A 288358-nucleotide genomic window follows, 5' to 3' on the forward strand; every position below is an offset into this window, starting at 1 on the left:
ACATGATGAATGCACCTAATATAATAAATGGAAATTAATACCATACATAAATTGATATTGATGTTAAAAATGGACGTAATTTAACAAATAATAATTTTCAACATACACCAATTGAAATGATTATGACAAATACACCCAATCAAGATAATGCACATAATGGAGCATTTTAATTTGATGTGATAAATGCAAGAAATAAAAATAATGAGCATGCACCCATGTCAACACGTCCTAGAATAATTCATAGAGAACCAAAGTTTCTAACTAGCTTTGGTAAGATAATGCACATAATGCAACATTTTAATTTGATGTGACAAATGAAAGAAATAAAAATAATGAGCATGCACCTATGTCAACACCTCCTAGAATAATTCATAGAGAACCAAAGTTTCTAATTGGCTTTGATGAATATATGCATGATCAAATGTTCCAAAGAAATTGTAGAAGAATTATAAATTATTTAGAATAACTATTTAGATAAATCAAATCAAAGTGGAAGATGCCAATATTGTTGAAATTAATAAAAAAACCTAGAATTTGGAGGGGCAATGAAAACTTTGGGGTTAAAAACATCTGAAATAATAGTGAAAGAATTATTGTTATAAATATCTCTAATATGTACTAAGCCATTAGTTCAAAAGAATGCACTACATATGCTAATTTTACTCAACATGTCTTCATGTCGGCCATAATGGGAAATGAAATGATTAAATATCATATAACAAGAAAAATAAGTAAGTCATTAAGGATAAGTAGATCAGCATTACATAAAGCCTTAGATGGGAAAAGAGAAAACTAAGAAGCCTAACAATAATTGTCATTGGTCATTCTTGGGTAGACTCCCATTCAAGGGTAAGGTTTTTTTTTATGCACTAAGAACATTAATTGAAAAGTTTTAGTGTAACAACACAAGAGTTTCACCAACAAAACAAAAATCAAAGGGTGAACTTTGGAATTAGAAACCACAAGATACATGCAAAATATTACTTGGATATGAATAAAAAATAATTTGATGAAATATTTTTTATTAATTGTAAAGATGGTTTTTGAATGGACTCATAAACCCATCACATTCTCTTCAAAGATAGATATTCAAGCATTTTACTGGATACAATAGTTATCCCAAGAGAAGGTAACACAAACTAAGAAAACCAAACTAGTACAAAGTAGAAACATCAAGGATAGAATAAGAACCAAAACCCTACAAAGACTAGCAAAAGCCCAAAACAGAACAAAATAAGACCAAGAGGAACAAGCTAGACCAGCTACATAAGGAAATTTTTAGTCTCCTTTTCCAATTTCTCTATCATTTTTAGCGACTCGATGAGATCAATTTTCACTTTAGTCTTTTCCTTTTTTCAATATTGATCTTCTTTTTATGCTTGCACGAGTTCTACTTCTAGTTCCTACACTAACACCTACAGAAGTACCCTCTTCTTTTTTCACATTTATAATTTATTTTTCCTTGTGGCTTTTCAACATAGCACACAATCCTTTGAGCTTAGCATACAAGGTTCTCAGACCTTCATAACTATGATGAAGGATTCTTCTTAGCATCTCTTCATTTTTTCCATTCTTTCATTTATCTGATACATATGGGCATCCATTATAGCATTGAAATCACTTTCTTCCATAGTGACATATTCCTTTTTTCTTGGTCCCTTTTCAAAAAAATTCATCTTTTTATGAAGCTCCTACATGCCATTATTAAGCTTCTTGATCTTCCCGACTATCCATTTCTTAAACCTATAGGAATAAGTATACTTACCCTTAATAGTTTGAAGGATACCCATTAGGATTTCCAAGTTTTCATTCAATTCTTTGAAGTTCCTATCAATAATGGCATCATAATTCCCTTTATCCCTTGCAACAATATTGTGAACAAAGGATAAGTCTTTCTTCTTCCTAGAAATTGGGTGAGTCTAGGAGTCCTTCATATTTAAACGAGTATGGTCATCACTATTGCAATTGAACTGGTTTGGATCCCCATACTCTTCGTAATGCCCCACCAAGGGACCCAAAAGAATTAACCTAAATTTCTACTAAGTTTTCCAAACAATTTTTTTTTGGAAACATGAATGATAATATCATACACCTCAACACATAGTAGCGGAAGCAATAATATACATTCAACTAAAGCATACATAATAGGTTACATTCTTTAAGGATCCCTAAATGTTGAGTCACATTTAATCTTACTAATACTAAGTCTAACAACTACCACATCCTCATGAAAGAATAGTTAAAGAGTCTAATGTCCATAATATACACTTGTTTTGAATGCATCTTGGCAAATCAGTTTAGAATGCTCAATCATCTACTGTACATGTCACATGGTATGAATGGCTCAAAAGGATATAAAAATGCAAAGATAATGATTCATCAACCTTATTAAATCCATGATACAAGTACATTCAAGTAAATGAAACTAATAACATACATGATACATCCATTCATCACTAAGGATATAAAAATCATTGAAAAAGATAACTATCCATCATAAAACACAATTAATCTAAGTGCGCAGTTCCTCCCAACCATCAATAGCATCATTAGACCATCATGGGCCCTAGCCATTCCTCTGCGCGTAACATCCCAAGTCACTGAATAGATCATCAGTATTATCATAGTAGGAATGTCACTCCTAAAACATACTACATCATACACAGAAAGAAATATAACATGCTATGACATATGCATGAGAAATCTAATCATACAAAATAAAGCATAAGATGATTCTATAAGTAAATAGCATTGTCTATCACTTGCTAATCATCAATATAAAGAATCATGTTAGCAAATAACATCTAACATAAGATATAACATCCATCATAATGATCCAAGAACAGAAGGAAGGTAAATGCCAACAAAGAATGTGCTAGAGGAGATAAACTCAAGTCCAAATCCACATGTCAAGTGTACATCATCCAAAAATTGCCAATCATCATCGATGAAAATCAATAATCATAATAAGCACATACAACAATAAGTACACCATCAGAGGTACACACAAACTCTACAGAGGAGACTTAGGTTACATTCTAGGGAGTGTCATCACATGGCTACTTGAGTTACCCTAGACTAGTCTCTCAATAGACCTTGGACCCTCAAGCATTGAGTTACCCTGAATTGGTTACTCTGAACCCCGGACCCTCAATGTGGCATATGTGGAACTAGAAAGCCCTCTCAAGAAGACAAGGAAATCATCCCATTCCCATCCCTAGTCTATACAAGCACTCAAGGTATGGGTGCAAAAAATATCCCTAACTTATCTTTTTAGTGTGTTTCCTCAAAATTATTAATTACTAGATTATCACTTATTATTTAACTTGCAATAGGTTACCCTAGTACTGACCACTTTGGGCCCTAAACCCCTACTGCAAGCCACTCCCAAAGACATGTACCTAGACAACCTCTCTTAAGAACATAATACATAGTTGTGTCCCATACCACAATATTTGTAATAATTTAACTTGGTCCCTTAATAGGTAACCTAGCAATAAGATGATACTTTCACCCCAAATGCTCCACAAAGTAAACCTCATAAATATTTTTTTTTCAATTTGAATCATAGGACATACATGACATCCATCCACACAAACATTATAAAAGAAATCTCACATAACTTCTAGTGTACGCTCATAAAATCGCAAATCAAAGAATCATATGAAAGCACCTTAGTCCTATACAAGTGACTGGAAATCGACAAAAGATAATCTACTTTATTGACATCAGTTCTCCATAAGCAACTAAAAGGCATTAAATGATAATCCAAAATATCCATCAACTCTCAGCAAGCATTCAAAAAGTATCTCAAAATAATACTAATCAAAGATTCCAAATTGACCAAGTCATACATGTCACAACATGACATCATTAAGAACAAATCATTCAAAACATAGGCAGTACATAGAAAACATCACAATCTCACAGTTGGTTTAAATTTACATGGTTGAGTTGAATATGAGTTTTTTAGTTTTTATTTCTAATAGATTGTGGTGACTGATCAGGAAAGTACTGTACATACTTCATAAAATTTTTGGAAGTAGCCGACATGGTAGCCGACATATTATGGCCAACATATGGCCGACATGTTATAACCCTAAAGCAGTTTAATACTTGTATAAAAAGGGGTTAGGGTTGGGTATTTTTATGTGTGGTGATACGAAATTGGTTCTTGCGGTGGTATTGAGATGTAAGGGATTACAGATTGTAATCAGGTTGTAATCACTGGATTGTAATAAGATCGGACTTGCTGTTTGGTGGATGTAGCCTAGGGATTGGGTGAACCACGTTAAATCTTGGTGCCTTATGTTCATTTTTGTGTGTTCTATTATTTTTGTTATTGGTTATGTTTGCATGTAGTTTTTATTTCTGTCCGTGGTTTATCCTAACAAGTGGTATCAGAGCCTAGTTGTTTCTCAGTTATCCTCTACAGGAAAGTCTCACGGTTAAGTGGGAGTCTCACGATTGAGTGGGAGTGATGGCAGATGAGGGTAAGTTGAGGGTTGACAGGTTTAATGGGCAGAACTTCCAGTTATGGAAGATGCAAATGGAAGACTATTTATATCAGAAGGATTTATGGAAGCTATTGGAAGGAAAAGCCAAGAATCAGGGAACTATGTCAGAGGCTGAATGGGATCTTTTGGACAGAAAGGCACTCAGAAGCATTCGGTTATGCTTGGCACCATCGGTGGCATTTAATATTACAAAAGAAAAGACGATAGAAGATTTGATGAAAACCCTAGCGACATTGTATGAAAACCCTCCGCTTCAAATAAGGTATTTCTCATGAAGCATTTATTTAATATGAAAATGGCAGAAGGTGGATCTGTTGTAGATCATTTAAATGAGTTTAATACTATTACTAGTCAATTATCTTCTGTGGGTATCAATTTTGATGAAGAAATTAGGGCTCTCTTGATTTTGTGTTCTTTGCCTGAAAGCTGGAATGGCTTGGTAATGGCGGTGAGTAATTCTGTTCCTGGATCAAGTACCCTAAAATATGATGATGTGATCGGTGTTATTTTAAGTGAGGAAACTTGTAGAAAATCCTCAGGTGGATCTACATCAGGAAGTGCTTTAAATGCACAAAGCAGGGGTAGAACGACTGAAAGAGGAAGTAACTCTGGAAATCGTGGGAAATCAAGAGGAAAGTCAAAGGGGAGGAGGTCTCAATCGAGAGGACCAAATGATTGCTGGTACTGTGGGAAACCAAGGCACAAAAAGAAAGATTGCTGGACTCGAAAGAAAAATGAAGGAGATAAATCAGATGGAGACAAAGAGGCACATGTGGTAAGTAATAAATCCGAAGAGGATGCTTTGCTTCTGTCTTTAGAGAGTGTTGATGATTCATGGGCTTTAGATTCTGGTGCTTCTTTTCATGCTACACCTCATAGAGGTTATTTCATTGATTATGTCGAAGGGGATTTTGGGCTTGTTTATTTGGGGGATAATGAACCCTGTCAGATTGTTGGAAAGGGAAAAATTAAGATTAAGTTGCAGAATGGGAATCATTGGCTACTACATGAGGTAAGACATGTTCCAAAGCTGAGTAGGAATTTAATTTTAGTAGGGCAACTCGGTGATGAGGGTTGTGTAGTTACTTTTAATGATAAAAATTGGAAGGTTTCAAAAGGTTCCCTTGTAGTAGCAAAAGGTGTGAAAGTAGGCACCTTATATCTTTGTACAGGTCATATTGTTCCTTCTACTTTGATTGTTTCAGAGAAAAATGAATATTCAGGAACAATTACTGCAGTTGAGCAGGGAGAACAAATAGCTGCTGTAGATTCTGATACAGCACTGTGGCACAATAGACTTGGGCACATGAGTGAGAAAGGTATGAAAGTACTTCATTCAAGGAAAGCTTTACCAGGTCTAAAATGTGTGAATATGGATTTCTGTGAAAGTTGTGTGTATGGAAAACAAAAGAGAGTGAGTTTTGTAAAGACAAGGAAGGAAAACAAAAAGGAGAAATTAGAGCTTGTGCATACAGATGTATGGGGACCGGCTCAGGTATCTTCCCTTGGTGGCTCTCATTATTATGTTACATTTATTGATGACGCAACTATAAAAGTATGGGTTTATTTCCTTAGACAGAAATCTGATGTATTTCAAACTTTTAAGAAATGGAAATGCTTGGTTGAAAATGAGACTGGTAAGAAATTAAAATGTCTCAGATCTGATAATGGTGGTGAGTATTGCAGTCATGAATTTGAAGATTATTGTTCCACTAATGGTATTCGTAGACAAAAAAACTACTCCAAGGACTCCATAGGAAAATGGAGTGGCTGAACGCATGAACAGGACTATAATGGAGCGTGCAAGGAGCATGAGGTTGCATGCTGGGTTGCCCTTACACATGTGGGCGGAGGCTGTCAATACTGCAGTATATTTGATTAATAGAGGTCCCTCTACTCCTTTGGGCTGTGGTATTCTAGAGGAAGCATGGACTGGTAAGAAGGTGAGTTATTCTTTTCTCAAGACCTTCGGTTGTGAAGCTTTTGCTCATATAGACTCTGAAAATAGAACCAAGCTAGAAGCGAAATCAAAGAAATGTGTCTTTGTTGGATATGGCATTAATGAATTTGGCTATAGGCTTTGGGATTTTGAAAATCATAAAATTATAAGAAGTCGGGATGTCATATTCAATGAAAAAGTGTTGTACAAAGATCTGTTGCAGCAACATGAGAAGAAAGAAGATGATTATGTAGTGCTGGATGATACTCCACAAGCTGATGTTCCAGCCATTCCTCATGATGTGCAACAACTGCAACAACAAATACCACACACACCAGTGAATGTTAGATGGTCAACAAGGCCAATTAGACCTCCACAAAGGTTTTCTCCCTCTTTGTATTCTATTTTACTTACTGATGCTGGTGAACCTGAAATTTATGATGAAGCTATGCAGGTGGATACTAAGATTCAGTGGGAGTCTGCAATGAAAGATGAAATGGACTCTTTGCTGAAAAATAAGACATGGGATTTGTGCAAGTTGCCTGTAGGTAAAAAGGCTTTACAAAATAAATGGGTTTACAGGTTGAAAGAAGAGGAAGGAGGTAAGAAAAGATTTAAGGCCAGGTTAGTTGTAAAAGGATTTGCACAGAAAAAGGGAATTGATTTTGATGAGATATTTTCTCCTGTTGTTAAAATGACTTCTATTCGTACTGTTTTAAGTCTTGTGGCTACTGAAGATTTGCATTTAGAGTAGATGGATGTTAAAACAGCCTTTCTTCATGGTGATTTGGATGAAGAAATATATATGGCTCAGCCACAGGGTTTTGAGGTCAAAGGTAAGGAGAACTTAGTGTGCAAATTGAAAAAAAGTTTATATGGCCTGAAGCAAGCACCTCGGCAATGGTATCTGAAATTTGACAGTTTTATGCATGAGCATGGATATAACAGGTGTCATTCAGATTACTGTGTTTATTTTAAGAGGTTGGATGATGATAGCTACATTATTTTATGTCTATATGTTGATGATATGCTTATAGCTGGGTCTAACATGCATCATATTAAGGGGCTAAAATGCTAGTTAGCACATGCATTTGCTATGAAGGATTTGGGGGCAGCAAAACAAATCCTTGGTATGAAGATTTGCAGAGATAGGAAGAACAGAACATTGATGCTATCTCAAGCTGATTATGTTGAGAAGGTGTTGCAACGTTTCTCTATGGAGAATGCTAAAGCTGTCAGCACACCTTTACCTGGTCATTTGAAATTGACTAAGGAGATGTGTCCCAAGACACAGGAAGAGGAGGATAAGATGTCCAAGGTACCCTATGCTTCAGCTATAGGAAGTTTGATGTATGCTATGGTATGCACTAGGCCAGATATTGCACATGCAGTGGGAGTCGTTAGCAGGTATATGAGTCATCCAGGTTTTGAGCATTGGAATGTTGTCAAGTGGATTCTCAGATATTTGAGAGGAACATCCAATAAGTGTTTACACTTTGGGGGCTCTACTACTGATTTACAGGGCTATGTTGACTCAAATTTGGCTGGGGATATTGATACCAGGCGGAGTACTACAGGTTATGTCTTTACTGTTGGTGGGGCAGCCGTGAGCTGGGTTTCTAGGCTACAGAAGATTAATGCTCTCTCCACTACAGAGGCAGAGTATGTTGCTGCTACAGAGGCAGCCAAAGAGATGATATGGCTTCAGTTCTTCTTGGAAGAATTGGGACATCCTCAGAAGGATAATTATTTGTTCACAAATAGTCAGAGTGCCATTCATCTTGCTAAGAATTCAGCTCTGCATTCTAAGACCAAACACATACAGTTGCGGTACCATTTCATTCGGTCAGTTTTGGAGGATGGACAGTTAAAGCTGGAGAAGATACATACCAATGAAAATCCAACAGATATGTTGACAAAAGTTGTCACAAGGGAGAAGCTGAACTCCTCTTCAGCTTCAGTTGGTTTTTTAGACTAAATGTGAATAAAAGAACAGCAGAGTCCAGGGTGGTTTGATCCAGTGGGAGCCCCATGCGGTAGTTGTATTGCTACAGGATCAGTCTCCAAGTGGGAGATTGTTGTTTAGTGTGGAGCCTGATCAGTCCCCAAGTGGGAGATTGTTAGATTGTGGTGACTGATCAGGAAAGTACTATACATACTTCATAAATAGTGGGGTTCGGGGCATCGCCCCGAAAAAAAAAAAAATTTGGAAGTAGCCGACATGGTAGCCGACATGGTAGCCGACATATTATGGCCGACATATGGCCGACATGTTATAACCCTAAAGCAATTTAATACTTGTATAAAAAGGGCTTAGGGTTGGGTATTTTTATGTGTGGTGATACGAAATTGGTTCTTGCAGGGGTATTGAGATGTAAGGGATTACAGATTGTAATCAGGTTGTAATCACTGGATTGTAATAAGATCAGACTTGCTGTTTGGTGGACGTAGCCCAGGGATTGGGTGAAGCACGTTAAATCTTGGTGCCTTATGTTCATTTCTGTGTGTTCTATTATTTTTGTTATTGGTTATGTTTGCATGTAGTTTTTATTTCTATCCGTGGTTTATCCTAACAATTTCAAGTATAATTCAAGTGTAAAGATTCTCTGTTTAATGCCCAAGTCAACCCATTTTACAATTTTTAAATCATTTTAATAATAACTCAAAATTTAATTACATATTATTAAAAATAAATAAAAACACTTATTCACTATAACTAATGATCTCTCAACGAATTTTAATTTCGATTTTATTAAAACTCATTATCATTATAAAAGAATCAATTTCCTTCAATTATTAACAAATCTTAATTAAATTTAATTAGTTAATAATTCATATAAAATTGATTAGAAATTAACTATGCATTTAAATTAATAATAATACAACTTGTTAATAAATATTATAAGAAAATACTATTAAAAAATTATTACTAACTATTATTAATTTTAAACTAAATAACAATTAACAATATAAAACTTTATTACCAACCATTAGTAATAAAATGATAATTTAAAACCTCATATCCAATATACCAACCAATGCATAGGTCATTTATAAATTTAAAATAGATGAATATTACTCCACTTCTAAAATATCTCAAAGTACAAGAATTACATTTCACTCCAACTCATAAATTGAGAAACATCTTAATACATAGCTATTCAAGAAGGTTAAGCTACATTGCATTCAATTATATATTATTACCAACTTCAACACTACATGTTTCAAATATAGATATACTACTATAAATAGTACAATAGATTTTCAGATATCCAATGAAAAAGTATGATGATTTCACTACTTTCTAAATTTCTATCTTTATTCAGACTATTTTCAAATTTTAGATTGTTTACAAAGCTTTTTGCTTTGCTCACAAAAACTATACATTCCTTAAACATTCTCCCTGAGGTTCGCAATAGTTCTACTCGATTATCATAGAACTTATTAATAAATTAATATCAATTGATGTATTAATAGACAAACCTTTGGTATAAACAAGGCTTATAAATGTTTGCTAGTTTAATATATAGTGCGGCCATTCTTTTAAACTTCCACTTAACATATCTACATAACATTTCACAGCCCCAGTTAACCCTATGTAGAAGGTTTGCAGCGAATGTGATTCAAACATGGAGACTCAAAAATTACCCTTGAATGTGATCTTAAAGCTTATTTGAATCGGTTTGAAGTTTAAGATATCTTGAAATCAGTTTTACAACAGAGGAACTGAATATTATGTTATGAAGAACCTCAATGTGTTAAAGTTTGAATGTATTAAAGATTAACTGGTTTCTTTGGGTATTACTGTCATGGAAATAACAGTCTTGGTGCGAAAGACATATCTCAAATTCTAACTGCTGGATCTCTCTAAGATTTGAGTATGTTTTGGAGAAACTAATTACACCCATTCTCACTAGAGTGATCGAAAAGTTTTGATTTCAGTCAGAAGTTATAGTTCTCTATGCACAGGTCTATCTCGAAATAACAAATTCTGAGATGACATAGTTGCTAAGATAGCAAAGGCAAGAAAGAGGTGGTGAATGATAGATAAATAAACTATTATTATTATCATCATTGGCATATTATAAGTTTTTGAACTTCTAGTTAATGTGTACAAAGAAGATCGCATTTAGATTTTTAGAATGTTTTATGTGGTTTCAGGAAAGGATATGAACGATATGCAAATTTGCATCATTGTTTGATTATCTCTGCATCACATATCTCACACAGCAAGATGTTTCTGAACATTGGCTACATCTTGTCACATAATTATGAGCAACCTAAGAACATCTTTTGTAACTTTGATATCACGATTATAATCATACGCATTCTGGTCTACGTGATAGTGCCATCTCTGAAACTGGATCAAAACACAAATGGCACAAAAACAAGCTACTGAGTTGAACATCATATGATGTGGTCAGTCAGATCTTAGATATTTGATGTGCTCTCAACTAATTAGCGCAATGACATACTTAAGACATAAATTTGAACCTCACCACTTATAGATATATCTAAACAGAATTAATCTACAAGGAGATACAATCAGTCTGAAGAAAACAACCACTAATTTTCAAAGTCCAATCGAGGGTTTACTCAGTCATCATTACTTGGATTGGAACCCATCCTTTCACTCTTGATGTTGTTGGTTTACTAATATCATTAATTTATACACATAAAAAGTATCGTTATTGCTCTTATAGCTTCTGACAGCTCCTATTGGACATTTTGGGAAGATATCCAGTTCATGTGCCATCTATGGATGTCTATGGATGGAAAAGTTTAGAGAATACAAGGATAAATGAGACGTAAGAGTAAATTCCTTTTCACCATTTGAAAATTTCTAAATGGATCATCCAAGAAAAAGTACGTATTTTAAAAATAGCAAGAGCATAGAAAGAAAGATTTATGAAGGAAGGTAGTATTGGAATTCATACCTAGAGTGGCTTTCAAGAGAAATCTGGGATCAATTTTTATGAATTGCTTGTGCACCGACTGAGTGTATCCCTTGAGCAACGAGATACTCTAAATCTGCCTTCAATCGATCCCCCCCCTTCCTCTTCCAACATGCACAGCTCCTCTAAGAACCGAATAGATCTCTAGCTACTAGGAGTGCTTGTAGAAGCATATGAGGATGTCCATATACACTAGGAGAGCCCCTATATAAAGGCCTCTGAGATGCATCTAGAATTTGTCTAGAAAGAACTAAGAGATAAGGATTGACAACTCAATGCAAGCCTTATCCCACCTTCTAGGTAACAGAATAAGAATAACAAGGTTGTAGACACTATGTGCTTAATTAGTGCACTAACTCTCATGTCATAGACAACTAGTGCATAAAAGAGGTGCGCATACTCCTAGGTGAATAATTAATAAAATAATTCACATTACTTTATTTAATATTCACTAACCCTAATTAATTTATTAATTTTTAACTCTCATGCACTTATCATGCAATCATGACATTTTTAATAAATTAATTTATTTTCCAGTTTAAAATTAATTTTTAAAACTTAACTAATAAAATATTTATTAACTTAAATAATAATATTATTTAACATTTATTTAAAAATGAACACTAAACATATTATTATTAAGTTTAAATACTATCACGTTCCAACTTTAAACTTATAATTTTCATCTCCAAATTTAATTCTTTTATTTAATTAATTTCCCAAACAATTAAATTAAATTAAATAATAAAATATCATATTAATTTTCCATTTAATTAGATCATTAATTAAATAATTTAATTAGACATAATTAATAGAAAATACACCAAGGGCTCACAAAGTAAAATACAGAAATACATCATAGCGAAATGCAGAATAGGGTAGCACTACTCTCTTTCATTGCTATTTCATTTCCTTTGATTCCCAATTTAGCCATGTTTTCACCTATTTCATGCAAGATAGTCACTACCATCTCTTCCTAGTTTCTCTTAATGCTAGTATTATCCTCTTAATTTCTAGCTTCTTCATCTTCCTTATTATCTTTCTCCTCTTCTATAATTTCATTTTCTTCCTCAGCTTCCTCCTTATCCTTAATTTCCTCTTCTTTAGCATTCTTCCATTCATCTATTTTCCCTTCCTCTTCCAATCTTTCTAAATCATCACTGTCACAAGTTTTCACTGTTCAAACTTTCTTCAGTTTCTAACTCCTTTGCATTCTTACTTTCTTTTTCTTTTCTTTTTTCTAGTTTTCCATTTCTAACTCTAAAGATAAGTCATTTGAAGAATCCTTAGTTTCTTCCATGTCATTATCATCCTTTTCAACTTTATTCCTCTCACTTTGGTCATGTTTTATTTTATTTTTAATAGTATCAATCTCTTTTTCCTAGTCTTTGGGACCCATAATCTTCCCCACCTTATGATTGCCATAGTATTTTGAGATTGTCTTCATGAAACCCTCATGAAGAATGGGATTCAAAGGATCCTTATAGTGCTTTATTAGACTATAACCAAAGGACTTTGTAGATAAAAAGAAATTGAAATTTTATTTTCAGGTCTAAAATTATTTCAAAATATGGAGTAAAATATAATGAACTCTGGTGAATCTATTATCTAGTATGATATATTCGATAATAGTTGTCATGACTTTCCTCCACTTTTTCTTTAGCTGAGTAATTTTTTTTTTAAATTACATTTTTCTTAACCAAGTTAGCTCTTTCTTTCTTTCTTTTAGGATAAAGTTTAACCACTTATTTACAATACTTGATGTCTTTAAAAAAATCTTCCCCATGTTTGGGATGCTAATAATTTTTTCTATTAGGTTCACTATAATATTCTCCTTCCTATTGTGTAGAATAGCATTCCCATTGATCCATATGTCAATAAATTCCTTCATCATTTCTTGGTCAATACCTTTAATCTTCTCAAGTAAATTTGATATGCCACCTTTCTCAAGGATTTTCCACACTCTCTTCTTCTTTTTCGACTTGTAGGTTCCCGGGTCAACATAATTCAATTCTCCACCTATGTTTGTCATGAAGCTAAGGTTATAATTTTTTGTAAAAGTGAAATGCAAGGTTATAAAAATATGAACCCATAACACATGGTAAATTATTCCCATATTCACAAGGATATACTTTTTTATCATGTTAATACTAATAGTCATCATTTCACAATATGTCTTCATCTCCATTGAGATTAATGATGACCACTTGTCTAAGCTTAATCTTTTCCTCATTAATAATTCTAACTAATTCAGCACCCATGTTGAAAGTACCATTCCATGTCATAAATTTATTACTAATGCCTCCTATATTGGCCAATTTATCGACAATGGAGTTAGTTTCTCTAAAATCATGGAATATATGAAAGTTGCTAAAACTGTGTGCCACAAATTTAATTTTATCAACAATATGTTTAATATCTTGAGATACATTATCTTTACCTTCTATTTAATTTACCATATTTTTGAAATCAACAACCATCCAGAACTTTTTGCATATTTCCATTTTAGCAATTTGAATGTTGGGTAAAGGAGCCATTGCGTTCACGGTATGAAAAGTTTGAACACCTAGAGGGACCACAATCACATAGATATAGTTTCCCACTTCATTTCTAATGATCGTGCCACATCTAGATTTTCCTAGATATCCCTTTGTAGTACCATTTAAATTGGATTTGACCTAATTCAATGGAGGAGTAATCTAGACTAGGTTCTCTCTTTTATGTTTTTGATCTCTCATAATCTTCAAAATGTCTCATCTTTTTAGGTTTTCTATTTCTTCCTTATTTTAATCTTTGAAATAAACCTCATCCAACTACATATTTTTGTTAATATTTTAAATTCTCATTTCATCAATCACTCTGAGATGCATACTTTGGTTTCTTAAAATCATGTTATTGCATTCTTTCCATACATTTCAAATTGTGTGAGCTGTTGTGAGTTTCGAGAGTCTCAACTCCCTTATGAAGTATAGAGATTTTTCATTGTTCAAAAAAGTTAATGTATATAATTAGGCATCACCCAATGTAAATTTAGTTTGGTAAATAAGACTAACCATACATCTTGAGTGCAATCACAATTAAGCAAGAAGCAATTGACATCTTTAGCTTCTCTTTCACATAGATAGCACCTATTAGGAATAAAAAAGCCTTTCTTCACTATATTTTTAGTTGTTAAGATCTTGTTTTGAAGGAACAACCAATAGAACATATTGGTTTTAGGTATTAGATTTTTAATTCATGCATTAGACCAAAAAGGTTTAATAGATTCATTGAACACCTTTGAGATCACTAAAACAACCCAATACCTTCCATTAGGGTTAAGTTTCTAGATCATTTTTTACTCAATTTGTAGCCTTAAAAACCATGGATTTAGACTTAGGCTTATAGAAGATAATTCAATATTTATCAAATTCAAATTTATTTATTAATCATCGCTCCAATAGCTATTGATTTTATGAAATATTTCTTCAAAAAAATTCTTAGACTAAAATTAGTGAAAGACTTTTTGACATGAAAAAATCATTCTGTTTTAAGATAAATCATACACATTGTATATTGTTGTAGGGTTATGTTGGTTTTTCCATGCATTATGATTTTTATTATTATAAATGTTGTACTTCACACACTAATGATGTTTTGTAGGAATGTGGTACAAGTACCTCTTAAGTCATCAAGATAATTTATTACCATTATACTATGTAAACAAGATGATGGGTGTATTTATTATAAAAAGTTGTGTTTGAAAGGTTTTTCCCTAGATGTGGTATTTAGAAATAGTAGTATAGATGTCTACATGTAGATAGTGCACATGAAATCAATAAAAAAAACTAGTTTTCCTTGGAAAATACAAGTTAGTTACATGTGTTGTTGAAGATGGAAAAGAACTAAAGAGGTGTGAGCTAGTAAAACCAAATCTATGCATAGCTTTTTTTACAAAAGTATTTCAAGAGAAGCTAGATTATGAGCTTGTGTACATCATATATATAGAGATAGATGATTATATGAGCAATTCAAGTTCACGAGGATAGAAATACTTGATGTTAATCTCCATGTCATGGTTCTTATTAGTGTCAAACACTTAGTCATTTCCTAGTTAGAGTTGGTCAGTCTTCACTATAGCCAAAGTCACCTAATGAAGGTCCAGTAATGTGTATGACTTGTTTACATTTTAGTTTGAGCCAAGAAATTATTAGGTTTCCAAGCACCCAAGTATGTGCCAAGTGCCAGTTTATGATAAGTCAAAAATTAGTAGATGTTGAGCTAATAGAGTTAGTTCATGTTGAGTCACACAATTAGTATTGAGCATTCAGAAGTTGAGTGATAGCATGACTCTTAGTCATGATCGAGCATCAAGGTTTTCAAGTGTGGAGTAAAGCAATTTTGGTATATGTTTTTTGAATGAAAAAAATACTTTTGTAAACTATTTTGACCTACTTCTATACATGATTTAAAGGTTGTAGAGATAGCAAAGGAGTTGTTTACATATTTTTTTAGAGATCATTAATCCTTATGACAGTAGTCTAACCAATTAAAAAAATAGAAGGACTAAGAAGCAAAAGGGAGAAATCTAGATCATTAATCACAATCTAGAACCTTATCCATCTAGTTATTTAAGAATGGTCTTAACCCTAAATCAATATGATGGAGACAAGAGTGCAGTATATGTGCAAAAGAGACTATGCTTGATGGTTAGAAGAAAATATCAGGCATAGCAACCTAGTAGTGAAGGACATAACAGATTTTATCATATAGGTGATCAAATCAAAATTGGAAAGAGGATATATTAATCAAACATCAAAGTTCTAACCAAAGGATTGGCTACTAATACATTCTAGCATGTGAATTAGGGTAAATCTCTTTATAGAGTGGTCCTAATAGGCCTTTAAAAATCTCTTAATGGATTTCTTACTTAGTTGTAAGTTTGAATCCTTCAATCAAGGTAGAATAAATAAGTCTTATAATCTCTTAGCAAGGAAGATCCCTCATAGGGTAGATCACCAAAAGTGATAAAAGATTATAGCATTAATAGGCACACTTTATTATTGTAGTAGTGAAGATTTGTTGGTGTCATCCCCACCCTAGTTTTACCTTCACCTTCGAGGGGTTCTCAGTAACCAAATATTTTATGTTATGTGTTTACATTTACTTTCTTATTAATGGATGTGATGGATAGTTAGATCTATTTCAGTTTATGGTTATATGATTAATGATGTTGATATGAGATGAGTTAAAGGTGAATGTATTTAAGGACTACTTGATAATGGAAATTATAGTGAAAGTGATGCAACAATAGCATACCTATTGGAGAGAAACAACCTCATGAATGAAGAGATTAAAGTATTGAAAAGAGAGCATAAAATCCAATTAGTAATATTATGTGAAGTGACTAAACTAAAAACGAAAGTTGAGGAGACCAAAAAAATGGAAGAAGATGACAAGAGACAAATGACCACTAGACTTGATGAAAGGACATCTGATGTACAAAAGCTCCCAAATGATCAACTACAGATGGTGAGTCAATTTCTACTTGGAAATCAAGAACTGAATAGAAAGGACATGGAAATTGAAAATATGATGAATGAGTTAAGATCTAAGAATGAATTCATTGAAAGGATGAATAAACCTAGTGACATTGTTTAATACTTTGAGGAACTGATGAGAACATCAAGAATATCTAGTGACACCTCTAGACTAGGATATAACAAGTACCTAATATCTACTAATGGAGGAGAATCATCAAAGAGTGGAGAATAGAGGCATGCAAAGCCAAAGCACAAAAAACCTACATGTCATCATTGTGGGAAACCTTGACATACAAAAAATATTTAAAAAAGAAAAAATGGTAAGCAAAATCCTAAACCAAAATTCAATTGATATTGTTTTAGTTGCAAGAGGAAAGGACACCAAGCACATGAGTGCAAGTAAAAGTCTATTAATACACCTATTGCACCTATATTTGAAGGATGTTGCTACAAATATCATAATTATAGACATAGAGTTCAAGAATGTAGATTTAAGGTAAAACTTAGTTGGACAACCAATAATCAAGCAAATACATCCAAACAAGGTAAATTCCACAATTGGGATTATAACACAAGAAATAGTTGCAATTATTGTGGTGAATATGGTTATATTATAGAAAAATGCATAAGGACACACTTTAGAGGATAATCCAAGAGTTTGGTGAATGGAAGCTTGGTTTGTTATAATTTTCAGAAGATTGGACATGTAAGAAGAAATTATAGAACCAGAACACTAGCACCTAGAAATGAGCAAAGAAAGGGTCAAAAGATTGTTGATATTAATAATAACTAAATGAATCAAACTTGGAGAAAGAAGGAAGATGTAAGAAGTAATGGAACTAGTAAAGTTGAGGTCACCCAATCCAATGGATTAGGTGATCATACTACTTCTAAGTAAGAAAAGAAGGTATGTAAGGTACTATATATTTTAATGCTACATTATACACCAATTCCTATCATAAGATGTGTTAAAAGTATATATCTGCATAAATCAAGATCGTTAGGAAAATTTGAGGAAAGAATTGAGAAAAAAAAGTTCATATGCATAATTGATGTTGAGTATCAATATTAGTGTCTATAATGGCCAAGTATTGCTATGTGAACTGGGCTCCTATATAGACCAAACTATAAAGTTGACCAAGCCAAGTTTAATAATGGTAATGATGAATGAGTGGTGGTCTTGACTAAGTGATGGAAGGAAAGTATTATATTGAAAAAGTTCTTATGTTAAGGTCAAGTCAGTTGTATTGCACCTACCAATGTACAAAACATTTATTGATGACCTATTTGGACTATTTGTGGGTATATATAGTAAATTTTATATTCATTTTTTCACTCACCTAGTGACTTTGAGCGCACAAAATGATTCAAAGGCGACTTAGAGAAATTTGTGAGAAGTTTGGAAAGATCTTGTGCATGTCATTAACAATATTAAAAAGTAAGTAATAGTTTCCAAAGCTTGTTTGAACTAAGTTTGATTATTTTACAAAATTGTGCTCAAGTTTGAAAACCCTAGTCCAAAATGGCATCATCTATATCCTAAAGTGGAAAGGAATCATTACAGGACACATATGCACAAATTTTAAGGAACGATACATGTCACACACCAAAATTCAAGGCATATATAGAAGTCATAATGACTAGAGATGTGACTAGCACATTATCATCCATTCCTCCTTGATTCATCATGGTGCATGATGTGTGATCATTCTATTGTTGACATTAATGTTAATTTCTATATTAGTGACTTAACACTTAGCTAGTTGGTTTCATTGCTACTAAGCTCTATAGTTGCTACTGAGCTTATCATTCATCTAGTAGTAATAACCAAGTGTCTCAGATGCTACTAAGCTAAATAGTAAGATTGTAGTGCTTGTTGAGTTCTATAATGTCTACCAAGCTTCAAAGGCTAAGCATAATATTTTTCTTATAACCTAGCCTACCTTATATTTCTAACAATTGGTATCAGAGCATTTGGTTCTCACATCAAAAGTTTAGTAGCTTGATAAAAGATCAAAAGCAATGGAGAAATATAGGCTAGAAAAGGCTATTGAGAATGAAAATTTGGATTTAGAATTAGCTATTGGACAACTTGTTGTCCCATTTTTCTTCCTCTAACTAATTAAGTACATGGAATTTGTGTTTTATTAATGTCCCTAGGTGTGTCCAAGTCTAAGTCCAAGTCCTCTTAGGTAGAAGGAGTCTTCATCAGATTTTTCATCTTCCCCTTTCCCACATGTCATAGCCAGTGGTTTTCATTTTGTGTTGTGAGTTTTGCAAGTATTTTAGTACCTAATCCAATGGAGATTCAAAAAATATGAAATAATTATTTACAAGAGTTGTATCTACTTGGTATTTATCATTTTCTCCATGAGAATATAATTTTTTAGAAATCCAAACTTTGTCTTCTCCTTGGTAGGTTTTCAACCCATGAAGGCAATTTTTTGTAGAAAGTAGCAAATGATGTGTACAGGCCGAAATAAGAAGATAACAAGGTACCCTATGACAAATTAATATTCCTATTACAATTATCTACCTTAGGAAGCATTCAGGATTCATCAAAATTCTCAGAATCATTCTAGCTGTAAAATTAGAAACTAACTTCTCCTCGATGGGTTTTCAATCCATGAAGTCTGTTTCCCAAAAAAGCTAATTCTGAAGGAAATAAAGAAAAGGTGGATCCCTAATGACTTTTAGCACTACTTTTGGACATCTCTGAATCCAAAGGAAACCATGATCAAAAGGTAAAGTTAAAAGGCAAGACTAGGTAGAGATGAAAATTGTCTTCTCCTCAGTGGGTTTTCAACCCATGAGGACAATTTTTTTGGATTTCAAAGAAAATTAAACTTAGGAGCAAAATGGATTCATGAAATGTGCACCAAGACTCAAAAGATAATGATAGGATTGTCTTAAGCTACTGTGGGAAAGTTACTAAATCAAAATTTGACTTCACGAGTTTTCTCTTATGGAGTATCCTATTTATGACTTTCTGAACTTAAGGACAAATGGAAAAGTAAGTGTGAGAGGATATAAAATTACCATTGGGCCAATGGAAAATCAAAAAGACATTGAGATATCCATTGAAGCCACACATTTACTATTTCAACAAACCACTCCTTTAATTCAATCACGAGCAGTGAATCCTATACATTAAAAAATGGATTGAAATTCCTATATAAAGAGATACATGAAAAATTGCAAAAATTATCACTCTTACTCAAACTATTATTCTTTTAATTTGCACAACCTCTATGTGAAAAGCTAGCATCTGTGCATTTACTATTCTCTACTTTTCTATATTTTGAAATTTACCCATGAATGGAATGGCAACTAGATTCATAGGTTTTGATGGATTAAATGTAATCAAGTCTTCTCTACAAAATTTCATATATACCTCTCTCTGTTTCTTTGACATGCAAGATTTTCATAAGAGAGTGAAATTGGAGTCAATCCATCATATCACTGAGAAGCTCTAAGGATGTGGGCTAGTTGAAGCAACCAATTTTCTAGTTGTAGTCTAGGCTCCTAAATTGATTTACAAATGCATAAATCATTATAATCTAGACACTAGGAAAATTGTATTGCTAGCTAACATAGTATTGATCTCTATTGATAGGCAAACTATGGTGAATTGCCTTTGAGTTCCAAAGTGAGAAGAATTTTTGAATTTAACATTCAAAGGAGCCTTTCTTAAATTCTCCACCAAGAAGATGATTTGGAGAAAGGAAATCACACAAATATGGTTCCAAAAGCCATGAGGCACCAAGTGTAAGGTTCCTCAGACTCTATTTGGGACTAATCTCAAGCCTGAGGTTGTCAACATCATGGTCCTCTTGCACATATTGAATGGTGAGGTAGAAGCTTTGAATTTTGTTGAATAATACTTCTTCTTGGTGCAATTTTTTTTTTTTGATACCCAATACATTGATTGGTCCTACGAGGTAAGTGGGAATCTATCCAATGTTCTTCATGTTACAAGGTTCTACAACACATTCTCTATGTCTTCTTTCTTCATTTATATGTTAGCTTCTCTATAATTATGGCCATGCCTCCCAAGGGTGGAGAATTTTCCTAATGACATAAAGTCTTATGAGTTCCACCCTTGTTTAAAATTGGAGAATAGTTATGTAGAGTATATAAGAGTTAATGATGCATTTTTTATGAAAAATTGTAGGGAACTTCAAGGATGTCCAGAAAGGAGATTTAGCCCAGAAGCTATGGTGTCTATCAGTCAATTTGGGAGCTTTTTCATCTAGTTCTCATCCTTTTCATATTTTCATCTTGCAACTTTTGATGGGTTCCCTTTGAAGCTACCAAGGTACCCAAGTGACATGATCATGTTGATCAAGATCATAAGGTAGGCAATTCAGGTGAACATACTAAGCAAGAGCTTAAAGAAGTGCTACTAGTTCCCTATGAAGGTGAGGGATTTTAGTTGTAAATCTCATTCTAATGCAAAGAACATTCTTAAGGTCTAGAAATGTATGAGGTCTTGAGACCTATGTTTGACCCAAATAGATATGCAAAAGATGTTCTTCAGATTGGGAGTGTGATTAAACATATCACCACCATAGAAGACTACTAGGTTAATTGTAAAAATGAGTTTGAGAGTCATGACCATGCTTTCACTAGGCTCACAGTAGATCAAGTAAAAATGTATGAAATCAACCATGATTTTGAAGGAGGTTAGGATGATGGAAAAAAAATATACAATAATACCTATCTAAAAAAGTTGAGGGGTATTCCTGTTAGGTCTAAGACTTATCAAGATGCATGTGAAGATCTAGAGGTGATGATGGCCTAAATTATCAAGAGCACTAGGAAGTGGATCTAGTGGACCACAACAAGGAAGACTCAAAGAAAAAGTGTGACATCTCAAGCCTCTCTAGTAGCTATAGTGGCTCCTTCCTCTCAAGGTTTTATATCGAGTGTAACACTAGCTATCACCCATGGACCAGCCCAACCATTCGGTGGAGGTGATCAACCTCTTGATAAGAACATCTCCATTTTGAAAACTTTCCATGATGGCTCCCTCCCAGTGATTGTATGTTGAGAAGAACAAGGAAAAAGAAGCCAAAGATATTGCGGTCACTCAACCCCCTTCACCTCATAGCAGTCTAGTTTCATCAGTAAGCCATGCACTCCTTTTACCAAGTAGCCCTCATATACAAGTGGTAGATTTGGGAGATAGTGGAAATAGTAATAGAAAATCTAGTGAATCTGATGAGGTGGCAAAGAAATCTAAAGAAATGGAGAAAGCTCAAGGCTCGTTGTAATCAATTTCACAAAATCAAAAGAATCCTTTTTATTTGACTGCCAAAGCCACCACTCCAACTAAAAGGAAGATGTTTAGCATAGATTCTATAGGAAAAACCTCCAAAATAATAAGTATAGACTCATGGTTGGAGGATACCTTAGAGAGAAAAAGAAAGAGGAAGGATGAAGGCACCCCCAACAAAGATACTATGTCCCTTTCCATCCACTCTGGATTAGCCTTGAGCAAAGTCAAGAAGCAAAAGACTTTGTCCATCCTTGGATTAGACCCTAAAATAGGGTATCTAACCATGGAAGCTTCCAAGTCCATCAAGGAAGGAATATTGGAGGACATTTCTCCTGTTGTTTTTGCCTTACACTCCATTGATCTTGGAGAGGCCAGACATGACACCAAGGTTGGCTTATGGAAGTCAACAAATGAAGTAATTGAAGGGCAATTAAAAAGCCTCAATTTTTCAAAGGTTCAAATGAAGACAAAAATACAAGAATTGAATAGTTTCATCAGGCAATTGGTCACTCCATTGCCAAGCATTTTTGGGATGCTTATGACTAGTGATCCCACTACTACAAATGTTCCAACCCTCATCTCCCAACTCTAGGAAGATAAGCATTTTGGACAAATCAGTAGAGAGTGGAGTGAAAAAATCAAGATTGAAGGACTCTCCATCATAGAGTAGATTGGAAATTTTGTACTAAGGCTAGAAACAAAGAAGGACAACATATCATCAAAAAAAGCCACCTTGGCTATGAATAAAATCAAGAGTGATGACTGGGTTTCCTTATTGAAGATGGTCATTTACACGAAGACAAAGGAGGATATAGAAGCAAAGATCTTTCCTAAAGGGGATGATCCCTTAGTTGAATGGTTTCAAAGCATGCAATTCAAGTCTAAAATGATCATAGCCATAGAGGAGGGACTAAAGGAAACTAAAGATAAAGTAAAGAAGGAGAAGGATAGAGATTATGAACTACTAAGAGCCTTGCACACAGATTCATAGTCTAGTGGGCAAGAAAAGGCAATCATTGGAATGCCTGTTATGCAGAACAACTTCTCTAATTTTATAGATGGTCTGACAGAAATAGCTTCTAATCCTCATAATAGGATATCTAAATTGCAGAAGCTTGGTGGAGGTGTGCATGTGGCCATGGAAGAACTACAAGATCATTTGGGTGTTGTCAAAGACCTAGGCTAAGAGCACTCTAAATGGATCTTGAGATAGACCAATGTACATGTCAATAGGCATGAGGAGCTAATTCCAATCATTGTTGATGCCAAGGCTTATAGGACAAAAACTAAAAAAGGAAAGAAAGTGAAGTGATTCATTTTCTGCTTTTTTTATATTTTGATTTAATCATTGTAATGGGTAATTAGGCTCTTTTCCATTTGTCATTTTTGAGGAAGATGAACCAATTGAACTTCCTATCAATGGTCATCTCTATGTCCTATATGTATGAGATTAAAAGATTAATAAAAGGTCGACTAATTTTTGGTGTGAAGTACTTGATGTTGCAGAGTCAATTGAATGGTATTTTGTATCAATTATTTTCTATTCCAATTTTTTAGATGTTAATGGTTTTATCTTCTCTTTGTATAAATTAAAAAGGAAAGAACAAAGCTTCATTCCCCTATTTTTAGGTAGAAAACTGATCATGATAAGTATTGTCATCATGAGTTTGAAAGGGATCTCTTAGGCATTTTTCTATGATTTAGTTTTCCTTTGTTTGTATTTAGTTTCTGATAAATTTAGCTTAGTAGCAGCTAGCATGCATAGTAGAACTATTCAATCTCACTAGTTCATAGGATGTGTTAGATTCATAAACTTAGTTAATCCTCTCTAAATAATTTCTCACCTAGGTTAAATCTTGTATAGTTTTAACTTAGTTAACCTCTCCTATTCTTAGGTTAACAACATACCCCATTAAACATAGGATAAACAAAATTCATTTCAAATTTTCAATAGGGAGTTGTACCTAAAAATTTAGAGGGAAGTTAGCCTTCCTAGAAGCAAGTTTCCAAACTATTGTAATCAAAGTTTGTTCACAAATTAGGGCACTTGTGAGTTAGAACTAGAAAGAAAATTTTTTTTTACCAACACAACTCAAGAAATAAAACGAGCAACTCTCTCAATCCTTACAAAGAATAAAGGATCTTGCATCACAAATGGATGACAATCTCTACATTGAAGAATGAATTGAAGACTTATCCCCAAAAAGAAATTTCGATGAAGTTGATGCAATAATCAAAGACCTAATTGAGAGGAGTCTCATTCTTCAAGAAGAAGTTAGAAAGTTGAAAAGAGAGAAAGAAATCCAATTAGTCAAATTATGTGAAGTCATGGAACAAAAGGACAAATCCAATGAAGAGATAAAAGAAAAGGACAATGAAATCAATCAACTATCCCTTCAACAAATAGACTTTATTTATCAACTTAATGATGTAAATCAAGATCTTATCAACTTGAGGATAGAGAATGAAAGAATGCAAACTATCTTAGCATGGAAAAGAAAACCAATGAGAGAACAATGAAATCTCAAGAAAGCATGAATAAATTGAATGAGAAAAGTCAACATAGACACAAAGGAAAAGCTAGATTAGGATACTCAAATGAGGGTGAATCATCTCAGCAAGGAGCTCAAAAGAATAAAAGATCTACTTGCAATAATTATGGTAAGATAGTTCATACATCAAATAAGAAATGGAGTAATGGTAAATAAAAATTCTATGGAAATTGTTACAATTGTAATAAGTATGGAAATAAGCAAGTGAGTGCATGGAGAAACCTAAGTTTGAAGGAAAGTGTCAAAATTGCAACAAAAAAGGACACAAATCTTTAGAGTTCAATACCAAGAAGTGTAACCTAGCAGAGAAATTTGTGAAAGAAATATTTGGTTGGGATTACAACACATGGTGTAGATGTCACTAATATGGTGAGTTTGGCCACATTGGATCAGATTGTGTAAAACATCACATGAGGAAGAGAGACACTGCAAATAGATGTTTTGTATATATAGAACTTAGACATGTTACCAAGAATTGTGTGTACTAAGAAAGAGTAGAAGATGAAAAAATAAATAAAGTTGACAACATCAAAAAATAAATGAGGAAAAAATGGGTATAAAAATCTCTAGAGAATACAAGCCAAAGTCCTAAGTTGGTGACTCCTAAGTCATTGAGTTGGGTAGTACAATCACTTTGACTTAGTTCCCTATGAAGATCACTGGAACTATGATTTAGAAGAAGTCATCTAATATTAGTTATAGACAACAAGCAGAAAGATCCATATTAGCATTCACAATGCACAAGGATCATTGAGTGATGATGGAAGTTCAAGATCTTACAAAGAAAGGTTAGGTCACAAGAACTTAGCAAGCAAGGTTAGGATGTATTAGACTTACCAAGTTTTGGATAAAGATGTTGAGTTGGTGACTCTATCAAGCACCAAGTTCAAATTGAGTGATGGTAACCCTATCAATTTCAAGGTTCATATTATGTTTGAAGTTCTTACCAAATTGAAGGTGTCTTAAAGAAATAAATATCAAGCCAAGGGGAGGACAACTTGTCACCAAGAAAACATTTGTATGAAGCATTAATGGTGATTGTAAAGACAAAATTTTGTTAAAATGAGAAAAATCATCAAATCATTTCACCATGAACTTTCAAAGCTATTAGTGAAGAGAGATTTTAGAGCCCCTGAGTGATTTGAAGTAGTATTTAGTGAAGGTTATTTTTGTGTTCAAGAATTTACTGAGTGAATGGTGTCTTCAAGAAGTAAAGAGAAAAAGGGTTCGAAGATGTTGATTCATGGAGTAGATTGCAAGGCTCTTGTATTCAAGTTGACACTAGCAATTTTAGAGGCACTTGACCCAATTGGAGCATAGTCACAAATCCCTCTAAAGGTACTTCTTATACACAATATCATGTCATTTTTTCACCATTTGATTTAATACCTTGGAACCCTAGGAATGAACTAGGCATTCAATGAACTTTGTGTGCATGGTATTTTGAAAGCTGAGCATACACATTTGGAGATAAAGGATTTAACACACATTATCCATATGTCATGATATTTTCAAGGGAAATGGATCATACGCATTTTAAGAAGATTTCATGAGATACATTTATGTTTGGATCACCCTGTCTAGATCACAAAGAAGATGATACACAAGATTATTAGGTTTCCTATGTTGAATAAAGCCAAGACTACCAAAAACCTAGGTTAGGTTGAAATAACAAAGAAAAATCTTTCTAAGTGCGATGGTAGAGGAATGGATTTTAATAGAGTGACAGACATGGAAATCAATTTTGGGATACATGTGATTTCTCACAAGTTATATATCTCAAGTAGACACAATAGCCTTCCCTATGAAGTAATTGACCTAGTGCTAAAGGTGGAGAAAAATAATTTATCTTTTGACCTTGTGAAGCTACTACTGAGTCGATTGGGAAAAAACATGGAAAGTATCCGAGTCTCCACGAATAATTTGTATCTCCAAGAAGAATTGTTAAGGGAAGAAGCCAAAATAAGAGAAAGACTTGTAGAAATTCAAGACATGATTCTTCCAAACATGGATGCACTAAAAAAGCACATTGTACATGCAAAGACACTCATTCATGATAATAACTTCTCCATAGATAACCACATGATGTAACTTTTAGCAGAAGTGTAGATATCCTTGCATGCATCTAAGGTATTGCAAGAGAATTTGGACAAGATGATGACAATCATTTTGAAGGCACATAGTGATTTCTTGTCACATTTTGGTATTAACTTGTAAAGATATTTCACCTTTGACATTTATGTCAAAAAGGGGGAGAATATTATTGATAAAGGGGGAGAAGATTATCATACTCTAAATATATGTATGGGGGAGAGATTTATGTATAGGGGAATAATAATATGGAGATATATGTATAGATAAGTAGAAAATATGTTTACAAAAGCAATTTTGAAAAATCAAAAAAATAGAATAAAACAGAGTAAGAGATAATTGAACTACAACAGTAGACATTAGTCAAACCAAGTTGAAGATCTAGACTATTGATAAGAAGAGTTTTGAGAAATTAGATTTTGGTATGATAAGTGTTTTTCTCAGTAATTCCAAAGGGGGAGATTGTTGACATTAAGGTCAATTTTTCTATTAGTGACTTAACACTTAGTTGGTTGGTTTAATTGCTACTGATCTCTACAATTGCTACCAAGCTTGTCATTAATCTAGCAGTGATAACCAAGTGTTCCAGATGCTACCAAGCTAAATCATTAGATTGTAGTGCTTGTCAAGTTCTACAATGTATACCAAGCTTCAAAGGCTAAGCATAGTGTTACTCAAGTGTAGCAGAGTCTACTAAGATCTCTAACAGTAGTAATTAAGATCCTAGTTTTACCAAGCTTTGTAGTGTTAACCAAGTGTACTAGTGTCTACCAAGCTCATAGTTTTAATGAAGAGAATTCAACGTTGACTGAGTCATGTAGTGTCAACTGAGTGATTTAGTATCTACCAAGTTTCTTAGTGTTCATCAATTCATATAGTGGTGATCAAGTTTTAGCTACTCAAAGTGATTAGTATGGACTAAGCTTAAAATTCAACCAAGTGCCAGAGTTTTCTAAGTGTTGATAGTGTTTGTTGAGTATCAGAACATCACCAAATTTGTCTTCAGAACCTGAGTTACAACAATGGGCCGACTTTGTGAATTATGATGAATTTGGTATTGTAGCTAACTTTAGTAAGAAATTTATTGGATTGATATAGATATGTAATGTATTGTATCATATCCAAATGTAATCAATTATGAATATGAGAAAAAGTAAGAAGTAGATGAGTATGAATTGAAGAAGGCTACAAGAAGTTTATGATATAGAAGAGACTTATCTATTACAATAAGGTTATCATTGCAATTCAAGGAATCTTATTCATCAAATCAAATTTGTAGATCATAGATCAACTAGTGATTCATCTAACAAATGCATAAGTCAAATCCTTTAATGGGGTGGACTTAATAGTCTTTTTCTAAATCTCCTAATAGATTATATTCTTCATTATATGTTTGTAAATCTTTTAACAAGGTGGATCCAATAGTTCTTATTGATCCTAATAGGGAAGATCACTAGAAGTGGTCTATTATAAGCCTTAACAAGCTAACTTTATACTGTAGCACTAGAGCTTGTGGGTATCATACCCACCCCATTTTTACTTTATATTTGGAAGACTTATAGGTCACCATATCTTGTGTCAAAGTGTTATGAATGTTATTGTTTTCATTCTTTCATGCATTCAATTAGATCATAATAATATATGAAGGATTAATTTGTGAATTGAGTTTAAACTTTTATTGGTTCTTGATTCAACCATCCCCTCTCAGTAACCTAGAATACCTGATATTTCTAACATCTATATGTGTAAAATTTGAGAAATTGGTGATTTTGAACTAAGGAATGCTTATGAAAAGTTGTGCAAGAATGGAGTATTGAAAGTGGAAAACATAGTTGTTGTTGAGAAATGGCTTACCCACACCCTAGATTTTTCCAAATTTTTTAACATTGAATAGATCAAAAATCATCTTAAGAATGGTACATGACATGAAGATGTGGCTAGAGAATGGACCAGTCAGGATAGCAAAGTAAATCATTCATCAAGTGATTCAGTACCCTACCCTAGATCATGTAATGACCATGTGATGCACAACATAGAATATGATAGAGGAACAAACAAAGGAAAAATGGAATGGAATAGGAATGTCTATTGATGACATTGAGGATCCTATAATTGAGTTTGGTGTCTGAGTTATTGCACACAAATTGTATCAGTCAAGCCTACAAATCAGTGTACCATGCCTAGTGGTAGATTTGGGCTAAACAAATTTGAAGAAGGGTCATAGCTATGACCTAGCTAAGCTACAACTGAACCAATTAGTAGAAAATTTTGGAGCCATAAAGAAGGCTAAAAACACTTCATGTAATTTTGGCTCATTTTTTTGTGCGTATTATTTTATGTACAAAATTCATTTCCTAAAATAGGAGATATTGTGTGGGATAAATCTAGACCTAGAGCTAAGTATATCAATGGTTACATTAAGAAATTAGGAGAGAACTTTGAAAGTCTTTTAGATGGATATTTTGATGAATTAAAATTAAAAGTAAAGAATCCTTGAGCCACTTGTTAATCATTACTATGATCATTTTCTTCATGGTAGATACTGAATACACCTATGCACAAGTTGTTATACCAAGGGTTGCATGGCTAAGGCCTATGCAATATGAAGTAAATGTTGATGAGATATCTGCAACACTAACAACCTTGTGATAAGAGGAATTTTATAAGAATGCCAAGTCATTTGGAACATATGAGACATCCAAGAATAAGATTCTTATGCAAACAAAAGTGCTCAAGATGGACAGGAAAATAAATAAAATGATAGCATATCTTTAAGGAAAACTTGGTGAGACACACCTGTAGATCACAAAAGGAAAATAAGAAGATGAGGAAATTTAGGAAGAAGAGGAAGAAGATAAGTCAAAAGGAAAGGAATTGGTGGTTGTCAAGCCTCAAGCACCAAAAAAAATAAAATTATAGATCCTAATGTCAAGAGGAATCTAAAGAAATGGGTTACATTTCCCTCCTCTACACCTCAAAGAAGAGTAACTAGGCAAGGATCTAAGACAACATATATTATAGTTGTTAAGCCAAGGAAAGGGAGAATAACAATTAAAAATCTAGCAAATGGAAAGTCCCCACCAAAAAGGAAATTAGGTACCTAAAGGGACCAAGAAAGTCAATAGAAGAAACCAAGGAAATTGGTAGTTATTCCTAATGATGAAGAGGATGAAGGAGAAAGAAACAAATATTATGACATGAGACAATTTAAGATTGTTCCTAGTTAACCTCTTGAAGATATTGAAAAGGTATGTGATAATATCATAAATTTAGAAGGAATTCTAGGCTTCAAACATGTAAAATATGATTCTTTGGAGAAAATAGATAAAGAAAAAGTAGAGAAAGTAGTCTTTGATATTGTGATAAAGTTTAGATATACACATATAGAGTTAGATAAGGCTATACTAGAAGAGTTGTAAAATAAAATTGATTTCAAATAGAAATAGGCACTAGATACCAAGAAACAAGTAAGAAAAATAACCTTAGCCTAAATAATAAAATTTAGGCAAGACACATATGTCTATATCCTTAAAAGATTTTACCAAGAAATTTGTGCAAAAGCTTAGGGCATAGAAAATTTTGAGCAACAAAATTGGAAAAGTAGTGCAAGAAAGAAAAATAATTGAGAAGAAAACATTTGGGCTATTAACCTCAACAACTGAAGAAGAAAAGGAGGAAGAAATAGTTAAACAACAAGATGTTTTCACTACACACTCAAAATAGTATACTTCTTTAAGTCTTTCTACATGATGTATCTCATGGATTAAGAGTCTCAAATGCCAACCTAGAGCTCCCTAGTCATGACATAAAAAAGGATGTGAATGGAAATAAAATGGCACTCATTTGAGCACAGGAATACAACCCCTTGCTAGTAGACCATGAAATGGGAGATTCTAAGAAAAGAGAAAGGATGCTAATGTCCAAGAACCAATATGAAATTCTATTCAAAATGAAACTAAGTACATGAAATACAACAAATGTAAACTAACTATCAAGAAAATGAGAGTGTTACAACTTCTATTTAAAATAGATGTGTTATTCTAATGCATAAAAGAAATTATGCTAATGCACCATGATATTAAGCTACTATGATATGCAAATATGAGATAGTGGCCACAAAATCTATTGAGTTGTCATTTTGTATGATGTTGAATGGTAGGGATCCATTTGAATCCCTCTCTTGAAAAGATGATTGAGAACCAACTCCAAGGTTTTGGGTGGATTTTTCAACCTATTGGGTAACTCAATTAAAGATAAATGTGTATTTTCATGAGGAGGCCTTTTTTGGTTCTAACCAATTTACATACTTTGTTGTTGTTTGAAATTTAACCACAAAAGAGATATTTTTCTATTTTCTATTTTATGATGAATGCAGTTTATCGATGCAACTATATGAATTCCTATTTTAACCCAGTGTTTGAAAAGAAAATACAAAGATAGAGTAACAAGAGATTTAAAAATTTTGCTTGAAAAGGAAATTCCTAACAGACATAAGCCAAAGTAACAACACATCTAAAAATTAAATTATCGAAAGGATCTAGTAGGAAACCAATGGAATTATGATTAGTGCTTCCTTAACTACACTAATGAAATTGTCAATGAGAACTTCAATAATAACTAAAATGTTTTCATGTCTCATCAAATCATGAAGTCATGAAAAGTGCACTCATACAAGACAAAATGCTATGCAAGAACAAAGATGATCCTTTCTCTAATTTGTCACAACAATGAAAACACAAGGCAAACACTAGAACTAAAAGATCACACAATTATAACAACACGATAAAACCTTTGGCTCCATTATTATTCATGAACATGCATTCACAAAAATAACACACTTTGGAAAGAATAACTACACTCAGAATGAGAGCACCAATAGTATATATTATTACATAAAAATAACAACCTAGAGTACATATTACATCCATGAATTTTTGAGAAATAATCTCCTCCATTCGTGTTAGGAGTGAGAGCTCTTTAAATGTAAACTTATTCTAAAATAATAATAAAACAAATCTAATTATATACAAGTTGACTCTCTAAATGGTGCTAAGTAAGTATTCACCCTTTATATCCTTTAATGTGTGCATGATCCTTTACATGACATAAAAGAATGAAAGATTAAGAATATAAGAGGATAGAAGCTGTGAGATGATCTAGAAGTCTCTAGGAGCTCTAAAAATGGAATCTTGGCCTTCTTTAGATGTTTCTAGGAATTGAACTACCATCAAAATGAATTTTTGGTACATGGAATGCTCTAAAATAATAAGTGGCAATTAACTATTGATGCACTACTTTTTCTTCAAAATTGCCAGTGCATCTCTATGAAAAGCACAACTGTGCACCTATGCACCTTGGTGATAGGCCATTCAAAAATCCAAAAAATCTTTTAAATATTAAAACTGAATGTCAAGCATCTAGGATTTTTCCCTCTTTATACCAAAATGATGTCTGGATGTTTATTCTTGAATTTATCTATTATCTTTGCAACTTCACTGGCTTCTAGTAAATCTAAAGAATCATACATATTCTTTACTATTTACTAGTAGTTTCTTACTTCTTCCTTGTCTCTAAAAAATCTTCAACCTTGATGTCTAGTTCCAACAATGCCTCTTTGGTTCTGAATGCTTGTCTTATATCATCTTCTAATGAAGAATCTTCAAAATTTCCTTTAAATTGTTGGACTATTGATGGCACCACAAAAATATTGGTCTTTGAGTCATCATCAAAAATCTTAAGGGTAGTGGTGTTATAATACCTTTCCACTTAAAAAAATTTCTCTTGATCTTGGTCCACCATGGGCTTTCCCAACATGACCTCCTTAATTTGGTAATCTTTAGGACTTAGTTCTTTTGTGTCAACATTAGGAGGGAGAATGGCTATATAAGCCAAAAGGTCTTGATCTTGATTCTTCATGATTAACTTTTCTAGCATCACCCTTAGGCGGCTCAAGCTTCTTTATCAATTTGATCAATTCCACCATTCCCTCTTATTCTATTAGCTCCAATTACTTCTTTTTTTGAAAAATGATCTCCATCTTCATCCATGATGGTGTGGTCCCCATAGGTTATATGTACTTGGCTGAAGAAGTTGGTCCTAAAGTGAGCTCCTTTCCCTTATTACTCTTCTCCAAAGTCTTCACATGTCGAGGAAGATCTTTGGAAGGAGTCTCTATGCTTTATTAGGCTAAGAATTTAGCCTTTGTATTTAGAGGATTTTTTTGAGTTTCTTTTGTTTCCCCCTCTTCAAATAATTTATCAGCATGAAGCTATTGGTAATATCCTTCCTTTGTTTCCTGACTTTTTGCTTCAATTTTTATGGAAAAATAATGTGGAGTTACTAACCCTTTATCCAATACGATGGTTGTATCTTGTAGTGGTGGTGATGGGATACCCAGAGGTCATTGAGGTAGAGAAAGCAATTGATTCGAATCTTCTCCTAAGGGCTTGTTGGTAGGAATATCTCTTATCTTCTCACTAACCACCTTAGTGCCACTAGCATCAAATCAAAGTCTGAGATCTTAGCTGCCCACTTCTATTGTTCATCCTCTAAAATTTCTACTTGGATAAGCTCTCTTGGAGTGGATGGAGGTTTTTGAGTAGAGATTCTCCCCCTCTCTTCCTTTTTTGATTTGGCTAAGTAGATTCTCTGACTAAAGGGGAAAAAATCTATCACTTCCCCTTCTTCCTCATCCTCTACTTCAAGGATGGTCTCTAGACCCTGTGGGGAGGGAGTAATTTTCTTCTCCAATCTCCTCCTTTAGACATCCACCATGGTTGTTTTTTTTCTTTCTCTCTTTGGCACTAAAGGGGAGGCTTCTTCCTCTCAAGTTCTTGGAGGTGGAACCCCTTATTCCTCTAGGACTTCTTCCTCTTATAGGTTTGGTTGTGGCTATTGTGGCTTCTATTTCTCATCTTGAGGTTGATCAGACTACTCTGGCTCTTGTTGGGTGGGTGTCTTTTGGGTCTCTAGGGGCTACTCTTTTCTTCCTCAAAATACTCAACCTCCCACTCATGTTGATGCACCATTTTTGGCCTCACTAGTGATTTAGTAGGGTAGGTTGCTATGGTGACCTTAGCACCTTTTCCTTTCTAAGGTGTAGTTGTAGCTTGTAGAGGGATGGCCTGAGGAACTAGGTCCATCCAAAATGGCTTTTGGATCCATTCCCTTGTTATCTTAACTATATGTTTAGCTTGATTATCTATGTCATCATTTTCCTCATGCCCTATTCATGTGTTCCTAATTGAACTATCATAGATTTTGTTCCTATTGTACAAAGGATCCATTACCTTTGGTACATCCTTCTCTACATCCTTTAGGGGAATCTTATTTTTTAGTGCATTTTCTTCTAGGTGTAGACTCATCCTAAAATATTCCATAATGTGGACATCATATTCATCTAATAATTTGATCCCATGATCTTCCAAGGCTTCATCATGAACAAATTATTTTCCCACAAGATGTTGGACCATCCCAATATTGTGAAAATATGGACAAGGAGAATTATATTCTTCCAAGGGATATTGATCCCATTGTAAATCAAAGGTAGAAATATCATGTTTTTGCTTCACATAAAATGTCCTAATGGTAATTGGCCAGACCCAAGTCTTCTTATGATGTTCTCTCACTCTATCATAAGAAGAAGTGAGCTAGTAGGCTATCTCCAAGAGTTTCAACTAATCAAAGGGGTACCTTGGGAGATTTTTGGGGCCAGAAGAGTGCTAGCTACCTAGAGATATGTGAATTTCTTGAACTAAATGTAATAGGATCCTCCTTCAATTATTCTCTTTATTACCTCTACTGATATTATTTTAGAAAAATCTCCTTCAATGAGCTTGATGATGGAAAAAATGAATCCATCCATGACTACTCTATATTCCACACTTTGCAATAAGACCTTTTTTTTCACTAGTTGTAGGTAAACCACATATAGCCAATTATTTACATCTTGCATGGTCCCCTTCCTGTATAGGCCTGGGTAGTCAGTGGTTTTGGTTTCTAATAGGTACACCATGTATGATTTCATGTAAAAGAAAGGATATGCATGGTGGCCCAATCAACAGGCATATTTGCAATCCTAATGGTCTCAATGAAGTGGACCATCCATGTTAATAGATGACCCACTACAAGGAGGCCCATTGCTCTCTTGAGGAGGACAATCAAGTATCTAATATCATATTTCATATATCCTCAAGTCATTTCTACCTTGCTAACTCTTTGGCCTAGAGGTGTCTTACCAATTAGGAATGAGGTTTGGACCAATTACTTTTTCTCGTTCTCATTTTCTCTATACCACCTATCTACTACATCATAAGATATGTGGAGGTATTGATTTTCCCTTGGAAGGTAGAACACTTTATCTATGTTGTGAGGTTGGAGGTATAGGACTATCTCCCCTATAACACTCTTGATGACTTTTTCTTATGTCATATAATGCTTTGTCAATGTCATAATCAATTCATAAAATTAAATTGATGTGAGGTGTAAAGCAGAAATCACCAAGCCACTCTAGATTAGTATGATATCATCATTGACCTCTCCTTTGGTATTTTTACATATTTCTAGAAAGGAATTCTAGTCAATACAACCAAGCTCTATATCTCAAATCTCTACATGCCTCTCTTGGAATCTAGATTTCTTGAGTGCTCCTTGGTACTTGAATGCAAAGGGTTTGGGTGTTATTTTCTCAACCATGGAAGATGATGAAAATATCATTATATCTATATAATAGAAGAAAACATCATCCATTTTATGTTGGAAGACAAAAATAGAAAAAATAAGTTATTTTATGCTAGAAGAAAAAAATAACACTCAATCAAGACTTGGACTCATGACAAAATGGATCAAAACTAGTGAAACTAGTAAAATCTTTGAAAAAATCCCCCAATGGCCAAATTTTCACATTAGTGTACCTGGAACACCTTGAAAGGTCTGCTATTGTACTCATTTTTTCATTTATTTGGCTTAGTGTGAGTCTTATTTTATTTTGTTAATTTTTGTCTCTTTGAATGTCTTGTAGAGGTGTGCACATGCACCCCTCTTATAGGTGTGCTTATGTGCACCTCTTGGAGGTTCTTTACCTTGGTGTGTATGTGGTAGGGAGGGAATGGAGTGTAATAAATGTGGAGAGCCTCTAGGTGTGGAGGTGTGGTTACTAGAGGAAGGGGAGAAGCAAGTGAGGAAAGGTAAGGGGGTGGGGTCTTATATGGGCCCTAGGGCATGGACTAGTGCACACCACTGAGGATGTGCACCTCCAAGGCTACATACATGAGCATGTGCACATGTGTGCATCCATAGAGTAGGGTGAATTTTGCATGTACACACTTAGTTCATATGTGCATGTGTGCATGTGCACAAGTGCATGTATGCACATTTTAAGCACTATGAAGTCAAAATATTGAGTTTTTACATTTCTTTGACTACTTGACCCTTCTTGATCAGAGACCAGGGTTTGACCTAGACCTAGAGGAGAGTCCAAAATGACTAATGCTCTAGACCATATGCCTCATATGGATTTTGAAACTAGGGGGTCCCCATTTTGAGTCACAAAGTGGGGCATGCATTGTAGGACCACAAAAAATAGCCCCAACAAAAGGTAATAAATGACAAAGGCATTTCTTCACCAACAAGCATTCTTCTAACATGTGTCAAGTGACAACTAGATTTCCAATATTTCAAGCATCTTTCAAGTCCTTTGAAATTCAAAACTTTAGAGTCTCAAAATTTTAAACTTAATGTATGCTTAGTGTATTAATTTCCTATGACTTCTCAAAGTGTAGTCTATCATGAGTATCTAGAAACTTGCAAAAAATATGTCTCCATTGATCTATTCATTAGGAATCCTCATAAACCTATTTTTTGATCACTATTTGACTAGATGAGATAATTAATTTTGAGGAATCTTGGTGAGTTATCAATTATTTCCTTTTGATTTTTTGGTAATCATCTTTAACTTTCTTCTCATAGCTCATGTGTTTCCACTTGATTCTTCCTTGAAGCATTATTGTTGTTGTATTAAATAGGATAGAAATTTTGTAGTGCATATCCTTTTATATGATTAACTTTTGTAATCATCTAGAATCTTTTAGATGTAACATCTTTTGATTCTTTTCTTTCATGTCCACCCTAAATATGCTTAAACTATGTGGCCAAGGGATTGGTGTTATTTTCTAGATCTTCCTTTAGTTGATAACTCTTGTGTCCCTCTTTTAATGAACTTTTGGGAAACTCTCATGCCAAATATTGATCTTAGTATTTCTTTGAAGAGAATCTTTGTATGAACCATAAATTTTTTGAATTATACCTTGATACCTTCAACCTAGATTCGATAATCACCTTGATATTCAATTCTTAAATTTGTAAAGTGTTGAGAGCTATCAATCTGTGATTCTAATTTTAAGACTAGAAGTCTTCTACAATTGCAAGAAACACCTATTTTTTAGTTGGTAGAAGAAAAAAAACCATCTAAATGCTTTGACAAATAAATACGTCTTCCCTAAAGTCAAAACCAAATGGTGTGATCTATTGTATGTATCAAGAAAGAATCTTGATTACACCTTCTCCCTAGAGTAATAAGAAAAGAAAGACACAACTATAAAAGAAAACACACGGCTAAAAGTAAACACATTTTAGAAAGTAAAATTATTATTATTTTTTTAAATTACATATTTTTATTTTTGTTTTTGAATTTTTTTCCATTTTAGGCTTCAAAATAATGGTTTTGAAATTGGACATTGACTGGCAATGGAACAAGTTCCCCTTGTAAAGAACTCAACCTAAAATTATTTTCTCCCAAAATCTTTGCAATCTGATAAGGACCAACAAGTGTTGAAACTTGGTATGACTCTCTAGTTTTTCTTTAGTCTTGTCCCATAGGAGAACAAGGACTGAGATTATGAAAGATTTGATTGCAGCTTGCTTGTCAAACCAACATTTCATGATAGCCTAAGTTTTGACATGTTATCTAAAGATGCTATCCTTTTCTCATCCAATTCCAAGAGATTCAAAAATCTGATCTAAGCTCTATCAACATCCTTAGTATACCCTCTCATAAATGTAAACATTTCAATATTAAGATTGAGTGGGAATATTGGTTCTTGTTTTTAGACAAGTAGATATGGGGATGTTCCCAAAGAATTATTAATCCTAACTTTGTATGTCCATAATGTGTACTTTAATTGAGTGTGTTAGTATTTTGATTTCTCTGTGAGAAATTCTTTTATCACTTTAATCAAAGTCTTATTGGTAGACTCAGACACACCATTCCCTTGGAGATAGTAATTGGATGAAAATTTGATTATAACTTGATTGTCTAACACCCTTTGAGTGAGAAAAATTAACACAAAAGATGACCCATTATCACATATTAGGAAGAATGGAATTCCAAATGTAGTGACAGTGTGCTCTTCTAAGAAATTAGTAACCACTTTTTCTATGCAATTTTGTAAAGTTCTAGCTTTTTTCTAGCATGTGCAATAATTTGTAGCTATAAGGATGAACACATGTCTTGTTAATGATAGTGGGTTTACTAGTCTAATAAAGTCTAGCCCCCACTTAGCAAAAGGGTGTATCTTGAATACTAGTTTTAGTGGCATAGTTAGGTTTCTCTCCCTATTAGAACTTGATTGAAAATTATGGAAAGAGTGTACATGTTCAAATGTGTCCTTGAACATTGTAGGAAAAAATTAACTTGATCTCAAAATATGATAGGTCATAGCCTCTGCTGATCCATGTCTAGTGTTGTACCTATCATTATAATGTTCTAGTACCCTTGCCTCTTTACATCCCAAATATGTCATAAAATTTCCCTCATAGTTCCTTTTATAAATTTTCCTATCTTGAAGCATATATGATTCACATTTCATCTTGAGTTCTCTACATTGAGAACTATTCATCTAGTGAGGGTATTGATTATGTGTGAGGTAGTACACAATATCTTGATACCACACATATTTGATTGTTCCTTCATCAATGTCCACTTGAAACATTATGATTTTTCCTTCATTTTCAATCCTGATCTCATCACCTACTCCAATCTCATTACCAGCTATCATCTTGGTGATCCCTTTTCCTCTCACTAGCCTCATTGGTTGAATTTCCAAATCAAACTCTTATAATATAGCCATCCATTTTCCTCTCCTTTCTCCTAATTCATTCTACATCAATAATAGTTTGACTGTATGATATGGAACAATAGCATATACTTTTCTCCTAAGTATGTAATGGAAAAATTTCTTGATTGCCTTTATCAAGTTGAATGATTATTTGTCAATATTGGAATAGTTCAATTCAGCATTCTTTAGTAGACAACTCATGAACGCAATAAGTCACTCATCTTCTTTATCTTTATTTTGTGTATGAATCCCTGCATATGAATGTTATGAAGAAAAAGAATAGATTTTGAAAGGTAAATCATAATTTGGACTTACAAGTACTAGATCCATGGAGATAGCTACTTTAATATCTTTGAAATATTTTTTGATTTCAGGAACCCATTTAGTTTTTTCTTCCTTCTGTAGCAAGTCATTAAAGGGGCAAACTATCTCAGCAAACATGCTAATGAACTTACATACAAAATTAATCTTCCCAAAGAAAGATTTAAATTCTTTACACCTATAAGGAGGTGACAGCTTCATGATTTCTTCTATTCTCACATGGCCAATGGATATCCCAACTTCAAAGATAATGTGACCCAAATGATTTCCTTTTCTAACCCCAAATAAATATTTCTTAGGGTTAAGGGATATGCCATATCTCTGACATTAGTTAAAAATAGTCTCAAATAAAAAATATGAGTACTTTGATCATTTGAAAAGATAGTTATGTCATCCATATAGATAACTATACATTTATTAATCATCCCCTTGAATACTCATCCATCTCTCTTGGAAACATAGCTCCTGCATTGATTAATCCAAAGGGCATTATCATGTATATAAAGGTTCCCTATTTTTTTGTGAATGTGGTGTAGGAGAACTTCCAATACCTACCATTGTAAGCACACCAAGAGGATCAAACACAAAGGGTTAGGATAGCAATTGGATCTATAATCCAATGCTATAAATAATGTCCAAGTTGTATGACAAGGAGACATTAGGTGTGTTTTAAACCTAACCATCTACCTTAGTCATTTTATGGGCAATTTCTATAGAATGAGGATAAGATATTCTAGAAGGTTAAATAAGGATTTTTTATTTATTAAAATATTCTTATAATCCTAGGTAGGGTCTAGGATTAAATTTTAGTAAAGTTTGGAGACATTTGACAACTTTTGCAAGAAGTTGTCAAAGTTGTTAATGTTGCATAATGCAACTTTTGTGCACAAATGTAACTTTTGATTCCCAACATGCACAACCACCTTTATTAGTTGGAATTTTTTGGTAATGACATAAATAAGGTTGAGAAAGCTTTCTCAATATACAAGATAAGAATCTATTGTAACTATTTCTTAAAATCAATAAAATTCTAATGTTTTCTTATCAAAATTGCTTGAGAAACTACTTGTACAGAATTGTACAGATTCATATGCAACTACAAAGGATTGGAAAACTTGAATAATTCTCTTATGAATTATTTTTAAGTGGTTTGAGGTCTTTAATTAATATTTTTAAAGAGGAATCAATTTTTGATTACTTGGTGGTTGCAAGGAGGCCCTAACTAGGGTTTTGAGAGAAAATTTCTATTTCCTAGTGATTCTACCATGAGAAAAATATAGGCCTTAGTGGATAGAAGGGGGATAGGATGTAAATTAATATTATTTTGGTCTTTGGATAGGAAGTGTAATATTTTGGGAGAAAACACTAAACCCTCTAGACAAGCATCTAAATGTGACTGTCTAGCTTTTGGTTTTTGAGGCACAACTTGGCTAGGGGTGGAATAGAACCATAGGAACTTTGAATTATATGTTTTAACATGTCCTTAAATTAATCCAATAGGAATATTTGGAAGATTTTTTGAATCTATTTTACTTTATTTGGAAAAGAGACCTAATTAGCCCTACTAAGCCTAGGAGAGTTTTGCAAACAACTTGAGTTGGGAGGTTGGCCAAGTGTCCTAACTTGGTAGGGGTTTCCAGTTAAGGGATTGGAGTGTTATAATTTATTTAATATTTTTTTTGGTGGAGTTCCAAGAATTTTTCCTTCAAAAATCCTTAGTTTCTCCTTGCAGCCCTATTTGGAGTTTTAGGTGAGTAAGTTCATTTCCTAGGCACATATTGTTGAACTTGTGTATGAAAACATTTGGAGATTACATCTAAGGTTTAGAAAACCCTATTTAATCCTTATAATCCTTGTCTTAAATTTTCTATCTTGTTAGGCCTCAAGGATGTGTCCTATAATTTGAATTTAATCCAGTCTAAGGAGAGTGGGTATTAGGAATCACATAGTGGAGTCCTGAATTATATGGTTGTGAAACATTTCTATACCTATAAGGGACACACCTTGGGTATATAGAAGGGTACTTTGCTCCAAGTTGTATCAAATAAATTTAGTAGATCTTTGAGAAAGATAAGTTGCAACCATGTCAGATGGTGGAGAAGAAAATGAAAATGAACTTACTAATAGAATGGTAAATGTTGAACTATTGAGGATGGTGAAAGAGAATGATGGTGAGATGAATAAAATGAAGAGAAAGGTGGAGAAATTAAAAGAAAAATTCAAGAAAGGATTTAGTGGTAACTCTAATAATGAGAAGGAGGTGAGTGAGGAAGAAACTGCTTGGTAGGAAGAGGAAGAAGAGATCCCTACAAAAAAGAGGTTATTCCTTAAGACTTTAAAATCCATGGAGAGAAGGAACATGAATACTAAATTTGACTTTCTTATCTACTATAGGAATATGGATCTAGAAGAAGTGATGAATTGGATTGATATTCACTAGTTTCTTTGACTATGAGGAGATACCAGAGCAACAATAGTTGAAAATAGAAAAAATCCAATTTGAAGGAGTTTGTCTTAACTTGGTGGAATTTCACTCAAGAAAAAAGGGTGAAGATGGGACAAAACCAAATCAACACATGGAAGAAGATGGTGACCTTGATAAAGGAAGCCTATGTGCCTGAGGGCTTTGAGATTCTAATTTATAAAAAGAGGTAATGTTCGAGACAAAAGGAGATGGATGTCTCTAGTTACTCTAAAGAGTTCCATAAACTCACTATGAAGTCCAAATTGGTTGATCCAAAGTGTGTCAAACTTGCTAGGTATATGTAAGGGTTGAGGATGAATATCCAAGATGAAATGAGTCTATGTTCTCCTAACATAGTCCAAAAATTCTTTCAAGTTGCATTTAAGGTGGATTAAAAGCTTAAGAGGAAAAAAGACAAAGGAGGTAAAGGAAGAAATCTGAGATATTTTGGTAATAGAAGAAGAGGAATGAGTGGTGGTATAGGACAATCTCTTAGGGACTATGGGGAGACTAGTCAAGACAATTCCTTTAGTGAGAAAAATGCTATAGGATCCCATACAGGAAGAAGAGGAGACTAAAGGGGAAGATTTGGAGGAAGATCATTAAGACCTCCAAGATGTTACAAATGTAACCAACCAAGGCACTCGACATCTAAATGTCCTGAAAAGATAAACAATCAAACTGGTAGGAGAAAAAACCTAGTCATGGAAGAGGATAATCAAGAAGAGGAAAACCAAGGATCTTATGTAATACCTAAGAAAGGAGAAGCCATTATGATGAAAAGGACACTATTGAATGCACCAAGCACCCATGAACCATCTCAACGGGAGAATATGTGTAGAACCACATGCAAGTGTGGAGACAAAGTTTGTAGGATGTTGATTGATAGTGGATCTACTAATAAATTGGTATCTGAGGAGGTAGTAAAGAAGTTAAAATTGGCATTGGGGTGGGGGGGGGGGGGGGGGGGGGGGGGGGGGGGGTGGGGTGGGTGTGGTAACACATCCAAACCCTTATAAGGTGTATTGGCTCACAAAGAAGCAACATACTATCATAGAGGAGTAGGCTTGGGTATAATTCCATATTGGAAAATATAAGGACAAGGTTCTCTATGATATTGTACCAATGGATGTCTATCATTTTTTATTAGGGAGACCATAGAAATATGATTTGAAGGAACACCATGATGGTAACTTGAACACATAAACCATCAACCATAGAAGTGAAAAGGAAACTCTCTTACCCTTACCAAATTATATAGAAGAGCATAAGGATTCAAAAAAAATTGTTTTTAGATGGAAAGGAATTTCTAAAATTTGTGAAATAGGAAAAGGCTCCATGCTATGCTCTAGCCATTTTTCCCAAGGATGAAAGATATAAAAAGGTTTTGAAGGAAGTGAAACCTTTGAGACATGTAGATCCTAAGGAGGTTGCAAAGCTATTGGACTAGTATAAGGACATTTTCACTAAAGAATTGTCAAGTGAGTTTCCCCCAATCTGAGATATAAGTCATAATATAGATCTTATCCCAAGAGCAGCATTGAATAACAAAGCAACATATAAGTTAACCCAAAAGAAAAATCAAGATATGGAAAGATAGATACAACTCCTAGATAAAGGATTAATCTCAAAGAGCCTCAGTTCTTATACAGTACCTGCCTTGTTAACACCCAAGAAAGAAGGCACATGGAGATTTTGGATTGATTCTAGAGAAATAAATAGAATCACTATTAGGTATAGGTTCCCTATGCTTAGGATAGAAGACCTATTGGACCAAGTAGGGGGAGCAAGTTACTATTCCAAGATAGACCTAAAAAGTGGTTATCACCAAATAAGGATTAAGGATGGTGATGAATAGAAGGTTGCATTTAAAACCAATGAGGGCTTGTATTAATGGAGGGTGATGCCTTTTGGCATGTCTGATGCTCCAAGCACATTCATGAGACTAATGAATGAGGTACTTAAGCCATTCCTTCATAATTTTTTCATAGTATACATTGATGACATCCTTATTTTTTGTAGGAATAAGGAGGAACATATAAAACATCTTAACTTAGTGTTGAAGAGATTGCATGAAGAAAATATTTTTATAAACCTAGACAAGTGTGTTTTTATGTAGGGAGAACTTGTTTATTTTGGATTTGTGATCTCTAAAGGCAACATAAAAATGGATCTTGAGAAGGTGGAATTCATGTTGAGTTGGCCTTGCCATAGGACCATGACTGAAGTCAGAAGCTTTCATGGGATTGCTTTTTTCTATAAAAGATTAATTAGAGGTTTCAATTAGTTGTGTGCTCCTATCCTTAAGACTATCAAGGGTTGGTAGAAGTGGAAGTTTTTGTGGAACAAGGATGTAGAGGAGGAATTCCAAATGTTGAAGAAGAAGGTAATGGAGAAACCTATCCTATTGTTCCCTAATTTTCAAAAAATATTTACTATTGAATGTGATGCTTCTAACTTGTCTATAGGGGTTATCTTGAGTAAGGAAGGGAGACCAATATCCTTTTTTAGTGAGAAAATAAATGAATCCATGAGGAAATACTCCTCTTATGACTTGGAACTATATGCCTTAGTCTAGTCATTGAAGCAATACAGGCACTACCTCCTTCCAAAAGAATTTTTTTGTTTTCACAAAAAACCAAGCCTTAAGTTTCTTGAATAGCCAAGAGAAACTAACACACAAACACATGAAATGGGTAGAATCCATTCAAGACCACACCTTTTCAATAAAACACAAGAAGGGAGTTTCCAATAAGGTATTAGATGTATTAATCAAGAGGAATCTAGTTGTACAAGAAATCCAACTCTAAAGTGTAGGGATCAATGCTTTGAAAGGAATATATAAAGATGATTATGACTTTAAAGACATCTATAAGGTGTGCTCTAACTTCTCTGAGGCTTATTACACTAAATATGATAACTAATTGATTCAAAATGGGCTACTTTTTAAAGGGCATCAACTTTTCATTCCACAATGTTCTATGAGGGAGAACATCATTAGAGAAAAGCATGAAAGTAGCATGGGGGGACATTTAGGATTGGACAAGACCTTGGAATAGGTGAGAAGGTTCTACTATTAGCCAAAACATTAGACTAAAGTGAAAAAGATTGTGGAAACATGTACAATTTGTGAGAGGGGCAAGGGTATATCCACTAATGCAGGACTATACCAATCTTTTCCTATTCCTGCAAGGCCTTGGGAGAGTTACAACATGGACTTTGTGATGGGATTTCCTAGATCACAAAAGGGAAATGGTAACATATATGTTGTAGTGGATAGATTTAGTAAAATGGACCACTTCATCCCTTGTAAAAGTACCAATGATGCATTAGCAATTGTAAGTTTTTTCTTTAAGAAGATTATTGGAATTCATGGTTTACCTTTAACCATCCTATCAAGAAGAGATGTGAAATTTATTGGTCACTTTTGGAGGACATTATAGAAGAAATTGGGAACTAATTTGAGTTTTAGCTCTTCCTACCATCTAGAAATAGATGGGTGGATAGAAGTGGTTAATAAGTCTCTTGGAAACCTACTTAGATGCTTGAAAAAGTAGTATGAAGACAAGTGGGAGTCAATCCTACCACAATTAGATTTTTCATTTAATGACTCTATCAATATAAGTACAAGGAAGAACACTTTTCAAATAGTGTATGGCAGAATCCAAGAGGTATTCTAGAACATAACGAACTACATTCTAATACTCCAGTCAATGCTCATGGAGAGGTGCTTGTAGAAAGCATGAAGGATATTCATGACTCAATAAGGTTGGAATTTGAGAAGAGTGTATAGAGGCATAAGAAAGCTAAGGAAAAACATAGAAGAGATGTTCACTTGTAGGTTGGAGACTTAGTTTGGGCATACTTAAAGAAGGAGCAGTTACCAAAGGGAAAGCATACCAAACTACTCATGAAGAAAGTAGGACCTTGTCAAATATTGAAGAAGCATGGAATGAATTCTTATAAGATTGAGTTTCCCTAACACCTTGGTGTCTCTCCCATATTTAATATTTTTGATCTAAGCCCAAATAAAGGTGATGTGAATGCAGGTTCAAAAGTGCAACTTGAAGAACTAGAAGGAGATGTTGCAAGGATAGCATCTCATGAACCAAGGAAACTTGACAAGATCTTGGACACCAAGATCATCAAAAAAATTAGGAAAAATGCATACAATAATTATTTGTTTCAATGGCAAAGAATTCTTAAGGCGATGTCTATATGGATGGATGAACAAGAGATCGAGAAGCATGGACTAAGTTTGCAAGAGCTTATCTCAAAAGGACTTAAGATTAGTGTAGACTGGGAGTATTGTGTATGAGCACTTCCAATACCTACCATTGCAAGAACATTAGGAGGATAATACAATGCTAGAAATAATTGTAAGTCAATGAGACATTCGGAGTGTTACAAACCTAATTATCTACCTTAGTCATTTTATGGGAAATTTCTAGGTAGACTAGGGAAAAGATAGTCGAGAAGGTTAAATAATGAATTTTTTTTTATTAAAGCCTTCTTATAATCCTAGGTAGGGTCTAGGATTAAATTTTAGCAAATTTTGGAGACATCTAACAACTTTTAAAGTTGTCAATGTTGCATAATGCAACTTTTGTGCAAAAATGCAACTTTTGAATCCCAACGTTCATAACCACCTTTATCAATTGGAACTAGTTAGGAATGGAATAAATAATGTTGAGAAACCTTTCTTAATAGATAAGAGAAGAATCTACTATAACCATTGCTTAAAATCAAAAAAAAAATTTTTGCTTTCCTATCAAAACTACCTAAGAAAATACTTGTATGAAATTGTATGGATTCATATGTAACTCTCAAGTATTGGAAAACTTGAAGAATGTTCTTATGAAGGATTTTAAAGTGGTTTGAGGTCTTGAATTCATATTGGTTAAGAGGAATCAATTTTTGATTGCATGTTGGTAGTAGGGAGGCCCTAACTAGGGATTTTGAGAGAAAAAATCTCTTTCCTAGAGATTCCACCATGGGAAATTGATAAGCCTCTGTAAGAATTTGGCTTAGGTAAAAATTCTCCCAAGACCAAGGAACTCAAACACAAGCACATAGTAGACCAAAGATAGAGTATGATCAGAATAATGATATTCATTCAATATGCCAACTTGAGAGTACACTAGGAGTGCCTATATATAAAGGCCTTAGGAGAGCTCCTAGAATGCATAGAAGTTTGCAATATGATAATTCATACAACCAGAAACATGTCCACTAGATATGGGTTATCCTCCATTAACCATAGAATTAAGTGTGGTGATGTGAGGATAAGCCTACAATGGTGTATCATGCAAATTAGTGGTGTAGACAACATGTGCTAAATGAGGAGTGTGAATAACTGTTTTGTCATCATGACAACTTAGTGAATGATGTGAATTCCTATGTTGTAGACACCATGTGCATAATTAGAGTTGCACAATTATGTGAGAGTACACAAACTCCTAAGTGTCTCACCTAAATAAATAATTAAATAATGCAAAATAATTAAATAATGCATTAACCTAAGTAAACTTAAGTAAGTCTAAATAGTAACATACTTATTTACACCAACACCCCCCCAAGTGAAACTTAAGGGAATTCCCTTAAGCTTATGAAATCTAGGATGAAGTGCATGATGGGTCTCGGCTACTAGGCCATGTTAGGTACCCATGTAGATAATGATATGCAATCTCTCATAAAGCCGAGAAAGAGGGAAAACCTCATGGGAAAAACCCTCCCCCAAAAAGAGAGATGAATAGGGATGCATGGATGGATGGAGTATACATAAGATAATTATGAGAAGAGGAAGAGAGATAGGATAGGCTCCCTCCCACAAAGAAGAATGTCAAATAGTGACTACTCAGATGAAGAAGCTGATCCAAGACTGCAGAATGGTGTTCCTCCCCTTAGGAAGAAACAATTCCAAAGGTACAAATAAGATGCTTCTACTATGTGTGGAAAGAATCCCATGGATAAGTGATGTCTCTAAAACCTACTCAACTAGTTGAAGAACCTATCTCAAAGAATTGTTTGTCTCTGCAACTGATGAAGAACCCTGTTACAATTGTTGATCATAAGTATCCATAATCACTTCAACCTATGAGGATCGATCATGTAGAGAATGAACAAGAGATTTAGATGGAGCCCTTGTGACAACTAAAGAAGGTGCTTCAGCATTAGGAAGAAGAGGTAGATTATCAATATTGTAACAAAATCTATCACTAAACTTGTACTTAGAAGACTAGATGTACCCTACTATTTTGGACCTATCACTATGGCAATGTATGCATGTGGACTGAACTGATGTAGTGACCTCTTGCTACAACTATCAATAGAACCCCACATGTCTAAATCTTTTGAAGTACAATCACTGGTGTCACTATAAGTTTCAACACTGTATGATGTACAAATAGGAGTAGAGGACAAGTTGGGTAAACTTTCCTCAAAGTATACATCCTTCTCCACAAAAATATGATGTGTTTCAAGATCTAGAAGTTTGTATGCCTTCACACTATCTTCATAACCAATGAAAGTACAAGGTTGAGGTGATTGTTCCTTGTATCCCCTAGAACATGTGTTTTCCCGTGCAGGACAACTAAAGACTCTGAAGTGTGTCACAATAGGTTTTCTGCCACACCATGCATCAAAAGGAGTTTTTCCATCTAAGGCTAGATGAGGAGAATAGTGGCACTAGAGATTGCTTTGACTTCTAATGATGGATCTAGAGACTTGGTTTGTATTATCCAACTTGTCATAGACTTAAGAGTTTAAATTCTCAAAGCTACAACATTTTTCTTATGTGGACTAAATGCTGGAAAATTCTAAAGATCAATGCCCTCATGTTTGAAAAAGTCTACAAGTCTTCAGTTCACATACATGCTTCCATTGTACAGTCAAAATATTTTGATGGCTTTCCTAGATTTCCATTCTACATGATTCTTGAAGGGTAGAATTTTTTCCAACACTTCATTTTTATTATGAAGAAAGTAGACCCAAGTGAACCTTGAAAAGTCATCAATGAAGGTAAGTATATAGTGACCTTGGCTGGCTACAAAAGGACTTGCTAATACCATGTGAACCATCTGCAGAACACCTATTGCTCTTGAAGACTTCGCTATTTGTAACTTCCCTTTTGAATGCATATCCACTAAATCTATTGAACATTCACCCTTAGAAAAGTCAATTTGAGGTAGACCTTTGACCATTCTATATGTGCAAAGTTGCTGAAGGTAGCAAAAGTCAAGATGACCATACCGCTCATGCCATAATTGCATGCTTGAATTTTATTGAGATAACAAGGCCTTTGAAGGAGATTTGGGCACAAAATGGGAAAAATAGTACAACCTTTTTTCATGATTCACTTTCCCCACTATAACCAATGAATCATCTTTAAGACTATGCACCTTGACTGAGTTTGGAAGGAATTCAACTCTATGTCCATCTCTAAGGTGAGTGATTTGGTAGATTCATAGGATATTTGAACTTAGGTTTGGAACATAGAGAACATCTTGAAACTCTCTATTTTCCATTTCCACATTTCCTTTTCCTTCAACTTCTATTTTTCTATCATTCCCCATGAAGATGTGCAGTACCTTTAACTGATTCAATGAAGAAAAATGCTCCTTCAAAGAACCCATGTGCTAAGAGGCACCTGAGTCAAATATCCATTCCTTTGAAGAGTTTGAATTTTCCATTAGTGCTTGCCCTTTTCTCTTTGAATCTGAAGAAGACCCTTTATCCTTATAAACATTAGGCAATGGAACATTATGTTTCCTCATGATGTTGGTCAACTCATCAATCTTTTTAAGATAACACTCATGCTCTTCATGACCCAATTTCTTCCAATAAGTGCACTTCTTCTTCTCCTTATTGTTGTCCCCCTTCTTGTTGGAATTCAAGGACTTGCCTTGTTGATTGGATGATGGTGTTGTCTTTTCTACATCCTCAAATTTTCTCTTCAATTTCTTCTTACCCTTTCCTTTATTTGAAGACTGTCCAGTTGAATGTTGAGAACCCTCATTGTTGGCCACCAATGCTTTAGACTAAGGTGATTTTAGAATCCCCATTGATTTCAAATTCTTTTATTCAGTATCCAATAGATCAACATATTCATCAAAAGTGACTTTCTTATAGGTAGATCCTAAGGTAGTCTTTGAGGTGTTAAAAGAAGACATAAATGTGGAATACTTGGATGGTATCTTTTTATGAATGAGATAGATCAATCTGTCATCTTTGATAGAACTCCCACAATCAAAAAGCTTTTTCCTTAATTCATTCACCTTGATGATGAAATCCTGTATGGAGTCATATGACTTAGGGTCTAAGGAGACAAGCTCATCTTCAATTTTTAAAACATCCTCTTCAAACACTTTACCATAGAGGTTTTCAAGGGTATCCCAAGCTTCTTTGGATGTAGAACACTTCTTGATTTGATACATGATCTTATCATCAACCCCCAAACATATATCACTTAAGGCTTTCCTATCCATTGCTACCCAAGCTAAAATATCACTTGCTAGTTTAGGAAGAGTACCATCTACATATTGTGAAACTCCATTATGAATTAAGTGATACCACATTTTGATGGACCATGTAGCATAGTTATGAGGAGTTAACTTAGAAAACTTAAAGTTGCCCATAATGCAAAAATTTGGCCTTTGTGGACTTCTGATTTTTTTTGTTACAACCTCTTAATGAATTACAAACCTTTACAATGTGCTACAATTCTGAAGCAATACAAAGAAAAAAAGTCTCTATTGCTGAAAGTGACACATTTGTCCATAAAACCCTATAATCTAATAGCAGATCTAGAAAGTAGATGAAAAATAACACACTTTCAAAAAAAATAGAACCTATTTTCGACTCCAGATGTGCCCATACAGAGCATTTGCAAAATTTAGGATTATTCAAGTATAGTCGCCGAAAAATGAAAATTCTAAAAAATCCATTTCAAAACTAGAAAAAAGCTGAACCATTGAAAAGTTTAGGAAATTCTACCCAATTTCAAAAATAAATATGCCTGATTTGGAGTCTAAATGTTTGAGTTATGGCCTCATGAAGTCGGACTAAAAAATAAATCAAAAAACAATTTGGAGAGGGGTTGCATTAGTGAAAGAAAAGGTTCAATTTGATAGTCATATGACCATTTCAGTTGTTCAATTCTAGCTAGGAATGATGGTCAGATGACCTTGAATTTTAATGCAATAAAATGATGAAGTCAACAATGTGTAGGCCTGTGATGATGTTAGCATGATGTATACCATACAGAATTGTATGGATGGGTTACATGGAAAATATCTATACAATGATGTGGTAATGACTTGGTTTGATTTAGTAGGTACAATATAGCTAAGGTGTTTACCACATGTCTTGCTATGTGTATGCTAACTGTGTCTACAAATGTGGCATGTCTACTATGGAGCAATGAGAACTCACTGCATGGCAGCCTACTATCTAGTGGGCACAATCTGAATGAATGTCATGTGTGTGTGTTATCACATGACACGTTTCATTGCTATTTAAACCCTACTACCAAGAGTCTTTGATGTTTCCAGAGACTACAATGCAAAATTTTGACAAGGGCATGCTAGAGAGAAAAGGTTGTATGCCACCAAGATTCGGTGTTTTTGATGCCAAAAACCTTGTAGCATTGATAGGTTTCCTTCTACACACACAAGGGCTAGGAAACTTTTGTTGTCAACTAGATTATAGCAGTAGGAGACATAGTTTCTTTTTTGTACACCATTGTTTGCACAATTATTTGTCCCACATTCATGGGGAGTTGGGGCTCAAAGGTGTATAAAAGTTATACACTGCAGTAAGCAAAGAAAATAGTCATACGTACCGATGGAGATGTGCCCACCCAAATTTAGTTAAGTCACCAGATTTAGCATAAGTGTACAAATTTTGCAGGTATTCATGAAGTATCCACAAAGTTTAGATTTATTCCACCAAATATAATTCCCTATAACTAATAAAAATATTCCATCAAAAATGTAGAGCTAAGCCAAGGTATCACTACCAAGTTTGGCTAAAAAAAATTTAATAGATTCAAAAATGCAAATAATAAGATTGAATTAAATCATACCCAAACTACAAATTGGGGCCTCTAGGTTTTGATTTGCAAAAAAAAATTTCCTCGCGATCAACTTTCACCCAGTATAGGAAAATTTATAGTTGATATTCACCAAATTGACGCTCTAGATGCAATGGCAAGGTCAGATCTGGCTCTAGATGCTCCTAATTTCTATGGATCCGTTGGATTCAGGTTGAGGTGTTGAAGCATGAACTATCTCAGATGGCTATGTGTATAGAATTTCCCCATGTTCTGATACCATATAAGAATTTGGCTTAGCCTAGAATTCATCCAAGACCAAGGAACTCAAACACAAGCACACAATAGACCAAAGAATGAGTATGATTAGACTAATGATATTCATTCAATATGCCAACTTGAGAGTACACTAGGAGTGTCTATATATAAAGGCCTTAGGAGAGCTTCTAGAATGCATAGAATTTAGAAACATGATATGTCATACAACTAGGTACATGTCCACTAGATATGGGTTGTCCTCCATTAAGCACGGAATTAAGTGCAATGATGTGAGGATAAGCCTCTAATGGTGTATCACACAAATCAGTGGTGTAGACAACATGTGCTAAATGAAGAGTGTGAATAAATATGTTGTCATCATGATAACTCAATGAATGATGAAAATTTCTATTTTTTAGACACCATGTGCTTAATTAGATTTGTGCAATTTTGTGAGAGTACAAAAACTCCTAAGTGTCTCACCTAAATAAATAATAAAATAATGCATTAATCTAAGTAAAATTAAGTGTAAATAGTAAGATACTTATTTACACCAATAGCCTTAATGGAAATGAGGGGGAGAGGATTTTCACTAAGATTATTTGGGTCTCAGGATAGGAAGTAGAAGATGTTGGGAGAAAACACTAAACCCTCTAGATAGGCATCTAAATGTGATTGTCTAGTTTTGGGTTTTTGAGGCACAACTTGGCCTAGGGGTGGAATAGAACCATAGGAATTTGGACATAGATGTTTTAACATGTCCCTAAATTATTCCAATAATATTGGTTGGAAGATGATTTGAATTTATTGTACTTGGTTTTGGAAAGAGACCTAATTAGCCTTATTAGACCTAAGAGAGTTCCGTAAACAACTTGAGTTGGGAGGTTGGTCAAGTGTCCTAACTTGGTAGGGGTTATTGATTAAGTAATTGGAGTTTTTGAAGGTTTTTAAGACATTCTATGGTGGAGTTCCAAGAATTTTTCCTTCACAAATCCTTAGTTTCTCCTTGTAGTCCTATTTGGAGTTTTAGGTGAGTAAGTTGATTTCCTAACCACATATTGTGGGACTTGTGTATGAGAAAATTTGGAAACTACATCTAAGGTTTAAAGAAGCCTTATTTCATCCTTGAAACCCTTGACTTAAATTTTGTATCTTTTCAAGCCTCAAGGATGTGTCTTAGACTTTGGATTTGATCTAGTCTAAGGAGAGTGGGTATTGGGAATCACATAGTGGAGTCCTAAATTTTATGATTGTGAAACATTTGTTCACCTATAAGGGAAACATCTTGGGTATATAGGAGGGGACTCTACTCTACAATGCATTCTTTGACTTTTCTTCCTCATCTACCGCCACCTAGTTATATCTCAAATATCGATCTAGGAAAAACATTATTTTGGACCCATTCACAATTTGTAGTACTTCATCTAGTGAAGGTAACAGGTACTTATCTTTCTAGGATGCTTAGTTCAAATTGTAAAAGTCTTCACAAAGGAAAATTTCTTCAATCTTTTTCCTCACTAGCACCAAATCAATAACCCATGTAAAACATCCAATTAGAAAGATAATCTTGGCATCAAGCAAGTTTTGGACCTCTTTCATTATTAGTGGTTCAATAATGGGGTTCACTAGTCTATCTTTGACAAAATGGCTTAGCATCAATCTTTAGTGGGAAATCATAAGTATTATTATTAGGATCATATGTCTTGAGTTCTTCATAGCTCCATGCAATGACATCTTTGTATTCTATAAGTAATTAAAGCATACTTTGTCATTGATGGGGATTACATGCCTTTCCAATCCTCACTAACTTAAGATCTTCTTTTGTGCCTAGATTAAATGAATCACATTCTTCAATTCCTTTTTCCTAAATTGTTTTTGTATTATGTTTTGATTAATCTTAATCAAAGATACATTCCAACTCTACCATTTCCTTAGGAATAGTATTAGTCTTCAAATTTATCATCTCATCTTCATCTTCTAGTTCATCATCTTCAAGTTTGTCATCAAGAGTATTGTTAATCTCTTTTCCTTTCAAAATACCATTACACATGATGAACTCGAGAATATGTTGATCATCTTGGAAGAATTAAAAGTTAGTAATTTTTTCTAGGATAGATAGGGTAGCCACTAGTTCAACTAAAAATCTTTTGAGTTTCACTCTTTCAATAGGTTGTAATGCACTAGTGCAAATTAGAAGGGAATTAGCTACCATATTCCTCCTTCTTGGAATGGACCTTATGTTTAGGACCTCAAAAACTTCCATCAAGTTCCAAAGTCTATTTGGTAAGAAAGTTGCAAGAGTAGTTTGATTTAACTTGTCTAATCACCAGCTAGGACTATCCTTCAATTATGAGATCTTTAATAGCCTTCTTTAATGCAAAGAGAAGTCTGTGAATCAAGGCTTCATATTCTAAAACTCTATTAGTACATCTAAATTTTAAGCTATATGTATCATAAAATGATCTACCTTTGATATTAATTAGTTCAATACCTATGCCAACTTGTAATTTGAATTTAGATCCATCGAACGTGAGTATCCATATCATTGTTCTTTCAACTTTCTTGACTTGTATTTATTTGTTCATAGCTTTTCTATCACTTGAACTTAAAGGATTGTTTCTTGTTAGGAATAAGGTTTCTCAACCTTGTATAATTCCTATTCTCATTATTTGTTTTTTAAAATGTATTTCTTGCAAATAATGTTGATGTGTCAACATCTTGAATTGTGTAGAAGATAATACATTGTGCAGGTTCTGAAGGGGTGGGTTTGTTTTACTGAAAGGTTTTTCCCCACTAGCAAATCCTTGTGTTCTATGTTCCTTTCTCTGTGTATTTTCTGTATGCATGGTTGGTTGCAATATTTTTGTTTACATGATATTGAATCTTTAAGTGTAGAAGATTTTAATAGGATTTGCATCATACTTTCCTTATGAGATTAGTGTAGGAAGCTATTTCCGCACCTGAGTTTCCTTACAAGTGGTATCAGAGCTTTATCAAATTTTGATCCTAGTTGTTGGGTAGGGTTTTTTGAGCTAATCTCAAGTTGAGTGGGAGTCTTGTGCAGAGCATCCTGAATCTTATTTGCAAATTGAGATGGCGAGTTCATCATATGGAAGAATGGAGGTGGAGAAATTTAATGGCACTAATTTCGAGTTGTGGAAACTCAAGATGGAAGACATGTTGGAAGATTGTGACCTATGGGAAGTGACTACAAGAACTACAAGACCAGCAACTATAGCTCAAGTAGATTGGGATATCAAAGACTGTAAAGCTAAGGTTCTCATAAGACTCTATTTAACCGATGCATTCCTTCTGAATGTTCTAGATGAGAAAACCACATATAGTTTGTGGGAGAGACTTGGGGCCATGTATCAGGCCAAATCCTTTGTGAACAAGTTGTTCCTGAGGAACAATTTGTATTCTCTGTGAATGGAGGAAGGTGGATCCTTAACGGATCATTTAAATTCATTTAATTTGCTGGCTGCATAGTTGACATCAGCTGGTGTCAAGTTAGAGGAGGAGGATCATTGCTACACACTTTTGTGTTCTTTACTAGATTCATGGGACCATCTTGTAATGGCTCTCAGAAGCACATTAGTCACTTTCAAAATGGATGATGTGGTGTCTTCACTGCTATCAGAGGAGATGTGGAGAAAGGCTTCCATTTTGGAAAAAGAAGCCCTTGCTATTCATGGGGGATCCATGGAAAGAGGAAAGAAAAATGACAATAAGTTTGACAATAAGGGTAGATCCAAATCCTATGGGAAGTCAAAGACTTCCAATAATTCCAAGGAAAAATGTTGGAACTGTGATAAGACTGGGCACTTCCGTAAAGACTGTAAATAGCCTAAGAAGAAGAAGAAAGCCTCAGATTCTGGTTCTAAAAAATCTCAAGAAGATAGTGATGCATTCATCATAGCTTTGGCAGCCCATGCATCTGATGATGTGTGGTTGGTTGAATCGGGTGCATCTTTTCACATGACCTCTCATCAAAATTGGTTCTCAAGATATGAAAAGTTTGATGGTGGAAAGGTGTACTTGGGTGATGATTCTCACCTAAAGATAGTTGTACGCAGAAGGGTCACTATCAAATTTCTTGATGGATGAGTAAAGGGAATCAATGGAGTTATGCACATTCTAGGTTTGGCATGAAACATATTATCTATAAGTATCCTAAATTATGTAGGTGTGCAAGTTGTTTTTTCTAAAGATGGATGTAAAATGATGAGAGGAGCTATGGTGCTTGCTAAGGGTACTAGGAGAGGTACTCTATTTCAGCTTGATGCACACATTTCTCAGTGTAATAGTTCTTCTGTTTCAAAGAAGAGAGTAGCTATCACTTCATCCCCACCATTTGAATGAACAGTAAAGAAGATTGTGGTTAGTGGTTCTAATGGTAGTGCAACAAGTGTACCTAAGGGTGCAAACACTTTGGAAGGAAAACTTCCTGTAGAAAAGACAATATTGTGGCATTTGAGATTTGGTCACATTGGTGAGAAGGGTCTCAGAACCCTGAAAAATAAAAATCTCATTGAGGGGTTAAATGATTGCAATTTCGAGTTTGACTTCTATGAACACTGTGTATATGGTAAACAAAATTATGTTCAGTTTTACTCTAGTTCTCACAAATCTTTTGATGTATTTGGTCCTATAAAAGTTCCTTCAATCTCCAAGTCTATATTTTTTGTATCTTTCATAGATGATTATAGTAGAAGGACATGGATTTATTTCCTTAAAAGTAAGACACAAGTCTTTAGTCGATTCAAGGAATTTAAAGCCCTTGTAGAGAATTAGACTAGTAAGAAGATTAAGTGTGTGAGAACTGACAATGGTGGTGAGTTTTGCTCAGAAAAGTTTGAATAGTTTTGTAAAGAACAAGGTATCAAGAGGCATAAGACAACTCCATATACCCCATAGAAAAATGGAGTTTCAAAGAGAATGAACAGGACACTGGTGGAGAAGGCTAGGAGTATGCTTAGTGGAGCTAGTTTAGAATAAAGGTTTTGGGCCGAAGCTGTGGCCACTACTTGTTATCTGGTTAACAGATCTCCTACATCAGCCCTTGTTGGTAAGACACCCATGGAGGTGTAGTTTGGTAAGAAGCCTTCAATTAGACATCTTCATGTTTTTGGTTGTGAAGCTTATGCACATGTTCCAATGGAGAAAATATCTAAGTTGGAAAAAAAAAGTTGTTAAATGTATTTTCATTGGGTACAGTGCTGGTGTGAAAGGATACAAGCTTTGGGATTCTGTGACTAGTAAGGTGTTGTATAGTAGAAATGTTATTTTTAGAGAGCTAACATCTTCTCCTATTGTACTGCAACCAAATGAAAAAGAAAAGGAAAAATATGTTGTTCAGTTACCTCCTACCCCTGAGAAGACTGAACAAAGAGACCATGTTGGTTGTAATGATGAGGAGAGCTCTAGTAGCTCTAATAGTTCAGAAGAAGAGGAAGAACAACCTCAACCTCAGCCCTTGAGGAGACCCACGAGAGAAATAAAGTAACCAGAAAGGTCTGGTTATTCTATGTTAGATTCCAGTTGTGCTTTTGCTTTGATTACTAACACTGATGAGCCTAGATCTGTGAAAGAGGCTTTGGGCATGGAAGATGCAGGTTCCTGGATTGAGGCTATGGATGATGAGATGGCTTCATTAGAGAAAAAAAAAAACATGGGACCTTGTACCTTGTCCTAAAGGGAGAAAATCTGTTGGCTGTAAATGGGTGTTCCAGAAGAAATTCTATACAGATGGCAGTGTTGAAAGGTACAAAGCTAGATTGGTTGCAAAGGGGTAATCACAGGTAGAGGGAATAGATTATGGTGAAATATTCTCTCCTATTGCAAAGTTGACATCCATTAGATTTTTTTTATCTCTTGTTGCATCATATGATTTAGAGATAGAACAAATGGATGTGAAGACAGCTTTCCTTCACGGTGATTTGGAGGAAGAGATTTATATGTCACAGCCTGAGCACTACATTGTTAAAGGTAAAGAATCCTTAGTTTGCAGATTAAAGAAATCTCTATATGGTTTGAAGCAATCTCCTAGGATGTGGTACCTTAATTTTGATGCCTTTGTATTGTCAATTGGATTTGTAAGATCGAAATCAGATCATTGTGTCTATTTCAGAATTGAAAATGATCACCTTCTTATTGTTTCATTATATGTTGATGATATGTTGCTATTTTCAGAAGGGTAAGGGTATGATTTCTAATTTCAAATCTCAGTTGTCAGCACAGTTTGAGATGAAAGATCTTGGGGCAGCTAGGTACATCTTGGGTATGGAAATCAGTAGAGACAGGTCTAATAGAAAACTTTGGTTGAGTCAGAGTAAGTATGTGAAGTCTATGTTGGGCAAGTTCAGCATGGCAGATTGTAGATCACTATGTGTTCCTATTCCTGTGGGAACAAAGTTATCTATAGATGATTGTCCAAAATCTCCTAGTAAGGTGGAGGATATGAGTAGAGTACCTTATGCTAGTGCAGTTGGTAGTCTTATGTATGCTATGGTCTGTACTAGACCAAACATTGCCCAAGCAGTGGGAGTCTTGAGTCAATTTATGGCTAATATTGGACGAATACATTGGGATGCAGTTAAGCGAGTATTCAGATATTTGAGGGGTACATCAAATTACTCCATATGTTATCATGGTAACTCTTTTGGATCTTCAAATTTAGTTTGTATTCATGGGTTTGTGGATTCAGATTGGGCAGGTGACATTGACCGCAAGAGATCCACCAGTGCTTATGTGTTCACTATGTTTGGTGGTGCCATCAGTTGGATGAGCAAGCGACAACCTGTGGTTGCTTTGTCCACCACAGAAGCTGAGTACATGGCTGCTACTCATGCTTGTAAGGAAGCCATTTGGCTTAAGAGATTGTGTTCTGATGTTGGTGTTGATGCAGAATAGATTACTATTTGGTGTGATAGTTAGAGTGTTATTTGCCTTGCAAAGAATCCAACTTTCCATGCCAAAACGAAGCACATTGATGTGCAATATCACTTTGTGAGAGATATGGTGGAAGATGGAAAGGTAAATTTGGAAAAGGTAGATACTGTGAAGAATGTTACAGATGCATTAACGAAACCAGTGGGCATTGAGAAGTTTAGATGGTGTTCAAAGTCTATGGGCCTTTTGGCCTATAGCGGTTAGTTCCTATTATGTTCTTGATTGCTCTTACAAAGTGTTCGATGAGTGGGAGAATGTTAGGAATAAGGTGTGTCAACCTTGTATAATTCCTATTCTTATTATTTGTTTTGTAAAATGTATTTCTTGCAAATAATGTTGATGTGTCGACATCTTGAATTATGTGTAAGGAGATCATGACTAAAATAGTTATGATGGATTCCTATGACACGTAAGAGCTATGTTAGGAAGATTCAATGATAGGTGAAGACATGTGGTAACTAAGATATTTGAGTACTGTACACTCTACCCCAATAGTGGGGTTCGGGGCATCACCCCAAAAAAAAATTTTGGAGTTCCTATTTTCTCGAAGAATGGTAAAACCCTAATACGGTTTACCTTTTGGGAGTTGCCCTAAAATGAAGCACAGGTTATAAGCATTTTTAGGGTTGCGAAGCAATGCAAAAAAGGTGTATTGTTGGTACTGCAAGTAGCTACTGGAATCTTATATTATTGATGTTGAACTTGCATTGCAAGTGTATTGTAACCTCGTGTTGAAGATAATACATTGTGTAGCTTCTGAAGGGGTGGGGTTGTTTTACCAAAAGTTTTTTCCCCATCAAAAAATCCTTGTGTTATGTGTTCCTTTCTCTGTGTATATTCTGTATGCATGGTTGGCTGCAATATTGTTGTTTACGTGATATTGAATCTATAAGTGTAGAAGATTTTAATAGGATTTGCATCATACTTTTCTTATGAGATTAGTGTAGGAAGTTGTTTCTGCACCTGAGTTTCCTTACATTTCTTTGGGATTTATTACAATCTTTCATATGGTGGACTTGGTGAGTTACCATTGTTTACCTTTGATACGAGGATCATTAATTTCTATTTTTCATCTTGAATTTCCCCAATCAATTATGTGATTTTATCAATTTGTGGTTTCAGATTAACAACCTTATCCTTAGGAATTTAATCATCCCTAGTGGTGTATAAGAAAAATCTCCACAATCTAAAAAGGCATCACTATATTATACATTAAGATCTTCTTTTTCCTCTTTGTCATTCTCTACAACTTTAGATATGCATGTGGGACTTGAATTTTCCTTTTGTATATCACTTGGAGTTTGACCATTTTTCAAGTGCATTATGTGAGTCAATACTTGAGAAATAATTTCTTGGAAATGTGAGAATTTGAATTCTAAGTGACTTACTTTGTGCATGCTACAAAATCCTAGAAGGAGAAAAATGTTTGGATCTACTTCTTCTCCTAAGAATTGCAAATTTGCAACCATGCTATTTATGAATTAAGTCCCATTCTCTTCTCTTGGGGTAGGGTTTAGTGATTGTTCATTCAAGTTGTTTGGTTTATTAACTAAAGCTATGTCGAGAGCCATCACCTTATAAGAATCTAAGTCAAATTGAAGAAATGCTACTTCATTTGGTACATTATTTTATGTGATCATTATCTTTAGCTTTAAGTGAGTATCTATCTTGATTTGGTTATTCAATCCTTTTCAAGGTAACTATATTTGGGTAAAATTAGTTGAGAACCATCCTCTTAGGCATCGGGTCCATTCTCTACTTAGTAGAAAGCCATATGTTTTTGAAATTTCTACCACATGTACATCTATGATATCTTGGATTTAGGGGTCTATAGTCAACCATATTCAAACATCTTTCAATACCCCAATAAATTTTACTTTCATTTTATCAAGCTGAATTACTATCAAATTTGTGGTTTATGGAGTTACTTCCAACCTCCAAGCTATTGAAAGTGGCATGACATTACAAGAAGCTCATATGTCTATGAGACAATTGTGAAGGTTTCTTCCAAAAATTCTAAGACTAAGAAAGAAAGGGGGCACTTCTATTGGAAATATTCAAGATTATGCTAAGTTACTAAGAGGGGAGGGGTGAATCAATAACTTCTAAAACTTCAACAATTTCAACTCTTAATCCAACAAGCCAATTATCATTTCATATAATCTTATCTATGGCATGCATAAGAAATTGAAAACATGAAAGCATTCATAACACTATGACACAAAGATTTGGTGACCCAAAAACCTTCCAAATAGAAAGTAAAACTAGGGTGGGGATGATACCCACAAACTGGCTCCTAGAACCAAATCCATTAGGTGACTAATCTTCCTCATTGGGGGAAATCCATTACATGCATTATCTAATACATTATTTGAAAAATCTCCCAACATATCTTCAACTTTTGTAGATACCTCCTCTACTTCTTCTTTACTATCTTTTATAATTATAGAAAAACACATATGCTCACGCTTCGTACCTTTGAGAAACTCTTTTCCATGAATAAAACATATTTTGGCAGCACTACAACATATTCTTCTTTTTCCTTCAATAGCTTCACTTATGTTTCACTACATCCTTGGTCAAAGTGTAGGTATTTTCTTGTCCATCATGTATAGCATTTCTATCAAACTACCACAACCTATCCAACAGCATATGACATGTATCCATGGGTATGATATCACAAAGTACTTCATCCTAGTAGCTTCTAATCTTGAACTTCACTGAACACTACTCATTGACCATGACCTTGTGGTCATCTTGCACTCAAGCAATATGGTATGGATGCAGGTGTTTTTGTCTCTTCAGCTTCAACTTTGTGACCATCATTTTTGACACCAGATTGTTAGTACTTCCACCATCAATGGTCACATCACAACACTTATCATCACATCTAAACCTTGTGTGAAACAAGCTCCTTCTTTGATGAGGTTCATTCTCATCACTCAATAGGATTCTTCTATTAACTAGGACTTCTCCTCTTTCAGCATCTTCAGAATGTGAGGATTTGGCATCTTCATTAACATGTGCAACTCTAGCCTAGCCTTCTATTCTTTGGTTTATCCTTCATTGTTACTAGGTACATTCAAATTCTATATGCTCTTCTTCTCCACAGTGAAACTATTTTCCATCAAAGCCTCATCTTCCAGATTCTTGTCCTCTGCTTCTTCCTCTTTGATCTCTATTGTTTTGATCATGGAAATGATTGGAATTGTTGCCCCTTTGGTTTTGATTGCTACTTCCACCCTTGTCCTTGTTCTTTTGTTCATCATTATGGAAACCATAAGATCATCTACCACATTTTCCATCGCAACCTCTTCCAGTATTCTTGTTTTCAAACTTATTTTTCAATTTTTCTTCAACTCTTAGGGAAAACTAGTATGCCTCCTCAATACTATTCATTTTTAACTAGACTCAACTTGTCTTCAATTCTTGCCTTAGCCTATTAAGATAGTAGACCACTTTCTCCTTTTTAGCTTCTAAATGGCTAATTCTAATGAGAACTCAATAGAATTCTTTGGTATGCTCTTGAACACATTTTCCCACTTACTTCGACCCTTGCATCTTCTTCAACAAATCAGTCTCATAATCCACAAGAATGAATTGTCACTTCAATTTAGCTATCATTTGATCCTATATGGTGATTCTTTCCTTTTCCTTTCTATTTCTATCCAATTGAACCTACTACCACTAGATCTTCACATGTCCCTTAGATTTTTCCTTTGCAAACTTGACCATTTCAAGATCATCAATATCTACATACTCAAAGTACTCCTCTAGTTCACTAATCCAATTGATTAGCTTCTTTGAGTTAAAATTTCCAAAAAATATGGGAAACTCAAAATTATGTCTTTTCCCAATCTTGGAGATGGCCTAAAAATCCTCTCTTCATCTAGATTTAGGACTACCTTTGATTTGGCATTTTATTCTACTTTGTCCTTATCCTTGCTTTCATCTCTTATGGGAAGATTTATTCCTCTACACATTTTTTCTTTCAATGCTTGCATCTATGTTTGGAGGGCTCTAAAACCCTCAAGTTTAACACCTATAGCTCTTTCACCATGCTCTCTTCATGGAGGCATTTTTGCACTTTCACTGGAAACCTAGTGCAAACTTCCTCACAATTGATGATCTATCTACACACTTTACCTAAACCATGGTCCTAGTGCGAACTTCCACATAGTCGACGATCTATCCACACACTCAAGAACACTAGCTCTAATACCACTTGATGAAGGGTGCTCCCCTTAATGCTATTAACCCATATGGGCACCTTTATTATAGTAATCTACAAGATAATGCTATGAACTACACCCAGAGTTGTCCTAGACAATTTTCAGGCCTTTCTTAAATAGGCAGTTTCATGCCACCTAGGAAGGTTCCAGACCTTGAAACCTAATACCTAATGCTGACAGACCCTAACAATACATATAGATTTAGCCAAATACATCTTTGACAATTATTTTAGATATTTTGGGTAGCCCAACTTTGGAAGGTCATAACTCCCAAACTGTTGCTTTGATTGGCTATTATAACCAGTTTTTGAAAGTGTCAACTCCTAATCTACATGCTCAAAATGATGTTAGCACCCTTCCATTGAGTTATTGGACCTCATCTGGGCACTCTAAGGCTCCAATAGTGAGCTTGAAGATTTTTCTCCAAATTTTCCACTGAAAATCTGCAATAACTTCTCTGATACTTAATCTTGAGAAATTATATTTTTATGGTAGGCTTATAACTCTAAAATGAACCTTCCAATAGAAAATGAGAACATTCCAAGCTCATATGTAAAACTTACTAAAAATAGAAAATTCACATAAATAGTAACCACCATGTCTACTAGTCCTTAATAAAATAGAAAAGGCTGAAATAAAAATATTTTTGGGCAATGCAAGATTGCTCTTACACCTAGGATACTCCTGCATCACCATGGTTATTGTTGTTGTAAGGGCCTCTATTTGTTTTCTAAAATTTGTTAGTCTTCCCTTGCAACAATCTTAGATGAGTTAGCTCATTGGTAATCTGAGACATGGTTTTCATTTTTCCTAACTCAGTTGTGACATTATTTAAGGTCTTAGTAGGTCTTGTTGCCTTCTTCTCAAAGAGAGGATCTTTTGGAGGTTCATATCCTAGGTAAGTTATGGATAGAGTTGGCATAGTTTTTTTTGTTGTAGTGGAATTAGATTTAGTAGAATGAATTCACTAGGCATCACTTGCACTCTAGCAGGATATGTTGGTATTGTTGTACTAGCTTGAGTTGGAACCATCAATCCTCAACCATTAGGATTGGCCTGCTTGGTAAAGGAAATTTCTTCTTTGAATACATTATCCAATGTATCAATATCTATAGCAGGAAATCTTCTTAAGAAGATAACAGTGAGGTGGTCAATAGCATTAAGATAAATTTGGATTATAGCTTCAACTGGTATGGTGTAGTGTGTTTGCAAATTGTGTTATGCCATATGAAAGTGATGATTAAAATGTGAAATGTTCTCCACTAGATCCCTCTTGATTGATATAAACTAATGGTGTATCATGGCCAAGTTGATGAATGTTTTGAATTAATCTAAGAATAGTTTCTTTAAGATTTTATAGTTCTAGATACATCTTGGTGGAAAATTCATGTACTAATTAAAGGCAACCTCTCCCAATGTGTATGGGAATGAATAGAGGGCTACATTCTCTTGTTGAATTTGTTTTTGATTGTGTATTTCTTTTAAGACCTTGATATGATCCTTAGTTTTTCATTTTATTTGTACATGAACCTTGGGTAGCATTTCTCAAGATTCTTGGGAAGTTCATTGAGTGAACCTTGCAAATCAATTGGTGAATCTACTGTGTTTGTAAAGAAGGTGATTGGTGGAGAGTTAGGTGGAATAATAGGTGGAGGTAAGTTTAAAGGTGGAATTGAAGATAATGATATTTCAAATGGGATTCATATAATTCTTGGTAGTCCCTTATCATAATGAAACTTGAAAAAATGTCTGAGTTCTAAGAGCGTGTGTCCACTAGGTGAAGACCTCAAGCTCACTAAAATGGAGATGGTGGATTAGTATCTTCTAGCTTGTGTTGATTCTGAAAAAGAAAACCTCTTCAAAATAAATGCACCTATGAGCCTTCTAATAGTTGTAGACTTATAATAAAAAAATGAACATCTAAAAATTATAAAATTTTCCAATGGAAACATGTTTTTCTATCTGAATGGTTTTTTCCCTCTTTCTAGCGCAACTTTTATTGAGTTGTCATTTTGCACAATATTGAATGACAAGGATCCTTTCAAATCCCTCTCTTGAAAATTGTATCAAGGGAAAACTCCAAGGTTCTGGGTGGGTTTTTTAACCTACTAGGTAACTCAATTGTAGATAAATGTGTATGTTCATAAGGAGGCCTTTGTTGGTTCTAACCAATCTACACAATTAGTTTTTGTTTGAAATGTAACCACAAAAGAGATATATTTTTGTATTTTGTTTTATGATGAATGTAATTTATACCAAAATGATGTATGGATTTTTATTCTTAAATTTCTCTATTATCTCCACCACTTCAGTGCCTTCCTATAAATATAAATAATCATACTTATTCTTTACTATTTTCTAGTAGTTTCTTACTTCTATCCTTGTCTTTGCAAAATTCTCAAGCTTGGTGTCAAGTTTTGAAAATGCCTCTTTAGGTCTAAATGCTTGTCTTATATCATCTTTTGATGAAGCATCTTCAAAATTCCCTGTAAATTGTTGGACTACTAATTGCACCCCATAAATATTGGTATTTGACTTATCCTCAAAACTCTCAAGGTTAGCAGCATTATAGTACCTTTCTTCTTCTAAAAATTTCTCTTGATCTTTATCTTTTATCTATTGTATTCCCTCATGTAACCCCTCCATTATTTTATCTTCTTTATATAGTTGAGGTTATCCTTCTCTTGTACAACATATACATCCATGAGTGTACAGTACCTTTGACCCTTTATATTTCTAAGTGCTTGTAAATCATTTGCCCAAGTATGTACTTCATCCATTAGCCCAAAATCTTGGTTCATGATGTAAACCAATTTGTTAGCATTAGATAGGATGTTGTGCAATAGGTTCAAATTTCCATGTATTATTGGCACTCCTCTTTCCTCAAAACTATCACACCATTACTAACATGCTTCCAAAAATGAGTCTATTTGTGGCCCTACCCATTTTATTTCTAGCATAGCTCCAAGAATGACCTTTGGGTTTTCCAAGTCAATAGGTACCATTACTTCATTCAAGTAGCCTCTAAGTAGATTGTTATTTTTTCATAGTGTTATCAATTATGATTCATGTTGATCTATGTGTTGAAATACCTCCTTCAAGCTTATAGTAATAAAAACTTTGGTCATGTCCATCATGGGATTTTCTAACATGATATCCTTCATTTGCTAATCTTTAGGAGCTATCTTTTTGGTGTTGGCATGAGGAAGGAGAATGGCAATATGAGTTAGAATATCTCGATCTTGATTATTCATGATGAAGACAAGTTTTCTAGCAGCACCCTTAGGTAGCCTAGGATTCATTATAACTTTGATCAATTCTTTCATCCCCTCCTCTTCTTTTAACTCTAACTACTTTTTATGTCAAAACATGACCTCCCTCTTCAACCATGGTGGTGCTTTTTCCATTGGTAACATGTACTTGGCTAAAGAATTTGGGCCTAAAGTAGGCTCATTTCCATTATTTCTCTTCTCATGTTGAAGAAGATCTTCAAAAGTAGTCTATGTGCTTTTTTGAGCTAAGGATATAGCCTCTATATCTAGGGAAGTTTTTTGAGTTTCTTTTATTTTCCTCTCTTAAGATACTTCATCAGAATAAAGCTATTATTATTCACCTTCCTTCATTTCCTAACTTTATGGTTCATCTTCTATTTTTGGAGCAAATGGAGCTATTGAACCTTTTGTCAATTATGACGATCATCTACCATGGTGGTGGTGTTGGGATACTTGAGGCAGAGGAGGCAATTGATTCTAATACTCTCTTATGGGCTCGTTGGTAGGAGTATCTCTTATCTTCTCACCCACCATCTTAGTGCCCACTAGTATAGAATCAAATTCCAAGAGGTTGAATACATCAATCCCCTCACCCTATATCTCAACTACCAACTTTTCTTGTTCATCCTCTAAATTTTCTACTGGGATAGGCTCTCTTGGAGAAGCTAGAAGTTTCTGAGTAGAGCTTCTCCTCCTCTCTTCCTTTGCTACTTTGGCTAAGTAGGTTCTCTAACTTAAGGAGATGAACTCTATTTGTTCTCATTCTTCCTCATCCTTTACTTTAGGGATGGTCTCTAGAACCTATGGGGAGAGAGTACTTTTCTTCTTCAATATCCTCCTTCAAACACCCACCACAATTGTTTCTATTTTTACTCTCTTTTGCACTTAAGTGGATTCTTCTTTCTCTAAATTTCTTTGTGGTGGGACCCCTTGTTCCTCTAGAACTTCTTCCTCTTTTTGGTCTAGTTTTGGCTCCTGTGGCTACTCTTTCTCAGCTTGAGGCTGGTCAACTGGCTCTAGCTCTTATTGAGATGGTGTTTTTTTGGGCATCATTTGCTTATTTCCTTGCCCTAGTGGTTACTCTTTGTCTCTTTTTTCCCTTGTCTTCCTCAAAATACTCAACTTCCCACTCATGTTAATGCACCATTTTTGGCCTTACTTGGGATTTGGAGGGGTAGGTTGGTATGGAGACCTTAGCACCTTTTCCTTTTTGAGGTATGGCCATAGCTTGTACAGGTATGGCCTAAGGAACTAGATCCATCTAAAAAAACTTCCAAATCCATTCCCTTGTTAGCATGACTATATGTCTAGCTTGATGATCTATGTCATCATTTTCCTCATGCCCTATTTATGCATTCATAATTGGCTTGTTATATTTTTTCCCTATTATACAAAGGATCCATTACATTTGGGGCATCCTTCTCTACAACCTTTAGGGGAAACTTCATTTTTAGTGCATTTTATGCTATATGTAAACTCATCCTATAATACTCCCTAATGCAGAAATCATAGTCATCTACTATATTCATCCAGTGATCTTCTAGGACTTCCTCATGGAAAAACTATTTTCCCACAAGATGTTGGACCATCCCAATATTGTCAAAGTATGGATGAGGAGATTTATATTCTTCCAAGGTACATTGATCCCATTCTAAATCAAAGGTATTAATATTCTATTTTTTCTTCACCTCAAATGTCTCAATGATAATTGGCCAGACCTAGGTCTTCTTATTGCATTTCCTCACTCTATCATAAGAAGAAGTGAGCTAGCAAGCTATCTCCAAGAGCATTAGCCAACCTGAAGGGTACCTTGGGATCTTTCTAGGGCACAAAAGAGTACCAATCTTTGGAATATTTAGAACAAATAAGAGGGGGTGAATCAATTATCCAAGGTCCAAATGTACAAATAAAACTTTTCATTACTCACCAAACATATGTGTTCATGCATTGATTAGATCATCCAATATCTCCATAACTTTGTAGGTTATTGTCCTAGGTCAAAATAACTTTGCAAAAATGTAAACATTAAACATCACAAACTCATTCACACAATTTGACACAAGAATTTAATGCAGAAACCCAATTTGGGAAAAACCACTAGTAACATACTACCCATTTTCACTCTTCTAAAGTGATCCATGTGAGGAGCCAACCATGTTAAAGATTATAGTGCACACTGTTAAATGTGACCTTGATTAAAGGATTTCAATCACCATTTTAGGAGTGAGCCTTGTTAGAGGACTTTAGAACATCCTATTATAATGTCACTAGGTTAAAGGATTTAATCATGACTGTTAGCTCAACCTTAATCCAAAGGATTTATCTAGACTAATACAATTGTTAGAAAATAGAAGTAGGACTTGATCTAACAAAAAAACAACTCACTTTTAGATTTTAGATCTCTAATTCAGTCCTCCATTCTACTTGTCATTAATTCCCTTCACCTATGTTTGTTTTCTCACCCTTCAAGCATTCACCACCTTAAGTCTTCATGCTTAGTATGTCAATAGAAGGTTATTTCCTTCGACCACCATATGAAGCAACACCTCCAGACTTCTTGTCTTTTTCTGCTTTGCACTCTTGGAACTTTTATTCTAGCCTTGTATCTCCTTATATAGATAATTTTGATCTTTTTCTACTTAATCACAATCATCCATCTTAGGATTAGGTTAGATTCATCCAATCCTCCCTACTTTCCATTAGGGTCCCTCTAGAAACTTCTTACAATCCTTATTATAGTTTCCAATCAAATTATTTTTACTGTCACTCAACAATAACATGTTGTTACTCTATAATAACAATCTTCTAATGCTTGGCCAATGTTGGGTTTCTTAGCATCAACTAAATTTTCACTTGATCATTACTATGATTCTTTGATGCTTGACACTTGCTATATTTTTACTAGTGCTCAACACATACTAAACTTCCTTTTTTTTGGCACATATCTAATTTTCTTGGTCATAAATAACTTTTTTCTCAGCATGAACTAAGTTTCTTAGCTTTCACTATTTACTCAGTGAGGCTTGGCACACATGTATTAATGCATATTATTCTTAATGTCTTATCTTCAGTGACCTTTGACTATATCCTTAAGTAGATAATTAATACATCATATCATCAAAGTCTTGTTTGGTCTTAGTGCTCCTTTTATACATCATATAACTCAACATTTCTCTAGGTACTCTTGTTATCCATTCTTTTCAAATTCTCTTCATAATCAATCAAATGATAGTATTCAGACCAAAAATAAATTGTCTTACCAGCAAGTAGTAGGTTTGATATAAGTGACAAAATAATTATTTCTCCATGATAGGTTCCAACACTTCAACAATCTTGTTTTCAACAATATCCCTCTTTGGCATTGATGGAAAATTAATACCAACAAAAATGTTAGAAAGAAACTTAATAACTTTTATTGAAATCTCTCCCTCTATCAATATGTTTCCTTCATCTATATAAGGTAATTTTTTCTTTTTCAACAATCTCTCTCCTTCTTCAAATTCTCCCTCAAAATTCTAACAAAACTCTCTCTTTTATATGTATCTCTCCCTCTTTGATAAAAATGCCAAAGACTTTTGATCTATTCATGCAAATATCAACAATTGAGGTTCTCCCTCTATCACCTTTCTTGTGACTGTAAATCTTCTATTTCATATCCTTCTTTACTTTAGGCAATTTCTAAAGTAAGATCCACTGCATCAATTTCTAAAGTAGGACATTCAACTTAGTTGATGAATGGCACCACTCTTGCTCCTTCAAATAGCTTGAGATAGGGTTATCACCCTTAGCTTACCTCTAATATATTCATGTGCATCCTTAGGTAAAGCCTTTGTGAATATATTAGCTATATGTTCCTTTGTATTGGCATATTCCATTCTCACTTCTTTGTCTTGAACCAATTCTATAAAATAATGATTTTTTATTGCAATATGCTTTGTCTTTGTGTGTATCACAGGATTATTAGATATGTTTATAGCAGTTGTATTTTTCACAATAGATTACCATGGGTTCAATGATTTCCTCCTTTATTCCTTTGAGTAATAGTTTAATCCATACCATATTTGTACAATTCACAATAGCAGCCACATATTCAACTTTAGCAATAGATTGTGAAATATAATTTTGTTTCTTACTAGTTCATGAGACTAATCTTTCTCCTAAGAAAAATTCTCCACCACTTGTACTTTTCATGTCACCAATGTTTCTAGCCCAATCAACATCTATATATGCTCTCAATTCAAACTTGTCATTCTTCTTGTAGTATAGACCATAATCTTTTGTTCCTTTTAGATATCTCATAATCCTTTTGGCATCCATCAAGTGAATCTCCTTAGGATTTTCAATAAATCTTGCAACATACTCAACAACTAGTGCAATATCAAGTATTCTATGAACTATATATTGTAATTTCCCAATCATAGACCTATACAATGTTTGATTTACCTCAGTAAAATCATTAGTTTTAGATAGTTTATGACTTGTCACCATAGGAGTACTAACTAGTCCTAAATCTTCCATACCAAAAGTCTTCAAGATTTCCTTTACATACTTTGACTAAGTAATGTAAATACCATATTTCAACTAATACACTTGCAATCCAACAAAGAACTTTATCTCTTCAAACATAGACATCTCAAATTCTTTCATCATTTCATCTACAAATTTCTTACACAATACATTTTGTCCTCCAAAAATGATATCATCAAGAAATATTTTAGCTAGTCTAATTCCTTTACCTCCTCTAGTCTTCAAGTATAGGTTTTTTTTTCATCAATCTTCTCAAAATAAATTTTCATAAGATAGTTTTGTAGCCTTTCATACCATGCTCTGGGAGCTTGCTTTAAACCATATAAAGCTTTGTGTAATCTACATACCATGTTCTTATTGTTTGGATCAACAAATCCTTCAAATTATTCAATGTAAACCTCCTCTTCCAACATACCATTTAGAATTGTTGATTTAACATCCATTTGATAATTTTGAATCCTTTATTAGCAAAGTAAGAAAGTAGATTTCTTACTCCTTCCAATCTTGCAACTGGGACAAAATTTTCTCCATAGTCAATTCCTTCTTCTTGTGCATATCCTTTGCAAACTAGCATTTCCTTATTCCTTGTCATTTCACCATTCTCATCCAATTTTTTTCTATACACCCACTTGGTTCTAATAATATTCTTATCATCTAGTCTAGGTACTAATGTCCAGGTTTTGTTCTTCTTAATCTAATCAATTTCTTCATTCATGTCTTGAATATAGTCTTCATTTTCTAGATCATCCTTCACTAATTTAGGTTCCTATATGCATAGCAAACATGTGTCATTTTTAAATCTATTTCTTGTCATTATTCCATCTTCTTTTCCTCCAATGATTTATTTAGTAGGATTATATCTTATACCATATTTGATAATCTTGGCTTTGTTATTCTTTCTTCAACAATAGGCCGTTCATTAAGTTCAATCTTAGGTTCAATGTGTACTTCTCTATTAGGTAACTCGGCATTCCTCTCTTGTAAACTAATCTTGGCATCAAACTATATCTCAGCTTTTGATTGCAACTCAACATCCATTATATGTGACTCAGTAGTCACTAATTCTTGTTGATTAGTAGTTTGGTTTTTAGAATTGTCAACAATAGTAGACATGCCTTCATAGTATTGCACAAAGGTTTTCTAATCTTCAGGGTCCTTCTTTGTTTCATCTTCATGTATTTATGTATGTTCATCAACTTTTACATTTACACTTTGCACAATTTTGTTAGTGTTAGTATTTAAATGCTTATAAGCTTTTCTTCTAGTGGAGTATCCTAGAAATACACCTTCTTCATTTTTATCATCAATTTTACATTTTCTATGGTCATTTATAATGTAACACTTGCTTCCAAATACCTTAAAATATTTGACATTGGGTGAGTATCCATACCATAATTCAAAAGGTGTGATATTAGTACCTTTCTTCACTTATACTCAATTCAAGGTATAGACAATTGTACTGATAACTTTTCTCTAGCATTTCAAAGCAACATTCTTCTCCATCATTAGCATATTCCATTATAGATGTGTTTTTTTTCCATCTATCCCATTTTGTGGAGGGGTCCTAGGTGCAAAATTTTGTTTCTTGATTCCTCTATCATTGTAGAAATTGTTGAATTAATTTGTGGTAAACTCTCCACCTCTGTTAGATCTTAAGCACTTTAAACTTTTACTAATTTCCTTTTCTACTTTTGCCAGATACTACTTAAACATTTGAAAAGAATCAAATTTTTCTCTCAAAAACATCATTGTCATCATTCTAGAATAACCATCAACAAATACAATTAAGTATTTGTCACCTGTGTAACTTTGTACATCAATTTCTCTACATAAATTAGTATGAACTAATTCCAATGTTTCTTTTGAAGTATGAGTCTTACTCTTAAAACTAGATTTTGTTATCTTGCCTAACTCACATTGTTTTCAAATCACATTATTAGGTTTCTTCAATTTTGGAAAATATCTAACTCTTTTCATCTTATAGATACTAACCAAATTATCAAGATTTACATGACATAACCTTTTGTTCCATAACCACATATCATCAATTTGCACAACAAGACAAGTTTCTTTAGTCATGTCAAGATAAAATAGATTACCTCTTGTCTAATCACCACTTCTAATTGTATATGTGAAAATGTAACCTCGAATCTTTCACCTACACTTCAACATGGTCATTATATGTGGAGTCGTTCTCGAATAAACATGGAATCATTTATCCAAGAAGTTCGACAAGGCAACTTGTTGCCTTCTAACTAGAAGGATTTTGCATATTCTGCTCTCAGAATGAGAAGTAGGCAACTAGACCTTTCTAGAATGAAGGAATTTTTATGCAAAGTATGATTATGCAATTAATCTAAATGAAATGCAATAATTAATCTAAGAAATAAAATATACTAAGCTAAATGTATGCATTCTTTAATCTAAATGAGAGTTTAAAATGATAGTAATGTGAAAGCTAGAAAGCAAATGAGTACTTAGTTCGATAGCAATTCAATACAATTCTAATTCTAACTTTCATAATAAGGGATTGGGGGTCCCTTAAGTAGAATCCAGGAATTGATCAATGGTCAAGATCAATTTGGATGGATGGCTAAGATCAAAAAGAAGATTCAGTTAAAATGGAAACTCCCTTGTGCAAGTGAAGTTAACTATTTCAAATCTGAGTGTGATGAGTAATTAACTAAGCTTTTCATGAGTGTGAGAACAAGTTAACTAAATTAATTCCAATCCCAAGGATAGTTCACTCAAAGTTTCCATTTTGGAAATTGAAGAAAATATTTTGCAGATATTATTTAATTTAATAAAGTGAGATATGACCTCATAAATGCCTTTTCCATTTAATTGAATAATCTCATTCAATTAATTAAAGTGAGCATAATTATTAAATTAAATATTTTTAATTCCTTAGTACATTGGCCTTAGGATATAATTTAATTTAATTAAAGTATAAACACTTCAAATTAAATTAAATCTTAATCAATAGGTTTAATGTGACTAATTCGAGTCAATACTTTAGGAATTAAATAAGTAGCCTAATTAATGCAGATTGGGGTTTTCTGCATTTGACAATTGAGTCAAGTAGAGAAAATCAAAATAAGAATTTCCTAGTAAAATAGGACTTAGGAGTTTCTCAAAATAGACCAAAATTGGTTAACATGGCAATGAGCCAATTTTGGGGTATTACATTTTGCCCTTCTTTGAATGAATGTGCAAGTAGCACATTCAATTCAAAAAAAATCAAAAAGCATGATGCAGAGGTCAAGAAAGAGGATTAATTTTGTAATTTGATGATGCAAAAACCAATTAATAAGATTTTAAAGATTATCTCCAAAATGGAGCTTAATTTTAAGAAATCCAAGCAGAACACTTAGATACCTAAGTTGGATAAGTTTTTAAAGATTATCTCCAGAATGGAGCTTAATCTTAAAGAATTCAAATAGAACACCTAGATACCTAAGTCGAATAAGATTTTAAAGATTATCTCTAGAATGGAGCTTAATCTTAAGGGATCCAGATAGAACACCTAGATACCTAAGCCAAATAAGCCTATAAAGATTATCTCCATAATGAAGCTTAATCTTAAGGGATCTATATAGAACACCTAGATACATAAGTCGAATAAGCTTTTAAATATTATCTCTAGAATGGAGCTTAATCTTTAGGGATCTAGATAGAACACCTAGATACCTAAGTCAAATAAGCTTTTAAATATTATCTCTAGAATGGAGCTTAATCTTAAGGAATCCAAATAGAACACCTAGATACCTAAGTCGAATAAACTTTTAAAGATTATCTCTTGAACGGAGCTTAATCTTAAGGGATCTAGATAGAACACCTAGATATCAAAGTTGAAAGATAACAAGATCCCATCATGAGTCATAGAATCATCCCTAGAATGAGGCTTGATCCTCAGGAGTTGGGGTTTAGCTTGTCCTAATACCTATCCATTAAACTCTGATAAAGACTACTATAAGATGTAATCAGCTAATGACAAGATGAGATAGATGAAAAATGGTGCCAGATAGAGGGGAGCAAGATGCCTCTAGAAATGAGGACATAAGATGGGGAACAAGATGCCCCAAGCAATGAAGATTTAGATTGAGTCAAAATTTTACATTCAATGATGTAATCATCCTACCCCTTTGGAAGTGAAATTGAAAGCTGACACACCAAAAATATGATATAGAGTAGTATAAAGAGAGATACAGAAGAAATTGAAGAATCAACAGAACATAGAAGAGATCAAAATGATTAGAAAAAAATTAGAGTCAATTCAACATGATTTTGGGGTCCAAAAGAGAAAGTTTGACCAAAAGTTGACCAAATTTTACTATAGTTGACTATGAGTTGACTTTTTTCAAAATAAATTTTCAAATTTTAACGAATTGTAAGCTAAAAAGATTCAAAGATCGAAAAAAGAATTAAAAAAATTGGACTGCACAAGTGTTCAATCGTGTTGGTCCCAAAAATTTAAAATGCATTTTTGAGCCACTTAAGTGTGTCAGATTTTGAATACGATCCTGAAAATGGATTCAAAACGATCAAATTAGTTACGAGGGTGATTTTTCCACAAATCTAAACACTTTGAAAAATTAGGTCGAAACCTATATAAGGGCCCAAAGGGTCTTTTACAAATCATTTGTGCATTTTGTCTCTAGTGAAGAAGAGAGCTCTAAGAGGAAGATGGTAGTTCTAGTGCATACACACCATTTCAAGCACTCCCAATGATACAACCCACTGGTAGACTATGGACCTCCGGTTAGTACTAAACAATCCCTCTTTATATTTAATTTTGGCACATATTTTGATGTTTTTTAGTGCATTTTTAGCATGTTTTTAGGGTAGGTCTGTCAATTCTCACATGGGGGTTTCTTTCCTTGTGTGAAACTGATCTCTCTTCCCATGAAGATCCACTAGCTTGGTGTTTCTTCGCGCGCACCGATGGAGGATCTCGCTTGGGAGATACCCACCTCTTGCATGAGATGCGTGGGATTTTGGGTGCATCTCACTCATCATCATGTCATTCCTCATGCAAGGACTTGCTTTCTTATGCTAAGATGTAAGATCTCACATGAGAAAGTGCATTCTCATACAAAGATTTAGCATGCTAGGAAAAATTAAAAGCTGCATTTTTTATATTTTGTCAGAAATTTGCATTTGTTTGGTCATTGTTTTGACTTGTTGAGTGAGTATTGACTATTTACATGTTTTTTCTCATGTGTGTAGGTTATCTTTGATGACATTGCATTCAAGTCTCATTATCCATCTTATGAAGCTCTGTTGCGAAGTCTTGATGATGCAAATATGACCCATATTGAGAAATTAGGATTAGCATATCTATGTCGCATCCCAATAGTGTTGATGAATCATGACCTATTGAATTCCTTGGTAGAGCATTTCCATTTGAAGATGAACACCTTTCATCTTCCACAGGGGGAGATGACTATTACACTGGAGGACATCTACACGATAGTGTGGATACCCTTCCATGGACCACAAGTAGTGTATGACATAGTACTCAAAGCAAGCATAGAGGCATTGAGGACCATATTTCAGAGAGACTTGGTGATAGGGCAAGCCATCACATGGGATGAGCTTGTCCACACATATGGGGCTACTCATAGGTTGGCCTCAATTTTGGCCATTTTCATTAGTTGCTTCCTGGTACCTAACAGAGGGCAACATGGATTAGAGTGCAAGTGGGGTGTGATGTTATAGAGGATGCTTAACACCCCAAAGAGCTTTGGATGGGGACAATGTATGCTAGCACATATATATCATGAGATGCATGAGATAGTTTATCATGAGCGGAGGAACATGGTCACTAGTGTCTACATTCTTCAAATATGGGCATGGGAGCACCTGCTAGTGACACAAACTATCTTTTAGGATGTGTAGGAGCCTACTAAGCCATACATATGCAAGTACAAGGGCTAGCTTACCCAGGTAGGTCTAGGTAAGACTAAGCACTAGTGGACACATCTCGATGACCTAGTCTCTATCATATGGCAGCCCTAGAGAGAGATCAAGGACTAGGACGATGCTCCTCAGAAGCTAAGCTAGATGTTTTCCTCATGGCCACTATTAGGCTAAGCCACCCACATTATAGAGAGATTCCCCATTATGTAGGTGTGGTAATAGTATAGGTAGCCCCAGGAAATTTCATAGGAGTATTGTTCCTATGCTCCAGTAGCAAGAGATCTAGATTAGGGTGGTCGGTGAGGTTAGATCTCGAGAGATTGATGATAGATGTATGCAACCTAGTTGTGTCACAATGGGACTATCTCCCAAAGATATCAGATGCCAGGATGATGCCTACCTACCAGGCATATTTTATTAGCCACCCCTTCCCATAGTTCATAGATCTATTGGGGATGGCAGCATAGGGACCTTAGCAGGCACCCGTACAAGGTCTAGTCCAACAACTAGCATAGTAGCTGCCATAGGGACTAGTCGAGCAAGTTAGATATCAAGTCCAATAGGTATAGATCCCTCTTGATAGATGGGGTCATATACAAGCACTTTTAGTAGTAGAGAAAAATAGGGTTGGTAGCAAAGATCATGTTGGATGAGGAGATGCAAGATTAGCCTACTGTTGGACCTTAGGATGCACTAATAAGGGCTAGAGAGTAGATCCAACAAGCTTCCTAATAGCTAGGGGAGCTATAGATACAGGTGGCCATATGGACACACAAATAGCAGAGTAGGATTGCAAGATCTTGAAACTACCAGAGCAAGTACAGGTGGCTGAGTAGAAGGCAGAGATGTTGCAAGAAGAGGTTTACTATAGGCAGCCTAAGCAGACTATTATTTTGTAGATTACTCCATAGTGGTGCCTAATGAGGCTTAGCAAGTGTCACAATTTTCTTAGTATGCTCAAGAGTCAAGGGGTGCATGACCACTAGCTAGGCTAGATATGTTGCTACCTTCTCCTCCTCTAGGAGGTGAAGGTACTAGATAGAGTTAGATCTAATATTTTTCTTCTAAGTTTTGATTCTAGCTATGTATCGATTGGTCTGCTAGCACCATTTTGTACTATTTTTTATCGACAGTGCTTGAGTAGCACCCTTTTTTTGTATTCACACACACACACACACACACACACACACACACACACACACACATAGAATTTTGAGTTGAGTGTCATGTGTACATGTCATTGTCATTGTCTACCTTTTAATTTGATGTACATGAGATGTTTAATGCTATGATTATGAAATGCAAATATGATATGATGTATGGATGCATATTTTATTTGATTTGTACATGTAGATGAGATGAATTTATGGATTTATGAATGAAATGCACAGGTAAATAGACTGACATCTCATGTAGTGTTTCATGTTTTTGCTTGATAGTGATAGGTATTCCATCGAGGAGCACAAGAGGATGAACCATATAACCAAACACTTGTACAACCATGAAGAATCATGATACTTTGAAGAGACCAGAAATCCCCCATCATAGAAAATGAAAGTAGAGTTGCAATCCAATTATATTCTGAATTGAGTAACGTATGCAATGCAGCCCTATGTTTGATGCAACCTAAAAATAGATGCAACTCTAGGTCTGGTTACCAAGCTTTGACAATTTATCATCATTGAGCATATAGAAAAACCCTAGATGTCATACAATTCTTACTGACATTACAATCATGAGAATATGAATAGGACATCTATTCTAGTTTTTGTCAGGATGAAATGTAAGTATTTGAGGCACAAGAAGCTAGAATGACCAAAACATTTGTCCCTTTTAATGTAGCAAGTTAACATAAGCATCAACACATAAAGTCTAGGATGACTAGAATGTTTCTTGCATGTAGACACACTAGACACACAAGAGATCCATCTTATGCTAAGTATTCCATAAGTATTTTGTGCACAAAGACCCTTGCATTCGTAACTTGAGATAGAAGTGTGCTAGATATACTCCCAGTGATCCATACGTTCACTAAACAGGATGAGTATCAATATTTACTATAGCATGAAGAGTTCACTCCAACAAGCAAGGGGAACTAATGTTATTTAATGTATCCACATAAAAGGACTCGAGGTACACCCAACCATCCAATATGAGATGGAGGCTCTTATAGTGGACACCCCTCTAATATGAATGTTTCAAATTATTAGAACTAAACTGCACAAAAAAAAAAAGCAAAGAAAAGATCATGCCCCTAGTCATTACTTATCTAGTCATAATGACGTCATCGAGTTGCTTAAGGAGACATGATGAAAGTGAAAGTGAAACAAACAAAGAAAATACTTAGCATATCCAAAAAAGTATATCATTTTGAATTTTTATGTTAAAGGATTAATGTCAAGTGTCAATGTCCAGAACATGGATGAAAGAAATCTCTTCAATAGGGTGACATCAGTAGATAGACACAACTAGAATGACTGGTGACTAAGGTCAAAGAGGAATCTTCAAGGTGAAGAACCTAAAGAGGACTAGGTAATAGTAGATGGACACAACTAAAACAATTGGTGACTATCACGAGAGAGATCTTCCATAAGGGAATCTCAAAAAGTGACACAAGCAATAGTAGATAGACACAGCTAAAACAATTGGTGATTGTCATGAAAGAGATTCTATGAGGAGAATCTCAAAAAGAGTGACACTAGCAATAGTAGGAAAATGCAATTGAAAAAATCGATGGCTATCGTGAAAGAGATTCTATGACACTGAAGGGCAGTGCCCCCAAGTTGTGACAAAACTCAAACTATGGATACCTAAGTGAAAGAGCAGCAAACTAAAGTAGGAAAGCAACTGTACAAGAAGTCAAAAGATGTGCTATAAGATGAAGAATTTGGAACAAAATGATCCTATTTTTTAGTGTTCACCTTCTTGGCAGAGCTTTTTATTTTTTCTACCATGATGCCTGTATCCAAGTTTTTCATCAATTTCAATTTTTATTTTTTTACCTATTGCTAGGTTTTCAATAGGGTAATGATTTTTTTTAGGACATTTTTCAATTTTTTGGATTTTTTTGGGACATTTAGATATGTACAAAGAGCTTCTAAAATTATATCAATTGTAAAACTACTTCAAGTGGGGAGTGTTGATAGGCTCCTTGAAAATTTCTCCCTTGGCTATAGAAAGCTGGTAAGCACTCAATCAATACATTGTAGTGATTATGTAAGGACTAAGCTAGTTTTGTTTGAACTTCCCTTTTTGGACCTCCTTTTGTTGATTCTTAAGATTTTTTCTTAGGACAAGATCACCTAGTTGGAAGTCACATGGCTTAACTTTCCTATTATAGCTTCTGGACATTCATTATTGATAAGCTTGCAGATGATTTCACACCACTTGTCAATGTTCATCTAGTAGTACTAGCTCTTGAAGTCAAGCTATTATGTAATCTTCATTAGTAATGAGGCCTTTCATAGAGATTCTCAGAGTAGGAATCTCAACCTCTATTAGAAGCACATCATCTGCTCTATAAACCAAAGCAAAGGGCATTGTACCTATTGGAGTCCTGATGCTTTTCTTGTAGGATTAATCTAGAGGTGCCAGTCCCTCCTAGATTTTTTGATTATACAATGGAGAATCTTGAGGATCACCTTGTTAGATGCCTCTACTTGGCCATTACCCTGTGGGTAGTAGATAGAAGATCAATGTTGCATGATTTTGAATTTCTTGCATAGCTCCTTGAGGTCTTTATTTTTAAATTGTTCTCCATTGTCAATAATGATGGAGGATGGTACACCATACCTGCATATGATATAGTTTGTGATAAAAAGAGCTATAGTTTTTCCGTTTTCTATTGTGAGAGGTACTACCTCTACCCACTTTGTGTAGTTTTTAGCTATAATAATGAACTTATGTCCATTAGAATAAGATGGATGATTCTAACCCACAAGATCAAAGGTCCATTGTTGAAATGGCCACAATGTGGTAGTTGGAATCAACTCCCTAGCTAGAGCATGAATCAAATTCCCATGGAGCTATTCCTATTTTTAAGACTTGGCATACTTGATTGCCTCTTGCTCCATTTTTGGCTAGTAGTAACTAGCTCTGATGAGTTTGTCAACTAGCCTCAATCCATTTGAGTGAGATCAAAAAATACCCTTGTGAACATCAATTAATGTGTGTTTAGACTCTTTGAGTTCTAAACACCTAAGGAGTGTTTTGTTGAGACCTCTCCTAAAAAATTCATCAACAATAATGACATATTATGAAGCATTATGAATAAGGTAATGTTTTTCATTCCAAGTTAGACTATCTAGAATGGTTTGGTTATAGAGATAGTAGTAGATGTGATGGTAGTGAGATGAATCTTGTCCTACAATAGAATAGATCATCCTATGATCAAGAGTATTGTAAGAAGGGTAGAGTAACACTTCCTCCAAGAACTCATGTCAGAGATCATTTTTGGGCATCTATAGCAAGGAGGCCAGAGTAGCCATGGAATTAGCCACTTTGTTATCTACTCAAGGAATTTGGTGGAAGGTGATGTGAGAAAAATATTTCTTCATGTCATCAACCATGCATTTGTAAGGGATTAATTTTTTATTCTTTTTTTGGTACACATCATTAACCTAGTTGATGATGAGTTGGGAATCCCCAAAGATATATAATTGATCCACTCTCCATTCAACTACAATATTCATTCCATTAATTAGAGCCTTGTATTCAGCAATGTTGTTTGTATAAGGAAACAAAATCTTGTGTGCTTTGGGCAATGAATATCTTTGTGGCATTATGAATAGTAATATAGCACCAAATCCCTGTTGTGTGAAGGACCCATCAAAGAACATCACCCATATTTGATGTGTGAGTGTCAAAATTGATTCATCAAGAAAATCAATGTTCATCAGGAGAAAAATTTGCATAGGTGCATCTACTAGTTGATCTGCAATCACTTGTCCCTTGATAGCCTTTTGTTTGACATATTAAATGTCAAACTCACTGAGTATCATGACCCACTTAGCCAATATTCCTATTAGAGCTTCTTTGCTAAGAAAGTACTTTAGTGGATCAATTTTAGCCACTAGCTGCATAGTGTGAGAAAGCATGTAATATCTTAACTTTTGGGAAGCAAAGACAACCGCCAAGCAAGTTTTCTCAACGATGCTATAATATATCTCATAAGAGATCAGTGTGCAACTCAAATAGCAAATAGCTCTTTCCTTTTTATTGTCATTCTCTTGAGCTAATAATATTCCCAGGGATGTTTCAGTTACTAAGATGTATAAAATTGAAGGCTTCCCATAGATAGGAGGCATCAAAATTGACAGATTAGCAAGATATTATTTGATATGTGTCAAGCTTTTCTCACAATCCTAACTCTAGTTGAATTTCACACCCTTATGTAGAGTCTCTGTAAAGTATTGTGATCTATCTACCAACTGTGAGATGAACCTACCAATAGATTGGAGTCTTCCTTGTAGACCTCTCATCTAGCTGAAGTTACAGGGTAGAGGCATATCCATAATTTCTTGAACTTTCACCAAATCCACCTAATTTCTTTTCATAGACACAATGTATCCCAATAGCTTCCCTAATATGATGCCAAATGCACATTTCTTAGGGTTGAGCCTGAGACTAAAATTTTCCATGCGATCTAGAATAGGTCCCAAATCTTGTAAACGACTATGGTGTTTTGTACTCTTGGCCAAGGTATCATCCATGTAGTCCTCCATGGTCTTATGCATCATGTCATAGAAAATTGTAGTGACTACTCTCTGATAGGTAACACTAGCATTTTTCAAGCCGAATGGCATTACATTCCAATAGAAGGTTCCCCATGCACATGTAAAAGTAGTATTTTCCTAATCTTCTAGCACAATTTTGATTGTATTATAACTAGAAATCTTGTGCATGAGAGAGTACATCTCATATCCTACTATCATGTCCACTATCATATCAATGTTGGGAAATGGAAAATCATCCTTAGGACATGCTAAGTTGAGATCATAGAATTCAGTACAAACCCTGATAGATTTATTGTGCTTGGAGACTGGAATGATGTTTGATATCCATTCAGCATAATTGATAGCATGTATGAAACTAGCTTTTAGAAGTTTCTCCAGTCCAGCTTTGACAAGTAATGCAACATGAGGATGCATTTTCCAAAGTTTTTGTTTAACTAGTTTAATGCCTAGTGCAATGGAAAAATGATACTTAATGAGATGAAGATCTGGTTCTGGCATGTTAGAATATGTCCAAGAAAAATTTATCTTCTTCTCTCAAAAGAAGGCAATGAATTCCTCCTTTTCTTTAGGAGATACTAACTGTGCTAGATGTATCATATGAGGATGTTCTTCTGTGCCCAGGTTGATTAGTTGTGTTGGCTCTATCAATACTAATGATCTCTCTTGAAAGTGTATCAAATATCTCATCCACAAGTGCCTCTGAGAGGTTTTCACCCATGGATACATCTTTTTTTAAAAACTTTTTTGGGTTCTGACACTACCACAATGTGGTTTTCACCGTCAAACCTTCTATGTTTTTTCTTTTTATTAGTATGACTAAGATATTTGATGTCATCTTTAGTCATACTAATGCTTTTTTTGCTAGCAGAAGACATTACTAGTTCGATAGCATTCAAGTAGCAGATAAGAGCATTGTCATTCTAGAATGTGGGGACTTCACTAGATGTGTTAGGATTCCAGTCTATAAGCTCAGGATATATGAGTGAAAGAGTAGTGTTGGGTTTGATTGCAATCATGTTATAGTCATTAAATTCTTGGAGCAACAATTCAAGACCTAGAGTTGCTTCATCCACAAGTGTGTTTGAATACCTTTGAGTACTAGCATCAACAACTGAAGACTCAGCGACACTAGTTGGATTAGACTTGTCTAACCTAACCCTAGACATTTCACCCACTTTGAGTTGGTTTTCATAGACATAAACTTGGTCAATGACTTTATCTGTAGTCACTTCTGAAAGGGAGTCAAATTCATATTCCTTAGAATCAGTGTTGCATGGTGACAGGCTATAGAATTCCCCAACAGTAATAGGGACATACTTGCCTTCATCATCTGGATCTTTACAAAGGTACTCAACATGTAATGCTTCACTATACTCTCCCTTTTCTAAATGATTATGGTGTGGATCATTATTGTCCTCAGAGGAATCACTAGTACCATCCATAGTGCTGATACTTGGCACAAAGTCATCCAGCTTAGCAAAGAATTTAGCAAGATCATGAGGAATAGGATAAGGATCCTCATTGTCTAAATTATCTTCTTGAGTATCTGACTCATCTTGTGACTCATTTCCAGATGAACTCTTAGGTTCTAGTATGAATTTGTTAGTCCCTAAATGGAGGGGAACCCTCTTAAATCCTAGACCAAATGTATCTTTGTTTCTTCAAACTATTGCTTTGATAGGATCAACTAGACCATTGTTATTGCATCTAATGGGACCAATTCCCTTATAGCCAAAGCACTTCATGAGTTTAAGACTAGGGCCATATTTCTTAGGACTGATCTCATGAGCTTGTTTTGTTAGGTCAACTAGAGTCTCCTCTCTATAAAGCCACGTAGAAATGGCTCTATTTTCACTTTCATCCTCTAAGGGGATTGTGGCTTTGACAAAAGTGTCATTTTACTTGATTTGAGGCATCAACACAAATGGTTTATTTGCCTCAGATGGTCTCACATAATGTCAAGGAGATTCAGAAAGATATGTTAATGAAAACACTAGTTCAATATGGTAGTCACCCATGCTAGTTTCTTTTAGCTTGAATGACTGCTCAATTTGTTTCAACTTGTTATCATGATAATCAATAGATTCCCTAGTGCTTGTAGGAATAGTGACTTTAGAGCCATAAAATGAGAATTTGATGTATTGATGGAATGTGGATGACATAGCATGCATCTCATGTATCCATGGTCTTCCTAGTAGAATGTTATAAGCCAAGGGAATGTCAAGGACCTGACAAGTGACATCCCTTTCTATAGGACCAACATGAAGGGGTAATACTATAAGACCTAGAGACTTTCACTTGACTTTGTTATATTCTTTGATAGTGATCTTGTGGAGAGGATCAATGGAGTCCTCAGAATAATTTAATAGTCTAAGAAGAGCAGCAAAGACAATGTTCAACCCAGTGCCATTATTGATGAGTACTTGATGGAAAAATGTTTGATGTATCATGACCTTAATGTGTAGAGGTTGATTGTGTGGGTGAATCAATGATTTATCATCCTCCTTAGAGAATGACATAAAGTAAGGCAAGGTCAGGTGACCTACCATAGATTGAAATCACTCAAGATCAAGATCTTGAGGAAAATTTTCCTCAATGAGGGCTTTGTCTAGAATCTGCCTATGAGCAGGTGAGATTTTAAGTAGCTCAAAGATTGTGATTTGAGCATTAGTTCATTTTAATTGATCGAGAACATTGTAGCTAGTTGCTTTTGAATTTGTTGTGAGTTTTACACCTCTACTAGATGGATTAGTAAGGGTTTTATCTTTATTTTTTTCAAGATTAGGAGTAGAAGGCGTAGGGCCTTTGAGCACCAACTTGGCATGAGAGTGTGTAATAGCATTGGCACAGTATTGCAATGATGTGTTATCTATTGCATTGAAAATAGGACCCCTCAAGAAAAATGGCATCCTGGGTTTATTATTATCTTGCTTGCCCTTAATGGTAATGGCATCACAATACTCAAAATCCATAAGTTCAACCATGTTGATCATGTTGTTATCATTAAAGTATGCATAGCTGACCTTGTTATTAGGTTTTTGTTTTGACCTCTCTCCTTTTTCATAAGCTGGGAAGGGCTCTTTGAAATCCTTGTGATCCGAGTTCTTATTATGTCCATCTACCACAATCTCACCATCATCAATCATGTCATGGACCTTGTGACACAGGTTTATGCAGTTGCTATTTTTGTGCCTTTTATTTTGGTGGTACTCATAGAATGCAATTTTGTTTTACCATGGTGGGTGTGGTTGTAGATCATAAGGGTGAGAGTTGTCCAATGGTTAAATAAGCTTGTTTTGTAACAAGGTCTTGTAAACCACATCCAAAGGTTCACCTAGAGGCATATACTCTCGTTTAGGGTGTGTAGCCCATGAGTTTCTTGGTCTATTTCCAGATGTCTTCTTGTTAGGAGAAGGTTTTTCAACATTCTTGGCTATGTTGAGATGATCTGTGAGATTAAAGGCTGCCTTAGCAAGTTTAGGAGTGACATTGTCAACAACCCCATCATGTACAATTTCTTGGTTCTTGTTGATATACTTGGGTTTGTCCTTGTTAGAGGTGAATTCTTGTTTTGTGTCCTTTTCAAGGGTAAGTTCACCCTTCTTGACCATGAATTCCTCTATGCAGATAGCTTGCATGACCATGTCTTTCAAGGTGCGTGGACCTTGGAGTTGGACTCTAGATCCAAAATTGGGTAGGAGATTTTTAGTGAAGATGTCAAGCTTTTTTGCTTCAAGAATCTTGTGTGAATATTTAGTGTAAAGTTGTCTCCGCCTCTGAAAGGAATATGAGGAAAGGTTCACTAGCCTTCTACTTAAGGTTACATAAATCTCAAATATTAATAGGGTGTTGAATGTTATGAGAATACTGCTAGACAAACAAGTTGGCAATTTCATTAAATGTCTTGATGCCAAGAGGCAAGTGTGAAAACCACTCCATTCCCTAACCACATAGACTTCTTGGGAATAAAAACATGAGATATGTCTAATTATACATAAATTCTATAGAAGGGACACCAAATTCTTGTAAGTGATCTTGGGGATCGGTGGTTCCAAAGTATTTATCATACTTGGTTAGCTCTACTCCTCTTGGAAAAGGAGGCATGTCTATGCTCCTATCAAATGGAAATGGACAAAGAGTGTCTAAGGTGTATGATTTTACAAGTTTTTCTTTTTCATCCATCATCTAAGCTAGTTGGTCTTACATGATTTTCAATTGCTTTTGGAGTTTGGAAGTCTTAGTTTCCTCTTTAGGCATGATGATGGTTTCCACATTGAAATGATGGGGTAACTTAGCTCCCTCTTGGGTGAGTTTGAGAAAGTGTTTTTCTTTCTCTTTGTTGAGTAGGATTTCCATGACCTTTTGAAAGTTTTTGTCTTTGTGACACTTTTCTATGTGTTTGGGAAGTATTTCCACCTCTTCCTGTTCCTCATTAGTGTCATGGTATTTTTCTTTGTCATTCCTAGGTTGGTCTTGATGTCTGCTATGACTACCATGTTTAGGTTCATAATCAACCATTTTAGGAAAATGTTCAATTTTAGTATGTTGTGATTGGAAAGGTCCTTTGAAAAGGAAATCAAAATTTTTGTTTAGAGATGGGGGACCTTTGCTAGTTTCAAGATCCTCTTGATACAAGGGATTCTTAGTTTGTTGTAAGTTTATGGAGAATGTTCACTAGACTCGAGGTGATTTGATAGGTGAAGGAAATCATGACGATTCCTCACTAGAAAAACTAGATGCAGATTGTGTATAAAGTGGAATATGACCTCTACCATGATTATGACCCCTATTGAAACCTTGCCTAAGTCTAAGGGAATAAAAAATGTTTCCACTTCTTGTTGCAACAATCATAGACAAGGACAAGAAGAAAAAACCAAGACAAGGATCACACTAAAATGTAGTCTCAAAAAGAAATGAAAGAGTGTTGTATACTTAGGTACGAGTAGTTTGAGTAGAGGCTAAAATAGCCAAGGATTATGACTATAATGAGATGGAGTATAATGAACATTAAGGGATGATAATAATACAATTGAGATATGAGACTAGTTAAAGTATAGACCACGAGTCATCAACCAAGCAAAATGGCATTGTTTGGGAATGTTCACAAAAAAAGAAGAGTTAACCCGATGTAGGAAACAAACTAGACGTAGAGTGTAGATAGCTCAAACAAATCAATTGGGAAATTTTGACTCAATGTCTCGCATGAAGATCCTTTGGGAGATGCACAAGAAAGTACACAAACACAAGAAAAATCTTAGAATAGGAATTAAAACTCACACGAGGATGTGCTATGAGTTGCATGAAGAAGTGCTAGGATTTGGAAAATAAAATATAGTACTATCAACAAGACCTCACATGGTGATGTGCAAGTACTCGTATGAAGATAATGATAGAACCGCACAAAGAAATGATAGGACAAAAAGTACTCGCATGAAATGTTGCAAACTATGCATGAAAATTGAGGTCAAACTAAAAACTGAATTGTATTTTGAAGAGATTTTGAAAACTTTAGATAGTCTCAGATAGATTGTTGGTTCATTTAACAAATAATAGACAAATTGTAGGGTTTATTTTTAGATTGTGAAATAGTTTTGGGTTTCGAACAAGAAAAAGCATTTTCAACAAGACACAGGAAGCAAGCAGTAGTCGAATACAATCCAACTAAGGACAAAGCAACTCAAAGGGATGGGGGTGTCTTGATCTTCAGTTTGTTTAGATAGGTTTGGACATATTTAAGACTTGATAAAAAACACACTTTATCCCTAGAAACCAAAAATGGTAGAGAAGGCAAAAACTTTGTCCCACAACCTATGTGGATGCGTGCACCCCATATAGCTATGTCACCCCCTAGAGGGCACCCATGTTTTTGGTTTATTCAAAGGGCTCAATAACATATGCACTAAATGAAAACCCTTGTGGTAGGGGTCAAGCACAAATAACACCTTCCAACACCTACTAGCATGCCTATGGTGAGTTCTATAGGAGATATTCATCCCCCTCCTTGCACAAGATTATGTCTCCTTCCAGAGGTGAACCTGGTAGCCTCTAACTAAAGGTTTTTACTTGGCTTCCATTTGTATTAATCCATAATGGCTATGCAATTAGATTTGAGACTAGTAGCCCACACCAGCATCTAAAAGTACATAGACTTGCTTAGCAATACTAGGGTCAGTGCCAGCTAGTGCAACAGACAGAGCCTCCAATTGATATGTTATATCAAGAATCAAGAGGAAGAAATTAATATGGCTTTGGAGTATTTCACTCTACAAAGCTTCTTTATTATAGTGAGTTGGAATCTTTAGTGAAAGAGTGTGCTCACTTGGGTCATTCCTAGAGGTTGGATCATTCTGGCAAGCCCTCTAAAGGATTGACTTAGACTGGTGGTTTAAACATAAGGTTCAAAGTTTTTTGATTTCCCTGAAAGGGAAAGAGCATAATCCTCTACCTTATTTTCTCACCCAAACATGCAAAACACATTAATCACCAACTTAGCTTAATCAATCTAGACTCATCCTTTCTAAAGATTTTATCCCCTAAAAGGAAATAATCATCTCATTATAGAGAAGGATTAGCACTAGAGAACCACTAAGTTTCTTGCCTCCCTCAGATGTCATCTTTCAAAGGCTTCTAGGTTTCTGATTCACCCTTGATCATGACCTCCAAGTGGTGAAGAGAATAGTCCCATATTCCTCTATCTTGCACACTACAAAATTCACAAGCCCTAATTAGACTATGTTTAGAAACCAAGAAAAAGACACATTGTTTTAGTGGGTTTTAAGATTGGTCTTCGACAATCGTATCTTTGATAGTGTCCTGCAAATACATAGTCAGTTCATGTTTGGAAAAGTTTGTATAAAGGAGTCTTTGTCAAACATCCTATAGACAACTGTTAGGCTACAAAGAAAAAAAAAACTAAAATATTGATGTTTTAGACAAAACACGTCAATAAAAAATGACAAACAACATACTAAAAAACTACATTTTAACTGTATTATTTCAAGATTTCATGTGAAATCTTGCATAGGTCTAGGCGAAGCCTTTCACTAACACATGCAAGAAAATGAGGTGCCACATGAAAATCTGTGCAATAGGGCACTTTTTTGCATGAGAAAGTGGAGAGCAACATGCAAAACCCTCAAATCTTCATGCAAAAATGAGATTTTCAGCATGAAAATCTAGAAGACTATACAAACAAGTACAACAAAATGATGAAAATGTCAAAAAAGCAAATAGATGAGGCCAAAAAAAAAAATTTTTGAGCCCCATGATGGGTACCAAAAATGTATACATGAAAATGTGACCTCAAGTCTTTCACCCACACTTCAACATGGTCATTATATGTAGAGTCATCTTGGAATAAACATGGAGTCGTTTATCCAAGAAGTTTGATAATGCGACCTATTACCTTCTAACTAGAAGGATTTTTCCTATTATGCTCTCAGAACAAGAAGTAGGCAACCAAACCTTTCTAGAATGAAGGATTTTTTATGTAAAGTATGATTATGCAATTAATCTAAGTGAAATGCAAGCATTAATCTAAGAATAAAAGATACTAAGATAAATGTATGCATTCTTTAATCATAATAAGAGCTTAAAATGATAGTAATTTAAAAGCTAGAAAGTAAATGAGTACTCAATTCAATAGTAGTTCAATACAATTCTAATTCTAATTTTCATAATGAGAGATTGGGGGTCCCTTAAATAGAATCTAGGAATTGATCAATGGCCAAGATCAATTTGGATGGATGGTTAAGATCAAAAAGAAGATTCAGTTAAAATGGAAACTTCCTTGTGCAAGTGAAGTTAACTATTTCAAATCTGAGTGTGATGAGTAACTAACTGAGCTTTTCATGAGTGTGAGAACAAGTTAACTAAATTAATTCCAATTCCAGGGATAGTCTACTCAGAGTTTCCATTTTGGAATTGAAGAAAAGATTTTGAAGATATTATTCAATTTAATAAAGTGAGATATAACCTCATAATGCATTTTCCATTTAATTTAATAATCTCATTCAAATAATTAAAGTGAGCATAATTATTAAATTAAATAGTTTTAATTCCTTAGTACATTAGCTAATTATGTTCTTTCTTTTCTTTTAGTTGTTTTATAGTAAAAGCTCTAGTCACTTCTACAATTATAATGGTCATAGTTGATATTGCAAAATTTTGAAGTCCCCCTGGATGCAACTTCATCAAACTTTGTCATGAAAGAAAGTTATCCTTTTTTAGTTTGGGTACCTTCTTTCTATACATCTTGAGTTTTAGCTTCAAGTACCTTCAAATTATTTCCTCACAATCACCAATAGCTTTGATACCAATTGTTGGGATATTTAGAATAACTAAGAGGGGGGCTGAATCATTTATCTAAGGTGTATAGATAAAACTTTCATTACTCACCAAACATTTATTTACATGCATTGATTAGAGATATGTGAATTTCTTAAACTAAATATAGTAGGCTTCTACTTCACTTATTCTTGTTGATTCCTCTACTAACATTCTTTTAGCATAATCTCTTTCAATGAACCTAATGATGGAAAAAATTAATCCATCATTGACTATCCTATATTCCACACTTTTCAGTGGGAGCTTCTTCTTCACTAGTTGTGGGTAAACAACTAGGGCTAAGAAGTTGCATCTTGTATGCTCCCCTTTTTTTATAGACCTAGGTAGTTGGTGGTTATGGCTACTAACATGTACGCCATGCATGATGTCATATAAAAGTGAAGTTTGTCTTGACTGTGACTAACTTCTCACCCAATTTTCTACTTAGGATGGTTGTAATGGCCCACCCAAAGATCCTTGGAACAAGGATTCAATACAATCCAAGATATTTATTTTTTACAAATATGAATTCATAAAACAACATCATATAGGGATCACAAAGATCACAATGGAAGACTTCACCACAATCCTGACAACCAACAAATCTCTGAATGTCACTAACAAACTGACACATGCAAACAGAGGCCAACAATGACCACACACATAATGAGGGCTTGAAGAAATGAACACTCATCAACAAAAAACCAATCTAGGGTATCAATGCATAGTCCTAAAATTTGGCTAAGTCTGAAATCTTGAAGCCGTGAAATTTGGCTAAGTCTAAATTTCTAAAGCCCTAAAATTTCCTAGAAACTTTATCTTATCTTTGAGAGGTTTGAAACCTATCTCAAAAGACTTGTCACATTTATTAAAATATATCTTAAGTATAAGGAATTAAATATATGTCAACTTATCTTTATACTTAGATGATATATTTTAAACCCCTAAGAAAGACTATTTTGAACTGGAAAGGTGTGAAATTCAATAAGGTCTCTAAAACCAACTTTCAAAACTTCCTTGGCCAAGCCTAACTGCTCCCTCTTTCTCATGTGAGGAAGTGCACTGCTCTCCAATCTCACATGAGGAAGTGCATAATCTTGTGCAAGAAAGAACCAAGAATTGCATGAACCTTCACATTGTTGCACGAAAAAATACAATTTTGCATGAGGAAACACATTAGCAAGCCAAAACACTTAACGAAAAAAACTTAGGAAATGAATTTCCTCTACTCCAGGGAGTACCAGATCCACATAAATTTAGGAATGAACACTCAAGTGCATAAACAACATGAAATAAGAATATCTATCCATATAAACCATAGAAGTAAAGAACACACTAAAAGAAACATCACAGTGAACAAAAGTAACATCGCAATATATAGAAATAACATAGCAATACATAGAAATAACATCACAGTAACTAAACAGCCAAACTAAGTATGCGATTCCTTCCAACCATCAATAGCATCATAACACCATCATGGATCCTAGCCATCACCCATGTGTAAAATCCCAAGCCACCAATTAGATCATCAATACTATCATAATAGGGATGTCACTATAAAATAGGCTACAATATAAGCATAAGGAAATCTAACATTTTAGCAATAAAGCATAAGATAATCCTACAAGTAGATAACATCACCTATCACATGCTAATCATCATAATAAGGAAATTAATTAATAAATAACATCATTTGAATATGATATACAAGCATTCCAATGAAAACATAAATCACAATAAAGCATACTTTGAAACCCAAAGTACCAAGTGAAAAACATCCAACAACAGTTGCACTAGGATAAAAGATAATCTCTATACACTGGTCCCTAAAAATGGTATGGGTAGCTACACCTCCCAACCATGTGGCACCCATAAGTCCACACTCATTGTGGTAATGGAGATAATGATCCAACCACAATCACACACAAAGAAAAAATTCATGGCTAACACTCACGTGAGGCAGTATGATGGATGTAACCAAGAACCTAAGACAATGCAAGTAGTATAGGTCCTAGTTAGACACTTAATAGGCTACTAAGTAGGGATTGACATCATGGAGAATCGCTTGGAATTTATAATCCCAAGCTCAAATCACGTGTGGCAATAGTCTCAAGGGACTCACTTGGAACCATCACATGAATGTGGAACTCTTCATTTTCTTAAGTTTTTATTAACACTCACACATTTTATTTAGTTATCACTTACTTAAAGCTTCCTTTGCCAACCTCCAATTCCATGATCACCAAGCTATGAGATAGAAGCCCCCTCCATATGCTACCCTATCCTACCCATTCTCATCCTATGAAAAGTGCCCGTGGGCATGCATATTCCCAACCCAACATGAATGATCATAACTTCGAGTGTACCATGGAAGGTTGAGACCTAGAAGTCCTCTAAAAAATGTATACACACATACTCTTTAGTGGTGCACCACCATCACGATGATCATAACACAAGGACTAGATGAGAACATAATGCAAAATATCACCCAATCAAAAATAACTGGGTTATCCCTTGAGACATAGGCTACTAAGTAGGGATTGACATCATGGAGAATCACTTGGAATTTATAATCCCAAGCTCAAATCACGTGTGGAAATAGTCTCAAGGGACTCACTTGGAACCATCACATGAATGTGGAACTCTTCATTTTCTTAAGTTTTTATTAACACTCGCACATTTTATTTAGGTATCACTTACTTAAAGCTTCCTTTGCCAACCTCCAATTCCATGATCACCAAGCTATGAGATAGAAGCCCCCTCCATATGCTACCCTATCCTACCCATTCTCATCCTATGAAAAGTGCCCGTGGGCATGCATATTCCCAACCCAACATGAATTATCATAACTTCGAGTGTACCATGGAAGGTTGAGACCTAGAAGTCCTCTAAAAAATGTATACACACATACTCTTTAGTTGTGCACCACCATCACGATGATCATAACACAAGGACTAGATGAGAACATAATGCAAAATATCACCTCATCCTTTTTCATAAGCTGGGAAGGGCTCTTTGAAATCCTTGTGATCCGAGTTCTTATTATGTCCATCTACCACAATCTCACCATCATCAATCATGTCATGGACCTTGTGACACAGGTTTATGCAGTTGCTATTTTTGTGCCTTTTATTTTGGTGGTACTCATAGAATGCAATTTTGTTTTACCATGGTGGGTGTGGTTGTAGATCATAAGGGTGAGAGTTGTCCAATGGTTAAATAAGCTTGTTTTGTAACAAGGTCTTGTAAACCACATCCAAAGGTTCACCTAGAGGCATATACTCTCGTTTAGGGTGTGTAGCCCATGAGTTTCTTGGTCTATTTCCAGATGTCTTCTTGTCAGGAGAAGTTTTTTCAACATTCTTGGCTATGTTGAGATGATCTGTGAGATTAAAGGCTGCCTTAGCAAGTTTAGGAGTGACATTGTCAACAACCCCATCATGTACAATTTCTTGGTTCTTGTTGATATACTTGGGTTTGTCCTTGTTAGAGGTGAATTCTTGTTTTGTGTCCTTTTCAAGGGTAAGTTCACCCTTCTTGACCATGAATTCCTCTATGCAGATAGCTTGCATGACCATGTCTTTCAAGGTGCGTGGACCTTGGAGTTGGACTCTATATCCAAAATTGGGTAGGAGATTGTTAGTGAAGATGTCAAGCTTTTTTGCTTCAAGAATCTTGTGTGAATATTTAGTGTAAAGTTGTCTCCGCCTCTGAAAGGAATATGAGGAAAGGTTCACTAGCCTTCTACTTAAGGTTACATAAATCTCAAATATTAATAGGGTGTTGAATGTTATGAGAATACTGCTAGACAAACAAGTTGGCAATTTCATTAAATGTCTTGATGCCAAGAGGCAAGTGTGAAAACCACTCCATTCCCTAACCACATAGACTTCTTGGGAATAAAAACATGAGATATGTCTAATTATACATAAATTCTATAGAAGGGACACCAAATTCTTGTAAGTGATCTTGGGGATCGGTGGTTCCAAAGTATTTATCATACTTGGTTAGCTCTACTCCTCTTGGAAAAGGAGGCATGTCTATGCTCCTATCAAATGGAAATGGACAAAGAGTGTCTAAGGTGTATGATTTTACAAGTTTTTCTTTTTCATCCATCATCTAAGCTAGTTGGTCTTACATGATTTTCAATTGCTTTTGGAGTTTGGAAGTCTTAGTTTCCTCTTTAGGCATGATGATGGTTTCCACATTGAAATGATGGGGTAACTTAGCTCCCTCTTGGGTGAGTTTGAGAAAGTGTTTTTCTTTCTCTTTGTTGAGTAGGATTTCCATGACCTTTTGAAATTTTTTGTCTTTGTGACACTTTTCTATGTGTTTGGGAAGTATTTCCACCTCTTCCTGTTCCTCATTAGTGTCATGGTATTTTTCTTTGTCATTCCTAGGTTGGTCTTGATGTCTGCTATGACTACCATGTTTAGGTTCATAATCAACCATTTTAGGAAAATGTTCAATTTTAGTATGTTGTGATTGGAAAGGTCCTTTGAAAAGGAAATCAAAATTTTTGTTTAGAGATGGGGGACCTTTGCTAGTTTCAAGATCCTCTTGATACAAGGGATTCTTAGTTTGTTGTAAGTTTATGGAGAATGTTCACTAGACTCGAGGTGATTTGATAGGTGAAGGAAATCATGACGATTCCTCACTAGAAAAACTAGATGCAGATTGTGTATAAAGTGGAATATGACCTCTACCATGATTATGACCCCTATTGAAACATTGCCTAAGTCTAATGGAATAAAAAATGTTTCCACTTCTTGTTGCAACAATCATAGACAAGGACAAGAAGAAAAAACCAAGACAAGGATCACACTAAAATGTAGTCTCAAAAAGAAATGAAAGAGTGTTGTATACTTAGGTACGAGTAGTTTGAGTAGAGGCTAAAATAGCCAAGGATTATGACTATAATGAGATGGAGTATAATGAACATTAAGGTATGATAATAATACAATTGAGATATGAGACTAGTTAAAGTATAGACCACGAGTCATCAACCAAGCAAAATGGCATTGTTTGGGAATGTTCACAAAAAAAGAAGAGTTAACCCGATGTAGGAAACAAACTAGACGTAGAGTGTAGATAGCTCAAACAAATCAATTGGGAAATTTTGACTCAAGGTCTCGCATGAAGATCCTTTGGGAGATGCACAAGAAAGTACACAAACACAAGAAAAATCTTAGAATAGGAATTAAAACTCACACGAGGATGTGCTATGAGTTGCATGAAGAAGTGCTAGGATTTGGAAAATAAAATATAGTACTATCAACAAGACCTCACATGGTGATGTGCAAGTACTCGCATGAAGATATTGATAGAACCGCACAAAGAAATGATAGGACAAAAAGTACTCACATGAAATGTTGCAAACTATGCATGAAAATTGAGGTCAAACTAAAAACTGAATTGTATTTTGAAGAGATTTTGAAAACTTTAGATAGTTTCAGATAGATTGTTGGTTCATTTAACAAATAATAGACAAATTGTAGGGTTTATTTTTAGATTGTGAAATAGTTTTGGGTTTCGAACAAGAAAAAGCATTTTCAACAAGACACAGGAAGCAAGCAGTAGTCGAATACAATCCAACTAAGGACAAAGCAACTCAAAGGGATGGGGGTGTCTTGATCTTCAGTTTGTTTAGATAGGTTTGGACATGTTTAAGACTTGATAACAAACACACTTTATCCCTAGAAACCAAAAATGGTAGAGAAGGCAAAAACTTTGTCCCACAACCTATGTGGATGCGTGCACCCCATATAGCTGTGTCACCCCCTAGAGGGCACCCATGTTTTTGGTTTATTCAAAGGGCTCAATAACATATGCACTAAATGAAAACCCTTGTGGTAGGGGTCAAGCACAAATAACACCTTCCAACACCTACTAGCATGCCTATGGTGAGTTCTATAGGAGATATTCATCCCCCTCCTTGCACAAGATTATGTCTCCTTCCAGAGGTGAACCTGGTAGCCTCTAACTAAAGGTTTTTACTTGGCTTCCATTTGTATTAATCCATAATGGCTATGCAAGTAGATTTGAGACTAGTAGCCCACACCAGCATCTAAAAGTACACAGACTTGCTTAGCAATACTAGGGTCAGTGCCAGCTAGTGCAACAGACAGAGCCTCCAATTGATATGTTATATCAAGAATCAAGAGGAAGAAATTAATATGGCTTTGGAGTATTTCACTCTACAAAGCTTCTTTATTATAGTGAGTTGGAATCTTTAGTGAAAGAGTGTGCTCACTTGGGTCATTCCTAGAGGTTGGATCATTCTGGCAAGCCCTCTAAAGGATTGACTTAGACTGGTGGTTTAAACATAAGGTTCAAAGTTTTTTGATTTCCCTGAAAGGGAAAGAGCATAATCCTCTACCTTATTTTCTCACCCAAACATGCAAAACACATTAATCACCAACTTAGCTTAATCAATCTAGACTCATCCTTTCTAAAGATTTTATCCCCTAAAAGGAAATAATCATCTCATTATAGAGAAGGATTAGCACTAGAGAACCACTAAGTTTCTTGCCTCCCTCAGATGTCATCTTTCAAAGGCTTCTAGGTTTCTGATTCACCCTTGATCATGACCTCCAAGTGGTGAAGAGAATAGTCCCATATTCCTCTATCTTGCACACTACAAAATTCACAAGCCCTAATTAGACTATGTTTAGAAACCAAGAAAAAGACACATTGTTTTAGTGGGTTTTAAGATTGGTCTTCGACAATCGTATCTTTGATAGTGTCCTGCAAATACATAGTCAGTTCATGTTTGGAAAAGTTTGTATAAAGGAGTCTTTGTCAAACATCCTATAGACAACTGTTAGGCTACAAAGAAAAAAAAAACTAAAATATTGATGTTTTAGACAAAACACATCACTAAAAAATGACAAACAACATACTAAAAAACTACATTTTAACTGTATTATTTCAAGATTTCATGTGAAATCTTGCATAGGTCTAGGCGAAGCCTTTCACTAACACATGCAAGAAAATGAGGTGCCACATGAAAATCTGTGCAATAGGGCACTTTTTTGCATGAGAAAGTGGAGAGCAACATGAAAAACCCTCAAATCTTCATGCAAAAATGAGATTTTCAGCATGAAAATCTAGAAGACTATACAAACAAGTACAACAAAATGATGAAAATGTCAAAAAAGCAAATAGATGAGGCCAGAAAAAAAAAATTTTGAGCCCCATGATGGGTACCAAAAATGTATACATGAAAATGTGACCTCAAGTCTTTCACCCACACTTCAACATGGTCATTATATGTAGAGTCATCTTGGAATAAACATGGAGTCATTTATCCAAGAAGTTTGATAATGCGACCTATTACCTTCTAACTAGAAGGATTTTTCCTATTATGCTCTCAGAACAAGAAGTAGGCAACCAAACCTTTCTAGAATGAAGGATTTTTTATGTAAAGTATGATTATGCAATTAATCTAAGTGAAATGCAAGCATTAATCTAAGAATAAAAGATACTAAGATAAATGTATGCATTCTTTAATCATAATAAGAGCTTAAAATGATAGTAATTTAAAAGCTAGAAAGTAAATGAGTACTCAATTCAATAGTAGTTCAATACAATTCTAATTCTAATTTTCATAATGAGAGATTGGGGGTCCCTTAAATAGAATCTAGGAATTGATCAATGGCCAAGATCAATTTGGATGGATGGTTAAGATCAAAAAGAAGATTCAGTTAAAATGGAAACTTCCTTGTGCAAGTGAAGTTAACTATTTCAAATCTGAGTGTGATGAGTAACTAACTGAGCTTTTCATGAGTGTGAGAACAAGTTAACTAAATTAATTCCAATTCCAAGGATAGTCTACTCAGAGTTTCCATTTTGGAATTGAAGAAAAGATTTTGAAGATATTATTCAATTTAATAAAGTGAGATATAACCTCATAATGCATTTTCCATTTAATTTAATAATCTCATTCAAATAATTAAAGTGAGCATAATTATTAAATTAAATAGTTTTAATTCCTTAGTACATTAGCTAATTATGTTCTTTCTTTTCTTTTAGTTGTTTTATAGTAAAAGCTCTAGTCACTTCTACAATTATAATGGTCATAGTTGATATTGCAAAATTTTGAAGTCCCCCTGGATGCAACTTCATCAAACTTTGTCATGAAAGAAAGTTATCCTTTTTTAGTTTGGGTACCTTCTTTCTATACATCTTGAGTTTTAGCTTCAAGTACCTTCAAATTATTTCCTCACAATCACCAATAGCTTTGATACCAATTGTTGGGATATTTAGAATAACTAAGAGGGGGGCTGAATCATTTATCTAAGGTGTATAGATAAAACTTTCATTACTCACCAAACATTTATTTACATGCATTGATTAGAGATATGTGAATTTCTTAAACTAAATATAGTAGGCTTCTACTTCACTTATTCTTGTTGTTTCCTCTACTAACATTCTTTTAGCATAATCTCTTTCAATGAACCTAATGATGGAAAAAATTAATCCATCATTGACTATCCTATATTCCACACTTTTTAGTGGGAGCTTCTTCTTCACTAGTTGTGGGTAAACAACTAGGGCTAAGAAGTTGCATCTTGTATGCTCCCCTTTTTTTATAGACCTAGGTAGTTGGTGGTTATGGCTACTAACATGTACACCATGCATGATGTCATATAAAAGTGAGGTTTGTCTTGACTGTGACTAACTTCTCACCCAATTTTCTACTTAGGATGGTTGTAATGGCCCACCCAAAGATCCTTGGAACAAGGATTCAATACAATCCAAGATATTTATTTTTTACAAATATGAATTCATAAAACAACATCATATAGGGATCACAAAGATCACAATGGAAGACTTCACCACAATCCTGACAACCAACAAATCTCTGAATGCCACTAACAAACTGACACATGCAAACAGAGGCCAACAATGACCACACACATAATGAGGGCTTGAAGAAATGAACACTCATCAACAAAAAACCAATCTAGGGTATCAATGCATAGTCCTAAAATTTGGCTAAGTCTGAAATCCTGAAGCCGTGAAATTTGGCTAAGTCTAAATTTCTAAAGCCCTAAAATTTCCTAGAAACTTTATCTTATCTTTGAGAGGTTTGAAACCTATCTCAAAAGACTTGTCACATTTATTAAAATATATCTTAAGTATAAGGAATTAAATATATGTCAACTTATCTTTATACTTAGATGATATATTTTAAACCCCTAAGAAAGACTATTTTGAACTGGAAAGGTGTGAAATTCAATAAGGTCTCTAAAACCAACTTTCAAAACTTCCTTGGCCAAGCCTAACTGCTCCCTCTTTCTCATGTGAGGAAGTGCACTGCTCTCCAATCTCACATGAGGAAGTGCATAATCTTGTGCAAGGAAGAACCAAGAATTGCATGAACCTTCACATTGTTGCACGAAAAAATACAATTTTGCATGAGGAAACACATTAGCAAGCCAAAACACTTAACGAAAAAAACTTAGGAAATGAATTTCCTCTACTCCAGGGAGTACCAGATCCACATAAATTTAGGAATGAACACTCAAGTGCATAAACAACATGAAATAAGAATATCTATCCATATAAACCATAGAAGTAAAGAACACACTAAAAGAAACATCACAGTGAACAAAAGTAACATCGCAATATATAGAAATAACATTGCAATACATAGAAATAACATCACAGTAACTAAACAGCAAAACTAAGTATGCGATTCCTTCCAACCATCAATAGCATCATAACACCATCATGGATCCTAGCCATCACCCATGTGTAAAATCCCAAGCCACCAATTAGATCATCAATACTATCATAATAGGGATGTCACTATAAAATAGGCTACAATATAAGCATAAGGAAATCTAACATTTTAGCAATAAAGCATAAGATAATCCTACAAGTAGATAACATCACCTATCACATGCTAATCATCATAATAAGGAAATTAATTAATAAATAACATCATTTGAATATGATATACAAGCATTCCAATGAAAACATAAATCACAATAAAGCATACTTTGAAACCCAAAGTACCAAGTGAAAAACATCCAACAACAGTTGCACTAGGATAAAAGATAATCTCTATACACTGGTCCCTAAAAATGGTATGGGTAGCTACACCTCCCAACCATGTGGCACCCATAAGTCCACACTCATTGTGGTAATGGAGATAATGATCCAACCACAATCACACACAAAGAAAAAATCCATGGCTAACACTCACGTGAGGCAGTATGATGGATGTAACCAAGAACCTAAGACAATGCAAGTAGTATAGGTCCTAGTTAGACACTTAATAGGCTACTAAGTAGGGATTGACATCATGGAGAATCACTTGGAATTTATAATCCCAAGCTCAAATCACGTGTGGCAATAGTCTCAAGGGACTCACTTGGAACCATCACATGAATGTGGAACTCTTCATTTTCTTAAGTTTTTATTAACACTCACACATTTTATTTAGTTATCACTTACTTAAAGCTTCCTTTGCCAACCTCCAATTCCATGATCACCAAGCTATGAGATAGAAGCCCCCTCCATATGCTACCCTATCCTACCCATTCTCATCCTATGAAAAGTGCCCGTGGGCATGCATATTCCCAACCCAACATGAATGATCATAACTTCGAGTGTACCATGGAAGGTTGAGACCTAGAAGTCCTCTAAAAAATGTATACACACATACTCTTTAGTGGTGCACCACCATCATGATGATCATAACACAAGGACTAGATGAGAACATAATGCAAAATATCACCCAATCAAAAATAACTCAAGATGATGAATTCTACACAAATCCAAAAGCCAATAAAACCATACATCATGCAATGACTTAAGTGATCTCAATTTGAGAGTATAGATTCTACATGAATCCCAATGACATAAAAAAACCAATCATCGTGAACTCACTCAACCAGCCTCAATCTGGGAGCATGGATTCTACATGAATCCTAGTGTCCACAAAATAATAACAAAGGTCTAAAAGAAACAATAACACCAGATATAAAATCACTCAATCAAACATAATGTCAAGAGTACATATGTGACACCATCCTAATGTAAACACAAAAGTGCAACAAAGTTTTAATTGATATCCAAATAGAAAATCTAGGTTCACGACCAAACTCGCACAAAGAAAACTTGAAAAAATAGGGTAGCATACAAAATGAGGTAAGAACACCAAATTTTGGAAAAAATTCCAAAATTAAAACCCATTTGGTCTTTGGGTACAAAACCTCAAAAATCCAAAACTAATGAAGTTCAGACACCATATCCAAAAATGGCCAACACAATAGCACAAAACCCCAAACCCTCATCCTGAAAAATAGAGAAATTATCATACCCAACCAACTAGGCAAAACCAAAAAAAAGAAACTGAGGGGAACACTATTTATTAGCCTCCTAACAAATGGCTACCAAAAACAAAAGTAGAAATGGAGCAAAAACAATAAAATGGAAGAGCTCTACCTTGCAATCAAAAGGGGAAAATGGAAATCTAAGCCATAAAATAAAAAGCTCACAAAAGAAGATAAAAATAGTAGCAATCCAAGATCTCCTTGAGCTCAACCTCATGACAATCCCACACCTATAGCTCCCACAATGAACAAAACAGTAAATCCTTATGAACAGGATTTTGGGTTTTACTCTCCAACTTTCTAAGTCAAAAGTGAGAAGTGAGGAATTAAATTCCTTTTTGGATACTTATTACTTTTTGAGTGAATAATTGATTAGGGAAAATAACCAGCCAACCTAGTTAAACCCCAAATCAACCCAAATGAAAATAGGCTATTCCTATAAATATGAATTCATCTATGGAAAGCTGCCAAAAACTAAAACAAATCAATTAAAAATCTCAAAAACCCAAAACACAAAAATTTCCTTAACAACTTTCGTGATAATGTGAAACTCTAAATGCACAAACACGCTCACTAGTCTAATCACATAATGCAAATGAGTTAAAAGTTAATAATCACCAAAAATATTAATCAATCAATTAAAATAAGGATATGTCAACCATATAGGGATGACATTGATAAAATATGAATGGCTAAATCACTAACTCCATGTACCACTGCCAAAGATATAAATCCCACACACTAAACAACACGACCAAGTGCAATTGCATATAATAACATGGATGAAGCAATAAATGCATTAAATTACCTAATTTAACCATTTATTTAATTATATCAAAATAATCTATTTACATCACTCACATTCGCATAAAGCATAACAATGCAGGAATGAAGTAAATAGCCATAGCATTGAATCCATCACATAAAATAATCAGTGATATGTCCAAATATCGGATAACTAAATATCATCATAAAACACACTATCATCTCAAAATGGCATCATCATGCAATATGATCAACTAAGTAGCATAGTAGTCTAACATCTATGATACTGAAATCAAGGTATAACATTTGAACCTCAGGTCATCTCAAATGCCAAACATAACAAGGTAAATATCTACAACATAAACCACTGAATCCAATATGGACAATCCATTTCTAGTTATTTAAGCATTTACTAATGGTTTTTTAAACAAAAACAAGGAGGAACTTAAAAAACATAAGCAAACACAGTTAGAAACATGACTAACCATTGCTACAAGAACCTAGTCTAAGATAGCAGGTAATAGTACATATTGCAATCTCTACACACATATTAGGGTAATAAAAAAAAAACCTCATGATACCACATTGATCATAGTAACCACTAGCACAAATCTCAGTGAACCATAAATAACATCATAATCTCATAAATTAGCCAAATCTTAATCAAAGCAACTGATACAGAACATAAATACAATCACCTCAATAGTGTAGATCACTCATGGTCACATCATGATCCTATCTCAATGAAAGATCAATAAGGTTGCATCCATCAGGATGACTTATAGAAGTCAAATGGGAGAGGCATTACATCATCCACCCCCAAAGACTAGGCTTAGTCTTGGAAGCCTGCAATCTAAGAATAGAAACCAAAGCACACCGAGAACTAAAAATCAAAACTGAGAAATAGGAATAACTCAAAAAACTCTTTACAAGTCAGACTAGATCACTCCAACATTCTCAAACCATCACATCAACCCCCAAATAGGTCAACCACAAGAGAAAGGTGTCACACTGACATAAGGTCCTCCAACAAGGAACCTTTTATGTGATAGGAAAAATCCATCTAACCATAAAGTCAATAATACAAGGTAAGGAAAAAAGCCACTCTACCTCATCAACAGGTGCCCAACTACAACATGCACCTACCATGTTACCACAAAACTAGGTCAACACACTACGCACTTCCAACAAGAGTTGGAATCATGGGGAATAACCATCCCAAATTCCCAAGAATACTATCATGTCACACATGAACATCCTTGAATCCATGTGAACTCACCCTTTGAACAAAGTAGATGATATTTTACTGACAAAATTACACACTCCAAAAGCATACTCATCATTGACCATAGGAGCACTTAGTCTCTATGATACAAAAGCTCAACTGTCACTGGGAACTAGGGTTACATAACCCAACCAAACAAGATATCAACTTCCTACAAGGTAGCAAAGACATTCGTTGGTGGACACAATTATGTAATATCTGCATACCAACTCATAAGATGGTAATATCTGTCTAACATTACCATGTCCGTCCAACATCATGCTGGGAATACCACACCCAAACCCACTGCAAAACTCAATGTCCAACCTCATGAAGTCAATAGTCAATGAGAAAACTTGATTGAGATCATCCTCTTGAAGTAACAAGCTTAGGGAGAAAGAACTATAGAGTATTGGATTGAAAGGGAGTCCCTCTCAACCTCTACACTAAATCAGCCCAAGATGTGTTAGGGAACTCATAATTCCACCAACCATCAACATACTCATCTAAAAACACTAACTGAGTTAGTGGCATAACCACACTAGCCTACTCTCTCAAGAGAGAATAGGATACAAAGATGCACCAAAGTCAACATCCAAAAAGGAGAATCTAGACTCATTAAAGAACTAAGTCACTCCCAAATGATAAGGTAACATCAACCTTGAGAAAGGTACCCTTACAAGCTACAATTCACCTCGCAAAGGTGGATCGATGCAATAGGAAACACGCAAACCAAATCATGAACCCCAAAAAGTAACTAGTAGATAATGAAGACTAGATAACTCTTCCATTAAAAATAAAATGAAGAGTTAAACTTCTCCAATGGCCATAAATATGATGTGTCATGATTGAATTGGCCTCTACTCAATAAAGGGTACTCAAAACATTGATCAGCAATTCTAGAAGTGCAAATGAGATGATTGTTGTCCCCCAAGAAAAAAATTCATTAGCATAATCTTGGGTGAGGTTTCTCAGAAAACCAGGTGATAAAGTGCAATGAACCAAGCAAGAAAGTGCATGATCACTAGTTTCTCACACGAAATTTCAAATCAACACAAAATTGCCTTAACTCTGGAGGCCATAACTTTCATGTCTAGAATCAAATTGATTCCATTTCAAAATTTTCAAAAAGATATTGATGAGGCCTATGATATGATGAAGCTTAAAGAGTCCTAAAACCTAAGAATTTGAATCACCACTCAAGACAAAACAACATAGGCAAAAACAACAATCTTGGTAACCAAGACAAGCAACGAACAAAACATCCAAAACCACATAAGAACACACATGCCCAAAACAACATAAGACATGGAATGAAAGGTAGTTCACACACTAAAAACCATAATTACTTGTCTTTCATAATTTCATTAGTTAAACCTAACACAAGAACTAATGCAAAATGAAACTAAAAGGTCTTCAAAGCAAGGGTTCAGGAGTCACTTACCATAAAACAAGTACATATCTTTCAATTTCTTCCAAGAATAACATTAGATTTACTCATCTTTTAAACCATCCAATTATATTAACAACTTTAAGACTATCAAAGATACAGTAACATGTTCTCTGTGATATTATCTCTTATACATACTACCAAAGGTTCAAGATGAACATGGTAGAATCACAACACACAACTAGGTAGTAGCTAAAACACATTCAAAATAGTCATCAGGAACCAAAAAAAAAAATTCAAATGGGTAATTGTAAATTCCAACAATAAATATCAAAAAGTACACATTTCAACAATAAGTCAAACATGACAACTATCACAAAGAGAGCGATGGATAAAATTTGATGACCATTCCAAGAGAGGAAAATATAGAAAACCAATGCTAGCCCAACAACATGAGGAAAGTACCTCCAATAAAATAAAATAAGGCATCAATTAAATCACATTACATGTGATGACTAAGGACAGTCACAAAAGAGGGATAAATCACCACACTGCTGAGGAATACATCATCCCAGCAGTGTTAGAGAACACACTCGCACACACCATGCAATATACCATCAATAATCTCATGCATATGCAGACAACAATAATTTCCTTAATCATTTTTCCATGCAATGCAATATTTAAATATTTATCAATTTAATGCAAATTTCCATAAGCTTAGGAAGAAAACAAATTGAGGACTTAGGTCATTAACCCAAGATATCTAATGTAATACCTACTCCTTTTCCATGATTCACAATAAACACTCATTTCTCAATGAAAGGAACCATTTCATTACTATAATGATATAACATAGAATCACAAATAAGATTCATTTATTTACTTACATTTAGGAGAAAATAGGGAAACAATGCACCTAACTCCACAAGGGGAAATAAAAGAGGAACTCAAAGCCAACACGTGGACACCAATTAGTGGTTCCATCTAAAAAGGGTCACACAAGCAACCAACCAATCAAGGCACATCGATTTTGCTAACAAAACTAGGAAGACTCACTTCCTTCTCTTCACATAGATCTAGTCATATCTACTAGTCAAGCAAGTCCATCGTAAGTAGATACCAAAGAAACAAAGATCACAAGCTCTCACCAAGACACACTCACAAATGATGCATCAACCACATGGGCAGCATATATACAGAGATACCAATGTTTGAACATGGGCTCTGATACCAAATGTAATGCCCCACCTAGAGATCCTTGGAACAAGGATTCAATACAAGCCAAGATATTTTTTTTTACAAGTATGAATGCATAAGACAATATCATACAGGGATCACAAAGATCACAATGGAAGACTTCACCATGTTCATGGCAACCAATGAATCTTTGAATGCTACTAACAAACTGACACATGCAAACAAATGCCAACAATGAACATGAACATGATGAGGGCTCGAAGAAATGACCACTCATCAAAAAAACACCAAGCTAGGGTATAAATGTAGAATCCTAAAATTTAGCTAAGTCTAAAATACTAAAGCCCTCAAATTTGGCTAAGACTAAATTTCTGAAGCCTTGAAATTTCCTAGAATCTTTATCTTATCTTGGAGAGTTCTGAAACCTATCTGAAAAGACTCATTGCATATGTTAAAATATATCTTAAGTATAAGGATTAAGGAATTAGATATATTTTAAACCCCTAAAAAAGACTTGTTTTAAACTGGAAAGGTGTGAAATCCAATAAGGTGTCCAAAACCAACTTTCAAAACTTCCCTAGCCAAGCCTAACAGCTCCATATTTCTCATGTGAGGAAGTGCACTAGTCTCCAATCTCATGCAAGGAAGTGCACAGTCTTGTCCGAGGAAGCACCAAGAATTGCGCAAAACCTTTGCATTCTTACATGAGGAAGCACCAAGAACTATGCAAACCTTCACATTCTCATGCAAGGAAATACCAAGAACTGCATGAAGACATGTAAGGAGCCACAAAAGCCTTCACATTTTCACACAAAAAAGTATAATTTTGTGTGAGGAAACACATCAACAAGCCAAAACACTTAACAAAAACAACTTAGGAAATGAATTTCCTCCACATCGAAGAGTACCAAATCCATGTAAATTGATGAATGAACACTTGAGTGTAAAAAAAATAAGAAAGAGGAACATCTATCCATCTAAACCATAGTAGTAAAGAATGTACTAAAAGCAACATCACAGTGAATAGAAGTAACATCATAATATATAGAAATAACATCACAATGCATAGAAATAACATCACAATAACTAAACAACCAGACTAAGTATGTGGTTTCTCCCAACTATCAATAGCATCATAACATCATCATGGATCCTAGCCATCCCCCATGGGTAACATCCCAAGCTACCAATTAGATCATTGATACTATCATAATAGGGACGTCACTACTAAAACATTCTATAAGATAAGCATAAGGAAATGTAACATGTTAGTAGTATAGCATAAAATAATCCTACAAGTAGATAACATCACCTATCACATGCTAATTATCATAATAAGGAAATGCATTAATAAATAACATCATCTAAACATGATGTACAAGCATTCCAATGAAAGCATAAATTATAAGAAAGCATACTCTGGAACCTGAAGTACCAAGTGGAAAACATCTAGCAATAGTCACACTAGGATAAAAGACCATCTTTTTACACTAGTCCCTAATAGTGGTATGAGTAGCACCCATAGGTCCACACCCACCATGCTAATGGAGATAATGATCCAACCACAATCACACACAAAGGAAACATCCATGGCTAACACTCACATGAGGCAGTATGATGGCCATAACCAAGAACCTAAGACAATGCAAGTAGTACAAGTCTTGGTTGGACACTCAATAGGCTACTAAGTAGGGGCTAACATCATGGAGTTACTTGGCATCAACAAGCCCAAGCTTGGATCATGTGTGGAAACACTCTCAAGGGACTCCCTTAGAACCATCACATGAATGCATAACTTTTCATTATCTTAAGTTATTATTAACACTCACACATTTTATTTAGTTATCACTTACTTAAAGCTTCCTCTACCAACCCATAGGGCCATGATTTCCAAGACATGAGAAAGAATCCCCCTCCATATGCTACCCTGCCCTACCCATGCTCATCCTATGACAAGTGCCTATGAGAATACATATTCCCAACCCAACCCCAATGATCATAACTTCCAAAAGTACCACAAAAGATCAAGACCTGCAAGTCCTCTGACAAATGTACATACATGTACTCGCGTGTAGTGTACCACCATCATGAAGATCATAGCACAAGGACTAGATAAGAACACAATGCAAAATATCACCCAACCAAAAAAACTTAGAAGGATAGATTCTACACAAATCCCAAGGCCAATAAAATTGTACATCATACAATCACTCAACCAACCTCAATCCAGGAGTATGGATTCTACATGAATCCCAATGACAGAACAAGACCAAACATAATTAAATCACTCAACTGACCTCATTTCATGAGCATGGATTCTACATGAATCCTAATGTCCACAAAAAAATAACAAAGGTCTAAAAGAAACAATAACACTAGATATAAAATCACTCAATTGAACACAATGTCAGGAGTATAGATGTGACATGCATCCCAATGCAAACACAAAAATATAACAAATGTTTGATTGATATCCAAACAGATAATCTAGGTCCACCACCCAACTCATGCCAAGAAAACTTGAGAAAATAAGGCAGTATGCAAAATGAGGTAAAAACCCCAAATTTTGGAAAAATTCCAAAATTAAAACCCATTTAGTCTTTGGGTACAAAACCTTCAAAAATCCAAAAATAATTAAGTTTAGATTGCATGCAAAAATTGCCAACATAATGGCACAAAACCCCAAACCCTCATCCTGAAAAATAGAGAAATGCTCATACCCAACCAACCAAGTAGAATGAGAAAATAGAAACAAAGGGGAACACTAATTATCAGCCTCCTAAAAATGGCTACCAAAAATAGAAGAAAAAATAGAGAAGAAATAATAAAATAGGAGAGCCCTACCACACATCCAAAAGGGCGAAATGAAAATATAAGCCATAAAATAAAAAGCCCACAAAAGAAGTTGAAAATTGTGGCAATCCAAGGTCTCCCCCAGTTGGATCCAACGAGATCAACCTCACAATGATCCCATGGCCACAGATCCCACAATGAACAAAATAGTAAATCCTCATGAAGAGGATTTTGGGTTTTACTCTCCAACTTTTTAATTCAAAAGTGAGAAGTGAGGAATTAAATTCCTTTTTGGATATTTATTCACTTTTTGAGTGAATAATTGATTAGGTAAAATAACCAACCAACCTAGTTAAACCCCAAATTGACCCAAACAAAAATAGGCTATTCCTATAAAAAAGAATTCATCTATGGAAAAGCTACTCAAAACTAAAATAAATCAATTTAAAAGCCCAAAAACTCAAAACACAAAAGTTTCCTTAACAACTTTCATGACAATGCAAAACTCTAAATGCACATACATGCTCACTGGTCTAATCACATAATGCAAATGAGTTTATATTTAATAATCACAAAAATGATTAATTAATCAATTAAAATGAGGATGCATCGACCATGTAGGGATGACATTGGTAAAATATGAATGGTTGAATCACTAACTCCATGTGCCACTTCCAAGGATATAAATGTTGCACACTAAACAACACAATCAAGTGCAATTGCATATAATAACATAGGTGAAGCAATAAATGCATTAAATTACCTAATTTTACCATTTATTTAATTATATCAAAATAATCTATTTACATCACTCACATTCACATAAAGCATAACAACGCAGGAATGAAGTAAATAACCATAGCATTAAATCCATCACATAACATACGTAGTGATATTTCCAAACACTAGATAACTAGATATCATCATAAAACACACTATCATCTCAAAATGGAATCGTTATGCAATATGATCAACTAAGAAACATAGTAGTCTAACATCTATGATACTAAAATCAAGGTATAACATTTGACCTTCAGGTCATCTCAAATGTAAGACATAACAAGGTAAATATCTGCAACATAAACCAATGAATCCAATATGGACAATCCATTTCTAATTATTTAAGCATTTAATAATGGTTGTTTAAACAAGAAGAAGGAGGAACATAAAACACATAAGTAAACGCAGTTAGAAACATGACTAACCATTGCTACAAGAACCTAGTCCAAGGTAGTAGGTAATGGTACATAGTGCAATCTCTAAGCACATCTCAAGTAATCATGAAACAACCTCATGATACCACATTGATCCTAGTAACCACTGGCACAAACCTCAGTGAACCATAATTCACTTCATAATCTCAGAAATTAGTCAAAGCAAAGCAACTGATATGAAACATAAATCCAATCACCTCAATGATGTAGACCACTCATGGTCACAATCATGATCCCATCTCAATGAAAGATCAACAAGGTTGCATCCATTAGGATGACTTATAAAATTAAAATGGGAGAGGCACTACAATGGTGGCCTAATCAATAGGCATATTTTCACTCCTGATCATCTTAATGAACAAGAAAATCCATGTTTGTAGGTGACCCACTACAAGGAGGCCCATTACTCTATTAATGAGTACAAGTAAGTATCTAATGTTATATTTTATATTTCCTAATGTCATGTCTACCTTACCTACTCTTTAGCCTATAGGTGTTGTGTTAATTAGGAATGATGTTTGGACCAGTTCCTTTGCCTCTTTCTCATTTTCCCTATACCACCTATCTACTCCATCATAAGATATCTAGTCATACTGGTCTATCCTTGGTAGGTGGAACACTTTATCTATGTTGTGAGGTCAAATTTCTAGGACTATCTCCCCTATGACACTATTGAGAACCTTTTCTTCTGTCACATAGTGCTCTTCCAATGTCATAATCAGTTCAAAAGATTAAATTGATGTGAGGTGTAAAGTGGAATTCACCAACCCATTCTAGATTAGCTTTGATATCATCATCTACCTCTCCTTTGGTTTGTTACATATTGTTATAAATTCATTTCAATCAATGTGAGAAAGCTTTGTATCTTGAATCTCTACATGCCCATATTAGAATCTAGATTTCTTGGGTGCTCCTTGGTATTTGAATGCAACAATTTTGAGTGTCATTTTCTTAGTCGTGTAAGATGATGAGGATGCCATTATATCTATACAATAGAAGAAAAAATTATTCATTTATGTCAAAAGATAGAAATAAGACTCAATCAGGACCTGGACTGAAGACAAAATGGGGCAAAACTAGTAAAACTAGAAAAATATTTGAAAAACTCTCCCCAATGGCCAATGTTGCACACTAGGAAACCTTGGAACATGTGCTATTGTGCTCAATTTTCTATTTTTTTTTCTTAGTATGTAGTTTCACACTAGAACACATGCACGCATTGGAAAAGTGTGCATGGTGCACATGTGCATAATTGTGCACATACGCATCATGGCATTTATTCAAGTGGGGGTCTTAGTTTTTTTTTGTTAATTTTTATCTCTTTTAATGAATTATAGAGGTATTCACATGCACATTTTTACACCTCTTTAAGGTAATTTACCTTGGTATGTATGTGGTAGGGAGGGTGCAGATTGCCTCAACTATGGAGAGCCTCTAGGTTTGGAGGTGTGGTTACTAAAGGAAGGGGAGAAGCAAGTGAGGAAAGGTAAGCGAATGTGGGGTGTTATATATGCCCCAAAACATGGACTAATGCACACCTCTAAAGGTGCACACCTTTGAGGGTATGCACATGCACATGTGCATATCCCTAGAGTGGGGTGAAGTGTACATGTGCATACTTAGTGCACAAGCACATGTGTGCATGTGTGCAAGTGCACATATGCACACTTTAATTACTATGAAGTCAAAATCTTGAGTTTTTTCCTTTCTCCAATTGCAAGACCCTTTCTGGTTAGAGAATGGGGTTTGACCTAGGCCTAAGGGAGGGTCCAAAATGACTAAGGCTCTAGACTAGATGCCTCATATGGATTTTGAAACTAGGGGATCCCCATTTTGAGTCATAAAATGGAGAGTGCATTGTGGGACCTCAAAAAATAGCCCCAAAAAAAGGGAATAAATGACAAAGGAATTTCTTCACCAGCGAGAATTCTTCTAACATGTGTCAACTAACAACTAGATTTCAAGTAGCTTTTAAGTCCTTTGAAATTTGAAACTTTAGAATCTCAAAATTTTAAGCTTAATGTATTCTTAGCGTATCAATTTCCTTCGGCATCTCAAAGTATAGTCTACCATGAGTATCTAACAACTTGGAGAAAATATTTATCTCCATAGGTCCATTCATCAGAAATCCTCATAATCTTATTTATTGATCACTATCTAACTAAATGAGAGAATTCTTTTTGAGGGCTCTTGGCAAGTTATCAATTATTTCCTTTTGATTCTTTGGTAATCATCTTTAACTTGATTTTTGGAGCTTACCTATTTCCACCTGATTCTTCTTTGAAGCATTTGCATTGTTGTTAAGAATAGGATAGCCATTTTTTAGTGCATATCCCTTTATATGATTACCTTTTGCAATCATCTAGAATCTTTTAAATGTAACACCTTTTGATTATTTTCTTTCTTGTCCACCCTAACCACACTTAGACTGTGTGGCTAAGGGATTAGTGTTATTTTCCAAATCTACCTTTACTTGATAACTTGTGCATTCCTCTTTTAATGAAATTTTGGGAAACTCTCATGCCAAATAGTGATCTTAGCATTTCTTTGAAGAGATCCTTTGTCTGAACTAGAAAATTTTGAATTATCCCTTCCTACCTTCAACCTAGTTTTGAAAATTACCTAGACAGTCAATTCTTAAATTAGTAAAGTGTTGAGAACTATCAATTTGTGATTCTAATTTAAAGGCTAGAAGTCCTCTACAACTACAAGCAACACCTATTTTTGAGTTGGTACAAGAAACAAAATCATCTAAATTATTTGACAAAGAAATACCTCTTCCCTAAAGTTGAAACAAATTGGGGTGATCTATTGTATGCATCAAGAAATAATTTTTGATTGCACCTTACCCCTAGATTTAAAAGAAAATAAGGGCACAACTTTAAAAGAAAACACATGACTAAAAGTAAACACTATTGCAGAAAATAAACACACTTGTAGAAAGAATTTTTCTTTTTTAATTTTTTTCTATTTTAGGCTTCAAAATAATGTTTCTAAAACTAGACATTGACTAGCAATGGAACAAATTCCCCATGTAAAGAACTTAGTCTAAAAGTAGTTTCTCCCAAAATATTTGCAATCTAATAAAGACCAATCCACAAGCATTGAAGCTTGGTATGACTGTCTATTTTTTCTTTAGCCTTATCTCATAAGAGAACGAGGTCTAAGATTATAAAAGATTTTATTGTGGCTTACTTTTTGAACCAACATTTTATTGTGCTCTAAAGTTGATATTCTTTTCTCATCCAATTCCAAGAGATTCATCAATTTGATATGAACTCTACTTGCATCCTCAACATACCCTCTCATAAATTTCAACACTGGAATCTTAAGATTTAGTGGAAATATTAGTTCTTGTATGTAGATGAGTAGATATGGGGATGTTCCAAAAGCATTCTTAATGCTATGTATGTCCATAATGTGTACTTCAATTGAGTGTTCTAGTCTTTTAGATTCTCTTTGAGCAATTATTTTATCACTATGATCAAGTTCTTATTGGTGAACTCAGCTACATCATTCGCTTGGGATAATAATTGGATGAAAACTTAATTATAACTTGATTTTCTAACACCCATTGAGTAAGGAAAATTGATGCAAAAGATGACCCATTATCACATACTAGGAAGAATGACATTCCAAATTTAGTGACAATGTGTTCTTCCAAGAAATCAATACCCATTTTTATTGTGTAGTTTCAGAAAGTTTCATCTTTTGTGTAATGTGTGCAATAATCTATAGCTATATGGATAAACATATGTCTTGTTGATGAGGTTGGGTTTACTAGTCCAACAAAGTCCAACCCCCACTTAGCAAAAGGGCATACCTTGAATATTGGTTGTAGTGGCATAGCTAAGATTCTCTCCCTATGAGCACTTGTTTGACAAGTATGGCAAGAGCTTACATGTTCAAATGCGTCCTTGAAAATTGTATGCCAAAATTAACCTAATCTCAAAAAATGATAGGTCATAGTCTTTATTCATCCATATCCAGTATCCTACAGTTTATCATGATATTGTTCTAATACTTCTCTTACTTCTTCACATTGCAAACATTTCAAATAAGTTCTCCCATAGTTCCTTTTATAAAGTTTCCTATCTTGAAGCATATGGGATTTACATTTGATCTTGAGTCCTCTTTATTGAGAACTATTCATCTAGTGAGGGTATTGATTTTGTAGGAGGTAGTACATAATATCTTGATACCACACATATGTGATTATTCCTTCATCAATGTCCACTTCAGACACTATGATTTTTCCTTCATTATCAGTCTTGATCTCATCATCTACTCTTATCTCATTGCCAGTTATCCTCTTGGTCATCCCTTGTCCTCTCACTAGCTTCATTGGTTGAATTTCCAAATTGAACTCTTGTAAAATAGCCATCCATTTTCCTCTTCTTTCACCTAATTCAATCTACATTAGTAACAATTTGATTGCAAGATCCTATACAATAGCATATACCTCTTTCATGAGTATGTAATGGAAAAATTTCTTAACTATTTTTATCAAGGTGAATGATTGTTTTCCAAGATCAAAAAATTTCAATTCAGCATTCTTTATCAAAAAAATCATGAATGTAATAGGTATCTCATCTTCTTTATCTTTATTTTTGGTGGAAATCCCTACACATGAATGTTCTAATGAAAAGGAATAGATTTTGAAAGATAACTCATAATTTGGACTTACAAGTACTAGAACTTTGGAGATAGCTACTTTAATATATTTGAAATATTTATTGATTTTAGGAACCCATTATGCTTTTGTTCCACTCTTTAGTAAGTCGTTACAAGGGTGGACTGTCTCAAAAAACCCACTACTGAACTTATGTACAAAATTAATCTTCCCAAAGAAATATTTAAGTTCTTTGTGACTATGAGGAGGTGATATCTTCAAGATTTCTTCTATCATATTAGGGTCAATGGATATCCCAACTTCAGAGATAATGTGGCCTAAAAGCTTTCCTTTTGCAATCCCAAATGAACATTTCTTATGGTTAAGGGATATGTCATATCTCTAACATCAGTTAAAACCTTGTCTCAAATCAACAATATGTGTACTCTAATCTTTTGAAAAAATAGTTATGTCATCCATATAGATAACTATACATTTATTAATCATCCCCTTTAATGCCACAACCATCTCTCTTTGAAACATAGATCCTACATGATTAATCCAAAGGGCATTGTCTTATATGCAAAGCTTCCGCATTTTGTTGTGAATGAAATCTTCAACCTGTCTTCCTCATCTACCATCACCTAGTTATTTCTTGAATATCCATCTAGGAAAGACATTATTTTGGACCAATTCACAATTTGTGTTACTTCATCTAGTGAAGGTAAAGGGTAGTTATCTTTCTAGGATGCTTGGTTCAAATTATGAAATTCTACACAAAGGAAAATTTCTCTAGTCATTTTCCTCATTGGCACCAAATTAGTAAACCATGTAAAATAGAAGATTGGAAATCTAATCTTGGCATCAAGAAAATTCTAGACCTCTTTCATTATTATTGGTTCAATAATGGGGTTCACTAGTCTTTGTCTTTGACAAAAGGACTTAGCACCAGTCTTCAATGGGATATCATGAGTAATAATGTTAGGATCATACATCTTGAGTTTTTTATAACTCCATACATTGAAATCTTTGTATCCTATAAGTAAATTTAAAGCATAAATTCTCTTTCTTGAGGATTACATGTCTTTCTAATCCTCACCAATTTAGGATCTTCTTCTCTGCCTAGATTATATAAATCACATTCTTCAATCCCTTTTTCTTCAACTGTTCATTTATTATGTGTTGATTCATCTCGATCAAAGATACATTCCAACTCTACCATTCCCTTATGAATAGTATTAGTCATAAAATTTATAATCCCATCTTCATCTTCTAGTTTTCCATTGAGAGTATTGTCAATCTCTTGTCCTTCGAAAAGACAATTACGCATGATGAACTTAAGAATATGTTGGCCATGTTGGAAGACCTAAAAGTTAGTAATGTTGTCTAGGATAGAAGGGGCAGCCACTATTTAAACTAAAAACCTTTTGATTTTCATTCTTTCAATGGGCTATAATGCACTGGCTGAAATTAAAAGGGCATTAGTTGCCATATTGCTCCTTGGAATAGTCCTTATGTTCAGGGCCTTAAAATCTTCCATCAACTCCAAACTCTTTTTTGGTAAGAAAGTAGTCTTCTATAATTACAATAGTATATTTATTTAACTTGTCTAATAATCAACTATGAGTCTCCTTCAATTACAAGATCTTTGGCATCCTTCTCTAATGTGAAGAGAAGTCTGCAAATCAAGGCTTCATATTCTACAATATTGTTAGTACATCTAAATTATAAATGATATGTGTAATGCCCTGCCCAGAGATCCTTGTAAACAAGGATGAAATACAAGCCAAAATTATTATTTTTTTACAATTATGAATGCACATGATAGCATCATACAAGGATCACAAAGATCACAATGAAAGACTTCACCACAATCTCGGCAACAAACAGATCTTTGAATGCCACTACCAATTGACACACGCGAACAAAAGCCAACAACCACCACAACAAGATGAGGGCACAAGAAATGACCACTCATCAACAAAACACCAAGCTAGGGTAAAATGCAAAATCCTAAAATTTGGCTAAGTCTGAAATCCTGAAGCCCTAAAAATTGGCTAAGTCTAGATTTTTGAAGCCCTGAAATTTCCTAAAATCTTTAACTTATCTCTAAGAGGTCTGAAACCTATCTCAAAAGATTCATCAACTTATACTTAAATGATATATTTTAAACCCCAATAGACTAACTATAGAAACACACACAATAGAAATCAAAAAGCAACACCAAGGGATTGAAGAACACTTAAGAGGGTACCTCGAACTATCCTTGAAAAGTTTAGATCAGACCGAAAAGTGCCGACTGCCCACCCGCGCAAGTTTCATAAAAATCATGTGACACTTTATCAGCATTGTGAGATACTTTACCAATTTTGATGTGCCTTGTTGGTTGGTTGTTTGTGTGACCCCTTTTTTTCGATGGAACCACTGATTGGTTAATTTAGGATTATTTTCCAAGATCAAAATATTTCTTAACGTCTTATCTTTATACATGGTAGGAATAGCCTTTGAAGTGTTAACTTATTTTGTTATTTTCTTTTTATTTCCTTTTTGGCTTCTAATTTGATAGGATTTCAACTACCTTTTACAATGTTAGAGAACCTAGGAATTAGCTAAAAACCATTAAGGGTACTCTGAGAAGAAAAATAAAAGGAACAACTAACAAGACCTTGAAGTCTTCTCCACTTTGAACTCTACAAGATTAAAGTGGTTTTACCTTAAGAATCCATTCTTATTTGTTTTAAAATCAATATTCTCAACATGAATTCCAAATATAATAAATGACTAAGCCTTCTATATTCCAATTCAATAGCAATAAAGAGATGATAACTAGTTATTTCTATTAGACCATAGACCTCATGAATCAAGTGCAAGCTGACATTTCAAACTTGAACAAAAGAGTATTAAAAGATTAATTGATATAAATTTTCTTTATTATGCAAATTATTCCACTTAGATCAACCAGTGAGTATGGCTAGTGCCTTGTCCATTGGGCTATAACTCACTTAGATCATACACCTACTTATCAGTATTATCTTTGCATTTTATGCAAAGACTTAACAATATTCATTTCTTGATCTTATACTTATCATATCTTTACTTAAAACCACAATGTTATTTCAACTTCAATTAATTATTTACATAATCCATTAGGTTATCAACAAAAGAAAATTGAAATATAATTCAAAATGAATTACAATTGAAACTTAATAAATTTTTCTATTAAATCTTAGAAAATAGGATGGAGACGAGAAAAGAGACAATATGTGGGGTAAACAGCCAGCATTTTTTATTTGTATTAACTTATCTGAGATTGTATACAATTTAGTGATTATCCCTATTAGAAAGTAACACCAATAGACCAGAAACTATTAACTTTTATATTCAATTTTGGAATAGATTTATAGTATGCATGCACTGACTTAGAATTTACAAAACTAGTGTAGGAAGTAGAAACTTAGACCCTCCTCTAGTCTTGTAAACTCACGTATATAGTGTGAGTTGCAACAAGTTTTAGGCCTAGGGGGGAAAGGAAAGTTGTCCTTAAGAAAAAAAACTAAAAAACACAAAAATTTCACTATCAAAACTTGCATGAGAAGAATTAAGAATTGTGGTCTTTTTCTTCATAGCAAAATGGTCCTTTTGTTGGTTACTTTTATGGTGGAACTAATTCTATTTTGGTAGTTTCTCATTCCTTTGCTACACCTAATGATTAACCTTATTTCTTTTGTTGCTTTTTAGGTTGTGGGACCACTTTATCTTCTTCTATTATTCCTAGCTTTGACACCTGGATGTTTGTTGCAATTTGTTGATTATCTTCCATATCATTAGTTTGAGTAGTCGTATCAACCAATTGAAATTTCTCTATTCTTTTTTCTTTATCCATGATCCCTTTCCTAAGAAGCCACCTATAATAACTGTATAGCTAGAAAATAATTTACCATCCACTTGTTGAAAACTATGTCATCTAGCCAATTGAAAGTTAGTATCTATCTTTCTCTTCTCAGCACATCTATTCCTAACTTCTTTATTTTAGAAAAATCTTCCTTGAAATAATCAAAGCATAACTACACCTGAACTAACTCTTCAATGGTTCTATGAAACCAAATGTAGTTTTCTTTGTTAACGACATCATCCATTCTAACACTTAGTAGCTCCTTTAACTCCTTTCCCTATTCTTCCTTTTCCTTTATATGACCTAAACCTCTTAGAACATGGGGAAAGAGATCACAAATTTTATAGAGATATTTAGAGAAATATATTTTCAATATTCTCTACATCATATCTCTATTCTGATCAAAATTCAATAGATCGCTAGCTTGGTCAAAAGTATTCTCTATATAGTCATCATTTACAAAAATGACAAAAAGACAAAAAGCAATGTTGGAATCATCTCTACTAATCCATTTATTCAAAATCTATCTTAAGGTGGTTTCATTATTATTCATCTCTTTCCACATATCCACCAACCTTGACATCTCCAAGTGAAAAAGAGGCCAATTAACTCTATCTACTAGAAACAAAATTTAGTCTCTTATTCTATCCTCATGTTGGATTACCAATTCTACTTGTAGATCCCAAAGTTTTTTTTCTCTTCTTCACCTATTTCCTCTATAGTAGTACCTCCTTGGTGCTGAGGTGTATTAGGAATTTCAACTATGGGTCCAGTGGGTGGTGGAGGAACTGGGGAAGAAGCAATCAGAATCTAGCTAGGTACTTCTCCTATTTTCCTTTTTCCTTGTTGCTTTTGGAAGTTTGAGATGATTTTCTCCATCTCATTTATCTTTCTTTCCCTCTCATCATATGCCTCAAGAACTTTCAAATTTTACATTAATTTCAAGGAACTTTTTCTTCTCCTTTGTAGCTACCTCCACCCCAAAATTAGCCATTTCTTTGTTCATTTGGGCCACCTATTATCTATCCTATTCTTATTCAATATATACTATCAAGATCCTTGTATGTTCAACATCAAAGATGTCATGAATTCTGGCCTCATATCTCTTTTATATCAACAAAATCACCAAGGCCTTGTGGTCATTGCTAAATTTTACCCCTTTATGGGCTTCTTTTATCTGCTCCTCAATTCTAAACTTTGTTTATTTTTCTTTCGTCACTACATCAAAGATCATTGTATTAGCAATGTCCTATTCTGGCAGTAGCATTACTCCCAAGTCCTTCAGCAATTTTCTTCTCCCTGAAGGGGTTATCTAATTGAATTCTTATATGAGATTGGCTTTTACCTTCTCTTCTATATCAAATTCCTATTAAGTAGGTTTCTCTATTTTCATCTTTTTTCATTTTGAATCAAAAAGTTCTATAGTATTTCTCTATAAAAATTATATAAAAGCCCTAGACCTTACAAAATTGTCATCATCAAATAAAATTGTTGCCTACTCTACCAAAGGTTCAATTTCTTTCCCTTTATAGTCATCTGCAGTAAGGACTAGGAGTGGCATTGGGGGCTCTTCAAGTGCTCCCTCCTCTACCTCTGATGTAGTTATTACTAAATCACCAGGACCTCTCATTTTCTTTAATTAATCTCTTAGAGATTCTTCATTTACAATGTGAATGGGAGTTTTTAAAGAGGAGTATTCCTCAGCTTTGGATGAAGAATTTTGTTCCAATGTATGCCTTTTAGCAGTTGGTATTGATGGTGGGCTCTCTAAAAATTGTCTTTTATACAAGGGAATAGGCTATATGTTTATGTTCCTAGCCACAACATATCCTACTTTTCTTTGTAAATTATATTGCCCTAAGCTTATTATTACTCTATTTTCTAGCATTTTCCCAATTTCTATGGCTTGGTCTAGATATTCTTTTACCAATATCCCTTTCTTCTCATTAATAGTTTGCATGAATCTAGCAAAATTTCTTATAATTGTATTAATCTTATATCCCTAGTATTTAATGTCAGCAAGAGGATCATACTTTTTATCTAAAGCATTAATAAACTCTAGAACCCTACTATATACTTTCCTATTCTCCTTTTTTACTTTAGCTTCTTGTAAATAATATTCATTTCTTATATTATCTTCAGAAAATTAAACAACATGTTCATAAGATTTAGCTTTAATTCTATCTTTAAACATGTCATTAAAGCCTTCTGGGTCAATGAAACAAGGATGGAACTAAGCCATTTGGTATCTATCAAGAAACTTACCTAAATTTCCCCATCCTCCCTTGGTAAACACAAAATTGTGAATGACCATGAAGTTTGGAAAGATTGTCCCTCCAGATCTATCCACTAGCTCTCTTTCTTCAAGCCCTCCTATCTACCGTAGAAACTCAACAATTCCAACCTTTGGAGGCACCTAATATGTGAGGACACAAGGATTCCCCTAGAAATCATATACTCTAAAGATAGTAGGTACAGAGTAAGGGATAATATCCCCCCAGTTATGACTTACTTTCAAATGGCATGATCCTTGGGCATGATCAACTCTAATAAGGACTAGGATATCCTAGGGTTATCTCCAAATAGCAATATCCTCATCTTTGAGGCAAAATACCTATCAAAATGCATAAAACTAGTATCTATAACTTCCCCTATCATGTCAGCACTCCATAGTGAAACTAGTAATTTCTCCCCATCTTTCTCTAGCTCTAGTTTCATGTCTTTTGAAAAGACATAAACTCCCTTGTACAAACACATGTACATTAATAAACAATACCAACAAAAGGGCTTTTCTACTTTACCCTTGTTGATTCTATTTAACCCATTGTCTATTACCTTAGCTAAGTAGGATCCATAACCAAAATAGAACTCATCTCGTACTACAAGATCAGAGCAATCATGAAGACAAGAGACCTAGGGATGTGATCATGTTCATCCATATGAAAAATCTTTCATAATAATATATAAAGGTTTTGTGTCCTAAGATTAAAATATTTCTTCAACAAGGGCTTAGCGATATGAGATGTGTGTTATAATGGAGTTATTTTTGCACTAAAAGATTGATCCATCAATGCCCAATAAAACCACTCAACTTATTTTACATAGTAGGTAGTTAAGCCCTTGTCATGAATCTTGAGGGGAGCACTGAACAAATTTTCAACAATCTCCCCTCAACATTACCTAAAGGTCTAAGGATTCAAACCTATGACCAAGATCTAATATCACTTGTTACAGTGAGGTTGTCATTGCACCAAAAGACCAATCTATCAATGCTTGATACAACCACTCAATGTATAGTACACAAGAGATAGTTAAGCCCTTGTCATGGATCCTAGGGGGAGCACTCAAAAAATTTCCAACAATGTGACCAATGGAAGATGCCCTATGCTTATGAAATGTTCCCATAGTGGCCCTCCCTAAAGGTATACCCTTTAAGCATCATACCTTTCTTATAGATCATCAAAATCTATCTACTCAAGCAATGCATGATTAGGGTTTAGCATGAAAACCTCTCTAATCACTTCTTAGTCACTCTAAAAGAATTATCCCCTACGTGGTCCTTCACAACTCTCAGCATAGGGTCATACCTATTTTCCAACATGGTTAGTAAGTACTCATCAAAGAAAACACTAGGAATGACTAATTTCCAACATTGAACTCCTAAGAATTGTTCAAAGGGGTATCATGTTTGTTGGAATTTACAAGTGGGAAGAATACTTCTAAGAGGGGGGATGAATCAAAAGTATCAAACTTTAAGATATAAAACTTTTAACTAAAATCAATACATGCATCTAACACCTCCAATTAACATGAAAGTAAAGGCATGCATGAAAATAGATAGCACAATATTTGATCACCTAGAAAGCCTCCAAAATGAGAAGGTATAACTGGGGTGGGGATGACACCCACAACTTACCAGTGCAGCAATATGTAACTTGTTAAGGTTACAAAGTTTGACCATCATCAATGGTCTGCCCTATGAAAGGCCTACCCTATTAAAGGTTCTAACAGTTTGTTAAAAGTGACCTATCTAAAGGATTTACAAACATTCACTTGCAATGTCACCTTGTTAAAGAATTTACAATATGGATTTTAAACCAACCTATCTTCATAGGATTTTTATTCTCCTAATACAATGACTAGAAAGTATAGTAGAATGTGTTGACCTAATAACTTATAATCCTCAATTACTAATTTTAGATCCTTGTTCTATCTATTTTGATCTGATCCTCTTTGATCTGATATGATTCTATTCAAAGTGTTGATACTTTGTTCTGTTAATTGATACTACAATGTTGTCCTTCCTCTAAGTCTTTTCACCCCTTTTTACTTCCTTCAAACTTTTCTAGTATCTTCTCCTTGCTTTCATTCTCTTATTGCATACTCTCTTCTGCATTCCCATTCAATAATGAATTATGGGGTTTTGACCTCCTTAAAAATGTTTCATGACTTAGGGTTAGGTATGAATCTATGATTGAGATTCATCCATATTTCCCACTCAAATCTTTCCATTTTTTTGATTGGTTTCATGTTTATTTCATAGGGAATTAAAAAGATTTGATCTTATCTTTTAATCCTTTGAGATTCATCTTATGTCGGCTCAAAAATGATTTATGTCTTAGTTTGTGAGGGTACAAACTCTTATGTTGATTCTATGTTACTCAGCACTAACTAATTATTAATGCTCAACACACATAGGAATTCTATTTGGCTCAACACCTATATAAATTATGTCTTGCTTAGCACCTATAGTTTACTAAGCACATATACTGGCTCAACATATGTTAATCACTCGAGATTTGAAACTTTCTTGTCACTATCTATCTGTTGAGCATCTAAATGACTTGACACTTAATGAAATTTAGGCTCGGCACATACTATAACTTGGCATCAACTAAGAAAATTTCTTAAGTTTGTTGACACTCAATTGTCAAAACCAATCTGAGACCAACAATTTTTTCATTAAGAGAACCATTTTTTGAACAATTCCAGTCCACCCATTTTTGTCTTGGCATCTCTCAATCAATTTTTCTTATCATAAAAGCCTTCATCAATCAATAATCTAGCATTCTTACGAACCAACTCATTTCCTTTAGCTACGTTCTTAGTGAAGAGGAGCAATTGTTCCAGGAAATCATCATGTACATTTCTATGTTGGTAATCTACCTTTCTAGAAAAATCCCTTTGCGGGGGCATTTTTATCAATTTAATAAAATTGAGACTAGAATTTCTTCAAATAATAGAAGTTTTAGGCACTTACCCACAAATTTGTTACTTCAAATAAAAAATTTGTTCATACCAATTCACTGCTTAGAAGCTCTAGTTCTTTGTGCTTCAAATCTCTTTCTCTTTATAACTAGTTATGGAATAAATCACAGATTATATATAGATTTACTTTGCATGAATTCTCTTTTATAAACCATTAATGATTCAATAGTCAAATTGTGAATGTTACACCAAAATTTTAAAAACCAATGATTGATCTAGGCACAATCTGATGGTATTGATGTAAACTTAATAATTGCATCACATTTTTACCTAGTTGGACACATGTTGAAACCTTATATTCTTGATTTGGCTAAAACTTGAGCACTTTTTCTATACAATAATATGACCACTGTTGATCCTTTTGCATCCTACAATCCTGAAAGTTCCTTTCTTTCATCACATTTCTTTTAAGAATTAGGCCCATTGAGACCAGCACCTTGCATTCTCAGATTAGTTAAAAATCATGCATCTTCATTATGAAAGAATGCAATTTTCATTGATCATCACCAAATGTATGGTTAAGATTTCTACTTGTGTTTGTATGCACATTATGGCCCACATGGATACGTGGAAGTTTCTTGCATTCTTGCTTTGGCTAAAGATTGAACATATTCATTATAAAAGAATGTGATAGCCATAGACCATCTTAAGATCTAGAAGATGAGAGAAATCATTAATATTTGTTATCCTCAGTACATATGGAAAATCAAAACATGCCACCTAGAGAACTATGTTGATATCTTCCTTTTTGCAACTCATAATATAGGTTGGTCCCACAATTCTACATGTCAACACCTCACATTCTCTCTTTGGTTAAACATGCTGCATTTTGGCTTTGTTAGAATATGACTACCATAGATCTTGATCTAAATCTATGGCTAGGAAAATGCCTATTTTAATATTTTTTGAAATGTAAGAAGGGTCCACAAGGTTACTTGTCACTTTCTCACATTGTCATACTTTTTAAACTACTTACATCTTCATCTTGTGACAATACAATAGCCATTGATTTTCCTTATGATCAATGGTTGTGAAAGGTGCATTTTACTCAATGCTCTAAGGACCCATAGGGACATGTGGTAGTCTATTATATTTTGCATTCCTTAAACATAAAACTCTTTTACTTTGCAAGAATATGACAGCCTTTGATCATCACTTGAATCAATGATCAAGGAATAAAATCTAAGGTAACTTCAGAACCAATATGAATGTGACATTTGGCATATTTTAGAAAAGTACACTCTAGTGATAAATCATAACTCCACCTAGACATGCATCAATCTGTCACATTCTTGCATTTCTTAAAGACTTGGCACTTTGAATTTGCAAGGATGTAACATTCATTGATCTAGAAGAATATCAACAATTGCTGTAAAACAACTGACTTTTGCATTTCCTTAGGTCCCACAAGACAGGTGGCATTCTATTGCTTTCTCACTTTATTTGAAAGCCTAGCATCTTGAAATTGTGAGAATGTGATGTTTATTGATCTAAAACGAGATCAATGACTATAATAATAACTCACCAGAAGGGTTTTGAACTAGGAAAAATAAGATGTGGGCTAACCATGGCATGACCCTAGATTAAAATGAGTTATGAACTAGGGAAAAATGATAATGTTGCAAAATATTTCTCAAAAGATCATACAAAAACCTTAGAAAAATAAATTTCAAAAGATATTAGGGCTTATTCAAATCTCCTGTCTCAATTTAAGAAGGGGTTGATTAACAATTCAAACACCTAGGATAAAAGAGACAACAAGGCACAAGAGTTAGGGTTTTTATAGGGTACAGTTGATCATGAATAATACAAACCCTAGTTGCAAAAATCTCATAGATTTTATCTCATTGGTAATTTGAGACTTGGTCTTCTTCATTTGTCCTAACTCATTTGTGACATTATGTTTTTTCTTAGTGGTTGTTGCTACCTTTTGCTCAAAGAAAGAAGCTTTTAAAGGTTCATATCTTGGGTAATTTATGGATGGAGCTAGCATATTGGTGCCTATTTTGGTAGAATTGGAGTCAATGGAATGAATTAACTAGGCATCACTTGTGTTCCAGCAAGATATGTTGATATTGTTGTACTAGCTTGAGTTAGAACCATCAATCCTTCTCCATAAGGATTGGCTTACTTGGTAAAGGTAATTGCTTCTTTGAAAACTTTTTCCAATGTATCAATATCTATAGTAGGAAATATTATTAGGATGATAGCTGTGAGATGATCCATAGCATTAAAATAAATATAGATTGCAGCTTCAACTGGTATGGTGTAGGGTATTTCCAAATTGTGGTATGTCATTTGAAAGTGATGATTGAAATGTGAAATGGTCTTTGTTGGATCCCTCTTGATTTATATAAACTAATGGTGTATCATGATTGGGTTGATGAATGTTTTGAATTGATCTAAGAACAAATTCTCAATGGCTTCCTAGTTCTAGATACATTCTAGTATCAAATTTGCATACCAATTAAAGGCAACCTCTCCCAATGTGTATGGGAATAAATAGATGATTGCATTCTCATGTTGAATTTATTTTTTATTGCATTTTTTTTTGAAGACCCTAATATGATCCTCAGTTATTTGTGTTTCTTCATAGATGAACATTGGGCAGAATTTCTTAGGATTCTTGGGAAGGTCATTGAGTGCACTCACAACTTGATTGGTGGATCTACTGCATTTGCAAAGAAGGCCATCGATGGAAGGATAGGTGGAATGATAGGTGGAGGTAAGTTCAAAGGTGGAATTGAAGATGATGATATGTGAATATCTTGAAATAAATGTAGTAGGCTCATACTTGAATTTTCCTTATTGTTGCCTCTACTGACACTCTTTTAGCATAATCTCCTTCAATGAACCTAATGATGGCAAAAATGAATCCATCATTGATTTCCCTGTATTCCACACTTTGCAATAGGAGCTTCTTCACAAGTTGTGGGTAAACCACATAGGGCCAAGAATTTTTAGCTTTCATGATCCCCTTCCTATATAGCACTGGGTAGTCATTGGTTATGGCTACTAATAGGTACACCATGTATGATGTCATGTAAAAGTAAGGGTCTATCTTGACTAAGACTAACTTTTCATCCAATTTTTTACTTAGGATGGTGGCCCAATCAATAGGCATATTTGTAGTCCTAATGATCTCAATGAAGTGGACCATCCATGTTTGTAGGTTACCCATTGCAGGGAGGCCCATTACTCTTCTAAGGAGGACAATTGAGTATCTAATGTCATCTTTCATATATCCTCAGGTCATGTCTACCTGCCTATTCTTAGGACCAAAGGTGTCATGTCAATTAGAAATGAAATTTGGACCAATTCCTTTGTCTCTTTCTTGTTTTCTCTATACCACCTATCTACTCCATTTGAAGATATCTAGAGGTATTAGTCTTCCCTTGGAAGGTAGAACACTTTCTCCATGTTGTGAGATTAGTAGTCTAGGACTATCTCCTTTCTGACACTCTTGACAACCTTTTCTTTTGTCACATAGTGCTCTTATAGTGTCATAAACATTTCAAAAGATTTAATTGATGTGGACTATGAAATAATGTTTACCCCTCCACTCCAAACCAGTGTGGGTATCATCATTGACCTATTCTTCCAATCGATGTGACCAAGCTCTATACCTTGAATCTCTACATGCCCATCCTAGAATCTAGATTCTTAGGTGCTCCATGGAACTTGAATGCAATTGGTTTGGGTACCATTTTATTAATCATGGAAGATGATGAAAATATCATTATGTCTTCACAAAAGAAGCAAACATTAGTCATTTTATGGTGGAAGACAAAAATAATACTCAATTAGGACCTAAACTGATCCAATGGCTAGTTTTGCACACTAGCATACCTAGCACACCTTGGAAGGTACACTAGTGTTCTCATTTTTCTATTTACTTTACTTTGTGTGTAGTGGCACACTAGCCCACATGTGCACCTTAGAAAGGTGTGCATGGTGCACATGTGTGCAACTATGCACATGTGCATCATGGAATTTGTGAAAGATGGGGTCTTAGTTTTGTTTTTGTTAAGTTTTGTTTCTTGTAATGTCTTGTGGAGGTGCACACATGCACACCTCTTAGGAGTGAGCATGTGTGCACCTCTTAGAGGTGCTTTACCTTTGTGTGTATGTGGTAGGGAGGGTGCAAAGTGTCACAGATGTGGAGAGCCTCTAGGTGTTGAGGTGTAGTTATAGGAGGAAGGGAAGAAGAAAGTGAGGAAAGGTAAGGCAGGGCAAGGTCTTATATAGGCCCTGAGGCATGGACTAGTGTGCACCTCTGAGGGTGCACACATGTGCATGTATGCATGTGTACACATCCCTAGAGTGGGGTGTGTAATACCCCAAAATTGGCTCATTGCCATGATACCAATTTTGGTCTATTTTTGATCAATCCTAAGACCTATTCTAATAGGCAATTCTCATTCTGCTACTCGCTACTTGACTTAATTGTCAAATGCAGAAAACCTAAGTTTGCATTCATCATGCTTATTATTTAATTCCTATAGTATTTACTCATATTAGTCACATTAAACCTATTGATTAATATTTAATTTAATTATTAAGTATTTATACTTTAATTAAATTAAATTATATCCTAAGGCCAATGTATTATGAAATTAAATTTATTTAATTTAATAATGTGTCTAATTTAATTAATTAAATGAAATTATTTAATTAAATGGAGTACTTACTTCTAAATTAATTAAACAAAGTTATTTAATTAAATGGGAAGCCATTCCTAATTAATTAAATGAAGTTACTTAATTAAATAAGAAAAGTGTCTCTAATTAATTAAATAGAATTATTTAATTAAATAGAAAAGGTAATTATGAGAGCATATCTTATTTTACTAAATTAAATATCTCAAACAAAATCCTTCTTCAGTTCAAAAAGGGAAATTTCCAGTTCACTATTGATCAAAAAGGAATTAAATCAGTTAACTCCCTTTTCTACTCAAATTAAATCAGTTAACTACTTTTTCTACTCAAATTAAATCATTTAACTCCCTTTAATTTGGTAATCTTCCTTTATGACTGAACTTCGCCTTTAATCTTAACCATTGATTGAAATCGATCTCAACCATTGATGGATTCTAGGAAAGTCTATTTAAGAGACCCTCATCTCTTCATTTTGAAAAGAGGTTGAATGAGAATTTGCATCGAATTGCTGCTGTATTGTGCATTCATTTGAGCTCCCTACTTTCATATTCATTTTCTAGATTTAATATGCATACATTTTAGCATAGATTTCCTTCACTTGTTCTTAGATTAGAATGCATTTCTCATTCTAGATTAATCTGCATAATCATATAGATTAATTCCATTTCTTAAATCCTTCGTTCTTACAGGGTTTGGTTGCTTAAACACCTCAAATCTGAGGATATCTGACAAGCAATTCCCTCTAGATAGAAGGAAATAGGTCATTTTGCAGGCTGATTTTTGAATGAACAATCCAATGTTCATTTCGGGATGAATCCGCATACAATGATTGTGTTGAAGTGTGTGTGTTAGCAGAGGCCACGTATTCACGCATACAGGGTGAATTATGTATATGCACACTTAGCACACCTGCATGTGTGTACAACTATGTATATATGCACTTTACAAACTATAAAGTAAAAATCCTAAAAAAATTCCTTTCTCCAACTGCCTAACCCTTCTTGGTCTAAGACCAAGGTTTGACCTAGACCTAGGGGAGGATCCAAAAAGATTGAAGCTCTAGACCAAATTTCTTGTAGGGGTTTTGAAACTAGTGGCTCCCCATTTTGAGTCACAAAATGGTGCATGCATTGTGGGACCACAAAAATATCTTCAAAATCTCCAAGAGTGCTTATAGAAAGACATGTAGTGTAACAATAGTGCAAAAAGAGTGGATCCAAGATGAGGAGAGACATCTCACTTTTTAAGAAGTAAACACAGTGGATATCATGAGACAAGAGGATCTAATCAAGGGTGGGGAGTTGACTTTTACATGATCCATGTGCACAATCATTTCTACCAATCACAAAAACTTGACTTTTGTATCTCCATGTGAGACAAAAGACCTTTCTTGTATTTTAAAATGGGAAAATGCTTTTATTTGTGTAACTTGGGATAAGAGATGAAAGGGGTATTTTATTTAATAAAAGGGGGACATGTTTTTTTTAATTAAATAAGAACTTAAGATATAGTGGTCAAACTATAGGATAAAATCAAATAAATGTATTTATAAATATTTGATCAAGATAGATGATTTAATAATTTTAGCAAAATTGTTGAGAAGAGGGATAATAATCTAGATGACCATTTTTGGGTGATTACATTTTCCCTTCTTTGACTAATCTATGATTGAAATGTGAACACATTATGTCAAAGAATAAAGAAGTCAAGAAAATTGTAAAGTGGTCTAACTCTAAAGAACAAAATGAAGAGATATAGGAGATCCTGAATGTATAGTTTGTTAGTGGTAGTACTAGAAACTAGGAGAGAGAAAGATAGTATCAAAAATCAAGATGAGGACTAACATGTAGAGAAAAGTAAGAAGTTATATCAATTGAAATTAGAAAGGTCAAGAATATTCTCCTCATAAATAAATAGCCATAACAAGAAAGCAATTTGTAGTGATGATAGAATAGTCCTGCCCCCTTGGGATAAAAATTGAAATGAGGTAGAGGAGATGCAGTAATGAGATAAATATGATCAAAATGAGATAAAGAAAACCCTTGATGATAGATAAGAAATTAAAAACCCAAGAGTTGCCATTAAGAAGTGATAGTACACCCTAGTTTGACTAAGTTTGACCAAGGAAGATAAAGCATTTAAATTAGGTCAAAACAAGAAGAATGATGAAATAGAAATGCAATAGGATGAATGAGAAGAGTGAGAGAGATGAATAAATGATTATGCCCCATCAAGATTTGAAGATTGGGCCTCAAAAGGTTAGCCAACTGCATAAAAGATGGAATAAATTTTAAAATATGATTTTGACCATCAAAATGAACTAAAAAATTTATTTCAATCCAGAAAAAGGATCTAGGACATCAAATTTAGCTAAGGGTACAATTCTTGTGCAATTTTAAGGAGTTCAAAAATTAGGTCAAATTGGGTCAAAAGACCATATAAGGGATCCAAGGGTCATTTTCAATTCATTTTTCCTTCTTTTGATTTTCAAATATTTGAGAATTTGAGAGAGATAGTGATGGTGTAGGGAGGTATTCTAACATAAAGACATTGTTTTGACTGTAGTCGATTGCATAAGCAACCTCCACAGTATGGTGCCCTAGTGAATGTTACATTTTCTAAGCATTCTAGATCATTTTTTGAGCATTTTATGTCATTTTTCATAGGTTTTATAGGTTTTCCATAAAATCTCATGCAATGCTTTAGAAGTATTGCATGATAGTTTATAAACTATCACATGATACTTCTGGTACCAATATAGTATTGCATAGGTATAGAAAAACTTTTTGTACAAGAAACACCTATTAGTCATACAATATAGTGTGAAGTATCACATAGCTAAAAAGTATCACACATACTATGTAAAGTATTTCACGATACAATATAGCCAAATTTATCACACACTAATGGAAAGAAGTATCACACAATATTGTTTTGAGCATTTTCCTCATGTTATTATTCATTTAGTTCAGTTTTTGTAGTTGCACAGTAGAGAAGAAGTATTTTTTATCTTGTTTTGATACATCATGGTAGGTACTAATGTATTTTATATGGTTTGGTTATTCAAATGGTTTTTCTATGTTTGATCATTAGGGCCCCCAAGGTTGTGAGGTTGATATTAGTACAATTTTGAGACACTAAGAAGAGGAGAGCAATGGCAACCATGGGATTGGGATGGTTGCTATGGATGTCGCATATCAGGGAAAATTTGGTCTTCTAATAGTGCTAGCAAAGAGGTGGCATAGCAAGCATAACACCTTTCACCTACCCATTAGAGAGGCCATGATTACACTAGAGGATGTGTATCACATCCTTTAAGTGTCATGTTACATTGTCCTAGTGAGATTGATGAGTATGTTTATATATTTTTCTTTACTTTTTTATTTCTTTACCATGAGTACCGACATGAATTTTTTGTGTCACAGGTGTACTATGATCAGACCCTAATGGGGGGAGGGTTGTAGTACAAGAGTTGTGTTGAAAAAAAATTGATACAAGTATGATAAATGTGTTTCAATCATTATTTTGTTACTAATGTCAAACTTGCTACTTTTTGGTATGATAATTTCTTATATGATTTGAGTACTATCATTTGTTTGATTGATGAAGAGGATTTGATCAAATAAGGTAACAATAGCACTTAGAGGAAAGGTCAAGTTACGATATGGAAAAGGAATACAATGATGAGTTATCATAATGATATTATAGTGCATTGATAATCTAGTTAACGTTGCAAAGGATGGTTACATTGATTAGGATCAGAAGAACAAGTTAAACAAAGTTTGTCTACCAAGCTTAACATTCTACATAGTAGGTGTCTAGAAAAGCTAGTGTATGCTAAGAATAAAATTAGTCAGAGCTGAGAAAAGTTAATTTTAGTGTAAGTTGAGTGATATAGTGTAATTTGAGTAAATTTTAGTTGATCTCAAGTACCAGTAAACTTTAGTTCATGCTGAGTTACTTTATAGAGGATGTCAAGCAACACGGTATGTGTCAAGCATTAGAAGCTAGTTCATGCTAAGTATTAGAAGTATGAGAAAGATCAAGAATTCAATAAGTCATTGTTGAAAAGTTTGATTTCTTACATTGTGTGAACCATGTGGAAGATAAGATTGATGAGCTAGTGACATAGAATTTATGTTGAACCATTTTTTAAGCAAATTCAAAGAGGATTGAAGGAGAAGTTTATAGAAGGGAATGAAATGAAATTATGGGTAGATTCATTAAATCCTACCTAATCTAACCTAACTCTAAAATGGATGATGGAGGATGAACAAAAAAGATCTTAATGTTTTATTTATAGAGATGGCTAGTCAAAACAAAGGGTTGTCATGTACAAGGACCTAAGGAAGACAAGGAGTCTAGGGTATTGCTTCATTCAATGACCTAAGAGAAGAGACTACATTGGTAAGTAAAGAAAGAATGCTTAAGGGTATGGATGCTTGAAGAGTGAACAAGCTATCAGAGCTAAATTTTTTGAAAGCCAAGTAAAATGGAGGACTGAAATAGAGGTATGTAATCTGCCAGTGTGTTGTAATTGTTATCAGATCAAGCCCTATTGTTATTTTCTAATCATTGAATCGGTCTAGGGTAAATCCTTTGCATTAAGGTTGACCTAACTGTCATTTGTAAGTCCTTTAAATAGGTGGCATTCCAAGTGAATGATCTAAAGTCCTCTAACAATGATCACTCCTAACATGATGATTGAAATATGTTAACTAGGTCACATTTAACATTGTGCATTGTAACCTTTAATAATGTTGGCCTTTTACCTGGCATCACTTTAGAAGAGTGAGAATGAGTAGTATGTTACTAGTGTTTTTTTCCAAATTGGGTTTCCAAATTAAATCATTTTGTCAAATGTGTTATTGAATCTATCATGTTTCATGTTTACATTTCAGCAATATTGATTTAATAGTAACCTACAAATTTAAGTGATTGTATGATCTAATGGATGCATGCATGATAGAAAAATTTTTTATGGATATGGGTTCACTAAGCTATGAAATTTTCTCATTGTACATCTAGACCTTGGATAAATGATTCACCCCCCCTAGTTATTATAAATAATTCCAACAAATAGTATCAAATCCATCTACTTAAGCAAACTAGTTTGAAGGTACTAGAAGCAACAAGATCAAGATGTCAAAAAGAGAGGTATCCAATTGAAAGCTTGATGAAGCTACACCTAGGAGGTCTTGGAGATCATGCACAATCTACCATTTTTGTTGAGCATGTTGATCCTAATGGAGTCTTAACTACTAAAGATCTGAAAAATTGTTAAAGATCTGAAAAAGAAGAAAGAACACAACCAGGCAATGTTGGAAATTGCCTCTATCCTAAGCTATGTCAAGTTTGATGATATCAAGGGTTGTGACAATGCAAAGAAAATGTGGGATGCTCTAAACACTATCTATGGAGGTGACAAGAATGTTCTGAGAGCCAAAGTTGAAAGTCTTAGAGGTAATTTTGATGATATGAGAATGCAAGAAGATGAGAATATTGCTCAGTATTGATCTAGGATAAAAGATGTTGTTAATGCAATAAGGGGAGCTACTAGTAAAATAGATGATGATACTATACTAAGAAAAAATTTGAGAGCACTATTTCCAATTTATGCTATTATAGTTTGTATAATACAAGAACTAAGATGTATGCCAGGGAATGATCTAACTCTTGAAGATTTGGTAGGTAGGCTCACTACTTTTGAGCTATCTAATTTTGATAATTACAAACCTGACAATGTTGAATCTACTTTCAAAGCTAAGCTATCATTAAAGGACCCTAATGAGAAGAAAAAGAATAAAAAGACAAAATATGTGTCCAATGATAGTGAAATAGATGAGGAAGATGTAGATCAACTTGAAGCACTACTAGCAAGGAGATTTCATAGAGTTAAAGGCAAGTTCAAAGGTAAGTTACCTATCATGTGTTTCGATTGCACTAGTGTCTTGTGTGAACAAGAATGATAGATGGATCATTAATAGTAGGTGTTCACATCACATGAATATAGATAAAATTAAGTTCATTATCTTGAATTATTATAATAGAAATAGTGTAAGGTTTGGTAATGATGCACCCTGTTTGCTAAAAGGAAAATGTTCTATCAAACTCACTGAAAAGATTTTATGTGACAATGCTTACTATGTTGAAGGACTTAACTATAATTTGTTGAGTGTGTCACAACTAAATAATTTAGGTTGTAAGGTTGAGTTTGAAAACAAGATTGCTATGATATATGATACTAATGGAAAACTAATTAGAAAAGGTAATCAAACTAGATGTAATCTACTCTACCTTGATATAGAGGATTTTGCTTGTTTAATTGTAGAATTTGATGATGTGTGACTATGGCACAAGAGGTTACGTCATGTTAATTTTGATAACATAGTTAGTATCACTAATATGAGAATAATTAGAGGTTTTCCTAATTTGAAGAAGCCTGACAATATAATTTGCAAACAATGTCAGTCAAGCAAAATGACAAAGTCAAGTTTTAAGAGTAAGACTCATACTTTTAAAAGAATATTAGAGATTGTTCATATTGACTTTTGTGGACCAATTGAAGTGCAAAGTTACAAAAGAGATAATTACATTATGCTACTTGTTGATGATTATTCTAGAATGATGATTGATATATTTCTAAAATAAAAATCAAATTCTTTCTAACTGTTTAAATGGTACTTAGCAAGAGTTGAGAAGGAAATAGGTAAAAGTCTAAGATGTTTGAGATCTAAAAAAGGATGATAATTTACATCAAATGATTTTGAGATATTTTGTAATGATGGAGGAATCAAAAGATAGACATCTGCTCCTAGGACCCCTCCACAAAGTGGAATTGCTGAAAGGAGGAAAAAATTTGTAATGGACTATACTAATTCACTCATGATGGAGAAAAATGTTGCCTTGAAATACTGGAGAGAAGTTATAAGTGTAGCTATCTATACCTTGAATTATGTGCAAGTCAAGAAAGGTACTCATTCAACACCTTTTGAACTATGGTATGGGTACTCATCCAATATAAAATATTTTAAGGTATTTGGAAGTAATTGTTATATTCTCAAAGATTTTAGGAATAGTAAACTAGATGAAAAAAGTGAAGAAGGTATATTCTTTGGTTATTCCACAAGAAGTAAAGCTTATAAGTGTTTAAATACTAACACTAACAAAGTTGTGGAAAGTGCAAATGTGAAATTTAATGAATATACAGAAGTATAGGAGTTTGAACCTATAAAGGAAGTAGAAGAATACAAATCATTTGTATACTTTTATGAAGGTATTCTTGTTGACAAAGATGTTGTAAATCAAGTCACAAATTAACAACAAGTTTCAATGACTATCGAGTCACATACTATGAATTTCAAGTTGCATTTAGGAACTGAGCTACATTTAGGTGTCAAGTTATAGATTAAAGCTTGTTGAGATTCTTTTAGAATAACTGAGAGGGGGGGTGAATCAGTTATTCAAGGTCTAGATGTCCAAATAAAACTTTTCACAATTCATTAAACCCATAAAACTTTCTTAACCATGCATGCATTCATTGTGTGTTAACCAAAACTAATATGTTACTGTAAATTTAACATGTAGAAATATAAAGCATAAGACGCAACATATCCATTAGTCCACTTGACACAATAATTTAACATGGAAACCTAATTTGGAAAAAACCACCAGTAACATGCTACTCCTTTTTCACTCTTCTAAAATGATTCCCTATTAAAGGCCAACCCTGTTAAAGATTACAACACACATTGTTAAACGTGACCCAATTGAGGGATTTCAATCACCCTGTTAAAAGTGAGCCTTATTAGAGGACTTTAGGCCATTCACTTGGAATGCCACCTTGTTAAAGGATTTTTCAATAACTATTAAGTCAACCTTTCTCCAAAGGATTTACCCTAATCTAATACAATTGTTAGAAAGTAATAGTAGAGCTTTGATCTAATACAATTTATAACCTTGCTTGTAGATTATGGATCACTATTCAGTCCCCATCTGTGCTTGGCTTCCAATATTTGTAGTTTTGATAGCTTGTTCACCCTCCAAGCATTTATCCTCATTAATACTTCTTGCTTAGTTCACCATTGTAGACTTCTCCTCTTGGGTCACTCAATGAAGCAAACCCTCTTACTTCTCCTTGTCAGATTTTTGCATCCAAAAACTCTCTGACCTCCAACCAACCTTGCTTCATGACCAAACATCTCTACATATAGGGAATTAGAACTCTTTTTCCCGCTCATTATCCATCTCAAAAATTAAGGTTTTTGAAGGATTAGGTAGGATACAATGTATCTACCCCATATCTTGTCTTCTCTAGAAACTTCTTCTAGAATCCATTTGAATTCACCTCCAAAATAGTTTACATAAGATTTTATGCCTCTAGCTCATCAATCTTATCTTGCTCCTAATTTACAAGTTCCAAGAAAACAAACTTATCAACTTTTATTTGGTGAATCTTTGATCTTTTTCATAATTTAATAACTCACCATTATCAATTTACTGATACTCAGCACATATTGTGTTACTTGGAATCTACTGTAAAATCACTTGGAATCAATTGGATTTTACTGGTACTCTGTACCTATTGAAAATCAATCGACATCAACTACATTGCTCAGCACCTACTAACTTTCTTGACATCCACTAGAAATTGCTTTCATTTGGCTTCAACTGACTTTTTGCTTGGCTTGCACTAACTTTTTGCAACCTTTTTCTTCTAGACTTTCTAAGTGTAGCCAATCATATTGTAACTTTAAGTAAATCATCAATACAGTATGTTATCACTGTCTTAACTGATTCTTACACTTCAATATATAATCATAACTCAACCTTTCTTCTAGGTACTTTTGTTACATCTTGTTGATCAAATCCTCCTCATCAATCAACTAAGCGATAGTGCTTAAAACATATAAGCAATTGTCTTACCAGCATGGGATAGGTTTGACATTAGTGATAATATAATGATTGAAAACCCTTCTTGAACAATAACAATCTTTCTACTGAAATGATCTTTTCAATCATATATCAACAAAGCTGAGGCACGTCCTAATTTTGAGATTAGTGTACATGAAAAAGATAATGAACTACCTAATAGAGATGTACATAGTGATTTAGAATTTGATAGACCAAATGAAGAAACTAGAGTTGAACCAAGATTGTCTAAGTATGTCAAGAGACATCACCCTACTACACAAGTCATTGGAGATAAAGATGCTAGACTATTGAAAAGGAACAAGTTGAGAAATGATACATGTTTTTTGAGCATGCAAGAACCTAAAATAGTGAAAGATGCCTTAGAAAATGTGGATTGGAGTAAAGCCATGAAAGAAGAGATTTAACAAATAGAGAAAAATAAGACATGAACTCTATTACCTAGACTAGAAGTTGGTACCAAGTGGGTATACAAAAACAAGTTAGATGAAAATGATAAAGTCACAAGGAAAAGGGCAAGATTATTTTGTAAAGGATATGCACAAGAAGAAGGGATTGACTCTAGAGAAATATTTGACCCTATTGCAAGACTAGAACAACTAAGAACTCTACTTGCTAGCTCTAGATATAAAGGATTCAAAGTTTATCAAATAGATGTTAAGTCTTCATTTGTGAATAGTATATTTGTACTACCTCTCGTGTTTGTAGTCTATACCTTATCTATTTTGATTTGAGAGATACTATTACGGGTATGTGCAAGATCATGGTGTGCCAAAAGTGGTGATGTAAAAAAAATAGAGTTTGAAAACGTCTAAAAGTGCTTCAAAATCCGCTCTAACTTTTTTCACCTATCCAAGCACCAAACTTGGAAAGTAAGTCGAACCTTATCAGATATTCGATTTGATATTGGATATCTGATATTATCAGATATCCGATCTCATATCGGATATACGATCTCATATTGAATATCCGATAACCCACACAATAATATTGTAATAATATAATTATTATAACTATTATACTATAATATAATATTATTATTATATTATTATAATATTAAAATATTAGATTATAATAATATAATATATTATTTAATATTATATAATATAATAATAATATTATTATTATTATTATACTATAATATAATATTTTATATTATAATATATAGTAATGTAATATAATATATATAAAATATAATATAATATAATATATAATGTAATATAATCATAATAAAGTAACATATTATAAATTATAATGCTTCATATGGGTCGAAGGGGGTCATAGGTCACATTAAATGATGACATATGTCCCTAGGGGTCCTAAAACCCCTAGGGACATATTAGAATGCTTTGTATGGATCAAAAGGACCTATGACCCTCGTCGACCCATTACATGACGACATATGTCCCTAGGGGTCCTAAGACCCCTATGAACATAATAGATTCATTCATATGGGTCGAAGGGGGTCATAGGTCAACCTATGATCCCCTTCAACCCATTAAATGATGACATATGTCCCTAGGGGTCCTAGGACCCCTAGGGACATATTAGAATCATTCATATGGGTCGAAGGGGGTCATAGGCCCCTTCGACCCATTACATGATGACATATGTCCCTAGGGGTCCTAGGACCCCTTGAGACATATTAGAATCCTTCGTATGGGTCAAAGGGGGTCATAGGGTGACCTATGACCCCCTTCGACCCATTACATGATGACATATGTCCCTAGGGTTCCTAGTGTTAGCCTCAAAACGATTTTTGACACTTGAGTGCCAACACACTTAATCACTTTCTACATTGAAGCCGAGATCACTATGTATGTCGAGCCATAATATGTGCCCAATAAGAAAAACCAATAGGTGTCGAGTGATCTTCAGGTGTTGAGCAGCCTTTAGGTGCCGAGTGAAGATCAGGTGCTGAGTGAGAATCAAGTGCTGAATGACTTTAGGTGCCGATAATGATCCAAGTACCGAACAATATTTAGGTGTCGAGTTATAAAGGGTGTCGAGTCATAAAGCATGCTGAGCAATATAGGAATGTAATAGGAACCGAGTAAGCTAGTTTATTACATGTGTCGAGCATCTAGAATCAGCAAGTGCTAAGCACCACATAATCAACATATGAGTTTGTAACTTCACAAATTCAGATGTAAATTGTTTTCATGGCTAACATATGAATCTCAAAGGATTAAAATGATAAGATTAAATCTTTTGTATTTCCTATGCAATCTACATGCAGCCAATAAGAAAAATGGAGAAGGCATGCAACCAATAGCAAATGTATAAGGAATGAGTGGGAAAATAGAGATTCAATATGGATCGTAGATCCATACTTAACCCTAAGTCTTTGAATGTCTTTATAAGGAAGATGAAATCACATTTTAAATATATAGATGCATGAAGGAGATAATGAAATCACAACTGGAGCTCTGAGTGAAGAGTAGTAAGACTTACAGAAAGAGATCAGCAATTAAATATCTAGTTAATCAAGAATAAAGCAGGTGGCACAAACAAGTATCAGAGCTCAAAGGATTAGGAAGAAAGTAGATCAAGTACCTATAATCAACAATCAAGGATTGTAAGCTATCAGGTTTATCATACCTTATACTCTCTAGCAATTGTATTAGAAAGGAAATCCTATGATGATAGGTTAGCTTAACAGCTATCTTGTAAATCCTTTAAATAGGTGATTAAATCCTTTGACAGGGTAACACTTCATGTAAAGTGTTTACAAATCCTTTAACCAAGTCACTATTGATATAGTGTAAAGCCTTTAACAGGGCAGACCATCAGAAGTGGTCAAACATTATTACTGTAGTGATTTTGTGGGTATCATCCCCACCCCATTTTTACCTTCTTATTCCTGGAGGGTTTTTGGGTTACCAAAATCTCAAGTGTTATGTGGTGATGCATATTTGTTTTTCATGATTTCTTAATGTTTATATGCATGCATGTTCATTTCAAAGATATATTACTAAGGATTGAAAAATAGATCAAAGGCTAGTACTTTTGATTCACACCCCCCACCCCCTCTTAGAAGCATTCTTTCCAATAAGATATTCCAACAATTGGTATCAGAGCCACTTTCTCTCAAAAAGGAGCCTAACAGCTTGGAGGAAAAGATCTAAAGATGAAAGTTTTCAAACTTGGAAAGATCGTTGAAAATCAGGTGATAGATGTGCATCTCGCTCTACAAAAAGTAGAGGAAGCTAGAGTGGAATTAAGAAAATCTTTTAAAAGAAGAAAGGAGATATCCATAGCTGAAAATTATATGCACTACAAGGATATTGATACCACACAAGTGTTTACCAATGGAGACACTAAAGAGTTTGATGCAGAAATAGCAACACTCATGGAGAAAAACAAAACTCAAGCAAATGAGATAAGATCTCTCAAGATGGAACATGAATCACAGGCCATAATGTTATGTGAAATCACTGAACAAAAGAAAAGAGTAGTTGAGGAAAAAGTTATGATGGAAGATGACAAAAGGAATCTTGCAAACAGATTTGAAGAAAAATATACTGAATTATCAAGGATCTCTAACATGCAGATGGATACACTTGCTCAAATGATGAACCTTCATCATGAACTTAATATAAAAGATATTGAAATCTTTACTTTAAGGATGCAGAATGATCAATTGCAGAATGAATTGAACAGAGAAAAAGAGGTAGCAGAGAATCTCAACAAATCAAGTGAAGCCATCAAGTACTTTGAACAGTTGATGAGATTTCCAAGATCAGCCCATGATACATCAAGACATGGATACAACAGCATTGAAATTGGAGAATCATCAAAGAGTGTTGAGAAAAAAGGTGACAAAGGTAAGGACTCTAAACCCATTTTTCATTACTATAATAAAAAGGGGCATACTGCTAATGTTTGTAGGAGTGGAAAAATCAATCAGACAAACACACCCAAAAATAAGAGTTACTGTCACAAGTGCAACATGCAAGGACATATGACACAAGACTACAGAGTTTCAAGGATACAAAGATTTGATGGGCATTGTCATAATTGTAAGAAGTATGGACACAAAGCATTTGAATGCAGATCAAATCCTATGTGGACATCAAATCAACTAACAAAAACAAAAGGAAATGAAAGTCAGTACCATCAGGACTACAACACCAAGTATAGCTATCATTATTGTCAAGAATATGGACATATACCCTAGAATTGCATAAGAACACATTTCAGAGGGAATTATAGTAGGTGGCTAAGCCAAACCACATGTTTTAGTTGCCTAAAAATTGGTAACATCAGCAGAAACTATCCTACAAGGTCAAAAGCACCAAAAATTGAAGCAAACAAGGGCAAAGAAAAGATTGATGTGGAACACATAAGAATAAACATGAAGAATACATGGCAGAAAAATAATGAGTCAAGTACATCAAATGAAAGGGTCACTTCACCCACAAGGTCAAGTGATCATTTCTCATCCAATTAAATCTCAAGATGAGACTATGGGGTTGATACATATAAGGAAGTATCATACATCAGCCCTAAACCATGAAAAAGCAATGCAAAATAAAAATCAGCATGAAACAAGATGCCAAGACAAAATGGTGATGTCGAACTAGCTTTGGATGTCGAGTAAAACTCCAATACATGTCAGGTTCCTAACAGCGACCAAGTTGAGTAACTCCTATGGAAGCCGAGTAATGTCAAAAATCCTTCAGAGGTTGAGTTTGTAGTTGAGCATTTAATGCAATGGAAATAGGGTATATTATCACGATTTCAATCATTTTTCCTCATCGCGATCAAGAAGCAGAGAAAGGAAAGAGAGAAAAGTGACTTCATACCAGTGAATCTAGCATTCCAAGTAGATTGCAACCTCTTATAACGCATTTTCATCGATCTTGAGGTATTTTCATTTGTGTCAAGCTATGAAGTTTCATATTTCTATGAAAAGGAAACCCTAGTTTGCATAAATGGCTTCGAGTTCCAAGACAACCAAGGACAAAGGGTCATTTGAAGTCCAATTAGTATCTAATGAGGTTAGGCAGCCTAATTTTTTCCCTATCCTTGAAGTTGCATACAAAAATGATCCCGTTGGAGCCCTTTCTTGCATACTCCCAAACGTTGTTATGGTTTAGGATGTAAGAAAATGCTATAATTGCAAGATAGGAGCCATAGGGGACATGGAAATAAAAGAAGCCTTTGTGAAGCTATGTTTCAATGGAGTCTTGAAAGATGAATACAAAATTTTTGAAAGAAAGGGTTTAACCCGAGTTTTGAGTTTTCCCACTGTGTTTGAAATAGAATAGATCAGACTTGTGTTGAGCAGAATTCATGATGGTAGTCTATGGTTAGCAGATGTCCCTGTCAAAATCACAAAAGGAATCATTCATAGGGTAACTGGATATCCTACCCTAGATTGATTCAAGACCTTGAGAAGTGAATGGAAGGAGGTTATTGAAAAGAAAACATGTGCACAGTGGAACAAAAGAGGAATGACAATTCACACCATTCCTCTAGTTGAGTTTGTTGTTAGAGTTATTGCACATAAGTTCTATCAATCCAGTAGACTCAACAGTGTGCCATGTATTGCAGTAGATGTAGGCTACAAACTGGTAAAAAAGGATCATACTTATGATCTTGCAGAACTGCAACTACAATAGATTAATGAAAACCCAGCTGCCATAAGAAGGACAAAGGGTGCACAATGCAAATTTAGAGCAATCCTAGTTTGTGTATTCTTTTATGTTCAGAATGAATTTCTCTCTTTTGGAAAAGTTACATGGAGAAGTAATAAAACTATCATATACCAAATTAATGAATATATAGAACAAATGGGAGACAATTTTGATACCTTAATGACTAGCTATTTTGAGGATTTTAAGAAATCCATGAAGCAAAGGGTGAGAATACCAGTTTCCTTAGTGGAAAAACATATTAATGATATATGCTTCTTAGTTGATATTGACTTCACCTATATCCAAGCAATAGCTCCAAGGGTGATATGGCTAAGGCCATTTGGTTATGAGATTAACATAGATGAAGCATCTACAGCCATAACTACATTATTGGCAAAAGAGATAGATAAGAGTGCTCCACACTTTGGCACTTATGATGTGGTAAGGTCAAAGATAAATATGGAATTAAAGATCACCTCCACATTAAAGAAGAAAGATAAATTGATGAAGAAAATCAAGAAGAAATTTGGTGAAGGAATAGAGGCTGAAGCAGAAGAAGAAGATGATGATGACAATGATGATGATGAGGATGAACAGGAGCAAGGCCAAATGGGATTAACTCAAGGCCTAGGTGAAGACAAGGAGGATGGTGTTGAGGAAGAAGAACCCAAGGAAGCACCAATCAAGGCCAAGCTAAAGAAGAGAAAGGAAACAGAATAGCCTCTAGCTCAGCCCAAACCAAAGAAAACTGCCACCCCATCACCCCAAAAGCCAAGAACTAGAGCTACAACAAGGGCCTCTACTCAAAAGGCTAAAGAGGAAGCTACAAATAAGAAACCAATTAAGAATACACAAGAAGATCCAAGGAAAAGAAGAAAATATGTAGCTCAACTTGATACTGATGAATAAGAAGATCAATCTGAAAAGGTAAGCCATTTTTCAATTGATACATTATGTAAAAAGATTGGAAATGGAGATTTAAGAAACATAAATAAAGTTGATTTCAATAAGTTCAATAAAGAGGAACTTAATAGAATAGAAGAATCATTTTATGGAATGATGGCATAGTTCAAGTATACTCCTCTTGAACTAGATGGACAATTGCTAGATGAACTGTCAAAAATTGTAGAAGACAGATGGCATTTTTGTTTAAGAATGGAGAAGGAAATGAGATAATAAACCCTAGCAAGCATACTGCCTGATTTGACCAAGGAGCAAATAGAGAAAGTAGTCAAAAGGCATAATACTAGGTTTACACCTAAGTACAGGGCATTTTTCATTCTCCAAAACAAAATGGAAGAAATTGTACAAAGAACAACAAATTCATGGAAGAACTTGTACAAAAAGATTGAAGATCTTCTTGAAGAAGAATACAAGGAAGAATCTATTGCTCCACCAGAAGAGAGAAGAAATAGGAGAGAAGAGAATATAGTAGTAGAGCAAGGCAGAGAGGAAACAAAACAAGAAGAAGAAAAGAAGGAAGAAGAAAAGAAACAAAAAGAAGAAAAGAAAGAAGAAGAGAAAAAGGAAGAAGAAAAGAAAGAAACAGAGGAGGAGACACAAAAGAAAAATGAAATGGCAACAGCTGACCAATAGTTGCAACAAGATCAGAGTGTGCAAGACACACAATCACCACCCTTAAGCCCTCCTCATGTACCCATCACACCTGCAGAAACTATAACAGTACAGGATGTTCATAACACTTCTGTTCAGAACATCAATCCATTAACTACAGAGGATCTTAAAAGAAACCTTGACCAATCCACACAAAAAGCAAGATTATGTTTAAATCCAGTATTGGTCAGTGTGGATGAATTATAAAAACTAGTAGAAAACATAATTAGAGATAAGGTGAAACCACAAGAACCACCTTCCATCATCTCTATAGCTACTAGTGGTCAACTTCAAATGCCAATAGTTATTTCATCGGGCATAGTTGACACAACAATACAAAAGCCGAGTGCAGAAGGAGACAAAGGAATAGAACAAATAGGACAGACTATTACATCTGATCCTACAACATGAACTCAAGGTGCACTTCCTAAAATTACAATAATTGATCAAGGTAGATAGCAGGAGGAGAAAACAATTGAAACCCTAAAGAGTAGGAGGCAGTACAAACATTGATGAATTTGCCTACCTTGGGGACTCCTTCACAATAGCCACTACAAATTTTTGCACCAGGATCTAGTTCTACAAAAGATGCAAGGGTAATTCACTATGGAGATCTTGAACTAGATGAGGAAATAGTCATACCGAGTTATGACTCAAAAACAATAAGCATTGATCAAATCAATGAAGTGCAGGAAGCCTTAAATAGAAGAAAAAGGCAAGAGATACTCAGGAAGGAGTATAAACAAAAACAAACACTACATGAGATTAAAGACATCTTTATGGATGCCTTTAGTATTCAATCACCAGATGAATCCAAGCATATAATAGAACAATTGATAGACATTTTAGATTAGGTGACAAATGTAGACCATGAAACAAATGCAAAACTTATGGAATGATCAGAAAGAAAATTTCAAGAAAAAATTAATGAGAAAATATCTAGTGAAATAGAACTTTCATAGATTGAATTGGAAAAGGTCATAGACAAAGTAAAAAAGGTACTTGAGAATATATTATCATTGTACAAAAAGTTGTGTGACTTTTTATACTTCACACAAGAGACCAACCAAAAGATAATGAGCCTGGAGAGAAATTTGAATATTTCTAGCATGCAGCTACCAAAAGATCTAGCTCAAAGTGAGAAGCATTTTGCTCACACACTTCACACTCAGAAAGAGATAGTTGTATTAACAGTAGAAGAAGCCACTATCAAGGAAAAACTATTACAGCTTCAATCCTCCATTACCCCACATTTGGAGATTCTCCATAAAGAACAAGTCTATGTTGAAACTATTCTCAAGAAAGATCCTAATCTTTTTACTTCAGAAGGACTTATTCAACTTGTTGCTAAGACTGTCATCCAGCATAAATCATTGGAGATTGCTTTGCATAATTGGGATGCATCTCTTAGGATGATTATGGAGGTAAACAACACATTTTTGGCAAAATATTGTCTTAACCCTTAAAACTCTTTGACATAAGTGTCAAAAAGGGGGAGATATGATAAAGGGGAAGGAAAGAATGAGGGAGATGAGAGAAAAGAATGAGGGAGATGAGAGAATGGGGGAGATAAGATAAAAAGGCGGAGCATACAGAATCAAATTTTGGTTACCAAGATAGCACAGATAATGGCACAATCAACTTAGGGGGAGTAACAATCATTTTGAGGTACATATATTGTAAATTAAAAAATTTTGATTAAGCTATTAAAACCTCTATATGTACATCAAGCAGATTAGTAGATGTACTCATAAGGTCAATTAAGTGTTTTTGTCACTCATGTCAAAGGGGGAGATTGTTAGCCTCAAAATGGTTTTTGACACTTGAGTGCCAACACACTTAATCATTTTCTACATTGAAGCTGAGATCACTATGTATGTCGAGCCACAATATGTGCCGAGTAAGAAAAACCAATAGGTGCCGAGTGATCTTCAAGTGTCGAGCAGCCTTCAGGTGTCGAGTGAAGATTCGGTGCCGAGTGAGAATCAAGTGCCGAATGACTTTAGGTGCCGATCATGATCCAAGTACCGAGCAATATTCAGGTGCTGAGTTATAAAGGGTGTTGAGTCATAAAGGATGTTGAGCAATATAGGAATGTAATAGGAACCAAGTAAGCCAATTTATTACATGTGTCGAGCATCTGGAATCAGCAAGCGTTGAGTAACACAGAATGAGCGTATGAGTTTGTAACTTCACAAACTCATATGTAAACCATTTTCATGGCTGACATATGAATCTCGAAGGATTAAAATGATAAGATTAAATCTTTTGTATTTCCTATGCAATCTACATGTAGCCAATAAGAAAAATGGAGAAGGCATGCAACCAATAGCATATGTACAAGGAATGAGTGGGAAAACAGAGATTCAATATGGATTGTAGATCCATACCTAACCCTAAGTCTTCGAATGTCTTTACAAGGAAGATGAAATCACATTTTAAATATATAGATGGATGAAGGAGGTAACAAAATCACAAGTGGAGCTTTGAGTGAAGAGTAGTAAGACTTAGAGAAAGAGATCAGCAATTGAATATCCAGTTAATCAAGAATAAAGTAGGTGACACAAATGAGTATCAAATCTCAGAGGATCAAGATGAGAAGAAAGCAAATCAAGTACCTGTAATTAGCAATCAAGGATTTTAAGCTATCAGGTTTATCATACCTAATACTCTCGAGCAATTTTATTAGAAAAGAAATCCTATGATGATAGGTTAGCTTAACAACTATCTTGTAGATCCTTTAAATAGGTGATTAAATCCTTTGATAGGGTAACACTTCATGTAAAGTGTTTACAAATCCTTTAACCAGGTCACTACTGATATAGTTTAAACCCTTTAACAGGGCAGATCATCAGAAGTGGTCAAACATTATTACTACAGTGATTTTGTGGGTATCATCCCCACCCCAGTTTTACCTTCTTATTCTTGGAGGGTTTCTGGGTTACCAAAATCTTAAGTGTTATGTGGTGATGCATATTTTTTTTTCATGATTACTTAATGTTTATATGCATGCATGTTCATTTCAAAGATATATTACTAAGGATTGAAAAATAAATCAAAGGCTAGTACTTCTGATTCACCCCCACCCCCCCAACACCCCTCTCAGAAGCATTCTTTCCAATAAGATATTCCAACACCTAGGACCCCTAGGGACATATTAGAATCGTTCATATAGGTCAAAGCGGGTCATAGGGTGACCTATGACCCCCTTCGACCCATTACATGACAACATATGTCCCTAGGGGTCCTAGGACCCTTAGGGACATATTAGAATCCTTTGTATGGGTCGAAGGGGGTCATAGGTTGACCTATGACCCCCTTCAACCCATTAAATGACAACATATGTCCCTAGGGGTCCTAGGACCCCTAGGGACATATTAGAATCCTTTGTATGGGTTGAAGGGAGTCATAGGGTGACCTATGACCCCCTTTGACCCATTACATGATGACATATGTCCCTAGGGGTCCTAGGACCACTACGGACATATTAGAATCCTTCATATGGGTCGAAGGGGGTCATAAGGTGACCTATGACCCCCTTTGACCCATTACATGATGACATATGTCCCTAGGGGTTGTAGGACCCCAAGGGACATATTAAAATCCTTTGTGTGGGTCGAAGGGGGTCATAGGTTGACCTATGACCCCCTTTGACCAATTAAATGATGATATATGTCCTTAGGGGTCCTAAGACCCCTAGGGACATATTAGAATGCCTCATATGGGTTGAAGGGGATCATAGGTTGACCTATGGCTCCCTTCGACTCATTAAATGATGACATGTATCCCTAGGGGTCCTAGGACCCCTAGGGACATATTAGAATGCTTCATATGGGTCAAAGGGGGTCATAGGTTGACCTATGACCCCTTTCGACCCATTACATAATGACTCGACCCATATGAAGCATTCTAATATGTCCCTAGGGGTCCTAGGACCCCTAAGGACATATTAGAATCTTTCATATGGGTCGAAGGGGTCATAGGGTGACCTATGACCCCTTTCAACCCATTAAATGATGACATATGTCCCTAGGGATCCTAGGATCTCTAGGGACATATTAGAATCGTTCATATGGTCGAATTGGGTCATAGGTTGACCTATGACCCCATTTGACCTATTACATGACCACATATGTCCTTAGGGGTCCTAGAACCCCTAGGGACATATTAGAATCATTCATATGAGTTGAAGGGGGTCATAGGGTGACCTATGACCCCTTTCGACCCATTACATGATGACATATGTCCCTAGGGGTCCTAAGACCCCTAGGGACATATTAGAATGTTTTGTATGGATCGAAGGAGGTCATAGGTTGACCTATAACCCCCTTCGACCCATTACATGATGACATATGTCCTTGGGGATCCTAGGACCCCTAGGGATATATTAGAATGCTTCATATGGGTCGAAGGGACAATATTATATTTAATAATTATATTATATTGTATATTTTAATATAATAATAATATATTATTAGATTATATAACAATAATAATCATATATGTTACTAGATTATAGATTTAATAATAATAATAACAATATATATTATTATATAGAAAAAAAATTCATACAATACTACTATATATATTTAATAATAATATATATCATATATATCAATATATTATATTTAATAATAATATATATCATATATATTGCTATATTATATTTAGAACTATATTATATTTAATAATAATAATCATACATATTACTATAATGTAATAATAATATTAATGTTCACACATTCACAAAATATATTTTTCTTTAAAATTGTCTAAAGTTATTCTCTTAAATTTGTCTCCCTCCAATTTTAAAATTTCAAAAAATTCCCTTTTGAAATTTTCCATCAAAAACAAGTTTGAAATTACTGTGGCTAATCGGATATTCGATTTGAAATTGGATATCCAATCAGACCTAGTATTTACCATGCCTACCTGGTCAACCCAAAAAAATATGTTTAAGGAGGGTTTTAGTGACACTCAAACTTCAAGTAGCCATCTAACAATGTTACTTTGATCAAAATTGACTGAAGTGAAAAGGGTTTTTTAATATCACTCTCAAGATTCCATCAATATGATTTCTATCAAATTCTGAGTTCAATAAGTATTTATTAGTTAATTTTCAATGAAGATTATTGTAAAGTGTTGATTGACACAATGATTGAAAAATAGTTATAACTTTCAAACAGTATAACATTTTTTAAATCTAAAAGTTGCGTCACATTCTATGCTTTTCCTAGTATAAGAAAAATATTTTTAAAATTAAATTTGGTCAAATTTTCTATTAATTAAGGTGGTCAGACACGAGAGTTTTTTTTTTCAAAAATATTTTGGTAGAAAATTCATATTTAATTATTTATTTGGAATAAAAATACTAAAAAATATGTATCACATCTAGACATGAGTCTACTTTTATATCTATAATTATATTAAAAAAAATTATCATTTGATTTTGATCAAGGTGGTCAGACATACACTTACTTTTTCTTTTTGCCCAAAAATTTTTGTAGTACTGCATTAAAATCCAAACTTTTGAACTATCAATTATTTTTTTCTCCTGATAAGGCATAGTAGTTTAGAAACTATATTCAATTTCTTATAGATTATTTTCATACAAATTTTTGATATAAATTCCATAACCACTTTAAAATTATGTACCAAGTTGACATAAGCTTGATTTGCTGATTTTTCACTACCACTTAAGGCCATAGTTTGGTACACCATGATCCTACACATACCCTAATACTCTTATTATATGTATTCTTAGATGACCTGAGAGTTAGATGTTATACTTTGATTTAGTACCATAGATGCTTTACTACTATACTATTCAGTTTATCATATTTGCATGTTGATGCTACTTTGAGATGACAGTAGATCTATGATGATATCCAATTATATGGTTATCAGACATATTTGTTGTTTATGTTATGAGATGAATTTTATGCCATGGTTGTTTACTTCATTCTTGTATCTTTATAATTTTTGTGAACATGAGTGGTGTAAATAGATTAAATAAGTATTTTTCATACATGCTTCAACTATGATATTATATGCAATTGCAGTTGATCGTGTATTTTAGTGTGTAGAAATTATATCCCTGGTAGTGGCACATGGAGTTAGTGATTCAGCTATTCATATTTTACCAATGTTGTCCCTGTATGGCCGATGTATCCTTATTTTAATTATTTTAATTAAAACCTTTTGGTAATTAGTAAATTTAAAATCATCTGCATTATGTGATTAGACCAATGAGTGTGTCAATGCATTTAGAAGTTCGCATTGTCGCAAAAGTATTACTAATTTTATATGATTTTGGGTTTTTGGGTTTTAAATCTTTTTCGATTTAATTTTAGGCAGCTTTTCCTTAGGTGAATTTCTATTATAGAGAATAACCTATTTTCATTTGGGTTGATTTGGAGTCTAGCTGCTATAGTTGGCTATTTTCCCTAATCAACTATTCACTCAAAAAAGTAAATAACTGTTGAAAGAGGAATTTAATTCCTCACTTTTTTCTAATTTCGATTTTAGAAATTGGAGAGCTTTTGAGAATCCTCTTCTAAAGGATTCAAATTCTATTCATTCTGGGAGCTGTGAGCATGAGTTTTTCACGAGGACAATCTCATTGGATCTAGCTCGGGGAGTTTATGCTTTGCCATCACTTTCAATAGATTTGATAGGGTATTTATTTTATTGTACGCGTTTTGATTTTTGCTCCTTTTTCTATCAGGTAGGGCTTTCCCATTTTAATCTTTTTACTCTATTTCAACTTCCATTTCTTGTAGCAGTATGTTAGGCGGTTGAGAAATAGTGTTCCCTCTATTTTTGTATGTTGGTTTTGCCTAGTTGGTTGGGTATGAACATTTTCCCTATTTTTGAAATGGGAGTTTAGAATTTTGAGCCGTTATACTACCCATTTTTTCGTACAGCGTCCAATTTCATTTATTTTAGGATTTTTAGGATTTTTGCACCCAAAGGCCAAATGGGTTTTAATTTTGAATTTTTTCCAAAATTCGAGGGTTTTGCCTCATTTTGTGTGCCACCCTATTTTCTCAAGTTTCCTTGGCACAATGTGGGTCATGGACCAGGATGATCCATTTGGATACACATCAAACCACTATTACACTTTATGTTGCATTGGGATGCATGTTGCATTTTTCCTCCCGAGTTTTTTTTCAATTGAGTGGCTTTATGTTTGTGTTCTCATCTAGTCTTTGTGTTGATCTTCGTAATGGTGGTGCATACCTCATGAGTATGTATGCATACATTTTTTGGGTGACCTGTGGGGGCCAATCTTCCATGGTATTCCTAGAAGTTATGATCATTGGGGTTAGGTTGGGAGTTTGCATGTTTATGGACACTCATTGTTGGATGAGCATGGGTAAGGTAGGGTAGCATATGGAGGGGCTTCTATCCTACAACTTGGTGACTATTTCCCATTGGTTGGTAGAAGAAGTTTTATATAAGTGATAACTAAATTAAAACATTTGGGTGGTAATAAAATATAAGATAATTAAAAAGTGGGAATTGTGCACCTTTCGTTGGGAAGTTGATGCTGCCTAGAATTATGCACCTTTTGTTGGGAAGTTGATGCTGCCAATACTAGCTTGGGCTTGTCAATGCCAAGTGACTCTCCATGATATCAGCCCCTATGTAGTAGCCCATTGAGATGTCTAACCAAATTCAGTCATTATACTACTTGGCATGTGTGTTAGCCATGGATGTTGTTCTATGTGTGTTTGTGGTTGGATCATTACTCCATCAGCACAATGGGTGTGGACCTACCTTCACCACTACTAGGGATCGGTATACAGAGATGGTCTATTGTTCTACCATGACCGTGGCTGGATGTTTTCACTTGGTACTTGAGGTTTTGGAGTATGCCTTGTTGTGATTTATGCTTTCATTGGGATGTTTTTTAATCATGTTTAGATAATGTTATTTATTGATGCATTTCCTTACATTGATGATTAGCATGTGATAGGTTATGTTATCTACTTTGTAGGATTATCTAATGCTTTCCACTAGCATGTTAGATTTTCTTATGCTTATGATTGTAGCATGTTTTAGTAGTGATGTCCCTATTATGATAGTACCAATGATCTGATCAGTGGCTTGGGATGTTATGTGTAGGGTATGGCTAGGGCTCACAATGGTATTATGATGCTATTGATGGTTGGGAGGAACTATGTACATAGTTAGTTTTTTGTTACTGTGATGTTGCTTTTGTAGACACCTAAAAACTTTAAGAAAATAAAGTATTTTTATTTTCTGAAAAATTTCTGATGACATCATCATTTATTAATCAATTAATTATTTAATTTATTTATTTATTTTTATACCATTAAATCCCTTTATCTTAATTAAAAATATTTAATTAAGGAATCCCTCGCAAAAATGTTTAAATCTTATTTAAACATTATTTCCTTATTTATTAATTATTTAATTAATAAATTGACCAAAAAATCCAAAATAAATAAAAATTTTTTTTTTTGCCCAAAACTTGGCCAATTTTCTTAAGACCACTAACCTCTTCCAAAATCTTCTAATCCTTCTTTAATTTTGATTAAAGGCTAATCCCATCATTTCCTACCCCTAATCCCAACTCAAAATATTTAATTAAGATTAAATATTAATCCTCATGTTTATTAAAAAAAAATTTAATAAATATCTCCTCAACCCAAACCCTTGAAATAAATAAAACTTTATTTATTTCCTAAAAATCTAATTTATCCTCATCCTAAGAAGTTCTAGACTCTTCTAGAAAGTCTTCATCCTCATCTTAGGAAGTTCTAGACTATTCTAGAAAGTCTTTATCCTCATCCAAAGTCTAGACTCTTCTAGAAGATGTCTTTAAACCTAATCCTAATCCCCTCCTAACCTTGTCACATTCTCTAAACATGGGTTAAAACTTACTAAGCCAAGCCAAAGTTAACAAATATCTCCTCCTTCACCCACCCTCATTAAATGCCATCCACTTGCCTATCGCTAAGCTAATCCTAAACCATCCTAATCCATCCTCTAATCATTTGCACAATCCTAAACAAGCTTAAAACCTTCCTAATCAAGCCCAAGTCAAAATTCCTCTCATCTCCTTCAAAATATCCCAACCATAAAACTTTATGAAGCCCACTAGGCCATAAATGACTCTTCCAAGCCCTTTTATTTCTCTTACAAGCCATTATGAGGGTCTTTATGAAGATTTTATCCCTTGAGCCTCCTTTGTTGACTCATCCTTCCCCTTTCCTCCATCCTCTCACCCTGTGACATGTGTCACTCCTTGATTGGCTGTAAGGAAACACAATCCATGTGCTTTCCTCTCATGCAATCTGAGCCCTCCATGAGCTTTTTCCCATCATTGCATCTTAGCCCTCAATCCCTCAAGCCTCTTGCCTATAAATTGGATCCTTCCCCTTTGCAAAAAAACACAATCCATGAAGTAAAGTCATAATGCCATTTTAAGAAGCCATTTTACATCAAAATCATACACTCACACCCAAATTCCAACTCCATTTGAAGCCCTTTTTGAATCATGAGCTTGAGCATGCATCCTATCTATTTAGACAAAGCCACTCAAAAAGAGAGCTTCTTATTGAGAGAGTCCATTAATGGCTCATATTCTCAATTGAGAACTCATCTTAGTCTATCTTGAAGTTTATAAAAAAAATTTAGTTTGTAGAAGCTTTATTTAAATTTGGTTTCTATTAGCATACTAACATTGCTTATATATATTTTGGCATGCCTAGTGGGACCCCGCATGGGTCATCTTCATTAGCTTTTTTAGTCAAGTTTTGTATGTCATTTGCTGATTTTGGCTAATTTTTCTTGTTTTTGTGATTGGTAGGATTGTATAAATTGGTTTTGTAGGTCCACATGAGCATGAAGAAGACAAAGGAACTCATAGTCTATCTCATAGTGTTTGCAGATTTTTCAAGCTTATAGGTAGACAAAGCACTTGGATTTCTTCTTCCCCTTCTTGTCTACATTCTTCTTATTCCATCTACTTCTTCTTCTTCTTCTTGTGGGAGATCTTGGCCTTTTTTTTTTTTAAGGAAGCAAAATCATACACACTTCTTTTTAGTGCTTAAAATGAACCCCCAAATCATACTTAAATCCATTAAAAAATTAAAAATTTGCAAAAAAGAAAAAATCTTTTAACAAGTGAAACTAAACCAATCCAATCATTTGCATCCTTGCAACATCAAGGTTTTAGATGCATTCATGCAAAGTTAGGAACACTTCATTTTTGAGAATTTAAAAAGAACTTCAAGTTTCCATTTCAAAAGGTTCAAAATCAACACTAAGTGCACACTAAAATCTAAATCAAACTCAAAGCATCAATCAAGGATAAAATGAACCTCATTTGCAAATATTTTAAAGTTCTTTTAAAAATCTCATGAAAACTAAGAGTCCTAAATGGTTGCCAAAAATTGTCCTAAAAGCTTTGTTATTTGTTCCAAACAAATGTCTTGTTGCAAAATCTTGAATGTTTCTTAGGTTTTTCATGCATCAAAACAATCTAGAAATATCATTTTTGGGCTTAAAATATGCAAACTAGAACACAAAATCTTGAATGAAAACCAAAGTCCAAAGAGTCATTTTCACTTTTGAGTCCAAAACAATCTTGAATGGTCTAAGGTTAAAAAAAAGCACTTCAAAGTTCTTAAAATAACACACAAAATCTCAATCTTGAATGCTCAAAGGAAAAAACTTGAATGTTTAATCACTTGTCTTTGAATGCATGTTGCTAAAATCACTCTTGACTGCCATGGATTAAAATCAAGTTTGTTTTTTTTATGAATGCATGATTAAAACAACAAATCCAATCTTGAATGCCATAGATCAAATAATCATCTTTTGGGGCATAAAAAGAATCCACATTGTTAAAATCTTCTAAGTTATAAAAACTAATAAAGATTCTTTGAGTAAGTTTGTAGTTGGACTCACCCTCTTTAATCACTCATCAATTTAACCATTGGTTACAATCTCAGCGCCATCTATGGGGATGGGTCTACCTAAGAGGGTGTTAAGTGCTCCACAAAGATCAAACTCCACTCACTTGGGTCTTTAGTGGTTTTTCTAAGTTAGAAAATTCTTTGAATGCACATTAATCTTGCTCACACTTCATTTGGGCATAAAAATTGGACAAATCTTGACGTGGAGGGGCTTCGGGCGTGTGCTTGGCAATAGAGTTTCACACATCTTTGTTTTGGGCTTAAAAAAAACTCACACTCAATCTTGAATGCCTAACAATCAATGAACATTGCATGGTTTGGACACATTTTCAATGGCACTCGCATTTCTTATGTTGACGATCTCTTAGCTTTTATTATGTTGACGATGCTGTCAAATTGGAATGAACATTGTATGCCATAATCACAAGTTTCTTCAATCATAGCTTACAAAATCTAAATCATCAATTGGAATAAACGCGTTTCTTTTAAAGCCGAAGATCATGTATGTGGTCTTTTTTTACACTTTTTAGGAGGCCTGCTTGGGGATTTCATCACCCCTTGGGACGACCTCAACTCCAGCATTCTGACGGAGTATAAAAATTGAGAGGTGAATCCAAAGACACCTCTCTTGGAATCAAGATTTTGTCACTCGAGCTAAGCCTCAAGGAAGTTTATACCCTTGAGAAGTGAAAGAGGAGAAGTGGGTTACCACTCCTCTCGACTGTGTGACATCTTTTTGGTTTCATCTATGGATTTGGGCCTCACATACCTTGTGTATATCAAGGACTCCCTAGCTATAAAAAATTTCATCCTTGTAGAAAGCTTCCTAGGATGTTGGTGTGTTTGACATGCTTGCTCCAAAATTTTGTCTGCTTGTTTGTTCATAGCTTTTGAATGAATGTTTGCCAACTTTGGTCAAAATCCCAAAAAAAAAAAAATCTCCCAGCTCAAGGCATACTTAGCGTAGTCACTGCCTCATCAAAAAATCATCCAAGCTCCCCTACTGCAACCGAATCTATCTAGTTCCTTGCTTTAGAACAATCCCAAATCCAAAGTCTCTCCAAATCATCCCCCCCAGCCAGCTAGCAACCCAATCCAAAATCACACCCAAGCCTTTAGAGAGTTGTTGTCATTCTACTAGAATTTTTTATCCAATCAATCCGACCAATCCACCAGCCTCACCAAGGTCATCCCTTTGACAGAGCTTTTTCTAGGGTAATCTAGCTTTGTCACTTGTTATCCCTCATCATCTTGAGCTAAAGGTTGGGATCCACAAGTGGTCAATCTCGTGTCATGCCCATAGGATCATTAGTCTATCCTTAAGTTGACACAATCTCCACCAATCCAACGCATAGGAAAGAAAAACTCTCACTTTTTGATAGCATGCCCTTGAAGTCTTCCATCCATAGGAAAGCCAAAAATCTTCAGCCAATCCTCCTTAGGTCTGTCATACAGCTTTGACTCTCCCTAGGAAATCCTTCATCAGCCAATCCAAAATCTGCACTTAATCCAAATCCAACCATGAGCTTCCGTGTTCATCCATATGCAAGACCCCATCCCCATCCGACTCATCATCAAAACATGAAATCCCAAACCTATCATGATGTGTTCGATCATATTGTCCTTGCTCTCACCACCTTCTATTCCAATGATGATGAAAATCTTGTTGACTATGACGGGTATATTGAAAGCCTTAGAAACATTCCCCCAAGCATCCCATAAAATCCATGCATTCTTCCAAACTATCTAGTCATGCCATCTAATATCCCAGCTTCTCCTCCATCACCCAATCAACCAAGCTTCCAATCTTCCACCCCCATCACACTAGCTATTCCTGTCAATCCACCTCCACCTCTAACACATGAGTCTCCAGCGAATCTCCTAGAGGAAATACAAGAAAAGTCACCTCCAGCAGTCGATAAGCCATGTCATCTAATCCAACCATGTGAAGTAGTCAGTAATAAAGCTTCCCCATCCATAATATCACCTCCATCTCCCATAGCTATCATCCCCATACCATCCATCAAATTTCTTAAAATCTTTCCACTTCTCGCAAGCATCAAAATCCCACCATCTGTCAAAATCCTCCAAATCCTATCCACATCACCTCCAAGCATTTCCCAAATCTTTGATAATGACCCTTATGCATCCATCTTCTACTCACCCATCTCCACTACTGAATCTCCCATCTATCAATCCACTACCTTTGAAGAGTCCATCCCTTCACCTCCTATCGCACCATCCACTCCAAACCAATCCTATCAAGATCCTGCCCAAAAGCATGTTGACATCCCCTAAAGCATAAATGAAGATATCATCGTACCATGTCTTCCATCCATAGTGCAGTCACTATCCCCTCCATCTCCAAAACCTCAAGCCATGCCTCCTCTACTACAGGATATCTTTTCATCCCATCAGCTAAATCAAGATCCTATCCTACCATCTCCTCCACTCCATGCTTCCATCTTACCACCTATCCAAGCTATTTCACCATCTATAATATACCCTCTTGGTTCACTTACATTCATCCATAGTGGCCTCCTCTCAGCAAAAGAATTAAGAATAGTATCTCCCTATTGCAGTACATCTGATAAAGCACTTCCACCATTTTTTGCAAGAAAAAAGTATCCTTAGCTAGTTCAAATGCTCAATCGATGGCATTATCAAGGTCAAGGTTTAGGACCACAAGAGCAAGGAATCAGAAAGCCTATTATTGCACAAAAAAATCTAGGATTTCATGGTCTTGGATATGTATCCAAAGGCTCACCATCTAAAGGTGTTGGTACACCACACCCCCAAACCAAGCCTATCTCCAAACCCCCCATGTTAGCCTCCCCTCACTCCTTCAAGAAATATTATGTCATCCCCCCTCCACCATCTTTGCAACCTAAAAAAACCTACCATATCCCCCCTTCATTCGCTAAATCCATTTTGGGTCCCTATGTCCCAAAATCTACCATCCTCCATCCTCTGATCAGCCATCATTCAAATCCTATTCCCTCCATTCCTATGCAAGATTAGCAAAGGCACATATCGAAGCACATCATCCATCATCATCCCCCTACACGCTCTCCCATATCCTCTCCATCTCACAAAGCTTCTCCTAACCATCTTCTCAAAGCTTACCACAGTAATGTAAATGCCAACTTCAAAATGCATAAAGCTAAAAATCCACATCCTAGGCAATCATATGTCTATTCTAAAAGACATACTCCAAAAAGGAAAAATCCAATCAAAGAATGCAAAATAATGCAAAAGCCTATGAAAAGAAAATCCAAAACCATGTGGATCCCAAAGGAAAAAATTGAAACCCAATGCATAATGGCATCCACCATTGCTAATCCTCCATCCAGTGACTCATGTCCCCCATCTCCTAACTCCATCTTGGGTGCCTATATCCCCAAGCACGCTTCCACAAATCCTCCATCATGCCCGCATCTACCATCTATCCCCCATATGCTCTTTTCACACCCATCCCAACATTTGCCAATGTTGCTCTTGCAAGCATCCCCATCTCATGCTCCTTTCCAACCTTTTCATCCCTCCATCTCCTACCATCAATCCCATCTAATCCAATCTATTGCATAAATCACACATCCGGTGTACCAAACAGCTAGCAACAAAATTGAACATTCCAACAGCCAGTGAAAAATTCCAAAAAAGCCAAAATAGCTGAAGAAAGCCAAAATCATTCCAGTTAAGTCCAAAGTCAAAAAGTCAAAAAAAATAAAGAAAAATAAAGCATCCACTGGTGAAAACTTGGCAATTCAAGTGCCTTGGACAAGTACCATGATGAAAACTTGGCAAACAAGCATCATGCGTAATCCTGCCATCCCCAGCTTAGCCTATCACCCTCATGCTTTTGGTCATCTCTTGACATCCAACTCCATCTTCCAATCTATCCACCTATCCTCCACCCTCCATCTTCCATCTCACACCATCCACCGATCTTCTGCAGCTTTAGCCAATCATCCCAGCTATCATCCATCTCCCTAGCGCCTTCCGCTTTTCCATCCTAGCTTGAATCCTATCACATCCATCGTAAGACCTCCTTCCACATGTCATCTTCTAACTGGGGGCACTATATTCCTTGGAGATCTTGTCTTGTCCATCCTCCCTTGTCATTAGTATCCCACTCTAGGCTATCCTCATGCAAATCCAATGTCATCCTCTCATTAGCCATTCACTCTAGCGCCATCTATCCATTCAGCTACCACCAACCTTAGCATTGTCCCCATCATCATCATTGGATGCATCTTGTCATATCCATATCTTTCGTTATCACCTCATCCTTAGCTTCTACCTCTTGCACCAACTTGATCCATCCCACTATCCTCTCATCCTGAGCTTTTTATCCACCTATATCATACCTATCATTGGTATGTTAGCTTGTACCATATCTTGATTAGCCCGCTTGTAAATATCTTGGTCCATCAGCTTGTACATCCTCTTTAGCTTAGTACCATTGTATCTATCCATCTTTCATGTCAGTTCCTCCTTGATCAGCATCTTGCACACATTGTACAACCCTTGGTTAGCTATTCCAATGCATCCTTTAACTAGATCTCCTGTCACCAAAGTTTTATCCTTCTTAGTTTAGCTTGCCAGATGCATCACTCATCTAGATCCATTAGCTTAGGTTCTCTCTGATAGATCCTTGCAAGATATAGCTTTCCTCATGTCTAATCTTGGTCTTCCCTTTTGGGTCTTGAAGTATCTTTTCCAAGAAATCCTTTTGTTCCTTCCTCAAGGTTGCCACAATCTTCCATATCATGGTATACTATGAATGGGGCACTCTGAGCATATAGTTTTGATCAAGTCTATTGTTTGTTTTTCTTTTTTGCTTGTGGGTTACCTAGTGTCAGTTCCACTCTGATTCTTTCGAGATTCATGTGTGATGCTAGGGCAATCCTTGCGTGTTTGTTTTGAGTCAGTTTGTCAGTCCTCTAGATAGTTGGTGAAAAGGCCTTGATGTTCTTGGTAACCTTGGCAATTAACCAACAGTCCTATAGCAAATCTAGTGCTCAACTACATGGTGGTAATTCTTTTTGAAGTATCCCCCCACTCAAAAAGCTTCAATGGTTTTCCTTCATCTCCATTATCCCCCATCCATATCCAGCATTCGTCTCTCCTCCCCCAACTTATGCATCAGTATCTCTTTGAATCACTCCTCACCTTTAGCTTTAGGGATCCACAATCCTAGTCTTAGGGATCCACCAATCCAAATCAATCCACCAAGCCTCATCATTCGAGATCCACAATCCTAGTCCTAGGGATCTCCGAAACCCATCTTCCACCAATCTGACTCTTTGAAATCCTATTGCATCAGCTTTTTAATCCCCTCATCCATCTCCCCATCTTGGATTCCTTTTATAGTACTCCGCTCCTTCATCCTCTGCAATCCCTGAGATCTTAAGCTTGCTTCCTCTTGTGCCTCTGATTCTCCCTTTATCATTCTCCTGTAGTGAGAATTTGAGCTAACTAAATCTCTTCTCTTAAGCCAATCTAAGTCTTCTTGCTCATCTCAAATTCTTGTACTTTTCAAGAAGTCATCGAGCCTCGCTTTCTCTCCTCGCTACCTTCTTGAGGGGGCATCTTGTAGTCCATTCTCTCATCTTCTGCTCTAGTCTTGGGCATCTTATTTTCTTATCTTTGATGCCATGCCACTTGCGGCATCACATCAAAGAGGGGCAAAATGTAGACACCTAAAAACCTTTAGAAAATAAAGTATTTTTATTTTTTGAAAAATTCCTGATGACATCATCATTTATTAATTAATTAATTATTTAATTTATTTATTTATTTTTATGCCATTAAATCCCTTTATCTTAATTAAAAATATTTAATTAAGGAATCCCTCCCAAAAATGTTTAAATCTTATTTAAATATTATTTCCTTATTTATTAATTATTTAATTAATAAATTGACCAAAAAACCCAAAATAAATAAATAAATAAAATTTGCCCAAAACTTGGCCAATTTCCTTAAGACCACTAACCTCTTCCAAAATCTTCTAATCCTTCTTTAATTTTGATTAAAGGCTAATCCCATCATTTCCTACCCCTAATCCCAACTCAAAATATTTAATTAAGATTAAATATTAATCCTCATGTTTATTAAAAAAGTTTTAATAAATATCTCCTCAACCCAAACCCTTGAATTAAATAAAACTTTATTTATTTCCTAAAAATCTAATTTATCCTCATCCTAAGAAGTTCTAGACTCTTCTAGAAAGTCTTCATCCTCATCTTAGGAAGTTCTAGACTATTCTAGAAAGTTTTTATCCTCATCCAAAGTCTAGACTCTTCTAGAAGATGTCTTTAAACCTAATCCTAATCCCCTCCTAACCTTGTCACATTCTCTAAACATGGGTTAAAACTTACTAACCCAAGCCAAAGTTAACAAATGTCTCCTCCTTCACCCACCCTCATTAAATTCCATCCACTTGCCTATCCCTAAGCTAATCCTAAACCATCCTAATCCATCCTCTAATCATTTGCACAATCCTAAACAAGCTTAAAACCTTCCTAATCAAGCCCAAGTCGAAATTCCTCTCATCTCTTTCAAAATATCCCAACCATAAAACTTTATGAAGCCCACTAGGCCATAAATGACTCTTCCAAGCCCTTTTATTGCTCTTACAAGCCATTATGAGGGTCTTTATGAAGATTTTATCCCTTGAGCCTCCTTTGTTGACTCATCCTTCCCCTTTCCTCCATCCTCTCACCCTGTGACATGTGTCACTCCTTGATTGGTTGTAAGGAAGCACAATCCATGTGCTCTCCTCTCATGCAATCTGAGCCCTCCATGAGCTTTTTCCCATCCTTGCATCTTAGCCCTCAATCCCTCAAGCCTCTTGCCTATAAATTGGATCCTTTCCCTTTGCAAAAAAACACAATCCATGAAGTAAAGTCATAATGCCATTTTAAGAAGCCATTTTACATCAAAACCATACACTCACACCCAAATTCCAACTCCATTTGAAGCCCTTTTTGAAGCATGAGCTTGAGCATACATCCTATCTATTTAGACAAAGCCACTCAACAAAAGAGCTTCTTATTGAGAGAGTCCATTAATGGCTCATATTCTCAATTGAGAGCTCATCTTAGTCTATCTTGAAGTTTATGAATTTTGTTTAGTTTGTAGAAGCTTTATTTAAATGTGGTTTCTATTAGCATACTAACATTGCTCATATACAGCTTTCAGTACACTACAATGCTTCCCCTACTATACTTTAGTTTCTACTATTTGTTGATGGTTACTTATTATTTTTCATCTTTAGATATGGTTCGAGTGTTCTTATCTTGAGATGTGGATCTGGTACTCTCGAGTGTGGAGATTTTATTCTCCATTTTTCCCCTTTGTGGTTCCTTAAGTGTTTCTTGAGTTTCCTAGGTGACCATGTGTTAGCATGGTGCGATACAATAAAATATTGCATGCACATTAGAATTGTATCGTGTATTTCTTGATTGTGTCACATTCCTCTTGGATTTTTGTCGTGCGATACTTTCCATTATTGCACCCCCTTAGAAGAACTATTGTATGATACCCTTAATGTATCGTGGGCCCATATGAGTTGTATCACCTCATCCCTGAAAATTCTTTAGAAATATCTTGTGATACTAGAAAGTATCACCCAGTACTATATTAAAGTATTGCCTAGAAATTGTGAAAACCTGTGTGGGTAGGTAGCAAGCACTTTTTGGGAAGTGTTTCAGATACCCTCTTTCATGTTCTTCAATCCTTTGATGTTGCATTTTGGATTTAGAATGTTTCTATTCGAATCTAGTCCTGTGTCTTCCTATTGTTAGTCATTTTGGTTGGTAGTGGTGTTTGGAGATTCGTTAAGGTCAAGATGTTTGGTTAGTATTCCATTGTGATCTTTGAGATTTGTGTAGGTTGTTATCATGTACACTTACACTTTCTTTAAAAAATTTATCTTGCTTGTATTTCATCCTTGTTTCCAAGGATATCTAGGCAAGGCATTACAATATTAGAGAAAGACATTTTTATAGGATAGCTAGAAGGATTTGTTGATGCTAAAAGAAAAACATGATATGTAGACTACACAAAGCTTTATATGGTTTGAAGAAAGCACCAAGAGCATGGTATGAAAGGCTTCATAATTATCTTTTGAAGATTGGATTTGAGAGGATTGATGATAACAACAATTTGTACTTGAAGACAGAGTGAGGCAAAAGTATTTTACTATCTAAAATTTTTGTTGATGATATCATATTTGGAGGTCAAGATACCTTATGTTAGGCTTTTTCAAATGTTATGAAGAAATAAATTGAGATGTCTATGTTTAGAGAGATCAAGTTCTTTGTGATTTTACAAGTACATCAGATGAAATATGTTAAATAAATGATTTAGTCAAAGTATGTTAAGGAGATATTAGAACTTTTGGATTGGAGGATTCCAAGTGAATAAGAAAACCTATGGTGACAGGACATAAATTGTCAAATAATGATGATTTAGTTGAGGTGAATAAAACATTATATAGGTCTATGATTGGAAAATTATAATATAAAGTACATAGCAAACCTGATATTGCATTATCTATTGGGATAGTTGCAATATTCTCTGCTAATCCCATGAAGAATCATTTGATGGTCATTAAAAGAATAATGAGATATCTGAATGGAATAGAAGACTATGTTCTATACTATAAGAAAAATAAAAAAATTGAATTGAGAGCCTACACTGATACTAATTTAGCTAGAAATATAGATGATAGAAAGAACACTAGTGGAGGAGAATTTTTCTTAGGAAAAAGGTTGGTTACTTGGACTGGCAAGAAGCAAAACTGAATTTCTCAATCTACTATAAAAGTTGAATATGTTGCTACTATAGAAAATTATAAAAACACTGTATGGATCAAACAACTACTGAAAGGTATGAAGGAAGAAATCACTAAACTAGTGATACTTTATTGTGATAATAAAAGTGCTTTAATTATATCAAAGAAAATAAAAATATTCATATATGCTTATGAAGATGAGTCTTTGACATTATTATCAAAGAGGGAGAAATAAAAAGAAAGAGGGGGAAATCCTAATCCTACTAAGGGAGAAAGACAAATAAATTAAGAGAAATTTTGACTAAAGAGGAAGATGAAAGAGAAAATATAGAAGCAACATGAATACCTAGTAAGAGGGAGTTAATTTCAAAGGAGAAATAAGAAGTGATCAAGAGGGAGTCATAAGGATGAGTTGGTTGATTTTCTATTGATCATAATAGAATTTTGTAACCTATTCAGAAGAAGAAATTTGTTGATAGAGGGAGAGATTTCAATACAACGAATAGAGGGAGAGATGTCGGCATATCAAAAATTCCCAAAGGATCAAATTGAAAACTAGGCCCTTGGTAAGGATCTCAAGTCTACATCTCATTACAAGTATTTAAATTTATCTAAAGTCAAAACTTTACATTATAATACAAAGTTTATTTAAAAGACCTATAAGTGCTTTCGGAAGGAAAAGAATAAAATATTATTTTTATCAATTTTTAATTTTCCCTCTAATTTATGCATCAAGGTCAAATGAGGTTTGACTAACTTCTATTGTTAGATAGAATTATCTAATTGTGTGTTGTCATTGATGGCAACACAACATGTTATAGCACAATGAAATTTGAGAACAAGACTTTCCCAAAAACTTCTCTTTCATGCAATAATCTACCTCTGTGAAGGAATTACATAACTTCTATGATAGCGTTCTTCTTTCTCAAAAGATATAAACAAATTTCGGAAAGATATGACGGTAATCTTCTCCCTCTTTGACAACACATGCCAAAGACAACACATACCAAATTAGTTGTTGGATAATGTTTTCCTTGATGTCACCCAAATGTCATATCAGTCATTAGTCTCAATTTCACCAAGCTCAGATAGTCTACAATGCAATCTATAGTGCCAACCAAGCTCACTCAATCATCGAAGGAAATGTGGAAGACAGTGTTAACTGAGCTAACTTGGTCAACAAAGGAAAGGTGAAAGACAGTGTTCACCGAGCTCACTCGGTCAACGAAGGAAATGTGGAAGTTAGTGTTAACCGAGCTTCACTCGGTCTCCAAAGGGTAGTTTCCACTGAGCTCACTCGGTCATCAAAGGAATCATGGAGAAGTTAGTGTTAACCGAGCTTCACTCAGTCTCCAAAGGGTAGTTTCCACCGAGCTCACTCAGATATCTCAAGAAACTTAGTACTTACCGAGTTCTCCTGACGATTGAAGGATTTTCATGAATTTTGTTGTATTAACCGAGCTCAGTCGGTTAACACAGGAATTATTTTATGAACAAAGTTCACCGTGCAGGGTTGGCCAGTATAGGGATTTACTAATTAATTACTTCTAGCCAACTATTGTAATTATTTTTTTAGTCAGTGATTTGAGCTGACTAAGATAATTTGAAAGGTATATATGGTCATTCAAGTTATGAATTAAAAGGTGTGTGTGATTGTGAAAAATAAGTTATGAATGCGAATTATAGTATGAAATGAAAAGGCGAATGTTGAGCAAAGTCTGATGAAGGATCAAATGTGTTGAAGGAGCTGTAAAGTTGCATTTGATCAATAAGGATCTAGTCAAGCATAACAAAGATCTATAATCAGCAAAGATAAGTTGTACATTATATCAGGTCACTTCATTTTTGCTTTCTAACCATTGTAGTAGTGAATTCAAAATCTCTTAACAGATTTGTTTTAACAGCCATTCAATAAATCCTCTAACAAGGTGACAATTCAGTTGAATTGTTCTAAAGACCTCTAGCAAGGCCACTCCTAACAGGGTGATTAAATCCTTTAATAGGGTCACACCTAACAGTGTTTTTTTGTAAACTTTAACAGGGTTGGCTCCTAACAAGGCTCACTTCAGAAGAGTGAAAAACAGAATCTAGTTACATTGGTGGTTTTTTCCATATTGGGTTTCCACGTCAAAACCGGTGTCTCTTGTATTCTTGATTGCTGAATTGCTTTGTGCATGATAACATATCAGTTCTTAATATTTATCATTTGCTATATTATCAAGTTTCAGCATTTTATATTAATCAAATCAAGGGTATATTCAGACATCTTAGGGACTATGGAAAATTTTTGTAGTAACTAATTCACCCCCTCCCCCTCTCAGTTACTCTATTCTCATTTCCAACAATTGGTATCAGAGCTTTTGGTGCTTGCAAGAAAAGATTTCAAGGATCTAAGCCAAAGATCAAGATGTCTTACAAAAGAGAAATTCCAAAACTCAACAGAGATAACTTCTCTGCATGGCAAGGATTGATGAGACTTCATCTGGCTACTATTGGTGATACTGGACTGAAATACCTTGAAGAAAAATATGAAGAACCTTCTGGCACATTGTCTATCAATGACATTGTTGAAAAGAAGACTCACAACAATATGATGATAGACATAGCATCCGCTCTTAGTTATGAAGAATTTGATGACATTAAGGACTGCAAAATTGCCTTTGAGATGTGGAACAAGCTAAAAGAAATCTATGGAGGAGATGATAATGTGAGAAGAGCAAAAGAAGAAAGTCTAAGAGGAAAATTTGATCAAATGAGGATGAGAGAGGATGAAAACATTGCAAAGTATGTTGAAAGAGTTAAAGCATGTGTGAGTGCAATCAGAGCATCTGGAGGTGATATCAAAGGAGAAACAGTTATAAGTAAAGTTCTCAGAACCCTACTTCCCATTTATGCAATCAGAGTTTTTGCAATTCAGGAAAGAAGGTGTGAAGCAAATCATCAGATAAATCTTGAGGCCATAGTTGGAAGACTAATTGCATTTGAACTAGATAACTTTGACAACTATGTTCCAGCCTCCAAGAGAATTGAATCAGCATTTCAAGCCAAGCTCTCACTGAAGGAGAAAAACAAAAAGGAGAAGGAATCTCAGTCAGAAAGTGAAAATGAATCAAGCCAAAGTTCAGACAGTGACCTCGAAGTGATTGAAGCTCTACTAGCAAAGAAATATTCTAGAGGTAGAGGAAAATACAAAGGTAAAGTTCCTCTAATCTATTTTTCTTGTGAAGAAATTGGTCATATTGCAGCAAGGTGTCCAAACAAGCAAAACAATGATGAAAAGAAAGATTACAAATGGAATGGTAAGAAAGATTTCAAATCATCCAAGAACAAAGGTAAGAAATCATGCTTCATGGCTGAAAATTCTAAAGATTCTGATAATAGTGAGGATGAAATTGTTTATATTGCCATTAAAGATGATTCTGATAGTGATGAGGAAGATAAAATGGCACTTATTTCTCATATAAGTAAGAATGATACATGGATTATAGAAAGTGGTTGCTCACATCATATGATTGGTGATAAAACTAAGTTTGATCAGTTTGAAGACTATGATGGTGGAAGTGTAAGGTTTGGTAATAATGAACCTTGTTTCATAAAAGGAAGAGGAAGAATCTGTCTAACCAAAGAACTTGTATGTAATAATGCCTATTGGGTTGAAGGTCTTAAACATAATTTCCTAAGTGTGGCACAGTTACTCAATACTGGATTCAAGCTGGAATTCATGCATGGAAAGGCAAGACTGTTGAATGAGCAAGGAAAGTTGATAGGATCTGGAACCCAAACTAAAGGTAACTTGTTTTATCTAGAACTTGGTGAATGCTCATGTTTTATTGCTCAAATTGAAGAAAGTTGGTTATGGCATAAAAGGTTGTGTCATGTCAATTTTGATAATCTGGTAAAAATAAGAAAATTCAAGAAAGTGAGAGGCATTCTTAACATTAAGAAATCTGAAATTTGTCTATGCAAGAATTGTCAGATTGGTAAAATGGGAAAAACTAGTTTTAAAAGTAAGAACTATCAGTCTAAAGATATATTAGAAATTGTGCATACTGATTAATGTGGACCCATTGGAATAGAAAGCTATATTGGAGAAAAAAAATTCATTCTTTTTGTTGATGACTACTCAAGAATGATGACTGTCATGTATCTAAGGAATAAATCAAAAGCATTTGAGAAATTCAAATGGTATTTGGCAAGAGTAGAAAAAGAAACAGGAAAAAGACTCAAATGCTTAAGGTCAGATACAGGTGGTAAATTCATCTCACATGAATTCAACAACTTCTGCATTGAGAAAGGTATTAAAAGATAGGTCTTAGCACCAGGAACTCCTAAACAAAATGGAATGGCTGAAAGAAGAAATAGATCCATCATGGATTGTACAAGAACCCTAATGATAGAAAAGAACATTGCTATCAAATACTAGAAGGAAGCCATCAGCACTGCAGTTCATACCTTAAATCGAGTACAGTTGAAGAAGGACTCATTCAAAACTTCCTATGAATTATGGTATGGCTACAAACCCAATGTAAGTTATCTGAAAGTATTTGGAAGCAAATGTTATATTTTGAAATAATCTAGAAAAGGAAAATTTGATGTAAAAGGTGATGAAAGAATATTTTTAGGATATTCTTGCAAAAGAAAAGCATATAGATGTTTAAATCTATCCACTCACAAAGTCATAGAAAGTGCACATGTGAAAGTTGATGAGTTTGCAGAAAAATCTGAACAAGAAAGCAAAAAGGTACCCGAAGATTACAAAAGATTTGTTTACATTGAACCAGATACTATACCAAGCATACCATTCACTCAAGAATCCTCAACTCTCGAGCCATCAGTAACCGAGTTGCAAAAAGTTCAAACTGAGCCACAGCAACACTCAAACATTACCAAGAAAGTGTCTACCGATTTTGAAGCGCCCGAGCCAATTCTTACCAAGCCAAAATAACCTGAACATGAAATTGAAGCACAAGAAGATAGCAATGAAACTCATTCAAGAGGAAAAGAACCTGTATTAGCTAAATATGTCAGAAGACATCATGCACCAGATTAGATCATTGGAGACAAGTCTGAAGGAACCTTGACAAGAAGCAAGCTGAAAAATACTCTTTTACTTGCTGATTTTGAACCTAAAAGCATTAAAGATGCATTGGCAAATGATAGTTGGATTGAGGCAATGAACGAGGAAATAGAATAGATAGAGAAGAACAAGACATGTACTCTTGTACCTAGGCCTAAAAATAAGAATGTAATTGGAACCAAGTGGGTATTTAGAAACAAGTTGACTGAAGATGGTAAGGTATCTAGAAACAAAGCCAGATTGGTATGCAAAGGATACTCTCAAGAAGAAGGCATAGATTATGGAGAAACCTTTTCTCCTATTGCAAGATTGGAAGGAGTCAGATGCTTACTTGCATATGCTGCTCACAAAGGATTCAAAGTTTATCAAATGGATGTCAAGTCAGCATTCCTCAATGGAATACTAGATGAAAAGGTTTACATTGAACAACCTGAAGGTTTTGTTGATCTAGATAAAAAGAACATGGTTTGCAAACTACACAAGGCACTGTATGGTCTAAAACAAGCCCCTAGAGCATGGTATGAAAGATTGTATAACTATCTAATTCATATTGGTTTTCAAAGAACTAATGATAATAGTAGCTTGTATATAAAGGAAGGACTAGATAATAAGATTGTCTTGGCAGAAATATTTGTAGATGATACTATTTTCACAGGGCATGATGATCTTTGCAAAAAAAAATTAGAACAAATGAACAAGGAATTTGAAATGTCTATGTTTGGTGAAATAAAATTATTTGTTGGTCTTCAAATTCTGCAAAAATAAGAATGGCATCTACATCACTCAATCAAAATACATCAAAAAGATATTGAAAAAGTTTGGTATGGAAGACTGCAAACCTGTTGGAACTCCTATGTGTACTAGATTGAAACTTACCAAAGATGATGAATCCAAAGAGGTAGATCAAACATTGTATAGATCTATGATTGGAAAGATGCAATACATAGTTCATACCAGGCTAGATATTGCCCTTGCAGTTGGTATTGTTGCAAGATTTTTAGCAAAGCCAAGAGAAACTCACCTAATGGCAATCAAAAGAATAATGAGATATTTGAAAGGACCTGAAGATTATGGCTTATGGTACAAATTTGGAGGTAATTTGGATTTGAAAGTGTTTATTGATGCTGATTGGGTAGGAAACCTTGATGACAGAAAAAACACAAGTGGAGGAGCATTCTTTCTTGGAAAAAGATTGGTTTCTTGGACAAGCAAAAAGCAGAATTGTACATCTCAATCTACAGCAGAGGCAGAGTATGTTGTTGCAGCAGTAAACTGTTCAAATATTGTTTGGTTTAAGCAGTTATTGCAAGGAATGAAGATGGAAATCAAAGAACCAGTTGTCATGTTCTGTGACAATACTAGTGCAATCAACATATCTAAGAATCCAGTGATGCATTCCAAGACCAAGCATATTGCAATAAAATATCATTTTGTCAAACAATTGGTGAAAGACAAGGAGATCAGATTGGAATATGTCCATACAAAGGAACAAATTGTTGACATATTCACAAAGCCTTTACCTAAGGATGCATTTTTGTATCTCAAAGGTAAGTTAGGGGTCATTCCCCTATCTGAAGTCCACTAAAAATAAGTTCTAGTGATGCATCAACGCATACAAGATTGAAGATCTATCTGTTTATGCAATTTAATTAGAAATCATTGCATATGAATCAGTACTAAAGGTACATTACAATTCACTTAACTTATGTTGTCTTTGGCATGTGTTGTCAAAGAGGGAGAGATTTACTGCCATATCTTTTTAAAATTTGTGAGATTTGAAAAGTTTTCCATGAAGTCCCTTAATAGAGGGAGATTATTGAAGGAGGGAGAAGTCTGTTATCTTGTTGGACTTGTTTTCAAAATTTCATTCTATTATGACATATTGTGTTGCCATCAATGCCAAAGAGGGAGATTTTTGGATAATGTTGTCCTTGATGTCACCCAAATGTCATATCAGTCATTAGTCTCAAGTTCACCAAGCTCAGACAGTCTGTAATGCAATCTACAGTGCCAACCGAGCTCACTCGATCATCAAAGGAAATGTGGAAGACAGTGTTAACCGAGCTAACTCGGTCAACAAAGGAAAGGTGAAAGACAGTGTTCACCGAGCTCACTCGATCAATGAAAGAAACATGGAAGTCAGTGTTAAGCGAGCTTCACTTGATCTCCAAAGGGTAGTTTCCACCGAGCTCACTCAGTCATCAAAGGAATCATGGAGAAGTCAGTATTAACCGAGCTTCACTCGGTCTCCAAAGGGTAGTTTCCACTAAGCTCACTCAGATATCTCAGGAAACTTAGTACTTACCGAGTTCTCCTGATGATTGAAGGATTGTCATGAATTTCATTGTATTAACCAAGCTCATTCGGTTAACACAAGAATTATTTTCTGAACAAAGTTCACCGTGCAGGGTTGGCCAGTATAGGGATTTGCTAATTAATTACTTCTAGCCAACTATTGTAATTGTTTGTTTAGTCAGTGATTTGAGCTGACTAAGATAATTTGAAAGGTATATATGATCATTCAAGTTATGAATTAAAAGGTGTGTGTGATTGTGAAAAATAAGTTATGAATGCGAATTATAGTATGAAATGAAAAGGCGAATGTTGAGCAAAGTCTGATGAAGGATCAGATGTGTTGAAGGAGCTGTAAAGTTGCATTTGATCAGTAAGGATCTAGTCAAGCATAACAGAGATCTATAATCAGCAAAGATAAGTTGTACATTATATTAGGTCACTTCATTTTTTCTTTCTAACCATTGTAACAGTGAATTCAAAATCTCTTAATAGAGTTGATTTAACAGCCATTCAATAAATCCTCTAGCAAAGTGACAATTCAATTGAATTGTTCTAAAGACCTATACCAAGGCCACTCCTAACAGGGTGATTAAATCCTTTAACAGGGTCACACCTAACAATGTGTTTTTGTAACCTTTAACAGGGTTGGCTCCTAACAGGGCTCACTTCAAAAGAGTGAAAAACAGTATCTAGTTACATTGGTGGTTTTTCCCATATTGGGTTTCCACATTAAAACTGGTGTCTCTTGTGTTCTTGATTGCTGAATTGCTTTGTGCATGATAACATATCAGTTCTTAATATTTATCATTTGTTGCATTATCAAGTTTCAGCATTTTATATTAATTAGATCAAGGGTGTTAGTGTAGTTTTTTATTTTTCCTATTTTGCTAGGTTTTTCCTACACTTTTAGTAATCTCGCTTAGGTTAATAAAGCATGTCTTATTAGGTAAATGGTTGTGAGGTGTCACCTTCCTACATGTGAGCATCCATTAGCTATCTTGGGAAGATACTTTTCTATCTTTAGTCCAATAGATGGTTGCTCCTCATTGGTTGGTGTTGCCACCTCCTCCCTCTTCCTAGCCTATATAAGCATGCTACCTGGCTTGTATTTGTATCTGTTGTTTTTGCATCCTCTTAATGCTATTTTTCTTCCAGAATTTGCATTACTCTCTTGGAGACTAACTCTATGATACTATTTTGATTTTGTATCATTTGCATTCATGGTTTAGATATTTACTCTTTGCACTAGTTTTCTGGGTTATTAATCTTTTCATATTCTAACATGGTATCAGAGCTTTTCTATGTGCAAGAGTAGATTTTAGTTTCCTTATTTGAGAGATTCGGGGGGGACTAATAAACTTTATTGTAGTTTTTTGAAAAATGAAGCATGCTCTTCTCTTGCATCTTTGGATGATCCTGAGAATCAGAAAAGTTTTGACAAAAATGATTTTTCTCTAGGGTTTCAATCTCAAATCTGACAACCAATTTGCATATTTGGAGGTTTCAATTAGTATTGCAGGTTCCAGCATGCCATTGATGGACTTAAGAAGCTGATCCAACATTTGCATGTCATATTTTGGTTGTTGGGGTCGTTTCTTGATTTTTGGAGCCATTTTTTACTGTTAAAGACGTTTGATTTACACTACAGCAACATCTTCTATACATCAGCAAGGAAAATGCTTTCTGGGTTTTGTTCGTAGCGCCAAAAAAACTATTTGGGTATCTTTTAGATTTTGCATGCAATCTATTTATTTTGCAGGATCTAGCGCAGAAAGCTACAGCAATACCCCTCTCCGTTGGCGGTCGCAGATTTGAATGCAATTTTCAAATGTCTCGTTCTTGCTCATACGGACTCCGATTTTGATGATTCTTGTTATGAACTTGGCTATTTTTTTGTGCTCTATCCACTAGTGGAGTTGTTTTTTATTTTCATGCATGAATTCTTCAAAAATTGTAGATTCTCAATCGTGATTATGTACAATTCTCATTTTGGAAACTCGGAGGATCATAACTTTCTCATACGACCTCATATCGAGGCGATTCTTTTTTTGAAAGTGCATGATTTTTCGAGTAGATCATAGTGGTGCTATTTGTTTCCTTGATTATTGTGCCCAAGTTTCAATTTTAGCATATGCTCTTCATGAGGGTTTGTAATGAATTAAAATCAAGACCACTAAGTATTTCTTTCTAGTGGTAGTTGTAAACGCACTAAAATAAAGTGCCAAATCATATTTCTTTGCGGGGGTTCTTTGATTGAGTAAAGAGGGGGGGGCATTGTCGTGGCTGGGTTCTCTTCTTTCTAGCATTTCTTCTCTGCATTTCTTCATCATGGATCAAACAAATATGCCCATCCTAACTCCATACAATTACTTTGAGTGGAAATCATGCATGATAATTCACTTAAGGAAAGCTGGATTAAATAGGATAACTATGGGACTTGAAACTAAACCTGCTAAAGATGAAGATAAGCCTAAGAGGTTTAACAAATGTGATGAGGCATTTGGAACATTGTGTTTATCTATTTCTCCTAACTTGCTATTTCACATTGAGTCTTTAGATACACCAAATGAAGTATGGACAAATCTAGAAACACTATTTGGCACACAAGATTCAATGAGGGGTCAAATGTTGGAAAATGAATTAATTAGTTTGAGTCAAGGCAATTTTAACACAATCCAAGATTTCTTCACCAAATTGAAATCACTAAGGTTGCGTTTAAAACAATGTGGAATTGAAAAGAAAGATGAACAACTGATTCTTAGTATTCTCTCTAAGCTAAGTTTAGAATATTCTATGTTTGTCTCTACCTTCTATGCTACTAAGGGTACACTTGGTACTCAATTCACCATGCCATATTTAGATGATTTTGCTGTCAATCTCACTCGAGAACAGGACAAGCTAATCTAGATGGGCACTCTTAAGTCCTCTAAGTCACATGCCTTGGTTGCCAACCAAGGCACAAAAGAACAACAAGGACAAAGTAGTAACAACAATAGTAAGGATTGTTGGATACAATTGGTTAATTGAGTGTTGTCTTTGATGTTACACAAATGTCATATCAGTCATCAAACAGAGTCTACCGAGCATTGTTGTATATTACACTGTAAAGATAGCTTCTACCGACCTAACTTGGTTAAATGAAGAAAGTTCAGTACTTACCGAGCTCACTCGGTGATCGAAGGAAACTGTGATAGAGTGTTCACCGAGCTGGGAAGGTAAGCAAAGAAAAGTTAGTGTTTACCGAGCTGGGAAGGTAATCGAAGAAAAGTTAGTGTTTACCGATCTGGGAAAGTAAAAAAAGGAAAGTCAGTGTTTACCGAGTTCACTCGGTGTCCAAAGGGAATTTGGCAAAGACTATTTCTACCGAGCTCACTCAATCATTTATACTTACCAAGTTCTCCCGATGATTAAAGGGATGTCACGGATTTGTTGTATTAACCGAGCTCAGTCGGTTAACACAGGAATTATTTTCTGAACAGTATTAACCAAGCAGTGTTGGCCAGTAAAGGGATTTGTTGGTTTGTAATTTTTAGCCGACTATTGTATTTGTTTGATTATTGATCAGTGATTAGAGCCGACTAAGATAATCTGTAAGGCATATATGAAAGATCAAGTTGTGAATTCGTATAGAGAAAGAGTTTGGATGCATAAGAGTGCGAATGTATGGATATGGAATAAGCATATATTGAAGAAGTGTGATGAAGGATCAAACGTGTTGAAGGAGCTGCAAAGTTATATGTGATTAGTAAGGATCCAGTCAAGCATAACAGAGATCTACAATCAGCAAAGATAAGTTGCACATTATATCAAGTCACTTCATTGTTGCTTTCTAACCATTATAACAGTGAACTCAAAATCTCTTAATAGAGTGGGTTTAACAGCCTTATTGTAAATCCTCTAACAAGGTAACAGTTCAGTTGAATTGTTCTAAAGACCTCTAGCAAGGCCACTCCTAATAGGGTGATAATATCCTCTAACAGGGTCACACCTAACAGTGTGTTTTGTAACCTTTAACAGGGTTGGCTCCTAACAGGGCTCACTTTAGAAGAGTGAAAAACAGTAACTAGTTACATTGGTGGTTTTTCCCATATTGGGTTTCCACGTTAAATCTGGTGTCTTTAGTATTCATGAATGCTGAATTGTTTTGGTTACCAGTTCTTAATAATTATTAGTATTTGCTGCATTATCAAGTTTCAGTAATCTGTAACCAAGATCAAGATTTTAGACATCTAAGGGACTGTGAAATGTTTTTGTGGTAACTGATTCACCCCCTCCCCCTCTCAGTTACTCCATTCTCATTTCCAATAATTGGTATTAGAGCTTTTGGTACTTGCAGGAGAAGATTTCAAGGATCTAAGCAAAAGATCAGGATGTCTTACAAAAGAGAAATTCCAAAACTTAATAGAGATAACTTCTCAGCATGGCAAGGACTGATGAAACTTCATCTGGCTACTATTGGTGATACTAGACTGAAATACCTTGAAAAAGAATATGAAGAACCTTCTGGCACACTATCAGTCAATGATATTGCTGAAAAGAAAACTCACAACAACATGATGATAGACATAGCATCTGCTCTCAGCTATGAAGAATTTGATGACATTAAGGACTGCAAAACTGCCTTTGACATGTGGAACAAGCTAAAAGAAATCTATGGAGGGGATGACAATGTGAGAAGAGCAAAAGCAAAAAGTCTAAGAGGACAATTTGATCAAATGAAAATGAGAGAGGATGAAAATATTGCAAAGTATGTTGAAAGAGTTAAAGCATGTGTAAGTGCAATCAGGGCAGCTGGTGGTGACATCAAAGGAGAAACAGTTGTAAGCAAATTTCTCAGAACCTTGCTTCCCGTTTATGCAATCAGAGTGTCTGCAATTCAAGAAAGAAGATGTGAAGCAAATCATCAGATAAATCTTGACGCCATAGTTGGGAGATTAACTGCATTTAAACTAGATAACTTTGACAACTATGTTCCAGCTTCCAAGAACATGGAATCAGCATTTGAGGCCAAACTTTCACTCAAGGAGAAAAATAAAAAGAAACTTCAGCCAGAAAGTGAAGATGAATCAGATCTAAGCTCAGACAGTGATCTTGAAGTAATTGAAGCTCTTCTAGAAAGAAAATACTCCAGAGGCAGAGGAAAATATAAAGGTAAAGTTCCTCTAATATATTTTTCATGTGAAGAAATTGGTCATATTGCAGCTAGGTGCCCGAACAAGCAGAACAATGATGAAAAGAAGGATCATAAATGGAATAGCAAGAAAGATTTCAAATCATTCAAGAACAAAGGTAAGAAATCATGTTTCATGGCTGAAAATTCTAAAGATTCTGATAATAGTGAGGATGAAATTGTTTATATTGTTGTTAAAGATGATTCTGACAATGATGAGGAAGATAAAATTGCTCTTATCTCTCATATAAGTAAGAATAATACATGGATTATAGACAGTGGTTGCTCACATCATATGACTGGTGATAAAACTAAGTTTGATCAGTTTGAAGATTATGATGGTGGCAATGTAAGGTTTGGTAATAATGAACCTCGCTTCATAAAAGGAAGAGGAAGAATCTGTCTAACCAAAGAACTTGTTTGTAACAATGCCTATTGGGTTGAAGGTCTCAAACATAATTTGCTAAGTGTGGCACAGTTACTCAATACTGGATTCAAGGTGGAATTCATGCATGGAAAGGAAAGACTATTGAATGAGCAAGGAAAACTGATAGGATCTGGCACCCAAACTAAAGGTAACTTATTCTATCTAGAACTTGGTGAATGCTCATGTTTTATTGCTCAAATTGAAGAGAGTTGGTTATGGCATAAAAGGTTGTGTCATGTCAATTTTGATAATTTGATAAAAATAAGCAAATTCAAGAAAGTAAGAGGCATTACTAACATTAAGAAACCTGAGGTTGGTCTATGCAAGAACTGTCAGATTGGTAAAATGGGAAGGACTAGGTTTAAAAGTAAAAACTATCAATCTAAAGATATATTAGAAATTGTGCATACTGATTTATGTGGACCTATTGGAATAGAAAGCTATACTGGAGAGAAATTTTTCATTCTCTTTATTGATGATTACTCAAGAATGATGATTTTCATGTATCTAAGAAATAAATCAGAAGCATTTGAAAAATTTAAATGGTATTTGGCAAGAGTAGAAAAAGAAACAGGGAAAAGACTGAAATGTTTAAGATCAGACAGAGGTGGTGAATTAATTTCACATGAATTCAATAACTTCTGCATTGAAAGAGGTTTTAAAAGACAGGTTTCAGCACCAGGAACTCCAGAACAAAATGGAATAGCTGAAAGAAGAAATAGATCCATTATGGATTGTGCAAGAACCCTAATGATAGAAAAGAACATTGCTATCAAATACTGGAAGGAAGCCATCAGCACTGCAGTTCATACATTAAACCGAGTACAGATGAAAAAGGACTCATTCAAGACTCCCTATGAATTATGGTATGGCCACAAACCCAATGTAAGTTATCTGAAAGTATTTGGAAGCAAATGTTATATTTTGAAAGAATCTAGAAAAAGAAAATTTGATGTAAAAGGTGATGAAGGAATACTTTTGGGATATTCTTGCAAAAGCAAAGCATATAGATGTTTAAATCTATCCACTCAAAAGGTCATAGAAAGTGCACATGTGAAAATTGATGAGTTTGCAGACAAATCAGAAGAAGAAAGCAAAAAGGTACCTGAAGACTACAAGAGATTTGTTTACATTGAACCAGATACTATACCAAGTATACCGTTCACTCAAGAATCCTCAACTCCTGAGTCTTCAGTAACCGAGTTGCAAATAGTTCAAACTGAGCCTCAACAACTTTCAGACACTACCGAGCAAGTGTCTACCGAGTCTGAATCAACCGAGCCAATATCTACCGAGCCAGAACAACAAGAATCTGAAGAACAGAAGGATAATAATGAAATTCATTCAAGAGGCAAGGAACTTGTATTAGCAAAATATGTCAGAAGACATCATGCACCAGATCAGATCATTGGAGACAAATCTGAAGGAACCTTGACAAGAAGTAAGTTGAAAAATACTTGTTTACTTGCTGATTTTGAACCTAGAAGTATTAAGGATGCACTGGCAAATGATAGTTGGATTGAGGAAATGAATGAGGAAATAGAACAGATAGAGAAAAATAAGACATGGACTCTTTTACCCAGGCCCAAAGACAAGAATATAATTGGAACCAAGTGGGTATTCAGAAACAAGTTGACTGAAGATGGTAAGGTATCCAAAAACAAAGCTAGATTGGTATGCAAAGGATACTCACAAGAAGAAGGTATAGATTATGGAGAAACTTTTGCTCCTGTTGCAAGATTGGAAGGAGTCAGAACCTTACTTGCATATGCTGCTCACAAAGGATTCAAAGTTTATCAGATGGATGTCAAGTCACCATTCCTCAATGGAATACTGGATGAAGAAGTTTACATTGAACAACATGAAGGTTTTGTTGATCCAGATAAAAGGAACATGGTCTGCAAATTACACAAGGCACTGTATGGTCTAAAACAAGCTCCTAGAGCATGGTATGAAAGATTGCATAATTATCTTATTCAAATTGGTTTTCAAAGAACTAATGATAATAGTAGCTTGTATATAAAGGAAGGTCTAGATAATAAGATTGTCTTGGCAGAAATATTTGTAGATGATATTGTTTTCACAGGGCATGATGATCTTTGCAAAGAATTTTTAGAACAAATGAACAAGGAGTTTGAAATGTCTATGTTTGGTGAGATAAAATTCTTTTTTGGTCTTCAAATCCAACAGAATAAAAATGGCATCTTCATCACTCAGTCAAAATACATCAAGGAGATATTGAAAAAGTTTGGTATGGAGGACTGTAAACCTGTTGGTACTCCCATGTGTACTGGATTGAAAATTACAAAAGATGATGAATCCAAAGAGGTAGATCAAACATTGTATAGATCTATGATTGGAAAGTTGTAGTATGTAGTTCATACCAGGCCAGATATTGCTCTCGCAGTTGGTATTGTTGCATGATTTTCAGCAAAACCAAGAGAAACTCACCTGATGGCGATCAAGAGAATAATGAGATATTTGAAAGGAACTGAAGATTATGGGCTATGGTACAAATTTGGAGGTAATTTGGATTTGAAATTTTTTACTGATGCTGATTGGGCAGGGAACCTTGATGACAGAAAAAGCACAAGTGAAGGAGCATTCTTTCTTGGAAAGAGATTGGTTTCTTGGACAAGCAAAAAGCAAAATTGTACATCCCAATCTACAGTAGAGGTAGAGTATGTTGCTGCAGCAGTAAATTGTTCTAATATTGTTTGGTTTAAGCAACTATTGCAAGGAATGAAGATGGAAATCAAAGAACCAGTTGTTATGTTCTGTGATAATACAAGTGCAATCAACATATCCAAGAATCCAGTGATGCTTTCCAAGACCAAGCACATAGCAATAAAATATCATTTTGTCAGAGAATTAGTGCAGGACAAGGAGATCAGCTAGAATATGTGCATACAAAGGAACAAATTGCTAACATATTCACAAATCCATTACCTAAGGATACATTATTATATCTCAGAGGTAAGTTAGGGATCACTCCCCTATCTGAAGTTCACTAAAATAAAGTTTTAAGTGATGCATCAACCTATGAGAAGTTGAAAATCAATCAAGTTAATGCAGCAGAGTATTGAAGTCATTGCATATGAATCTTTACATGAGGTACATTGTAATCCAGTTGAGAAGTACTTTTGGCATACAAAAAGAGCTTTTACTATGTTATATGGTCTTTGGCATGTGTTGTCAAAGAGGGAGAGTAAAACTGTAATACCTATTCTAAAATTTGTAAGCATTTGTAAAGGGAGAATAAAATTGTCATATCTTTCTGTTATACAATTCCTTTACAGAGGGAGATTACTAAAAGAGGGAGAAGTTTCTATCTAAGAGGGAGAAGTATTATGTTGACATATAGTGCTACACTAAGAGAAGGACTTGTTTTCAAATTTCATTCTGCTATGACATGTTGTGTTGCCATCAATGCCAAAGAGGGAGATTGTTGGATACAATTGGTTAATTGAGTGTTGTCTTTGATGTTACACAAATGTCATATCAGTCATCAGACAGAGTCTACCGAGCATTGCTATGTATTACACTGTAAAGATAGCTTCTACCAACCTAACTTGGTTAAACGAAGGAAGTTCAGTACTTACCGAGCTCACTCGGTGATCGAAGGAAACTGTGATAGAGTGTTCACCGAGCTGGGAAGGTAAGCAAAGAAAAGTTAGTGTTTACCGAGCTAGGAAGGTAACCGAAGAAAAGTTAGTGTTTACCGATCTGGGAAGGTAAACAAAGGAAAGTCAATGTTTACCGAGTTCACTCGGTGTTCAAAGCAAATTTGGCAAAGACGGTTTCTACCGAGCTCACTCAGTCATCTATACTTACCGAGTTCTCCTAACGATTGAAGGGATGTCATGGAGTTCGCTGTATTAACCGAGCTCAGTTGGTTAACACTGGAATTATTTTCTGAACAGTATTAACCAAGCAGTGTCGGCCAGTAAAGGGACTTGTTGCTTTGTAATTTTTAGCCGACTATTGTATTTGTTTGATTATTGATCAGTGATTAGAGCCGACTAAGATAATCTGTAAGGCATATATGAAAGATCAAGTTGTGAATTCGTATAGAGAAAGAGTTTGGATGCATAAGAGTGCGAATGTATGGATATGGAATAAGTGTATATTGAAGAAGTGTGATGAAGGATCAAACATGTTGAAGGAGTTGCAAAGTTATATGTGATCAGTAAGGATCCAGTCAAGCATAACAGAGATCTACAATTAGAAAAGATAAGTTGCACATTATATCAGGTCACTTCATTGTTGCTTTCTAACCATTGTAACAGTGAACTCAAAATCTCTTAACAGAGTGGGTTTAACAGCCTTATTGTAAATCCTCTAACAAGGTAACAGTTCAGTTGAATTGTTCTAAAGACCTCTAGCAAGGCCACTCCTAACAGGGTGATTAAATCCTCTAACAGGGTCACACCTAACAGTGTGTTTTTTAACCTTTAACAGGGTTGGCTCCTAACATGGCTCACTTCAGAAGAGTGAAAAACAGTAACTAGTTACATTGATGGTTTTTCCCATATTGGGTTTCCACGTTAAATCTGGTTTCTTTAGTATTCATGAATGCTGAATTGTTTTGGTTACCAGTTCTTAATAATTATTAGTATTTGCTGCATTATCAAGTTTCAGTAATCTATAACCAAGATCAAGATTTTAGACATCTAAGGGACTGTGAAATGTTTTTGTGGTAACTGATTCACCCCCTCCCCCTCTCAGTTACTCCATTCTCATTTCCAACAAGGATAAGAAAAAAAAGAATAGCGAGGAGAAGAAGGATCAGATATCAATTTCTTCAAAAGCAACTATTGATACACCATCTTCCAAGGGCGATAAGCCTAAGAAAGAAAAGGTCAAATGTGCCTATTGTAAAAGACCTGGTCATGATAAACATAAATGTTTGCAGAAACAACTTGATCACTTGACATACATTCTTGAGAAGAATAATATTAGTGTTCCTGAGTCTATCAAACAAAGTTCTAATGAAGGGTCTAACAAAGAAAAATAAAACAGCAAGGGGAAAGGAAAGGGCAAGGCCCTTTTTGCAGTTGCTTCCTCACCATCCACTTGGGTTCTTGATTTTGGGTGCTTCACACTACATGGCTTCATCTAAGGAAGAACTTGCATCCTTGGAGCCATGTACTATGCCTTATATTTTGATGGGTGATAACACTCCTATTGAGGTGTGTGGGAGACGGTCTGTTGATGTGGGGGTTGGCACATTCCATGATGTTCCTTGTGTACCCTCATTGTCAACTAATCTCCTATCGGTATACCAGATCACTCACACAAGTTTAGGCAAGCAAGTTGAGTTCACTCCTAATTCAGTGGAGATATGTGAGTTGCATAATGATTCTATAGTTGCAGTTGGGAGAGTAGATCATCAGTCACGACTCTATATGTTTTCTCACTTTGTTCTGATCCTCCTTTGACTGTTTCACTCATTCACTCTAATGATGTGAGCAGATTATGGCATGAGCAGTTTGGCCATCTTAACTTTCACTACTTGCATTAGCTTAACCAGCAGAGCATGGTCATAGGGTTGCCTTCTACTTTGACATTGGAGTCACTTGGAATACATGATAGATCTTCTAATGGGTTAGATTCACTTGAGCAGTCTTCTACCTCCACTTTTGATGTAGAGAGTGATTCAAAGGACTCACCTCCTTCCTCTCCTAGTCATCATTATAGGTAGATGATTCTCCTCTAGATTTTCCATCTTCTGGTCCACTTTAGGCTAGACAAACCTTGCAGTTTGCAGGTGATTGGGTTGGGGATCCATCAGACACCAAGAAGACTCATTCACAATTCCAGGATGCTCTACATATCTTCATTGCTACTACCTCAAATCCACAGTCCTTTCATGAGGCTTCTGGTATTTTTGAGTGGGATACAGCTATGCAGGAAGAGTATAGTTCCTTGATGAGGAACCACACTTGGGATCTTGTCCCTTTTCCTAAGGGAAGAAAACTTGTTCGATGTAAGTAGATCTACTGGACAAAATTTGCAAGCTTTGCTGGAGGTGCAGGATGCTACATCTTGTGGGGGGGCCTCTTCCTCTCACTTGGAGTCCTAATTTTCTTTGGGGAGTCTCTTTTCTCTCTCTTTTGGGGGAATTTTATGTACATGGGTACCTCATCAGGCATGACTTGCCAGGACCCATTTCTACATCCACCTAAGCTTCGCTTATGGGGGGGTGTTAGTGTAGTTTTTTATTTTTCCTATTTTGCTAGGTTTCTCCTACACTTTTAGTAATCTCGCTTAGGTCAATAAAACATGTCTTATTAGGTAAATGGTTGTGAGGTGTCACCTTCCTACATGTGAGCATCCATTAGCTATCTTGGGAAGATACTTTTCTATCTTTAGTCTGATAGATGGTTGCTCCTCATTGGTTGGTGTTGCCACCTCCTCCCTCTTCCTAGCCTATATAAGCATGCTACCTGGCTTGTATTTGTATCTGTTGTTTTTGCATCCTCTTAATGCTATTTTGCTTCCAGCATTTGCATTACTCTCTTGGAGACTAACTCTATGATGCTATTTTGATTTTGTATCATTTGCATTCATAGTTAAGATATTTACTCTTTGCACTAGTTTTCTGGGTTATTAATCTTTTCAGATTCTAACAAAGGGTATATTCAGACATCTTAGGGACTGTGGAAATTTTTTGTAGTAACCGATTCACCCCCTCCCCCTCTCAGTTACTCTATTCTCATTTCCAGCATTAGTATCAATGTACCTTGAGTACTAATTCATATGCAATATTCTCTTTGGCTATGCTACATCAACTAATCGATCTTCAACTTGGTTCCTGTTGATGCATCACTAAAACTTTATTTAGTGATACTCAAGAAATTTGGAATGGAAGACTCTAAACTAGTTGAAACCCCCATGTGTATTAGAATGAAGCTTACCAAAGATGATATTCAAAAGATGTAGATCAGACATTAGACAAATCAATGATTGGAAAATTGTAGTATTTAGTTCATAAAAGGCCTCATATTGCTTTAGCAGTTAGGATAGTGGCAAGATTCTTAGCTAAAACTAGAGAAAATCATATGATGGGAATCAAAATAATTTTGAGATATCTGAAAGGTACTAAAGCCTATGGTTTGTGTTTCAAACTTGGAGGAATCTTAGACCTAAAGGTATTCACTGATGCTGATTGGGTAGAAAATCTTGATGATAGAAAGAGTACAAGTGGTGGAGCATTCTTTCTTAGTAAAAGGTTGGTAGCTTGGACAAGTAAGAAACAAAATTGCACATCCCAATTTACAGTAGAAGTAAAAAATGTTGTAGTAGCAATGAATTGCTCCAATACAGTTTGGTTTAAATAGTTGTTGGAAGGTATGAAGGTTGAGATCAAAGAACCAGTTTTCATGTATTATGATAACACTAGCACAATTAACATATCAAAGAACCCAGTGATGCATTCCAAAACTAAGCACATTGCTATAAAATATCATTTTGTCAGAAAATTGGTGGAGGATAAAGAAATCAAATTGGAATATGTTCACACAAAAGAACAGATTGTAGACATATTCACCAAGCCATTACCTAAGGATGCATTCATGTATCTAAGAGGTAAGTTAGGGGTCATTCCCCTATCTGAAGCTCACTAAATAAAGTTTTAGTTATGCATCAATAGGAACCAAGTTGAAGATTAGTTAGTTGATGCAGCATAGTTAAAGGAAATATTTCATATGAATCAATACTCAATGTACATTGATACTAATTTGGTATGTGTTGTCTTTGGCATGTGTTGTCAAAGAGGGAGAAGATTACTGTCATATCTTTCTAAAATTTGTTTATATCTTTTGAGAAAGAAGTACACTATCATAGAAGTTATGTAATTCCTTCATAGAGGGAAATTAGTACATGAAAGAGAAGAAATTTTTGGGAAAGTCTTGTTTGCAAATTTCATTGTGCTATGACATGTTGTGTTACCATCAATGCCAAAGAGGGAGATTGTTGGATACAATTTTCTAATTGTGTGTTTTCTTTGATGTTACACAAATGTCATATCAATTGTTAGTCAGTTCTTACTAAGATTACTTGATCAGCAAGATAGTTTTCCTTGTCTACCATGCATTCTTGAAGATTACTCTACGAATGCAATGTCTACCAAGCTCACTCAGGCATTGAAGGAATTCAAGAAAGAAATAGTGTTAACCAAGTTCACATGGTTAGCAAAGGAAAGTTCAACAAAATCAATGTTCACCAAGTTCACTTAGTTGCCAAAGGATTTTTTGCAAGTTTGCAATGTTAACTAGGCTTTTGTTGGTTAACACAAGAAATTGTCTCAAAACCAGTATTTACTTAGTACGGTTGGCCATTGAAGGATTTTGTTGCTTTGGCATAAGAATCTTATTTATTTTAAGTATTATTTCTAGCCAAATATGGTAATGATTATTGGTTATTGTAATTTGTAACTAAGCCAACTTGATAATCTAGATGATATAAATGAAATATCAAGTTGAGATTTTTAGTGTGTGTGCAAGTGTGTTGATTGAATTGAGAAAGAAAGAGTGAGAGTGAACTGGAAGGATAAGAAAATATCCTTGTGGAACATAAAAGTATTATTCGATCAAAAAGGATCAAGTATGAAGTAGAATAGAGATCTATAATCAGCAATTCAATTGCATCACAGTTAGGTCATTTCATTGTTACTCTCTAACCATTGTAGCATTGATCTAAATCTCTTAACAGAGTTGGTTTAATAGCCATTTGTAAATCCTCTAACAAGGTGAAAATTCCATTGAATTGTTTTTAAGACCTCTTGCAAGGCCACTCCTAATAGGGTGATTAAATCCTCTAACAAGGTCAAACCTAATAGTTTGTTTTGTAACTTTTAACTAGGTTGACTCCTAATAGGGCTCACTTTAGAAGAATGAAAATTGTAACTAGTTACATTGGTGGTTTTTCCCATATTGGGTTTCCATGTTAAATCCTGGTGTCTCATGTATTCATTTTATTTTTCTTATTCTTGCAAATTAATCACTATTAATATTTTAATTTCAGCTAAAAGTAAACCACACTCTGCATTTACTAAGTTATAGCATTTTCTATGTGTTTACCAAATAATAGCAACAATCAGATTTCTCAGTTTAAATTTTATTATTGACATCTAAGGGATTTTGGATTTATTTTAGTGGTAACTTATTCACCCACGCCCCCTTCTTAGTTACTCCTATATTTCCAACATTATATCACATGTTAGCACACCATTTTTTGCTTCTACACCATCATCTACCACTGGGCACTACATGGCACCCTCTAATTGGCCCTTGAAACATTGCCACATGTTACTATTTCATTGGCTCTCCAGCTGCTCAGTCAATACCACATCATCACCTACCAGGCACCTATCATGTCACCACCATGTGGCACCTCATTATTGGCTCAATCTTAGCACTTTCCATGTCATCGTTAACCTAGGCCCACTACCATGTGTTAGCAAGGTGCTTCCCCACTTTCTCTAACTTTTGTGCATCTTCACTATGTGGGGAAGCACCTATCATTGGATCTCTCCACATGGCAAAAAATGGAGCACTAAATTTAAATTTTCCATATCATCTTAGACCTTGAACTTTGTGCCAGGTGTTACATTGCAATTTTCCCAGTTGGATGCCACTTGTCTCTTTCTAATTTTTCAAGAATTTTGTATCATTTGTCAACGTCAGCTTTACATTTCCATATGTTGATTCAAAACTTTATTAGTTTTCCTCCATTGGCCTAGGCACCATATGAGATGCTTGCACTTGTGTCTAAAAGAGGAATTTTTTTGACACTTAAACTAAAGGCATTTGGATATAAAATATAATAAAATCTCTCACCATAGTAAATGTAGGATATAAGCATTAGAGAAATTTACTACACTAGCATCACTATTTTGATTTGGAAAACCTTTGACTTGTATGCATTCTAAATACAAACACCTTCACTATTTAATGTGATTGTAGGGAACATCCATTTGATCCAATTCATCTTCTAGTTGAAGCAAGGAAAGAAAAGAGTTATAATCATCCTTTCTTGGTGATCTTTTTGGCCATGAGCAACCCAAACTATATAATAAAAGAACTTTGTTGAATGAATCAAACACCTAGTCTTTTAACTTCAAAAGAAATGAGTTTAATCCTACTATGACCATCCACCATTTTTCACATTATTAAAAGATCTACAAAAAGTGATAAAATAACTATGACAAGTGAGAGGATTTGGAAGCATAAGATCTACTTACCATTGTCATGCTCCCATTCCTATAAATATATACTTCTATGTAATGTCATAGTTGATAGTGAGTGACTATTCCAACACTAGGAATGTCAAGACCCCTTTTTGCCCACTTATTTATGCACTCACAAGCCCTCAAAAACTTATAGCAAACTTTCCCCGCCACCTCTTAAAGCTCAAATCTTCCTTGTGGGTGTCAAGGTAGAGCACTACAAGTGGGATGTAGATGATAAATTGGGAACTACAGGAGTTCCCCTAACTCTCCTAGTTACATCTTTGTGTCTACCTATAGTAGTTGTAACTCTAATAAAGCATATAAAATTCAATAGAATACAAAGCACAATATGATAAATGTTTAACAAATTGTGTTCATTTCTTTCTACCTTGAATACTTGGTTTTGTCAATTTCATATATGCATGGTACAGAATGGACCTCTTCCCATGTTCATCACTGACCCATGTCACTAATTGCACATGCAAATGCAAACCCCTAGATTCTCAATCATTTATGTGGCCAACTAAATATTGGGAAAAATAACAATATATGGTTTTTACAATAATGGCTCCTCTCCTCCAATTTTCAAAACAAGAAAAGAACTCAAATGCACATTGATGGGGAGCTACTCAACACTTAGAAACTCCATCTATCAAAGACCTCTCTTTAGAAAGAACAAACTCTTATATAATGATGTAAACCATTTGTCAAAAATGAAGAATGCTTTGATTCATCGAGCAAATATCAGAGACAAATTTGGAGATGTAAACACTTGGATCGTGCTTAAAAGAAAAATCCCTTGGTATACTTATTGAATAAGTACTAGGATGGACAAAGTCATAAAAAGATAATGAAGGATATCATTCCATAACGTAATGACACATCTTTTTCATTTGACAAGTCACAACCTCTACTACCAAGGAAATAACTTATACCCTCTCAAAATATACAATGATTTTTGCATTTGCAAACTATGGTATTCTAATGATTAATACCATTATAATTCTTCTCTAAAGCATCTTATATTTGCTCAAATTATATCATTTTGGTGAAATTAGTCAGCCCCAAAGTGGATCTAGCTAAAAAAAAATCATTTTGAAACAATTGACATCTTAGACTAGTCTGATGAACAACTGAAAATGATTAAAATCAACTTCAAAAATTGACTCATCATTTAAAATAAACTTTACCAGTTTCTAAAAAATGCCAATTTCTTGCCAAGTGATCCTCTGACTCACTTTAAAAACAAACCAAAATACCTGACTGAGCTTTGAAAATTGATATGTTGATTCTTTGTTTTGCATTCTTATACCCTATCAAATTTTGTCTCATGAAGACATTTGGGTCAAAAGATATTGATCGTCAAATTTCCCTTCTTAAAACTACCTATAAGAAAGCATTTTAGAAAACCAAAAAATGCATCAATTTTGGCTTTGAAAATAGGTCAAACTGACACTTGGGGGCACAAAAATTGGAGTGTTAGTTCACTATCAAGACGAGAGTATAAATATATGATTTGGGCTCATGAAAAATAACTAGAAAAATTTGGCAAGTGGTCAAAGTGGGCTACTTGGATTCACAGAACTGGGAACAGTGACAAAAAAAAATTGCAAATGGAGTGGACTTGGGAAAGTATGTAGACGAATTTGTCAAGACTCACAAATTGGCACACTCAAAGAATTTTTAGATTAGAAAAAAACACTACAATCCATTTGATCTCACCTATCATGGATTCATTGTTATGACATCCCAAACAAGGGTACCAATCAATCTACACTTTATGACACCAGTAAAACCTTAGAAATTACATTTGGAATTTCATTGAAAACTAATTAGATAGATTTGTTATAAGCTCAAATCTAAAACATAACAATTATCTAACCTCTAGAATGTAATAAATAAGGAATTTTCTCATTTTGATCAACTGGGTCAAAGTTAGAACTGATCAAACAGGGCCTCCCATAATTTTGAACAATTTATAGCAGCATAACAATAGTAAACAACCAATTTTGAGGGATTCAAAACTTAGTCAAAACATATTGAAATGAACTGAAATCTAAAAAATAGGTTCTCATACATAATAAACACTCCTAAAGTGGTGAGTTATGAAACATTACTCTATGAAAGATATTCAATTTCAAACTAAGCTACCTGTCGTGGATTGATACTTAGGCAAAAATGCAGATTTGAACATTGCTCCAAATGGAACTTCATGGAATGACTCAGAATGGCGATTTATCTTCATGGGATGTATGGATACACTAAATTTAAGGTGTAAGAAACATTGAACACCTCTTAGGACTCAAAAGGATAGCCAAATATACATCCATCAAAATGTACTTATAGGGCCCAATTTTTAGAATGATACTCAAAATTAGGACTTCAATTTTGAGTCCCAACACAAGGATCAATTAAGAAAATTATATTATAGTGAATTAATAATCTACGTAAGGTTTCAAAGGATGGTTAAACTGATTTAGTTTAGAAAAACAAGTTAAACAAAGTTTTTCTACCAAGCTTTACATTCTACACAATAGGTCCCAAGCAAAGTTAGTGTAAGTCAAGTAGAAAATCAGTTGGAGCCAAGAAATTTTAATTTTAGTGTAAGCCAAGTGATACTATATAATCCAAGTAAATTTTAGTTGATTTTGAGTTCTAGTAAACTTGATTTCATGCTGAGTGATTTCATAGAGGATGTCGAGCAACACAGTATCTATCAAAAATTAGAAGCCAGTTAATGTTGAGTGTCAGCATTATGAGAAAGATTGAAAATTCAATGAATCTTAGCTAACAAGTTTGATTTCTTGAATTGAATGATCCATGTGGAAGATAAGCTTAATGAGTTGGTGGCATAGAATTCATGGGGTACATATATTTTGAGGTGAATTCAAAGAGGATTAAAGGAGAAGTTTTGAGAAGGTAATGAAATGAAATGATGGGTAGATTCATTGAATCTTACCTAATCTAATCTAACTCTAAAATGGACGATGGAGGATGTATGATAAAATATCTTAATTCTCTATTTATAGAGATGGATAGTTAGAAGTAAAGGTTTTCATGTGCCAAAACCTAAGGAAGACAAGGAGTCTAGGGTATTACTTCATTCAGTGACCTAAGAGAAGATATTGCATTGGTAAGAAAAGCAAGAAGGCTTAAGGGAATGGATGCTTGAAGGGTGAACAAGCTATTAGAGCTAAAGTGTGTGAAAGCCAAGAAGAATGGAGGATTGAAATAGAGATCTATAGTTTTCAAGTGTATTGTAAGTTATTAGATCAAGCCTTACTATTACTTTCTAATCATTGTACCAGTCTAGGGTAAATACTTTGGATTAAGGTTGACCTAACAATCATTTATAAATGTTTTAACTGGGTGAAATTCCAAGTGAAAGATCTAAAGTCATTTAACAAGGCTCACTCCTTACAAGGTGATTGAAATCCTTTAACCAGGTCACATTTAACAATGTGCATTGTAACCTTTAACAGGGTTGGCCTTTCATAGGGAATCACTTCAGAAGAGTGAGAATGAGTAGCATGTTACTAGTGGTTCCCAATTTGGGTTTCCACATTAAATCATTATGTCAAATGTGTTATTGAATATGTTATGTTTTATGTTTATATTTTTTCAATATTGATTTAATGGTAACCTACAAGTTTAAGTGATTATATGATCTAATGGATGCATGCATGATATAAATATTTTGTGGATATGAGTTTACTAAGCTATAAAATGTTTTAATTGTACATCTAGACCTTGGATAATTAATTCTCCCCACCCCCCCCCCCCTCCCCCCTTAATTTTGTAAAGAATTTAAACAATTTTTTCTAGGATGTCACCATCTTGGATAGACATCTACGCTAGGAGAGGCCAGTAGAGGATTGCGAGGAGCAATATATGGTGGCATATATAGTATGCTCTCTAGTGGCGCATTCCTTAGTGATAGAAAAAAGTGAGAAGGGCTTCCCATTAGGTTAAGGGAGACTTGTGATGGACTTGGTAGGGAAACTAAGATAGATGGCATGGGAATCATCCATCCTTGCACACATGTACTATGAGTAGCATAAGATAGTCTACTAAGAGGGGAGGAAATGGGCTTGTGGGGTTGTGTTATTTTAGATATGGGTATGGGATCACATTGTACTAATCTGAGTAAGAGTGCAACTGAGGGAGCATAGATATCCCTATATCTATAGATACTCAAGCTTCATAGAATAGCCTCATAGATGGGATGTCACATACTACCAATACCTATTTGAAAAAAATTTAGCCTTTGATTGGAAGCCTTACATATGGTGTGAGGTTTGGCAAGAGGTAGCTAATGATCTTGGATATATGTTTTGTAGTAGACCACTATAGGGATGACATTCAAAGATCATGGAGTGGTTTATGATCAACCAAGTTTGGAGATAGTTTGGGTAATGGTAGGTAGTATCTATAGAGACTACCACCTATGCCACGTTTATGGGGGAGGAGAGCCTCATATGGCTACTAATGCTAGATTACATGATAGAAGGGGAGGAGATAGTGCAACTACAATGGGAGAGATGGGATTACCTCTCAGATGTTGTAGATTTTGGAGTGGATCATTCCTATTCCCAAAAGATGAAAATACACCCATTCCCTTGGTTTACCATTCCTAATGCATTTCAAAGAGGTGTTAGTCAAGGAGGTATCCATAGGAGGGAGAGAGGTAGTAGTGTCGAGGGTGCATTAGGTAGCTAGACTCAATCCTAGAGTAGGATGAAGATAGAGGAGGAAAAGGAGAAGTTGGAGGAGAGATTGATTAGGAATTCATAGGTGGAGATATCTAAGGAGTAGAAGGCATATAAGAGGTAGGTTTAGCTAAGAGGGAGAGGATCCTCAGGATGTATAAAAAAAGGCCCTACAAGTAAAGGTTTAATGACTACATATGACTATCACAATGAGTGATCAGCAACTAGTGGATGCTAGAGTAGAAGTCAATATGTGAAAGAGATCATTTCAAGAGGATTTTGCATAGGCTTGAAAAAAGTTAGAGAGATAGGGAGTGTGGGTAGCATACTATTACAGAGTAAACATAGTTGTAGTGCCAACAATATAGCAGGTGTCTCTCTATTCAAAGAGAGAAAGGAGATCAAAGGGAGAAGTAAAGCCTCCAAATAGGACATAGACACCCCCTCCATGGCCACCATAAGATACTTAGAAGGAAGGGAGTAGTCATAGGTCTAGGGCTAGGTCTAGGTTGATTCCCTTGTGCTAGTTTTCATGTATATTTTGAGACTACTATCCAAATTTTGGATCCCATGTTGTACTTGATTGATCATTATATATGGGATACTAGATTCCATTTATGGTTTTGTGTACTTGTCTCCTTTCTTGCACATGTGATGGATATTCATATCTCTTTGAGCACTTATCTTTATGTTTCCATGTGATATTTCTATTTATACTCAAGTTTATGTATACTTATCTTATGTTTGTATACTCATGGATGTATGGATATATATCTCTTATAGATGTTTCATCTCTTGTTTTATGATATAGACTTGTGATTTGAAATTTAAGCACTAGGATAAATGAGATGCAATGATGATTTTAACCCCTTATGATGACAAAAATTAAAAAAGCATTAAGTTGATGTGATTTAAGAAAAGTGAAAGGTGTGAAAGGTGTGAGGGAAGGAGGTGAACCCAATTAGCTGATGTCTCTGTGAAAGATAAAGAGAGGTCTCTCTTGACATAAAACAGCTAAACTAGAATGAGTGCTAAAATTCAAACTAGTATGCAAAGGTGTTATTGCAAGGGATGCATAAGTATACTCTAATTTTCATAATCAAGATCTATTTAGGGACATCAAAAGACCATATAATCATCACTAATATAACTATGAGGATACAAATATGATCTATATTAGATAAGTTTGTGGGAACCAAACCTAAGCATCACAAACATATAGGTCAAGACAACTAGTGCACTTAGGCTCCCTAAATTTAGTATAGAAAGGTTACAAATGTATCAAGCAAGTATAGCCCATGAGTGTGGTCTTGTAGAAAAAAAAAAGGATGATATGTTGTTTGTCCAAAATGTCATGTAGGACAAGCACGAATGCTCACAAAAATTTAGGTTAGGAAAGTACATCCATAAGAAGAAAACAAGTTAAACATGCCCCATGCCCCCAGTCTTCTAGTACATGACATCCTTGAGAGACTATTAGGGTGGGAACACTCAATAAATAAAAACCATTATAAACAGCATGCAAAGAAAAGTAAAATCAATTAAATCTTAGCAAGTATAATTTTCAAGTGTTTGTGTGTAAGTCACATGATCATTTCTTTGGAACTCAAATATGCTAGTGATAAATAGTGTAACATGTTAGACTATGGCCAAGGTATCTAAAAAGCATTGAAAAACACTTGATGTCGAGGAGATGTGTTGAGAAACATTGTTTGAGAGTTTCCAAGGAAACACCTATGCACCAAGAATCAATGATAAGCTAAGAAATTTGTGCCCCCTAAACCTAGAGAGATTCAATTACAATCGAGGCAAGGCAAAGTAAAGTGAATGAACCTAAAGAAAGACTGATAGACATAAGTGCAAGGGTCTCAAGTGGTGCTCATTTATAGGTTTTCACCACTTGACAAATGTTTTACGATATTATATGATTTTTTTTATAATTTTGAGATTTTTTATTTTTTTGGTGATACATTGAAGCACCTATTTCTAGGTATTCACTATGATGATCATGTTTCTAGGAAATTTTCTATTTTTCAATATTTTCTTAGCCTCATATATGATTTTATAGGATTTTTTAGGATCATGAATATGTACAAATAGATGAGTAGTAGGATCCTTAAGCTTAGAACCTTTTCAAATAGAGAATATTAATAGGCTCAGAGAATTGTTCTCTCTCAAGTGTATAAAGTTAATAAGCATCACATCCAAATACAATAGTGACAATGTAAGGACCCAACCAACTAGGCTTGAACTTACCTTTCTACTCTCTATTTTGATGATTCTTTGGGTTTTCTCTGTGGAAAAGATCAACCACTTGGAATTACCTTGGATGCACCTACTTGTTTTAACTTGTGGACATACATTTCTGGTAAGCTTTCATGTGATCAAAAATAGCCTTTTGGAATTCATCTAGAGTCTTAATCTTGTGAATTTTGATAGCCTTATAGTCCTCATTAGTGATCAATCCTTGCAAAGAGACTCATAAAGAGGCAATCTCAACTTCTAATGGGAGGATAACCTCTAAACCATAGACCGGCACAAGGGTGTAGCCCATGTGTGAGTGTGTATAGTGGTCCTATAGGCCGATAGTGTAGGATTAATTTGTAGGTGTCAATCCTTTCTTGATTTGTGAACCATTATATGCAAAATTTTCAACAATGTTTTATTTGAGGCCTCATCTTGGCCATTCCCTTGGGGGTAATAGATTGAGAACTAGCATTGCTTGACTTTGAACTTTTTGCAAAGCTACCCAAGGTCCTTTGTCTTAAATTTCCCCAAATTGTTAGTGACTATGGAGGAAAAAATACCATAGAGAAATAATGTGATTTAAACATATAAACAAAGAAACATATTTTTTTGTTGAAAAGAAGATTTTTGAAGTGTTGGAACATATTGTGGAACAATCATTATTTTGTCAATGATGTCAAACTTTCTACTTTCTAGTAAGATAATTTATTTTCATATAAATCCTATCATTTGATTGATTGATGAAGAGGATTTGAAAAGAAAGGATAAAAAGAGTACCTAGAGAAAGGTTGAGTTATATGGTATATAAAAGGAGCACTAAGACTAGACAAGACTATGATAAGGCTAGAGTGAAAGGTTACTGAAGCTAAGACATGAAGAAGACTATGCATTAAAAAATTTCTACCAAACTTGACTAAGCAAATAGTGTAAGTTGAGCATTTAGTTTAGGCTGAGAAGAAAGTTAGTTATAACCAAGAAAGTTTGATATGAGCCAAGAAAAGAAAATCTTAGTATGTTTCAAGAAAAGGAAGTCTAGTATGTGTTGAGCACCAATAAAAATATAGTGTGTGTCAAGCATTATAGAATGGTAGTAATAACTAAGTGAAGACTTAGTTTATCCCAAGCAACCTAGTGTTGGGCAGGCATCAGAAGACTATTATTGTCGAGTGATAGTAAAAAGAGTTTGATCAAATATTTGACAAATCTAAGTCAAAAAAGTTGATTTCTTGAAATATGTGAAGTGTGTTGAAGATAATTATGATGAGTTGGTGGCACAAAATTCAAGATAAACCATTTTTAGGAGAATCTATAAGGATTGTAAGAGACATTTCTAGAGGGAACTAATGGAAAGTAGGGAGGATTAGATGAATCTAACCTAATCCTAAGATGGATGATTGTGATTAAGTAGAAAAAGATCAAAATTCTATATATAAGGAGACACAAGACCAAAAGAAAAGTGTCAAGAGTATGAACCAGAGAAAGATAAGAAGTCTAGAGATGTTACTTCTTATGGTGGTTGAAGGAAAGAACTTTCTATTGGCATACCAAACATGAAGCCTTAATGAGATAAATGCTTGAAGGGTGAACAAGCTATCAGAGATGAAAGGAATGAATGCCAAGTAGAATGGAGGATTGAATCAAATATTTAAAATTTGGAAGTGATTTTTTTTTGTTATCAAATCAAGTTCTACTACTACTTTCTAACAGTCTTGATAAATCCTTTGGATTAAGGTTAACCTAACAATCATGAGTAAATGCTTTAACTAGGTGACATTCTAATGGGATGTTCTAAAGTCTTCTAACAAGGCTCACTCCTAATAGGTTGATTAAAATTCTTTGATCAAGGTCACATTTAATAGTGTGTATTGTAATTATTAATAGGGTTGGCTCCTCATAAGACTCGGTTTAGAAGAGTGAAAATTAGTAGCATGTTACTGGTGGTTTTTCCCAAACTAGGGTTCCATGTTAAATCCTTATGTTAAATTGTGTGAATGAGTTTGTGATGTTTAATGTTTACATTTTTACAAAGTCATTTTTACCTAGGATGGTAACCTACAAAGTTATGGAGATATTGGATTATCTAATCAATGCATGCTCATATATGTTTAGTGAGTACTAAAAAGTTTTATTTGTACATTTGGACCTTGGATAATTGATTCACCACCACCCCCCCCCCCCCCCCCCAAATATTTTAAATTTTCCAATAGTTTTCCTATAGTAGAAGAAAGTGGAACAACTTTGACCCACTTAGTGAAATATTTAGTTGTTGTGATAATAAACTTATGTCTACTTGATGAACTTGGATGAATCTTTTCAACCAATTCAAAGGCTCATTACTAAAAAGGCCAAAGTGTAATAAAGGGAATGAGTTTAGACCCTAAGGCATGAATCAATTTTCCATACATTTGGCACTTCTTATAGGATTTGGCATATCACATGTCATCAACTTGTATAGTTGGCCTATATTATCCCACTATAAGAAATTTATGAGAAAGTGAAATGAAATTAGAATGTGACCCACAAATGTCATCATGAACTTAGGCTAAAACCTGTTTGGACCCATTTGTCTCTAGACACCTAAGAAGTGTTTCATGTAAGCTCTTCCTATACATGTCATTAGAGACAAGGGTGTAATAGGAAGCATTACAAATAAGTTGACACTTTTCATTGTGTGTAATATTCTCAAGAATGATTTGGTCTCATAGATAGGAAAAGATGGTGGAGTAGTGGGAGGAATCATGGCTAACAATAATACAAATAACTTGGTTGTTAGGGGAATCATAGTTGGGATGGCACATTTTTTCCACTAGTAAATCAAAGCAAGACTCATGTTCTTGTAGTTGTAGGATATTTTCCAAAGCTATCATAGCTTTTGCAACCTTTTTTTGTTCCCTAGGAATTTGTTGGAAGGTAAAAAATGAGAAGTAATTCCTTAAGGAATCAACCAATTTCTTGTAGGGTATTATCTTTTCATCCTTAGTTTGATACTTATTATTAACTTAATTGATGATAAGTTGGGAGTCTCCTTAAATGTGTAAATTTTTTATTCTCCATTCTAGAGAAAGCTTAATTCCATTAGAGAGGGCCTCATATTTAGCTATATTATTAGTGCATAGGAATTTTATCTTATATGATTTTGGAATAGTATAGCCATGAGGCATAACAAATAAAATCCCAACACCAGCTCCATTTTGAGTATGTGATGCATCAAAGAAAATCTTTTAGGTCCTTTATGTAACATAAATGATAGATGCATCAAGAAAATTGATCTCCATAGGAGTGTATTATGAGATTGGGAATTCAAAAAGTTAATCATTGATAGTTTGTCCTTTGATACCCTTATGCTTAATGTATTGAATTTCAAGTTCCAAAAGAATCATCTATTTTTCTAGTCTACTTGTAAATTTATCCTTACTTAAGAGACATTTCAAAGGATCAATTTTAACAACAAGATATGTGATATGTGTGTGTAATTGAAAAAAAATTGTGATGAAAAAACTCTATAGCTAGACAAGAAATCTCAATATTGTTGTAATTAATCTCATACAAAACTAGTGCGCAATTATTGTAATATATATAGCTCTTTGTTTCACATTATCATGATGTTGTAGTAATAAAGCTCCCAGAGAATTTTTAGTAGCTGAGATGTAAAGAGCCAAAGGCTTTCCCTAAATCAAAGGCATGTTGATGAGTATCTTTGACAGGTATTCTTTGATTTGATCCAAGCTCTTCTTACACTCCTCATTCCATATGCATGTAGACCCTTTAATGGAGATTTTTGTTAAATAGATGAGATATATCAACTAGTTGAGATATGAACCTCCTAATGAACTAAAGGCATCCTTGTAGACTCCTTAGTTAACTAATTTTTTTGGAGATAGCATTTCCATAATAGATTTCACTTTCTCTAGATCAACCTATATGCCTTCGCATGATATTATGTGCCCTAAAATTCTTCCATATGTGACAAATAAAGCACACATTTTAGGATTAAGCCTAAGTTAAAACCATTCCATGTCATCTAGTACCAAACTTAGGTCAGATAGGTGAGTGCTTCATTATTTATACTTTCCAAGGGTATCATCAAAATAATCCTTCCTATTCTTATGCATCATTTCTTGAAAGATTGTATTCATGGCTCTTTGGTATGTAGCACCTACATTTTTTACCCCAAAAGGCATAACGTTCCAATAGAATTTTCCCCCTGCACAAGTGAAAGTTATTTTCTCCTTGTCTTTGGGAGCTAGCTTAATATAGTTGTACCCTAAAAGGTCAAACATTAGGGAATAAATTTCATAACCCAAATTCCTTTCTACTATCATATCAATGTTTGGTGGCATAAAATCATCCTTTGGGCATGCCTTGTTCAAATCCCTAAAAAATTTATAGACGTAAATGGACTTGTCATGTTTAGAAATGAAAATTATATTGGATATCCATTCTACATATTTGATAGCCCTGATGAACTTAGCACTCAAGAATTTTTCTATCTCAACTTTGACTAACAAGGAAAAATAAGGATGCATCTTTCTCAATTTCTTCTTAACAAGTTTAACACTAGGAGAGATGGAGAGCTGATGCATGATGAGCTCTATGTCTAGGCTAGGTATATCAATATAGGTCAATGCAAATTAATTTTTTTTCCTTTAAAGAATTTTTTGAATTGTTCTCTTTCTTTTGTTGATAAAGATTGGGCCACGTGTATAATCTTGAGAGATTCCTCGATACCCAACCTAATAGGTTGTGTCAGTTATATCAAAACTGATGAGCTATCCTGAAAAATAGCTTGGAAGACTACCTAGTACCTTATCCTCAAGCACTTCAAAGAGGTTTTCACCTTTGAATACATCTTTATTTTTATTCTTTTTTGGTTCAAACACCCTGACAAAGTGGTGTTGAGCTGTCATTTTGCACAATGCTTTAAAGGTAGGAATCCTTTCAAACTCCTCTCTTGAAAAACTAATCTGGGATCAACTCCAAGGTTTTGATTGATCTTGGGACCTATTGGAATTCACTCAGTAGAAGATAAATGTGAGTATTCATGAGGACGCCTTTTCTAGTTCTAACCAATTTTGGATAAGATGTTGAATCTGCTTGCTATCTCAAAAAAGTAATCACAAAAAAAAGAAATTTTTTTTTGTTTTTTTTTGTTTATTATTAATATAGTTTAATAATGCAACTTTATGAATTCCTAAACTAACCAAGTGTTTGTAAAATAAAATAACAAAAATAAGGTAATGAGAGGTTTAAGGCAAATGACTTGAAAAATGAATCCTTAATAGACATAAGCCACAGAAAGAACATGTCTACAAGTTAAGCCTTTGAAAAGATCAATAGGTAACTAATGAAAATAGGAGCAGTGCTTCCTTAATTCCACTAATGCATTCTTTGATGGGAATTTAATAACCATAAGATGTTTCACTTCTAATTAGATTGCAAGGGCATGAAAAGTGCACTCATGTGAGACAAAAATCTATGTATGAACAATAGGTGATCTCTTCTCCAACTAAGTATATTAGTGAAATTTGTAAACATGTAGAAAACACTAGAATTAAAATATCACTCAATCAAAATAACACAACAAAACCATTGGCTCCATTACACTCCATGAACATACATCCACAAAATATAACCACTTGGGCAAGAATGACTACACTCAAAATGAGAGCACCAATAGCATATATTATTACATCAAAATAATGGCCTAGAATACATATTTAATTCCTTAATTTATAAGAAATCATCTCCTAAATTTTTGTTGAGTGCGAAAGATTCCTTTATGCAAATATATGCTTAAAACTAATAAAACAAATCTAGTTATATACAAAATGACTCTCTAAATGGTGCTAAGTAGGACTCCAACCTTGTTTATATTAATTAACAAGTGCATGAGCCTTTACATGACTTAAAAAAAATAAAGAAGAGTAGATAAGAAGAAGGAAGCTATAAGAGAATCTAAGAGTCTCTAGAGATGCCAAAGATAGAAGCTCAACCTTCTCTAGGTATTTCTAGGAGTTAAACTGATGTCAAAATGTGTTTTCAGTGCATGGAAAGCTCTAAATTTGGAACTAATAGTTAACTATTAGCACACCTCTAACTTGTTTAAAAAAATTCTTGTGCACCTTTGGACAAGCACACCTTGCAAACCTTAGTGACACATCCAAAAATCCAAGATTTTCCCAAGTGTCAAAACTGAAATTCTATCTTATGATTTTTCTTCCCCTTTATATCAGAGGTATGTCTGGATGTTTTCCCTTGAATTTCTCTATGATCTCCATCACTTGGGCCATATCTAGAAAATCCAAAACAACATACTTATTCTTTACTATTTGCCAATAGTTGCTAACTTCTATGTGATTCTTCGAAGTCTTCTAGTTTTAAATCCAATTTTAGCAATGCCTCCTCTATCTTAAATGCTTGTCTAACATCTTCATCAATCAAAGCTTCTTCAAAAATCTTCCAAAATTGTTTGACAATTTCTTCCATAGACATGAGTTTATCCCTTGACTCATCTTCAAAAATGCCAAGGAAAGCATCATTGTAATACTTCTCAGTTTCCAAAATCTTCTCTTGGGTTTGATCCTTGATTTTATGAATATCTGCATGTAATGTTTCTATTACTTTATTACCAGTAGTAATCTTGTTAATCCAATCATATATCTTATCAAATTCTTCCCTGGTATATACATCTATGATCATACAATACCTCTAACCCTTTATTTACTATAATTCTTGAAGGTCTTTACCCCAAGTATGTACCTTGTCCATCAATCCAAAATCCTAGTTTAGTATAGCAGCTAGCTTGTCTACATTAATTTTCATATGGTGCAATAGTTTAAGGTTTCCCTATATTATCGACACACCTTTTTCCTCAAAACTTTCTTCCCATTGTTGACATGCATTCAAAAATGGATCTAATTGTACACATGCCTTATGCTTCCTATCAAGTGCCACACCTAGAGTCACCTTAGGATTCTCAAGGTCCAAAGGACCAACCATTTAATGAAAATAGCCTCTTAGAAGCTCATTGTATTTCCAAACCCTCATAAATTCATAATCATCTTGTTCCAGGTGGTTAAACACTTCTTTAATTCCTATAGTAATCAATAATTTAGCAGTGTCCATGATGGGCTTTCCCTGCAAGACCTCTTTAATCTGATAATCTTTTGAAGTTAGATCTTCAATATCTACATGTAGAGGAGGGATGGCAATATGAGAAAACAAGTCTTGATTTCAATTCTTCATAATGAAGTCCAATGGTTGTGCATCACGCATTGGTGTCTTAGGTTTATTGAGGGCTTCAACTAATCATTTTATTCCCTCATCCACACTACAATATAGTAGTCTTTTTTGCCAAACTAGCACCTCCCTCACCAACCATCTTGGAGTAGTTCCCATCAGAGACATATACTTAGTTGAAGAGGGAGTTTGTACCACTAGACCCTTTCCCTTATCACTCCTCTTCAAAATCTTATCTTTCTATGAGAGTTCTACATTATGTATCCCTATGTTTTTTGAGTCCATAGTCCTCACCTTTGTATCTTGAGACATTTGCTGAGGTTCTTCATATATTTTCCTCTCTTTTGATACTTCATTAGAGGTTCTTTTTTGTGGCTCTTCTTCTTGCACATCTTGTACTTGGTCTTCATTAATAGGAGGGAGAGGAGTGGTTGAACCTTTATTCAAGAAAGATAAATTTTGACTTGGTGATGGTGGGGCACTTAGAGGTCCTTGTGGAAAAGGTGGCAATTTACTCCAGTCTTCTTCGAAAGGTTGAATTTTTGGTGTATCCCTTATCTTATCACCTATGAGTTTAGTACCCATAGGCATTAACTCAAAATATGACATTTTAAAAATTTGGTCTTTTGACCATCTTGTTCATCAACCCATTTTTGTTGCTCATCCTCCCATGTTGTAACTTGAATAGCTTATATGGGAATAGATGGTGGCATTACAGTGGAACTCTTTTTCTATTCTGCTTAGTAGCCCTAGGTAGATGAGTCCTATAACTCAAGGGAAGTTTATCCTCTTCATCTTCTTCATCCTCTTCTTTAGGAATGGTTTCTAAGACTAAAAGGAATAGGAATAACCTTTCTTTACACTTTTTGTCTTCTAGTCCTTTTGATTGCAGTTTTAGTCTTAGCTCTTTTAGGAGTTGATGGAGAAGCTTCTTCCTCTTAAACATGTATGGACACCTCTTGTACTACTTCTTTAGGTCCTTCTCCCTATTCTAGTGGTGGCACTTGTGGATTATCCTAAGTTTGAATGGCTTCTAGATTTCTAGGCTCTTCATTCTCAAGTGCTTGAGTTGCCTCCTCAAGTTGAGTTCTTTCAACTTTGGGTTCAACTTGTTGAGGAGAATCTCCTTTTATTTTATTAATTCCCTTTTCCACTTTAAAGTATCCATCTACCCTATTATGATGATACTGTTAGAATTAATAATTTTTCCTTGGTTGTATTTAGTTATTTATTGGGATAAACTAAAGTATCTCTTATGTATTATTTATTTGTCCTCTAGTCCACATGTAAAGGACATGTCATTCTTGTCCTATTGTCCACTTGTGAGGACAACTCTTTTTTGTATTTCCTTTAATAAGAAAAATAGATATTCCTCCTTAAGAGGAAATTAACACTTTGTACACACTTTTTATGAATGTGGCATTCATAGAAATGGGAGTTACACATGCAAAGACATTCAACTCCTTTCTCATCTCTTTAAAAGAGGTGCTTCTCTCTCTCATTTTCATCTAGTCTCCATTATTCACATCAAGTTTTTGATGCTATTGTAAATGAGCTATTTTGCTCCATTTCTTCTCTCTCTCTCTCATTCTTAGACATTTGCCTCATTCATAATACTCACAAGGGGTTTTCTTTGCTTTCTCCTTATCAAATCCTTGTCTCTTGTGTTGCTTCCTAATTGGTATTGCTCCATTGATCTTGTATCATTTGTATGGTAAAACTCTTCTTGCTCTCTTAGATTAAATCTATTATTTCATGCTATTTCATTTTATTATATTTTATCATTTCAATTACTTTTTCTTACATGGTATCAGAGCTACTAATCCTTATTTTGAGCTTTTGTGAAAGGTTCATTAGAAGAGCTTGATATTGTGAAGATCTTGAAGTTTGAAATATTGAAAGTCTTATCTTATTCTTTTGCAGATTTTTTTCTTTCTTATTCATTCTAACCCTCTTTGGAAGGCTTGTTGCCAAAGAGTTCTTCATTTTTTATTTTTTCTAACCTCCTTTGGAAGACTTGCCACCAAAGGATTCTTTATTTTTGATTTTTTTTATTTTATCTAACCCTATTTCTGTTGCAGGTTTTTTAAGTTTTTGAAATTCAAGTTTTTTTTCTATTTTTTATTTTAGAAAGGAAAGTACAGCAGTTCGTATTTTTATTATATCTCATAATCTATGATCTGGGTTTGGTTGAAATTTTAACAGCATTTAGAAAATATAAAAATATAAAAACTCTTTAAATTTCATTTGTATCAAAATAGTATTGCAAAAGTTATTGTACTATATGTGCAGTATTATTTATTTTTTCAAGTTTTAAGATGGCAGATCGTATTTTTATGATATCTCTCAATCTGTGATCTAGGTTTGGCTGAAATTTTCACAATATTTAGAAGACATAAAAATGAGAAAACCCTTTAAATTTTATCGAAAATAGAGTTAAATAAAAAAAAATTATCGTTCTCTATGTGTAACACTTTTTTTCAAATTTTCAAATTTGTATTTTTCCTGTTTCTTCAATCTGACTAGTGGCTTTGCAGGGAACATTTTAGTTTTTAATTTTGACTGTCTAAATCTCTTAATAATTATTTAACATTCTTGTGGATAATAAGTCTCACTTTTTTATTTCAAATCTATTATTTAAATTTTAAATGTAATTTTTAAATCATGTCAACTTTAATTTCAGAAATCAAGTTAAATAACTCAAACTATCATGCTTGGAAAACTCATCTTTCATTTATATTTCATTTTAAGCATATTTTAGATGTTTCTATTGACCCTTCTATAGTTCCTAGTACCTCAACTACACAAGATGAAAAAAATGCATAAAATACTAAAAATGAGGAAGCCCTTGGCCTCATTGGTATATCTCTTCACCCATTTTTATATGTTCTAATTTCTCATTGCACTAATGCCCACGAAGCTTGGGTTATTTTAAAGCAAACATATGACAGGCCATCTGAAACACACAAAATTCAATTGCAAGACAATTTGGAAGACTTGAGGTATATTGATTTCAAATCCATGGATGAATTTTTACTTAAATTCGATTATATTAAAATTCAAGTAATTGGATTAAGCATTACTCTCACTGATATTAGATTAATTACCATTATTTTAAAAAATATCTTCCTAGACAATTTCAACAATTTATCACTAAAGTTCATTCTCAACTTGCTATTCCTACTTTGTCTAATCAATTAACGTATAGTATTTTTCAAAATTTGTTGCGTCAAGAGGAAGCTAAGTTATTGCAATTTGGTATCCTGAATCTCTTAATGCACATCCTAGAAGTGTGATTTCAATTGGACACCTTAAAACTTAAAGACCATTGATTTTGGAGAAATCTTCATTATGAGTGAGGATGAGGAGGAAGCTATTTTATCAGGGGGTCCCCATTTCTAGGAGAAATGGGTAATTCATTGTGAAACCACAAGAAGTGGTTTTCACCATCTAAACTCTTATTTTTCATTTTTCTTTTCAACTTATGACTGATTTCTTGATGTTTATCTCAATCATGTTAATTTTTGGTTCACTTGTGCAAGATACTATGGGTTCAAGGTAATTCAAGTACCATGCAATCTCATAATCATTTTGAAACAAGGGTAGCTCAGGTCTTTGATTTTGAATAGAACAGTCTAAGAGATTAGGGTGCATGAGAAAAAGTGTAGTAGAGGATTTGAATCTATTAATGCAAGAGGAATCATCTCTAGTGATGAGAGAGATTGAGCCTATATGGAAAGCTCCAAAAGATTCCAATTAAGATAAGTCCTCGAGGAATCAGTGTGATCCACTAAGGAAAGTTGTGAATCCAACTTGTCTGACTCTACACAAGACTCATCAACTACATTAGGCTAAGTAACATAGACATGTAACACTTCTACACCCAATTCACAAGAGGCATTAGAAAGGTATTTCCACACATATTCATGAGAATCAAAGCTTTGATAGTGTGTTACAAGTTAGAGGATGTTTCTCTAGATTCTTTCTACATTAGGATTCTCAATGTTGGATTCATCAAATTTGAGTTATCTATAAGTAAATACTTTTCTTGTGTAATCATTGAATAATACATCGGCCCCCCAAAGAAGGTAGGTTGAGGGTTTAAAATCAACCTCTGGAGTAGTGGTAGCTAGCGGTTGAAACTTGCACTTGTAACAAGTGGAGGCTCTATATCATAAATTGGAAGATTGTCCTCTGCTCCAAAGCCTAAACTAGTTTTATCTTTATGCTTACAACCTTTAGTGTGACTAACAAGTGCAATAAGAGCATGTTTTTTATTTCTCAAAGGTTTGTGACCCAAAGTAACCAATCTTCTTGAGAAATTGATAACCTTTTTTGTATTTCTTAAGAGGTATAGGCCTGGTCAGTACAACTTTAGTGATTGGTACTTCCTCTCTTTATATCCAGTCCCTAACTTATTTTTCTTCCTTTTCATCTTCTAAAGGAAATCAAGACTAAAAAAAGGTACCATAGATAGTCATTTTAGAAGTTGAAGATTTCATCTTCTCACATGGTTTTCCATAAGAATGTGGGGACATAAGAAATGGTGAAATGCAATCCAAGATATATCCCCCATGCCAATACTCATTATTTTTAACTTCTTTTTGCATTATGTGAATGATGGTCTAATGTCACTAGAAGGTTGATTATGTGGCCTTAGCTACTCTGCAACAATAAGCATATTTATAGACATGAATTGTCACCTAGGATTACAATCTCTACACCATTGAAGAAAACTTGATACATTGATGATATGTTGATGGTATAGCTTGCATATCATGAATCCATGGCCTACCCAACAAAATATTATATACAAATGGGATGTCTAGTACTTGGAAGACCACATCTTTCTCTACAAGACCCACACAAACAAGAAGCACCATTAGACCCTTGGAGGATTGTTATACTGCTTCATATGCTTTTATGGTTATCTTTTGTCTAGGATCAATTACAAATTTGAACATTCTTAATTATTGAACAACACTAAAGAAAACAACATTTAGCCTTGCACCATTGTCTATTAGTACTCATTGGACTCAAGTGTGGTAGATTTGAACTTCAATGTGGATAGAAAGGTTATATAGATGACTCAAGAATTTTTCATCCTCTTTAGAAAATGTGAGATAGTGAGGTGAGGAAATGTGATTTACCCTAGCTTGGAATTTCTTGGCATCAATATTTGTAGGGACATTATTAGTGTGTAGAGATTTCTTTAGGATCTCTTTGTGCAAAGGAAATAACTCTAATAACTCAAATATGGAAATTTGTGCAAGAGTCTCTTGTAATTGACTCACAAGGTCATAATTGGATATAGCAAGTGGAGGCACTTGTTTGTAAGATGAAGCATATTTTTTATCATTATCCACTTTAAGAAATACCTTATATTTCCCTTGGTGACAATGTTTGAGGTCTCACCATGAGGAAAAGAATAATCTACCACCCTAAGGGATGCCCTAGATCTAGTGTCATTGAAATTTTGACTTGGATTATGCATTTTCAAGACCACCTTAGGCTTTTCTTGTCAATTTCATAATTGGGTTCCTCATCAAATTTGGGACTCATCATATAGACATCCCCAATAGGTTTGAACATGTTGATAATGTTGTCTATGTTGGCATACATATAATTTATCTTAGCTTCATTTCCCTTTTTATTATCTTTAGACATGTCTCCTTTTTCATATTCAGGTAATCGTTGTTTAAAATTCTTATGTTCATAATTTTTAACTAAGCCATTTGTGACAAATTTTCCTTCACCAACAAGATCTTGAATGACATCCTTGAGTTTGTAGCAATATAAGTATTGAGATCATTTTTTGATGGTAGCTATAAAATTGGTCATCTCTCCACCAATAAGGTTTTATAGGAGGATTGCAAGGTCAAAAATTGTCAAGTTGTGTGATAATATTATTGGCAAGAAAAATTTTCAAGACTACTTCATATGATTCAACCATTGGTGTGTAAGTGTGTCTGGGTCTAGAGGGTTTCTTAGCCTTGTCAAAAGACTATGTCTTTGTAGTTTCTTGTTGCTTAGTGGCATATATAGAATTGGTTAAGTGAAAGATCAGTTCCTTAGTCTTAGGAGTGTCTATAACTCCATCATTGACCACATACTTGTTTTTTTTCCATGGCTTACTCTTATCCTCCCCATTTCCATTGCTATGTTTATCCTTTTTGAGAACAATGTCACCCTTCTTCATAGAAACATATTCAATATGATAGGCACTTCCAATCATATCATTGAAGGTTGAAAATAGTTTCTTCCAAAAGTCATAATATAATTCAAGCACTAGTGTGTTGACAGAGATGTTAATTTTTTTAGTCTTAGGAATTTTTTCTGCATACCTAGAATGTAGTGATCTCCATCATTGTAGGTATGTAGAAAATGGTTCTCCTTGTCTTTGTTTTATGTTTCATAGATCCAAAATAGTAATAGGGTGTTGTATGTTTTATGAATATTTTTAGATGAATCATTGCACAAGTTCATCAAATGTTTTAAGAGGAGGTGAAAATTTGGTAAATCACTCCATGGTTTGTCCCCTTAAACTCCTAAGAAAGAGCCTCATGAGCATGTGTCCTCATGCATGAGATAAATTCTAAGAGCATAGAAGTTTCATATGTGGTCATGCAGGTCACCATTTCCATCATATTTTTCACACTTTGGAACCTCTATATCCCAACTAAATGGCACCATGTATAGCTTCTATCAAATGGGAGAGTACATTTGGTTTCTACAAAGGGAGTTTTGGGTTACTCTTTTGTCATTTGTAGTTGGGAAAGTTGAGTTAGAAACTCTTGCAGTTCTTACCTTGGGATCTCAGCTTTGGTAGGCTCTCTTTTTTGGGTGATCCTTTGAACATCGTAATCATGAGGAATTTTCCATCCCTAAGAAGTCATATATTGAAAATATTGATCTTTTTTTTGTTATAATGCCTTAAGCATAAGTTTTTGGAGAAGCTCATCTTGTTGGAATTTCATGATGTCCTCACTAGTAACCTCATTGTCTACCTCACTCTCATGGTTTGATTATGAGGGTCTCATGGTGAGGAACATCCCACTATATGTATGTCTTTGGAGATTTTGGTGGAGTTTTGTTCCTATGATTTACACAAGACAACTTGTTTATAAATAGATTATTATTGTTGTCATGAGTGTGTCTTTTCTCAAAGTCATGTACGTGAGTACTATTTTTAGTGTGTGGGTGAGACATTTTTCCTATTAGATATCTAAATACCTAGATTCTTCCAATCTTTCTCTACCCATTCTAGTGTGTTCTTCTCTAAGTACAAGAGGTCTTCTAGGAAACAATTCCTCTTCTCAAGGTTCATGGTGAGTGAAACACTATTGGTATACCTAGGAGTGTGGAAGGGAGTATTGAAAAAACTATCAAAGTGGTAAAGCGGGTTGTGCCAAGTAGTTGTGTTAACCTCTTCCTATCTATCAAGTAAAGGTTTTTCTCACATACTTTCTTGCAAGGATGTCTAGTAGGAGTGGAGAATTATGTAAAGTAAAAGAGGGATAGCTTCCTTGACTGATATAGAGTCTAGTCACAACTAGTATGTAAAGGAAAGTCTTTAGTGAAAGAAGAAGATGCAAATCCTTCCAAAATCTAAACTTATATAGTCAAAATGTTCACTTTTCAAAAGATAAAGTAGAGAAAATAGCTTGTCAAAAGTGCCCAAGAATTTACAGCACTAGTGATTCTATCCAAAAGTTTAGTAAGAAGCCTGATATGAAATCTAGAGTCAACTTTTTTCAAGCAATTTTTTTTGTTTTGGGGTAGAATTTTGTGATGTACACATTGGTGTAGGATGTTTGAGATCTCTATTTTGAAATTTTTCTACAAATCACAAATCTCAATTTTTGCAACTTCAAATTCTTAGTACGAGCTCATCTAGACACTTTTCATGTTCTATTTTTTTTTAAGTGCATTGTTTTTTGTCTACTTTCTAGATCTGCAATCAGATTATAGGCTTGTGTAGATAGAAATGCCATTTTCAAAAATAGGTTTGTTTTGCATTATAATTCTTTGATCAAACTTTAGAATTGTTGTATTTCTAAGATACATTGTAAAATTCTAGATTTGAACTCCAAGAGGAGGTTGTAAACAACAAAATTAGAAGTTCATTAAGGCATAAATTAGCAAGTGGCCTATTGTAAATGCACTACCTATAAAGTGCCAAATCATACATTGGGGGGGTTGATTGATTATTTTTTCATTTTGGGGAATGCATACATTTATTGATCTCATGGAGTTTTGTTTCACATGTCAATTTGGTGTAAGACCAAGGTTAACAAAGAGGAACTATCAAAAATGGAGTGCCTTGATAATTGAGCATCTAAGAAGAGAGCAGAAGGAAGTATTTCCTTATCTATGTTCCAAAGAACTACTCTCTATTGATTCAATACCTATCAAAATAATTATGTTAGTCATTTATTTCAGTGTCAATGCTTATTACTTTGATGTCATTAACAAGTTCATTGAACCTTATGACATTTGGATGGCTCTTTGGAAAGCATATGGAGATCAAACAATTCCTCCATTTCCAAAGGACATTCTACCACCAGTCACTCTAGTTATGGTACCTTTAACTCTAATTGAGATCCCACCTCTTGATGCTCTTGTTGCTTCTACTAATCAAGTTCCAACCACAAATGATTCTGATTTCTTGTAGTAAGAATTACCATGTCTTCCTATTTTAGCTTCATGGGACGACTTCCTTCCAGACATTATAGGGTTTTTTGTGGAGTCTTACATTGAAGATGTGGGAGACATCATCGATGGAATCCATCTTCTCTTTTTTGATTAGTCTTCTTCACTTGTTACAAGGGAACACTTTGACCCTCAACCACTTGCACTTTCTTTTGAGATTGACTTGATTGTGGATACTTATTTATAGTAGTTGGAGGAGAACTCTTTCACTTCAGAGAAGAAATATCATTCTTTGGAGATTGTATTCCAGTTTCCTTAGACATCATATTTTTTGAGGATTCTTCCTACTATTTGGGGAGCATTCTCTACTACACCTATGGCACCATTTCTTCCTACAAGGAGGAACATTATTTAGCTTTCATGGTGTAGCTTCTTTAATCATCAAGGAGCTTCTATCATGGGTGTGCCTACATTATTGAGGGGAGGCTACATTTCTTCTCTTCCTACATCTTCCTATCAGGATGCTTCATTGTCTTTGGAGGTTGATTTAGTTTCATACATGGACATGTTACCTTGTTTTCCACCTTCTTTTTGGAATTCACCAAATTAGTTCTATTGGCTCCTAATTTAATAGTCTTGAAAATAACCAAGAAATCAAACCAATGCATCTAAGGCTAGCAAATTCCTATGATAGATACACTCGACTACAATCTTGGGCCAACTATAAGGCATAACTCCTCCACTTCAAGCTCTACAAGACCTAGGTGGGTTAACCTTGAGGTTTTGATATATGGTACCAGTGTAATTTAAACATAAATCTAAACCTAATAACAACAAATGAAACCCTTATATCTCCTAATACTTATGCAATAACATAAATTTGCATTAGCTAAATGCAAGATAATGCAATTCATAAGCTGAGTGAGGACATCTTTTTCAGCTCTTCAACATGAGAGGGGGAAAATACTTGATTAGCAAATCATGACACAAACAACATAACCCTATAATCCTTCAAAATTATCAATGCCTTATCTATTGGGAAGTCACACAAGTCCCTAACACACGTCCCTAAAATTCATTGACATATTCCATACATCATGACTTCCTAATCTATCTATCCACTTTGTGAATTAGACATCTGCATCCTTCTAAATCTTATACTCAACCTATCCCTTCATGATGTCTACAATCCTATGATGATGAATCAAGCATTTACATAACTCTTTGAGTCATAAGAAAAATAGATCAACATGTACAATCAACAGATTGCAATTGAGTTTCATACTCTTTGTTTACAAAACACAAAAAATCACAAACAGCATGAATGGGAAAGAAGATATCAGAATGAAGACTAACGTGTTGCTACCTATTCATTCATTTCTTTGAAAAAAATACAATAATATGCATGAAATTGAAATGCAAAACTACCTAATAGATCAAAACTATCTACATAAAACTTAAATGCTACTCAATACAAGAGAAATTGCTAAAGAATGGTATCTTAGTAGTGAGTCAATTTTCTTCTTAGAAAACTAGAACCAACACTTACAATGGATGAGAGAAAGAAAGATATAGACAAGAAGTGAATTCTCGGATCTAATCTAAAGATGACATGTGTCCACTTCAAATTCCATCCCTTACAGTGAAAAGAATCTCTCTAATCTCTCTCTCCACCTAATCTAATTTAGTTTTCATCACTTTCCTATAACTAACTTGAAAAATCTCCTATTCAATGATGAAAACCATTCTGTTTGCCAAAATTCTAAAAACCTCATGAAATGCTAGTAAAAATTTGGGTTTAAACTAAATAAAATGTGATCAAAATTGACCCCAACTGCATTCTTACCATGTTTTATCAAGCCTGTAACTGCATTTTCAATTTTCACCCATTTCACTAAGAAGGCCCGAAATTTTACATTTCTACCTATAATTTGAACCAATGAATTCATGTGTAAGAACTAACCTCATAATCAAAAAGTTTATCTTCTCCTAATTTTGACGATATATAATATCACTATATTTGCCTCTCGAAAACCCCCTAAAAGTCAGTTTGAAAAAATACCCCCTACCATATGGTATCTGGTCTACAACTTATTTTCAAAAATTTTAAATAGTCTAAAGTTTAGACTTAGGAAAATATCATTTTTGCATTTAAAAATTTTTTAACATACCCTTTTTTGAAAAATGACTTAAAAAGTTAATATTAAAAAGAATTTCATTTTTCATTCACCCTTGAAATTTGGGTCAACCTATGGTTTGACTTTTTGCCACATGGTAGTATGCTCTTGGCTAACGTCTGCAATGTCACCATCCACCAAGTGCCATGTTTCATCTTACGATAGGTTGACATGTGGTTTCCATGTGTCACCTCCTTATTTGCCCTCAAATTTCCATAATACCTCCCTGTCACCTTGTTGATTGGTCATCCACATCACCATTGGCCTAGGCCCACTGCCATGCGGCACCCAAGTGCTTGCTCACTTTTCTTAATGGTTGAGAAACTTCCCCAAGTAGGGAAGGAATAGGATGTGTCATGTGGCATGATTGTGTGAATTTGGTTGAGATTCATTATTTAGTTTGCCACATCAGTGAAGCTGGTCGATTTGTTCAAAATTAACTCTGGCTCACCTCAACTAGTCGACCACTAGCCTCACATCACACACTGATGTAGAGCATCTTAAAAATCAACCAATTAGTGGGATACATGTTGATCCCTTCAAAATCCATTAAATAAACTCCATAATTAGAGGCATCTTACAAGGTAAAAAAAAGCATTTTCCAACACAAAAATATCGACCTTTTCTATATTCACATATCCTGATTTCTATATCTAATTCCATTGTTCATGACTTTCAATATTATTATTTATTTCCAAACCCTTTGGAGGAATTTTTCAAAATTAGTACTACTAAAAAATATCTAAAGATTGTCAAAAAATAATAAATCCATTTCAAGTTATAGTCTTTGCACTTAGACCCATTTTCTCTATCATAAACTAGAAATAAAACTAGTAACCCTTCCTAGAGCATCAAATAACTTTCTCAAAACGAATCCAAATAACCCCAAACCAATTCCAAATTATCTATTTGTGAGAATGGTTTCCAAATATGTAAGCCATTGGTTTATCCAATACGTAAATCATTTTACAACTACAAATCTTTGCCCATAACACCATTGAAGTCGTTTAATAACCAGTTTTTACTCAAATATTCATAACTTTCACAAATCTTCATAAAAATGTCTCAAACAAAAATGAAATGGAAGGTAATTTACATATATTTCCAATGAATACATTTATACTTCCTAAACCATCCATGTGTGTTCATACTAAATGCTGCAACATGACTATTTGCAACAGTTCTCAAATCTGAAAATAGTAACTTTCACCAAAATGATCATAACTTCCTCAAAACTAAATGAAATAACTCCAAACCAAAGAGATCAGAAATATAACTCATATACTATCAAATATATAGATTATACAGGTTTTCCAGCTCGTAAATGTCGGTACAAGGCCTAGAACCAGAAAAAGTTCAAAAAAACCAATCAAAATAGCAATAGTTGAAGACACCAAAATTCTCCAAAATGATTCTCTATTCTCCTTATTATCATTAATTGATTTGGAATGACCATTAAAAATATTTTATATTAATTTTGATATTTGAGAACTTCCCAACCAACTTGTTACATTCTTTAACCCTTTTTGTACTTTTTGCACAATTTTAAAGTTGCAACGTTTAAGCAACTTTTACATTTTAGAAATTTTGACCTCACAACTCTATTCCAACCTTAAAAACATGTCATGATGGAATATTAATCACCATTTACAACATTTTTACCCTTCCTTGGGTTCACAAACATATTTTGACCTCTTGACCAATTCATGACCTTATTAGGACAACTAGGGCAAATTGACAACTTTTACAATTCATGACAAAATGGCATCATAGCCTTTACATCTTGACTCAAATACAACATAAATGACTCAAATGGATTTAAATATCTCAAAATAAGGAATCTTAAACTTCTCATGTTCTTATACTTTATGTGCTCCTGCACCACGCACTTTGCCTTCTCAAAAGGTTATTGTCTTGAGACAACCAACTATGTGTGTGTTGATTTATTTAAATAGATGAAGAAACCCAAATGTAGTAAATGTGGGACTAAGGAAATAGAAGAACTCCTCCACTCTACAAACATCTCCTTGTCCTTTTGCCAATTCCTTAACTTATCTCACAACCACCTCAATGCCCATACTTTAACAAAGGCATAAACTGATCATAGTCTTCTAAAGAAAATCTGACGAGTAGGTCAAGTGTAGCATTGGTAGTGTTTTATAATCCTTTTTCATTCGTAGCCCAAGGCAATTGATTATATCAACAATGAATGTTCTAGCTCTTTTGAGTTGAATCTTTAATAGACTGTAATCTCTCAGGAAAGATTTGAGAGTTTGCAGTGAATATAACAATTGGAGAGGCATGGTATTTGTAAGTTGGGTGCAAATAGAAGAAGGGAGAAAACGTCTAGTGGCATCACTAATTTAAGTCAAGTGGATTCCAGCATGCTTCCAACAAGAAAATGATGGCAATAATTGGGCCTACTTGTAGGCTCCACTCCTTTACATATTTCTCCTATCATCTCCCATGGCATGGGACTTCCTACACTGTCACTCCATTACTGGGAGTTACTAATGCATATTTCTTTACACCATTGACCTTAACTTGATTTCTATGGATTAAACCTTGAAATGATATTGACATTGATTTTGTAGTAGCTCTAGCTTTGTTTTCACTGTTCAAAGGTCTAAGAACAAAATCTAGCTTTGAAGTAGACTTTTTGTCTATTGTGTTGCCTGAAGGTACTCTGCCTCTTTCCTTTCTACATGGGTGTTCTTGGTTGTATGCCTTTCCTCCTTTTCACATGGGTTTGATGCTTCTTTGGCTCCTTAGTGGCTTGGTTTTCTTGTATTATTTTCCACATAAAAACTCTATGGATTGTATGACTTCCTCTACTCAATGCCACCCTCAAACTATCCTTTATATCACTTGAAATTCTACAAAGGGCTAAGACCATAATATGTTGCTAAAGATGCCCTAGACTAAAAAATGTTACTCACCAATATCTTCCATCCAGATTCATTGGATTCTCCACAAACAATCTAGATCAAACTCTAATGGCCTCTTTCTTGGAATTTATGATTATTTGAATGTTATATGATCTTTAATATAAAGCAAAAAAGAGAGGTATGTCTTGATATTTTGAAGACTACATGGAGCCCTTCATGGACTTTACAATCTGTCTATCATGCCAAAATTGTTTTAATGGCTAATCTGGTTAACACTTGTACTTAATGCATAAACACCATTACAAAGAGAAACTATGTAGCTACAATTTGAACCATAAAGAGCATGGGTACTGCTGCCCAACAATTGATTTCTCTAAAGGTATTCTAGTCTTACTTTTTTAATCAATAGCTTTATAAGGTTTATAATTATTAAAATCATAAAAATCATTACTTTTAAAACCAATGCCTCGTCAATCTATTGAGTCTACACCTTCATAATCTCATGACATTTGAAACCTGGAGGTTTTATATTTTTTCTTTGATTATATGCACCTCTATCTTATTCAATTATGCCTAACTTCTCCCTTTTAGAACATCCTTTATTCACCTTGACACCTGTCAATCCTGGCAGAATTAGTCAGGCCCCAAAGTGGGTCTGGCTAAAAAAAAAATCATTGTCGAATAGTTGACATTCCACATTAATCTAATGAACATCTAAAAATGACTAAAAACCATTTGATCATTGAACTTTCCCTATAAAACTCATTTCACATCTTATCTATGAATTGTTAACTTTATGCCAAGAGGTCCTTTGACTAGCTTTAAAAATTGACCAAGACACCTAACCGGGCTCTGAAAACTGGCACACTAATTATTTGTACTAAATAATCCCACCCTATTGAATCTTGTCTCATGAAAAATTCTTGGTTAAAAGATATTGACTATCAAAGTTGCCCTCTCAGAACTGCCTACAAGAAAACATGTTAGAAAACAATAAATTGTGTTTAGATTTGGCTTGAAAAATTGGGTAAACTGACACTTGGGGGCATGAAAACTAGGGAATTTGTTCACTGTCATGAGGATAATATAAATCTAGGATTATGGTTCATGATGAATAACTAGATGTGTTTGGCGAGTGGTACAATCCATTCAATCTCATCTATTACAAAATCAAAGTTATGACATCACGAATAGGGGTTTTGACAAATCTACACCTTTTGACACCAGTAAAAAGTTACAAGTTGCATTTGGAATCACATTTGAAAATTGATCAAATGGATTTATCAAAAGCTCAAAATTGAAACATAGCAAGTCTTTGACCTCTAAAATACAACAAAAAAGGAATTTCCTCATTTTGGTCAACTAGGTTGAAATTATAACAAGTCAAACAAGGCTTCATAGAATCTAGAACTAATTGCATCAGCATGACAACAACAAATGACCAACTTTGAGGGATTCAAAACCTAGTCAAATGGATTCGAAATGACTCAAAATATAAAAAATAGGCTCTCTTGTATGGACATTAAATACTTCCAAAGTGATGAGTCATGAAACATTACTGGGTGTAAGATATTCAATTGCAAACATAGCCTCCTGTCGATATTTGACACTTAGGCAAAAATGTAGAATTGACAAATGCTCAAAATGGGACTTCAAGAAATGACTCAGAATGGAAATTTAACTTCATGAAATGCATAGATGCACTGAATGGAATATTTTAGAAACATTAAACACCTGATGGGGCTCAAAAGTATAGTTGGGTACATAGGCATCAAAAGCATTTATAGGGCTTAGTTTTCTCAATGGTACTCAAAATTGAGGCTTCAATTTTGAGTCCCAACAAGTTTGCGGCATCTACATTCATCAAGGACTTGTTAACATATGATCAAACTTTAGAGGTAGCATCCACACCATACTACATCTAGATCCCTCTTCCATCTTCTTATCCACAGTGGGAAGCATATTTGCACCTCTACTTGGTGTATCTTCTTCCTAAAGGGAGAAATGTTGTTTGTAGTCATTGGATTCTCTTTTTGTCTTCAAGCACTTATCATTCAAAGATCCTTCACTAAGGTGGGGATTTCATCGAGGGATTCTCTAGTGTATATGCATGATGTATGTCATAATGGGGGGGTCTTGATTACTCCATCCATACATGCATCTTTCTTTATTTTACTTATCTCTCTTTTTGGTGGAGGGTTTTTCCCATGAGGCTTTCCCTCTTTCTCCATTGTTAAAGAGATTGCATTGCATTGTATATATAGTATTACATTTGTACTTGGGTACCTAACATGGCCTAGTAGCCGAGACTCATTACGCATTTCGTCATAGCTTTTGTGAGCTTATGTGCATTCCCCTAAGTCGCACTTAGGGGGGGTGTTAGTGTAAACAATGATTATTTACACTTTACTTAATTTTACTTAGGACAAATATATTATTTTATTATTTATTAGTTAGACACCTAGGAGTTTGCATACTCATATGAGTTGTCATGTTGACAACATTGGAGTAAGCAACTTTATTTTAGCACATGGTGTCTACAACACTGGAGTTTGCATAATCAACTAAGTTGTCATGTAGACAACACAATCGTTCACACTCTTAATTAAGTACATGGTGCTCACAAGATAATTTTACATGACACACCTTTTTAAGTTTATCCTCTCATCATCGCACTAACTCATGTGCTCAATGGAGGATAATCCACTCTTGGTGGACATGTGCTTATTTGTGAGGCTTATCATATTGCTAACTCCTATTTAGTCTAGAGGCTTTTATATACATGCACTTATAGTGTACTTGGATATCAATATACATCAATTGAATATCATATTTTTATTATGATCATACTCTATTGGTCTATTTTGTGCTAGTTGTTGAGCTTCTTGGTATTGGGTGATTTTTCCCTAAGGAAAATTCTTACATGTAGCCTCTTGCAAGTACATCATGAAATGGGAGATTATAAGAAAAGAGAAAGGATTCCAGTGTCCAAGAAACAATATGAAATGCTATGCATAATAAAACTAAGCTACATGAAATACAATAAATGTAAACTAACTAGCAAGAAAATGAGAGTGTTTCAAGCCTTCTAATTAAACTAGATGTGTTATTCTAATGCATAAAAGAAATTGTAATAATGCAACATGATATTATGCTACTGTGATATGAAAATATGAGAGTTTGACCACAAGATCCTCCAAATCTCCAAGAGTGCCTAAGGAAAAACCTACAACATAACAATAATGCAAAAAGAGTGAATATGAGATGAGGAGAGACCTCTTCCTTTTCAAGAATATAGACAGTGGAAATAATGAGGCAAGAGGATCTAATTAAGGGTGTGGAGTTTACTTTTGCATGATCCATGTGCACAACATTTCCACCAATCACAAAGAGTTGACTTTTAAATCTCCATGTGAAACAAAAGACTTTCTTTTAGTTTTAAAATGGGAAAATGTTTTCATGTGTGCAACTTGGGATAAGAGTTGAAAGGGATCTTTTATTTAATAAAAGGGGGACATGTTCCATTTAATTGAATAAGAACTTCGAATATAGTGGTCAAACTATAGGATAAAATCAAAGAAATCGATTTTTGAAAATTTGATCAAGATAGGTGATTTAATAATTTTAGGGAAAATGCTAAGACAGAGGATAATAATCTAGATGACCATTTTTGGGTGATTACAATCACTATTGAAGACATATCTAAGGAAACAAAACCAAATATCAATGTCTTGACTAAGCAAGAACTTAAGAATGAATAATTCATCAAGGCAACCTTATATACACATCTACCATGAATTAATCCAATTCGGATACAAGTTCATTATTATTCAAGGATAGTAAGTGTACCAATTGTGGATTCAACACATGTTCATTCAACAATCACAAATGAAGAAAATATCCTACAGGGTGTAATTTTCAAGGAATGGGATAAGGAAATGATTATACTTGTGCATCCACTACCTGAGGCCAACCTTGTTATTAATGCATAAAAAGGAGATAAGAAAGAGAAAGCAGATAAGTCTGCAACTAATGCCTCAAGACCCCATGTTAAGTGAACAAAGGAGGTCATGCCATAATGGAATGAGGAAACTCAAGAGCCAAAATAGAAAGAGGCAATTTAAGCATTGGTTCAACTACCAAGTGTAGTGTCTTCTATATTATCTAGAACAAAGACAACAAATAAACCAAATCCGTAGGTAGTATCTACTAAGAAGAACACCATTGCACTTAGTATTTCTACAATAGGGCAAGAGATATTGAGATTGAGTGTTGAAGAGAATAAATTATAGATAACCTTGTTGAGCACTAGTACACCTAATGTGAAGAAGATGAAGAAGAAGTTCAAGTCACCTAGAAATCTAGTGACATTAGATAAGGTCATAATAATTCCTAAGTTTGATCATGACAATATGAGTCTTGATCATATGAAAATTTTGCAAGATGTATTGGCTAGGAAGACAAAGAAAGAAGAAATGAGAAGAGAATATCAATAGAGGCAAGTACTGAATGAGATCAATGATATTTTTATTGATGCATTTGATATACAAGGTATTAATGAGAAGATACTTCTAATAGACTAGTTAGTTCACATTTTTGAGAAGGTTAACAATGATAACATTAAGGCTAATGAGAAATTATTACACTGGTCTAAAAATAAATTTAAAAAATAAGTTTTGGAGAAACTGTCAACTGAGATTCCTATAATGAAAGTTGAGCTTTCTAACCTTGTAAACAATATAGAGAAAATTATCAAGAATATTCAAATTTTGCATAAAATTGTGTGTGATGTACCAAGGTTCACATAAGATATTCAAGATCAGAATGAGAAATTGTGGCTAGACCTAAAGACTATATCACATTATTTGAGCATGGATGCAAGTTCAATCTCTATTCATTTTAATAAATTAATTTTTTCCAAGGGAGATTAGTTGAATTACAAGCCATGGATGATCACATGAGAGATAAATTGATATATATTCAATCCATGTTGATACCTCATTTCAAGATAATGTAGAGAGTGCTTGAATTAGAAAAGAAGGTAGCAAGCAAAGATTTCTATCTCTCTAGTGCAAAAAGTTCGGTTGATTTAACTGTCCAACTAGACATTAAAACTCTAGTTCTTGAATCTATTAGAACTAGTTGGGATAATAGAATTTCCATGGTTAGACATATTCACAAACCATTTTGACCCTTGTTGGCTCTTAATTTTAGAGAATTTCAGCTACCTTTTAAGATGTCAAAAAATCTAGGAATTAGCTAAAAACCATTCTGGGCAATCTGGAAATCAAAATAAAAGGGCCAGCTAACAAGACCTTAAAGTCTTCTCCATTTTTATTTCTAAAATATCCAAGTGGTTTTACTTTAGGAATTCAATCTTATCCACTTTTAAATCAAGATTCTTAACATGAACTCCAAAAATAACAAATTACTTAGCTTTATTTCTTCTAATTCAGTGGTGATAAAGAAATGATAATTAGCTATTTTACCAAGCCCTAGACACCATAAATCAAGTATAGGCTAAAATTTCACACTTGGACAATAGAACATTAAAATATTGATTGATATAATTTTTATGCATTATACAAAACATCCTAATTGGATTAATTGACAAGGATGCCCAGTGCCTTATCCATTGATCTAAAACTCATAGAGATCACACATCTACTTCTAGTTCCTACTTAACATTTTGTAAAAAGATTTATTTGTATTCATTTCCAAATCTCATACTTATCATATATTTGCTTTGAGCTATAATCTTCTTCTCATTTACATTAAGCATTTATATAATCCATTAGATTATCAACAAAAGAAAATTGAAATATAATTCAGATTTGATTACAACTAAAACATAACAAACTTTGTTGTTAAAATTCAAAAAACAATATAGAGATAAGAAAAGAGTCAAGATCTAGGATGAAAATCAACTCTCAATATTTGTGTTAATTTATTTGAAACTATATAAAATTCAGTGATCATCTCTATGAAAAAATAACACACATACACTGGCAGCTATAACTTTTGTATTCAACTCTAGAACTAATTTACAGTATGCATGGACCAACTCAAGATTTACGTACTCATGCAATAAAAAAATTTGGACCTTCCTCTAGCCTTGGAAACTTACTTATATAGTGTGGGTTGCAACAAGCTTTGGGCCTAGAGGGAAAAGAATAGATGTCCTTAAAACAAAAAGATTTTGAAAGGACAAAATTTTCACCATGAAAATTCACACGAGAAGAAACAAAATTGTTGTTTTTTTCCTTTGTAACAGAATGGTTCCTTTATTGATCACTTTGTGGTGAGGTTGATTCTATTGTGGTAGTTTCTTGCACATCCACTATACCTAATGATTGATCTTCCTTTTTTTGTTGTTCCTCAAGTTGTAGGACCATTTGCTCTTCTTCTTTTGTGCCAAGCTCTAACATTTGGACATTTAATCTAAGTTGTTTATTATCTTCCAAATCATCAATCGGGGAGGTTATATCAATTTTTGTAGTTTCCTAGCTTCATCAACCAACTATATTTCCTCTATGGTAGTTTCCTTGTCCATGCCTTTCTCTTTAGCTATCATCTATATTAATTATGTTGCTAGAGAATAATCTACCATCCATTTGTTGAATATTTCTTTTTCTCGCCTTAGGATATATTTCCCCAATTTCTTTATCTCAACAATATCTTCATTGAAAGAATCAAAGAATAGTTTCCAATAGTTGCACTTTTACTAACTCTTCTATAGTTCTAGAAAACCAAATATAGTTCTGCTTATTTACTACTTCATTCATTTTTATGCTTAACAAATACTTTAATTCATTTCCCCATTCTTCTTTATCTTTTATACAACCTAGACCTTTTAATGCATGAGGAAAGAGGTCAAAAATTTACTGAGATACTTAGAGAGACAAATTTTTAGTATCCTCTCTACAAAGTCCCTCTTATGATCAAAATTAAAAATATCACTAGCCTAATCAAAAGTCTTCTCTATCTGGTCATAAAAATTGTCAATAACTGAGCAACAACGAGTAGTGATAGCATCATCTCTTCTGATCCATTCATTCAAAATTGGTCTTAAGGTGGCTTCATTCTTATTCAACTATTTCCATATGTCCACCAATCTTGACAATTCCAAGTGAAAAAGGGGTCGATTGATTTTATCCACCAAATACAAAATTGTATGCTTAATCCTATCCTCATGCTCGATACCCAACTCCACATGCAATGACTAGATTTTGGATTTTTCCTCATTCAAATCATCAGTTGTGTAGAATTTAGTTGGTTAGGTGTACTTGGAATTTTTATAATGGGACCAAAGGGTGGTAGTGGAATAGGAGTAGCTGCAATTCTAAGATGATTAGATTGCTTACCTACGTTCCTTTTTCCATACTTGCAATCTTGTTCTCCAATTGATAGATTTTCCTTCCCCTTTTATCATAGGCCTCAATAACCTTCTCAAACTTCTCATTTAGTTCAACAAATTTTTTTTTATCCTTAGTAGTCACCACTACACCAAAATTTTCTACTTCTTTATTCATTTGAGCTACCTTTTTTACTGTCCACTTCTTCCACTTTGAGGACCATGAGACTCCTTGTATTCTCAAAATTAGAAATTTCTTGGATCTTGGCATTGTCTCTTTTTTGGATAGACCATATGACTAGGGCTTTATGATTATCATTGTATTTTACCCCTTTATGGGCTTCTATTACTTCTTCAATTTTGAAATTGGTATACTTTTCTTTAATCACTGCATCAAAAATCATTGTATTAGCAATGTCCCACTCTAGTGGTATTAGGATTCTGAAATATTTTAGTAACTATCTTCCCCCTATATGGGTTACTTGTTTGAACTCTTTCATAAGTTTATCCTTAACCTCCTCCTCAATGCCAGATTCATTTCTAGTAGGTTGCTATTCTTTTGCTTTCTTGCACTTGGCCTCAAAATTTTCAATGCTACTCCATAAAAACTAGATAAATGCCTAGATTTTACAAAAGTTTCATCATCCAAAAACTTCTTTGTTTCCTTCTCTACAATAGGATCAATATTGTTCCCTTTGAAGTCTTCTATATTGAGGGCTAGGAGTGGCATTAGAGGCTCTTTAGGTGCTCCTTCCTCCGCCTTTTCTATAGCTATTACAATGTCACCTTGGCCTCCCATTTTCTTCAGTTGTTCCCTCAAGGAAACTTCATTATCAATATGAATGGGGTCTATGAGGGGGATTACTCCTAAGTCCTAGATGAAGAACCTTGTTCTAAATTCTTCCTTTTAGTAGTTGGTGCTGAGGGAGGGCTTTCTAAGTGTTGCCTTTTGTACAAAGGGATAGGCTCTATATTCACACCTCTAGCCACAACATATCCTACCTTCCTTTGCAAGGTGTACTAACCTAGACTTATGATGGCTCTATTTTCGAGCCTTTTATCAATCTCTACAACCTGGTCTGAGTATGCTTGTATCAAAATTGACTTTTTCTCATTAAGGGTTTTCATGAACCTAGCAAAATTAGCCATGAGTTTTTTAATCGTATCTTCCACATATTTTGTATCAGCAAGGGGATCATATTTCTTATCTAATGCATTAATAAACTCTAGAACCCTAATATACACTTTCCACTTTTCCTTTTTACTTCCTACTCTTGCAATGAAAATTCATTTCTAATAATCTCATCAAGAAAGTAAAAAAAATGCTCATAAGATTTAGCTTTGGCTCTATCTTTAAACATATCACAAAAACCCTCTGGGTCAATAAAATGTGAAAAGGATTGAGCCATTTGGTATCTATCCAAAAACTTACCTAGATGTCTCCAACCTCCCTTCATAAGCAAAAAATTGTGTATGACTATGAAGTTTGGGAAAATTGTGCCTCTAGATCTGTCCACCAGTTCTCTTTCTTCCAATCCTCCTATCTGCCACAGAAATCATGCAATTCCAAACTTCAAAGGCATCTAAAATGGAAGAACATAAGGCTTCCCTTAGAAACCATATGCCTTGAAATCAGTAGAAATAGAGTATGGGATGATATCCACCTAGTTGTGGCTCACTTTTAGTCCCTTGGCATGATCTTTAGGCCTAATCAATTCTAGTCAACGCTATGTATTCTGGGGTTGTCTCCTAATAATAAAATGCTCAACTTTGAGGCAAAATATCTATCAAATCTAACAAAAATGGCATCAGTTACCTCCTAGGTCATGTTAGAACTCCATGGTTAGATAGGTAGCTTCTCTACATCCTTTTCCAACTCTAGACTCATCTCCTTAGAGAAATTAGAAACTTCCTTATACAAGCATATATAAATTAGCAATGAGTACTAGCAAAAAGGCTTCTCAACCTTGGCCTTACTAATGCCAATTGATCCATTATGGATTTATTCTATGAGATATATTGCAAAATCAAAAATGGATCTCATATCACATTACAAAGTTTGTGCAATAATAAAAACCAAGGATCCCTGGATGTTATCTTGCTCATCCATCCCGAAGATTTTGTAGAGGGAGAAGTACAGTGCATATTTCCTTGGGTTAAAATATTTCTTTAATAATGGCTCAAGGGTACTATTTTTCACTAATGATAGATTCCCTATCTTCACAAAATGTTCTTGCAGTGGCTCTCTCCTTAGGTATATCCTCTGAGCATCATATCATGCTTGTAAACTATCTAGGTCAATCTTTTCATGTAATGCATGGTTATGGTTTAACATGAAGACCTCCCTAATTACCTTAGGTGTAACCCTAAATAGGTTTTATCTTCCATGATTCTTCACTATTCTTAGCACTAGATTATAACTCTTTTCTATCATTTTTAATAGATCATTGCCATGTCCCCTTTTCAAATAATTAAAAATAATAATCTTTGCTAAGGCAGGCAGGCCCAAAAAGGTGAAGTTTCAAAAAAAGGGGATAATATTTGGAAACCAATGGACTAATAAATAAAAATTATTATTAAAATATGTTTTATTAACCCTTCTTGGATTTTAGTTAGGGTTATGCCCTCTTTTAAGGGATTTGGAGGCATTTTGGGCTCATTCCAGAACTTGATTTTTGTTCATTGCTTTGTTGTTCTTCAGAGGCTACCAAACCTGTGGAGAAGAAGACCCAAGGATGGGAGTTTTAAGGTTTCTAGGAAGGCTAAGGATGGTATTTTAAAGCCTTTCCATGTGCAAGCTCATGCAGAGTTTGCCCTTGTGCTAAACAGTACAAATTTGTGAGTTTTCGGGTGTGTTTTTTATAAGTGTTTGGTGTTTCCGGTTAAGTATTTCTTATCATTTTGGGTTGCTGTTATATTTCATACATTTAGATGTTAAAATAGAGCTAAATATATTTATTTGGTCATGGTTATACTTCTGTGATCAATTATTAGTGTTTTTGTTGTGTTTCCAAGCTATTTTGTGTTATTTTTGAGAGCCCGATGAGCATTGTTTTGTCCTCCGTTTGGGAGCTATTGTGTAAATGCTATACAGATCTAGAAATTTCATTTTGTAGGCTGTTATTCTGGTGAAAATTATGTAAAATTTTCCACTTTTAGATTTATTAATAATATGTGAAGCTGTGAAGTTTTTGGCATTATTTCGGGCATACCCGATTTGGGTCTTATTGAGAAATTGGTGGATCTTTCAAATATTGGTTGTTTGATTTTAAAAACTAGATTAGAGGCTTTAAATATCATATAAAATTAGAAAGGGGAAATTTTAGTGGTATCAAAGCTATGATCTTGCTAGCCTGAGGGTTTGTAGAAGTTTGCATGCAACTAAGTGAAAGAGAAAAGAGATATTTGCAGCAAGAAAAGAATAAAGAAATTTTGATCAAACCTCCAGTTGAAAGTAAAAGTATAAAATCCAAGGAAAGAAAAATTATGGCTGATCCAGATGAGATGGCAAATAAATTCTTCCAAGCCATCCAAAATACTTAGAAGCAAACAGTGGATAGTTTGGCAGAAACTAGATAGGCTTTGCGAATATTGACAAAAAAATTGCAAGGAGTTGCATCTATTAATGAGAAATGGAGCACTTCAGAGGAGCCAAGAAATCTGAAATCCACACCCTCTAAATAAACAAAAACTAATTTTTTGCTTGCAAATGAGCCACCAGTGCCAAATCCAACCCTTAATCCCGTGGAAGAGGTTACAAGTAACTTGATTGCATTAAGAGCTACTTACAATGGCTTAGATGATGACTTTCACAGTTTGGTTCCTTTTAGAGAATATGTGCATATGATGAACACTTACATGCCCAAGAAAGAGTACAAGAGGGAGCACAACAGAAGTGGAAGAGAACTCAAAAATAAAATAAGCATGTTTATAGCACCTACTTTTGATGGAACAAATAAAATTTTAGCTAGAGCATGGCTACAAAAATTACAGACCTTCTTCACACTTAACCCCATGAAGGAGAGTGATGTTGTTCAATTTGCAAGTCTACACTTGGAAGATGTAGCCTATGATTTGTGGTATCATGGAATGACTACTCAAGGTCACAATCAGGTAACTACATTTAATGATTTTAGTCAAAGAGTGATAGATAGATTTGACCTCAAGGATGATGAAGAGTATTTTAAAGAATTGTCAAAGTTGAAGCAAACCAAGTCAGTTAACGAGTATATAAAAGAGTTTCAAAAAGTGGCTTTTATGGTACCTGATATGAGTGAAAAGAGGATTATTTATCTTTTTCTTGATGGTTTGGAAGATTTTGTTAAGGGTTTGGTTAAGGCTTTCTCAACCTCAACCTTACAGGAGGCTATCAAAAGAAGCTTGCAACTTGAAACTTGCGTACCTATGAGACCAATCACTAATCAAAAACCCCCAAATCTTTGGAAACATAAGGGGAATTTTCAGAAAAATACTTTTCCAAAACTACCACCAAAAGATGTGATAAATGTGGCAAAAAAGAAGGTAGATGAAGAGACTAGGAGTGAATTATGAAGGAAAAAGCTTTGTTTCACTTGTAGAGAACCATGGGTTCTAGGACACAGATGTTTGGGGAAAGCTCAAGTGCACTATATTGAAGTTGCTTCAGAATTCAATTTAGATGAGCATGAGGAATTTCATAACACTAAGGAGGAGGAAGAAGAAGAGAAAGAAAAAGAAATCAGCAAGGATGGAACTTTAGCAACATTATCAGGAGTCCCAAGATACCATCCCTTTCGAATTCGAGGGGTACTAGCAAGGAAAAGGTTGACAGTTCTTCTTGATAGTGGTGCAACTCACAATTTTATTAATGATGGAATTGTCATGAAAAGAGGGCTTAAAGTAGAAGATTTTGAGAGATTCAATGTTACTGTAGCTGATGGATTCACTATGCCTTGTACACGGGTGGTGAAACAACTCAAGATGACCTTAGGAGATTATGAGTTATGTGATGACTTCTATGTTGTTGGCATTGGGGAGACAGATCTTGTATTGGGTGTTCAATGGTTGCAATCTATTGGAGGCTATTACATGAACCATCAAACTATGGAGTTTAAATTTTATTCCAATGGTAAAGAAGTCTTATTGAGAGGCTTATCGAATGGAGCAACTAAGGTAGTCTTTGCAAAAAGGATGGAGAGGACTTTTCAAGGAGGACAAGTAGCATGGGCAGCAGTATTCATAATCCATCCAACAAGCTCTCCAAAGAATCAAGGTAATTTCCATTTTGAAATTCAAAATATTCTTGATAAGCATAGTATAGTTTTCAATGACTTGCCTCCAAGATTACCACTAGATAGAGGTTTTGAGCATGTTATAGAGTTAGAAAAGGGTGCCAAACCAGTTATAACAACCCCATACTACCATCTAAGAGATTATAAGGAAGAAATTAAAAAAACTATTAAGGAACTCATAGACATGGGATTCATAAGGCCTAGCTCTAGTCCATTTGCATCATCTGTGGTACTTGTCAAGAAAAAGGATGGTACAATGAGAATGTGTATAGACTGTAGGGCTCTAAACAAGAAGACCATAAAGAATAGGTATCTCATACCATGCATAGATGAACTCATTGATGAGTTACATGGTGTTGTATACTTCTCAAAAATTGACTTAAGATCAGGGTACCATCAAATTTGAATGAGGAGTGAAGATGTGGAAAAGACTACTTTCAGATGTCACTATGGGCACTTTGAATTTCTTGTTATGCCATTTGGCCTCACTAATGCACCTGCAACATTCCAATCTTGTATGAATAAGGTATTTAGCCAGCATCTTTGAAAAAAAAAATTGGTATTTTTTGATGATATATTGATTTACAGTAAAATATGGGAAGAGCATCTTAAGCACATAGACACTATTTTGGGAATCTTGGAGCAGCAATCCTTCTATGCTAAGCTATCTAAATGTGTGTTTGATTTGACAGAGATCCTATATTTGGGACATACTATAAGTTCTAAAGGAGTACAGGTTGATCAACAAAAAATCCAAGCAATTTTGGATTGGCCTCCACCCACTAATCTTATATAGTTGAGAGGTTTCTTTGGGTTGTGTAGCTACTATAGGAGATTTGCCAAGAGATTTTCTCAGCTTTCTGCCCCCTTGACTGATTTGACAAAGAAAGGAGCTTTTGTGTGGATAGAAGAGGCACAAAAAACATTTGATAAACTTAAGGAGGTAATGAGTTCATGCCCTATGTTTGTAATTCTAGATTTCTCTTTACCTTTTTTTGTTGAATGTGATGCTTCTAGAGAAGGTATAGGGGCTGTCCTAACTCAAAGGGGACATCCAATAGCATTTGAGAGTAGAAAACTAAATCAATCAGAGAAAGATTACTCCATCTATGATAAGAAAATGTTGGCAATCATGCATGCACTTCATAAGTTTAGACAATATTTGGTATGTGGGAGATTCATTGTAAAGACATACCATAATAGCCTTAGGTTCTTCTTGAACCAAAGGGATTTGAATGATTGTCAAAAAAAATGGGTAAGCAAATTGCAAGCTTATGATTTTGATATTGAATACATGAAATGAAAGAATAATGTGGTTGTTGATGCTCTCTCAAGAAAGCCCACTCTGTGTTCCTTAACATCTATCTCTGTTGATTGGAAAGTATTCATAATTTTAGAGTATGCTAAAGATTCCTTTGCCACCAAGATTTTGGATAAGTTAGTGGATGATAACAGGTACAAGGTTGTTGATGAATTGATTTATTACAACAACAGGATCTTCTTAGTACCAGGATCAAAAACTAAGGAGAGGATATTAAGGGTCTTTCATGACACACCTTTGGCTGGTCATCAGGGATACTTCAAGACACACAGGAAAATTTGAGAGTGATTTTCATGGAAGGATATGAAGGAGGATGTCCATAAACACATTAAGGAATGTATGGTATGCCAACAAAGCAAGAGTGAGCAAAATTTTCCTGCAAGGTTGTTGCAGCCACTTCCTATTCATGAAAAAAAATGGGAAAGTATTTCCATGGACTTTATCACTGGGTTGCCCAAGGTTCAAGGTAAGGATTGCATATATGTGGTGGTAGATAGACTAACTAATTATGCACATTTCTTTCCTATCACATCTGATTTCAAGGCATCACAAGTGGCTGAATTGTTCTTCGAGGAAATTTTTAGATTACATGGCTTACCTAGAAACATTGTTAGTGACCAGGACAGTAGATTCCTCAACTCTTTTTGGAAGGAGCTCTTTCATTTGGTAGGAACTAAACTCACTCCCAATACTAGCTATCACCCTCAAAAAGATGGACAAACAGAGATAGTTAATAAATGGATAGAGGGATATTTGAGGAACTATGTTTCAAATCAACAACATGCTTTAGTGAAATGGTTGCACCTAGGGGAGTATTGTTACAATACATCTCATCACATGTCTATTGGTATGCCTCATTTTTGTGCTCTTTATGGTTATGATGCCCTTTCCTTTATTGATCTAGTACTTTCAGATAGCAGAGTACCTATAGCGATTGATTTTGTCAAGCAAAGCCAAGACATAATAAGGTCCCTCAAGGATAATCTACAACATGCACAGAACCAACAGAAGTTGTATGTTGATAGGAAAAGGATTGAAAGATCTTTTGAGGTGGGAGATTTGGTATTTTTTAGGTTACAGCCATATAAGCAAAGCATTTTGAAGAGGAGTGGGGTAGAGAAACTCAAGCCAAGGTTCTATGAGCCTTATAAGATCACCAAGAAGGTAGGAGAGGTAGCTTATGAATTGAAACTCCCACCAAACAAAAAAATACATAATGTTTTCCATGTATCTTAATTGACGAAGGTTCTAGGCCAGAAAACCATAGTATCTATAGAATTACCACCTCTTGATGATGAAGGGAAATTAGTTTTGATACCAGAAGAGATTTTGGATACAAGAGAGAAAAGATTGAGAAATAGGAGCATCATAAAGCAATTGGTCAAATGGAAAGGATTACCATTGGAGGATGCAACTTGGGAAGGAGCACATATTCTTGAGCATTCCAACCTTCATTTCTTGAGGAAAAGCAATATTTTGGAGGGGAGGACTTGTCATGTCCCCTTTTCAAATAATTAAAAATAATAATCTTTGCTAAGGCAGGCAGGCCCAAAAAGGTGAAGTTTTGGCAAAAGGGGTTAATCTTTGGAAACCAATGGACTAATAGAAAAAAATTATTATTAAAATATGTTTTATTAACCCCTCTTGGATGTGAGTTAGGGTTATGCCCTCTTTTAAGAGATTTGGAGGCATTTTGGGCTCATTTCAGAGCTTGATTTTTGCTCATTGCTTTGTTGTTCTTCAGAGGCTGCCAAACCTGTGGAGGAGACCCAAAGATGGGAGTTTTTAGGTTTCTAGGAATGCTAAGGATGGTAGTTTAAAGAATTTCCATGTGCAAGCTCATGCAGAATTTTTCCTTATGCTGAACAGTGTAAATTTGTGGGTTTTTGGGTGTGTTTTTTATAAGAGTTTGGTGTTTCTGGTTGAGCATTTCTTATCAGTTTGGGTTGCTGCTGTATTTCAGAAATTTAGATTTTAAAATAGAGCTTAATACATATGTTTTCATGGTTATACTTCTATGATAGATTATTAGTGTTTTTGTGATGTTTTTGGGCTATTTTGTGTTATTTTTGGGAGCCCGATGAGCATTGTTTTTGTCCTCCATTTGGGAGCTGTTGTGTAAATGCTATATAGATCTAACAATATCATTTTTTAGGCCATTATTCTGGTGAAACTTCTATAAAAAATTCCACATTTATATTTATTAATAATATGTGAAGCTGTAAAGTTTTTGGCATTATTTCGGGCATACCCGATTTGGGTTTTATTGAGAAATTGGTGGATCTTTGAAATATTGGTTGTTTGATTTTAAAAACTGGATTAGAGGCTTTAAATATCATATAAAATTAGAAAGGGGACATTTCAATCATCATCAAAGAAGACAATGGGGATAATCAACTTTCCAATATCAAACTGTGAAACATTGCTTAATGGAGTGTCGTGTTTCCTTTTAGAAAACCATTTTATAAATAGCTTCAAACCATTAGTATATATTTTGGCATCCCTTAACCAATTTTCTTTATTGTAAAAAGCATCTTTAACTAGAAACCTAGGGTTTTGAGGGACTAGCTCTTTCCTTTTGGCTACTTCATTTTTTGAAAAGGGCAATTTATCCAAGAAATCATCATGCACATTTTGCTTTGGTAGTCTACTTTCCCAAAAAAATCCCTTTGTGGAGGAATCTTATCAATTCAATACAATTGGGACTAGAATTTATCAAATGATCAAAAGTTTTAGGTACTTACCCACAATTTTATTTCTTCAACTAAGACATTGTCTACAATAATTCACTACTTTAGAACATCACACTCTAAGCTCTGGTTCTTTGTGCTTTAATTCTCTTTCACTTTGTAAATGATTATGCATCGAATTGTATGTTTTATGCAGATTTTCTTTACTTGAATTCACTTTGATACACCATCAATGCTCTAACAGTCAACTTATGCATGTTACGTCAAAAAATTGATAATTAGTTTTTTATCTAGGCATGATCAAATCATGTTATTTTAAATTTTAATGACTACATCACCTTTTGGAAAGTTTCACATGTGTCAAGACCTTGTATTCTTACTTTGGCTAAACATAAAGAACTTTCATAATGCAAGAATATGACCATCATTGATCTGTTTGCATCCTATGATCACAAAAGATCTTAGCTTTTATGACATTTCCTCTCAAACTTGTGCCAAATGAGCTACATGTCTCCTTGAATTTTCAATTTAGTTGAATACCACACATCTTTACTTTGTGAGAAAGTGACATTCATTGATCTACATTGGACATACAAATAAGATCTTTGCCCATGGTTGTATGTAGATTGTGGCCCACGTGGACACGTGGTGATTTCTTACATTCTCACTTTGGGTAAACTATGAACATCTTGAAAATATGAGAATGTGAGAACCATCGATGAACAGAAGATCTGATAATTTAGATAAACTAATACCTTTTGTTTTACTTAGTACTCATGGTGAACCAAAATATGCCACTTGGAAATCTAAGCTGACAACCTCCTTTTTGCAATTTACAGCTCAAACTAGCTCCACAAATTTTGCATGTCAACATGTCACAACCTCTCTTTGGCTACTGATTGATCACTTCTATTTTGTGAGATTTAATCTTCTAAAGATCTATGGTTATAAATATGCACTATCTTCTAGCCTTTTGGAATGAAGCATGGGCCCACACAGACACTTTTCAATATGTCATATTGTTTGACTTTTTAACTACCTTACATCTTGAATTTGTGACAATATGAGAATCCTTGATCTATGTTTCAATTAACAGTCGGAAAATATTCTTCTTATTACATGTTTTGGGGACCCACAAGGATAGGTTTTGATCTATCACATTTTTACACTTTTTAATTAGTGAGAAACTTCAATATACAACAATATGACAACCTTTGATTATCATCTAGATCAATGATCAGGAAGAAGGATGCATCTTGGCTTTAGAACCAATTTGGATGTAATAGTTGGTACACTATAGAAGACATTTTGAAGTAAGACTTTATGACCTCCATTGGGGCACATGTCAAGATGCTGCATCTTTGCACTTTTCAAACAACGAGCATCTTTACTTTGCAAGGATGTGACATACCCATTGATCAAAAAGGAGATCAATAGTTATGGTGAAACAAAGAACTTCTGCACTTACTTAGGTCCCACTATACAAGTTTCATGTCATTTCTTTCTCACTTTAGTTAATCAGTTTGCATCTTGAAACTATAAAAATATGATGATTTTGGATCTAGGAAGAGATTAATGGTTAGAAAAATAACTCACTAGAAGGCTTCTAAATTAAGGAAAAATAATACACTAGCTAACCACAACATGATCTTGGATTAATGATGAGTTACGAGCTAAGGGAAAATGAGGGTTCTGCAAAAAAATTTGAAAAGATTGAAGAGAAAAATTAGAATAAGAAATTTTTGGAATGTATTATTGATTTTACAAATCTCTAGCATAAATTTGAAAATTTGATCAATGTTAACAATTTTTGAAAGAAACCTAGGGCACAATTGATATTAGAGCTTAACAATTAGATATTTCTAAGGGCATGATTAATCAAGAGACATAAAAACCCTAATCACAAATAGAATATCTGGATTTTTCACAACAAATTTTAGGGTTTACTTTCTAGGTGAAAAACTAAGCCAGCAGTGGCTTTGTCTAGGGATGATGAATGAAAAATATTCATATGAGAGCTTAGAATCTCTCGTAGAAGTATGTCACATACTTGACAAAATTGATAGCTCTTTTAGAGAGAAATGCAAAAACTAGGGAACACAATAAATATATACAAAGAGATGAACACAAAAGGTACAGACCTGGACTACTATTCATGGAAAGAAAAGTACCTTCAACTTTAAGAATTGTCCATGAACTAGAAATTCAAGAATGTCACCTGATAATTCTTTTAAAATATAAGAATCCTCACCCCATGTAGAATCAATCAATTATGGACCAAACCAAATGGGATCAAACTTACCTTGCTTACCTCCATCTTCAATTCTTGCATTCCACATTAAAACTAGGTCTTTAGGTTCAAATTTCCTTGCCACTACTTTCTTGTCATATAAGTGTTTTTCCTATAGCTATAGTTTTACATTTCTAGTAGAGGCTTCTTTCTTGGTTTTAGTTAGTCCTACCAATTCATCCATTCTCTCTTTCATGTCATCTATGATATCTTCATCATACATATGGACATAATTATATAGGCCTATTAGGTTATTTTGAGGCATTCTTGCTTGAATTCCATATACTAAGTCAAAATGTGAAAAACTATTGCTTTCTTAATTGTTACTCTGTCAGCCTAGACTTCTAGATGAAGCTTGGAATCTCATGCCTTCTTATAATCATCCAAAGTTATCTTGAGAATTTTTTATAGACTTTTATTTATGGATTTAGGCTATCAATTTCCTTTTGGATGATAGGGGGATGATTTTGATCTTGTAATACTATATTTGTCACAAAACTCAATAAATTCCTCTTACCTAAAACACATGGCATTATCAATCACAATCCTCTCAAGACATCCAAATGTGGTTATTATGTTATTCAACAAAAAATTATTCACCACTTTACTAGTAGAATTCTAGATAAGAATGGCTTCTGCCCACTTTGTGAAGTAATTTCTTTCCACTAATATCCATGAATAACAAGTACTAGACTTGGTTGAAATCTCACCTATGAAATCCATTTCCCATTGTTGGAAAGGTTCTTGCACTTCCATTAACTTCAAAGGAGTGTTTCTAGAGAATTTTAGTTTTCCAGCAAATCTATGGCAAGAATCACACTTTCTAACCAAAATCTATGCATCTTTAAATAAACTTGGCCACCAAAAACCATCCCTCGTTACTTTGTGTGTAGTGGTTTTTACCATGTAATGACCTCCACATTTTCATGAATACATATTATTGAGTATCTTTTATGGTTTCTTGTGATCAATACATTTCAAAAGAACTCCTTCAAAATTCATCTACCACGGACTTCCATTAACAATAATATATCTAATTAAATGCAATTTTGTATATCTCTTCTCATTGTCTATCAGATGGGATGGAGCTTCCATATGTTGTAAGTAGTATATCACATTTTTTATACCCATCACAATTATCCATATCACATGTGTCTAACTTGAGGTCTTCACATACAACATTTATTTGGTAAGCATCCAAGTTTGATTGAGCCATCAACTTTTCTAACCGTTGATCTCTCACTAATTTAGTGATTTGGATCTCAATATTGAATTCCTAGATTTGGTCAATCCATCTACACCTTTTGCTAGATACCTCTTGCTGAGAGAATATCTCTTTGACTATTGCATTAGACATAGATGCAATAACAATAGCACCAACTAAATAAAATCTAAAAGATTTAACAACTTTGACAAGAGTATATGCCTACTTCTCATTAATCTCATATTTTAACTTTGTAGGTTAGAGTGATTTACTAATTAATGCAATAGGTTTCTCATAACCTTCTTCATTCTTTTGAAGAAAAACTACTGCTATGGTATGGACTAAGGCAAAAGAAAAAATTTGCATTGGTTTTGTATAGTTTTGTGTCCTAAGGACTGGTGCATTTTTTATGGCATCTTTAATTTCTTGAAAAATAATAGATGGCTCACCTTCCCAGGTGATTGTTTCTCCTTTCTTGAGCATTTTGGAGATAGTTCTACTGATCTTAGCAAAATTTGTTACAAATCTCCTCAAGAAGTTGACTTCTCCAAAGAAGACATGGATGCCTGTAACATTCTTAGGTTTAGGGACCTTTTTTATTGCTTCCACTCTTTCAAGTTCAATATTTACTCCATCTCTGGATACTATGTGACCTAACAACTTCCCTTTTATCACCCAAAAAGTGCATTTCTTTGGGTTAAGTCAAACCCTATATTCTAGGGATTTTACAAAAAACTTTTCTAGGTGCTTACAATGGTCCACAGCCTTTTATGAATAAGTTGTTAAATCATCCAATAAACAACCATAAATTTATCAATGTATTCCTTGAATGCAACATCCATGGCTCTTTCAAAAGTAGCTTTTACATTTATCAAACCAAAAGGCTTCTACTACTTTCTCTCTTAATACATGATAATAGATATATGCTTAGTCTTAGAATGCAATACATTATTCTTAGACATACTCACTATACTTGTGTTATCATAGTAAATGATAATAGGTTCTTCAATATCAATTCTGATATCCTTAAACATCTACTTCACCCACATAACTTGATTATAGTTGTTTGTTGTTGCAATGTACTCTGCCTTAGTAGTACTCTATAAAATATAATCTTTCTTCTTTCTTAACCAAGAAACCAATCTTCCTCAAAGAAAGAATGCTCCACTGCATGTGCTCTTTTTTTCATCCATACTACGTACCTAACCAAAAGGCAGCTAAATGAGATCATATTACCAAAAAAAATTCTTAGTGCTAGTTTCTATTTAAAGTATTTTCATTTTTGGATACCCATTTCGGTCAAATAAAGATTCCAACTCTCAAAGCTCCACTATTGGTTTTCTGGGTTAGAGTTTTTGAACACCTTGGGATACATGCCAATGTAGAAAATAGGTTATTTTGTAATTGAGCTATAGTTATAATTATTTATAGTGTTTAAGTTGGAGGGATGGTTATACTTGTAATTTAAAGCACTCCAGAAAAAGAATCAAGTCAAAAGGCTTTATAGTTTGAAAGTTATTACAATTTTAAGTTGCTTGGAGACTTCCTAAGAGTGCTTCAAAGTCATATTTGAGGCATTAAATGGCCTCGTACAAGCCTAAAAATAAGGGATGAATGAATCTGGTCCATAGGGCTATAGAGAAATTGGAGAACTTTCTAGAAATGTAAATGGTTCATCAATCAAAGTCCTGAATCAAAAGTTATGCCTCCTGGAAGTTGGACTACCATTTCTAGATTCTTCTAATTTTACACCAACTTCTAACCCATTTTCTAGAACCTTCTACTTTGGAAGTGGATGCCAAATGGCATATTAAAAATTTTATTCTTAACCATAAACATAATTTAGGTTACTTAAGGTCACTGTTGGCATTGTAAAGGCTGTTTTTGGTGGAGTTTGGGAGAAGGTACTGTGAGAAGGGTTTTCTACATAATTTGATAACATGGTAAGCCCATAGGGCATGTCATGGAGTCTATTTTCATTGTGCTAAATGTAGTAGCATATCATTTATGATAATAATATTCCCCTTTTCTTTTTGCATTCATTTTTGTCTTGGGCTACGTCCTCATCAAGTGGTATCAAAGAAAGTTTTCCTGTGTGTAGTTAGAGCACCGACTGTGAGGCAGTTTGCACTAGGATTGTATGTTTGTGGGTTTTTATAGAAGAAGATGCCTCCAAAGGGAGGATGGTGGAAGGGTTAGAGTTGTTACTCCTAAGGTTAGAGCTCTCCAGAGACAAATCAAGGCATTGTAGAAGAATATTCGTAGAGGGATGAATGTTTTCGTAGGCAACAAAAGTAAGGAAGAAAATGAAGAAGAAAGAAATATTGGGTAGGAAGGGGAAGGAGACATAGAAGTCCTAAACTAGGCAAAGGAGAGGCTTTTTAGGGTCATTTCCAAGCTTGAAAAAAATACCTAAAATTGATGTTTGCATGTTTTTGGGAAATCTAAACCCGAATGAGTTGATCAACTAGATCAATGAGCTTCATGAATATTTTAGTATGAGGATATCAGGGACCTTGATAGGGTTAAGTTAGCAAAGGCCATGCCAAAATTTGGTGGCAAGATATTTAATTGGAAAGAAATAGAAGAGGGATGAGATTGCATGGTGGACAAACTAAAGAAGCAGTTCATTCCTATTGATTACAAGCTTGATTTTTTCTAAAAGATGTAAGGGTTAAAGCAAGCAGGAAAATCTATCCAGGAATACATAGAGGAATTTTACCAAGTCCTTATTAGGATAGGGCATGTAGAAGAAAATAAGGATAAGGTTTCCTATTAGCTTAGTGGGTTAAGACCTAGCATTCAAGAGGAGTTTAGCTTGGTTAGAATGACTAGCATTGAAGAGGCATACCAGTTTTCCTTGTGAGTTAAGGAGAAGCTAAACAAAAAGTTTGATGGAAGGAAAAAAGGGCGAGGAAGAAGGAGTGATAACAAGTCATTTTAGACCAAAATGAGAACCAAAATACTAATGAAGATTTGGGTCCTATTCAAACTCAAAGGAACAAGGGTTTCAACTACTCCCATGTTTAAAACTTTGGATATCAGAGAGGAAGAGGTAGAGGATGTGGATGAGGTTCAGGAAGCGGAGGCTTCTATAGTACCTATTTTCATTGTAAAGAAAAAGGTCATCGTGCCTCTGAATGCCCTCAATACCAAGGAAGGACAAATAGGAGAGCTAATGGTCAAGAAAGGATTTCTCATGTAGATTATGATGCATAGTCATGACATTTAGAGGATTCAGAAAGAGGAGAGGTTCTAGTTAATGAAAGGGTCTTACTAAGTGGTGAGACTGAACCTAGACAAAGGAGGAGTTTGTTTCATACCAAGTGCAAGTGTGAGGGTAAATGATAAGATGTGATTGTTGATGGTGGAAGCATTAACAACTTGGTGTTAAAGGATATGGTCTCAAAGCTAAAGCTTAAGAGAGAGAAACATCCCCAACCCTATCAAATTTCTTGGTTGTAGGATAATCATAAGGTCCTAGTTAGTGAACAATGATTGGTAAAGTTGAAAATTGGGAGTTACCATGATGAGGCTCTCTGTGACATCATTCTAATGTATGTCTACCAATTCTTATTGGAAAGGTCATGGCATTTTGATAGGCATGCTATACATGATGGTTATGCAAATACATACTCTCTGGCAAAGGATGGATTTCACCACAAATTAAAGCCCTTGATAAAGGAGGGTGAAAAGGTATCCAGTAATGCTAGGGTATGCCTTGTTGATGGAAGAAAATTTCTAGATGGCATTAAACATCAACATATGTATTATGCTTTAATTCCTAGAAATGATAATGAAGGTAGCAATAAAATTCTACTTGAAGGTTTAGGTCTATTAAGTGAGTATGGAGATGTCATCTCTAATAATGTTCCAAAAGGGTTGCCACCAATAAGGCAAATCAGTCATCAAATAGATTTAGTCCTTGGAGTTAGTTTTCCTAACAAGGCTTCTCATAGGATGACTCCTAATAAAACTGGGGAGCTAAACAAACAAGTTCAAGAGCTATTAAGGAAAGGTTTGATTTGAGAGAGCTTGAGTCCATGTGCAGTACCTATAGTACTAGCACCAAAGAAGAATGGAGAGTGGAGACTGTGTATAGACTCTCAATCCATAAATAGAATAACCATCAAGTATCAATTTTCTTTACCAAGAATGGATGATCTTATGGATTGTTTGAGTGGAGCTCAATACTTCACAAAGATAGATCTCAAGAGTGGTTATCACCAGATATGGATACAAGAGGGAGATGAGTGGAAGAATGCATTCAAGACCAAGGAAGGTCTATATGAGTGGTTATTCATGCCCTTTGAACTGACCAATGCACCAAGCACCTTCATGCGGCTTATGAATGAGGTACTAAAGAATTTTTTGATAAAATTTGTTATTGTCTATCTGGATGATATTTTGATTTTTAGTAAGTCTTTGGATGAACATTTATTGCACATTTTTATTATCCTTGAAAGGTTGAGGGAAGAGAAATTGTTGATTAATTTGAAGAAGTGTAGCTTTGTTAAAAGGGAGTCAGTCTATTTGGAGTTTGTTGTATTAGCTCAGGGTCTCAAAATGGACCCAAAGAAGATGAAGGTCATCCTTGAATGGCCTACTCTAAGGTCTACCACTGAGATGAGTTCATTCCATGATTTGGCTAGTTTTTATAGGAAGTTCATTAGGAATTTTAGTAGTATATGTGCACCCTTCAATGAGGGGAGATAGAAAAGAGTTCAAGTGGACTACAGGGGCTGCAAGGAGTTTTGAATTTCTTAAGAAGAAGGTGATAAAGCAACCAATATTGGCACTACCTAATTTCAAAAAAGTATTCTAGGTTGATTGCAATGCTACTGGTAGTGCTATTAGGGTTGTGTTGAGCCAAGAAGGTAAGCTTACTACCTATTTCAATGAAAAATTGAATGATGCAAAGAAGAAGTATTATATTTATGATCAGGAGTTCTATAAAATATTTTAGGCCTTAAAGAAATGGAAGCATTATTCCTTTCCAAAAGAATTTGTTTTGTACACTAATTACCAAGAATTACAACACTTAAATAGCCAAGGTAAATTGAATTAGAAACATTTGAAATGGGTAGAGTTCATGCAAAGCTATACATTTGTAATGAAACATGGGAGCAAAAGGTCTAATACGGTTGCAAATACATTAAGAGATGATTATTTTTGACAATAATGTAGGTTAAAGTAGTTGGGTTTGATAAACTCAAGAATCTATACCCTGAGGATCCTGATTTTGTAGAGTTTTGGAAGGCTTCTAAAGAACCTATTACTCTAGAGAGGACTAGGTAGCTAGATTACATGATTTAGGATGGTATGTTTTTCAAGGGAAGTCAATTGTGTATTCCAAGGAGTTCCATGAGGGAGAACTTGATCAAGGAGAAGCACATTGGAAGGATTGTAGGACACTTTGGTCAAGATAAGACCATTTCTATTATTAGAAAACATTATTTTTGGCCTCAATTGTCACAAGATGTGTAGAAGTTTGTGCAAAGTTATCAAGTAAGTCAAATAGCCAAAGGATTTAATCAAAATACTAGACTCTATCATCCATTTCCTATTCCATCGAAGCCTTGGGAGGACATAAGTATGGATTTTGTTCTTGGATTGCCAAGGACACAAAGTGGTATTGACTCAATATTTGTGATGGTTGATAGGTTCTCCAAGATGGCACATTTCATTTCATACCACAAGACTCATGATGCAATGCATATTACAAATTTGTTTTTTAGAGAGGTAGTAAGGCTACATGGTCTCCCAAAAAGTATTTTTTTTGATAGAGATACTAAATTTTTTGGTTATTTCTAGAGGACTTTGTGGAAAAAGTTTTAGACAAAAATTGAAGTTCAGTTATACACATCATCTATAGATTGATGGACAAACAGAAGTAGTAAATTAAGTCTAGGCAATTTGTTGAGGTTTTTAGTAGGAGATAAGCCCAAGGAATGGGATTTGATTCTACCACAAGTAGAATTTGCATATAATAATTCTGTGAATAGGAGTACTCATAAATCACCATTCCAAATTGTATATGGGAGTAATCCAAGGACTGCAGCAGAGTTGAGGAGGATTGAGCAAGGGAAGAGGACAAGTGTTGAGGTAGAAGACTTTGCTGAACATGTCAAGAACCTACATGAGGAAGTGTGAGCACATATTACCAAGATGAACCTATAGTATAAGGCTAGAGAAAATCAAAAGAGAAGACATAAGGAGTTCCAAGTTAGGTATCTAGTTATGGTATACTTGAGGAAGGAATGATTTATAATGGGTACCTACAACAAGCTAAAGATGAAAAAAATTGGCCCCTTCAAAATTTTGAAGAAACATGATTCAGGGAATGCATATGAGGTGGAGCTACCAAATGGGATTCACATTTCTCCTATTTTTAATATTGCAGACTTGACAGAATATCAAGATGATGGTGCAAATGAGGAGTTGATGCTGGAGTCATGTCCAATTCCTACTTATGTGAAGGAAGAGATTAAAGAAATTTTGGATAGTCATGTGGGCTAGAATACTAGAAATAGGTAGTATGAAGAATACCTAGTGAAGTGGAAAGGATGACCAATAGAAGACTCAACTTGGATATCTACAATGGAGGTTGCCCATTTGGGTTTTCCTCTACCAACTATTTAGTGATAGGGTCACTTTTTATTCTACCCTGGGTGTCTGATCCAAGAGCATCTAGTATTGTAAGGGCAATCGTGTATCACCCAAAAACATTCTTAGTGTTAGTTTCTATTTAAAGTGTTTTCATTTTTGAACACCCATTTCAGTCAAATAAAGATTCCAACTCTCATAGCTCCACTATTGGTTTTCTATGTTAGAGTTTTTGAGCACCTTGGGATATGTGCCAATGTAAAAAATAGGTTATTTTGTAACTAAGCCATAATTATAATGAGTTATAGGTTTAAAGTTTGATGGATGATTATACTTGTAATTTAAAGCACTCTAGAAAAGAATCAAGTCAAAAGGCTTTATAATTTGAAAGTTATTATAGTTTTAAGTTGCTTGGAGACCTCGTAAGAGCACTTCAAAGTCAGATTTGAGGCACTAAATGGCCTTGTACAAGCCCAAAAAATGAAGTATGAGAAAATTTTGTCCATAGGGCTATAGAGTGCTTGGAGAGCTTGCCAAAAATGTAAATAGTTCATCAATCAAAGTCTCGGATCAAAAGTTATGCCTCCCAGAAGTTGAACTACCATTTTTGGATTCTTCTAATTTCACACCGACTTCTGACATATTTTCTAGAACCTTCTATTTTGGCAATGGATGCCAAATGGAATATTCTAAATTTTATTCCTAACCCTAAACCTAATTTAGGTTACTTAAGGTAACTTCTAGTATTGTAAAGGCAATTTTTGGTAGATTTTGGGAGAAGGTGCTATGAGAATGATTTTCTCTAGAATCTAATAACATTGTAAGCCCATAGGGCATGTCAAGGAGTCTATTTTTGTTGTGTTGAATGTAGTAGCATATCATTCCTGATAATAATATTCTCCTATTCCTATTGCATTCATTTTTGTCTTGGGTTGTGTCCTCATCATTTTTATGAAGCCTTTTTCTAACGATACATTTGAGTACTTGAGAGTTATGCTTCGGGTTATGCCCCTACCTACTTCTGAGTAGTTGATTTTGAAAGTGCATCAGTTCAATGGTACAAAGAACTATTATTTGACTCGACTAAATGATTTTGCTTCTCATGTGGGGGAGTATCTACTATATACTAAGTCAGTGAGGGTTCTTGGTATTTGGTATTGAACAAAATCTTTGGACACTTGAGATAGTTGATTGTTGGAATTACAAGTGGGAAGAAAGTAAACTTCTGATGTGAAGTGTGGTGAACTAGGAGTTTAAACTTGGACCCATAAAACTTTTACCATTCATACATCACATGCACTAATAAACTAAAATAACATGTAAAGCATATGCATCAATCATGTAATCAAAAACACACATAACACTAGATATAATTACCCAAAAACCCTCCAAGTGAGAAGGTAAAATTGGGGTGGGGATGACACCCACAAATCTTCACTACTGCAACAATAAATTGTATTCAATGAAGGTTATAATGGTTTAACCATGAATCATGGTATGCCTTGTGAAAGGCCTACCCTGTTAAAGTCTTACAAAAACTATTAAGTCCCAACTTGTTAGAGTATTTCAAAATCCTATTAGAAGTGTGCCTAGTTAGAGGAATTTAACTTATAATTAATTAAGCACCCTATTAAAGGATTTCATACAGCCTATTAGGACTACTCTGTTAAGAGATTTAATTAAAATCACCTATTAAAATGTCTTAGCATAGATTTCACGGTTGGCACTTGCTTGCCTGATAACATATGAGATCTATACAATCTTTCATTGATCCTTCATGATCTTATTTTTCAATGTTGTATCCTTCTCTATCCTTTATTCTTCTCTAATTGATTATGCAATTCACATCTTACTACTGAGTCACCTTGAATGCTTTACAAACTATCTTGTTCACTCTTCCAATTTTATCATTCACCCCTTGTACACTATTCTCATCATTGTCATTGTCATCATCATAAAGAGTTTAGGGCTTCATCCTACTTAAGGAGAATCTAGTGAGTCAGGGTTAGGTATGAATCTATGACTAAAATTCATCCATTTTTTGCTTAAGCCTTCCCATTTTCTGATTGGCTATATGCAATAGCATGGGAAATTTGCATATAGATTCATCCTTATCTCCAAAATATTGAAATCTATCCTTAAGTTGGCTTGAAAATGGTTTACATAGTTGTTTGTGCCATTACAAACAAATATGTCCAAATTTTTTCACTCGGCATATGAAGTCTCTAATGCTTGCCATATATTGTATTTTTGCTACTGACTCAACACCTAAATTGCTTGGCATCTATTGTTTACTTGACACTTGAATCACTCAGCATGATCTATCTACTTAGCACTTGAGTGACTCAGCACATGACTGACTTAGCACTCATTGCAACTTGGCATGGTCTAATATTTACATGTTGTGCTCGGCATGTATTACTAGTTCAAATGAACTAAGTAAATGGTTTAAGTGTGTTGACACTCACTTGTCAAAACCAATGTGAGATCATCATTGATGATTTCCAGAAGCTAATTAATAATTGGTACATTGAGATTGAGTTATTTAACATTGATGTCAATGTGGGAGAATATGCATGAAAAACATCTCCTAAAGCATGGAGAAGAATATGCATGAGATGACAATAGAAGTAGTAGAGTACTACTTGGTATTCTTGGAACTTAGATGTTTTTTTCATTTATGTTGTCATCAGTGCCAAAGGTGGAGATTATTAACATAAATGTTGATTATACTACTTTGGGGAGTATCCTGAGCATTGGAGAGTATTGATATGTTGCATTCATAATTTTTTTTGTCATTGATGTCAACATAACATTGATTCTGTATAGATTGGCAAAGTAGTAGATATATATCTTGATGGTATGAACAATGGTTTGATTGTCTAGTTGTGTGTAGTTTTGGACATGTATAGCATGGTGTCTTTATAATGTGGTTAAGTGTGTAGAGTCTAAGTCAAAGGCATATGGAAGTTGTGCCTAATTTATAGAGAGTAGTTCAGAGATAGAGTATTGGGAAAAAAGTTCTTGATAATTGTTGCCTATCTTACATTTGGGATGTAATGAAGAGATGTGTAGTTAGGTAGTGATATAGGATAGTCAGATGATGACATCATAAAGTGTGCAAGCCTTAGTATCAAACATGTAAATTTATGTATAGACTGTAAGCCAACAGTGTTATTATAATTGTAATTAATTAATTGTCTTATTTTGATTAATTAGGAAAGCCTCAAGGCCAACTCAAGGAATTATTATGAAGATGTGGTATAAAGGAAAGATGTTTTCCTTGATTCTAAAGCATATGATGTGTATCAAAAATTTTGAAGAAGTGTGAAGTGAGAAAAGGAGAAAAGTGTTTTGAAAGTCATCCAAGGGATTATAGATACAAGATTTGAGATTTGGTTACAAGATCTAAAGGAGTGAAAGTTTGGTTGTGAAGACAAAGAAAAAGGAGAAAGTAAATTTTAGTTATATTATTATGCAATGAATAATATAGAGATCATTTGGAGAGTGGGTTCATTGGTCTTTCCCTTGAAGCTATTTGGACAGTGGGTCCACCTGTCTCCATAACTCATAATAGGGTTGGCACAACTTCTAATAGGGTTGGAATCTCCTAACATGGATTAAAAGTCTCCTAATAGGGATTCAAAGTCTCCTAATAGGGACTCAAATGTACTAAATGTTGTAACAAACTCCTAACAAGGTCTATCCTCTAACAAGGAATATTTTTATTAGTACATCATCTTGTGGGTACTATCCCCACGAGGGTTTTCCCTCTAATGAAGGGTTTTCCTAGTTAACATATCTACTATTTTTGTGTATGAGTATCTTGTTGTGGTTTTAGTTTATGTTACTCATATGGTTAAGATTCTTTAAAGTTGTTAATATTGATATTAGTTGTATAATTGATTCACCCCCCTCCCCCACCCAATTATATCAGTGGACTATATATTCCAACACCATAGTTACGGAGGTAATATTCAAATTTCTAAAAGGAATACACAACCTAATATCACCATGTGTCTTTCTAATTGGTACTAGGTTGGACATCTATGAAGAATTCTTGATAGATTCAATTATCCCCCCATCCCTAAGCTTCATAAGTTCTTCCTAAATTTTAGGGGTTAATGTGGGATTAATAGGCCTTTTCTTTTGTCTAAAAAGCTTAATATTTTATTTTAGGAGTATTACATGTTGAAAAAGATCTTTCCTACAAGCCTTAAGGTCATCATATGACCATGCAAAAACATGTCTAAATATTATCAACAAATAAATCAAAAAAATTCTAATTGAAGGGGACAAAGCCTTGCCTGTGTATACTTTTTTAGGTGATTCAACTATGCCAAGGTTTATTTCTTGCATTTCTTGTGGTTTCTAATCCTTAACATTCTTGATTTTCAATGACACTTTCTAGTACCAATAATCCTTTAGGTACCTTATTTGTTTTAAGATGCAAAATTTCTTGGCCAAAAATGGTTTCTTTCCCATCTATTATATCAAACAATGTATTGTATTCCAACTCTTGGCTATTGTATTTATCTTCATTGAGGAGAGAATTTAGATTTTCCTTATAATCCTAAAACACTTGTTAATTCTCTATGTTATCAGGAATGGATGGTATGTTCTATATCTCAATTTTAGATACACCTACAAATGATATGTCATTAGTTTTAATTGCCACATTAGACAACAAGTCAACCATCTTATTGTTGCTCCTATTGTTCCAAGAAATATCAAAAGTATCAAATTCTTTAATCTAGTCCCAAACAACATTCCTATATTATTTTAGTCTCTTGTTCTTAGATGCATATGTCTCCTTAATCTAAGACACAACCAACTTTATATTACTAATAACATGCAATTTTTTTATACCATGATTTGTTGCTACTTTCAACCCAAGAAAACAGGCCTCATATTCAGCAATGTTATTGGTACATGTAAATTCAAGGTGAATAAATACCCAAAAGTATTCTCTTTGGTGATATGAAAACTACCACAACCCCTGACCTTTCTTTATAGTTAGCCCCATCAAAATACATAGTATGAAGATTCTTAGAATCTATGCATTTACCTCAGTGTCTAGAAACATGTAGCATCTATGTCAATATTGTCCTCAACCATGCGGGTAACTCTTGGTTCTCTATAAACCTTAATGGTTTTGTCTCCTATGTAAAATTTAGCATAAGGAAAATCACATTGTAGGCTACCTCCTATTGAAGAACTCCATTTTCTTGAGAGAAACATTCCATATCGTGGAGGAATATCAACAACTAAGACAAACATAGTTAAGTCAACATTAAGGTATGCAACTAATTTAAAAGGGAATTCATTGATTGTTCCTACGAAAAGGACTTCTCTTGCATCCATAGCTCTACATCTACCCTATTTGGTATCTACTTTCAAAATAATTTTGTATGGCATGATAGTATTTGATGCTCTTGAATCAATCATGTAGTTCTTCAATGTTTTACCATTTATGATCATACTAAGAAAGAAAGGGTCAATATTTTCTATATAGACTATAGATGAATTATCCAAATACATATGAGGTATTTTGGACATGACTCCTTTTTCACATAGATTAATCATATTTTATGCCACATCCTCATGTTCTTTTCTTCCTCTCCTTCTTCATTCTTTGCTTGTTGGTCTGCAAAAAATGACAAGGTGACAACACAATAATCAGGAGAATGGGGGACTTGGAATATAATATACCAAGGTATATGTTCCATCTTATTTATAGTGTTTCTCTATAATATATCTGGTTCACTTTTATCTTTCATGCTTTGGGTAGGGTTAGGAATGGGTTTTCCATCTTTCCACTGTGTGGTGTAGGGATAATTTTGCATTTTGGTCTACTTGTAGTTATTGTTGAATTGAGGCTTCTCACCAATATTTGGCTTGTCAGCATGATGTGCTGGTGGATTCAAATTTTTAAGAAAACTCAAAACTTGATCCATTTTATCATCCTTAGGTTTCTTAGTTATAGCAATGATTATCACCTTTTTTCTATTGCCCCTTGGATTCAAAAACTTTGGATCATCTCTTCTCCCAAGCTTACTAGAAGCTTCTCTATTATTTTCAATGTTGATAGCCACTTTGTAATCATCCCTCAATGTTCTATGGTCTTTATCTCTTATGGTGTAATCCAACTTACTATTAAAATCATTGAAATAAGTTGTATGACACACATCTTCTCCTAACATCATCACTTGGAACAACTTGTAAATTCCCTTCTAAAATCTTATGTATGATACACATCTTCTCCTAACATCATCACTTGGAATGACTTGTAAATTCCCTTCTAAAATCTTACATTCAAGTAAAATGTTGATTCATTTGGATTCTTTTTAATGTTATTGAGCTTATTTAACATAAAACTTGCAATGGTGTTATCACTATACTATTCCTTAAAAAGCTTATCCAAATCATTCCATGAGCCAATACTGTCATCAAGTAACCTCCTAAACCAATATCTTGCATCTTCAATAAGATGATGTACAAAAAACTTCATCACTACATCATCATGCTCTACCTCATAGTCATTTAGAATTTCAATGAATTTTCTAAGATGCTCTTCACCTGTTATAGCATTGTTGCCTGAAAACTTAATGACTTTGTCTCTTAAATCATTTGAAATGGGATGAGGAAATCCATGTATGTTTACAAAAGACATATGCTTATCTTTCTCCATGTAAATGGGCCTTCTCTGGAAGCCTACAGTATTAGAAGTTCTTGGCCTTGTTGCTTGAGTTCGCAAAGGGATTTGGGCTTGTTGAGTAGCAAGTATTTGGCTAGTCACTATGGAAGAAGAAGAAAATGTTGACTGAGACATATTTTGACCAGTTACTATAGGCCCACAAAATGGAACAGATGACATGGCTTGTGATGGTTAGTTTGGCCAAGATGTTAGGGTAGAAATGGATTTGATAATTTGATATAGTGTATCTTCCTTCTTGTTTCTTTAGCCTGAGCTTCGTTGTCAAAGTTTTCAAGTTCTTTAGGTAGATCCTATTTTTCTTTCTTTTCTTTTTCTAGCTCCAAATCAAGCTTGGACTTGATAGGATTTTTAGACAAAACTTGGGGCTCATTAATCTGAATCCCTACTACCCTTTGTTTTCCTTTATCTAGATTCCTCACAGTCAAGTCTATGATATCTGCTTCAATAGGCTTGTAGGGCTAGATTTTGGAAATTATAGGACCTTCCTTCTCTTTTAGAAGGCACTCTTGATCTTGATTTTTGGACCTCAACTCTTCCACATATCCAAAAAAATCTAAATGAATTTTAGAAGATCTTTCTTCTAGCTTCCTATTTTTTTCTTTCAAGGCCTCCATTCTCCTAAGAAAAGATTCTCTTCCTATGAGAGTATTCATGGTGATGGCTTCTTTTTCTTTCTCCAAATGAATGCATTCAGCATCCTCCTCTACAAATTTTTCCCTAAGGGTTTCAATCTCTAACAATAGTCATCAGGGTCTACAAAAGTAGTCTCTTAATCAACTAGATCATCAAAATCTATGAGGTTTCTCTTAATAAATGGAACTTGTCTAGGATTTGGTCTATCATTTAGAGTATGTTTATATCCCCACCTATGGTTTACTTATTTTTCCATATTAGGTCTATAAGAGATGTCTCCTACAGAAGCGATAGTTTTATCTTGGTAAATCCTCTCTTTTGGTAATAGGGTAGTGAATATTTTTCCAAGAAGTCTAGTAGTTTTAGATTCAGAATTTAAAGGAGAGAATTCTCTTTCTATCACTAGTTGATATTGGGAATGAACTAACGTATATGGTTAGGATCTCCTTTTTTATTTTCTTGGTTTCTCTTACCCACATGAGGTAACTCTATGTACATGGGCACTTCTAGGTTATCTTTTTTGAATGCTCATGTACTTTACCTTTTATTTCTCATTTTGAATTAATTACTTAGCACTAGCTATAGAACATTTAACCAAGTCACCACCCTATGAAGTGAAAAAAAAATTAAAATAGGTTGGATATGGGAAAATATCATAGGAAAAGTAAACTCTTAAAAATAGATCTGACATACCCAACCTAGAAAAGTTTGACTATAGTAAACTTTGGGAAGTGTAGACTCTATATTGTAGACAAAGCAATGTTCCAAACATAGCTCACATCATTTACCTTCTGTTGTATTAGAATTTTTTAGATTCTCAATTTTTTTCACTAAAAGGAACCAATACAAACACAGGTCAAACATAATTAAAGTAAGGCTATAGATGTATAGATCATACTAGAGATTGAAGTATTCTTAAATAGTAGACTTCATTCAATAACTCTCCAAAAAAGTTGCCATTTTGTTGGCTCTTGATTTGACAAAATTTTCATTACCTTTTATGATGTAAGAAAACCTAGGAATTAGCTAAAAACCATTGTGGGCATTCTGCAAATCAAAATAAATGGATAACTAACAAGACCTTAAAGTCTTATCCACTTTGAATTCGACAACATCCAAGTGGGTTTACCTTAGCAATTCAATCTTATCCACTTTTAAATCAAGATTCTTAACATGAACTCTAGAAATAATAGACCACTTAACCTTCCTTTCTTCTAATTCAATTATGATAAAGAGATGATAAATACTTATTTTACCAAATTCTAGACACTATAAATCAAGTACAGGATGACATTTTACACTTGGACAATAGAAGATTAAAAGATTGATTGATATAAGTTTTCTGCATTGTACAAAACATTCCAATTAGATTAATTCACAAGGATGGTTAGTGCCTTATCCATTGGACTAAAACTCACAGAGAACACACCCCTACTTTTGGATCTTATCTCAACACTTTGTGAAAAGATTTATTTGTATTCTTTTCCAAATCTCATTATTACCATATCTTTGCTTAAAACTATAATGTTCTTCCAATTTACATAAAGCATTTATATAATCCATTAGATTATTAGCAAAAGAAAATTGAAATATAATTTAGAATGAATTACAATTGAAACATAATAAACTTTGTTGTTAAATTTCAGAAAACAATATAGAGACAAGAAAAGAGACAAGATCTAGGATGAAAATCAAATCTTAATATTTGCATTAATTTCTTTGAAACTGTATCTAATTCAATAATCATCTCTATTAGAAAATAACACACATAGACTAGCAAGTGTAACTCTTGTATTCAACTCTGGAACTTATTTATAGTATGCATGGACTAACTCAAAATTTACATAGACTCATGCAATAAAATAAATTTAGACCTTCCTCTAGCCTTGGAAACTCACTTATATAGTGTGAGTTGCAACAAACTTTAGGCCTCGAGGGAAAATAATAGATGTCCTTAAAAAAAATATTTCAAAAGGGAAAAATTGTCACTATGAAAATTTGCACAAGAAGAAACAAAATTATTGGTCTTTTTCTTTGTAATAGAATGGTCCCTTTATTGATCTCTTTGTGGTGGGGTTGATTTTGTTGTGGCAATTTCTTGCACATCCATTATACCTGATGATTGATTTTCCTCTTTTTGTTGTTCCTCAAGTTGTGGGACCACTCTTTCTTCCTCTTTTATGCCAAGCTTTAAAATTTTGATATTCGCTCTAAGTTGTTGATTATCTTCCAAATTATCAGTACGGGAGGCTATATCAATTATTGTAGTTTGATGATCTTTTTCTCTATGATCTTATTTCCTAGCTTCATCAACCAACTATATTTCCTCTATGGTAGTTTCCTTATCCACACCTTTCTCTTCAGCTACCATCTACAACAATTGCATTTCTAGAGAATAATCTACCATTCACTTGTTGAAAACATGTGTCATATGGCTAGTTAAGTCCATTATTTCTTTCTCTCTTCTCAGGATATCTTTCCCCAATTTCTTTATCTCAACAAAATATTTATTGAAAGAATCAAAGAATAGTTACAGTTGCACTAACTATTCTGTAGTTCTAGAAAACCAAATGTAATTCTACTTATATACTACTTCATTCATTCTTATGCTTAACAAATCCTTTAATTCATTTCCCTATTCTTCTTTATCCTTTATACAACTCAGACCTTTTAATGCATGGGGAAAGAGGTCAAAAAAATTATAGAGATACTTAGAGAGATATATTTTTAGTATTCTCTACAACAAGTCCCTCCTATGACCAAAATTAAAAATATCACTAGCCTAGTCAAAAGTCTTCTCTATCTAGTCGTCAGAATTGTCAATAACAGAGAAACATAGGGTAGTGACAGCATCATCCCTACTGATCCATTTATTCAAAATTGGTCTTAAGGTGGCTTCATTTTTAATCAACTTTTTCCATATGTCCACCAACCATGAAAATGTCAAGTGAAAAAGTGTCCAATTGATTCTATCCATTAAATACAAAATTATATCTCTAATCCTATCCTCATGTTGGATACCTAACTCCACATGCAATAATCGTATTTTTTCATTTTCCTCATTAAGCTCATCACCTATGTAGAATTATAGTTATTGAAGTGTACTTGGAATTTCCATAATGGGACCAAAGGTTGGTAGTGGAATAGGATCGACTACAATTCTAGGCTGACTGGATTGCTTGCCTACTTTCTTTTTTCCAAATTGCTTTTCCATACTTGTAATCTTATTCTCTAATTGATAGATTTTTCTTCCCCTTTCATCATAGGCCTTTAGCACCTTCTCAAAATTCTCATTTGGTTTAAGGAATTTTTTTAATCCTTAATAGCCCTCACTACACCAAAATATGCAACTTCTTTATTCATTTGAGCTACCTTTTCACTATCCACTTCTTCCATTCTAAGGACCATGAGGCTCCCTATATACTCAGAATCTAAATTCTCTTTGATCCTACTACTTTATCTTTTTTGGATAGACCACATGACTAGTGATTTATGATCATCACTATATTTTACCCCTTTAGGGGCTTCTATTACTCAATTTTCATTTTTGAATTTGGTATCCTTTTCTTTCCTCACTACATCAAAAAGTATTACATAAGCAATGTCCAACTCTGGCAATATTAGGACTCTCAAATCTTTCAATAACTATCCTCCCCCTATAGGGATTATTTGATTTAACTCTTGCATAAGTTCATCCTTAACCTCCTCCTCAATGTCATATTCATGTCTAGTAGGTTGCTCTGCTTTTATTTTCTTGCACTTGGCCTCAAAATTTTCAATGTTACTCCTCCATAAAAAGTGGATAAATGACCTAGATTTTTTTTTAAAATCATCATCCAAAAACTTCTCTATTTCCTTCTCTATAATAGGATCAATCTGCTTCCCTTTGAAGTTTTCTATAGTGAGGGCTAGGAGTGGCATTGGAGGCTCTTCAAGTGCTCTTTCCTCCACCTATGTTGGAGTTATTACAATCTCCCATTGGCCTCCCATTTTCTTTACTTGTTCCCTTAAGGAACCTTAATTAACAATATGAATGGGGTTTTATGAGGGGGAGTACTTCTTAGCCTAAATGAAGAACCTTTTTCTAACTTCTTCCTTGTAGAAGTTAGTGATAGAGAGGGCTTTCTAAGAGTTTCCTCTTGTACAAAGGGATAGGTTGTATACTCACACCTCTAGCCACAACATATCCTACCTTCCTTTGCAAGGTGTACTAACATGGACTTATGATGGGTATGTTTGCCATCCTTTTCTCAATCTCTACAACCTAGTCGAGGTATGCTTGTATCAAAATTGACTTTTTCTCATTAAGGTTTGCATGAACCTAGCAAAATCAGCCATTGATTTTATTAATCTTATCTCCCCAATATTTAATATCAGAGAGGGGATCATAATTCTTATCTAATTCATTAATAAACTCTAAAACCCTACTATATACTTTCTACTTTTCCTTTTTTACTTTCTTCTCTTGAAATGAAAATTAATTTCTAATAATGTCCTTAGGAAATTAAACAAAATGCTCATAAGATCTAGCTTTGGTTCTATCTTTAAACATATCATAAAAACCCTCTAGATCAATAAAATGTGAATGGGATTGATGCATTTGATATCTATCCAAAAAATTACCTAGATGTATCCAACCTCCCTTCGTAAGCACAAAATTATGGATGGCTATGAAGTTTATGAAAATTGTGCCTCTAAATCTACCCACTAGTTTTCTTTCTTCTAGGCCTCCTATCTGCCATAGAAATTCTATAATTCCAACCTCTAAAGGCACCTGATATGGAAGGAAATAAGGCTTCCCTTGGAAGCCATACACTCTGAACATAGTAGAAAGTGTAGGGCCCATTTGTCGTTGCACCAAAAGCCATGATTGTTAGTGAACATGGAACACCACATAATTAACCACCTGTGGGCAGGGGAGCGCATCGCATCACCCAACAATCTCCCCCTCAACGCGCATACCAGGTGCTTACGCAGGTCGGGAAGGCACCGAGGAGATTTGAACCCATGACCAGGCCAAAACCAGGCTCTGATACCAATTGTAGGGCCCATTTGTCATTGCACCAAAAGCCATGACTGTTAGTGAACATGGAACACCACATAATTAACCACCTGTGGGCAGGGGAGCACATCGCATCACCCAACAGAAAGAAGCCATCCTCCTAGTTGTGGCTCTCTTTCAGTCCCTTGGCATGAACTTTAGGCTAGATCAATTCTACTAAGGGATGGGGTATTCTGGGGTTGTCTCCTATTAAGAAAATCCTCAAATTTCAAACAAAATATCTATCAAATCTAACAAAATTGGTATCAATTGTATCCCACGTCATGTTAGCACTCCACAATTGGACAAGTAGCTTCTCTCTAGCCTTATCCAACTCCAACTTCTTTTAGAATATATAGTCCACTGATATAACTTTGGGGGGGTGGTGTGGGTGGGTGGGGGTGGGGGGTTCAATCAATTATCTAACTATTATTACTATTATCAACCATAAAAAAACTTAACATACAAGTAATATAAACTCAAACCACAACAAGATACTCATACACAATGACACTAGATATGTTAACTAGGGAAAACCCTGCTAAGGATGATACCCACAAGATGATGTACTAATATAAATATTCCTTATTAGAGGATGGACCCTATTAGGAGTCTATGAATACATTCAATACATATGAGTCCCTATTAGGAGACTTTGAATCCCTGTTAGGAGATTCCAACCCTATTAGGAGTTATGCCAGCCCTGTTAGGAGTTCTAGAAGATAGCTAAACCCACTGTTCAAATAGCTTCGAGGCAAAGATCAATGAATCCATTGTCCAAATTATCTCTATATTATTCCTTATAGACTAATAGAATGTTATTGTACTATTTTTTCCTCTTTCTCTTTCTTATCAACTAGACTTCTGCTCCTTTTGATCTTGTAACCGAGTCACCAATATTGCATCCAATAATCCCTTGGATTTCTTACATGCATTCAGTAAGCACTCTACTTATTTTATCACTTTCTACTTCATACAATGATCACACCAGATACACATTTACAAATAAGGAAAACAACTTTCCTTTATACCATATCTTCACAATAATTTTTTGAGTTAACCTCGAGGCTTTCCCAATTAATTATAATAAGATAATTAATTAATTACAATTACAATAGTACTATTGGCTCACAGTCTATACAAAACTTCACATGTGTGATATTAGGGCTTGTGCACTTGTTGACATCACCAATTCATTGTCCTCTATCATTGCCTAGTTGTGCATCTCTTCATTACATCTTAGATGTAAGATAGCCAACAAATGTCAGGTACTAATTTCCTAATACTTTGTCTCTTAACTTCTCTTTATAAATAAAGTACAACTTCTATACATCATCAACTTAGACTCTGTGCACTTAACCACATCATCAAGACATTGTGTTGAACATGTCCATAATTGTACATCACCAAACAATCAAGCCATTGTCTATACTATCAATATCTTTATCTTCTACTTAGCTAGTCTTTATAGATTTTGTGCCATGTTGACATCAATGACAAGCATAGTCATGAATTCAATATATCAATACTCTTTAATTCTTAGAATATTCCCCTAATGTAGTATCATCATGATTCATGCTAACAATCTCTCCCTTTGGCATTGATGGAAACATAGATGAAAAATAGCTAAGTTCCAATAATACCAAGCAAGACTTTTTTGATGCTTCTATTCCCAAATCCTCTCCAAGAAATTATGAAATCCTCTAGATTTTGAGACTAGCATTAGTTGTCGATGCACTAAAAATAATCTCTAACAATAGGTGGACAACAGGTTCATACTCCTTAGACATCAATTGTTTACTTCACACTAAACAATTCAGAATACATCAGATACACATTCCTGCCTCCTTTCATAATCTTTCTAAATCTCTCTAAAGAGATATCTCTCCCCCATTTCTTAGGAGTTCTTTCATTCAAGCATATTTTTTTCATGCATACTCTCCCCCATTGACATCAATGTCAAAGATCTCAATCTCAATGTTACAACATACCAATTATTAAATACCAATTGCTAATATACTACACCAAGTCATCAACCAGCTCAAGTGTCCAAAGACATTGTTCAATACCAAATACCAAGAGCTCTCTATAACTTAGGTCATCACAGGTACTCCTCCATATAGCAAGCATCAGTATTTAGTCTAGGCTAACAATAGTGCATTGTACCACTATATTGATGCACTCTTAGCATCATCTACTTAGAAGTAGGTACAGGCATAACCCCAAGAATACCTCTGAAGTACTCATATGTATCTTTAGGTAAATGCCTTGTAAAGATATCTTCAATTTGATCTTTAATACTCAAATACTCCAATCTAATCTCATTTTCTACTACTTTCTCTCTCAACACATGATACTTAATATATATTCTTAGTCTTAAAATGAAATACAAGATTCTTAGACATACTCACTATACTTGTGTTATCACATTAAATGATAACAAGTTCTTCAAACTCAATTTTGATATCCTTCAGCATTTTCTTCATTCACATAACTTGATTACAATTATTTAGTGGTGCAACATACTCTAACTTAGTAGTACTCTATGAAATACAATCTTGCTTCTTCCTTAACCAATAAACCAATCTTCCTCCAAGAAAGAATGCTCCACCATTGGTTCTCTTTCTTTCATCCATATTGCCTACCCAATCTGCATTGGTATATGTATATAGAGTGAAATCACTCGATCTGTCATAGAAAATTCCATAGTTAGATGTCCCTTTCAAATACTTGAATATTCTCTTCACTAATGTAAAATGGAACTCCTTAGGAGCAGCTTGAAATCTAGCTATAATCCCAATTGCATTTTCTCTATATATTATGTTGTGAGTTAGATACTACAAAGCTCCAATCATGGATGTTTACTTCTTCTTCTCTACTACAGGTGTCTCATCCTTGTTGGATAACTTGTGACCAGCTATCATAGGTGTACCAATAGGTTTAAAACTTTCCAAACCAAACCTTTTCAATAGATCATTCAAGTATTTAGCTTGTGAAATGAAAATACCATCACTATTCTATTCAATCTGCAATCCTAGGAAAAACTTCTTTTCTCCTATCATGCTCATTTCAAACTTATTCTTCATCTCTTCAACAAACTTATCACTTGCTTCATCATTACCTCCAAAAATGATGTCATCAAAAAATATTACAATAATCATCAAAAGAAGGAGAGAGGATGTTTCTTTGTAGGGACAAAGCCAGAGAAAAAGGAGAGTAGAAAAGAGGAAGAGGGAAGAGGAGGTCTCCTTGGGTGATAACCATTTGAAGATTGTTGAGGTTGAGACCATGGAAGAGTTGGAGCTCAAGAAAGTGGAGCTGGCTAAGGAATTAGTTCCCTAATCATTGTTCTTGCTTTTTTTTTGTTTGTTCCTTGGCTTTTGGCCATGTATTTTTTGTTTATGTTTGATGGTTGGGTTTGGTCTGTTGTTTTTCCTATTGCTTGGTTGCTAGACCTAAACTTTTAGTAGTGTTTTATAGTTAACTAGTGGGTTTCAAGAACCCCTATAAAAAAAACTTATTTTACTTAATCAAAACAATAATCGTTAAACCATCTTCAACTTCTTTCAAATGCAAGTTACTATTTAACATACCTTTAGCAAATCCAAGTTTTTCCAAATAATTTCCCAACCTTACATACCAAGTTCTAGGTGGTTGCTTCATACCATATAAAGCTTTCTTTAGTTTGTGTACCATGTCTTTGTCTTTTGATAAAGGAAAACCTTTAGATTGCTTAATATATACTTCTTCTTCAAGTTCTTCATTCAGAAAGGTTGATTTAACATCCATCTGATAAACCTTGAACTTCTTATTTTTTGCATAAACCAAGAACATCCTTATTGCTTCCATTATGGCTATAGGTGCATATGTCTCCTTGTATTCTATTCCTTCTTGCTATGAATATCCCTTGCATACAAGTCTAGTCTTGTTCCTCACAACTTCTTCATTATTATTCATCTTGTTTCTAAATACCCATTTGGTTCCTATCACATTCTTGTCTTTAAGTCTAGGAACTACCTCCCATGTATCATTCTTCACAATCTAATCTAATTCTTCCATCATCACTTGAATCCAATGATCTTTACCTGATTCATCTATACTCTTAGGTTCAACATGAGATATCAAACATATCATCCTTATCATCACACCTTTGTCTTTTCTTCCAATTATCTACTTAGGAGGGTGATTCTTTGTCAGATTCCTATTAGAGGTAGGAGTTGACATCTCAACTCTTATCTCTTCTCTAGTTTCAAATCTTTTCTCTCCTCTTTGCTCAATAGTTAGCACATCATTTTGCAAATCATTGTTAGTTTCAAAGAAAACTTCAACATTTTGTCTAACAATTCTAGAATTGTCTTCTTCTTCAACTAAAATATATTCTACCATCTTTTCCTTATTTTTAAACTTTTCATTACTCCTTACATTTATGCATTCAACTATTGTCTTAGTTCTATAGTTGAAACATTTTTATGTCTTGCTTTTCAATGAATAACCAAGAAACATGCCTTCATCACTTCTTGGATCAAACTTACCAATGCCATCATTTCTCTTGATATGACATTTGCTCCTAAATATTTTGAAATGCTTAACTAATGGTGAATGACCAAACAATAGGTCATAAGGTGTATACTTTTTTATTGATTGCTTCTCTCCAAAATGCCTAAGAAATATCATTCTCAAACAATATTACTCTTGTTGCTTCTACTACTAACTTATTCCTTCTTTTAGCAATCTAATTCTTCTCAAGTATTCTAGGTGAAGATAGCTACCTTTTAATTTCATTCTCTTCACAAAATATGTTAAACTCTCTAGAGGTGAATTATCCTCCTCTATCAAATCTCAAACACTTTATCTTAACACTAGATTCATTCTCAACTCTAATCTTAAATATCTCAAACTTCTCAAAAGCTTCATATTTTTCTTTAAGAAATGCTACCCACATCATTCTAGTGAAATCATCAACAAAAATCATAAAATAGCTTTCACCATGGAATTCTCTTATTCAAGAGGGACCACTCAAATATATGTGAATGATCTCTAGTTTCTCTATGGTAGTGAACTTCTTGCTAGGAAATGATACTTTCTTCTGCTTAGCGAAAATACATTCTTTACACACAACATTAGTAGGCTTTGTAATCTTAGGCAAGTCTCTAACTACAAAAGTGCTACTAACCTTCACAATATTATCAAATTTTATGTGACAAAATCTTCTATGCCACAACCAACTATTATCTACTTTAGCTACCAAACATGTCATTTCAATAGGATTCAACTGAAATGTATTATCTCTCAATCCAGTGTTAGTTCTAATCAACTTACCATCTCTATCTTTGATAATGTAGGTCTTCTTAGTGAACTAAAACTAATAACCCTTGTCCACCAACTATTCAACACTCAAGTTATGTTTCAATTCATCATTAGTATTAGTTTTACCATCAAGAGTAATGGATCCAATTCTTGTTATATGATAGGTTGCATTGTTACCAACTCTAAAAATACCTCCATCATGATTCTTGAACTTTAAAAACTTGTTCATATCACCATTCATGTAATGTGAACAACCACTGTCAATTATCCAATCATATTTCTTTTCCACTTGTCAAATTAGAGCTCTTTATTCTCTAATTTCTCTATCAATATCATCTTCCTTGATAGACACAAATCTCAATTCATCATCACTTTCACTTTGACCTTTTTCATTAGATTTTTCATCTTCATTTGCATAAAAACTATTTATATCTCTATCTCTTCTAGGCTTAAACTTTCCCTTGTACTATTTCTCTCTTTTATGACATTTAGATGCATAATGACAAAATTCATCACAAGTCCAACATTTAAATATTATCTTACCATATTGTTCTCTTCTCACAAGAAGGGCTATTCCTTTCTCAATCTTCTTGTCTTCATTAGATCTGCTACAACTAGAAAAATCTCCATGCATCCTTAAAGTCCTTGCTAGACTAGGTCAAATGTTTAGGGTATTGAAAGTTGTTTTGACTCTTGCTATATCTCTAGATTATCTTGGATCTGGCTCTTTTGATTTTAATCTTCCAAGGAATATTTTCTTTGTGAAATCCTTGGTGTAGGGCATTACTAGCTGAATTATCTAAGCTACTAGCTTGAATAGTGGTGTCAAACTTTTCAAGATCATCTATATAACTTCATCATCTTTCTTGGTTCCATAATAAGACCAAATTCCTACAACAATTTCTAATATTTTGCTAATATAACTTCTTATAAATTCATCTTCTATCATCCTAGCATCTTGAAATGCACATATCCAATTATGTAATCTCATCCTCTTTGCATGATCATCACCTTCAAAAGTATATTCTAATGCTTTCCAAATTTCATGAGATGTTACAAGTGACTTTACCTAACTATATTCATTCTCTAAAAGAGCTATTAGTAGAGCTTCCCTTTCTCTAATGTTACATATGAATAGATCTTTCTCTTCTTTATTGTATCCTTTAAGATTTTCTTCTTCAATGATTATCTTCTTACCCTTTGTCAAGATCCAATATCCCATACCCATGCACAACAAGTGAGTCTTCATCTTCTCCTTCCAACTATCATAGTTGGCCCCATCAAATCTAGGACTATCCTTTCTAAAAAGATTCACCATTGATCTCCCAAAGTTGTTAAGTCTCTCCTTCAAGGACTTGATGCTCTCATACCAATTGTTAGAATATATAGTCCATTGATATAACTGTTTTCACTTAGGTTTGCACCCTTGTCTAGAGCCTATGCGTGAGGACAACCTAGTGAAACGTGGAAACAACCTCCAAGCTATGGGACTTGAACTATGAGGTTGAGTCTCCAGAGAAGGCCGGCTTCCTCTTACTATTAAGATGCACCTAACTACTCTTGGAGAGGAAAAGGGAGATGGAGAGCATGAAAGAAAATCTACCTAATCTATTCTAAAGAGGTGATGCACCAAAATAGAGTGTTCAGACCAATCTCTACCCATATATGCACTGTTGAACCAGAATGAAACTAAGGATATTACACATTCAGACTTATTTCAATCAAATAACCACATGCAAATCAAAATACCAAGATGAATGACACAAAGAAATAGAAGATTCACTTATATATCATTCACATGCTGAAAGAGATATAGTCATGTAGATTATAGATTTCCACAAAATAATGGTGAAGGCAAAGAGTTCTGCACTTTCATACCAATGGCTGAAGGAGAATACAGTAGAATGTCATACAGTTTAGAGGTAGGGGAATTTTACACTGGGGTTGCAAAGAAATCAGTAGAGAAAAATTAGAGAATGATTGACATTTACAAAATGTACAAAATTTGCCTTTATAGTGCAGGCATAACAGAGATCTTTTTTAGTTGAAGCTACTCTACAACCACCGTCATTAAGTCCTATAGAGAATAATCATGGAACAAATCTAAGGAAATCTTGATCTTTGCCTATCAAAAGATGCCTCAAGAAGATAGAAGCAGTGCCATTACTACTCTGACCAAGTAGATGGATCAACTGGTGGGCAGCGGAGTGTTCTTTGTTTTGCATTCACTTCTAGTGGTTGGGATTGATCATGAAGATCGAATTCATATAAAATCTTGGCCTTCCCCTATTTTTGGTTTGTGAATCAGCAAGTCAACCTATCTCTAGCACTAGGATGAGCCACATGGACCAACCAGATCATTTCATTCTACCACCTCACGGGTCTTTATATGGTTGACCATCTCTTTCCTTTACTAACTACGCCATCCTGTTGGAACCTAACCGTGATGGCCTCGCTAACTACCAGCCTCTCCATCTTGATACCTTGGCTGGGGCCACTAGGACACATGTCCCTTCGGTGCTTCCTCACAATATTTAAATATCTTGCAGCTCCATCTTGCGGGGGTGCCTTGATCACTGATATCGACAAGATCGACGATCGTGAAGATCCTTACCATTATTGCACTGACCCCTGCACCTCTGGCCCACACAGACACTTGGCCACAATTCAGCAACATCCCCTATGACCTACACAAGAAAAGGGGGGTCCATCAAGACACACAGCAACAAGGTGCATGCTCGCAATAATTAAAACCCCTGCACATCCATCAAGTGGGAAAGCGCCAGCCTTTGATTCTCGTAGATTTGATGGTGGAAACTCCTCAGGTGTTATTCTTTGAATAAGGCAGCCTATGATGTTATTCCCTCCACATGTCTCAAGGAGGCATGCCTGCAATATTTAAAGTTTTTGCATCTTCATCTTGCGAGCATGCGCTAGCCATGGATCAGAGAAGATCTAACAGTGCTTAGAACAAATGCCTCTGAAACCTTGGGTGGCTAACCTCTATGATTTAATTTGGACATGTGTCACCAAGGCAGTTCCTCACACTATCATAAGGTATGAAAAAGCTCAGAATGCGAGGAAGCGGGCACCAAACAAAATGCCATCTCAGCCTGCCATCCTACGGCCCACAAGAAGGACATGGACCCACCTAGCACGCGGCACAAAGGGGCTTCCCTGCAATATTTAAAAGTTTTGTATTTGTAAAATGTGGGGACATGCCCACCATAGATCTGGCATGACCTAACGATGAAAAACTTGTGCATTGAAACTTGGCTAAGAACCCATGTGACGTCAACTATCCACGCATCATAAAGAGGGATTCCCACATTATTTAAAATCTTTGCATCTTGATAATGCGAGAAGGTGATGATCGTCGATCTAAGAAGATCCAAGGGTGAGGGAAGTTGCATGCTGGCAAGGCAAGACATGAAATACCTTGGGCATTAAAATATCATTAAAACTAGGGACTAGCCGTTGGCAGGTAAGACATTTAAAATTTGAATCTTTGGTGAGGGCGTGAAAAATGGTAAGAATAACTGCGGGGGTGGGGTAGGAGGTGGGGGGTAAATCATTTATCCAACTATTATCACCATTATCAACCTTAAACAAACTTAACCATATGAGTAATATAAAGTGAAACCACAACAAAATATTCATACACAATAACACCATATATGTTAATTAGGGAAATCCTTGTTAAAAGGGAAAACCTCAGTGGCAATGGTACCCACAAGATGATGTACTAATATAAATGTTCCTTGTTAGAGGATGGACCCTATTAGGAGTCTATGAATACCTTCAGTACATATGAGTCCCTGTTAGGAGACTTTGAATCCCTATTAGGAGATTCCAATCCTATAAGGAGTTGTACCAACCCTATTAGGATTTGTGGAAGACAGTTGAACCCACTACCCAAATAGCTTCAAGGGAAAGACCAATGAACCCACTATCCAAATGATCTATGTATTATTCCTTGTAGAATAATAGAATGGTATTGTATTTTTCCTTCCTCTTTCTCTATCCTATCAACTAGACTTTTGCTGTAACCAGATTGTCAATCTTGCATCCAATAATCCCTTGGATCACTTACATGCATTTAGTAAGCACTATGATTCTTTTTGCACTTCACACTTCATACAAAAATCACACCATGTACACATTTATAAACAAGGAAAACATCTTTCCTTTATACCATATCTTCATAATAATTCTCTGAGTCAGCCTTGAGGCTTTCCCAATTAATTATAATAAGATATTAATTAATTATAATTACAATAGCATTGTTGGCTCACAGTCTATACAAAACTTTACATGTGTGATACTAGTGCTTACGCACTCACTGACATCACCAACTAATTGTCCTCTAGACTGCCTATCTACACGTCTCTTCATTGCATCTCATATGTAAGATGGCCAAAAAACATCAAGAACTACTTTCCCAATACTTTTTCTATGAATTGCTCTCTATAAATCAGGTACAACTTCCATACTTTTTTGACTTAGAATTTACACATTTAAATGCATCATCAAGACACTATGTCAAACATGTCCATAACTACACATCACTAGACAATCAAACCATCATTTATACCATCAAGATCTATGTCTACTACTCAGCCAATCTTTACAAAAATTGTACTATGTTAACATCAATGAAAAACATAGTCATGAAGGCAATATGTCAATACTCTCTAATGCTTGGAATACTCCCCCAATTTAGTATCATAAGAATTCATTCTAACAACTTCATCTACTTAGAGAAAGTAGAAACACCCTTATACAGCCATATATACATCAACAATGAGTACCAAAAAAAAGGTTTCCCAACCTTGGCCTTTCTAGTGCCAATTAATCCATAATGGATTTATTCCATGAGATATGTTGCAAAATCAAAAATGGAACTCATACAATATTGAAAAATTTGGCCAATAATAAAAACTAGGGATCCTTGGATGTGATCTTACTCATCCATCTTGAAGATTATGTAGAGGGATAAGTACAGTGTTTGTGCCCTTGGGTTAAAATATTTCTTTAATAATAGCTTAGGGGTATTAGCTATGACTAATGGTAGATGCCCTATCTTCAAAAAATGTTCTTGCAGTGGCCCTCTCCTTAGGTATACCCTCTGAGCATCATATTGTGCTTGTCAATGATCTAGGTCAATCTTTTCATTTAATGCATGGTTATGGTTTTACCAGAAGACCTCCCTAATTACCTTAGGTGTTACCCTAAAGAGGTTTTATCCTACATGATTCTTCACTACCCTCAGCAATGGATCATATCTCTCTGCTATCATTGTCAATAGATCATCATCAAAGAAGATGCCATGGATAATCTGTTGGAGGAATTCTTTTAGAATAACTAAGAGGGGGGTGAATTAATTATTTAAGGTCTAGATGTCCAAATAAAACTTTTTACAATTCAGTGAACCCATAAAACATTTTTCACCATGCATGCATTCATTATGTGTAAACCAAAGCGAATATGTTACTGTTAAACTAACATGCAGAAATGTAAAGCATAAAACACAACACATCCATCAGTACACATGACACAATGATTAAATGTGGAAACCCAATTTGGGAAAAACCACCAGTAACATGCTACTCCTTTCTCACTCTTCTAAAGTGATGCCCTATTAAAGGTTACAACACACACTGTTAAATGTGACCCGGTTAAGGGATTTCAATCACCTTGTTAAAAGTGAGCCTTGTTAGAGAACTTTAGGTTATTCACTTGGAATGCCACCCTATTAAAGGATTTTCCAATGACTATTAAGTTAACCTTTTTCTAAAGGATTTACCCTAATCTAATACAATTGTTAGAGAGTAATAGTAGAGCTTGATCTGATACAACTTATAACCTTACTTGCTAATTAAAGATCATTTATTTAGTCATTAACTCTACTTAGCTTCCAATCTTTGCAATTTTGATAGTTTGTTCACCCTTCAAGCATTTATCTTCATTAAGCCTTCTTTCTTAGTTTTCCATTCCAAACTTCTTCACTTAGGTCACTTGATGAAGCAAACCCTGCTTCCTTCTCCTTGTCAAATTTTTCACATCCAAAAACTTTCTGACCTCTCTCTCAAAACTTCACTTCATGACTAGCGGTCCCTAGATATAGGGAATTACAACTCTTTTTCTCTCTTAATATCCATCTTAAAAATTAGGGTTTTCAATGGATTAGGTAGGATACAATGTATCTACCCCATATCTTTTCTTTTTTAGAAACTTCTCCTAGAATCCATTTGAATTTTCCTCCAAAATTGTTTACATAAGATTTTGTGCCTCCATCTCATCAATCTTATCTTTCTCATGATTCACAAGTTCCAAGAAAACAAACTTGTTGGCTTTTATTTGGTGAATCTTCAATCTTTTTCATAATGTAGCAACTTAGCATTATCAATCTACTAATGCTCATCACATATTGTGTTACTTGGCATCTACTATAGAATCACTCGACATCAATTAGATTTTACTAGTGCTCAACGCATATTGAAAATCACTTGGCATCTACTAAGTTGATCGGCACTTGTTAGTTTTTTTAGCATCCACTAGAAAATGCTTTCACTCAGCTTTGACTAAAAAATTTCTTGGCTTGCACTAACTCTACTCGGAACCTTCTATCAACTTGGTCAAGCTTAGAAAATGAACTTTGTTCAACCTCTTTCATCTAAACTTTCTAAGTGTAGCCAAACATTTTGTAACCCAAACTAGAGCATCAATACATTATGTTATCATTGGCTTAACTGATTCTTGCACTTCAAAACATAATCATAACTCAACCTTTCCTCTAGGTGCTTTTATTACATCTTGTTGATCAAATCCTCTTCATCAATCAACTAAGTGATAGTGCTTGAAACATATAAGAAATTGTCTTTACCAACATATAGTAGGTTTGACATCAATGACAAAATAATGATTGAAAACACTTCTTACAACAATGTTCTTAACTCAAATGATCATTTCAATCCTATATCAACATAATCAACTTTCCAATATCAAATTACCAAACATTTCTTAATGTAGTGTCATGTCTCCTTTCAAAAAAATATTTTCTAAATAGCTCTATACAACCAATTGATTTTTGGCATGCCTTAACCAATTTTCTTTATCATAAAAACCCTCATAAGATAGAAACCCATGCTTTTGGGGGACTAGCTCTTTCCTTTTGGTTGTTGCATTTGTGGAAAAGGGAAATTGATCCAGAAAATCATTATGTACATTTCTCTGTTGGTAGTCTGCTTTCCCAAATAAATCCCTTTGTGGAGGAATCTTATCAATTCAATACAATTACGACTAGAATTTCTTAGATAATCAGAAGTCTCAAGTACTTACTGACAATTTTCTTTCTTCAGCTAAGATTGTGTCTGCAAAAATTCATTTCTTTCAAAATTCACACTGTGATCTTTGGTTCTCTATGCTTCAATTCTCTTTCACTTTGTAAATGGTTATGCATTGAATTGTAAGTTTGATGCAAATTTTATTCTCATGATTTCACTTTGACACAACATCTATTAAAAACATATTGATGCAAGTATGATAATGTGTTTCAATCATTATATTTTCACTTATGTCAAACTTGCTACTTGCTAGTAAGACAATTGTTTAGTTGATTTGAGTACTATCATTTTTTTGGTTGATGAAGAGGATTATATTAAATGAGATAAAAAGAAGAACCTAGAGGAAAGGTTAAGTTATTGTATGTAAAAAGGAGTACAAAGTTTAGTTAAGGCAGTGATGATATAGTGCATTGATTATTTACTTAAGGCTACAAAGGTTGGATACACTGACTAAGTCTAGAATAACAAGAAGAATTGAGTCTGCTAAGATTGATTGAGTAGATAGTAGGTTTCGAGAAGAGTTAGTACAAGCCAAGAAAAGTGAAAGTTTAGTGTATGCCAAGAGATACAGTGTAAGACAAGTAAAGTTTATTTGATGTTGAGCACTAGTAAACTTTAGTGTTTGTCGAGTTATCTAGTGAATGATGAGTGGAAAAATAGTTTGGAAGTTGAGTGACAAAATATTGATATCAAGTTTTAGTATTCATGTTAAATCATATTTGATGAATCTGAGCTAACTATCTTGTTTTCTTAAATTTTTTGAATTGTGTGGAAGATGACTATGATAATTTAGTGGCACAGAATTCATTGTAAACTATTTTGAGGAAAATTCAAAGAGGATTGAACAAGAAGTTTCTAGAAGGGACTAAAATGAAAATGTGGGTAGATTCGTTGAGTCCTACCTAATCCTACCTAACCATAAAATGGATGATAGAGGATGAATGGAAAAAGATATAAATTTTCTATTTATAAAGATGGTTGGTCAATATTTGAGAGCCTAAGTTAGAAAAGAGGTCTAAGGTATTGCTTCATTTAAAGACCAAGTAGAAGAGAATGATATTGACAAGCAAAGAAAGAACGATTAAGAGTATGAATTCTTAAAGGGTGAACAAGCTATCAAAGAAGAAGTGTGTGAAAGCCAAGAAGAATGGAGGACTGAAATAGAGATATGTAATTTGCAAGTGAGATGTAATTTGTTATCAGATCAAGCCTTACTGTTACTTTTTAATCATTATAATAGTCTAGGATAAATCCTTTGGATTAAGGTTTACCTAACAATCATTTGTAAATCCTTCAGGTGACATTCCAATTGAATGATCTAAAGTCCAGTGATTAAAATCCTTTAACCAAGTCACATTTAACAATGTGCATCGTAACCTTTAATAGGGTTGATCTTTCATAGGGCATCACCTCAAAAGAGTGAGAATGAGTAGCATGTTACTGTTGGTTTTTCCCAATTGGTTTTTCATGTAAAATCATTGTGTCAAATTTATTATTAAATCTATTATATTTTATGCTTACATTTCTGCAAAGTTGAATTGTTAGTAACCTACAAAGTTGAAGTGATTGTATGATCTAATGTATGCATGAATGAATATATTTTATGAATATGGGTTCACTAATCCATGAAAAGTTTTATTTTTACATCTAGACCTTGGATAACTAATTCATCTTTCTCTCAATTATTCTAAAGAATTCCAACAATTGGTATCAAAGTCATATGCTTAAGAGGACTAGTTTAAAGGTACTAGAAGAAAAAGTTCAAGATGTCAAAAAGAGAGGTACCCAAGCTTAATAGGGAAAAATTTCATGCATGGAAAATTCTAATGAAGCTACATCTAGGAGGTCTTGGAGATCATGCAAAATCTACCATCACCAATGAGCATGTTGATCATGTTGGAGCCCTAATAGCTGAAGATCTGAAAAAGAAGAAATCTAACACAATCAGGCAATGTTGGAGAATACCTCTATGCTAAGCTATGTTGAATTTGATCATATCAATGGTTGTGATAGTTCAAAGAAGATTTGGGATGCTCTTCACACCATCTATGGAGGATATGCAATTTTTTTGAGAGCCAAATTTGAAAGTCTTAGAGGTAAGTTCGATGATATGAGAATGCAAGAAGGTGAGAAGGTTACTCAATATTGCTCTGGAATAAAAGATGTTAATTCTATAAGAGGATCTACTAGTAAGATAGATGATGAGATTGTATTAAGAAAATTTTTTGGGCCACTATTACCGATATATAGTATTAGAGTTTCTACAATACAAGAACTGAGATGTATACCAGGTTCTAATCTTACACTTGAATTTCTGGTAGGTAGGTTCTATTTTAAGCATGAATTTTGATGATATTCCTATGGTGGAATATTGTAGAAACATGATTAGATCATTATCATGATGATATGTTACATTCATGACTTTTTTTTTTATTGATATCAACATAGCTTTTTTCTATGGTATCTGATAGAAGAATAGTGAAAAGATCAAGTTGGTACAGATAGACTTTTGAGTAATTTCACTAAGAGAGGTTAAATGGAGATACTAATAAGTGTTCAGTATACAAATATAACCTTAGAAGCAAAAGATATTAAGTCTAGAAGAAGTCATGCAAGTTTCAGTGAAGACTATTCTAAGATAGAGTTTAAAGAGGCATGTCCCGATAAACTTGTTATATCTCTTAGTAGATTTTTTATTCTAAGAAGTTAAAGTTAAAGATGTATAGAAGACATGTTGGTGATGATGTGGCTAAGATTTCTCATCATAATTTTAAATTTACAAAGAGTAGTGTAATGTGTTCTTAATGTGATCCTATAATAATTAATTGAGAAGGTGTAATAGCCAACTCAAGGAATTGTTGTATGGATTTTGTATAAAGGAAGGACATTTTTCTTTATCATGTATGGATGGAAGAAAATAATTGGAAGTAGCATGAAGAGTAGAATGTTAAGATAAGAAGAGCAAAGCGAAGGTAAATGAAACTTCATTGTTGAGGTTTTATTGTATTATTTGAAGTTCGATACTTGGATCTGAGGCTTGTGACCTAGTCTACAAGGTCTAACAGTGATTGGTCCAATTGATAGGATAGAGGAAAGAAATTAAATTTTAATGCATACAATTATTCTTTAAGGAATATTTAAGAGATTAGTTGGATAGTGAGTTTAGTGGTCTTGCCTCAAAAGCTATTCTGACAGTGTGTCCTTATGTCTTCTACAACTCCTAATAGGGTTGGCACAACTCCTAACAAGGTTAAAATTTTCTAACAAGGACTCAAAGTCTCATAACAGGGACTTATATGTACTAAATGTTGTAATAGACTCCTAACAAGGTCCATCCTCTAATAAGGAATATTTATATTAGTACATCATCTTGTGGACATCATTCCCACTAGGGTTTTCCCTCTAATCAAGGGTTTCCCTAGTTAACATATTTGGTGTAATTATTTATGTGCATCTTTCCATGGTTGTTGTTTACTTTGGTCAAATGGTTGAGATTATTTAAGGTGGATAAATATTTTAATTATTAGATAATTGATTCACAACACCCCCCCCCCTTGCCTCTCATTTATCTTGGCGGAGTATTGTTTATAACAAGCTCACTACTTTTGAGCTATCTAATTTTGACAACTTCAAATCTAACATTGTTGAATCTTCTCTCAAAGCTAAGTTTTAATTGAAGGAACCTAATGAGAAGAAGAAGAAAAAAAAGATAAAATATTTTTCTAGTGATAGTGATACAAATGAGGAGGATGTAGAACAGCTTGAACCACTACTAGCAAGGAGATTTTACAAAGGTAAAGGAAAATTCAAGGTAAGTTACCTATCATGTGTTTTAATTATAATGAGGTTGGTCATACTAATACTAGATGTCTAGAGAAGAAGAAAAATAGAGGTGGAGAAAAATATAGAAGTAGAAGAGATGAAGATAGCAAAAATTACAAAGACAAAGGCAAGAAGTCTTGCTACATTACAGATGAGGAAATCAAAGAAAAATCTGACAATCATGATGATGAAGTGGTGTATGTTGCAATGAAGGACAATTCTAATGAGGATGAGGAAACTACACTAGTGTCTTGTGTCAACAAGAAAGATAGATGGATCATTGATAGTGGGTGTTCACATCACATGATTGAAGATAAAAAGTAAGTTCATTACCTTGAATTATTATGATGGAAATAGTATAAGGTTTCATAATGATGCACCTTATCTGATAAAAGGAACAAGTTCTATCAAACTCATAGAAAATATTTTATGTGACAATACTTGTTATATTGAAGGACTTAACTATAATTTTTTGAGTGTGTCACAACCGAATAGTTCAGATTATAAGGTTGAGTTTGAGAACAAGATAGCTAAGATAGCGGATGCTTATGGAAAACTAATGGGAAAAGGTGATCAAACTAGAGGTAATCTATTCTACCTTGATATGGATGATGCTACTTGTTTAGTTGTAGAATTTGATGATGTGTGGTTATGGAACAAGAGGTTGTCATATTAATTTTGATAACTTGGTTAGTATCAGTAACATGAGAAGAGTTAGAGGTTTGCCTAAGTTGAAGAAACCTGACAATATAATTTGCAAACAATGTCAGATAGGCAAAATAACAAAGTCTAGTTTTAAGAGTAAGACTCACACCTCTAAAAGAATTTTGGAAAGTGTTCATATTGAATTGTGTGGACCAATTGATGTGCAAAGCTACAAAGGTGATAAGTATATTATGATAGCTTTTTATAATTATTGTAGGATGTCGATAGTTATGTTTTTGAAAAAAAATTTTGATGTTTTCCAAATGTTTAAGTGGTACTTAGCAAGAGTTGAGAAGGAAACATGTAAAAGCCTGAAATGTTTGAGATTTGACAGAGGAGGAGAATTTACATAAAATAATTTTGAGATGTTTTGTAATGGTATAGGAATAAAAAGATAGAAATCTACTCCTATGACCCTTCACAAAATGGAACTACTAAAAGGAGGTGTTGGGACTTGAAATTGAAGTCTTAATTTTGAGTACCATTGAAAAAATTAAGCCCTTAAGTGCTTTTTGATGCAAATGTACCTGGTTGTCCATTCAAGGCCTAAGAGGTGTTTAATGTTTCTAACACCTTTTATTAAGTATATTCACTCACCCCATGAAGATAGATTGTCATTCTAAGTCATTCCGTGAAGTCTCGTTTTGAGCCATGTTCAAATCTGCATTTTTGCCTATCTAAAAGCAACAGAAGGCCTTGTTTGCATTTGAATATCTCATAGCCAGTAATATTTCATGACTCATCACTTTGGGAGTTTTTAGTTTCCATACCAAAGAACCTACATTTCATATTTCAAGTCATTTCAAATCTGTTTAACTAGGTTTTGAATCCCTCAAAGTTGATCATTTATTGATGTCATGCTAATGCAAATTATTCTGAATTCTAGGAAGCCCTGTTTGACTTGTTATAATTTTGACCTAGTTGACCAAAATGAGAATTTTCTTTTTGTATTTCATTCTAGAGGTTAGAGACATGTTATGTTTCAATTTTGAGCTTATGAAGCATCTATTTGATAAGTTTTCGAACGTGATTCCAAATGTAATTTGTAACATTTTACTGGTGTCAAGAAGTGTAGAGTTGTTAGTACCCCTATTCATGATGTCATATCTTTGAATCCATAATAGCAGAGGTCAAATGTATTGTACCGTTGTGTTCTACTCTAAAAATTCTTTAATTGTGCCAGTTTGCAAATCTTGATGAATCCATCTATACACTTTCCAATGTCCATTCCATTTACAAAAACCACTTTTGTGCCATTGTTTCTAGTCTGCAAATTCTGAGTAGCCAACTTTGACCACTTTCCATTTGTGTCAAGTTATTTTTCATGAGCCCTATTCATAGATTTATATCATTATCATAACAATGAACCAATGCCCCAGTTTTTGTATTCCCAAGTGTCATTTTGCCCTATTTTTGAAGCCAAATCTGAATGCAAATTATATTTTTCTGACATGTTTTCTTGTAGGTAGTTCTAAGAGGGAAACTTTGGTAGTCAATATATTTTGACTAAGAAATTTTCATGAGATGAGATTCAACAAGGTAAGAGTATGTAGAACAGAGAATCAGTGTGTTTGATTTCAAAGTCTAGTAAGGTGTTTTTGTGAATTTTTAAGTGCAGTCAAAGGACCTTCTGCACTAAATTGATAGTTTACATATTAATGATAAAATAAGTTTTAAATGATTGTTCAGTAGTTTAATTTGTTTTGAATCAGTATCAGGAAATCAATGGACCAATTTGAAAGTTCAAGTGTTTGAGTTCAAAACAAAATTTAACTGGACTCACTTCAGGGGCCCAACTAATCTACATCAGAATTATTAGAATTGCAAGTTTTGAAGGCTTTCAAAGTATTGTAATTAGTTATAATCATATAATTACTTTGAATTTTAAAGTCCAACCTTTTACGGACATGAAGAAGAAAAACTTATGAAAGAAGAGGAAATTTTAATAACACTTGCAAATTCTTAAATTGGAGAATTTAGAGTGAAGTGGTGGATGGATGGTTTGGCATTGCTTGAGGGATTTTACGGTTGATTACATTGATAATATTCCATTTGAAGAACTCTTTTCCTAAAGACTAATGAGGATAGGGAGAAGGCAATGGATCCTGGGAGTGTAGTATTTGTAGAAGCCCTCCCTTGCATGCAATTATATTTTTTCTTGGTCTTGCATATTTAGTAGAGACACCCACCATTCTACCTTTTATAGTTCTCTATTTTGGTTTTGGCTATTTCATCTTCCAACATCAAGTTATCAATATTTACAAACAGAATTATGAGAGTGCAAGGCAACCCATGTGGATTGCTTGGAAGAAATTCCAAAGGCTTTAGGGAGTATAAGTCAGCTTGATTGGTGGGACCTATCAAACAACATATTAGTATTCAACATTCTAACAAGAATAGGAAGAAGCCACTCCACATTGAAAATAACCTATTGGAAGAATTCATTCCAACAAATAGTTTTCACAACTCTAATTTAATTGCAACAAGCAATTTTAGATTAGTGTACAAAGGATTTTTGCTTGATGGTACCCATGTTGTTATGAAGTTTCTTAATTTAATGCATGATTAGTCAAAAAATATTTTTAGAGTAGAATGTGGAGGTATCTTCTTTGTATCAAAATAGGGCATGGTAGTAGGGGACAACAAGGGCAGAAGCTACAACTTGTAAGGAGGAAGTGCAGTGCCCACTTATGTTAACCAATAATTATTGCTCTCAACAAACACATCCATGTGGATTATGAGTTAAGGAGAGGTATTAAAGGAGAGGGGGGAACTACTTAAAAGGAGAAGCCTCTGGGAAGGGTCAAGGAAGCTCATGGAAAAGTGTCCACATGAATTGGAGAATATGCAAGTGTATGTGTGAATATGTGGCTTCTGCTAACACACACACTTCAACACGATTATTATATGCGGATTCATCCCGAAATGAACATTGGATTGTTCATCTGAAAATCAGCCTGCAAAGCGACCTGTTGCCTTCTATCTAAAGGGAATTGCTTGTCAGATATCCTCAGATTCGAGGTGTTTAAGCAACCAGACCCTGTAAGAACGAAGGATTTGAAAGAAAATTAATCTATATGAATGTGAAAGTAATCTAGATGAAGTACAAGCAATTAATCTAAAAAATAAAAGACATTAAACTAAAAATGTATGCATTATTAAGCTAGATGAATCTAAACTAAGAATGCAAGATGTATGTAAAAATATGAGCAAATGTGAGTATGAATTCCAGCAGCAATTCGATGCGAATTCTCCAAATTCATCCTCTCAAAATGAAGAGATGAGGGCCTCTTAAATAGACTTTCCTGGAATCCATCAACGGTTGAGATCGATTTCAATCAACGGTCAGAATTAAAGGTGAAGTTCATTCATAAAGGGAGATTCCCAAATTAAAGGGAGTTAACAAATTTAATTTGAGTAAAATAAGGAGTTAACTGATTCAATTTGAGTAGAAAAAGGAGTTAACTGATTTAACTCAGTTTTGATCAATAGTGAATTGAAAATTTCCCTTTTTGAACTGAAAAGAGATTTTGTTGAGATATTTAATTTAATAAAATGAGATATGCTATCATAATTTTTCTATTTAATTAAATAATCTTTAATTAATTAGAGACACTTTTCTTATTTAATTAAATAACTTCATTTAATTAATTAGGAATGGCTTCCCATTTAATTAAATAACTTTTGTTTAATTAATTAGAAGTAAGTACTCCATTTAATTAAATAATTTTGTTTAATTAATTAGAAATACCTTTCCCATTTAATTAAATAATTACATTTAATTAATCAAGATAGGCATATTTATTAAATTAAATAAATTTAATTCCATAGTACATTAGCCTTAAGATATAATTTAATTTAATTAAAGTATAAATACTTAGTAATTAAATTAAATATTAATCAATAGGTTTAGTGTGACTAATATGAGTAAATACTATAGGAATTAAATAATAAGCATGATGAATGCAGATTAGGGTTTCTTGCATCTGACAATTAAGTCAAGTAGTGAGTAGTAGAATAAGAATTTTCTATTAGAATAGAATTTAGAAATTATCAAAAATAGACCAGAATTGGTATAATGGCAATGAGCCAATTTTGGGGTATTACATTTTGCCCCTCTTTGAATGAATGTGTGAGCAGCATGTTCAATTCAAAGAAAATCAGAAAGCATGATGTGAAGATGAGATTGGTTCCGAAGTTGATGACACAGAGACCAATTGATAAGCTTTTAAGGACTATCTCTAGAACAGAGCTTAATCCCAAGGAATCCAAGTAGAGCACCTAGATACCTAAGATTGGTAGCATTTAAAATACTATCTCCAGAATAGAGTGAAATCTTTAAGGATCCAAACAGAACGTCTAGATACCTGAAATTGATAAGCATTTAAAAGGTTTCTTCAGAACAACGTTTAACCTTTAAGGATCTAGATAGTACATCTAAATACCTGAGATTGAAAGCATTTAGAAGACTATCTCCAGAATAGAGCTTAACCTTCAAGGATCTAGATAGAACACCTAGATACCTAAATTTGATAAAAGATAACAAGGTCCAATCATGAGTCATAGAATCATCCCTAGAACGAGGCTTGATCCTTAGGAGTCAAGGTTTAGACTGTCCCAATACCTGTCCATCGAACTCTGAGAAGAGTTTTTATAAGGTTGATAAATTGATGAAAAGATAAGATAGATGGCAAAGATGCCAGATAGAAGGGAACAAGATGCCCTAAGTGATGAGATGCCCAAAGTGATAAGGACATAAGATGGGAACCAGATGTCCCAAGCAATAGGTATTCAATGATGTAATCATCCTGCCCCCTCGGGAGCAAAATCGAAAGATGACACACCAGAAATAGATGTGAAGCAATATAGCAATAGATACAGAAGAAATCTAAGATTCAATAGAATGTAGAAGAGATCAGAACGATCTGAACAATAAAGAAGAGATCAGAATGGTCAGAAGAAATATGAAGAGATCAGAATGATCTGAAGAAATATGAAGAGATCAGAATGATCTGAAGAAATATGAAGAGATAAAAATGATCTGAAGAAATATGAAGAGATCAGAATGATCAGAATGATCAAAATGATTTGAAGAAATATAAAGAGATCATAATGATCTGAAGAAATATAAAGAGATCAGAATGATCTAAAAAAATATAAAGAGATCAGAATGATCTAAAGAAATATGAAGAGATCAGAATGATCTGAAGAAATATGAAGAGATCAGAAGTGATGTCGAGATCCAAAAGACCAAGTTTGAGTTGAAAAGATTCCAAGAATTGTAAAGTATCAAAAAGATTTGGATTGCAAAAAAATTTAAAATGCATTTTGAGCCACTTAAGTGTGTCAGATTTCGAATTTGATCTCGAAAAATGGGTTCAGAGAAACCAAAGTAGCCAAGAGGGTGATTAATCAATCATTTTGCATTTTGTGAAAGAACATGATACTTTGAAGAGATCAGCAATCCCTCATCAAAGAAGGTGAAAGTAGATTTGCAATTGAATCGCATGCTTATGCAAGTGAAGTATGTAATGCAAGACTATGTTAAATGCAACCCTAGGTCTAGTTACCAAGCCTCGACGATTTATCATCATTGGATATAAAATAAAGCTCGTATGTTATACAACTCCCACTGGCATTGCAATCATGAAAATATGAATAGAACATACGTTATTGGGATGTCGTGATTAAATGTAAGCATTCAAGGCACAAGAAGCCAGAATGACTAGAACATTTATCCCTTTTAATGTAGCAAGTTAACATAAGCATCAGAGCAAAAATGCTAGGATGACCTGAATGTTGCTTGCATGACAGGCACACCAAACACATGGAAGATTTCTCTTCTACTAAGTATTCAGTATTCATTCTATTTGCAATGACCCTTGCGTTCATAACCTGAGACAAAAGTGTGCTAAATATACTCGCAATGACTCGTACGTTCACTTAATAGGATGAGTGCCAGTATGTACTATAGCATGAAGAGTTCACTCCGACAAACAAGGAGAAGAACCAATGTCCTTGATGTCTCTATATAAAAGGAGTCGAGGTACACATGGCCATCCAATATGAGATGGAGGCTCTTATAGTGGACACCCCTCTTATAGGAATAGATCAACTTATTGGAACTAAACCGCAAATAGAAAGCAAAGAAAAAGATCATGCCCCTAGTCATTACTTCTCTAGTTGAAGATGACATCATCGAGTTGCTTGAGGAGATATGATAAAGCAAAACAAAGCAAACAAAGAAAATGCTTAGCATATCCAAACAAGTATATCATTTTTTTGAGTTCAATGCTTTTGGGATTGATGTCAAGTGTCAATGTCCAAAACACATTCGAAAGAAATCTCTTCAGTAGGGTGACAACAATAGGCAGACGCAGTCAGAATGACTAGTGACTAAGGTCAAAGAGGAATCTTCAGGATGAAGAACCCAAGAAGGACTAAGCGATAGTAGACAGACACAGCCAGGACGACTGGTGACTGACGCAAAAGAGATCTTCCATAAAGGAATCTTGAGACATGACCTGAGCAACGGTAGGCAGACATAGTTGAAACAACTGGTGACTATTGTGAAAGAGATTCTATGAGGAGAATCTTGAAAAGAGTGACACTAGCGATAGTAGGCAGACGCAGTTAGAACGACTGGTGATTGTTGCGAAGGAGATTCTATGAGAAGAATCTCAAAAAGAGAGTGACACTGGCGACAGTAGGCAAACGCATTCAGAACAACTAGTGACTGTTGCGTAGGAGATTCTAAGAGGAGAATCTCAAAAAGAGTGACACTAGCAATAGTAGGCAGATGCAGTCAAAATGACTGGTGACTATCGCGTATGAGATTCTATGAGGAGAATCTCGAAAAGAGTGACACTAGTGACAGTAGGCAGATGCAGTCAGAACGACTAGTGACTATCACAAAGGAGATTCTATGAGGAGAATCTCAAAAAGAGTGACACTAGTGACAGTAGGCAGACGCAGTCAGAATGACTGGTGACTGTCGTGAAGGAGATTCTATGAGAATCTCGAAAATAGTGACACTAAGGTGGAATTCCCCCAAGTTGTGACAAGACTCAATCCATGGATACATGAGTGGAAAGCAGGAAAGCAAAAGAATGAAAGCGACTGTACAGAATAGCCAGAAGATGCATTGCAAGATGGAGCATTGGGAACAAGAGGTGCCTATTTACTAGGTTTTTACCTTCTTGGCAAGATTCTCTTTTTTTGCTACCATGATGCTTGTTTCCAAGTTTTCATCAATGGCACTATTTTTGTTTTTCAATTTTTTTTGTATTTTTCTTTTTTTGAATTTTTTTGTATTTTTGGTTTTTTACTTTTTTTTGGTGTTACCAAAGTGCCTATTGCTAGGTTTTCACCAGGGTAACAATTTTTTTTTTTAGGACTTTTTCTGATTTTTAGATTTTTTCAGAGATTACTAGCTCTCAAGAAGGATTACCTTGATTTTGTTCCAGTGTCTAGCAAGGTGTAGGATGAGATGTAGTAGCAAGCAAGTGAATAAGTAGAGATGGAAAGACAAGGAGTATGAAGCAGTGAATGTTACCCTCAAGGAAAGTCTTCATAAGATTACCCAAGCTAGGGAAAAAGATATAATAATATAAGCTCATGGTGTAATGAAGGGTATCATGTAAGTAATCCAAGAAAATGACCATGTCAAGAGATTTCTAAGAACCAAGTTTTCTTCTTTCTTTCATTGATCAATACCAAAGGGTTAACTGAATAGGACAACAAAGTTTGTTATGGAGGTTATGAGTGAATGACTTCAGGAATGACGACATCTGAAGGATAAGCAAGATCATGATAGGATATCATGGATGGAAGAATTACGCATGACGCTTGTTTACTAGGTTTTCATCATAGTACTTATCCAAGGTGCCACATGAAGTGGTTTTCACCATAGGACGGATTTATTTATCTTTACTTTTGCTACCAAGGTGCCTATTTCCAAGTTTTCACCAAGGCACTTTTTTTTTTTCTTTTTTTTTTGGATTTTTAGATTTTTTGGAAAGAATTCAAGCCTTCTTCAATTTGAATAGTGCTCCTATAAGAAAGATAAGTTATGATAAGCCAAGGCCATAGCAAGGTACACTCAAAGATGCTGATAAGGTAATGGAAGGGAAATGATAGAAAAATGAGAGGTAGATGGAGGATAAGGTTGTTGGTTTTGGAAGACTGAAACAAGCAAGGATGGAAAGTTGGCATAATATTTAGAGGATCTCATGAGGGTGGATGAGATATTAGGCAAGATCAACATTAACACACACCTTGAAGGGTAGTGGAATGATGGAGGAAATATGGATGAAATAGATTAAGGCTTAGATATATGAGGTAGAAAAACCATTTTGGAGAGGGGTGGAGTAGAAGGTTTTGAAACCTTTTTAGGAAGATGTTGGGAAGAAGATGGAGTGGAAGCCTTTGGAAGCTTGAATGTCAACTTTGATTTGTTTTCAATATTCAAGTCCTTCAAAAGAGACTTGGGAATCCATATAGCTTTTTATTTTTCATTAGATGCTTTGGAACACATTTCTTCAATAACAAATTTAAGAACCCATACTTTCTTTGTTTGAGCTCTTTGAATAGTGGACCTTTGCGGTCTCTTTTGCATATTTTCCTTCTTGACATTCACATGTCGATTAGGGGAGACATAGTGAATTTTTGAGGATGGATTCATGCACTTGTGTTTGAGTTGATCATCCAAATTTCTTCCAAAGGACTTGGGATTTATGGATGAATGAGGCCAATATGATTGGTTTAGATGGAAAGGTGGATGTGAAGAGTTCAAGAATGTGTATCTTTGTTGATCTTGGGGTAGGGTAGGAGGAATGTGTAATGAGCTAGTAGTGGCAATAGGAGATAGAGGAACATAAGGTCCCAATATGGATGGAAGACTTGAAAGTTTTAGCTTGGATGGGTAGGGACCAAGGATAGATTTAGAAGATGTGAATGGACCATGAGTAGGGATATCAGCATCTTTAGAGTGAGCAACATGACCAATACCATCAATAGTTTTATGAGTAACTGTTATAGGAGCAATACCTTTGACAGGAGTATTTAAAGCTTGAGCATAGTTTGGAAGTGAATGTAATGAGGTAGAATAAGAGAGCGAGGGAACACTTTTCTCTTCAAAAGGAATTTTGGGTGACATAAGAAAAGTATCCTTCTCTTGGTCTTTTGTAGTCTCCTTAAGGATGGTGGAAGGAATATCTTGATCTTGCTTAGTAGAGGTGCATGACATGGGAGATGGAGGACTATGTGGCTCTTGAGATGGAGGCACAAGATCTTGGAAGACTTGAAAGGGGATGAAGGAATCTTGGTCTGGATCAACACTTGTTTCTTCATCATTTAAGTTGTCCTCTTGACATGAAACCAAATCCAAGGATGAGGGAGTATCTGAATCTGTATTCAAATATATTTCTAAAGTCTCCATAACAGGCTCTTGAAGGGACAATGGAGGAATAGTTGGATTGGGGATAATAGGAGGAGCAACACATGGAGATTTTGGATCTTTTCTTTGTGTAGTATGGGAGAGGTTTGTAGTTAAGTCAAGATTAGCTTGAGTTTCCTTTAAAGGTAGTCCTTGAGGGTACACATAGTCAACTAGGGGAGTAGTGAGTTCTTTTGGTGAATATGTGTTGGAAAGATTGGACAATTTAGAAGGTGGATGTATGTTGGAGGAAGTAGAAGTTGTGTTTGAACCATTACTAGACATGGTTTCATGAGGTTGATCCTTCTTGAGAGTAGAATATTTAATAGTTGAGAGCTTAGATTTTTGAATTATGCCATTGTCAAAAAGATCTTGGATCTTTTTTTCCAGCTCCTTACAATGAGAAGTTTTATGTAAATTATGTCTATGATAGACACAATAGTTACTCATAAAGGGCACTCCCGCCAAAGTGACCTTAGGTAAAGTAATGAGTTTTTCTTCAAGAATTTCTTCCAAGGTTAATTCATAAGATCTTTCCAAAGGGGTGAAATCACGCTTTGGTTTAGGTTCCCAAGGTTTGTTTTCAAATATATTTGTAGATTTCTTAGGTGTTTGTGAAGTGTTCTCAGATATCTTGGATTCAAGATCACAAGAATTTGATTTTTGGTTATCATAGGAGGAAGGGAAAATTTCTCTCAAGGAGAATTTATTTGATGATGTATTTTCCTCTTCTTTTAGTCTGTGAAGTTGAGTGCTCATTGATTAGATTTGTTGCTTCATGTTTGCAATAAGTACCTTTTCTTCCTCACTAGGAATATTGGATTTGGCACATTTATTGTTATCCATTTTGATGTACTATGTTTCAAGTAGTGACAACCAAGTTTTAGAATATAAGTCAAGTTGCCACAGTCATAGACAATGACAAAAAGTAAAAGCTTAGACAAGGACCACACTAGAATGTAATCTCAGAAAAGAAAGGTAAGAGTGCAGTATACTAAGGTATGAATAGTCTAATTTGAAGGCTAGAACAGCCAAAGATTATGACTATCATGACACAGAGTACAACAAGCACTAAAGGACAAGAGCAAGATAACTGAGAGACAAGACTAGTTAAAGTATGGATCGCAAGTCATTAGCTAAGAAAGATGCCACTGTTTGGGACTATTTTTAGACAGAGAAATAGTAAACCAATGTAGGAAATAAACTTGGTACAGAGCATAGATAGCTCTAAGAAACTAACTTGACAGTTCAGACTCAAGATCTCACGTGAAGATCCTCTGAAAGGCGCATGAGAAAGTACACAGGGCCATGCAAAGATTCAAGATAGCATAAAGATTTTATGCAAGGATGTGTTGTAGGCCATGCAAAGTAGTGCAAGGTTAACTTGGATAGCATAAAGATCTTGCATGGAGATGTGCAACTATTTGCACGAGAAGTTGGACAAAGCTGCATGAAGAAGTAGTAGGACAACAAGTATTCGCGCAAAATTTTGCAAACTGTGTGCAAAATTGGAAATCAGACTGACAACTGAATTGGATTTTGAAAAGACTTTGAAGATTTTAGACAGTTTTGGATAGATTTTTGATTTTTTTCAGTAACTAGGCAGATAAACAGGCACGTAGAACAACAAGCAGGTGATTTCAAGCACGTCTGAAAACAATGAGCAAGGGCAAAAGCAACCTTGCGCATGAACAATCAAGTGACTTAGTTTGTGCTAATCCCTAAGACAGCTATTTGTGTATGTTTTCAAAAGGTTTTGCAATCACGCATACATCCCTAGAAAATAAAATTTTGGCCTCTCTAAATTTTTTAGTAATGGTTTGACTCTACAACTTTTATGACTCATAGGGGTGACCTCTAATCCCAGCGCACTGAGGTTTTGACATAGTCCAAGAACTTAATCTTCAAGAGCTGCTAGGGAGATCTAACAACCCACAATGAACCACACCCATGGAGATTTCTTCCACAAGGACATCTATATAGCGATTTTCACTACCATGGCGAAAATAGCTATTACTGCTTGAAGTTTCGTCAACGCAATTTTTCCTATAGAGGGATTGTCTGCTACAGTTAACCCTCTCTAAAGGTGACCGACTCACAATAGTGTACCACAAGGGGACTTAGCTTCTAGATTCAAGGTTTTGACACCTTTTCACCTTTAGCCCAATCAAAGCAGATAGATTAATCTGGCACGCTAAACTAAGAGTATCTCTTAAAGATCTATGATATCAACTCTCAGTGATCTATCAACCTCTCCGGAGAAAGGATGCCTTAATTAACAAGTTGAAGATTCATCTATCTGTGAGATACTCAAAGTATCCTCCCCACCTACAAGGAATCTATCTTAGAGAGGAGTTTCACTAGGAACCCACTCCCTCAAGATCCACAAATAGTGTTCATGGGGGGCCTAATTACTATGTGTGTACAAATGTTAATTCTCGAAAGCAAATCTATCCAAAAGCAATCAAAAAGCACAAGGTGGTACACTTAACGCTTTAACTAATGTGAGATAAGTCCAAAGATGTGGAACATTTAACCCCTCACACAAGCCAAAATGAGTCCACAACTCAGAAACTAGTGAGTTCTAGAAAGCACAAAAGGGTTGCCTAGTGGAGCATTTAACGTTTCTTTCCTGTAGACCCCTCCCCTTTAACGTGGTGTTGATCTTGCAACCACAGGGTGGAACGAGGGGCTAGCGGCTTAGCGAGTCCAATAACCCAAGATAGCTAATTAGATCTATCACTACTAACTAAGCCTGCTAGATGAAACTAATAGAGATCACAACCTAGTATCAAATTATGCATGTGTTGTAAAATGAAAACATGGAAGGAAACACACACAAGCTTGACACGAGAGATGTTTATTTTAGATCCAAATGAATTGTTATCAGCTGAGGAAGGTTACCTGGTGATCCTCGCAACGTTCTTAGTAGATTTTACCTGATTTTTAACAATTCTTGTGCTGTTTTCGAAGCTAGCAAAAGCGAGATGCATTTTTTTTTTTTTCTTTCTTTTGTCATATTTGGATGGCTTTTCTTTCTTTCTTCCTTGCTGTTTTCCAAAAAAAAACCTGCAATAAAAATTATTCATTAAAATTCCAAGATTTTCATCATGAGTTAATAAATTTTTTTATGAAAACACATAAAAAAATTATTAAAAATATAATTATGATCCAAAAAATCTGAAATTTTTACTATAGTCTAAAAAAAGCCTCCCAAATATTCAATAAAATTTTTGGATTGAAATTCTTTGATTTATGTAAAGAATTAATTTTTTTATGAAAATATATTAAAAAATTATAAAAAATCATTTTTTTGCTCAAAGAAATTCGAACTATTTATTTTAAACTAAAAAGAATGTCCCAAAACTACAGTAAAATTTTTAGATTTAAATCCAATGATTTGTTATGAAAATTAATTTTTCAATGAAAAAACTATTAACAAATTACTAAAAATCCAATTTTGATCCAAAAATTCCACAATGTTTACTGTACATTCCAGACATTGTTTAAAATCTTTAGAAAAAATATCAGATCAAAAAGTGTTATTTTACTTGCTCAAATAATTCGTATATGACAAAATCATTAAAAAAATATATAAAATAAAGATTTAATCAGAAAAATCGGAAATTTTCCATGTGATTTTTTCCTATTCTCCAGAACCTTTAGTAAAAATTTCAGACCAAAATTCATCAAGTTGGTCTACTTTTTATAATTTTTATGAAAAATCATAAAAATGATTTTTAAAAAAAAGAATTTTGATCAATTTTTTTTTTTTTAATTTTAGAACATGAGAAGGAAGAAGAAAAAGATGAGAAATAGAAGAAGATTAAGATAGAGAAGAGGAAGAGGTTTCTTAAATGTTCATTTTCTCATAATTCTTGGATGTCTTCTCAAAGTGTCTTCAAACCTGCAACAAGACAAACCTACAAAACATGATATAAATAAAAAATTAAAATGCAAAACAAAAAGAATGAAGGCAAAAAATTGATTTCTAAGCCCCACAGTGGGTGCCAGAAATGTATGCGTAAATATGTGACCTCTACTAACACACACACTTCAACACGGTCATTATATGGGGATTCATCCCGAAATGAACATTGGATTGTTCATCCAAAAATTAGCCTGCAAAGCGACCTGTTGCCTTCTATCTAAAGGGAATTGCTTGTCAGATATCCTCAGATTCGAGGTATTTAAGCAACCAGACCCTGTAAGAACGAAGGATTTGAAAGAAAATTAATCTATATGAATGTGCAAGTAATCTAGATGAAGTACAAGCAATTAATCTAAGAAATAAAAGACATTAAACTAAAAATGTATGTATTATTAAGCTAGATGAATCTAAACTAAGAATGCAAGATGTATGTAAAAATATGAGCAAATGTGAGTATGAATTCCATCAGCAATTCGATGCAAATTCTCCAAATTCATCCTCTCAAAATGAAGAGATAAGGGTCTCTTAAATAGACTTTCCTGGAATCCATCAACGGTTGAGATCGATTTCAATCAACGGTCAGAATTAAAGGTGAAGTTCAATCATAAAGGGAGATTCTCAAATTAAAGGGAGTTAACAGATTTAATTTGAGTAAAATAAGGAGTTAACTGATTCAATTTGAGTAGAAAAAGGAGTTAACTGATTTAACTCAATTTTGATCAGTAGTGAACTAGAAATTTCCCTTTTTGAACTGAAGAGAGATTTTGTTTAGATATTTAATTTAATAAAATGAGATATGCTCTCATAATTACTTTTTCTATTTAATTAAATAATCTTTAACTAATTAGAGACACTTTTCTTATTTAATTAAATAACTTCATTTAATTAATTAGGAATGGCTTCCCATTTAATTAAATAACTTTGTTTAATTAATTAGAAGTAAGTACTCCATTTAATTAAATAATTTTGTTTAATTAATTAGAAATACATTTCTCATTTAATTAAATAATTACATTTAATTAATCAAGATAGGCGTATTTATTAAATTAAATAAATTTAATTCCATAGTACATTAGCCTTAAGATATAATTTAATTTAATTAAAGTATAAATACTTAGTAATTAAATTAAATATTTATCAATAGGTTTAATGTGACTAATATGAGTAAATACTATAGGAATTAAATAATAAGCATGATGAATGCAGATTAGAGTTTTCTGCATCTGACAATTAAGTCAAGTAGCGAGTAGTAGAATAAGAATTGCCTATTAGAATAGGACTTAGAAATTATCAGAAATAGACCAGAATTGGTATAATGGCAATGAGCCAATTTTGGGGTATTACAGCAAGAAACTACAAAAAGGGAAAAGGGAGTCATACTCCTTGGAGCAGTCCCAACGCAAAGGAGGAAGGTAGAATAGGCTTCAAAGTCCCTTCTCTTATCCAAAAGTAGAGTAACTAGCAAGGGAAACTAAGACTTGGAGGTGTCATAGGTCAAAGATAGGGAGGATCTATAGAGTAGAGACATCCACATTCACGAGGGGAAGAAGACAATGTCAAGGGAGCTCTACGCAAAGACTAAAGGTAACATCCATGGTAGAGAAATTTTTAAAAGAGGAAATTGTGGAGTTTTTGAAGAAGCTACACATTGAAGGGGAACAAGGGAGGAGCCCCCACATTAATAAAAAAGAGCAAGCTACAAGCCAAAGAAGAGTTGTAGGCCAATTAAGATGCCAATGTTAGAGGGAGCTCCATGGTTGGAGGAAGTCAGAGGATGTGTCTGTAAAAGTTGAGTAAAAACACTAAGTAAACTAGCTATCAGTCTTGTAGCATGCAAAGAAAACATCACTTGAGGAAGCTGCAAGAGAAAAGAGGAGGGATCATGGTGTATGAAGATGAAGGTGACTCCAAGGAAGACCACCACAGCATGGAGGGGAAAGACTAATATCAAAACTAGTAGCAAACTTGGAAGAGGGCAAAGAAGAAACCTCAGGAAGGCATTGAGTTCATCACAGATTTCCTTTACTTCCAAATTTCAAAAGTTGTGAGTTTTACCACATCCTTGTGCTTCCACATATCCAATGCCAAAAGAAGTATATTCAATAGCAATGTCTAGAAATTAGTCCATGGAAGTCGACAAACTCACAAGCAAATCCATGGGCAAAAGGTTGCTTAATCCCACATTTTTTGTG

This window comes from Cupressus sempervirens, chromosome 8 (genome assembly GCF_028749045.1).
Source record: "Cupressus sempervirens isolate cs-2001-9-10 chromosome 8, ASM2874904v1, whole genome shotgun sequence".
NCBI classification, from domain to species: domain Eukaryota; kingdom Viridiplantae; phylum Streptophyta; class Pinopsida; order Cupressales; family Cupressaceae; genus Cupressus; species Cupressus sempervirens.